At 35.7% G+C, this 288358-nt stretch overlaps 2 protein-coding genes across 7 annotated transcripts; both read right to left on the bottom strand.

Moving 5' to 3' along the window:
- Positions 1-10628: 10628 nt before the first annotated feature.
- Positions 10629-62961, bottom strand: SAMD5 (sterile alpha motif domain containing 5). The gene is made up of 2 exons (XM_019746928.2): positions 61003-62961; positions 10629-12152 (listed from the first exon to the last, which is right to left on the bottom strand). Exons 1-2 carry the CDS (start codon positions 61465-61467, stop codon positions 12090-12092), a joined length of 528 nt encoding a protein of 175 aa, XP_019602487.1. The 5' UTR covers positions 61468-62961; the 3' UTR covers positions 10629-12089.
- A 62585-nt stretch (positions 62962-125546) lies between these two features.
- STXBP5 (syntaxin binding protein 5) lies at positions 125547-284408 on the bottom strand. Of its 6 annotated transcripts, none has more exons than XM_019746931.2 (28): positions 283958-284259; positions 282599-282696; positions 255780-255861; positions 252634-252734; positions 234217-234351; positions 232634-232697; positions 227520-227603; positions 218926-219049; positions 204571-204649; positions 189713-189867; positions 188441-188513; positions 185734-185881; positions 185452-185519; positions 185162-185202; positions 184075-184295; positions 183393-183571; positions 179701-179826; positions 177453-177604; positions 171690-171755; positions 166971-167030; positions 166821-166868; positions 154062-154112; positions 148326-148565; positions 144725-145094; positions 144271-144436; positions 135514-135625; positions 127899-128119; positions 125547-126183 (listed from the first exon to the last, which is right to left on the bottom strand). In XM_019746931.2, exons 1-28 carry the CDS (start codon positions 284108-284110, stop codon positions 126142-126144), a joined length of 3459 nt encoding a protein of 1152 aa, XP_019602490.2. In that variant the 5' UTR covers positions 284111-284259; the 3' UTR covers positions 125547-126141. The 6 variants fall into 6 exon arrangements, with proteins under 6 accessions (XP_019602490.2, XP_019602494.2, XP_074189790.1 ...); XM_019746932.2 differs by having other exon boundaries at positions 126028-126183; positions 171690-171752; XM_019746933.2 differs by lacking the exons at positions 166821-166868; positions 166971-167030 and having other exon boundaries at positions 126028-126183.
- Between the last annotated feature and the right edge of the window lie 3950 nt (positions 284409-288358).

The raw sequence follows: 288358 nt of genomic DNA, 5'->3' as shown, positions 1-288358 counted from the left end.
GCTTTTATAAAAACCTCATTCCTTAAAATCACATATAATCTGGCTATTTTCTTACTGAAAATGGCTACTATGGTTTACATTACTCCTGTCTCTGCGGATTTTAAATGTAAGTATAGACTTAATTTTTCATTCAAAAATCACTTTTTTGCCTACCCTTTCCTCACACCTCCAAAATCCAGGAAATGTGCCAAAATTTTCAGAAAACATATTTACTTATTCTTCAAATATACATGGGAGATTAAAGTATAGGAAAATAAAAGCAGATGAATAGGACTTGTGGGCTAAAGAGATATATTCGATTGATTTTGTTGTCAGTTCCAAGAAAGAGAGAGAGGAAAAGGAAGGCAGGAAGGCAGGAAGGAAGGAAGGAAGGAAGGAAGGAAGGAAGGAAGAAGGAAAGAAGAAGGAAAGAAGGAAGGCTCAATAATTTCAGGCAACAATTTTAATGTTTCTCAAAACAATGCCTCAATCAATTATATCTATCAAATTACTGAATGAACTCCTTTGTCTTAACATGTGTATAAACATTACCATGTTTTGTATTCGGTAGGGGCAATGAAATAATGTTCTGAAGGGAATATTTCTAATGCAGATGTTGGAATTTTATCAAGATGAGAACTACTGAAAATTATAGTTTGTTATGTATCCAACGTTGGTTATTGACACATTGAAAATATAGAAGATATTAGGTTGTCTCCCCGAAAGCTCCACTATAAACAATATTTGGTCCCTAAATTCCTTCAATTGAGGTGTCATGGAGGATATTCATGATCAGTAGGAAGTCCTGCACATTAGTATGAAGCTGCATACTGGTTGTTCTAATTTATAAAATAAATAAAGATTATCAATTACTTAAGACAAAATAGAGAAAATCAATTTGTGTAATAGAAAATGATGTTTATGCAGGTTAAAAAATTCCAAAATGTTTATTTTTCTCTCAGTATCTATTAGGCAATTTCAAATGGCAGTTTAATATTCCTGTGGGAATGGAGGATGGAAAAAGCAATTAAAAACCAGTGTAATAAAATTAGTTTTCCTTACAAGCACCTAATATGTACAGTCATACATGGTATCACTAATACTCACAGCAAGTCAACCTTTTACAAATCTAAGGGCACCCAGGATTACAGAGGTGAAGTGAATTTCCTGAAGTACTCACACTCTGGGCCTTGGTTTCCTCACCTGTAAAATGGAGTAGTAACAGCAATTCCTTTATTGGGTTATTATAAGGACTAAATGGAATTTGCATATAACATGCTCCAACCACTTGGTATTTTGTTACCAAGGCCACCTAGTAGTGAAGAGTTTGGGGTTTCTCTCTCTCTGGTCCCAAGGCTCACCCTCTTTCTGCTGAACCACACATACTCTGAGCACAAGGAATGAGAGCCTAAAAGCTCCCAGAGATATTTAGAAACTTCATATACTGCAACAGGGTTCTAATAATTAAGGGCCAAACAGTAAATTTTGAGCCGCCACTTGGAATTCTAATTACAATATGTAGTATTTCTTACTCTGAAGCATTAGTGAGAACAAACTCCTGCTTTCAACAGTAGGCAGGTGTATTGGTACTTTATAAACGGGCACCATTATTAAAAAGTCAAATACCCGAATAAATTCTTATCATTCCATGAGGGAAAGTGCTAAATTCTATAAACTAGTATTTAAATCACTTAAATATTATTTTACAGAATTAAATCAATCTCCATGAGCCAGAGATCTCCCTGAAACACAAAAAAGCAGTATGTGAAACATAAGTAATTTGTATTATGTGTCTAATGGGAAAATCATGTCAGACACCATAATGTTATCACAGACCCAACCACAAAAAGAATCAAAAGAAACTCTCACTCCGAGTTCAGGGTAGTTACAGGTAAAATTACTAATTATCAACAAAGTAGAAGACAGATGGTCAATAAGTCCTTATAACTGGACAGGCAAGCGTATTTCATGTATTTGAGCGCACACGTCTTCACATTTAAACATGTATGAAATCAGGGCGGACACAGCAAGTGGAGAACTATAGTCAATTTTGACTGGCAGCTAGTAGTGCCATTGCCACCAAGTGCATATGCCCTCATGTGGCTGTCATTCCTGGTGGCACAACTGCAGAGGTGCAAGCCCACAGCATTTCGGCTAACAAAGCACTGAATGACTGTCTGAAGAAAGAACGAGTCTGAAAACCTTCTCCAGACAACTTCAGGTAAGATCCAGAAAATACCAGCATCTGAACTTGTAGAACAATTTGGATGAAATTCAGAGATGGTCAGGGTGCTCTCAGATGTGCTACATTAGCGATGTGCCTCCTCGTCAGATGACTCTGTGAGATGACAGGGGCACTCAGGGACCTGAGTTGGAGAGATTCAGAAAAATCTGCCTCAAAAAAGTTGTAGGATTGCCTCATGTCTATTTTTGTATGTTTCAGTGACACATCATAAACATTTCTGTATAAATAAGTCGAAGATAGCTTTATCAATAAATGGAAAACAAAAACCTTAATTGAAAAGCAGTATCGTGCAATCGTTGAATTGGCAACACTCTTCTTTTTCAGTGCCACGTAGCAGTGGTGTTGCCCTCTACGGCATCTTTGACTTGAGGAAGTGCAATCTATTTGATACCTTCTTCTCCTGGCTCCTCAAGCACTCCCTCTTTTATGATAAACCCCACTGTCGTGAATCTCTTCCATTTCTTAATTTATGGTCCTTTTATTTGGTCTTGTATTAAATCTGGCCCCATAAAATACAAAGGTTAGGAGGACACACTTAAAGTCATCTATTGAGATTCAGATTCCAGTTTTCCTGGTTACTGGCTGTGTGGCCTTGGGTAAATTACCAAAAATATGTATTTTTCCTCAGTTCCTCATCTATAGCATAGGAATAACGATCATACCTACCTCACAAGACTGTTGTGAAGATTAAATAAGAAAATACATGTAAAGTACTTTGAAATGTCCTGGGCACATATTAAATGTCTTTTTAAGTGGTGGCAGCTCTACTTCTTAATGTTGCTCTATAATCAGTTCAAGTAAGTAAGCTTTTTTCCTAACATATCTTGAAATCAATTTTAGTCCATGTTCACAAACCTCTCCTTATATTCTACCTGTCAGTACTACCGAGCTAGAGTAAGGATTCATGTTCCCCCAACACAAGACCCTCTGTGGTTGTCTTTCATGTTATTTTGTTCAACGTGCACGAGACTTCTCGTGAGGCAGTGTTAGTAACCTCACTTTTCAGATAGGAAAATAGACTGGAAGGACTAAGTCACCTGCCGAAGGACTTAGCCAGGTGTGGGGAGTTCGCATGTGCATCCAGGTTTCTGTTACTCCAAATCTTAAATGTTCTTACCTCCCTTCCACATTATTCACACATATCAGGTAATAAAAGAAAGACGAGGCATGTAATTACTGGATACTTGCAAGTTTCCTCTTTGGTCCAGCCTCCATAATTCTCAGCAGCTCTGCAGGATTCAAACCTAGGTTTGAACAACCCTGAAGTGACTCTTTTAACTACTCAACTCTTTTTTTAACCTTCCTATTGGTAGAAGGTAAAAGTAACTTTTAGGGAAGAAATAATTATTTCCAGGGACAAAACCACGGGTCATGTATTTACATTAAATATATGTAAAAGGAAGTGTGTCCAAAATGCAATTTGAGAGGGAAATTAATATTTGTATAGGGCAAGTTATCAAAATATCTTTGCTTTTTGTCTAGCAGCACACCATACGCTAGCATGTATGTGATAAGGACATTAATCACAAGTTTGATTAGTTTTAATTGCAGGAATAGATGATATTCCATTCTACAATTCAGATTAGGAAAAAATAGCCAAAAGAAAATCATAATTCAAATAGTGTCACTTGAGTACTTTCATATGCCTTCACAAATTATAATGCTTAATACATTTCTGCAAATGAAAACCTAAATGAGCATGCAAAATTTTCTTTTATAAATTACTTGCATTTATAGTCTTATCTACAAGAAAACAGAAAAGTCAGAGGACCGGAATAACAAGAAAACCACACCCCAAGGTGAACTTCTGATAAAGAAAAACTTTGGGTGAAAGGTATTCTCTCCGCCAGACTCAAAACTTCCTGGAAGTTCCCCGAAACCAGGAAATGCCCTAGTAGAACCGACTTACAGAATTTTAAAATCAGTTTCCTTAGGTGAGTGAGAAAGTCCATTTAGTCGTTCATTCATTCAGAAATACTATTGAGCACCTACAACGTGCCAGAAAACACACCAGGAACTATGGAAGTACAAAAGGGAGACCAACAGTAGTGGGGGCAAACCGGGTGGGTTCATAGCCTCCTGCAGGTCACAGTAAAAAAATATCAGAACCATGTTACTCTGTGACTTTCTTCTAAACATGAGTCTATTCAGATACTGTTTCCCAGACCTTTCACAGGGTGTGTTTAGGTAACACTGCTCACTGGAGATTTTATAGTTGAGAGAGTAGAGGTGCAAAAGGAAGTGACTTAGCTACTAATCAGGAAAACCAAGACCTCTGATTCACGACCTCTGATTTAGTGGTCAGGATTTAGAAAAAAAATCGAATGCATATCCTTCTCTCAAAATGGCTATTTTTGCAAATGCTGTTATGTAGATTAATTTCCAAAATGAAGTCAAAGTTAAATAGATTGAGCACAACGGATGTCAAAGAATGCACACTGAATATATACAATTCACAATTGGTGCTCATTATTCAACCAAGAAACAGATGAGATTCCACAGACATCCTGTTAAAGGTACATGGATGTATTTTAAAGTAGAGGAGGTTGGCCAAAAAAGTGTCCATAATTACATGAATGCACTTTCTCCTCAGGGTAACTCTAGGAGGGGGAAGAAAAGTAATTTTTTCATTTAAAATTGTTCAAGCTCCGTCTTTTAAATTAAAAAATCCTCAGTGGAGCGGCATATGGCCTGCAATAAGACTAGAAGGTATTCATTTTCCAGGTTCAGATGAAAGACTTTTAAAGCTGCCTTATGTGAAGTGATTTTATTAATGATATAAACCATCCTATTCTTTATCAAACACTCTTATTACCGTGTTTCCCCGAAAATAAGACCCAGCCGAACAATCAGCTCTAATGCGTCTTTTGGAGCAAAAAGTAATATAATTTTTATTTTACTATAAGACCCGGTCTTATATAAAACCAGGCCTTATATTAATTTTTGCTCCAAAAGACGCATTACAGCCGATTGTCCGGCTGGGTCTTATTTTTGGGGAAACACGGTAGTTGGAGTCTCTACGGCATCCATGCATTTCACCATTTTTAAAAATACATTTTAGTGCTGCCCACCAACATCACTGACTTTTCTAAATGTGCCTGACAGATCAAGGAAGACTTTTTAAAAATATAGTTGGTATGCAATATTATACTAGTTTCAGGTGTACAATATAATGATTCAACATTTATATGCCTTACAATGAGACCACCACACTTAAGTCTCATAATCACCTGTCACTATGCGTGCAAACTTATCACAATATTATTGACTATATTCCCCTTCAACTTTTTCACCCATCCTTCCAGCCTCCTCCCCTCTGGCAGCCATCAATTTGATCTCTGTTTCTATGAGTTGGTGTTTGTTTTGTTTTGTTGGTTCATTTGTTTTGCTTCATTTTTTTAAATTCCACATATAAGTGAAACCATATGGTACTTGTCTTCCTCTGTCTTATTTCACTAGCGCAATACCCTCTAGATCCAGTCATGTTGTTGCAAATGGAAAGATTTCATTCTTTTTATTGCTGAGCAATATTCCACATCTTCTTTAGTTGTCTATTGATGGCAAACTATGTTGCTTCATATTGTGGCGATTGTAAATAATGTGCAATGAACATAGGAGGTGCATATATCTTTTTGAATTAGTGTGTTCATATTCTTCAGATAAATACACAGAAATGGAATGGCTGGGTCATATGGTAGACCTATTTTTAGTTTTTTGAGTAATCTCCATACTGCTTTCCATAGTGGCTGTACCAATACGCAGTCCCACCAGCAGTACACAAGGGTTCCCTGTCCTCCATATCCTGGCTAACACTTGTTATTTGTTGACTTTTTGAATAATAGGCAGCCTGTCAGGTGTGAGGTGATATCTCATTGTGGTTTGGATTTGCATTTTCCTGATGATTAGTGACATTGAGCATCTTTTCATATGTCTGATGGCTATCTTTATGACTTCTTTGGAGAATGTCTCTTCACGTCCTCTGCCCACTGTTTTGTAGATCAAGGAAGACTTGAAACCTAAGATTTTAGAGTTGAAAAATTATGTTTTAAGCTCCCGCAGAGCCCTGGGGATGCTTAGAGCTTTAGTTTATGAACAAAAATGTTCTCACATTACATCTTGAAAACTATGGATCTAAGTCAAAACAAAAGCCAGTCTAGAAAAATATCTTTTTTAAACTGCCACAGATCCCTTTAGGTATACTTTCTAGGATCTGACAGAAGATAAAAAAGTCAGAGAATCTGGGAAAATTTCAACTAACTGCTCTGATCCCAGTGCCATCATGGGCAGGTCACTAGCTCTTGGCTCCTCGGTGTCTTATCTACATAATTTATCAATCAGATTAGGGTATCCTAAAGTCTCTTTTCATTTCTAAAATGCAAATGTTTACATACTTCTTCCTATTTACTCTATATCTTCATTGCTTTAAATTTACTTTCCTCTGATCTTGTAATAAAAACAGTCATAATCATCAAAACATATCATGATGACATTTGTACATAATCCAAAACATGACTATAAAACTTGTTTAAATGAATGTTTTTGGGCTGTTTATCCTGTGCTAATTATTTTGGTAAGCATTCACAATAATCCACTTGCTCATGGTCCTAAAGGAAGAAGGTTGTAAGGGTGGGATTGAATCCAGCGGGTTCCAGATGTAATGATCCCTGAGATGCTGCTTATCTGTAGTTGAACCATAACAATCTTTGGGTGATGGAGATTTGGGGGCTTTGGAGGCCACAGCAGGATCACAGGTGGGGAAACTCCATACCCTGCCACTGTCACCCCACCTCCAACTGTGATAGGCCACGATTACTGGCACAGCATCACGTGCCATCATTCTCAGGATAACACTTTTAGTCAGAAGTGGAGTGAGGGGGAAGGGGAGAAAGCCACACTATAAACATATATAACAATCACACAAAAGCCTCTAAGTACACGTCATAATGATTCATTTGAATTCTGCGCGCAGTGTGGGAAGCCTGGCTTTCTCCTTTTTTTCCGAGTAGAACTCTGATTTCCCATGCTAACCGTAATGCTACAGTACCATAAACATTTACATATTGTCATTTTAAACAATGCACATACTCTACTCCGTTCACTGAAAAGTAAACAATTACAAAAGAGGCCAAGGCAGGACCACTGTGAAAGCCATAACATTTATTGAAGAATGGACATATGTTTGCAAATCACCGCGCTGCTAGGGCATACATTCCATGGTTCATAATGCTGTTCCAATTAGACTTTTCAGAGTGCCTTCCCATACAGTCCCTTTTTAAAACAATAACTAAAAGGAAAGAAAAGGTGTCAATTGCAATTACATTTACAAAACCAAACAGCAGCTTTTACTTAGAATGACTCTGTGCTTGGCTACTTAGAAGTACACGTGCTGGTTTTTCAGGCCCAAGCTCATGTTTCTGTATGGGCGGAACTTTTCAATGAATAATGGCATTTCTAATCCAAATAGTATCTCAGAATATTGTCAAGCTTGGGGAACAGGGTGACAACTGCAATGAACAACAGGATTTCTAACATTTGCCCCAATCACTATACCACCTTGCCCTTAAAGACATGCAATACAGCATTTCATTTTTGGAATCATAAGGGAAAATTCGTCTGACAAAGAGCATGATACAGGATACATCTAGATAACATGTTTATCATATTTAATGTTTAAAAGTTGACTTCTTTTGTTCCAGTGGAAGAAATTTTGGCCAAATATTTAAAAAGACATACCACCAGCTCTTAACCTCCCATTTTCCATAAAAGGTATCTCTTAACAACAATAAAAAAATAAAACTTCATTTCCAGGAATTTAAACAATTTGAAAGAAAATATCTATTTTGATAAGTAAAAAAGAAAGTTATGTTGTTCACTTTTCTGAACTACCATTCTTTTTTATCTTTTGCTTTTTATGAAAATATTTGAAGTAGTGATCATCGAATAGAAAGTTATTTGATCTTATCTCCTTAGAGGTTAATAATAGAAAGCCAAACCGGATTTTCTATTCAAAGAATTAGTGTAAAACATCTGACGTAGGGAGATCTAACTGATGACCGTTGAGGCTGCTATAAGAGTAAAATTAGAAAATTCTAAGAGAAAGAAAGCTTAGCTGATTTGTTTTGCTCAGCACAACTTATTTTGTTTAATTTAATACAGCACCTATTATGGCTTTATTCTAAGCACATTTGTCAGCTGGTCTCTTCTAAGGATTCCTTATTACTTACTTAGTCCTTGGTCTGAATGGAGAACTATCAACATAAGGTCAGGCTCTCGCTCATTTCTTCTGTATGTGTTGCATATTATATTCTACTCTTTATTCTTTATTTACTTGGAGATTCAGAACTCTTCCACCTGCCTGAACGTGATATTTTGACACCTAATATTACATTTAAAAGTTATATAAACTAAATATTTTGTCCAAGAATTTCATTTTCTTTGACCTCTCTGTTGCTCCTCAAGGGATAGGCAAGGGACATGTTTGAAGTACTCAGACCCTTCACAGAGAACAATCTCAGTTTCCTAGTAGTTGGTTCCCAGTCACTGGCACCTCTGACTTATCTTCACATACAAGACATTGCTGATTGACCATCACCAGCTTTGTATCTTGCCTGTATCTTGCCACCCCAGAAGCAGCTATGGTGGATTGCCCGGTTGCACTCTTAATTTGTAAACCAAGTCATAAAATCAGAGGAAAACACCCATACGCCACTCACTAATTTGCACACCAAATTTATAAAACTAAAGCTGTTATAAAAAGAGGAAAGTTACAGAAACACTTTCATATGTCTCTGTGTGACCACTTGAAAAGTGTTGGCCTTACTGATTTGCTCATTGTTTTTAACAATCGCATTCTTTTTCATTCAATCGATAAACATTTACTGAACTCCTAATATGAGTGGCCACTGCAACTTTTAAAAATATTTCCTAAAAGAAAGCAAAGGGGGCCTTATTCATTGGGTTTCAGGCAGCAATAAGAACACATCAATTTATGCTTGAGTTTTTCTAGTCCATTTTAAGGTAATCTCTTTCATATTAGAGGAAATAAAGAAGGTAACTGAGAGTAAAGAGGGGTAGGGAGAGAGGCATTTATCACCTACTATGTGCCAAGTTCTGGGCCATAAACTGTGTGGGTGTTGGTTGCAGAACTCTTAAGCCTCTTAAGAACTATAGGAGGTATTTATTTTTCCTATCTGATGGACAAAGATAAAAGCTTTTATGAATTTAATAATTGTTAAAGATCATTCCCTTGCTACACTTCAGCTTATGTTCTTAACAGATTCGCCACAGGAAAAGGCTATCAACATGACTCTAGTATTTGAACTAAGATCTGAGGACCTCCAAAGTAAAAACTCAATGCTTATTGCGTTTGTTGTTGATTTCACAACACTAAGACACGTGCTCTATGTTGCTATAAAGTCCTTTGGTGATTGTGTATGCCCTATGCCAAGAAATACTTTCTGGGAATAACATCGTTCTTTTCTCACCCCTCAAAATTTTGTTTTAAAATGAACTGAACAAAATTTTGCTACAGTCCTCCAAATTCCTCAATATTATGAAATAAAAGTCTGTAATTAATCTCTCTTGATGTTTTAGAAAATATAAATCAAGATAACCCTCTAGTTTTGATATGGTATTTGTCCCTTAGCTACTTCCTTTATTTTAAAAAAATTAAGGGTAGCATGAATGTTAGATAAAACAAACAAACAAAACACTATGAACAAACTACCCTTCGTCAGAGTAATTATCTCCAGATAAAATTCATGGTAAGACTACTTCCTTTCTCTTATATTCTAACTCTTACCTTATCTTGTTTTAATGCAAAGGAATTAATGGTCTTCCTTTAATACTTCTCTGCTTATTTTAAAGTTTTCTTCGTCTAGTTTTAAGTAAGAAATCTTTAAAATCCATCAGCTATTTCACCATCCTAGATTGTGACTCTTAATTTAGGTAGAGGATTGTTAGTTTCGAATTCCAATAGCAGACACATAGAGGTGATTTAAATTTGGCAAGATAATTGAAGTTGGACATTACACAAATGGAAAATAAAACCTGAAATGACCAAAGAGCCCCCTTCTTGATTGCAGTAGATTGCATCATAATGCCCATGGTAAAAATAATAGATTTTTCAGCTATTGGGTCCTTTCTAGCAACAGTTCAACAAATGCATGTAAATGTACATCTGTGAAATAAATCTGCCACAGATGCCGCACCTGGAAATGAGGTCTCTAACAGGAAGCCATTTATTATCATAATAAATTACGTCTGTAATCCATACAGACCCTCCCCCACACACTCCTTTAAAAAAAAAAAAATCTAGCTTGAAAATTTTAAAGGCTCTAGTTCGCTTGCAAAAAAAAAAAAAAAAGAAGGGTTGATTGGAGGATTGGAGTACAATCCTTAAGAAACTACCAGCTATTATAGTTTAAAGGACAACTTGTACATGCTTTGAGAGCTTAATTTCCTTGTGTTTGTATTTAAAAGCAAGATTGATTTTTATCCAGTGTCTAAATTAATCTGTAGAAGTAGTTAAACTCTGTAAACCTTAGATTTTTAAAACAGTATTGTGATAAAATCACCCTTGGAGACCTTAACTACCTACCCAATCCTAGGGACCAGTATGCACCAGGAAGAAATGAATGTAAATGTCTTTCCTTTGGAGAGTTTCAAACGCTTGAGCACCACAAAGCTGATGTAAACTCACGTCTCTTATGTACTTCTAAGTGGGGCAGGGGAGATGCTGCAGTACAGTACTGCCCACCTCTTCTCAGGATTTGCCTGACGCAAGAGTTTGTGGCATATCTATGTCTTCTTTGATTGATCTCCTTTCAATGACATTTTTGGTCCTATCAACATGGCTGCATTTTCTAAGAAGAAAATAAAACTACCAATATCCAAAGGCAAGAACATAGGAATGAGAAACACTCCAGAGTCGTCTTAATTTCCTTCTCCCATCTCATGCTGCTCTCCTTTTTGGCTGTGGTTATACAGAGTTCTCAGTGCCCGCTGTCACAGCCCACGCCACGTCCCTGCCCCCCAGGCCCGAGGTCAGAAACCTGGGGAGTGAGGTGGGATCAGGCATTGCATTGGCCACAGCAGTGTCCAGGGAGTGAAGAAAGCGAGCCACCAAGTTACATAGCTGGCTCTTGCTCAGTGCATGTCAGAGCAAGTCCCTCTCTCTGGTCCAAATGCCAACCTTCAGCCAGATTAAATTTGAAAAGAAAAATTAGAAAAAATTATCTTCTCTTGGTTATGTTCCCTACTTTGTCAGCTTTATCATTGTACCTATATATGAAATAACTATATAAAGCACCTTAAAATAAGAATTCCCTCACAGAACTATTCTATATAGAATTATGTAAAATATGTCCACCTACGAAAACATAGTCTTATATAAAGAGGAAAAAAGGATGTTGAAATAAAAAATTGAAGCTACTATTTTCAAGTGAAAGGCTAATTTGAAAACGATGTAATCACTGCTAATGCCAGAAATCTGCTTTTGGTCTGGTATTACACTTAAAATTAGTTTTACCCAAAGGCCTTAGCCGACCTCATTTATTTTCATCAAGAACTCATAGGATGGAGGGGAGAATCCCAAAATATGCATAAAACTGTATCTCACAATGGTGTGATTTTTTAAAATGAACTCAGTACTTCTTTCTGTGTGATATTTCACTGCCTCATTTCTAGCTATAAGTTACCCAGTTTACTAAGTTGATTACTCCAGAATTTTTCCAAGCAAAAAGTTAAGCTGATGAGTATTTCCAGGGTCATCATCCATTTCCCTTTTTGAAAGAAGGTTCTAAATATGCCCTTTTCCAGTCTTCAGTCACCTCATCAGTCCTCCACGAGTTCTCAAAAATGATATCTAGCGGTTCTGTGATGACTTCGGCCAATTCATTAAGTACGCTAGGATGCCAGCCATTGGGACCTGTGGATTTGAACATATCGGGGTTATTGAAGTTCTCCTTTACCCATTCTTCCCCTAGTCCAGCATGGATTCCTGCTCCTGTTTTTAAGTCACACTTGTCCCTTTCTGGGCACCAAGTGGACTTTTGAAAAACAGCCTTAAGTGCTGCTTTTTATCTATCAATTTATCTGTGTGCAGCTATTAAATAAAAATCTATTTTTTTCTTCTCAAGGCTATTCTCATGCCTGTTCTTGTCAAGTTTTGTTTTAAAGAGGTCTCCTTCTTTGGTATGAAAGAAGTCTAATTCTTTCTTCCTTTATGTTTCGTGTAAGAAAGGAAAGTAAGACAAAATTAAATAAACATATATCTTGTAAGTCTGCCTTCCTAAGTCACATCATGCAGTACTATACTTCAGCATCCTGAGTAACAGAGTAACAGTTAACACACTGCGAGACATTCTAACGGCTGCCTGTCATGCTCAGAGGATGCATATCTATTCACCTTGTCCCTACAAGAGCTAATTCAAAGTGCACCCTTCAAAATAAAACCGATTCACAATCATTTTTCATTATCATCATTTGTATGCAGAAACAGTAACTTTTTCACACAGGCATTTTAAAAGGTTGGTTGTACAAGAGCCGGAAAGAGATTAATATGGATTTCTTACAAAGCACCAACCTAGCAGAATTTATTTGTTGTTGTGTGGTCATCTGTGCCAATGTGGATTGATATTACACTAATTATCTCCAAGCTCTGATAGGTGTTGACAGTTTTAACCCCTTCATTGTCACAACCATTCCTCCAAAATTGAAAGACGGCAACAGATTACAGTTTCCTGCCCATCTGTCATGGCAAATACCCTGTGCCCAGACTCCTTTGACAGATCTGGAATGGACAAAGGAGAGGAAGAAAGGAGAGCGTGAAGGAAGAAAGGACACTTGAGTCTTTCACATGATTTCTGATATGACAGGCAAATAGTGCTGCTAGGATTCAGCTTTTTATCTGTTAGGTTTTTGTTTTTCATTGGAAAAGGTTGAATCAATTTTGCTTTCTTTTATTTTGTTTTCCTAGTTTATCTCACTCCTACCTTACCCCTAGTTTTATGTCTTACAAAAAAAAGATATTCATATTGTAGGCATCATTAAAAAGTCTCTTTTGAAAAATAATTCTACGCATTTCTCTAGGGTAAAACAATTTGTTTTAGCACATGCCAGTTTCACCCCTGCTCCAATAGCCACCTGCTGATGGCAATATGTTAACTAATATGTCATTATTAATTAGTTTGGGTAATATCATCCGGCAGTTGCATCTACACTGAAAGAAAGTACTCCTATCCATGCTGAGAAGTATCTTTCTCCAGAGAATAAAGCTATTTTCAGGACTTTTTTTCCCTTCACACTAAGTAATAATTACCATTAATTAATATAGTCAAATAGTCACTCAAATAAACTATATCCAAGCCAATGTCTCTATTAAAATCCCTCCTGTTACAAACTGTGAAAAGTAATGTTCAATCTATCTTGGCTAAACTAAGTTTTTGGAGAGGGAGTAAGGGGAAGTTTACCTTAATATAAAGAAAGCAAAACTGTTCAGTGTTTAACACTTTAATAAGTGAATAAATGAAAAGACATTACACCAAAAACTATAGTTACTCTATAGTGCAAGATAACTCATTATTTCTATCAGAAAAACCAGAAAGAGCCTCAGGTTACAGCATGAGGGGTTACTAAAACCCAGGAAGATGATAGCTAGCGAAAAGACGGGGTCACCAAAGGAGGAGGCAGCATCTCGAGGACATTCTTAGTAAAAAAAAAAAAAAATCTAACATGTTACCATGCTAGATACAGCTCTGCCTAAGGCCTGGAAGGTGGCCTCACCTACCTCTAAAGTCATTTTATTCTAGGAACCTATAACAATAAAGACAATACCTTTGGACAGGCTGTCCTCTAGCAATGCAGACACCCTCCATCCTAAACTCATCCGGAGACGAGGACCACAGGGTCATTTACAAATCTAGCATCAAGCTCACGGCCTCCAAAACCTCTTGTGTCTTCAGTTCAACAAAAATGAATCACATTCATTAAACAAGCCCAGCCTTGAAAGTTGCTGTTTTTCATTCTTTGGGGGAGAGGGTGGGAGGCAGACAAACAGGATTTCCGCAGTTGGGTCATGGAGAGTTTCAGGATGTGAGAGCAGTTGCAGAGAACAGTAATTAGCCCAGCACATATTGCTTCATGCTCATAGGAACCACTGGTGATTTCCCCGCTACGTGCGCGCCTCCATGCTCTGGCAGCTGACATGCATTGTGACATTCCCAATCCTGCTACTCACAGACCCCACTCTTCAAGTGGAAGAGAAATGAACACATTTTTAAAATTCTGACGAGCTTTAAGAGGTAACTGCTGAAAATTAGTCTTCTGAGTAAATAGGCACGGCCAGTCCGGCCTCATTTCACACAGCCCCTCCCCTCACCACACATTACCCATATTTCATTTACCCTTAAATTATCTGGCCTACTCCTACAATGAAAAAATGCTCTTTTTTCACTCCACCAAGAAAAATAATAATCTGCTTATATGTGTTTACAGTGTTCTTTGGATATAGTACTAGGTTGGCTTACAAATCATGAAAGGAATGGGCTCAAATCTGGTCCTTTCTAAAATTTCATGAAAGCCAAGTTCTGGAACAACAAATAGCAATGTACAGTTTGGGTTCTATTAATGCTCCTGAAGTTTGCTATTTTTATACACAGAGTTTGTAAGAAATGTTTTTGTTGGTAATGAGCCAAATGATTCTCTCCCTATCGCTAGGAAAATGTTACTCAAATATCCTTGTTGGTCTAATACCCTCCTCTCCTGCCTTTGAGACCACTCTCAATAAGAGAGTTCTTACCTTAGAGCCACACACACCTAATTCTGGGGCTGAACTGTGACTTTGTTGTATTTGTTGTAGGCTATTATGGGGGGAAGCCTCTCATTTCACAAATATTTGGCAATTCTAATCTACCCTGTTTCCCTGAAAATAAGACCTATCCAAACAATCAGCTCTAATGTGTCTTTTGGAGCAAAAATTAATATAAAACCAAGTATATGTTATATTATATTATATTATATTATATTATATTATATTATATTAGACTCAGTCTTATAGTAAAATAAGACCGGGTCTTGTATTAATTTTTGCTCCAAAAGACACATTAGAGCTGATGGTCTGGCTGGGTCTTATTTTTGGGGAAACACTGTATGTTAGAGTTCCAATCTGAGAAACAGGAAAGGGCAGAAAAAAAATTACTTAATGAATAAAGAAATTATTATCCTATGGCTGAAAATTAAGATTTATGAGATTACATTTTTTTCTCTCAGTTGATTATTCTGATTTTTAACTGATTTCAAGTCTGTTACTCTTTTTTAGCTTGTGATTCCACACCGCCAGTACCCTGCATTAAAGGCTATCATTATTATATGCAGGAAAACCCATTTAGAAGTTATTTCTCTATTGTGCTATTATTCTAAGGATGTCGCTCCATTGCAGATATACAGCCAATAGACATAAATTCCCCATATTTGGTTACTGGGATAAAAAAACTAACACTGGTGACTATACATTAATAGTCCATGCAATTTCTTTACAATTGAGGGTCAACTTTCTCATAGGAAAAATTAATTAGGAATGATGTCTTCTCTCCTCCTAGATGACCAAAGGGGCACAAAGCTGAACCTTTGGGCAGTTGGTGACAGGACAGAGGATTTTTTCACCTCATGACGTTCTCAAGCTAAGTTTATCAACATTCCGCCGTTTCATACTGCCTAGCATTATGGGACCAAGGAAGGTTGGGAATTTGCTCAGACAGAGGGGACTTAAATACATTTTAACTGTAAACTTCTCCAAGGGCAGAAACCATATTTTATAGTTTTTTATGTCTCCTTCGGGAACATTATAGATAATGCCTCACATTACTACTGTTGGCTGATTGAATCGTCCACACTATAATTTTCACATATAATTTCTCAGTAAACTACGATCCTATTGTGAAATTTCAGTCGAGCAAGTCAGATAGGAGGGCACCTCCCTTTGCCCGTACAACAGAGAAAAACTTATCGATAGATGTTCACTAGACCCATATGTATCTGAATGGTCATCTTTCAGTTCCTCAAAAGGCCCCTAAGCGTCTTTCTTTCTTCCTTTTTTTTTTTTTTCTGTTTTTCACTTTAAACACAAATACCTAAATGCTATATACACTTTTGTATACAACTCTCCTCTCTTCATTCATGGTGTGTCCTCGGTTAGTACTGATTTACTACCTAGCTCCTGGAACAAACTAAGTGGGTTTTAATAAACTGTACTGGTTCTCAATACCTCCTCACCCCTCGTGGTTCAATTCTTCACTCAGGACTTACCTGCATGTTTCCAGCAAATGAAAAGTAGACTGGAGAGGCTGGAAATTTCCTACCTGCTTATTATTCAGAAAACTCTCAGAAACAAATTCAGGGGTTAAAAGATAAAAGCGCCTTTGTTTACGCTATCCTCAGGGCATTAAGAGATCTTGTAATTTTTCCAACTGAATAGCTATGTAAATCCGATTTCTTAAAAGCATTTTGTTATACTCATCACTGAATATTCTGAATATGCTAAATTCCCATAGAAGGGTTATGATCAGCAAGTGGTGGCAAGCTCCTGGAGACCTTACTTCAGAAGCCCAGGACCCCTTCACTGTCTAGTGTTACAGCCCTGTTTATCTGTACCAGGAAGAAATGATCAGGACTCAACTGTTGGGAATTCGGGATTGCTCTTTCAATAGTTTTATAATTAACAGCTTCTCACAACATAAAACTAGAGCTAAGTCACTACACTTTCAAGAAGTTTAAAGTACAGTAAAGGTGGCAAAGGGGTAGCTGGAGGAGACAGTGCCTTTAAGAACAAAGAGGGAGTTTGGGCAACTTTACAGATTGAGTGGAAGGATTCCATGGAGAGGGACTAAATGCAAGAAAACAAAGGGAAAATCATGGACCATAATTATTACTTGGGCCAAGAGTAGTTACCAGGGGAGGGATTAGTCTCAGAGGGGCGAGGGGTAATTTCCCATCAGAAATAGAGGGAAGGAAGAACAGATGGGCAAAGGTGCCCACACATTTTGAAGTGAATTAGAGTGAGGGAGGGAGCTCATGTAATGACCAAGCCAAGAGGCCCTGAAGAAGGAGGGTGTGAGAAGCACAGGTTGGGGAATACAGAGGAAGTCTGAAATAGCTACCAGGGGAACTGTGACACGAAGTCAGTTTGACAACTGCAGGAGGACAGATTCGACTGGATTGGACTGCGCAGAATTATAGATATGGACTTTAAGAGTTTCTCTCTATTATACTCTAAGGTCTCCAAAGACCACCCAACATAGTGATCAAGATATAGGCCTACAAATGCATGACACAAGTCCAGAACAGAGATAATGATAAATGCTAGAGTTTGCTGAACACCAGGAAGCTATCCTCCAGTGCAGCTCTTTAAGACGTACGTGTTTGGTGGGTCTTTTGATACAACAGTCTTGTTGAGGACTACCTTGGTCTGTTCAGGCTGCAATAACAGAATACCACACACTGGGTGGATTATAAACAACAGAAATGTATGTCTCAGACTTCCGGAGGCTGGGAAGTCTAAGATCAAGGGTTTGGTAAGGACACTTTCCCTGGTTCATAGATACCATCTTCCATTGTATTTTCACATGGAAGAGGTGCAAGAGGTGCTCTCTGAGGCCTCTTTTGTAAGGGCACTAATCCCATTCATAAGGGCTCCACCTTCATGGCATACTCACCTCCCAAAGACCCTTCCTCCAAATACCATTACACTGAGGATTAGGCTTCAACATGTGAATTTGGGGAACAAAGATTCATTCTATAGCAATGTCTATCTCTAACCAGGCTTACTGGCTGCTCACTTAAGGGTTCTCATTGTCCTCTCCCTCCCTGTCTCTCTCTCTCTCTCTCTCTCTCTCTCTCTCTCTCTCTCTCTCATCCACTTACTCATAGTAAAATCATCCATTATTATGTACAAACGGTCTCTGAAATCACCATGAACACTAACTTTTATTACAATTATCATTAATATAGTTGTCATTAACAACATATTTATAGTGCATACTATGATTATTATTACCTGCCTGCCCTGGCAACAGTAAACAACTACTAATATTTATTGAGTGACCTTCCTCTGAGCCAGGCACTGAGAACATTCTCTATTTGCACACAATCTCATTACTTCTCACCTCAAGCCAACACGATGACTATATCATGGACCCAGCTTTATAGATAAGGAATCTGAGTTTTTCCAGTCTAGATCACCTGGTAGCATCAGAGGGGTAACCAGTGACAGAATGGTCCTGTGCAACAGCACAGCCCAACCTAGTAAAAGCATGCCTGCACTCCCAATCACTTCTGAGCGGGAACCTATACTAGCTGAGTAGTATTTCCCCAAATTAACATCTACCTGGAACCTCAGAATGTGAACTTAGAAATACGGCCTTTCCAGATGGTTCAGGCTCTCCAGATAAACCAGGCGAGTCCTAAATCCAATCACTGGAGTCCTTATGAGAAGAGGGGAGGGCACAAGGAGACACTCATAGAAACACCGGTCCTGTGAACACAGAGGCAGAGAATGGAGTGATGGAGCCACAAGTCAAAGAATGCCACGAGCCACCAGAATCTGGAGTAGGCCAGGAAGAATTCTCCCCTAGACTGTGGAGGGAGTATGGCCCCGCCAAAACCTTGATTTCATACTTCTGGGCTCCTGAACTGTGAGAAAATAAACTTCTTTTGTTTTAAGCTACTCATTTCATGGTACTTTGTTACAGCAACCCTCAGAAACTAATACAGAACTCTTTCAGAGAAACAATAATTTCTCAAGTGCTCTTAGGAATATTTTAAATCACTTCATTGTTTTTCACAGCACATACACATATGATTTGAGGCAAAAGTTATTTTAGTTTTATTCAGAATAGTAAATGTTATGCATAATGTTTACTTACAGTATTATATTTAATGTCATTCATAATATGTAAGGAAAATTTTGACTACTTGCCATTAAATAAATGATGCAAACTGTTTAATTATGTAAGAAAAATATGATTTATAAAAAATACATTAAAAACTATAGACTGTTTATACACAGACCCCATGTATATTTAAATGAGGCTTGATATGTACTATTTACTACACCATCAGAAACAGAAACATCAGCATTTGAAATTATTGTTTTTCTTTTATATAATGTCCAATGGTTTATTATTTACCTAAATATTTATTATTTGTTTTAAATTGCAAGACAAGAGATAAAGTTTCAGTGGCTATTTGCAAGTAATCTCTATAAATAACCCACTATGTATGTGGATATTTCTATTTCCAAAAAATTAGAATTCAATATAATTGCGACTATTTTCCTGATTTGATATCAGTTATTGAAGAATGAGAGTTTAATGTGCAATGTAAGCATATTTGAGCTCTATGAGGGTTTCATTTTAAAGAGGAAAACATTTAAATATTTTTTATTGAATTATTGAAAGATATACTGGGGGTGCCAAAAATATGTATACAAGTGGACACTTTGGTCAACATTGTTCGCCATAATCGGAAGTGTCTGGATGCTGATGGTAACCACTCTGAACATCTCTTGTAATTGCAGAAGTGAAATGTGACTTGTATTCATCTTTTGTTATCAGTATATATTGATTACTACAATTTTAATAGTCTTTTCCTTTCTTAAAATGTGTATACATTTTTTTGGCATGCTCTGTATAATTAAACAGTCCCTATTGCCAACCTGGACAACTTTTTTGCCTCTTCTGATAGCTCCAGATGGAAAATACTGCACTGTTCTATATTGGCAGTTCAAAACATTTAGTTCTAGGAGCCATTTGAATTTTTTTAAAACATTGAGGATTCCAAAGAGCTTTTGTTTATATGGGTTATAACTATTGATATTTACCATAGTTGAAATGACAACTGAGAAATATTTAAAATATTTAATTCATTTAAAAATAAAAATAATAAATATATCACGTTAACATAAATAACATATTTTTAAGAAAAATAAACTTATCCCCCCAGTAATAATGAGAAGCATGGTAGGATGGTATTGTTTTGCTTTTTTGCATATCTTTTTAATCGACAGTCTAAGAGATTCTCACATCTTCTGTGTTTGATCTGTGCCAATACTTTTTTTTTTAGTTGAAGTATATGAAGAAAATCTAGCCTCACACAGATGTGTCATTAGAAAAAGGAAGAGTATTTTAATGGCTTTTTAAGATAGATAATTGTAGATTCTTTTTGATATCATGCCAAAACTTGACAACAGATAGTTTCTCAAAGGTCAGTTGCAATGGGAAATCTGAAACCATATGCATGAACGTTTCATGCTCTACTACATTAGAGTCGTTGGTCTATCTTCTACTATTAATGACTCTCTTGCCATATGTGATTTGGTAACATCACGCATTGGTCATTTGGGAAATACTGGGTCCCTGAGTCATGCAGATCTTCCAAATGTTAATGTTAACATATATCATTATTCCATATTGGAAAAGTAGCATTTGTTAATATCACCCATCTCAGCAAAAAAGCTTTCAGGTATTGATAAAACTGTCAGGCTCAATGTGTCAGATACAAGTTTTCCAAAAATGTAATTATTACTTGAATATTCAAATTTTATCATTAACAACAAACACCGTAAATTGTTTTTTCTTGAAATATTAGGTCCACTTAATTCATCTTTGAGAAATTATCTGTGAAATACCAAGACTACATAACCATGGCGCATTCTTCAGTTGTTCTTACAAGAAAATAAGTTCCATGAATAAAGCTGCTAGTTCAGCTAGCAACGCAAACAATATCATAACTGGTTTGCAAGGAGACAAGGCTTACACACACTTCCATTTGCAACACAAGTCTTTTATGAGTAGCTCCATTTTATCACACACATTAAAAAAAATGTACTCAAAAGTTGGACTTCAATAAACTTATTAACCAACTACTGCTTCATCAAGGATATTTTAAGGAAAATAGCTTTTTTTTGGCATGTGTGCAGATGAAGAATACAATAGGCACTACAATGGTTTGGTGCCACTGCCTTGATCGGCACTAATGTATGAGCCTTTCACCCAGTTGCTTTTATTTTCCCAGTGCAAATGTCCACACAGTGAAAAGGGCAAATAATGTCATAGCATTGCTATGAAATAACTATTACCTCACAGACTCCCTAAAAGGATTTCAGGAACCTGCCAATGATCTGTAGACCACACTTTGAGAACCACTGCTGTATACCACTTCTAGATTGAGAGTCAAGGCAGATATCACAAAATCAGCACCAGCAGCCTCACATCAACTCATTATTCTGGAATATAAGTTTGCCCTTTGAAATTCTAGCTCCTCCCTAACAATCACTCTGTATTTACCCCCTGACTCCTTTCTGGCTTGGCTCCTTGAAACTAGAAAGTCTGGAGGCTTCTTGCCATGAAGGTGAGTTGACTTTCCTCTCCTGTCTGGTGAAAGAGTTTACAAAAGACAGCTGGGCTGATCAGGAAAAACACTTCTCTAAGGGACTCTACTTGTCAGCCTTGACAATAACAATAGCTTCTGAAATGACTTGGACAATTCTGAGTACAGCCAGCCTGCCCCATCAAAATAATCCTTGGTCCCCTGGTGTCTAGTGCCAGCTTCTCGAACTGAAGCGTGGCCTCCACGGGCCCTTGGCCTCACCTGCCAAATTGAAAGGGGCAGGGAACCAAGACAACTGCCATAATCCTCTTCAGCAATTCCCTAGAAAACATATTTGCATGTTTATTGGCAGCCAGATTGAAAGAAGACCCATGGTATCTTGCACTGGTTTCTATTATTCTACCGTTCTTCTGGTTTTGGCAAGGGAAGGAGGGACACTTTCAAATGTCTTACAAAAGCAACATGGTCTGATGCTATCAATCTGGGTCTCAAGAACCATCAACTAATTGCTTTAAAGGCACAGTACTTATAAAGTCATCTGCATAATCTTCAAGATGCTGGCCTTGTCCAAATGAACTCTGGGGACGTGCAAACGGATTACCCAAAGCCGTAATGTGTGTAAACAGGACTGAGTTCCATCAAACACTGGAGGTCTTTACCGCACATCCTTGCTATTATGAAGTGACAGTTCTAAAAGGTTTGAGAGCAAAGCCCAGATCAAAGGGCATCACAGTTATAGTCCAAGGTAACCCAATGTTGTTGTGTCCAGAGTAAGCCCAGGGTGTGTGTGTGTGTGTGTGTGTGTGCGCGCGCGTGTGTAATGTATTAAGGGCTAGGGTGGGGAGTGGAGGACACATGGATATATATTACCTCAATGCAAACCAGCCTATCATCCAGGAATTCCTCAGCAGTCATCAGATCCCTTCCTGCCAGGACAGAAGGAAAATCCCCTGGGGCAGCAGGTGCAGGGCTAGAGACCCCTGCTAAGACTCTGGAATGAAACCCAGGTTTACTACTTCCTGGATGGGTGGCACTGGGTACATTACTTAACCCAACCACTCTGTGTTTCAGTTTCCCATCCATAAAATGGGAATAACAGTAGTACCTACGTCTCAAAGGGCTGTCAGGATTATATGAGCCAATATTTGCAAGACTGTTTAGAACAGTATCTGGCACAGGGTAAGCCTATCAAAGTGTTTGGATGTTTTATCTAATACCTACCCCATAAAAGGCCTGGAATTCTATTCCTTGCTTCAATCACTGAGCGATATCATAAACCCACCTCTAAGGAGGCATAGATACTTAGTCACATCTTCAGAACAAAACATAACAGATGTGCAGAAGCATTATTAAGTTAGTCATCCACAAACGTTATTAGAATAAATCATGAATAATGTGTGTGCTTTAAATACTATCTAGCCATTGACTTTTAAAAATTTCACTTAGCTTCGTAAAACATGCCCTGTAGAACATAGCTATCAAGATTAGTAGTTCTCAGTTTGTTCAAGCAAAAAGACCTCTTTAATTGTTTTAAAAACATAGACCTTCCCCCACACACAGGGCACGAAAAAAATTATTGTTTTAAAAGTGACAGAGAATTTAAGAACACCTTCACATAAATTTATACAATACATATTGTCTACGTAGAGATCCACTGACAATGGTTGGTACCCAAATAGGTTCCAGGACTCTTGTATTAATTTCTCAAGAGTTTGTGTTCCTCGGATTAGGAGCCACTTTCCCAGAGGAAGAGAATCATCAGAAGCTAAAATAGCTTCTTCAAGAAATTCAAATACATTAAAATAAAGATCGATTCACCAAGTGAAAGTCAGACCCCAGAATCCCAACTTCAATAAAACACTGAGTGGTCATCGCTACATTCTTGCACTGGTTAGCGAACCCCAGGCAAGAAGACTTTAGAGCAGAATTTCAAGAAGCTAAAGACCAACATTTTTTCTGTCTTAAATCAGAATAGCTTGCTTTCCTCTCCACACAATCTTCCATGGTCGGTCCTTAACAATTTTATTGTTTACTGCTTCAGGAGTTCAACCCACTGCAGCAAAGACGCCAAACAGGGAAACAGATAATCCCACGCAGTTTCTGCAGGAACGATGCCTGGACCCAGAGATAATAAGAAGGACCCAAATTCCCAGAAACGAAACCAGATCATGGAAACATCTCCAAGCAAAAACACTGAAGCTCAACGGATTGGATATTTTTCAGAAAACTAAAAACCAGAATAACAAGAGATTTTAGAACCCCCCCTCCCCACCTTTTGTTGATTGGCGTGTCCCCTGCATGACATGGAATGCAATCCTAAGACCTGACTTTTGTCCCTCAGATAAAATAGAATAAAAATACATACATACATACATACACATACATTTTATATATATATATATATATATATGCGTGTGTATATATATATATATATGCGTGTGTATGTATATATATATATATATATATATATATATATGCTCAAATCACATTTAGAAACAAGTTCTTTAATTATTTTCTTCTGTGCTTCTTTCTCATTCCCTCTGAGACCAAATGTAAAATAACCTTTCACATGATTGCATTTTACCATCACTTTAAAGGAGAAGTTGTTTTTACTTTAGGATCTAATGTGCAAAATCATGCTACTTAACACTACATTATATTCACAGATCATGCAAGTTAAATAAAGACACCTTGCTGATTTCTTAACACAGGTTCAGCTAAGATTAGTTATGCATCTGGCACCTTAACATTCAGATGGAGAGGGAGCCTTAGTTAAAAATCACACTTTGCATTGTAAGTGCTTAGAATTTCATAGTTCATTTAAGAGCATCACAATCAAGAATTTAATTATGTCAAAATAGAATGGTATCTTCTTAACAGCCAAGATTACATCCCCCTCAATTTTTCTCCCTACTCCCCCCAAAGTGGATCTTTTTCCTTAACCTTTTATGGACTTGTTTTCTGACCTATGAAATAAGGAATTTGGTTAGATGATTTCAAGATAGCCGGTTCTATCCTGCTGTGATTTAAAAAAAAAGATTTCTAGTGAATAAACTGACAAGGAGGCAGAGTGGACACAGTCAAAATGCTGTGGGAAAGTCGCCAACTCAATTCCTAAACAAGGTGGCATTTCCCATGATGCCAGATAAATGTCCCACAGGGCACTGTCAGCGGACTGGTAAAATCAGAGTTGAAGGGTAACACGGTACCATTAGCAACACTTCCACCACAATCTCAACTCTGCTTTAACATTTCAATGTTTGCCTAACAATGTGCTATTCAACATATCACTAAATTTCAAAATAAAACAAAAAAACATGGATTCCTCCCTGTAACAAAGAACTGTGTGTTATAGCATCAGGATAGGCTGAGAGCTAATGACGGGAAATTAATCTGTGTGCGTGGGAAGGGGAAGGTCTTATTTTTGGATCAGCACATCTAACAATAACTTTCAGGCTGAGTAGCAAAGTGTCTATGCTTTGCAAGTTTCTATAAACACACAGTATAATTCTTTACGATGCTGAATTACTTAAATAATTCATGCCAGTGGTGGAAAGTGTTCTGATCGGTTCAATTAAATGGGGGTCTAACTGGGGACTAGTCATGTTCCCCGACCAAACACAGCCTGAGACAAAGGCTTGTGTGCAGGCAGTTTATTTGGGAATGTGATCCCAGAGAGTAGAAGTAAGGGCCAGGGAGAGTAAAACAAAGGATGAGGGCCAACATAGGGCTGTATTATGAAGTTGGCCACTTGGTGATGTGTTCAATTCTGAAAGACTTTCTAAGGAGCCTTAAGAAATGCATCTCAGAATTGTACTTGTAAGAGAAGGAAGAAGGAAACATTTGTCCCTCAGCGTCTATTACCGATTTGTCAAGGTTTGCCTCGTGGGTGTTAATTTACCTGCATTTTCTCTTTATACATGTGTGAGTGCCTACTCAGCTCTCATAGGGTGCATGACAAAATCAGAGGAGCACATGGGCATAAAGCAAGAAGCACGGGCTTAAGCCAATGAGCTGTCAGGCTGTATGTAGCGGTGCTGGTTGAAACCTGTGCAGAATTGCTGCTTAGCAGTGGCTGGAATATGAATTAAGGCCAAGATGATTTGAACCGGGGCACACAAGTATCAGGCATGTGTATCAGTCAGGATGGGCCAGTTATACTGCAGTAACAAATGACCCCACAATTTCAATGGCTTACAATAACAGAGGTTTATTTTTCACTTGTGCTACAAATCCAATATGGGTCTGCTCTGGTTCTGTGCCATTTTCTTCACTCCAGGACCAAAGCTGAAAAACAGTCTCTGCCAGGAACGTTGTCCGTCATTGTGACTTGAGAGGAAAAATGAAATTTGTGAGCCTTGTACAGTTTTGTAAAGTTACTGGCTGCAAAAGGACCATATCATTGTATTCACCTTTCATTGACCAAATCATTGTCATATGCCTATTCTTAGTTCAAAGGGCTGGGACATAGAATACACCTCCAGGGAGGACGTATGCAGGAAGAGTGATTTAGAGTACAGTAAGACCATCTATCACAACATGCCTTCATTTTCACGGCAGAAAAGCCATGGATAAGAGAAACAATTTGCTTTAGGAAACCCTGTACAAATTCTTTCATAGCACCATCCTTTCTCTTTGAGCACATGACCATCCAATATTTAGAAATATTAAGTCCCAATCAAAGAAGGGAGGTTTTTAACAATGTGGAAAAAAACAAAAGTGTGCAGGGGTAACTCAGGGAGAAGCATTAGAAATCAGCTACTTCTTATGTTATGAGTTTCATCATTTTAGGGATGTTGATGAAACCACAAATGAAGTAACTTCTAAGCAAATCAATGACAGAGCTGGAACTAGGCTTCATTTCCAAGGAAGCGTTTTGGTCATAATTTTAAATTCAAGTTACCTGAAAAGTATATATATTTCCCAGAAAATATCTGTTTTTGTAGAGTAACAACCTAACATAACAATGAAACATTTTTAAAAAGCTAGGTTAGCACTACACTGTCTAGACACATCCAATTAATTTATTAATGCAACTAAGCATGCTACAGTTAGAGCATTTGCTTTACCAGCCTGCTAATCACAGATACCAAGTTCTTCATATAACTTTGTATAAAAGCATCAGAATTTTGTCAGATGAAACAACCAAGACAGAAGAGGTTAGACGAGCCTCATTTAAATAAAGGAAGTCTGTATTTGGGAAAGGAAAATATACTCTAGGCCTTTAGTTAATTTGATCTGCCTCATGGGCCAATGATGAAAGGTGGCAAACCATTTCATTCATTTATTCATTTAATCAATATGTACTGAGCACCCATGACGTACACAGCACAGTTCTGAGCACTGCACTTACAGTGAAGAGCAAGGCAGCTAACATTCCTACCCTCATGGGCGTACCCTCTAGGAAGGGATGGGGGGGTGCAGAGAATAAGCAACTAGACATGTAAATAACCAAGATAATTTCAAATCGGGGCATTTTCTATAAAGACAATAAACACAAATATGACAGTGAGAGCTGGGTGCCAATCTGTGAATGATAGTCTCTTGGAGCGGGCAACATGTAAGAAAATTATGAAACCATTTATGTAAAATCACAACATGGTTTTATTAATACTTAGCAACTTTATCCTAGAAAGGCTATTGTTACTCTATGAAGATCTTTGAATGAATTTTACTCTGTGTTTTCTCTCCACTCCCTATTCCCCAATAAATCTCTCTTTTAATTGGCCATTACCATAGTTTTCTCATATTTATTAAATGCAATTTTATGATTACAGTTCTTAATTTAAAAATCAAGCAAGCTGTTTTATATGCCCATTTCCTAAATTAAGTTGCTTTTTAAGTATTTTCTGTATATCATGAAGCCTTTGAAAGAAAATGCATCTTCTCTCCCTATGAACCCCAGCCACACTTTCTTCCACTACCCACATTTAATTCTTATTGTGCAAAGAAATATTTCCTTTCAAATATGTTATTTGGGCAAAAATACAGGTGCCACCAAACAAAAACTCCCTTTCTAACCTACTCTGGGCAGAAATACATACAGGAGGCAGAATTCCACAAATGACCCCAATGGCCTGCCTTTGTCCAATCCCTTCCCTTTTGAGTATGGGGGGGAACCTGTTAATATACGATGATTAAGTTACATTATATGAAAAAAGGTTGGGAAGGTTGATTCTTTGAGTTGGCTAATCTAACTCTAGTCCTTTAAAAGCATAGTGTTTCTCTGACTAGAAGACAGGAAGTCAGAGGGATTGGAAGCATGAGAAGTACTTGACCCACCACTGCTGGTTTGAAGATAGAGGGGTTTCATGAGAAGGAATTCAGTCAGCCTCTAGATGCAGGCAGGGGCCCCTGACTAAGAGCCAGCAAAGGAATGGGAACCTTGCATGTACGGCTCTAAAGAACTGGATCCTCCTAACAACCTAAATAAGCTTAGAAGCAGGTTTGCCCCACATCCTCCAGATAAGAGCCTAGACTGGCTGATACCTTGACTTTGGCCTTATAAGACCGTGAGCAGGGAACCCAGTCCAGCTTGCCAGGAATATTGACCTACTGAACCAACAAATAATAAAAGGGTATTATTTTTTGCCATTATATTTGTTGTAATTTGTCATGCAGCAATAATATACTAATATGACATGTAACCAGATTTATCAGCTGAAGTGGTCACTGTTAAACAGCTAAATGATTCTTTCCCCTCTTCAGAATGTGTGATATTAATCTAACAAAAGGAAGGGAATTCCTTGGGAGAGAGCTGAGGAGGGTCAGTGATGGAAAAGCAGGACCCATTTGTAGGGGAGACTGATGACTGTAGACTTTCATTGTGTTGAGGAAAAGGAAATAAAGGGGTATTTCCCCTGCTATGGTATGGAGAAATGCTTCTGAACTCTGCATGTAATCATGTGAATTTTAATTGGAAAAACGCCATAGAGGCATGACATCTTTTAAATAATTTCAATATTGTTGCTCTGTCCCCCAGCAGGATGGAAAAGCAGGTAGGAGAGACTGACAGGAAACGTACTCTAGCATTTATAACCCTGCCCAGTGGCAGTGGAACGCTTGTACTGGGCTACCAACCGCTCTAAGGGAAGGAAAGAGGCAGAGTGAGTAGGATAAGCTAAAAGGCACCAAGCCACAAGTGCAAGGAATTTGGGTAAAAACAACTGATTTTCTTTCTAGTTCTTAGTATGTGGGGTGGGGGACAGAGCAACAATATTGAAATTGTTTAAAAGATGTCATGCCTCTATGGCGTTTTTCCAATTAAAATTCACATGATTACATGCAGAGTTCAGAAGCATTTCTCCATACCATAGCAGGGGAAATACCCCTTTATTTCCTTTTCCTCAACACAGTGAAAGTCTACAGTCATCAGTCTCCCCTACAAATAGGTTAGGAACATCTGATGGACTTCTGGCCAACAGGATGTAAGTAGAAATAATCAAAGTCATTTCCAGGCCACACTCTTAAAAAGTAACCTGAACCAATATTCAGTTCTCTTGTCTCTGATGAGGGCATGTGTTCAGGTGATCGGCCACTAAATGGAGGGAACCTGGATCTCTGAGTCACTGAATGGAAGAAAGCCTCCACCCGACATACACTAGACTTTGCAGGAGCCAGACATAAGTATTTGTTATATTGAGGTTTTGAGATTTGGGGGGTGGGGGGTGGTATTTTCTTATTGTAGCATAGCTTAATACTAACTTACTCTGACTAATATATGTACATTTTTTTCATTTGATTTAACAGGTTGAAGCAGAATTTCTTTATTTTTGACTTTTTTCTTGATTTAGTACAATACCCAAGCATTACATAAGAACATTAACACAGGAGTTTGAATATCAAATTTAATTACTGATACAGGAATTCACATTCTGACACATCTGATACTTGCACTAGATTTCTGTCTTATATAAAACTACAGTGAGGAGTACATAAATCCTGAATCTATCGATTTGTCTGTTTATCTATCTATCTATCTATCTATCTATCTATCTATCTATCTATCTATGAATTTACACACACATAATTATTAATAATAGGAATAATGACAAACTCCTTCCTGCAAAGCTAGTTTAAAGTGCACTTATCATTAACTAGATCTCCATCCCCCCTTACCTTCACCTCCAAATCAGAAGGGCCTACCTCCCTATCTTTTCAGCCTAATTTAAGCAGTGTCAACCTGGGACAAGGACACATTTACAATGAAAACTAGCATTTGTTTAGCATGGAGAAGGGCTCACATTCAGAAGTAAAAATTGTTTTCCTGGATATTCAGAAAAGATGTTAACTATTTATAAACCAGAAGGCAGAAGTGAATGTATCAGGCTGTCTAACCCAATCACTCCTTTTCCCATTTATCTAAAATGAATTTCAAAAGACCTAAGAAGAGACAAAGGCTAATACATATCCTTTAATGTACAAGATTATAATTAACCTAATGTCTGTTTCAAATTTACTATTATCTATTAAAAAATAAATAATTTTACAGCCCTCTAATGTAGCTCTTAAACTTTAAATCACTGACCGTAACTAATAAGCAGCTTAATAGCAAGAATACCCAAAATAGAGCCACAGACAACAATTTCACTAAGAGTAAATCATCATTTTTAATGCAAAGGCAAAAGCAAATCTCCATAATTACTGGGTGCATTTTGAATCACTTTTATTATTACTGCACTGGCCCCATTAAAAATCCAACACACTGAACTGCATGGAATATAAAACTGGAATTATGATACCCCACAAACTCTAATTGAAATCCATAAATTTTTCTACCCACATTCAGAATTATTTTGTTGCCAAAGACTTTCGGCTATTCAGAATCACCTTTGAAAGCATTTGCTTTGTCTATAGCGATCAGAGCATTTTCCACTGCCAACTTCAGGGAGTGGATTCTCAAGCAAAATTATATGGATGGTTTCTTACTCCTTTAGTATGTTACCTTTCTAAAGTACACTATAATATGTAAAAAAAAAAAAAAAAAAAGAATGGAAAAATCAAATAGAATAGACCACCCACAAAAGGATATTAAACAGTGCATCACTTCCGGAATCATGGGAATCACTGCCACACCCGCCCTCACTCAGGGATGTAATGTAGGCTACAACAGACCTACAACATCCTTAGTAAACATGACAAAAGTATGTCACTAAATTTCCAAAAGGGTAACAATGTCAACATTCTTACTTGCTTGCATATGGGAAATGAACACAGGAGGAGCCACCAAGCCAGTCTGAGGGATGGCGATACTATGAACATAACTTTCTGTACGTTTAATAGAAAATGATTTAATAACTGCCTCTGAAAAATATTCCCTCAATACTGGAGGTCACAATAATGTATGTATGTAGATAAAGTATTTACTGTTTACATCACATGGCTGAGTATGCAGTGCAATCATCCTATTAAAATCAAATTTTGTATATATTGACTCTTACTAATTTGCCTGATGTCCACAATAGAGGTGACAGCCCTGCAAAACCAACAATTTTCTTATCATAAGGTTGGGTCTAAATGATATGCATGATAATTTTCTATTCACAGTATACTGGCATCCAAAGGGCCTTGATCTTTGAGTATCGTAGTTTTAAATGCACCTTTTCTATTACGTACCTTTAAAAAGAGAAGGTCTTGCTCTCCCTTGAACACTCCTTCCACACTCTACACGTTAGCTTATTATTTTATATTTTCATGGAATGCCTCCACTCCTCCTCCCAACTCCTATCTAGACCTAACTCAAATGCCATTCTTTACGTTATAAATTCCCAGATCATCCCATCCTGAAGAATTCATTCTCCTTATTCTAAACTCTTAGATCAACTAAATCTGCCAATTTTCCATCTTTGCTGCTTTAAGCTATCACTTAACTTATGCATTTAATCTTTCACATATTTCTGTCTTATCAATTACTCAAGTTCATCAACAGAGACCATATCTTAGTGTTGAAGTATTAAAGAAAACTGTCCATAATTCTAAATACTTAATACTTGCTTAAGTCTAGAACTAGGTGTCCATTCTCAAGACACCTAAATACTGTGTATTCTGTTCATTATATCCAATGTGGCTCCAAGCAAATCAAATACACAAACACCAATACAAAGACTGATAATTTTTTTAAACACTAAAATTTTCTCACTCCTATATAATTCTGACCTTGTTCTCACTAGAACTTTCTCCAGCAGTGAAGTTTTGTCTGCCATGATGCTCTCATGTGGAATTTAAAAAATTTTTCTAGATGTCAAAATGCATGCATGTGTTTAAGCAAATACACGTTACCAAGGGTTAAATGACACATCTATCAACAGAGAAAGAATTTTGCAGCTAGAAGGAATGTAACTTCAACTCTTGATTTTGTCATTCTATGATCCTGGGACATTGATTCACTGGTTTAAAAAACCAGGATGGGGGAGTAGGGTTAGAATGATCCAGATCAGTTGATTTTCAAACCAGATCCTCAGCGTGACCCAGCCTGCTGGTAGGGGTGTGGGAGCTTGTTCCTGTTCCTTGCTCCAACCACTCATTCAGACAGGCTACTTTTAACTCTGCTTTAGGGTTTGGGATTCCTCATGAGATTTTGCCTCAAGAAGGGTTCTACAAGAGGAGAAGAAAAGAAATTCCCAGTTCTTTCACCTCTGACATGGGATAGCTCTATAAATACTCTCATTTTATACAGCAGAAAACTCAGGTTGGGAAGGTCTAGGACTCACCTCCCTCAGGGCTCAAACGAAAGCAGACAATGGCAGAGCAGGGATCTGACCACCATATTCTGCCTGTCGTCCTTCTTCTCAATTCTAGGTGCAGCAGGTGTGTCCACACTGTGGCAGGAGGTGACCTGCCCTCCCAGCCCCTTGTCATGGTCCAGACCAAGAACTTGGTCTGGGGACTGTGATGGTTAACTTTGGATGTCAACTTGGCTTGGCTACGGTGCCCAGACTTTTTGTCAAACACAGTCTAGATGTTGTTGTAAGGCATCTTTTAGATGTGATTAACATTTAAATCAGTACACTTTGAGTAAAGTAGACTACCCTGCATAATGTGGGAGAGCCTCATCCAACTTGTTGAAGGCCTTAAAAGAAAAGACTAAAGACCACCCACCTCTGCCCTCCCCACCCCTAAGAGAAACCAGGAAGGAATTCTGCCTCCAGACTGCCTCTGGCCTCAAGATTGCAACATCAACTCTTCCCTGGGTCTCCAGCTTGCCAGCCTGCCCTTGTAGATCTCAGACTTGCCAGCCCTCACAATTGCATGTGCCAGTTTCTTAAAATCTTTCTCTCTCTCTGTCTCTCTCTCCTTGTCTCCCTCCCACCCCCTCTACACACACACACACACACACACACACACACACACACACACACACACACAACCTTTGGTTCTGTTTCTCTAATACAGGGCTCTTCATCCTGGTGGACTTGCAATGACTCTGTCTTCTGCCACCCCTGACGTCCTTGCCAATCCTGTTGCCAGCTTCCCAATCTCAACCTGAAAGGTTGCTTGATCTCTTAAATGCTCCTTCTGCTTGACCAAAGGAAGGTCTACCACGAGGTTGAAGCCTCAGAGCTTCTTACCTGGGTTTTCTCAGGCCTTTTAACTCTTTTACCTAATCATGTATTCCATTCCTTTAAAAGGGTCCCCTCAATTGTAAAATCTTCAGGCCTCAGAAGACCCGGCTCTATCCCTGGGCTCAGTAGGTTAGTCTGTGACCCTCCTCTGGAGTCTGAATTCTCTATGTGCTGACGTTGTCTATGGCAGCTCCACCAGATGACTTCCCTGCCCAACCCTGACCAGTCCTGGACCCAGGCTGCATTGGACGTACATACAGCGCAGGGAGTAAAACACAACCCTTCCTTTAAATCTCAGCCCAGAAGAGCTTCAGTTAACCTTTACTACCGAAAAATCACAAAAGTTACTATAATCATAAGGCCTCAGTGTTTAACAACTGGTTTTCCAGGAGGAAAAAAATGTATGCACACACACACATTCATAAATGTATTATACATTTTACTGCTATAAAGGATGTGTAGCACACCATTTACAAAAGGATAATAAACTCTATAATATCCCTTCTTGTAAATTCCACTTACCTAATTGATGCTCACAGAATGCTTTTGTTGATATGGGCTAACTTCTGGTGTTGGAAGCCAACCTATATTATAATAACGAGTGTAGTTCTGACATGAATATTGGTTGATATAATGAATAAGATGCAGATGGAGGCAAGTGTCTTTTTAGGGAGCCCTCCATTCAGGGTAACATTTGATGGGTGCTGGGCCTTGAGGCTAAAGAGCTGAATAAGACATGGGCCTGCCTTCATATATTATAGAACTAAGAAGACCTAAAACAGCAATTATCCTGCTAATAATCTAATATTATAATTAAATACTGCAATTTCAGGCAGGATATTTTCAATGCTTAGCCAAATTACTTCTAAAATTTACATAATCATAACTGACTATTATGACCTTAGCGTTGATTTCCTTTGTGGACTGGACTTTATTCACATAAACAAGATTAAAGTGTTTTTCTAAAACATTACAACAAAAATTGAGTGTTTTATAACATACAGAACCTCTTTCATCTCTAAAACTTTTTTAAAAAGTTAAAACTATTATTTTTAAACCCTTGAAAGTTTAAATGTCCTGGGATAATTGAAATATATACTGTGGTTTTGCTATATAGATTTCTCAAGCCACGAAGGGATCTACAGTAGGGGGGGAAAAGGCCTATGTGTTAGGAATGTCACACTATTTAATATGCTATAGCCAAGTCAGTTGTTCACAATTTTAAATAAGACTAACTCTAAATGAAAGTTGGTCAAGTTAGGACAGAGGTTAACTAGGATTAACCTGGATACATGTACCACGATGTTTTATTTATCAGAATAACAGATTGAGACACCAAATAGCAGACACTTCAAAGAAGGCTGATTATGCAAAACGCCCAGGGCTCAGAACCCAGAATATGACTCTTCTCTCAGGGTTTGGGAACCACTGGCACGGCCCCACATCTCACTAATTCCTCATCTCCAGCCCAAGCCACTTTACACTCCTACTCTCTTCCTTTCAGTTAGTGATTTCTTAGCATTTACAACGAACCCTTTGTCTGCAAGGTTTGCATCTCACTGGTTGTTCTGCTTATTAAATTAATGACACAATCCTTAGCAATAACCACAACGATTTGAAAAACAAAACGAAACAAAAACAAAACCACAAACCAGTTGTGGCGGAGGAGGCAGGGGTTGGCGCTGGATGGCATGTCTCCAAGACGCCAGCTAAAGGAAGGAGTTGGATGGCTCCAGAGGGCACTGCAGGCTGCTTCATTCCGTGCTCCTTTGCAGAAAGGAAATGAGAACTGACATGCCTATCACTTAGGAGAAGCTGTCTGCACCTGCCTCCTGCACCCTGCAGAACGGCCTGGCTCTGAGGTAAATGCCAACAAGTACAGAGTGGCTGTGCCTGCGTGTGCTCGTATTACTGTGATTCCTGCCCGTGTCACCTCTACTTGTAGTTAAAAATCTAAGGTTAATTACTACCAAAGAGAAATCTCAAACACATACAACTATCTCCCTTCCTACCACAAAACCTCGTAATATCTTCGATGGTTCTGTTTGTAGTTTTTTAAAGCAGAACCTAAATGTCAGAAAAATATCTTTCTATATATGGTAAAGATTAATCCACTTTAAAGAAAAAAGGAAGACCATAAGAAAAAATGCTGAAGAATCCCAACTGTATATATTTTTAAATGTCTTCGCAACCCATCGTTAAAACTAACAAACCTTTTTCACTAACTTTATTCTTTTAAACAAGCAATACAAGCTGTATCTCAGTCACCATTTGCATTGGATAAACTGGGCATAGCCTGAAAGAATTATTTTATGATACTATTCAAAACAGCCTTATATTACAAAGTATTTGTAAGTACCCAACTCATTTTTGTTGGATAGTTCCAAATGTTCTAAGATGAGTATACTACTAGGAAAATAAGTGATAGGAAAAGTAATGATACACTGACTGCTTTACTCTGGCGTAGAGATGTAGGCAGACATAAAAGGTCCAAGAAAATCATCACTGATGAGTGTATTCAGCATTTTCTGAGCCCTATCTTTCCTTTATGCAAAACTCTTGGTAGGCTTCCTGTGACGTTATCTACAATGAAGCAATAATGGCATCCAATGTTTCTGTACATCTTAACAACACAAAGAAATAACTTATTTGTGTGTTAACCTCATACGTAAGGCACTTAAAGTTTATACTATTGACAGAATCAAGTGTTCAATTCTAGAAGATAAATCCACTTATGTTACATTTAAACTGATTTCGTCAAATTGTTGGCATAAGGCCAAAGTAAGTTACTCTTCAAAATACTACTGCGTACCCAGGAACAAAAGGTTCACTTTATTTGATAAGGTTATACAAAGACTATTTATGATATTTTTCAACCATTTGCAACGTATGATTGTCAAATTAAGAAAAAATTATTTCTTCGATTTATGTACATATGACCACAAAAACTAATATTTTGCCAACAGTTCTATTGCTAACATGCCTATGAATACCATTTTCATCTTTAATAATAGCTAACACTGAATACGTGTTAGATTAGTGAGCTTACTGAGTGCTTACTATGTATCAAGGATTGTGCTAAGTGCTTGACATACATTTTCTCATTTAATCCTCAGAACAATCCTATGAGGTAGGGAACATTAGTATCTTCCATTTATAGATAAGAGTGGCAAAGAAAGGTCAAACTGTCTGTCCGAGGTCATACAGATCAAAAGAGATGAAGCCCAGTGCATCTGACCTGAAAGACTGGGATCCCATTAACTGTACTGCTCGGTACTTGTTTAGTTGGCTATTGTCTCGTAAATGTCATAGAACTATGCTATGGATTTACGGCCATTGTTTCCAAACTTACTGAAAACTATTGTAATATGGATGATGTCTAGATGAATAGAGACTGAGCTCTTCAGAAGGGATCATTTTCACTAAGCAACAATCTAGTTTCATCAGCTTCTGAGCAATTAGCCACCTTAAGTCTTAGATTCAAGCTCAGCTTCCAACCAGATATGACCTGGATTGATTTAAACCCCAATACCAGAACTTTCTGTCAGGTGGTGCAGCATGGACTTAATTCCTAAGGTCAGTGTTATGGTGTCTCCTCTAAAAATAACATGTTGAAATCCAAACCCACAGTGCCTCAGAGAGTGGCAATACTGGAAACAGGGTCTTTAAAGAGGTAATTACAGTAAAATGACATCATACGACAGGGCCCCAATACAATTTGACTGATGTCTTTATAAAAAGAGGAAGTTAGGAGATTAGCACGTTGCGTACGAATCACGAGAATCTTCACGAGGGATTTAAACCCCGCCGTACGCAACGTGTTAGGACGCAGACAACACACGAACTGAAGGGTAAATAGTTGAGGACACAGCGATAAGATGGTCATCTACCAGCTACGGAGAGAGACCTCAGAAAAAACAAAATCTGCTGACACCTTGATCTTGGACTTCTAGCCTCCAGAACTGTGAGAAAATAAATTTCTGCTGCTTAAGCCACCCAGTCTGTGGTATTTTGTTATGGCAGCCCTAGCATACTAAAATAGTCAGCAATTAAATCCATGTTCAACCCCTGCAGTAATACCCTGTTCCTGGGTTATATGCTTCTGACCAATATAATAGGAAAATTCATTGATTACCACTGGAGCAATGTAGCAAAGGTTTTTAAACCAAAGCTCAGAAGATGGGGGATACAATAAATGGGGTGCATGTGGATAAACAGATTAAGAATTCCTAAGGATAGAATGCAAAAGAAATCAAAGAATGGGAAAAGTATGAGGGAACTTTGTAAAATAAATAGGTTTTTAGGTAACTCTCCAGGTCAAATATATACTTGACATGCCCAAATTGGTGGAATGAATTCCAAACTCCTTAACACTACAGGAAAGTGTCTTAACAACCCATCTCATTCCTAGGCTGCACCCTACACCATATAACCACTATCTCCATCCTACACCACCCACTGTGGACCACTCACTTAACCATATCTTGCACTTTCTTTACTCTTGAGATTTTGCTTACTCTGTTTCATGCATTCATTCATTCAAATATTTGTGGCAATGTGCTGAATATACAAGTTTATAAAATGGACAAGATCTTTGTACAACTCACAGTACAGTCCTCAGCTTCCATTTCCTACTCTACACTATGGCTCTGCCTAGTGAAATCCTGTCTATCCTTCACGGCCAGTTACTCTCCAAAGATCCTCCAAATGCCCAATCAAAATGAACAGCTCTCGGGTAGGCCCGGGTGGCTCAGGCAGTTGAGCTCCATGCTCCTAACTCCGAGGGCTGTTGGTTTGATTCCCACATGGGCCAGTGGGCTCTCAACCACAAGATTGCCGGTTCAACTCAAGTCCCGCAAGGGATGGTGGGCAGCGCCCCCTGCAACTAAGATTGAACACGGCACCCTGAGCTGAGCTGCCGCTGAGCTCCAGAGAATGGCTCAGTCGGTTGGAGTGCGTGGAGTGCGTCCTCTCAACCACAAGGTTGCCAGTTGGACTCTGCGCCCCCTGCAACTAGCAACGGCAACTGAACCTGGAGCTGAGCTGCGCCCTCCACAACTAAGATTGAAACGGACAACAACTTGACTTGGAAAAAAATCCTGGAAGTACACACTGTTCCCCAATAAAGTCCTGTTCCCTTCCCCAGTAAAATCTTTCAAAAAAAGAAAAAAAGCATTTATACACACAATAGGTATACAATACATACTTACTCATGAATTAGTTATGGAACCAAGGGGATTGAATAAAATATACTTCTGTATTTAGAAAAAAAATGAACAGTTCTCTCTTTGGTGCTCCTGTAGAACTCAGTTTATACTTCATTTTGGCATTCAGATCATTCAGAAGGTTATGTACACACACACACACAATGTATGAATTTGTGTGTGTGTTTGTGAGTGTGTTTGTGTACACATGTTAGGATGTACTTAGATACAGACATAGAAATAGAGAGTTAGAAATAAAGATCTTCCTTCAGGTTATAAATTCCATTAGGGCACAAGTTATACTTCAGTTAACTTTGAATTTCCCCATGTAACACCTAACAGTGCTTTTTACATTCTTGGTGTTTGATAAATATTTGCTGAATGTAATTAATAATTTTAATAAATAATAATCAGTAATATGTTAAGACACAGAACAAAACCAATATGTAAAACTCACCAAATCTGAGCCTAAAGTTTTCTAGGTTTACAATGTTTTCTCTGCAGTACACTGTTCCCCATGTCCTGTGCAAATGTTTGTACTTTTTAGCTGAATTGCAATAACCCCAATTTATCATTACTGAACTCTGCCTCAGGAATTCATTTCTAGCAGGACATCTGAAGACTGCGACATTAACAAAACATCAAAAGGCAGCCAGGTGTGGTCTCTGTGGTACACCCGAGGATAATGGCAGAAGCTTGAGCCTGTATCTGCCCATTGGAACTTAAGATTGATACAGAGATTGATGTCTTATCACTATCACAAAACCAGTTAGCTTTCCAGAAGGTATGCTGACTTTCTCGGTGTGTTTTTCTACATGTAGGTAAGCATATCAACAGAACGATCCTGCGAAAGAAGCAGAATTTGTCAAGCACATCAAGGAACATTGACAGTAACTGGTGCTTCTCTCATACAGGCTGGCAGATGTTTCTCTCTTCATCAGATTTCGGGACACTGGGGTTAACTGATTTTGCCCAGGTAGGAACTAACCACGGTTCACACCTCAATTACAATCTGAACTGCTCGCTTCAGGAGGTTGATGGCGGTGGGTTAAGTCTCACCATTCCACTGAGACTAACAACAGTATCAAGTCACAAATGGGAAAAAGAATCATCCCTTGTAACCCCTAACAAGCTATACTTTGGATAGCGATTGAGTTTACTAAAAGTTCAAATATTATTCACACAGATTTAGTTCTTTTTGTGAGGTGTTTTTTTCCCCCTTTGTATTAGGCTGGTGCAAAAGTAATTGCGATTTAAAAGGTTGAAAAGAATGGCAAAAACCGCAATTACTTTTGCACCATAGTGCATTCCATGGACTTCTAAAAATGCATTCCCGCTCTCAAAAAGGCCAAAATGCTGACCAGTTTGCCTCCAACACACACTCCTTCAAGGGTCAAGCACATCATCACCTTCTTTATAACATCTTCCTGCTTTCCAGATTAGATACCTATTCCATAGACTCTGTAATAGGCTCTCATGCCTTGGGTTTCTGGGCGGGAATTCCTGCCCGTTCTCAGGAATATTTTTTGCTTTCCCATTCCTGAATCCCGAGATATCAACAGTTTTCTGTTCTCCACGATGAATCATTTCCACAAAGTGATGGCCGATACTACCAACCACCTGTGTTCAAGGAGCCGATTTTCCCGATTTCCCGACCAACTTTTCTCGGGATTCAGGAACGAAAAGCAGAAAAAAAATTCAGGAGAACAGGCGGGAATTCCTGCCCGGAAACCCTACCCATGCCTTCTCAAGTACTTATCACAATCAATGCATTGGAATCCCCCATTGACTGGTTTGTTTTCACAATAAGTTCTTGAGGGCACAGACTGAGCCTTATTCTTCAAGGTAATTCCACCACTTAACACAAGGTTTGACATACAGTGTGCTCAGTATAATAGATTTTGAATAAATGCAGAAATGAGTCTATGCAATAAGACAATCATCAATTTTGAAGTACATTAGTAACATTTACCTATTCAGGTCATCAACAATACATGAAGATTCAACTCTATTACATGTAGAAGCTAAAGCAACATCATCACTAATAGCAGTATTGACTTACTGTGTTCTGGGGACTTTTCTAAGCCCTTTATGTGTGCCATTTAATTAAATGCTCACAAAAAACCAATTTTATACATAAGGAAACTAAGGCCGCAAGAAGTGAAGTAACTTGTTCAAGGTCCCTCAGATAGCATGGCATTACCATGGAGACTGCTAAAAGTTTTGTTTTTTGTTTTTTATAATTGCATTTTAAATAATATTCTGAGAAGCTACTATATGTTCTTCTAGAATTTAATAGCATTTTTAGACAGGTGTGTTAAGATAATTTGCATGCAATTATTTACCCTTTTAATCTATACAGCCCAATGAGTTTTGACAGGTGCACAAGTATATAGTCATGTAACCACAACCACAATCAAGACATAAAACATTTTCATCATCTCGAAACCTTTTCACATGCCCTTTTGCAGCCATTCCCATCCCTCCAGCCCAGCCCATGGCAATCACTGATCTTGTTTATGTCATTATAGTTCTGTCTGTTCCAATTTTGTAATATCAATGGAATTATACACTATGTAGTCTTTTGTGTCTGACTTTTTCATTTTGCATAATGCTTCTGAGGTTTACCCATGTTATTGGAAGTGTCAGTAATTGGTTCCTTTTTCTTGCTCAGTAGTATTTCATAGTATGGATATATGACAACCTATTTATCCATTCACAAGTAGATGAAGATTTGGGGCTATTTCCAGTTTGGAAATATGTGTATTTTATGTATATGTATATTCTATAGAATATGTATATTCTATTCTATGTATATTTGTGTAGAGGTCATTGTATGTACATATGTTTAATGTCTCTTGGGTATAGAGGTATGAGTGGGGCTGCTTGGTTGTATGGTAAGCTTCTATTCACCTTTATAAGAAACTGCCAAAAGTGGTTGGACCATCCTGCTTCCCTACCAGAAATGCATCAGAGTTCCATTTGCTTTATATTCTTAATAGTACTTGGTTTTCACAGGCTTTTTCCAAAGTTGTTGGACCATCCTGCTTCCCTAACAGAAATGCGTAAGAGTTCCATTTGCTTTACATTCTTAACAGTACTTGATTTTCACAGGCTTTTTCATTCTAGCCATACTAATGGTGCCTCATTGTGATTTTAACTTGCATTTCTCAAATGTTTAATGATGTTGAACATCTTTGCATGTGCATAATTGCAATCCATATATCTTCTTTAGTGAAGATCTATATGTTTGTCCATTTTCCTGTTGAAATGGTTTTCTTCTTATTAGTGAATTGTAAGAGTTCTTTATATATTCTAGTTATCAGTCCTTTATCGCATAGGCACTTTACGAATTCTTTCTCCCACTCTCTGGCTTGACCATATTGTTAACAATATGTTATAAATGTATTCCTTAACAATGCAACTTTTTTAATAAGCTCTAATTTTTAGAACAGTTTTATATTTACAGAAAAATTCATATACACCTATACCCAGTTTCCCCTATTTTTAATGTCTTACATTAGGATGGTATATATTTTTTAATAATTAATAGCCATTGTTAAAGTTTCTATCTGACAGTTGTATTCCTGGCCATTCTTGGGTTTAAGTTCTACTGACTATTTTTTCTCTTGATAGGGCTTTTTTTTTTTTCCTTTTCCTTTTGTACATCTTGCAATTTTTGATTAAATGCAAAATAACTGTATGTGAAAAAAACAGGTGAGACTGAGGTAAACTGAATTTACTTCTGGAATGGGCATATCTCTTCTGTTTTCAGGCTATTATTGTGAGCAGTGGAGTCAATCTAAAAGTTGTTGAACTGGGTTTGTGTTTTGTTGTTGCTGTAGTAACTTTCAGAGCAGCAAAAACTATGAATTCCTCCAGTAGTGGATTTCACCCACTTTGTGTTTAGTGTGAGGTCTTGGTAACAAAAGAGTTTCTTTCCTTTTCTTTTTTGGAACGTGAAATTATTATATATATTTTTTTCTATTATAGTTGACATACAGTATTATATTAGTTTCTGGTGTATAACATAGTGATTCGTACGAAGTGATCACTACAATAAGTCTAGTAATCATCTGTCACCATAGGAAGTTATTACGATAGTAATGGCTATATTCCCTATGCTGTAAATTATATCCCTGTAACTTGTTTTATAACTATAAATTTGTACCTCTTAATCACAAAGGGTTTTTTTTAGTGTTCCTGTTCCACGTGTATACAACACAGGGTGCCTCTCTGTGCCCATGCTCTTCCCCTAGACTTAGGCTTGTTACTCCATGCAGGTCTCATTATGGGGTCAAAGGGTTTTTATTTATTCTCCTGCTGCAGTCTCTGTCATTGACCTTGTGCACCTGAGCTTCAGAGGGAAGACTTTCTCAGCATTCCTACCGTGTCTCCCCCAAAATAAGATGTAGCTGGACCATCAGCTCTAATGTATCTCTTGGAGCAAAAATTAATATTAATATCATATCATATCACATCATATCATCATATCATATCATTATATAATATCAGACCGGGTCTTATATTAATTTCTGCTCCAAAAGATGCATTAGAGCTGATGGTCCAGCTATGTCTTATTTTGGGGAGACACGGTACCACTTCCACCCTGAATAACAGCCAATCTCTACCTTGTACTGTTGGTGGGTCTTGGGTCCAAGCTGCTCCTCCTCAAATATGGCAGACCAATATTTAATATCAGTTCAGATCCCGGGCACAAGTGGATTTCCTACCCCTCCCTTGGTGCAAATAGGATTTATCTAGCTTCAGTCAGTGCTGAAAGACTGCATTTTCTATTCTTATCCCAACTGCCAATCTTTGCCTGGATCCAAGTGTTTGGTCATGTTTCTTGCCCATCCCCTGCCTATGAGAGTTTTATGTCCTACGACAGAAGTTCTAGGTCACTGGTGGATTTTGTATCTATCTCCTCAGAGTAATTGATCATTACCTGCATGCCTACACTACTGAGAGACTCTCTGGTTTTCTGCCCCATTCCTATATTTCCCATGAATATCTAGCGTAGGCCTGTGGCAAAACGTAGCAAGGAGATATCCATCCTCTTTATGTCTGGGGTTCTTGAGAATTTGAAATTCTCATGCTGGCCCCTACGAGCCTATAAAGAATCACAAAAATTTTACTTGTTTTCTTCATATCTGCTTTGATGGCTGCTAACCATCCCTCTTGGGCCCTACCAAAGACAAAACAACAATGCGTCCCTTCTCTCCTTGGAAATTAGACCACCTGACCTCCTTTAGACCTCAAGTCTCTGATGGGATGAAAAAAGTTATCATATTGTGGGTTATCCATCTTTTTTTTTCTTGTAGTTAAACTGTGAGTAATATTTTCTTGTGGCTTTCCACATCCTAAGCAAAATCAAAATTCTAGAGTTTAATATTATTTAAAACAAGTCATTCATCCTGTAGGACAGGACTTATAGTATAAATAAACGCTTTCACATTATTTTGATACTTCCCTCCCCTTCCAACAAAATTAAGCCTCATATTCAGTATGTGAGTCTATTTTCACACTCAAATGATCTGAAGGTATTCTTCCCAAACCCACATGATATTCTGAGATGTAACATGGGCTCAGTCTTATTAAAATTGTACAATATCTCAACTAATTCTTCAGAACAGGCTAATTCCCACTTTTACAAATAAGGCCAGAAGACAGACTGTTTCTCTAAGTTTACCATTGCTACTCACTGAATTTCAAATATTTATTCCTAATTTTAATAGCAAAATAAGACCATTCAAATATATGAATCTAAGCGAGGAGAAAATGGTTATGTAGTTTTTTTACCAAACAAATAAAGATTTATATATGTCCCCCCAACAAGTATCTTAAAAAGTAATTTTTGTTGGGAGACTATTCTAATTACAACAGTAGAGCGACATATGTGACCAAGATATTAATGAGTCTTTCTCCCTGGATATGCACATTTCTAAGAAAACAAGTCTTATCACTTGGTAATCACGTTTTTGTTTTGATTTTCATTTGATTGTTTGGGATTTAGTACTAAAAATAGGACTACCCACTAGCTAACTTGTCTACCACAATAATTTTCAACTATTTCCACATCCTACCTTAAACACCATTTGCCATTGTAGATATTCAACAACTATGCTGGAGGCTACGAAAGCAACTCAAATTAACTTCAAAAACTATTCCAGGTAACAAAAGAATCATTTGATTAAATGTCTGGCCTTGCCTAAAAGTAGGAAAGCCTTGGATCGAAAGAACTTTCCATAAACTAATACAGCAAGGTATGGATGTAGCAAAAACTCCTGAGATGTTAAACCAAGGAGAGCCAATATTTTCTTGCACAGTATGTAACACAGTAGCAATCACACATAATTAAGGATTGCTAATCCCTTCATTGGTGGACGCTCAAGATTAACAGGACCTTTGTCACCAAATTGGTGATTCAACTTCTATCACTTTCTAGTCTCCTTCTGTCGATCAGTATTTGTAATGAATACATATCAAAAGAATGAAGGAATTATTTTTGTCTTAAACCAAATATAAAATATGGATTCATTCTACCATAACATCTTTAAAATGTACAGTAATTAGTATGTTATTGATTTTTTTAAAAAGTGATGAAAATCTGTGGGATGTATCCACTCCCTACCCCACACTTATTTTTCACCGACTGACAGACAGCTGCAAAACTGCATAAAGCAATGTTTTCAGGCAGAACTGCACAGTGACAAGTACCACGGGCTCTGGGATGAGAACACCTAGTATCCAGATGAGATCTGCTGTGTGACTTTGGACAAGTTATGTAAGCTCTTTAAGCCTCATTTTCCTCATCTATTAAACAGGGATGGCAAAAATAATATTTCCTTTAGAGGACTACTAGGAGGATTGAATGAAATAATGTGGTAAAGCACTATGAACAAACAATATAAATTTATCACTATTGTTATTCTGCATATTTCAAAGCTGTGTTCTTATGTTATATCTGAAGGGGCCACCAACAGCAGGAAGCTCATCCTCACTTGTGCACGTCTGACTGAAACAGTACATCTAGGTGGGAATGGAAAATAATATTTTAGCTTTCAAAACTCTGCAGGGAGAGTGAGGGAGGTGGTTCAAGCAAGAGAAGTCCCCTCTAGCTGTGAAGATGAAAATCAAACAAATCCATAAATAATTAGTACACGGTTCAATTAAGAATGAGTCTCATTTTCACAATTAATGAATCAAAGGATAATAAAAGGTTTTCAGAAGACAGGTTGAGGAGCCATTGCCTTTTCAATCTGCCATTGCCTTTCAATTGCACACACCCTCTTTCCCCACACATCACCTTTAATATAATTTAGCATGCAAATCCCAAAACAGCAATATTGGGGGTGATAAAAAAATATATCATACTTCTTGCCAGGGAGCAGGACTAATATGGTTCAGCAGTTCAAGTACGTCACAGCATTCTAATAAATGATCACGAGAAGATCAGAGATTCAATCCACCACCACCACATTCAAGGTAAGTGTAAGGGATCACATTAACAGAGATAAACACACTGGCCCAAACTGCTATACCAAGAAGTGGCAGTAAAAACTCTGACCTAACATGACACAGCGATAAAAGTCAAAGTTAATATCACTGACCTAACTCCAACTCTCCACCACCTTTCTGTAATGAAGTAGATCTCAAAAGAGTAATTACTTTGCATACCCTCTGGCTCAACTCTAATCTGTAATGCATGGAATATGTGTAACCTGAATCTTTTGCCCACTGTACAAGCCTAAGCAAGCCAGAGACAGAGCTGGTTTGTGTGATTCCCAAAGAGCAACTAATCCAATTCTTCCTTTAGATGCCTTCTCAATGACAGTGACTAGATCAGAGACTGTGAATACAATTCACAAGTTATCAAATTATTGGTTTTTTTCTTTTAGATTTACATGAAGTTACTTTTCACCTTAACTGGATCTGTAGAAAGCAAGTCCCAAGAATTGCTGTTTTTTAACATAAAATATTTTCTTTTCGTAAAGATCAAGCATAGCTTTAATACTTCCTGGCCATGAAAATATTGCTGGTACTTAATGCAGCCCAACTTTTGTCAATCAAGAGGAATGCTTCATAATGCAGCAGTGTTCCATTCTTGTTGACACACGGTGACTTTAAAGTGGCTATATCTTTACTGCATGACTGATGGCCAGCTGGGGGAGCTTTGGGTGCCTCCGTTTCTGCACACTCAGCGGAGTTCAGCACCTGATGTGAGTATTTTCTCCAGAAACACATCGGTCCTGTACCCCATCTTTAATCCTTGTTTCAATGACCTTTAAAAAATAAATCATTCTATTTGACCTGTCAACAAATTTTAAATGTAAATCAAGGATTTGTTGTAATTATATTTCAATAGTTTTTCAGTTTTATCTTTGTCACACATTGGGCTGTTGTTTCTATGCAAAGCCAAACATTCAAATTAAAATGAATGACACTTCAATTTCTTTTATAAGGGTTTTCAATTTAACATGGCATCTGGCAAGCAACCCTCATCTGTATTTTCTGCTCAAAGGCCTGAGATGCGGTGGGGGCAGGAAGGAAGCAGAGGAGTTGATTCTGGAGTGGGAGGTGGGGACAAGGGACAGTGCGTGGAAGAGTGGGAAGATGCTGTGAAAACAGTATAATCAATAGGGATTCAAGTTAACCCCTCCTGCCCTTCAGAGTCTCTGCCCTCTGGTTCAGAAACAAAATGTCTCCACAAACCAGAAAACTAAACCATTATCCACAACTACCTGGCAATTGTCTTTTGAGCAACGAGAGTGCAGTGCTAGTCCTTCCATCTCACTGCTGTCACTGCCTCTTGTGCCTGTGTAGACAGAGACTGCAACTTCTAAAAAGCTAATGGCAGGAAGTCAACTGTAACAATAGCAGGATAATAACTGAAGTTGTACCAAACTGAAGGAAAATGCCAAGCATTATTAATGAAAGAAACAATATGTAATGTAATAGAATGTCCATGATGATCTGGGAGTGAGATTATAAAATTCCTCCTCTCACTTCAAAAGACATCATTTGATTATTTACTTCACCTCAGCTATTTAAGGATAGTTTAATATTAGGAAATGTCTTCATGTAACATGTAACACCAACATTAGGCCCAGTAAGACAAAGACTCTCAATTATTTTTAAGTTGCTAAAAAGATATTTAGTAGCATCAAATATCCATCCCCAATAAAAATGCCTACAAAATTAGGAAAACAATGATGATTTTTTAACATCATGAAGAATAATAACAAATTACTTGTAGTAGTTTCATTAACATTTGGGAAAAGACAAGAACACGCAATTATCATTATTATTTAACATTGCTATATAAATTCTAGCCAATGGAATAAGGCCAGAACACAGAAATAAAAGCTGTAATTCCTGTAAAATCGGTGAGAGAATTATGCTGTGTGTATGATTATGTTTATTATTAGAACTTTCCATCGTGTGCCAAATAAATTTCAAATGGATTAGAGTGCTAAATGTAGAAATAGAACAAAAAAATTAATAGGAGATAAAGGTATATGTTAACTGATCTTGGACTAGAGAAAGTGACTACTATGTGTCAGATATTCAACGTGGCCCTTTTCATATATTGGCTCACTGATCCCTCACAATATTAAGAAGCAGGTAATAGTATACACATTTTATAGATCAGGCAACTCCGATTTAGAAAGATTAAATAACTTGCCCAAGTATATGGTAAAAATATTTCAAACTCAGTTCTAGCTGAGACTATATCCTCCATATTCCTTCAGTTTGGAAGAAATAACTAAAATTATTGATAAGGTGGAATACATACGAGTTTTTTTTTTTTTTCCTTAAATTTAGGACAGCCCAAAAAAACACAAAACAAAAAAAGGTCCCATTCAATTCTAAGGTAAATCACATTCGGAGGGAAAAATCTACACAATAATGATTATTTTCCTTAACACATAGTGTTCTTGCTAAGCAGCTAGTAGAAGTCTGAGGCCAATAGGAAAAAATAGGCAAGCTCCATGAACAGGCGTACATCATTATAAATGTGAAAAGCCACAGATACGAAATTATATAAACTGGTAATCCAAGAAAACTAATTCAAATAATGATGAAATACCATTTCTCAAACACGACGTTTTCAAATAATGAAGTATAGCAATCAATAACACAGGTAAGCTTTCAACCCAATAAGAAGATAATTAAATTAATTATGCTGCTAAATGAAGAATATGTCTTAGTATTAAAATTAATTTTTAAATGTGATCTGCTGGCATAGGCATAGCCTCCCCTCATCCGTACATAGTACCATACCAGACTAGTGCATATACACAAGACACACATTCTTATACATAAATGATTTTAAAGAAATATAGTGTAGTGTTAGAAATTGTAACACGGATTTTGAAATTTCTTCTTGATCTGATTCAGTGCCCTCCAAATTTTCTCAGTTCAGTGTGTTTATTTTCAATCACAAATAAACACAATTTTATTATTTATTATTTTCAAAATTTTATTATAAACATAATGATTTATTCAGTACCGATAAGAACACCTTAAATCGATCAAGTCGATTTAGAAATCGATCAAGTTGTAGAATTTACAAAGCAACTTCATAAACCTGATCCCATTTAATTCATACTGGAACACTGTGAGACAGATACGGGCATCATCTTACAGAAGAAATAACTTCTCTTAAACTAATATGACTATATTTATTTATGCCTTCTGAGAACAGGACAAAGGGAAAGGTTCACCCCACTTGCAGGTAACAAAGGAGTCCTTTAAAACAAGATAAAACTTTAAATTATGAGCATGCCCTTCAGACAACTCTAAATAATGTCAGTAAGAAAATACTCTTCCCTGAAAAAAACTCTCTTGTTGACCTAAATTCTAGTTGCCACAATTATGATGAGTTTTGATGGTAGGTATATTCGCTTCAGATTAGTATCTTTTCATCATCTGTCCTTGAATAAGCATCGTGGTCAACATGGGAGTTAACTCAGACAACTCCTCATTATATAGTTGGCACCAACCCACAGACTAGGTTACAGCTGTCCTTTTCTAGAATAAGCGTGTAAAAGGCATCATGTCTCTCCCATGGTACTTCATATTCCTAAGTTAAACAATAGATTTGAAATAAACAATAATAGCATCATGATTTGACAAAACAAAGAAATAAAACTTGAGTTATGTCCATGCTATTATCCTTATGAGATTACTTGGAGTTTTTATTTGTGTTGAAAAATCAAAACAGTGAAATAGTACAAAATGAAAGATGCAATAGTGTAGTTTATCAAGAAAATAATTACTGTGTATTATTCCATGACTATTACTTAAAGTAATTTTGTCAAATAGAGGTGGGGTGTTAAAAAATGATACACTCTGAGTGTCAAAAACCTCTAGTCTTACTATAAAGTTACGGTATTTTCTAGGAAAAACATCTTAAAATTTGGAAAATCTGTTCATTATGATTTTGATAAACACAAGAATACGTACCAATTATTTTCCTTATCTTTCTGACATGTTCCAAATCAAGTAGGCTTTATTTTGTTTATATGTATAACTTTATGGAAACATAACAGCAAGGTTTTTAAGAGCTCATTAGACTATTTATTTCAACTAAAAGCAGTAATGAAATCTCTTCAAACTATTAGGTGTCACTTAGTCTCTATGTAAGATAGAGTGTATGCTTAATGCCTTTTGGCATGATCCACAGTTACTTGCCTTAATTGTTTTTAGATTGACTGAAAACAAGGATTCCCTTCCTAGTCCTCCCAGGCCTCCCCAAGCTCAAACCAGTAGTTGATCTGAAATAGCGTTTTTTGATACAATTTAGAAAATAACTGTTAAAGCCTTTCAACTCAAGAGCTAGCAGTAGTAATCATAAGCCTTAGCTATAGCCAAGGACGTGACACTGTTTCTAGTTCTTACACAGGCCGTAACATTGAGAAGCTGTGTTTATCATGGTTCCTGGTATTCTTTCCCTCACCACGGGCAACGTTGTTCCAAATACCTTAGGATAGCTCTTATTTATTTTAAGGACCAGCCCAGGTCAAGTCCATGTCATCTGACCCAATTTACTTCAAGAAAATTTATTTAGGAATATATTTCTGGTAGACCAGAATCTGGCCTCTTTTGTATCTGAAAAAAAAAAAAATGCACTTTTCTCAAAACTTATTACTTATTTTGCATGGTATACCTTAGAAAACTACCTAAGAGCAGAGAAGGTTCATGAGGGCATCCTTAATACTGCTACCCTTCCTTCACATCTTTTTTTTTTTTTTTCACTCAAGAGTAAGGAAGGCAGAATAAGTACAATCATGACTTCTTTAATACCTAAGGTGGCAGTGTAAAGAATAAAGCTTTCTAAGAACAGGACAAGCAAATGACAAGCCATAATAACACCCTGGGACTCCCCAAAATCCAGATTATCCCATTGAGTGCTACAGTTTACTAAAATCTGTGCACAGTTTACCTAATTCCTCCCTTTTATAGCTACAGGCACCTTTAATTATCCATTTGGAGAGTCCACGACGAGCGTAGTCCACTACCAGCGTCTCACTCTTTGTAAACACATAGGGAATTGACTTTTGTGTTTTGAAAAGCCTTGTTGAGGATTTTCCATATTTACAATATGGATACATACCAAAAAACTCATTTTGTTGTTATATTCTGTTTTCCATTTTTCACATTTTATTGAACGCCATTACTCTTAATTGCCTGATTTGATCCCAAATTACTTTAAGTATTTACCCCAAACAAGATCCACCTTAGAAGAATGAAGGTTTGCCACCACAGAAGATACTCTAAAGAGTGTTTTGCAGGTGTTAGAGTTTCAGAAATGTTTTGAGTGATAACAACACTCTCTTCTACCCAGTGACCATTTTGAAGATTACAACCTAACTTTGAATATCCAAATTCTGAAATGTTTATATTTTAAAAAATCACTTTCATTATTGTATCCTCAGATACATAGAAATAACTTAGCATCGTTTGTACTAAAAAAATAAATAAATAAATAAATAATCTACCAATGATTAATTACCAAACAAATATCCCTATTATCAGGAATCAGACCTGGGACAATGGGCTCTTCTGTACACAGAGGACATATGACCAGAGGTTGAATTGTCAAAAACAAAGCTAGGTACGGGGTAATAGGAGCCAGCACAGGGGAGCACTTACCAGGAGCCAGGCTATTCATCTGGCCAATGCTTTTGTCTTGTTAATATCCAACAGAAGCAATTTGCTTTTAGTTGGCAAGGCCACCTTCACTGTCCTACTGCATGGGTATATCAACTCTCCAGCCCAAAGTCATAACTTAGTTCACAGGGATCTTGATTGCATTTCCCTTCCACAAGATTTCACACTGGTCCTTTACATTGATGACATTGTGTTGCTTGAACCTAGTGAGCAAGAAGTAGCAACTACTCTAAACTTATTAGTAAGACATTTGCATGTAGGAAGGTGGGAAATCTGACAAAAATTCCAGGGCCTTCTACTTCAGTGAAATTTTCAGGGGCACTGTGGTGTGGTACATACTGAGATATCCTTCCTAAAGTGAGGATAAGTTGTGGCATCTGGCCCTTCCTACAACCAAAAAAAGTGGCACAATGCCTGATGGGCTGCTTTGGATTTTGGTAGTAACATATTCCTCATTTGGATGTGTTACTCCAACCCATTTACCGAGAGACTCACAACGCTGCTAGTTTTCTTTATCCAATCATCAATACTACTCAGCCACAAGGCAAGATGAAATACTGCCATTTGCAACAACATGGATGTATCTTGAGAATATCATGCTAAGTGAAATAAGCCAGATGGAAAAAAATTAAGAACCATATGATTTCACTAATATGTGGGATATAAAATAGAAAGCAACAAATGAACGAACAAACAAGGTAAACAAACAAAAACTCATAGACACAGACAACAGTACGGTGGTTACCAGAGAGAAAGGCGGGATGGTGGAGGCAGAAGAGGGTAAAGGGGGTCAAATATATGGTGACAGAAGGAGATTTCACTTTGGGTAGTAAACACACAATGCAATATATAGATGATGTTTTATTAAACTTATATAATCTTTATAACCAATGTCTCCCCAAGCAATTTAATAAAACTTAAAAAAAAAAAAAAAAAAAAGAAGAAAAGGGGCCGGCCCGGTGGCTCAGGTGGTTGGAGCGCTGCACCCCTAACTCAGAAGGCCACCAGTTCGATTCCTACATTGGCCTGTGAGCTGCGCCCTCTACAGCTAAGATTGTGAACAACAGCTCTCCCTGGAGCTGGGCTGCCATGAGCAGCCTGAGGTCAGTGTGAGCTGCCACGGGCTGCTGTGTGCTGCCATGGGCTACCTTGTGCTGCCATGAGTGGCCAGTGGCCAGTGTGAGTGGCTGGCAGCCATTGTGAGCAGCTGGCAGCCAGCGACAGCTGCCGTGAGCTATTGTGAGCGGCCGACTGACGACCAACGACCAACTGCCTAGCCAGGTGGAGCACAAGGCTCATAATACCAGCATGGGCCAGGGAGCTGTGTCCTACACAACTACACTGAGAAACAATGGCTTGAACCAGAGTGTGGAGGAGGGGAGGTGGAAGAAAAAAAAATAAAAAGCTGCTAGTTTTGAGTTTGGCCCAGAACAAGGGAAAGCTCGGCAACCGGTCCAGTCTGCCACGCACACTGCTGTCCTACTGGGTCACATGGTCCAGCAGATCCAATGGTGTCTGAAGTGGCAGTGACAGAGAGAGAGATGCTGTTTGGAGCCTTTGGTGGCCCCTACAGGTAAATCACAGCGCAGACCCTTAGGATTTTGGAGCAGGGCCCTACGCACACCTTAATTTTGGACTTCTGGCCTCCAGAACTGTGAGAGAATAGAATTCTACCGCTTTGTATACCCAGTTGTTATGGCAACCCTAGGAAACTGATACAAATTTTGGCCTAGTAAGTTCCTGAGAACTAGCTCATCCAATTGTCATGAGAACCTCATGAAGCTGTCACGAGTATTGTCTGCTTCTTACAGAGGAGTCACAAGTGACGTAGCATGGAGCAGAGCTGGGACGTGAACTCTGCAGTCTGGTTCTGAGTCTGCGCTCTTAACCACTACAGCACAGTGTTGACACAGACGTGTCCTATCAGTGCACAGTTCTCCCCTACCTGGAGGAACGCCATGGCTGCCGCAACTCATGGAACCCACATCGCCTTAGTTTGGGAGCTCGGCACCATCTTGGCTCTCAGCACACTGCTACTCACAGCAGGTATGATGCGTGGGAATAGGTGATTGCATAGGGTATGATCTGAAGGCCGCCTCCAATGCCCGCGAATACCTGATATTTCATGAAAAGTGATTTGTTTTGTTAATGGCGGCCAGCCTACTAGCTGGGCCTAGATTTGCACAACCCTGAGAAGATTGCCTCCTTGAATGTTGTGCCCTAGTGCCTCACTTGCCTCATCCTAATTCTTGGCCCTGCTGCAGAGGTCTTCTTTATAAATGACCTGCAGGAGTAGCATTGAATTCCCCGTTCTCCTTTGATGATGCTTCATGAATAAACATACTTTGACTTTAAATTTCACCACTGATAATCTTTACTCAAGTTTTGATGAACATTGATCTTTTGTTAACATTTGAAATCAACATTAAGAGCAAAACTCGCCACCCCCTTGACCTTTGTAGAAATAACATTAAACTCGTATACGGTACAACTACGACGATGCTGGGTTAGGCAGGCCCTCCACGTACACAATACTGAACCTGTAAGCGGAGACCATGTCCGTGGGGTTCACTCCTATAATCTTAGGGCCTGGCTGTTGGAGGAAGTCATCAAGAGGATGTGACTGCCAGCTGACCCCAGGGTTTGGAGAGTCAGACCCAGGAAAAGGCTCCTTTCTCCTGACCCTGTCATTGAAATGTATGTTCCATTCACTGTTTCCAAGCTGGGAGCCACTTCAAAATAGCCTTGAGAGAGTGATGTGTTCCTGAGACCATCTGTACTGTATGTGTGAGTGAACCCCATGAAGGCTTCTTTATATAAACTTTAAGATCCTGGTGAGCAGGTGCGGAGATCTGCTTATCTTATGGCAGACAAGCCTTGTACGTAAGTTTCATGCTTATTAAAACTGCCACCTACCAATCTGGAGTGGTCTGCCTGTTTCTTCCATCTCTCCTTGCCCTGTGTGTAAAATGGTCAGTTTCAAATTTCACCAGAACTCCCAAGGATATGAACCAACACTGGCACATGGCAGAATCTCAGTATTTGTTGGATGGATGGATGGATGGATGGATGGATGGATGGATGGATGGATGGGCGGACGGACGGATGAGGGTCTACGTATATGGAAACTCCGTGGACTACAAGAAGCATGAGGAAGGGGTGGCCCCAGACCACTCAAGCTCTTATCTCCCTCCTCCCTGCCCTTTTTTCTACAGTGTTCCAACCAGGGACTGAAAACAGAAAAGCCTGGAAGGACCTTTACTTGCCCAGGCTAAGGATATGTGAGGATAGGATGTGAGGTGGGGAAACTGAACTTTGCCAGCTTCCAGCCTATCCCTGATAACTCTGTGAAGGCAGAGGAATTCTTGGGATGGAGGAATATTTATTGCCATTTCATCCTCTGCCAAGTCTCAAGGCAAAACTCCAAAGGATACAGCATATCTTTGCCAACCTCTCTCTTTCCTTCCTAAACACTTCTATATCCTGCACCCTGGCCCCAGGAACAGAAGCCCTCATGCCACCTGTCTCTCCAAATGCCTTCATCCTAAGCCATCCTCCCAAACATCCATTAACAGCCCGGTTGCCATGAGAATCTTGTTACTTAATTAAATTCACACTGAGGTGTGAATGAAGCTTAACACTCCTACAGCATCATTAAATGAGGTTATACTAACTCAAACATTTTTAATTGGTAGTGTGTGGCAAAGAGATATTTTTCAGGTAAAGAAGCCTACCCGCCACCCATTATCCACCCTAGGGCCTGCCTTGCGATTTTCCAAGTCTGCTAGAAAACAGAATGCCTTTACAGCACCCACACCTACACACCCCCACCTACACAACCCCCATTCGGAAGCACTGCCAAACTTCAAGGGACTTGAGAAAACATCATGCACAGCCTGTAACCTGCAGCATAAACATATGAATGGGGATGGCACCTTCATGTATGTGTCGTCAGGCATTTCCCATAAACACTATTGTGTCATGTTTATATTTAGGCATAGTTATAAACGCCAGCTCATAATACTAATATTCATATATTAACACAACCTTCTCCATCAACCTCTAATCCTTCCATCTCCTCCCTCACTGGTGTCAAATGATCAAAGAAATGAGAGCTCTTTGGCGTCATCCCCACAAAGTTCCTAGTCTCCTTACCCATCCTTCCTCTCCTCCCCTCCATGGAGAAGGCACTCCTCTCCCACTGGAAGTGAATCCACCTTTCCCTTCCAGTGCTCTGGGCACAATTTCCTCCCACCTCCTCCAGGATCCTGACCTCTTGGGTTGTCTCATTTCACCCATATCTTCCTCATCTCCCCTTCTCTGGCTGCCTACCATCAACATTTACACATGCTCCAGTTTCTCTCATCCTTAAAAAAAAAAAAAGAACCACAAATCCACAAAACTCTTCCCTTGACCTAAAGTCTCCCTTTTTCCTCTAGCTATAGCCTCAGTTCTAGCTTCTCAGACCGACTTTGTTAAAAAGTTGTGTGATGCATCGAGGAAATGGAGTATTGTTCAGTTCTATAAAGAAATGAGCTATCAAACCAATGAAAGGCATGAAGGAATCTTAAATGCATATTACTAAGTAAAAGAAGCCAATCTGAAAAGGTTACATACTGTATGATTCCAACTATATTTCATTCTGGAAAAGTTAAACTAGGGAGACAGTAAAAAAAATCACTGGTTGTCAGGAGGTGGGGGATGGAGGAGAGGGCCAGAGTAAAGAGGATTTTTAGTCCAGTGAAAAGACATTATGTGTGATGTCATAATGGTAGATGCATTTCATTACAATATTTTTCCAAATCCATAGAATGCACGACACCAAGAATAACCCCCAGTGTAAGCTACAGGCGTTAGGTGATTATAATGTTTCAACATAGGTTGATCAATTGTAACAAATGCGCCACTCTGGTAAGGGATGCTGATCATGGGGACGACTATGCATGTGTGGGGTCAGGGGTACACGGGAACTCTTTGTACCTTCCTCTCAACTTGCTGTGAACCTAAACCTGCTCTCAAAAAAAAAAAAAAAAAAGAAAGAAAGAAAAATAAAAAAGTCTTATCAAAAAAAAAAAAAGGCTTTCTGTGTTCCCTGTTCTACTTCTTCTCATCGGTCCCATCACCTTAAATTGCTATTTCCGAGGTCCTCAAGTGGCATGGTTGCTACTTCCAATGGCTATGTTCTAATTCTTGTCCTACTTGACCACTCTCTGATCTCCTGACCAGCCCCTTCTTCTTGCAGCCTCACTGCTTCCACTACCTTCCAGAACACTCCTTCCTGCTGCTTTCCCCCTAACTCTCTGCTCAACCGTTTCAGCCTCCTTTAGAGGTTCTTCTTTTGCTCATCACCCAAATCCTGGTGTTCCCATGGTCCTTTCTCTCTTCTCCCTCAACAGCTCATTTATATTCATGGTGTCAATGTGCTGATGACGACCAAATCTCATTATTTGGCCCAGAATCTCTCCTCTGTCTCACTGCCAAATTTCCAACTGCCAACTAAACAGCTATGTTCATATATTCCAGAGGCATCGACCAGTCAGTAAGTTTAAACATGAAGGTAACATCTTTCTCCCCAAACTTGCCCTTCTCCTGGGTCCCCTACCTCAGAGAATGGCATCACAATCCTAAATCAGAAATGTGCATGTCATCCCCACCCCTCCCCTCTCCCACCTCTGTCACCCAATCACCATGTACTGTCAATTCTGCCTCTCAATTACCTCCGTCGCTTCTCTTCCACTATCACTACACAGTCCAGGCCACAAGTAAATGTCTCCTGACACTGCAACAACCTCCTAACTGTTACCCTGACTCTGGTCAGGATCCATCAATAGCTTGCCCTCTTGAGATAAACTCCAAACTCCTAAATGTGACGTCAAGGCCATTCAGGACCGCCACTGTCTGTCGGTCCATCTCTTGCCACTTCCTCTTAGCATTCTGAGCATTCTGTGCTCCAGCCACATTGATTCCTTTAAATTCCCGTTTCCCTGACGCATTCCTCCCATTCTGGCCTTTGCACACATTGCTCTCTGCCTAGGAGACCCTTCCCCTAGGAGCTTCCTCCCACTGAGGCTAAACCCTCCCACCATCAGTTATCAGATCAAATGCCAGTTCTGGAAAGGCTGCCTTGATCCCATGTCCCTGCAAACTAGGTTGGATGCACTTGTCATGGCAGCATATGTTCCTCATCAAAGCAACTGACACCCTTCATCATTATTGTTCATTCCATTTTCCCGCTAGACCCCAAGTTCCCTGAGGGCACAGCTTCTGCCAACACAGTAACCTGGGGCCTAGCAGAAAGCTTTGGCAGAGAGAAGCTTGGTAAAGTAAATGCAATAATGTATGGAAAGCTTTACCTGATCCCTACCCTGTGAAAACACTTTATTCCCATTTCACGAAGGCAGACATCACAGCAGTCAGAGAAGCTAAAGAAAGGCAGGAGAGGGACTTGAGTACAGGTGCTCTTTCCAAGGTCCTGGTTTTCCAAAGCTACAGACTTCCTTTGTAAAACAAAGAGAACCTTACTTTTACCTCACGTTTTAACTCACCTATGAGGGCAAGTGGCAATTGTTGGTAACATTTAATGAGCACAGCAATGCAGCAGAGCACTTGCAACGTTACCTGTTACTGTAGCAAACCCTACCTCCTACAGGGCTCTCAGGTGGGAAGCTTCCTCTACTTAGTACTTTCCCCTGCAAATGATTCACTATTCCTGCCTTCATCACCCTTCGTATAATCCAGTCAAGCCATCTAATATTCTCACCAAGTACAAAAACATCTCACAGGAACCAACGATGCAAATGACTATAAAGGAAAGGTGAGGCCCGCTCTCACACGCAGAATTCTAAATGCACATAATGAACACTATACATTCTGATCATGACAGAGCCAAGGAATCTGGAGAAATTATAACATGATCACATTTGAAAGAAAAAGTCCTAGCACTGCTTGCAAAGAAATAAACTGCATCAGAACACAAATTCTTAAATTATTTAAAACTCAAAACTGAAGAGGCAACTCACACATAAGCAACAAATTTAGAATGACCCACATGAGCTGGCTCTACAAACCGGTATGTTCAGCTTGGGGTACATTAATTATATTTCAGTTCCTATTTTAGTGTTTTCCTTGTAACAAACATATAAACACACAGTAACAGAATTTTTGTTTTTCACAATTAAATTTGTCAGCTCTATTTTTTTCATCCTCGGAGTATCAATGAAGGAGGTACAACAACACGTCTACCCCCATTTTATCCTTTCATGAGTTCAAGAAGAATTAAATATGTATAGAAAGCAAATGGGGGTATAACTTTATTATCAAACATTATTGTTATGGGATTTATATAGAAGTTGCTGAAATAAGTATTCACATGGAAAGGCAATGGTATTACCATGCGAGATAAAATTTTCTTCCATAAATTGCACTGACTCAAATGCACCACCATATCACGCATTTATCTAGGCAGCAGTCCACGTCCAAAGCCTATGCCAAGAAATTTCATGTCCTTAGAATCAATCTTCTTCCACTAAGGAATCTTCTTAAGCTTCTAAATTTGATATCTAGGCTTGTCTTTTAAAGTATCAGAACTGAAATGTGTTACTTCTGGCGCACCACTCTCACCTCCGGCCCCCTGCTCTCCTCTGCTCTCTCTCAGCCAGCCCCATTGCACAGCTCTTTTCTTGAAGAATATGCAAGCCCTAGTGACAACCCTTGTTCTCGGCCCCCCTTTCTGGCCAGGTCTTGACCTTACCATGTATTCAGGTACTCACATTCTCTCCACCTAAGCCCACCTCACCTCTTGGGATGTAAATCACAAAAGTCTCACCTTGAACTCCTTCGACCTGCTGACTCCAGAAAAGAGCTGCTAACACTGGTGCTCAAGTCCATCTATCCACTCTTAGACTTAACTCTAACTCTACCTGCCGGGGAAAACTGTGCTCTCCTCTCCATCCCCTGCTTTGGGCCATACATCAATAATACAGTCAGAGCGGGTTAAGTGGAACATGTGTTTAATTTGAGGCAAACTGTCCTCCAGACCTGCCCTCTTTATATGGTTTTTGTAAAACAAATTTATATGCTCAAGCAGGTTATGTGAATTGCCTATCTGTCTTGCAAGGTAACATATGGGTAATATTAAACCCTTTATTTCCGTCCACCCTAGATACTGTTACCTACTTTATACAGAGTTTTCACTTGAACGTCCTTAAATCCAGACATTATGACCTTTACATCAGACAGTAGAACAGTGCAAATACCCAAGACCAGAGCATACAGCATTTGGAGTATCTACATTTCCCTCATAGAGGGCTGTGTCTGACCCCCTCCAGCTGCTGCCTCTTTGCCATCATTTCCCTCTGGCTTGATCTTCTAGCTGAGGTGCTCCTTTTCCTGGGTAACCTCAGGCATGCTGGAGAATCACCTGTGCTGTCTCCTGCTCCCTTTCGAGTCAGGACCCTCTCCCTAGACAGCTGTAGAAACAAACTAACCAGACTCAGCTGGAGACAGAACTCTTGTGTGACATAACCCTGTTCCTTAATTATTCAACGCCCAAATCCACATTTCAGCCTTCCTCATGGAGCAGCTGCCATAACTTCTGGCTCCTTCCCAGAGCCTCCCTCCCCGGGGACTTACTCACTGGTTACTGACAATCTCACTTCTTTGTGCTGTGCCCTCATCTTGGACATGCAAGGCCACTCGGTCTTTGTAAAAGTCACAGTTGTACCCACTTCATCTCTTCAGGATTAATACTAAACCGAACTGGTGACTCAGCACAGACTTTGGCGGCACACAGGTAGTGGCCCCATTATATCCAGAGTCTTCAGCACCTATTACCTCCCTACATTGAAGCTGAAGAAACTTAATCCAAGTTGACTGACAGGTTTTGCTAACTTTTCCCCTTAAAATGTTCATATCACCGGTTCACTTTTCAAATGTGAATCAGTGCTGGGATTTAACTTTATGGAATTGAGAATAACCGGGTGTGATGCCCCACTCTGTAAAGAGGTCGCCAATTTGCCTTACGAGTTTCTCAAAACAGGAAAAGAACGAGAAACTGGAAGGTCGGAAGTAATATAGACATGAATGAACCATTTTGCTGGTGATCCTCAGACCCCAACGCTATCACGGAGGACATCAGAACTGGCCCTTTCCTTCCAGAGGAGCACCATGAGTCCAGTTCCTGACAGGTGAGCACCGGAAGTTACACAGAGACTTGGTCCTACTTTAGAATTAACATCTGGGGCCGAGATCTTGTCTTACCAACCTCTGGTGACACCAGGAAGAAAGGAACGAGGAGCGAATACAGAAAGAACATAGGAGAGAATCCCAAATACCCAAAGCATCCTTGCCTCCCCGTCGCCACCTGGAATGGGTTGCGGAGCCTGGGCTGAAGCGTCTGGGCCGCGTCCCCTACCGCTGCGCGCCCCGCACCACCCGGGCGGCGCCTCCTTACCTTGCAGGAGTACGGGGGCTTGCTCAGGTGGATGCCGTCGCGAACGAGCTTATCCCTAATCATGATCTTCAGTTTCAGCTTGGGGTAGCTCACCAGCTCCCTGCTGCGGGGGGCGGTCATCTGGCTGCGGGGGTCCCCGCGGGTGCCCTGGGCCCGACCGCCGCACGGCTCCCCCCGGCGGCCGGTGGAGAGGGCGACCGCGGGCGGCCCGAGAGGAGCGGTTGGCGGCTGTGGCTCCAGCGTGAAGTAGAGGCCGGCGGCAGCGGCGTCCTGCTCCCGCAGCCGGCGGACGGCCTCCAGGATGCGGCGGCGGTGCGCGGGCGCCAGCACCCCGATGGCGTCCAGGTCCGGGTCCCCGATCTGCTTGCACACCTCCAGGTCGTCGTAGCCGTTATCCACGAAGGACTCCGCGTACTGCGGGAGCTGCAGCGCTTTCAGCCACTCGTAAACTATGTTGGTACACATGGTGGGACAGGAACCCCGCGGACAAACACCCGCGCCCGAGCGACACCAGTTCTTGGAACTTTTAATCCTCTCCTCCAAGGGGAAAGAGAAATGGCAGTAAAGTTTTCCTTTTAAAAGAAAGGCTAGGGCCGGAGACAGAACGCCATCAGAAGAAGCCTGAGGAGGGATGAAGCGTAAAAGCAGCAAAGTGAATTCCCCAAGCAGCCTGGAGCTCGCAGGCACTGGAGGCTGGGCGAGCCGCTCCGCGCCGCCCCTGGAAGCGCCGCTGCCGCCGCGGGGAGGGGCGCGCGGCGGACGCGGGAGGGGGCGGAGGCGGGCGGGGCCGGGGCACACCCGTCAGACCCGCGCGGGGTCAGCGGCGCGCGGTACCGCCCCGGAGTTTCCCCAGCCCGGGCCGTCCAGGGGCTGCGCGCTGCATCTCGGTTTCTGGCCGCCCCCGTTGGCGTTGGAACGCATGCCCCACGCTGGGAAGGCGGCTCCTCCGCGCAGACCCGCGGCCGCCCAGGAGCGCCTTGTCTTCTTTGCGAGTGCGTGTCACTGTCGTCCTCCTAGTGGGGGTGTCTTCTAAACTGCCGGGCTCCAGCGGCTGCTTGGATTGCTTCTCATATTTCTTTTTAATCCGATTTCGGTAGCCGGTGAAAATCTCTGCGCTCACTTCCCGAGCCTCCCTGACTCCAACCTGAGCGCCGTGGGCTGCCCAGGCGCACGTCCCGCCCGCCCGCCCTGGCTGGGCGAGACTGTGAGGTCAAGTTTCCCTTCTCCTTTCCCAGTCTGGCTGTTTCCGTGGAGAGCCGCTCAGTGCCCGGAGCAGTGGCGCTTTGGCCTCGCGGGTGGGCGCGATGCGGGGACTGCCGGCGCCCAACCCGCGCGGCGTGCACCCCCGCCCTCCTTCGCTGCAGCTGGGCGCGCTGGGCGGCGGGAGTGGCTGGTGCTTCTGCCTGGCTCGCCCTTCCTATGCTCCCGGGTCTGCGAAAGTTTGGGATGGGTTGTACTATCCCCTGGTTGGCATTCCGCCCGGTCTCCCACCCTACTTTCTGCGGGGTCCTCTCACCCTCGGCTCTGCCCGCAGGGACACTTCAAGGCGTTCAGTCCTGGAGCGCAGGGAGCAGATTTCTCTCCTCCCGCCCCGGAATCGGTGGATATGGATACCTTACCACCCAGCTGGCGTTAGAGGGGACGCTCCGACATTTCAGCCCTCGGTACTTTCTAGGGAATAACAAAATCAACCGAATTTTCCCAGTGTCCAATGCCTGAGCAAGCGCCTGAGGGTGGGGACTCGGGCAACAGATGGAACAGACCCAGTACCTCCGCTCAATTTCCTTCAGTATCTGACCTCTTCTTGGGGCTAAGAGAATTTTGGTCAGACACTGGGTGAGGCAGGTTCACTGTCTCCTTTCTTTTCGCAGAAGGGTCGTTCAACTTCTCACCTGAGCTATTTCAAGACCTGAACTGGACTTTTTCCTGCAGGAGTACCGGTGGGGTGTGCCAGCCGTTAGCCCTGACCTTCAGGTGGACAAATGATGATTTCAGAGTCTTTTCCAGACCTGCGCCTTAGGCGGAGATGTCCACCTTTCCCTGAATTAGAAGAGCTCAACGTCTTTTGGGGACACAGACCTCATAAAGAATCAGTTGACAGCTTTGGTCCTTTTGCCCAGAAAGACACCCGATGTAGGTGCACTCAAAATATCCCCTACAGTTCCGGTGTGTGTGTGTGTGTGTGTGTGTGTGTGTGTGTGGCGGGGAGGACTACTTGGGTTCCCAAACCCCGGGATTCGCGGATCCCAAATTAAGAACAGCTGCCAGGAAGGACTTGCCAGAAGGAACCCAGTGAGTGTGTGTGTGTTTGGGGGTGGGTGGGGGTGGAAAGAGCTGTGGGGCCACGTGTAACCTGCACTTTCCCCCTCCCCCAGTGACCCAGGCCACCCCTTCCGGAACTAGAGCTAGGGTCGCCGGCCTTGGTAGGTTGTTTCTCCAGAGCGCTCGGACCCTGGAAGCACCCAGCCTCTCCTCCCCAGGCTGTTAGCCGCGTCTCTCTCGCGAAAGCAGACTCACAGTGCCCCCTCGCGCTCGTGCGCGCGAATGTTAAGGCGTTATCCAAGACCTCCCAAACTGTTTTCATTCAGCCCAAGGAAATGAGCTTCAAGGCTTTACATTAATCAGTTTTCCACCTCCCTTTTAAAATACGAATGTGTACATCACTTTACCTTTGTACCTCAAAGTTCTTTCTTAAGGACCTTTGATTTTTTACAAGGAAAATATTCCAGCAGCTCGAATTATGATGGTAAAAACAGAAGTTATAGCGTGTATTTATTTGGAACTTAAATGCCAGGCGTCTGTGTCTCTTTCCATATAGGATGTAGTATGATTACCCGGTATATTACAGAAGAAGAAACTGAGGCACCAAAACAGTAATTTAGCCCCCAAGATGTCACTGTTCACGGTGGAGTACGGGTTAGAACGCTGGAGAAAACAAATTTAGTGCCTGCCTTGCAAACTACTAACCTTCCCATCTTCCAGTGTGTGCTGTGTAACGTGCAAGACAAATTGGGCTGGTTATAAGAGGGAACTCTTTTATTTTTTAGACTGTGGAACTTTGAAGCTCCAGGTTTTATTATTGTATTGTTCTCTTTCCCAAGTTGTGTGCAAAATCCAACAGTAGTACTTAGTAGTTCTTAGTTTGCTTATATACAGTCTTTTCCCCTCTGGGAGCTGAGACATTTAGTACCTTGTCTCATTAATCCTCAGCGAAGGCAGCAAGTATTTTTATTTCCATTTTATAATTAGGGGGACTGGTTTGGGGGAAGATGAATGACCTGCCCAAGGTCATATAGTAAATCAGAACAGACTAGAACAAATCCAGCGTATCTCACCAACAGGCGGCAGTGATTCTCCTTTATTTATGTGCGGTGTCACTATCCAATTAGGAAATAAAGCATCCTGACGCTCTCTTTGGAAGGGAACCCTTTTATAAATTCATCAGTTGTTAATCAGTCATAAATAAAACTTACTGCAACATCGAGAGAAAACCTGCTTTGGGAGACATCACCAGTCTGAACTACAGAGACACTTTTTTCCAGACGTCCCTTCTACTTCTCTGTCTCCTACACTTGTTCAAACCCTCAGGCTCCTGTCTTTCTACTGCTTGCCTTTGAATAGATATAGTTCTAGAAGTAATCACAAATGCACAAGTTTTATAGCCTAAATGGGTCTCTATCCATGATGAAAGTTCAAAGTAAAACTGGCAAGAACAATTGGCTAATTTTAAGATTTAGAACTAGTGTTTTAGAGCTAGAAGGCCGTTCAGGCTCATCTCAAGCATTCTCATTATATGGAGGAAGTAGAGGCTCAGGAAGGTCAAGTTATTTACCTTAGGTCACATAGCTAGTTCATGACAGAACTGGGTCAAGAACCCAGATCTGTTTCCTTATATGTTTTTCACACTGCACTGCATTACCTCATTTTTGCTGTAAGTGCCTGGCTACTGTCAAAATCATTCATTTACACATCAAATGTTTATTAAGTAGGCACTTCAGTTCCAGGCACTGAAGCAAAAAAAGAATTTTTCTTCATTAATTTGAACTGGAGAAATTTCAGCATTCTAAATATGTAGAGAATAAGTTGATAAGTTTGTTTTATATGTTAGTGCATGAATTAGGAAGATTAAAAAGGTGGTATTTTCTTCTATCTTTAATTAATTATCCAAATTCAGTGAACCATAACATTCGCCTAAATTTGTAATTAGATTATATTTTATATCCAAAGTGTACTTTAAAAAACCAAGTTGCTCTTATGCTCCTAGGCATAGCCTTAGAACAGAAATTAATTTACTCAACATACATTGTCTAGTATCTATAATACTAAAGTATTTTTGAGTCGTATCGCTTTAGTAGAGTTTTCGCTTCATAAAAATTTTCAAAACATTTATCCTGCTGATTATTGTTTAATATGTTTGGGACCAATTTTTGTTTTTCCAAAGAGGACTTTTTGCCTAATGAAAATCAGTGGGAAAATACTTGTGGAGAAAGTTTCTTTTTTACGCACCATTTTAGAACTATTTTGCAATGGTAAATAACTCTGACAAAACGCCTGTTGATACTCTCAGTGTAATAAGTTAATAATAATTATATTCAGATTTTAAATCCTAAATATCAAAAAATAAACATGCTTTTTCACTTTGTTCAAACTCTGCAACTTGATTTAAGGGTACAGAGTGAAAAATAATTTGTTTTGAAATTTTCTTGGTACCATCTAAGGGTTCACACCATTATATTTCAAAGATAAATGTTTGCACATGGGGTGTATACAAATTAAATTTCATTAACCATTATTACACATCAGTTTCCAGAGTGTCTAGCCTTGTAAAAGTCAAAGATATATAAAAATCAACCTTAAAATGCAGAATTTGTGTTGCTTCTGTTTAAACTATGAGCTAAAAAGCATCTAGAAGGCACTTGAGCCATAGGGAGACGTGAGAATAATGGAGTTAAGTGATGTAACAGGCAATCCGTTCCACAGTGACTGGGAGAGAGGTATTAGGTTGGCAACTTAATTAGGGGCAGGCTGCATGGGGCATCTGTTAATATGTCTGAGCTGTATACATTATACTTGTGTGTGACAACATGTATATGAAAGAAGGAAAGAAAAGGAACAGTAGGGGATAGCAGCAGGGTGCCAACAGATAATTCACTGCTGTTATAGCAGGCCGTTCCTTCTTTAAGAAAGGAAGGAAAGAAGGGTGGAAAAAAAAGTGTTCAAAAATCAGAGACCTGGAGGTCACGAACAGAAAGAGAGCCAAGCAAGAGACTAACTGTGATAGAAAATAAAATGAAATCCATTTAAACAAAGAATTCTTATCCTCTTGTCTCTGGTAACTCCCAAACATTCTGTATTTTAAAATGCAATCACAAAGAGGAGGTAAGGATTAGTGTGGTGTTTCCTAAGGTAAAAATAATACGTGGAGTATTTTGTTAAATAGTAATAAGCAGTTCTTAGGAATATCTTTAAAAAAAAAAAAATCTAAATCAACAAAGTTAACTTAGCATCTAAAAGTTAGGTTATATAACTTTATACAAGTGAAATGATATTGATAAAAGCTATTTCAGACAAGTGTAACTTATTTACATAATCATAACCATGAAATCACTCAATTTATAACCAAGTATCCAAATTGAATAAATACTACTTGTTCCCATCTAACAGTTTGTTTCCATTGAGGTGTTAGGGCGAATGATTCGATGGAGGCTACTTCCGGAGATCTATTTGGCTCCCGACGACTGAAAGGTTGAAGGTTTTTTTATTTTGAGGCAAAGTAATTTTATGTGTTTAATTTAAATTTGCTATTGAAATATTTACTCTATAATTCTTGAAATCTTAACTGATTAAAAACCTGCATGTAATTAGAGCTCCTATGGAAACCTAAGGTCTTTGTCCCTTTTCCAGCTTTAGAGAGAGGCAGATGGAGTGCATCACAGTTTCAAAACTATCTCTGACCTTTGAGGTTACTTTTGATATATGTATGAAATCTCAGACCTTCTTTATGGATGTCAGCACAGACCTGAGTGGAGCATCAGATCCTTAGACCAACAAAACCCCATTACTAGTAGAAGCCTGGTTGATACACCCGGGAAGAGTAATGTTTTGAATCCATCTTTAAAACTTGTCAATATATCAGCTTCGCCAAAGGCAAATTTCAGACTTTTTCTTGGGGCTGTTCAGCAGTCATAGTTGAGTGAGCCCAGACCCCACAGCTTGGACCATGGCCACGGGCTCAGCACATGCTCTCAGCCAGCACGTGCTGACCTCAGAGGACTTGCTGGTCATGGAACAGGAGAGGAGATCTTCAGGGCCCTGCCCAGAAAAAATATAAACAATACATTTTTTTATAGTGTACAACAGGATAAATGCCAAAATGGATCAGAAATTTAAAGATAAAGATGAAACAATATACTTATTAAAAGAAAACATAAGTATATCCCTCTATAATCTGGGAGTGAGGAAGAATTTCCTAATTTTGATTCAATTTCCAGAAGCAATGGGAAAAAAGATTGATGCCTTTCATTAAAGAAATACAAAAAACAACTTTACATGGCAAATAAGTAAAATAAACATTTTTAAATAAACTGCCATTAGCAAAGAAAAAAGACAAATGACACCCTGTGGGAACATTTTTAGAACTTATATGACAATCAAGGATTGGTATAGCTGTGAGGTTGGTGCAAAAGTAATTGCAGTTTGTCCAATTATTTTTAACCTTTCAAACTGCAATAACTTTTGCACCAACCTAATAATACCAAAAAGAAAGCATCTAAAATAGAGAAGGAAATAGGCCACAATCCTATGGGACAATGGGCCAAAGAGTTCCCAGTAAAAATACAAATGGATGTTAATTTAAAACCATTCTCTCCCCTCCTCAAACTAAGGGAAATACACATTTTAAACTATACTGAGAGACCATTTCTTACTTATTAGATTAGCAAAACATCCAAAAACTAAGCAGCAAACTTTGTTGACAAGGCTGTTGAGAAACATTCTCATAGATTAAGAATAAAAATACAAAATGGCACAAACTCAGTATTATCACACTCAGTCAGAAAGGTAAAGTTCACAATATTTAATTGAAAGAGAATTGTTAACCAGGTATTACAGAATCTCTAAAAGATGAAAAGTAAACCACACAGTACTCCAGATGTAGTAACATCAGCAAGTAGCTGTTATCCTTAAAAAAAGGAATCAAAGGGAGGGACCAAAAAACAAAAAAGAGGTTGGGATTATTAGAATATAGAAACGTGGAGGAGGAGCCCTGCTGAGCAGGACCCAGAATTCAGAGCAAAGGAAGCTGCCTGGTTGGTTGGGAGAAAGAACCAAGGAGCTGGGATCAGATCGCTGAGGAAAGGGCACCATGTGACTGGTACAGGTACCTCAGGAGTTCCCAGGAGGCCATGCAGAGCAGAAGTTTCTAAGGAGCTTTGCTCACTATCTGGGTCTGATACCTCAGAGAGGGTTCTAGGAGAGCAGGAAATTGGAAACTGTAACCTACCCTTACTGCATGACACTTTTGTTGGGGTGACCCTGATAGGAAGAGGGAACAAAGCAGAAAGCAGCAACCTCTTCTTTTCCTGCCTTGCAGTCAACCTCTACTACACTTTTGCCAAAATTTAACCAGGAGCCACCTGGTAAAGCAGAAATGTGATGTGCTGAGTCCTCGTGCCAGCATCGCAAAGTGGAGGAGAAAATGATGGGTCTGGAGAGATAAGAAAAAATAACTGAATAACCCAACCCCTGTGGAGGTTCATTTCCCTTTGATTTAGCAATCCCACTTCTAGTAATGTAAATCCCAAAGATATACTAACAAATTTTTTGTTTTAATTTTTAAGTATGCAGACTATTCCTCATAACATTCTTTCTAATAGCTAAATATTGAAACCAGCCTAAATATCTATCAATCAGGGACTGATAGATTAAGCTATGATTAATCACCACAATGAAATACTCAACAACTGTTAAAAGGAATGAAGACTATCTCTACATACTAGCATGGAATGATCTCCAGGATATATCACTACTTGAAAAACAAAAAAAAAGGAGGAAGAAGAGGTTTTAATAGATGTATACTACCACAGCAACAAATAGTAAACTGTTTTCAGAAATGAGACTGTTGTTGGTTGTATTGAATTATTACGCAGACATTGTAATGTGTATAATGTGGTATAAATCAAATGAATAATTGTTGCTGTTATTGAGATCTAAAATTTTTGGCAAAATTGCAAGGAGATAAAATTGTGAAATCAATGAGTTTTAAAAAGAAAACTGTAGTCCCAAGTTTTAATTTGAAATGTCAATATGAATTTATTATTATTTTATCTTTAAAAAAAAAGAAAACATTTTCTTAGCTTTGTCTACAAAAAGATTTAGAAAAAAAAATGATTGACCCAAAGTAATAAGACCTCTAGCACCCAAATTGTGTTCTCTAATATTATTTCTCACTAAATAGATCCTTAAGAAATGTCTGATTCTAGAAATGAAGGAAATCAATAAGATTAATCAGGAAACTTTTGTCATACCAGAAGGCAAGGTATCTATCTAAGACGATAGATATGCCAAAAGGACTCAGGAGCCAACTTGAACTAGTTCCAACCAGGCAAAGATGGAATAACTTGAGCATTATTAATAAGGAGTATAACTGTAATTAACTGAACTGATCAACAGTGTTTATACCCATAAATTCCTATGATATTTTAACAAAACGCTAATTGGTAACCTTTAGAGAATGTGAGAGAACCACTTCATTATTTTAAAAACTGGTACATTAAGGGAATGAATCAAGGTCTTTTCCTAATTTTCTTATATGATCTGAACCTCAGGAAAGAAAATCAATGATGAGGAAATGAAAATTTCCTAATAGAAGCATCCCAGCTAAAAAAATATGAATGCAACTCCTAATAGAGTGATGGATCGATTTATCAGTAAATCTCAAAGTAAGATTTCATAAGACTCTTTTAGGGGTACCACAAGTTCAACATTATTTTCATGGCAATTCTAATATTTTATTGACCTTTTCCACTGTGTTAACATTCACACTGATGGTACAAAAGTGGGCAAAGCTGCTGATGCTTCAACACCAATCAAGATGATGGCGTCAATTGTATTGCTCAATACATTCTCTACCACTACATATTGTAAGAAAAAAATAAGCCAGTTTTACCTCAGAATTTCCTAATAAAGCAGTAAAAATTATAAGTTATATTAAATGTTGACTTTTGAGTATTTAAAAAATATTCTATGTAACACAATAGCACTTATGCTTAATACTAGCTTCTGTGGTCATCTCCTTGAAAACCATTCATCTGATTGAGTTGCCAGCTAAACTAGCTACTTTTTTTGGAGCACAATTTTCACTTCAAGTAATGGCTGACAGAAAAATTTCGGTTATTCAGATTTGGGTATTTGGCAGCTATTTTCTTGAAAGTGAATGAAGTGAACTTGACACTTCAAATAAACAAATGATAGTACTTGTTGCCAATGGTAAGATTCAAGTTTTCAAATAAAAATTTGATTTTTGAAAATTTGAACTTGCCACCATGAGCTTGACAACTTCCTAGTATTAATAGGCTTTTAAAAAATAAGATCGGGCAGCTGGTTAGCTCAGTTGGTTAAAGCGTGGTGCTCCTAACAACAAGGTTGCCAGTTTGATCCCTGCATAGGCCATTGTGAGCTGCAACCTCCACAACTAGATTGAAACAACTACTTGACTTGGAGTTGATGGATCTTGGAAAACCACACTTAAAAATTCAAATAGATTTACATATACTCCTGGATTTCATCAGAACTAAAAATATGCTTAAAGATGTATAGGAAATAAATATTTAAAAAAATAAGATCAATGGTTATTAATGAATGTTAGTAACATTTGATATTGATATTAATAATGAAATGTGTCCACATTTGAAAGATCTACATATACCAGTGACTCAATTTTGCAAACAATATCACAAGATCATGCATAGGTAGGAGATCTCATTAAAAGAGCAAGATAAGCCAATGGATTTTAATGTAACAATAAGAAAATTTTTGTTGGTGTGGTTTCAGATTTCACACTGCAACTAACCTTTAAGAAAATAACATGTCAAGTTTTGATATAGTATCAAAGAAGTTTATCTACAATTATTTAAAAAGGGTACTAAAATAATTCTTCCACCTCCAACTACATATCTTTGTGATATTGGATTTCTTGATGTACTGCAACTAAAGCAACTCATTGATTATAGAAGCAGACAGAAAATCTAGATGTCTTATATTCTATCAAACCAGACATTAAAGAGATTTGTAAAAATGTAAAACAATGCTCTTCTTATGAATTATGTATTTTGAAAACTATAGTTATTTTCCAAGAAATATGTTATTTATGTCAACATCTAAGAGTTTGTTGTTATTTTAAACAAATAAATATTTTAAAGTTTTCTCAGTTTTAATATCTAATATAATAAATATCAATAAATAAAATCCACAAAAACAAAAGCTCTGCAGGATCCTTCTGGAACCTGATTCTTGGAGACATTAAAATCTATTTTAAACAAATGAGAAAAATATGAATAAAGACTAGAAATTTGTTGATATTACAAAATTATCAATAATTTTTAGGTTTGATATGGTATTGTAGTTATAAGTGTTCTCCTTTTTTAAAATATTGATATTCTATACTTCAGAGATAAAATTTTTACAGATGAAATAATATAATGCCTGGAATTTGCTTCCAAATAATCTGTGAAGAGGTGGCAATACATAAAACAAGACTATCCATCAGTTAATTGTTGAGGCTGAGAGATATTAAATTGTGTTTATTATACTATTCTTACTAGTTAGTATGTTTTCAAGTTTCCATAATAATAAGTTAAACAATTACATAGGTCATGCAAACACCACATTTTTTTCTATGGGAGGACTTGCAACCCCTTAAATGGGTACAAGATGGTCTGTTGTAATTAAAACAGAACACTTACCATGTCTCAGGGAATACAATGGGCAATGACAAAGATCAGAGGTATTATGTAGAGGTCACAGAGGGCTTCAGCTAGAACCGTGAAAGGAGCTCTAGATCAAAGAACATGATCAGTGTCCCGTGCATGGTAGGGTGGAACTGGAATTGAGACATTGGGAAATACCTTATGTCATTGACTATTACTTTTTTTTGGTTGAGTACCTGTCATGTTTCAGGCCCTGTTCAAAGCACTGAGTGCCCCAGGGAGACAAAGTTTCTGTCCCCATGGAACTTAAATAAATAATTATATCATTTCAGGGGAAGATAAGAAATAAGAAGAAAAAGAAAATGTAGAAAGTAATTTTTAAAATGTCATGAAATACATGGGAGAAGGAGAGTTTTGTGAAGAGGGAACAGCATATACAAATTACACCAAGTGCACTGTGTTTGGGAGAAGCACGAAGGCCTGTGTGTTGGTGCAAAGTCAGCATGGGGGAGAGTGGTGGTAATTGGAGTTAGTGAGAGAAGCAGAGCCAAATGGCCATAAGGACATTGGAGCTTTTCCAAATGTGACCGAAAGCCACTGGAGGGGTCTGAATAGGGAACGTGAGCCAATTCTTAATTTCACAGGACTATGCTGGCTGCTCCAGGGAGCAGAGATCACAGGGACCAAGAGCCAAAGCAATGAGACGACTTAGGAAGCTACTTCAGCCAGACCTTGGACTTGGGCACTGTTTTGGCAAAAGTGGTGAGAAGCGTTCAGAAATTATGATACACGGGTAACTCTTGCAGGACGTGGACTGAGAAGAGAGGAACCAAGGTTGACTCCTAATTTTTTCAGCATGAGCAACCGAGTGAATGAGTTGCCACATTCCAAACTGGAAAAGACAGAAGAGGAGTGAGGATAGGGAGGAAGCACGAGCCTTCATTTGGACGTGTCATGTTCCAGGTGCCCAACAGATATCAGAGGATTGTCGAGACGAGTCTGTTGCTAGGGGAGACGAGTAGGTCAGAAATGTAAATTAGGGCCATTTCTGCACATAGTTGGTGTCAAAAGTCATACGATGAAATGAGACTAGATGAAAGGACAAGGAGGAAACCTTAGGGCACCCCAACTTGGAGAACCTGAAAGCAACTCTGAGGAGCCATAGGAGAAAAGGAGAAAGAGCAGCCAGTGAGGAGCAATCCGGAAAGTGAGGCTACATCTGTTTCAGGAAGGGAATAAGCATCTGTCCATCACTGCTGAGGAGTCCAGAGAGATGAGGACAGAAACTAACTTTGGACTGGTAACAGGGAAGTCAGTTTCTGGCCTTGCCAGAAAAAGTAGCAGCAGAGGTGGGCTCAGGAGAGAATGAGGGGGGAAAACAAAGGTGACAATATAAGAAATTGCTTTAAAAAGTGTAACAATAAGGAATCAGAAAAAAGGGGCAAAGGCTAGAGAAGGAAAAGTGGTAAAGGAAGGGTCTTTTTTAGTGATGGCAGAAATTACTGCACGTGGGGCTATAGGAGGGAATGATCCAGGAGGAGCCGGAAACAGGTAATGCGGGAATAGAGCCCTTGGGGCACTAGAAGGGGATGGAATCCAGGCATGAGTGGAGGGTCTGGCCTTGCGGAGAAGCCCAGCTGGTACATTTCATTTGTGACAAGTGGGAAAATCGAGTCGGTAGGGACAGATGCAGGTAGATAGATTGGTAGATTTGGTGATGGAAGGATGTGGACGTTCCCTCTGATTGATAGCCAAAAGCAAGGTCATCTGCTGAGAAAAGAGGAGGAGGGCCAGGGTGATGTTAGATGGTGTAGAAACAATCATCCTGGAGTGTGAGAGAGTGACTTGACTAGAGAAATAGATCAGGGACACCAGGAATCACGTTTGAGGCTTATGGTCATAAATTTAATAAGACCAGTCAGCAGGACTGTGTTCTCCTTCAGTCACATTCAGATGCTCAGGTGCAGCGGTAGAGCTGGCTGAGGGTTTACTTTAACTGAAACTTGACTTAGAAAACAAGCCCGAATAAAATGCAGGAGAAGATTGACACATATGAAATGAAAAACTGAAACAATCAGACAAACTTAGAAGTTTAACAGTCTTTATGTTAGCCAGCATTTACCAAAGAAACAATTGATATAGTTAATCAAATAATCTCACTAATAATAACTGTTATATAGGATTATAATTTTTTTAAAGGATTAGTATAAACAAAACACCTATTAAAACGATGCGGGCGACTTTCTTGATTCAGAAGACAACACGGTACCTTGGGCTTGTAATTATGATCGTCAATCTCTATACTAGTGAAAGAAGTACTAGTCTTGATATTAGACAGACAAGGAAAGGATGACTATAATTGATATAATTCCAGATAATCCAATTTATATTCTAGTTGAAATCACCTAATATAACCTACTACCCTGAAAATGCTGCCGGAAGGAAATCACGGGACTCAAAAGTCTTTTTCAGGGCCTGAGATCAGTGGTATAGATGGTAAAAGATGATTTACAAGTTACTGTGAGGACAGAGAGGCATAAATTTCAGGTACAAAGAAAAGAAATGGACACAAGAGCGACATGAAAGGAAGAGTTTCTTCTTTAGATTTTATTCCATTAATTCCATACCTAGAAATAATGGAAAATGACTTCTGGCAGTTTTTTTTTCTCTCCAGAAAATTCTGAAATATGTTTTGGATCAGTCGAAGGAAGCTGGATATAACTTAGAAGAATCACCATGAAATATTTATGAAATATAAAAGCTGTAGACTTTTTCTGAAAAGGTCTAAATTTAAAATCTTTGAAAAACCTATGTTTTCCACAATGTTCTATGAGATTAATGGAGAAAGTGCTTAAATTTTATTTACAAAAATGGTAAGGTGTCCATTAAAATGGAAATTCTATGAGGAACGTACTAGATAATGAACAAGACTACAATGATAAATTATGTAGCCTTACCGGAACATATATCCATGTATCTTTTAGTTTCTTACGGAATTTCTAGATAAGGGTGGATTTCTTTGACATAAATTGTGTCAGTGTTAGTGTATGGTGGAAAGATACAGGGTTGTACCTTTCTTTAAAATACACAGAGCTCCTATACATTCAAAGGAACTTCTATGTGATATTATGGGGCAAGGGAATTAACTAATAGTTAAAAAACAAAGTGCCTTATACAGTCCAGTATAATCTATAAGCAAAATATTGAACATGACTTCTTTTAGTAAAATTCCGTTTTCCCCATAAATAGTATCGCATTCTGAATTTCCCCATCAGATAGATATTTCAAATGTCCTACAGTCAAGTTCAGACATAATGGAAGTTCAAAATATTCACTGTAGATAAGTAGAAAAAAAGTCATTCATTTCTTAATATTAGTCAAATTAATGGGCTCTATCAAAGACACCACTGAAATATAAATGTTCAGGTGCAGCAGCCCCGGCTTAGTCTCCTGACCCTACGGCCCCTTGCAGTATGGGACACCGGTCCCTCCTGTGACCTACACCATCACTGGGTAACACCTCACTGATTTCCTTCCTCTGCTGGACCTTTTTCATTGTGCCTCCTCCACTGGCCCCAATCTGACAGATGACCACTGTCCTCTGATTGCTTGATCAGCCTGTTTGCACAGTCCTTTCCTTGCACATACTTCTTCCCCCTACAAGTCACTGATTTACTTGTTATGACCCAAAAGCTACAGCTGCAGCTCGGTCTCTAAACTCTGTCTTTTGCTTTAAACCCCAAGTTCTTGATTTCCTGAAGGACACATGTACCTGAATGTCTCACCACCAATTAAATTGATCGTTGCTGTCTGTCTGCCCCAAATAGAGTCCTCTTTCTTCCCAAACAGGTTCTTTGTCCTCTGTTTTCTGTTTATTTGAGTCAACAACCTTGTCCGTAGTGCCCCTCTGCCAGGCATTGTGAAAGGGCCTGGATGTAACGGACACTCACTCCTTGTCCCGGATGCCCGTCTGCACAACAGGAAGCACAGAGCCCCAAACACTGTGAAACCCCATAAATAAGAGCTCGACTGGTTATAAGACGAAGATTAGTGGGCGCCTGGTCATTTTCATGCTGAGCAGCTGGGCCTGCAGCATATAGGTAGTGATGAGATACCTGACTTGTGGTTTTAAACCTTCCCAAGTGTGTTAAAATGCCAAGTATAATAGCTATACCATATACTGGTTATATATATATATATATATATATATATATATGACTTCATGCATTACAGGCAGGCAGGATAAAGACTGGTTCAAAACTTCAGTAATTCCACTCCAGTGTACTTATCCTAAAAACTTCTCACAAAGGTCTATAAGGATATTCATTGCAATGTTATTTGTGGTCATAGGCCCTTGGAGGCAACCTGCTTGTCATCACTGGGAGGGAGGATAGGTAAAAATATGGCAGGTACACAGCACGGAGTAGCATCCAGCAGTTGGAATGTATGATGGAGAGAACACAGAGCAAGGAATAGGGGTGCAGCCCTTCTATTCTGAATGGAGAGCACCCATAAGAATCAGGGAGGCAGGAGGCAGGAGGCAGAGGAAACTTGGCATCTCTAGCATGGGCTTAGGACAGAAGGGGTGAAGAGATGAAAGCTGCTACACTCCTGATTTATCATCCAACTTGAACAGAATTTCTTCAGGGACTAGGTAGAGATAAGCCTGAGGGCCCCAGATCGTTAGTCTGCAGCTGAGAATTACTTGGGACGGTTGAAATATATTCTCCCACTACCACCACCAAATCTTTTCATTTCAGACTCAGCTCTCTGGGGAGCTCCCTCCAGTAACCCTCCCTTCCCACAGCATTTTACTGTGGACCCTTCATCAGACCACCTATCACAGACGACTGGAATCTTTGGGGAGATGGTGTACCACATGGTTAAGTGCCTGACCTTTTAGTTACACTGCTTAGTTTACTGTCCGACTCTGAATCCCTACAGTTGCATGGCCTTGGCCAAGTTATTGAACCTCTCAGAGCCATGGGATTTCCTCTTTAAAATGACATGATGCTTGCAGTACCTATTTCCTAAGGCTACTGGGAGAATTCAATTAGATAAATGTCAAATGCTTAGAATAGCATTTGGAACAGAGTAAGAGCTCCATACATCTTGATGAATATTATTATTATTGTTTTGTTGTTAAGCTTCTTGAGAGACAAACTAGACTTTTATAGCTTTTCATACATAACACTAAACCAAATTCACTTAATATCAGTTGCTAACGTTGAAACTGATTTGTGTATTATCTCAGTGGCATATAGGTTTTATGCTTATTTTTCTCACAATATAGTTTAAATGTAGGAAGTTCATGAGGCCTTAGGTATAAGTTCAACAGCAGGACACATGCTTTCTTCCAACCACTTGCTTTATTCTTTTAAAACACTATGTGATTCCAGTGTCCTGTTCTGGCATGATATTCCTATTCCTAGGCATTTTTAGAATGGACATAACCTCATTATTTTATGAGTTAGTAACTATCTATAATTTACTTTTAAATTAATCCATGTTACTTATAATGCCATATTAACTACCAATTTTTAACAGATTTTGGCATAAATAAACAGTTCTCTCTGTATGAACATGGACAACTGAGGCAGGGATTTCCAAATAATGATTTAAGCTTTGTGTTCTGCATAAATATCTGAAAATACTCTGTTCAGTCGTTCCAAATTGAGTCCAAAATTGATTTCTCCTTTAAAAAAACACACAAAAAGACTGTCAATCTGTATACACTTGTATTACATACTTCAGACAAATGTCTGCTGTAAATGAAGTGGAAATGAGGCAGAACAGGTAGCCTAGGAAATTTGGAAAGGTAAGAGTTACAGGGATAAAGAAAACCCACTTTATCAGTCTTTAGAAGCATCACCACCAACTCTCCTTGATATTTTTTAAACGTGAAGGTTGTGCTTGTCCCTTTGAATTTGACAAGTTCTTTAAACACCTGAATGATGAAGTGGTAAAAGAATGTGGATTTCCAAACGTCGTTGTATTATTTGTGGAGCGGAGTAGAACTGTTTGGTCCTTTAGCAATTCTTGGCTCTGCTAGAGGCATTGAAAGGAAAAGGTCAAGTTTGAATTCTAGCAATTTCGTGACAGCAAAATAAAAATAGGCATGGCAAAAATAACACTTCCCTAACAAAGAAATATAGATTTGCAAGCTTTTAAAAAGTATAGTAGTTTTGGTTCTACCATTTTGGGAAAAAAACAAAACAAAACACACAACAGAATATGCTGAAACATCACCAGAGACAATAAGCAAAACTGCATAGAAATGTTAACTTTCCTATATAAAAAGTTTGCAGGTAACAATTATACCAAAATTTCATGGAGAAATAAAATAAACTGAAAAATACAGCAGAAAAAAATGTTATGTTATTGTTTTGATAATTTTTTTTTTCTAATTATCAAACAGATCTAGAAGAAAGGAACTACACAAAAAATTCACCATGATTATTTTAGGATGGTGACATTATACGTGAATTTAAATTTCTGTTTTATACTTTTCCGTATTTTTCAATTTTTGACAATTATATTTATAAGCAACACAGACAATAAATAACAAAATAATAAGTAAATATTCCCTTCTTAATAATCACATTATCTCTGGCATTATTACCTTCTCTAGGAAAACTTCCTCACCTTTAAAGGACTCTATGCCTCTAACACTGGATTACAGACTATAAAATAAAGAGTCGGACTCCATTTTTGATGTTGCATTGCTGACAGCTTTTAAGCCTCACCCCTCCTCTCCTTGTGTGCCACATCTGAGCAAGCTGATAAGCAACAACAACAACAACAAAACACGTGCTCCCTTCTTGGGATCCAGACGGAGATTCAAACTATACCAGCCCCTGCCCTCCTCCAGAAATTCCCGCCTCGGCCCCACCCCTCAATCCACTAAAAACCCAGGGCCTGTCTCCTGTCCTTGTTCTCTGAAGTCATTTCCGGATCTGCTGGGAGAGCCTGCCCTACTCTTCCAGAGACATAAATTATGTAAGTAAGAAACTTTTCCAAACCCTCTTGGGGGTGGGAAATAGCATGATCAGTCTTGACATCTGAGCCAAAATTAGGGTGGGGGGTATCCCTCTGGCTTTTTCAGAGTAGCCACAAGAGGGAGCCCCTCTTAATCTGTAGTTCCGTAATACCTTACCTTTTCGTTTTCTTCACATTAGTTTTAGAAGGACAGATTCTTAAATTTTGTCCCGTTTATCAATTTATTCTTTTAGGGTTCATATCTTTTTGTGTCTTACTTAAGAAACTTTTGCAAACTTCAGGGTCACTAAAGTTTTCTCCTCTGTTTTCTTCTAGAGGTTTTGTAGTTTCCTTTTTTTTTTTTTTTTTTACATTTAGATCTATGATCCATTTCAAATTAATTTTTGTATATGGTATGAAGTAAAAGTCAATGTTCATTTTCTTACACAGCGATGTCCAATTTTTCCAATACAGTTTATTAAAAAGATTGTCCTTTCCCCATTGAATTGTCAAAACATGTTTGTTGAAAATCAATCAGCCATGTATATATGGTTCTAGTTCTGAATCATCTATTCCATTCCTTTGATTTATATGTCTATATCTGGGCCAGTTCCAAACTGTCTTGATTACTATTGCTTTATGGCAAGTCTTGAAATCAGATAGTGTAAATCTCCCAATTTTGTTAGTTTTCAAAGTTGATAGGACTATTCTAGATCCTTTGCAATTCCATTTAAATGTTAGAATAAGCTTGTTAATTTCTAAATAATAATAATAATAATAATAATAATAATAATAATAATAATAAAGTCTGCTGGATTGCAATGATTCTATAGATTAAATAAGGGGAAAGTTGACATTTTAACAATTTTGAATTTTTCAATCCATGAGCAGGGTGTTTAGATTTAAAAAAAAACAAAAACTTCATTATCAATGTCTTTGTGGTTTTCAATGTACAAAAATTTACAATTTTTTATAAAAATTTGTTCCTAAGTATTCCACATTTATGTTGCTATTGTAAATGTTATTTTTAAAATTCTAATTTCAAATCATTCATTAATATTATAAAGAAATATAATTGATTGATTTTTACATTGACTTTGTATCCTATAACCTTGCTAAACTCACTTAGTTCTAGTAGGCTTTTTTGTAAGTTCTCAAGGATTTTTACACATATGATCATGTTATTTGAGAACAAAGCTTTACTCTTTCTTTTCCAAATCATATGTATTTTGTTTCTTTTTCCAGTGTTATTCTCTGGGTAGGGCATCCAGTACAATGTTGAACATTTGTGATGAGATCAAATATCCTTGCCTTGCTGCCTCATGAGGATATGACAACGTTTTGGTCCTTTTTCTTGCTTTGGAAATCTACCAGAGATCTAGACCTTCTAGAAATCTGAAATTATGTTTTGTTTTGTTTTGTTTACAGATTTCTCTTCCTCTTCTTACCTTATACATATAGGCATTTCGGAGTTGCATGTTTACCGACCTCTCTGTCCATCATTTCAGATGATTGTGGTGATCATACCTTAAGTACCGTTTTCAACTGACCTCAGAACTGTCTTTCAATCATATCTTACCAGGATGACTGCAGTAGCATTGTAACTGGTCTCCTTGCTTCTGTCCTTGTTCCTTTAGCATCTATTGCCATACAGCAGCCAGAGGGATCCTGAAAGATGGAAGTCACGCCACGTCACTCCTTTGCTCAGTGCCTTCCATTTTCGCTCCTCCTTTCTCTCGGAGGAGAGCTAATAGCCTTACAATGTTCTATAAGCCCTACAGAATACCACCATATCTACAGCTCCAACAACCTTCCCACTTCCTTATTCCACTCCAGGGACACTGGTCTCCTTGCTTATATTTAGATATTTAATATAGGTACAATGACAGCAGAGATTTGCGGGGAGAGGTAGTGGCTGTTTTGTGTACTACTCATTCTCATTGACTAGAATGCTACTTAGCATATGGTAGGTGTTTGGTGAATATTTTTGGAATGAGTGACAGTGGTAAATGTTCTTAAAAAGATCAGTAAAGACATGCTTGGTGGAAAACTCCACAAGGCACTTCTAGACCTAGCAAGCTTGTGTTAAAGAGTTTGCATAATTTCTGCAAATTATTGGTAAAGAAAATACTTTCATTATATGCATTAATTGGAATAACGTATATTATTAGAGTAATGTACGTTGCTCCAATTATGTTATTTTGAAACACACGCATAGTAGGATTCAAAGACACTTATTAGGATTTTTAAAGGCCTTAAGTTACTTGGCTCTCTTGGCCTATTCCTCTGTCTTACTTTGTAACACTCAGTGTCTATTGTGTTTATAGATTGATAGCAGAAGGACTATGCAGCCTCAGAGAATTTGGGAATAAAATGAAAATCGCTCTCATTCGTACCAGCTCTTCCTAACACTTTTCTAAGTTATCTCTGTCATTTAATTGTTTAAAATTTAGTGTGCTACATTGCACGCTCCTCTGCCTCGCAAAGTGCCTGTACCCTATAGATAACCTGGGAAAGAATAAGGCACTAATGTGTGGGCTGCCGAGCATGGTGGCATTTGGGTTTTAGCATAAACTTAGAGTATTAACAAAGAGAAAATAGCAGATTTAATTATAGATGTGGAAAACCTCAGAGACACTAGAAGGAAGGGAAGACAAAGTCAGAAATGTTACCATCTTAAAATAATATTAGTGTTAATATTTCACTGTACAAAGCACTTTTGAGAAATTTATCTTTTGTGCACCTCATTCACTATAAGTTTGAAATAAGCATTTTTATCGCTTTAAAGATGTGGAAGCCAGGCTCAGAGAGGCTGTGGGTCATTTATAGTCACATAACTATTAAGTGAATGACAAAAGGATTATCAGTCCCATGTCTCACGGTTCTAAATTATATGTTCTTTTTACTGTGGTAGGTTAACATACTAATTGATCCTTGATCAAAAATGACCAAAGCACCTGAAATAAGCTGATTTTTTAAAGAAACATTCCAAAGGCATCTGTGAAAAACCATTTCAATTTTTCAGATTCAACATTTTAAGGCAAGTTTATTTCAAAACCTAGTATATAATTTTAAAGGTTGAAAAATAAAATTTGCAGGCCATATTTATTTTTAAAAAATGAAAAAGGAATTGATTACCTTATTTTTAGACCTATAAACAGTACATATGAATACACAATTCAATCAAATAGATTTATGTACCTTTACAAAAATTGCATTGGATGAATGAATTATGATCCGATAAAATGCCTTGTGCTAAGTTAAGTGTGTAAACCAAATGTTTAAGAAATACTTCCTTATCTAAAAATCAAAACCAAAACCAAAAAAAAAAAAAAATGCTGATTTCATATTTCACAGAAACAGAGAGTAAAATAGTGGTTACCAGCGGCTGGAGGGAGAGAAGAGAAATGGGATATGAAGGTCAAAGGGTACAAACTAATGTGCAGCATAGTGACTATCGTTAATTATATGGTCGGGATGGCCTAGGTGAGAGTTGCTGAGAGTAGATCTTAAGTAGCATTCATACAATTAAAAAAAAAAAAAGGTTAATTATGTGAAATAATGGATACGTTTGTTAATTATCTTGATTTTGGGCATCATTCCACAATATCAAATCATCGTGTTGTACACTTTAAATATATACAGTTATATCTGTCCATTATTCCTCAATAAAGTTGGGAGGGGAATAAAGAAAAAAAAATACTTTCTTTAGTATCTTAAGTGTAACAGTTCTACCATATGCAGTTTGTCCAGCTTAAAACTCATAATTACAATCTAGTCAAATGGATAACAAAATAGAGGCCTAGAATATAAATATGTAAATTATCCTTGTATTAATTAATTTATGATATACTTTGCTTTGAAAATTTTGAAATAAGCCCAGTAGTTCTCAAAAATGTATTTCTATTATAAGTGATTTCACAAACAACACAATGATTTTATAATTTAATTTTCATTATCTTCTAGAACTACTATTTTTTCTCCTGAAATATTAGATAAGAAAGATGTCATATTAAGTGTATAACTTATTACAACAGCAGGATCTGCTACTTTATTTTTTATAAAATATTCATTCTCTTGTACTTTCAAAAATTCACAAGACATTCAATTCATTAATGGAATATTTTTCATATCTTCAAAGCAGAGGCTTCATTTTTTAAAACTTCTGGTTATGACCAAATTTATAACGTGTCTATTATTTTTCTGAGCATTGATTCTGAGTTATGGTAGTCAAAAAACAAGCAAATATCTTTATAATGTAAAAAAAAAAGAGAAATACTTTATGAGACTGCTATAAAGAAATTACACACTAGCTTGTGACATTGCTAACAAAGCTTAACAACCAACCACACAGAGGGTCTCATTGAACTTTAAGCTCCTTCTTATGCCTTTCATAATAATCGCCATCACTTTCTGAGTGTTCAGGCGGTTCTTTGCCCAACAGAACTCCCTGTTCATGGAGGCTCCACAGAAATGCAGACAGTTACACAAAGAGGCCATTTATCTCCACTCTTACCATCTTCATGTCTCTCTGTGAGGTCTCCAGTTTTTACTTTATTTTCACATTTACTTTGACATTGACCATTAGTTTACTTTCTGCATCTCAAACTTTTTTTTAACTAAAGTAATTATGGAAGACCTACTCTTTGCAAGGTTTCATGCTATTTCTTTCTTTAATGTATCTTATGATTTTTATCTCAAATTCACTCATGTCTTTGTTTCCCCCAATCATTTGCATATAAAAAAGGAGTTCTTTTCAATTATAGTAACCATATTACTTAATATTTTTAATTCTTCCAATTTGTACTGTCTCACTGCACACTTCTTAAGTAGAAGCTTCTTTCCCTGAAGTACTAAAGCTTAGAAAGAGAGTAGGTGTCCTTCTTGCTCTCCTTAAGTCCTTGCGAAAATATAAACTCCACCCACCTCTCCACCAGCTCAATAGAGTCTCTCCCCTCCACTTTCTCCATGATTTTGCTCCTGCAATTTCCCCTTCTCCCTCCTGTATCAGTTTCTCCATCTCCACTGTATTATTACCTGTGCATAAACTTCTTTGATAGTTCCCTTCTTAAGGACACTTCCTGGACCCCCATGACTCTTTCTAGGTGCATCACTAATTCCTGTTATTCTTTATAGCAAAATTATTGGTTATCCTTACCCACAGTCTCCTCTTCCTCCCCTCTCCTTAGCTTCTCCCAGTCAAACCTCTTTCCTCCCTACTTTCTTGAAATGTCACAATGACTTTCGTGTTTCAAATCTAAAAGCTCTTGTCTGTTCTCTCAGCAGCATTCAATGCAGTTAACCACTCTCTTCTCTGGAAATGCTTTGTTTTCTTGGTTTCTTATCACTGAACCATCCTGGGAAAGACACAGCAGGACTATATCCTGCTTTCTAAATCAGTGCAAAGAGGGATAGAATTTAAATGCCCATAGCTGCCCCACAAGGGATCACGTGGTGTAGGAACTTGCACATCAACAAGACGAAAGGCGGCAGCCTCCCATTCTCATTCTCACATTCTGAAGGTTGTGCCATCTCCTGAGTAGCTCAGTGAACCAGAGTGTGGCCCCGTCAGAAGCAACAAGGGGCCCCAGGACCCCGCATGCTGGCTGAGGGCATGTGACAGGCAGGACATGAGACGTAGAGAAATTGCTTCCCTTCCAGAGACCCTCACATTTGTTTAGAACAAACAATCTTGGCTGAAACCACTGTAGACAAAAAAACTTTCAAACTTTCCCTTTTGTCAGGGGACCCATTACTATATCAAACATGGCAAAATGGGTCATTTAAGTCTTTAAATAGGGGTGACAATCTTATGAATGTAGGATAGAGTCACAGAAGTTGTCCAGGATGTCCTTTAGGCATTGGCCATAGTTCAGGTCCAATTTTTGTTTTCTGGTCTTAGACCATGGTGTTATACTGTTTACATTAGACACTGTTATTGCACTGATCTATCCCAAAAGCAAACTTCAAATCAAGTGCCTTTGGATTTGAGCAAAGTGAGAACAGTTAAAGAGGCTAGATTCTCATTTGCTTTTAAAGCTGATGGAGTCATAGACAGCTGGGAAACAAAGGTGGAGAAGGGGATTCATGGGGCCCGAGAGCAAAGGCTCCCATCTGCCCCCCAAATTAGGCTACTTCCTCTGTCAAAGAGGAACACTTGTTAATTATGAAATACTCATACATCTGCCTCAACTTAAGTGCCCACGAGCTGAGGATAATCAAACGAAAAGCAATTTAAATCGCATTATGTAGCAAGCAACTGAATAATGTATTTTTGTACATCTCAGTGCATTTCATTACTTCAAGGCCACAGATTTGCTCCTGCAACTTTAAACAACAGAAGGAAAATACAATTTTGGGTTATATTGTTCTTTATGATTCACGGGTTCTCAGCAGTGAACAGAGTATTTGCTTCAAGAGGATTTTTCCTTTTCAATGCCTGCTGCCGATTTATGGTTTGTTTTTTGAAGGGCTTTGAAAGTGTTGAATCTGCTAAAAATATAGTTATCTCTGAATGTCATCAGAAATTTTAGGAGAATTTCTATGACCAATAACTTAAAGAAATCCAAACCATATCTTAAAGACAATAAAAGGCATTAGTAGTAGTTGTAAAATATCTTTCAATGATATAACATTGTTATTTTATCTTTTTTGGGTGCTATTAAAATCCATGTGAAGGAAAAAAATGAACTTTTACCTTGGTATATTTTGTGTTACTCTTACAGTATTTTAAAGTGGAATTATAATAGCCATCAATCAGGTGTACAGGTCCTAGAATAAGAAGAACTGCCACTATCTGAGAGAAAAACAAATGAGCCACTCAGGTCAGAGAAAAGCTATACTGTTGAGCAGAACTATCTCATCCTTGGCAATATAAAATAACTCCCTGAATGTGATTAATAACTATCAAAGTTATTAGGAATTATTGCATCTAAGAGTCATGAGCATTTACAGCTGAAAGATAGTTTAGTCCAATCTCATTTTTTCACAGATAGAGTTACTGAGGCACAGAAAGAATCCAAGACTCACCAAAAGTCATGCTGCTAGAACCAGAATCAAATTCCATACTTTCTAAGTTCAACTGGGGTGAATTTAAAAAGACATTAATTAGGTCCCATTGCAGGCAACACTGCAGACTAAATGTTCAGAAGTAAGGAAAATTCCTGTATAATTTTGTTTTAAGTTTTTTATAATGCATGGTTGAGCTGGCAGAAAAGTACAAACAATAAGAACAGCAAAAATGATAAGAAAGTAGATTTAGAGTGGCATGTAGGTGCTGGTTGCACAACTCCCTGAATATACAAACAACAACAACAACAACAAAACCATTGAACTGGATACTTTAAGTAGGTGAATTTCATGATATGCAATTTATAGATCAATAAAGGTGTCCAAAAAAGTCAATGGATGTGGAAAGGCAGAGGATTCCGGTGCAGACAAGATGGAATAAGCACATGCCACTCTCTCCCCCTAATTAAATGCAACTAAAAAACTGGACAAATGCATAGAGAATCTATATGAGGACCCAAAGTAAATAGTACCAGGGAGATTGGAGAAGAAGACCAGAATTCAAGGTACTACCAAACTGGCAGTAAGTTTACCATTTTTCCCGTCTGGTGTCTTCCACTCTGAATGCAGTGCGGCATGAAACCCAGATTGGGAACTGAGAATCCCACAGAGAAGCTTCTGGAGAAGCCTTCTACTTCTGCCTCGAGGAGCAGAAGTGCAGCAGCACCTATTTTTCTTCAGTTAATTCAATCATGTTCATGTCCCAAACTGACGATCAGGTGGCATGCATATGAGATTGACGTGCATAAAAGTGCAAAGTCTTTAAAAATAGAACTGACACTGGAACCCATCCCACAGAGGGCAGGTTGGACCTTGTGCCCTGAACCTAACCACGTCAATTGCCTTCTAAAACAAAAATGTCAACATTCTCCATTGGATTTAAGTGAGACCAAAATTCTCATGACATAATATCAAAAATGTCCAGGATACAACCTAAAATGAAGAACCAAGACAATTTCAACTTTCACAGGAAAGGAAAATCAACACATGCCAATGCTGAAATGACACAGATGTTGGAAGGATCTGATGAAGACTTGAGCTGCTTCTATACAAATATTCCAGTTAGCAATTGTGAACATTCTGGAAACAAATGGAAAAATAGAAAGCCTCAGCAAAAAAGCAGAAGATATAAAAAAGAACCAAGCTGAAAGTTCAAACTGAAATAAATAAGATCAGGAAGAAGGCAAAGATGTCCACTCTTCTAATTCCTATTGATTATAGGATTGGAAGTCTTAGCCAGTGCAATAAAGCAAAATAGATGGATGATCGATAGATAGATAGATAGACAGATAGATAGATAGAATGGATACTTGTTGTAAAGAAATAAAATTGCCCTTATTTTCAGAAAGCATTATTGTCTACATAAAAAATATCCCAAGGAATGTACAAATACACTTGTAATATTAATATGGGAGATTAGCAAGTCACGGGATGGGATACAAGGTCAACACCCACAATTGAATCGTATTTCTATATAGTAGCAATGTACTGAAAACTTTTTGTAGAATCTGTGAGCTGAACACCACAAAGCACTGGGCAGATATGGGTAAAAAGATTTGACTTCATTGTAGAAGCAATACAAATGGCAAATAAGCACATAAAAAGATCCAGCCTCATTAGTGATTAGGGACATGTGCGTTCAAATAAAAATGAGATACCATCACACACCTGCTAGGATGGCTCTAATCAAAGGTAACTGACAATAGCAAGTGCTGACAGGGATGTGGAGCCACTGGAACTCTCCCATTGCTGAGAGTAGTGCAAAATTGTACAGCTACTTTGGAAAAGAGTTTAGTAGGTTTTTAGACAGTTAAACATACACTTATTATACAACCCAGCAATGCCAAGTGAAAGATTGGAAAGCACTGCCCTGCTGACCGAAATATGCAATCAAACAGCCAGATGTTCTCTAGTAAAGAAAAGTAATCAAAGACATGAACCTGCTTCAGTGTCAGATGTATAGGAATGACTTGGAGGCTGACTTCCCAGCTTGATTTCGTTGAGTCTTGGCCCCCCAGAGATGATTATATGCCACAGTGATGACATGAGTATTGGAAATTATTGATTATTATGCTTTTCATTGTGAATCATCCCATCATGTTCTCAGTTTACCCCTCCATCACTTGTCAGTAATGTTTGCCTGATCACTTTTGGGTGAATCGATTAAGCCTGAAACTGAAAATTTGAGAACTGGTCTGTAAGACAGCCTGATAACCATTTATATCATACTAAATCATTGTTCTGCAAGGTCACTCTGGATGTCTGGGCTCTTTAATCCATTGGACACTATAAGCATAGTGTCTGAGGCCTATGAACATTTTAGTGTATCATGAAATGTTTGTGATTTTAAAAAGAGAGATTTCATATTTTAAATGACAACTGCTGAATCAAATTAAAAAATGTTAACAAATGTTTGGCTACATATTGGTAGAACATAAAACTATGTCAACTAATCATCTGCATCTAAACTCAACACTTGTGAAGACACAAGTAATATGTAATATGAATGTGGGGCAGACCTGCTTGGAGGAGCACCTAGGGCCCACAGAGATTGAAAAACAGCAGAAACAGTTGATTTGCTGTTTTGCTTGGTAGTGTGAATAATATCAAAAAGGGCTTTTCCTTAATTACTTATGTTCCCTGGCCTGTTTCCTCAACTGCCTATTGGATTTGAACTATAATCCGCCTGAGATCCCTGTAGCTATAATGAGCTTCATGGATGGTCTAACATCTCAATCATCTTTCTCAGAAGGTCTGAATCTCAGTGACATGACTTCCAAGCTCTACAAGAACTCTGTGGTGTCTGCACAGTGTGCCCAGGTGAACTTGGCTCCTTGAAGAGCAGTTCTTAGACTTTTACCAAAGAATCAACCAGATCCATGTTTAAAATTCAGATTCCACAGCTCCTCTCCAGAGACTATTTTGATTCACTAAGTCTTGAATTGAGCCCAAGAATTGCAGTTAACCATGCCAAGTAATTCTGAGGCAGATGATCTATTTGAAATACACTAAACTATCAAGTTTAATAATACCACAAATTGACTATTAATGTGTATTACTGAAGAGCCACTGTATCACTGCACCTTGCCCTTTGTTTTGGAAACAAACAAACAAACAAACAAACAAAAAAACAAACCTTAATGCAAGAATCTTTGAGTATGTTAAATTCCTTTACAAAAGGAGTTTCAGAGAAAAGGGTTAGGTAGAGAAAAGGGTATTGTCTCGAAATAGATTTTCCTGAGCTTGTTTAACTTTCTGTGAAGTGTTCCCCAAACCAGAAAATATGCATCCCAGTGAAATTTCCTAAATTACGTCTACTACTCTACTTGATGAGATCCAGAGGCAATTCACTTTTATTGCAGTGGAGATGAGCTGAAAAGTAGGGGTACTCATGAAAATGCTGTAGAAAATGACATGATTCAAAGGAAAGATGAGACAGAAGGAATTAAGGAAAAGATGATGGGTTGTCATTTGAGCCTATTCAGAGATTAGAAAAAATTCCCATTCTGTGAGTCACAGTGGATCAGTTCATTCTGAGCTAGAGTGCTGTCGCTGATCTTAAGATGAAGTGTCACTGTGTTTCCCCGAAAATAAGACCTAGCTGGACAATCAGCTCTAATGCGTCTTTTGGAGCAAAGATTGATGTAAGACCTGGTCTTATTTTACTATAAGACCCGGTCATATTATAATATAATATAATATAATATAATATAATATAATATAATATAATATAATATAATACCAGGTCTTATATTAGCTTTTGCTCCAAAAGACACATTACAATTGATTGTCCGGCTAGGTCTTATTTTCGGGCAAAACAGGGTAGGAGGCAATGGTGATGTGAGAAGTGGAATGGATACGAAGCCATTGGGCACAAATCTAGCTCTGACATTTCCAGAATAAGTAATCTGGAGCAAGCTGCTCAAGTCTGAGTTTCATTTTTCTCAGCCCTAAAATGCCATAGTGACTCATATTATGGATTTGTTGAAAAAATTAAGCGAGATAACGTGTAAAAATTCCTTGTAAAATTTGAGCTTTATCAAAATTTGGGAATCATTACTTTTACAAAGTAATTTGCAGTTTACCCCCAGATAAAATAATTGATATTTCTGTATAAGTATGGCAAGAGGAACAAAGAAACTTGAAATTAGAAGTTCTAGAACTTACAAGGCTTTTGCTTCACAGAAACGTGAGATTTTGGGCAGCAAACATTAGAGTAGGTAAAATGAGAACTCTCAAGAAATGGATTTTTGTTGTTGTTTGGGGAAAAGAATTGAAAATTTCTCTCGGAAGTAATATGAAAGGCAGTCCAAAAAAAAAAAAAAAATCACACTTATTATACAACTAAGTGACAAGAGTTTCTGAAAAGATCAGACAAAGCCAAGCTTTCAGAGTCCAGAGTCTTTGGCTCAGGCCAAAGAGGCTTGGGTATAATTTAATGAATTTTGTAGATGGTCCAACATCCAGTCACCTTTCTCAGGAAGGTTGCATCTCAGTGCAGAGATTTCCAAGTACTTATTCTGGAGAACACAGCTTCTATTTGACCTCAGAATGTCTTAATTTTCTGAAGCTTTTTATAGCTATCATTGAATATATTGTTTGACCACCATTTTTATCATCGAGGTAAAGGATTTTGATTTAGGATTCATGGAGTAAACTCTTGACAATTCCCCATAGTATTAACTACCAAAATATATACACATTCTAGTGGTACAGAGCCCAATTTCAATATCAACATAAAAAGATGCAAAGATGTTCATATCAAGTGAAAAAAAAAAATCAAGGGAGTCATAAACAGATGTGGGTGTGTATAAGGGTGTGCTTGAAGCAGGGGGTGGTGATGGATAGGGTATTTCAAGTTACACCTGTTTCTTGGCATAATTAGTAATTGAACCCCTTTCAATCTCAGAAGCATCCTCAATATTGCAATAAATTATAGCTCACTTGAGTGATAGGTCAAATGGAAATTGTGAGTTTACTTTTCCTGGTGTGATCAATGCAAGTGCTGAATTTGTCCATTTGTGGTCCTTTCACTCCTGGTGCCTGGCCCAGTATGACTCTTTCAAGGGGGTCTCTAGCTCTTATGACACAAGCCTTCAACACTGCCCCAAAGCAACTTGATAACAGGTTAGATCTTCATAAGAACCCACACCAACTCTCAGTAGTATGCATATTCAAAGCATTCAGCAGGAAGTCAGAAGGCTGATATAGCAAAATTATCCCAGCACAGATCTCCAAACCGTGGTTAAAATAATTTGTTTATCTGGAGTAGGATGTTATGGGGTGTTTTTTTGTTTTTTGTTTTTTTTGTATAAGTAGTTTAGAACTACTTCTCCAGCCCTTGTAGGCTTATGAGGGCTTGGAAGGGTGCTACGATCTTCCACTTCTCCTTTTACCAGAGAACCTCAGTCATATTTGTTCTATGTGCTGCGTATTTTATTTAGGGTTTTATATTAGAATCAAAGTTTTCCCCTGCTTTTAAAAAATTGTCACTGCCCAAATTAAGGATGCTTCTGTTACATGGGGTGCAGACACTTGGTATCTTCCTGACAACTCCTACCCTTCTAACTACCTAGTTTGGTAGGAATTTCAACTAGACTCAATCAGAGATAGTCCCTAAGAAGTCATAACTGAATTACAACTAAGGTCATCTTTCCAGTACGTCTCTTTTTCGGAGACTGTCATAATTAGATTCCTGGTAATTGTATCATTTTTGTAATGACACTTTTAGGGCTCTTCTGATGTGATTGTCCCTTTCTAATTCATAATGACATAAAATGACTGGATGGGGAAATGAGTTTCCTTGGATTCAGGTACTTCGTCAAGAAACATGAGTTGAATAGTAACTTTAGGTGATCCCTGGATGACACAAAGTTTTCATATGTTTGTTTTTTTAATAAAACATGATTACATTTGAACTTGATATCCTAGAAACCAATTGCTTCTGATGTGCTAAGTTGTGTTCTAAGTACTTCAGGTACATTGACTAATTCAGTCCTTCAACAATCCTATGAGATAGGCTGTATTGCTTCTATGTGGGGGCTTTTTTTTTTTTTTAAATAAAAAACTGAGCTATACACAGTTTAAGTGACTTGCCAATAGTCAATAGCTAGTAAACAGAGGAGTTGAGATGTAAATCCAGCCAGTATAGCTCCAAAGGTGGGTACCTCACCCACCTCTTTGTGCTGCCTCTATGGAGAAGAGAGGTAGTGTAGTGCAAGCTATTTGCTAACCCTGTAACACTCCTTTATTTCCTTCTCCCTAACAGAGCCTCAGTTGTCTTGGATGTTTCATGATTATCTCATACAATGTTTTCTTAGGGAAGGCTGACTTCATCCACTGGGATGGACCTACTTGGTCTAAGAACAATGCATCTCCCATTAAAGTGCTGAGTTCAGGACTAGGAATGAACCAATGAGATATGAGAAGCTGTTGGCTGAGGTGAGGAGAGTTCTTCACTCTTCTGAGAAGGCCTACTGAAGGCCCTGGGTGTGCTTGTGAATAGAAATGAGCCTGGGAAATGATACAGTCATCTGGCTTCTAGCTAGATGACCAATACATGGAATTGGAGAAAGCCAAAGAAATTATGGAGATACGGAGCTGGAACCACTGGGTGAATTTGACCTCTGTAGTATACTCCAATGCTGGATGTCTAATTATGTGAATCAATTAATTTCCTTCTCCATCAAGATGGCAAGTCAACCCTGGGTCGTTTCAGAATATGACGTGTGCACAATGGGCTTCTCATTCCCTAGGTCTGTAACAGGTGCCCTTGTGCTTGTTTGTCTTTTGGTTGTGACAACATGAGTCATGGTATATATCTATGTAGGCACAGCCATCAGTACACAACACATATCAGGAGCCAACTGGTGTGGTTCCAAATCACGTTCTGTACATCAGTGCTATGCACTTCCCCCTTACGAAGATATGGTGTATCCATGGTAGACATCAACAGTTCACTGTATTCTCTACATATTTGTGGAAAACTTCCAAAATTCCAGGAGGTGGTGGAGGGCAATTAATAACTTTATAGTACAAAAGTTATATTTGTAGTCATGAAGAGCTGACAGTTCATTTCATTAGTGAATTTACATCTCAAGCACTGAAAATATAAGTGAAAGCTTTCAAATCTCCTGAAGAACTATTTGGACAACATACCACATGTAGTGAGTGGTTTCCTTCCAATGACGTAATTCACATTACAGTGTTTCACTGTAGCAAAAAGAGTTTGTTCCAAATTATTTTTTTAAGAGGAAGATATTTATGATAAGATGTATGCACTATCAGAACAACAGATGATAATTTGATGAATAAAAATTTTCAACAAGTAACATGTTCCACGTTTATTACCGTGTTTCCCCAGACATAAGACCTAACTGGAAAATAAGCCCTAGCAGATTTTTCAGGATGACATCCCCTGAACATAAGCCCTAATGTGTCTTCTGAAACACAATTTAATATAAGACCCGGTCTAATTTTCAGGGAAACATGGTAACATGTTCAATAGTCTATCTTAACTCATGTTAAATACTAATAGAGAGCAACTTTTCCCAGGCATAATTAATCTATGGATTATCGAGTTCTGATAATTCTGGAGGTTAACTCAGTAAGGAAAGAAATTAGTATTTCTAAAATTTACTTGTTTATTGATGGGTGTATTTGTTTGCTAGGGCTGCCAAAGTATCACAGACCTGCTGCCTCAAACAACAGAAATGTATTTTCCCACATTTCTAGAAGCTGGAAGTCCGAGATCAAGTTGTTGGCAGGATTGTTTCCTGCTGAGGGCCATGAAGGAAGGAACTGTGCCAGACCTCTCTCTCCGGCTTATAGATGGCCGCCTTCTCTCTGTCTTCATGAAGTCTTTTCTCTGTGCTTGTTCATATCCTAATCTCTTCTTATAAGGACACCGATCGTACTGGGTAAAGGCCCACCCAAATGACCGTATTTCACATTACCTCTTTAAAGACCCTATCTCAAGTATACTTCTGAAGTATTAGGGTTAAGATTTCAACATATGAATTTTTAGTGAACACCATTCAGCCCACACAAATTGGCAACAAAAACGTTTGAGTATGTTTTTAAAAAACCAGCACCCGGCAATCTAATTTAAACATGAGCTCAGAATGAGGTAGTTTGTCAGCCTGAGAAAGTGAGGGTTTTGAATTTTTTTTCTACTTTTTTAATGTTTGTTTTGGGTTGACAAATTCTATCAGATGGTTTGATTTTTATTAAAACCAAGTGGTAAACAGAGATCACACCAGGGGGAAATAAGCTACAGCTTTAATTAACCATTTTTATTTCCACTAATTATAGGTCTATCAGTGTCATTATAATGTAATCCAGCAATCCCTCCTCGCTAATGATTTCTTAATGATCCTGAAACCACAAGGCTGTGTCAGGGCTTTAGAGCAGCTTCTGCTCCTGGGGGCCCATCTACTGTGTACTGGATACATGGGGAGGGGGGCAGCGCTGGGGAGTCACGATGACAGCACAGACAGCCCAGGAGCCCCAAACAGCAGGAGTATGAAAATATAAGTAAGTTGAATGTGGTCAGGTTTTTGGTTTTGGTTTGTTGTATTTTGCTTTTTTGTGTTTACAAAGAACCCATTCATATCATAATTCCAGACCTCTTTCATATTGAGGAACATCTACTGTCTTTTTGCTTTATGGCAAGTTGACTGTATGTAATATTCTTGGATACCCTTTTCTTTCTCTTAGAACCATGAATTTTCTAGTGAATGTTGTGGAGAGGAGTGAGGCTCACCATTTGACACCCACCACAGTAAATAAAAAACAGATTTGGGTAAAAAGCATAAGTGGATGTTAAAAATAGGTGAAAGTTTGATGTGGAACAGAAGACGTGCATAGAGAGAAGGAAAACGTTTGAGTGTGTATTCTCTTTAAATCTCGGACCAACTCCGTCCCTTAAAATGTTAACCAGAAAGCTGTAAAGGGAAAACTCCAGGGATCTACCTACTCTTCTCCTCCAGTCTCTGGCCCTCTCTCACTCCACTACCAGGCCTGGCTCACTTTCTACAGAACAACCTTTGAAGATCCCATTTTACATATCAAAGACCTGGGCTCTATCAAGGTTACCTGAAATTATAAAGGGCAGAATAAAAGAACTAAAGTAATTAGTTGGGGAGAAAGAGAGGAACAAAAAGAAAGTCATTACACAAATACAGGCCAACTGGGGCCTTTCTGGGGCGTGGAGGAACGTTGTCAGGTCCCAGATGATTCAGATTTTTCTTTTACCTTTTGGTCTAATTAATGCAATTCTAAGTGAAAATGTCGCTTCCCTTATAATTGTTGTTAGTAAGTCTCTATAGCATCAGACCTTGCACCTTTATTTTCAGTCTGATTAAAGATTCATTTTCTAGTTCCAAAAGCAGAAGTAAGCACAGACCATTTTTTATTTAAATCATAAATAATGGGCCTTTACGGTGAGAAGGTTGACTCACAAGGCTGTCTCCCACCCTCCCTAAGTGGGGTGGGGTAGCGGGGGAGTGACAGCTGTATTTCTCACCACTCAGGCTGGCATGACACACATTGACAGTGGTGACATCGGAGCCCTTTCAGGAGCCTGTGGGGCTCAAGAAGCTGCGTTTCTCTGAGTCTGGTCTAGGAAGGCCCAGGAATCCCTCATTGGCTCCCAGTAGCAGTCTCAATGCAGACCTGTGCTCATCCTGCTCCCTCTAGCTGCCCTGGGCAGGGGGAAGGAGCGGATGGCCATAAAGCCCCCTTTTCTGAGACCAGTTAGGTGTTCTCATTGAGAGCAGCCCCACACCTGTGCTACATACAAGTACCTAGTAAACCATGCCAAAGACTTTCTCCTTGACACAACTTAAGTCAGGCTCCTCTGAGCCTTCACTGGCCCTGACCTCGGGTTCTGTCCTTGGACTCTTCTTCGTCCAGTTTCAGCAAGAATCCTGCCAGGCAAGTTTAATGAAAACCTCCCACCTTCCATGTCTTATCACCTTGGCCTGCCTTCAACCAGAATCCTACTGAGTTTGTTTAGCCAGAATCCCCCTATCATTAATGTTTCCTCTTAGTAATTTTCCATCCACTGACCCAACCCTGCTCCTTGGCTGTAAAGCCGCACTTGTCCTTATTCTGTTTGGAATTTAGCCCGGATCTTGTCCCGTCTCTCCCCTGCTGCAAAACCCCATTACAGTTGTCCCTTATTGAAGAAAGTCTTCTTTGCCATTTTTAACAATTGTCATGAATTTTCTTTTTTCAGTTTTAAGATGAAGTTTCTTTTCTTATTTATTAAACTTACTGGAGTGACACCGGTTAGTAAAATTATATAGGTTTCAAATGTACATTTCTGTAATACATCACTTGTATATTGCATTGTGCATTCACCACCCAATCAGTTCTCTTTCCGTCAGCATATATTAGACCCCCTTTCCCCTCTCCTACCACTTTTCCACCCCCTTACCCTCGGATAACCACTAAACTGTTGTCTGTAGCTATGAGTTTTTGTTTCTTTGTTTATTTTATCTTGTTCATTCGTTGCTTTCAGTTTTATGTCCCACAAATGAGTGAAGTCATATGGTTCTTCATTATCAAACTAAAGAGCTTCTGCACAGCAAAAGAAACTATCAACAAAACAAAAAGGCAACCAACCAAATGGTAGAAGATATTTGCAAACAACACCTCCCATAAGAGGCTAATATTAAAAATACATAAAGAACTTGTTCAACTCAACAACAATAAAACCAAAAAAACAATTAAAAAATGGGCAGTGGACCTGAACAGATACTTCTCCCAAGAAGACTCACAAGCAACAGATATATGAAAAGATGCTCAACTTCACTAGCTATTAGGGAAATGCAAATCAAAACCACAATGAGATACCACCTCACACCTGTTAGAATGGCTATCATCAACAAGAAAAGTAATAAGAAGTGTTGGAAAGGCTGTGCAATTTTTTCTTTAACAATCACTAGTCCTTCAAAAACATTATACTGAATACCAACCCTGCTTGCATTTCAGGTCTAAAAGAAAATTTTTCTCAAGTTCCCATCAATGCAACCTTTTTTGGTTCTGCTGACTCATTAGTGAATACTTTCAGCATGAGAGTTGTCGGGAAGAATTTATTTCCAAAACGTAGTTATGATTTTTAAGATTTTATGGAAGAAAGTCTCAATGGATAGGGTCATTTCTTGACTTAAGATGTTAAATTTGATTCTGGCAGGAGATGTGTCATTGGGTGCACTGTCCTGGGCTCCACAAACAGAGTAATGCTACAGTATATCTCTGAACTAAAGAGTCCCCAAGTTTACAGTTTTGAAATGCTGGGCACAGGTTTGGGGATGAAAGCAGAAATGCCCTTGCTATGCTTTTCTGTTTGTGAGATTGTAATCTGATAACAATGAGTGGTTGTATTGTGAAATAATTTCATTAAGTGCATTAATACTAGATGAGAATATGTAATGTTAAAAAACAAAAGTACATTTTAAAGTTCTTATTGGCTTTATCCAATGATTCACGACTTGGGCAGCATGCAACTTAGCAGAAAGAAAGGAACCGAGGAGCCATTGAAAATGAGCCTTTTATAGGCAGACGGGAGCAGGAATGAGGAAGTTATACTAGGCAAAAAATCAGCTGGTTATTGCAAGGCTACTTTCCTTCAGGATATGGCAAGGGCATTAGGCAGATGACCTCATTGGTGTTGATCAGGTGATTGCTGATTGGTTTAAGATTCCATTTCAAATTTCCAGCTATAATAATATGTACAATAATAGTCATAGGGATGTATAAAATACAGCATAGGGAATACAGTCGATAGTATTGTTATAACTAATAATGGTGTCAGATGGATACTAGACTTACCAGGGGATCACATCGTAAGGTAGATAAATGTCTAATTACTATGTTGTATACCTGAAACTAATATAATATTGTATGTCATCTGCAGTTGAAAAATAAAAATAAAAATTATAAAGGTTAAAAAAAATCAGATTCCATTTTTGAGAGAGTTGAAACCATAACTAAGGTACAGTTAACTGTAAGTCAGTCTCGATTTGGTGACATAGGGCTTAGCGTAAGAGTCACCATTTCGAACCTGTTGTCTTGTTTTCTAACAGTAGTGTGGCACGTAGCTATCAGGATCACAGCACATATCTATTTAGGGTTTTACACTTTTTGCTTCAATATAGAAAGAAAGGCTCTCAGTTTATCGATGCAAAGAATAAGGATGAGCGACATCAACTTTCAACGAGCCCCATGGCTCACAGTTTTAGGCTAAAGTTTGGATTCAATTACTCTCATTTAATTTAATAAATTAAAATGATTCTCCACTGCCTGCTGCTGACCCGCTTTCCGTTCTTTCCGAAAGCACTGGGTCCTCATTTCCAGATGCGTGTGGGTGAGCTGGGAAAAGGGGGAGTCCAAGTGTATCCCCTCAGAGTAGTTTGTGTAGCTCAGAACCAGCCAGGTCTAGCTGCCTGTACTATTCAAATGTAAATGATTCCCAGGGACACTAAATAAGAAACCAAAGGGAACAAGAAACACACCGTTTCCAGACTAAACAACCTCTCCCTGGAAAATAGCGACCCAACTTGGTATTCCTCAGAGCAGTTATCAGTAACTTTAAGCTATTTTAATCAGCTTAAGGATATGCTTGGCATCATCTCTGATATATAGACTCATGTATAAACTATTTTATTTAATGTATTTTAGTATTTGCATCTTATTTTGAAATCCTTTATTTTAATGGCACGTTGATATAAAAGGAACACTCCCCAAATAAAGTCTAATGTCCTCCTTCTAGGTTCCCCTTCCACCAACTTCCTTTCTGAATCCCAAAATAAATCTTCCAACCCCGTCCTGAATTATTCTGTTGACCTTAGAGAAGTCTCCATGGGAAAGACTCCCAGCCTCCAACCCAAGTACTGTTTCTGTGAGTCCATTCCCAGAGCAGCAAGCCCATCCCCAGAGCCTGAAATCTGGTAGAACTGTGGCTAAATCAGTCCCACAGAGAACAGGAAAGGAGGGCTGTGAGAATGGGGACCGGTCCAGGGACAGCATGAAAACTGTGCCCTGCGCTACTGACCACGGAGCCCCCTGGGGTGTTCCGTGGGACACAGTACCCTTCAGGATCGAGGCACAGAGCTGTGGGAGGGCCTGCCTTTTGCCAGGGAATTCCTAGTAAATGCTGAATGGCTAAGTACCCCTTGTTGAGGGAATGAGGCTACGGGGAAGAGTAGAGGGTAAATAATACAGGATGAAAACACAGGATCCTGTTGTTTCGAATTCTTGAGACGAGGTGGAGCTGTTCAAACCCCACATGCTCTGCGGTGGTCGGCAGGGACTTGGGACACATCTGTTGGATCAGTATCCCTGAAAATATGCTACTGTGATTAGCAAGCATACGTGATAGTCCCTTAGGAGGGTTGGGACATAAAACCTATTGTGGCTATTGGGGAGTTCATTTTTTGAGATTGTCTTAAGGAAAGACTAGCCCTGCTAGATTTGCATGGACGCTACTCGATCACTTAGGCTGTTGTCTACAGGATGGCTAGAGACAGTGAGATATTAGAAAGCTGCTGTTAGAAGCCAGGTGGGGTGTCTGAAGCAAAGCAGGCACTTTGGGAAAGGAGCTCAAGGGTGAATTCTAGGGATATTTAGGAAGTATCCGAACCCAAAGAAACACTGCAAGTGAAATTCCTATAACTCTAAGAAACTCTTTTGCCTCTAAGCTGACAGATAAGTCGAAGTTCCAGTCCTAACTGACAGTTATTAGAGAAACACAGTTTCTGCAAGATAAACCCTTGAGTTGGGCTAGAAGGACTGAAAGGCTGACTCAGTTATACTTGCCTATTTTAAGTATGCTTTATAACCCATAATTCTGTTGTATTAGAAGAGATGAAATTCCTGGTGATCTTTATGCCACTAACTCAGAGTATCCTTTTGAAGTGGCAGAAAAAAAGGCATACAAAAGGGCAGGATCAGGGGCACTCCTTCTGGAGAAAATTATAAGAACACATCTGTTGGGGGATATTTTGTTTTTTTGGGGTGACTTTTTTTCTAGCAGTGTTATCTAAGAGATGGTGAATTTGTTGAGGAGCCTTATTATGTCCTAATACCCAGTGGCACACTTACACCTCTGAATATTCTTCCTTGAAGATTTTTCTTGTGGGAGGTACAATGATTTGGGTACATTTCACATTATCCAACATTTTTGATGTCTTGAAATATATAACAGAAACGAATACAATAGAAAATACTGACTCCATCTTCCTCTTTCCATTTATTCAGAGTTTTGTTTTAAATAGAGACTGATTAGTAATTGGTTTAAGTAAAATCCCCATGTCTGTGTTCATAAAAATGTGCATGAGCATACTGGCAGCCTAAATCTTGCTGTGAACAGCATGGGTTCAAAATTTGGCCAGTCTGCAATTATTCAAACATGGTCATCTTTCATTAGTTACTGATAAATTAGGCAGGATGGCAAAAGTTTGAACTAATTTCACCGAAAGATGGATGGTAAGAGCCCATTGCCTAAGCCATCCTCCAGCCTGGCCATGCATCGGGAGACCTACTTAAAAATCAGATGCAGCCAGGAGGTTTGGGGTGGGACCCAAGTATCTGAATTTCTTAAAAGTCCAAAAGGTGATTCCGTCTGTTCCTCTTTAGGGCTTGGAAACCCCTGTAAATGAATTTGCTAATTATTCTATCTTGCTACACAGATAAGCTTGTGTTTAGTGTTCAGCATCTATCATGGATCACACATGACATTGATCATAAATCCTACATGATTTGACAAGTGTGTCAGAGACCAGAGAAAAAGCTTAAATAATTTCCCTGGGGTTATAAATATACAGACGTTAAAGCCATAGCCAGAATTCACAGTCTGTGAATTCCTCGCCTGTTTTATGAGGGAGACCTGCTGTCATCCTTCATCCCATCTCGGATACAGTCAAGTGAAATCAGAGTAGAGAAAAACAAAGAACTTCTTGGATGTGCATGTTTTAAGTCTTCTTTGGTGGTAAGTGTTAGGGTACACGTTCAGAGTCCTGAGCATTAGGGTGCTTTTTAAGTTTTGAGTCATATTGCAAATAATGGAACTGTGAATTAAAAATAATTACAAAACACGGAGGTCTAAAGTTTGAAGCGACATCCAAGCTTGATAATAAAGCAGGAAAGACAACAGAAAAATACATACTTAAATATAGTGACCAAATGCCATTACTAGCCCCCAAACAAAATGGCAATAGTATGTCGAGAAGAATGGTAAAGGAAAGAAGTTCACAAGTTAAGTGAAGCAAATCCAATTCAATTTGAAAAAAAGAATGACCATATTCTAATTCTATTTACTGCCAATATGGCTGTTGACTATACATATACATTTACATATCTATATGTGTTGTATGTATACAGACACAAAACCTGGATTGGACTGTGTTGGTAAGATTAGTGCAAAACTATTTGAATTATGAAACAAAATGGAAGTTATAGAAATGTTTTTGTAGTCAGTGGCGAGGGGCACAGAGCTGGCAGAGCAGACCTTTGGGGAATCAGGGATTCTGACCCAAGAGAAATGAAAGTCCCAGTACTCATTGGACAAAAGAAGGGTCTGAAGGGTACATAGATGGCAAAATATCTATTTGATCCAGTGTGAAGGATCTGTCTCCAGGGGCTGGCAATGTGTGGAGGGGATCTCGAGAGATTTCCTGAGGTAATGGTAAAGTGAAAGAGTGGAGAGTCTCCTCTGCTTCTGTTCAGACTGCACCCTGGAGTCTCTGTGCTTCAGGCTCAATCCCCAAGGTGTGTGTGGTGTGTGTGTGTGAGGTGGGGGTAGGAAGGTGAGGGGTGGGGGTGGAGGAGAGGCGGGGGGAAGGGCTGTCCCCCAGCCAGCTGGCAGCCCAGTGCAGCCTCAATTGGGTGCAGAGTGAGGGGCATGGGGGCAACTGCCCAGGAGAGGCCTGCTCCCAAATGGAGCTTCAGGGGTGGGGGAAATCCAAGTACTAGAAGAGGCCTCTAAACTCCCCTCTGGTGGTTCCTGATGGGAAGAAAGAGAAACTTATAACCAAGGAGCAAGGAAACCTATTGGGGCTAGGGTAAGAACGGGCAAGCTGGGTTCAAAAAAGAAAAGGCATTGGAACTGGCCTTGGAAGAGGAGGAGTGGAAAAGTGCAAAGGGTGTTGTGGGAGGGGAGGAGGGACCTGGACGGGAGGTGTTGGGGAGGTTGCTGGGGGGATAAATTGGGGATGCGTTATGAGGTGGCCACATGGATTTTGTACTATTCTAGGCATTGTGCGCTAAATATCAGTAGCGAAAAGTTTATACTATAAGGAATAATCCTTGACTGCTTTCTTTTAAAATACTCACCATTAAGTATTAAATGTGTGGTCTCATCCTCAGCTTCAGAACAGTTACTGTGCTTCTCCGAAAATAAGACCTAGCCAGACCATCAGCTCTAATGCTTTTTCTGGAACAAAAATTAATATAAGACCTGGTATTATATTATATATATTATATTATATTATATTATATTATATTATATTATATTATATTATATTATACCTGGCCTTATAGTAAAATAAGACCGAGTATTATATTATATTATATAAGACCCAGCCTTATTTTACTATTAATTTTTGCTCCAAAAGATGCATTAAAGCTGATGGTCCAGCTAGGTCTTATTTTCGGGGAAACACGGTAGGTATTTGGAAGATGAGGTGGGTATTTCTGTCAAGGATTCTATTAGCAAAAGGGACCGCAGGTGCATTGTAAGAATGAATTCATCCTGAATGATCAGTCACAGCCTAAAAACTAGGAGTCGAGGGTCAGGATACACACTTTTCTGTCCCTCAGGTGTACAGGATTCACTTCCAGGCCAGGGGCCTTGGTCAGAGTATGGGAATGACAACCAAAGGCTGTCTTAGGGAAACTTCTGCGAAATGCTGAGTACAAGGTGTGGCCAGCCGAGAGGAAGGCCTGGCACAGCCCAGTGGCCTCTGATAACTTCACACCAGCATCTTGAGCTTCCGTGGACAGCCTCACAGTGAAAGCGCATCAGTAAGCGTCATCAGGCATCAAGGGAACTGCAGCAGATGAATGGGGGGGGGCGGTAGGGGGGGGGATGGGTGTGGTCAGTGGCAGAGAGCGTGTGCACAGGTGGACACTCTAGATGAACCCTAAACGTATCTATTGGGCTTTTTTGAAAGGGAGTTTAGAAGTCCCACAATTGCAAGAAAGGACAGAAACAGACAAAGAGTGCTTTTTTCTTATCCCAGTGTTTTCCAGAGCTGCCAGGACCTGCTAAGCTTGGATGACACAGGAAACAGAAGAGGAAGGAAGTTAAGAGCTGAAGCAGGCAGGTGTTATGAAGAAGATGGCATTGAGGAATAAGTAGAAATTTCGATTAGAGGAAGGTACCAAGGAGAATATTCAAAGTAAGAAGAACAGCTTAACCCAGTGGTTTGCAAAGTGTGGTCCTGAGACTAGCAGCAGAAGCATCACCTGGGAACTTGTTCAAAATGCAGATTAAGGACCCTACCCCAAATCTACTGAATTGGAAACACTGGGGACCGGGCCCAGCAGCCCTGGCCCTAACATGCCGTCCAGGTGATTCTGACATGCACTAAAGTTTGAGAACCACTGGCACAGCCTGAGGCCCTTATTCCCAAATAGTGGTCTGTGGTTTGACCTACTAGAATCTCCTGGAAACTTTAGAAGGCAGATTCCTGAACCACACCACAGAGCATCTGTAGCTCTGAAGATTTAGGGCTGAGCAATTCAGATTTTAAAAATATTTACCAGGTGATTCTGTTATGCATCAAAGTTTAACAGTCAACATCTTTCTAAGACAATGAGGCCAAAAAGAATGGAAAAGTGTGCCAGATTATAGAAGGGCTCATTGAGCAATTTCTGGAGATAGCATAGACCCAGACTAAGAATATTTAGGAGACAGACTTGGGCTGAATTCCCAGAATTACTCTGAATCTAAGTGTCCTTATCTCTAAAATGAAAATAAAAATAGGCCTACCTTAAGGCATTGTTATAAATATTGAGATAATGTATATAAAGCTGCTAGCCCAGTGCTTGGCATACTGTAATGCTGACTGTTAGTTACTAAAGTAACATAATATTCTTTTGAAATGAGACTGGACATTAGGGTGGGGTCAAATTGAGACAGACCTTGAAAGCTAGATGGAGGTTGTTTTAGTCAGGGTTCTCTAGAACAACAGAACCAATAGGATATATTTTTATATAAATATAAATATATATAAACATATATAAAGAGGTTATATTATAAAGAATTGGCTCACATGATTGATTAGGGAGGCTGAGAAGTCCCGAGATTTGAAGTTGGCAGCTGGAGACTCAGGAGAGATGGTGATACATACAGTTTCAGTCCAAATCAGAAGACCCAAAACCCAGGACAGTTGATGGTGTAAGTTCTAGTCCAAGTCTGAAAGCCTGAGAACCAGGACAGCTGATGGTTTAAATTCTAGTCTGGGGCAGGAGAAGACTGATGTCTGGCTCACACAGCCGGGCGACTGAAGTTTCCTCTTACTCAGCCATTTTGTTTGTTCTGCTCAGGTCTTCAATTGACTAAATGAGGTCCGTCCACACTGGGGAGAGCGATCTGCTTTACTCCGCCTACCCGTCCACGTGTTAATCTCATCCAGAAACACCCTCACAGACTCACCCACAATAATGTTTGACCAAATATCTGGGTTCCCTGTGGACCATAGAAATTCTCACCTAAAATTAAGCCTCACAGAGGTATCTGACCTGAGTGAGGTGAGTGATATATAGAAACCTATGTCAAGAAAGATGTTGAGTTAGTTAAAAACGAAACAAAAAAAACCTCAAAAGCTAATTTGAATGCAAGTATATGTACATTAATTTAAAAACACTATTAATTATAAAAATCGTGCATTTCTTTGAGCAGAGGCAGAAGTGAAATATAGTATTTGACAAGAATTCTATTGGACCCTGTGCATAATAGGAGCAAAGTACAGTTTGTGCAGTTTGTTCTTTGGGCAGCTCCATTGCAAAGAGGCCCATCAATCAGCAGGAAGAAAGCAGGAAGTCAGCAGAACCGAGTGTCAACTGAGAGATTCGAGAGCTTGACAGTTTATAATAGATGTAAGAATTGTGAAGAGGCACAGTCAGACACTAAAATGCATCTAATAAAGAAAATATTTTTAAAGGAACAGATGTCACCCTGAAGACAAATGAAGATTGTGTACTTTTATGGAAAGAGGATTATAGAAACATTTGTCTTCATTTGTTATCTGGACCTTGTGAAATACTTTTCATTATCATTTAATACTAAAGAAATCATCTTGGTGCCTGAATGTGTGTGAAGTACACTGAGTTAAAATGACACTGGCTTTATGGGGATAAAGAATTTAAGAATTATTCTCTTGCCACAAAGAAATACAAATCTATAAATTTGTAAAATTTTTTTCTAAATGTAGAGATTTGAGAATTGGATGTTTTGTATAAATATTAGAAATAAAGCACTAGCACAGATCACCAGACCTTATCATCAGCTTATCTGATAGCTGAAGAAATTGAGTCCATGAGCGGTGACCTGAAATGGTCAGTCACCCAGCTAGACAGTGACTGAGAAAAAACCCTTGGTTTCTGATTCTCATTCCTTCTCTCTTTCCACTGTTTAATAGGATATTGGAATCTAGCAAGCTCTCTCACGTGGCAGACATAACCTAGATGTTTCCACACACATTATTTTCATTTAGTCTTTAAAACAATCCTTGAAATTCAGGTGTGGTTAGGATTTTCAATCTCCTTTTATAAGTGAGCAAAACTGAGAGTTAGAGAAAGAAATAATTTTTTTCACGGGTACACACAGCTAGGAAGATACTCAACTAAGATTCAGTCAATTCTCTTGACTGCAGTCCTCGTGGTCTTTTGGTGACCTGCCAAGAATGAAAGAAAAAAATTAAGTTGCACTTGGGGACAGATTTACTTTTACTTTCTCTCTTCTTAATGGTAACATGCATTAATTTTTTTTCAGTGTTAAGCTATGAATAAAGCTTTTGATTTTTTTTTGTATGCTCAATGGTAGTTTTTTTAAATATTTGAACTAAGTAATGGTGACAAAATGTTGAAAGTAGACTAAGGTTCTCAAAGCATGCGGAATGCCTGGTTAAATTTTGTAACCAATAACCGAGGACACAGCAGATCACCTGCTCATTTCTTATGACCCAGAGATGTTAATGATGGTTATTGATAAGGACGCTTGAAATATAAATGAAAGTACCAAATTTGTTTTTAGCTAATATGGCATCATGATGTACTTCCCCCCAATATCTGTCCATTTTCATTTTATTGACTATTTTAAAATCATAAAGTAATAATGCTTGTCACAAGTGGAACAATGTAAAGAATGATGACATCCAAATCCAATCTGGAGTGCCCGCAACCTCCTCTGGGCTCATAAAGATAGGAGCATATGTGGGAGCTTTGTGTGTTTGTTTGTTTTTGCCAAAACAGAAAATGTTATGTTCATCATTCTATAATTTGCTTTTTTTATTGGAAAAATTTCCATGGTCATTCCCACAAGTTAATCTTAGACATAGATCTCTTTTTCAGTCTAGTTTCTTTGTAAATACATATTTTATATAAATAGAACATTATCTTGTGTGTGTGTGTGTGTTTAAAGTGGTTTTCTTTCTTTTTTTTTTTTTTGCTTGTCTCCCTATTCCTTTCTTCCTCCTTTACTCCAAACACAAGGCCCCCAAGCTGTGTTAACCGGCGTGTCTCTTTATGCTTTTATTCAGTCCATGTACCATGTACACACACGGTATCACATCAGATGTGAGGTACATTCTTTTTCCCCCCACAATTTAACATCTCTGAAATTGTAATAAAATTGTGAAATTGTAATATGTCTTAAATTAAATCATAGATTTAATAAAATGTGACATATATATATATATATATATATATATATATATATATATATATTCAGAGATGTTATATATATATATATAAACCTTTTCCTGACTCTACTTCACAAAAAAACAAGATCATTTTTCACATACTTTTCTATATTTTTCTTTCTCTTTTACTTTGTGGAAATCCCTCTAAGAAAAGTGGCATAACCATCATCCTTTTAAAATATGTCTTATAATAGATTCAATATTCCTGTGGTGATGGGCCTCTGTCTTTTTCCTAGTATTTCTTTTTAATCCTGCAACAAAAATACTGCAATAAACATTCTTGTTCATCTCCCCTGTGTACTGGTGCTTTATTTCCCCGGGATAGATTCCAAGGAGTGGTGTTTCTAGTTTGAAGGGTGTTATATTTTTTATTTCAGTAGTGCTATCAGGTTACTTTACATAATGGTAGTAGCAGTTTACCCTGTTCTTGTTATCCGTTGCTACATAACAAACCATCCCACGTCTTAGTGGCTAAAACCAACACCGATCACGGACTTTATCCATGACTCTGAAGTGTGAGTGGGATTCGGTGGGGGGTTGATTTGGTTTTTCGCTCTCCGTGTGTCTGGGATCATAGCTGAGACGATTTCCATTTCTCAGGTCTAGACAGCTGAGGGCTAGCCAGACCTCTCTCTTTTCCCAGAGAGTCTCAGGGCGGCTCCATGTCATCTCTCAAATAGAGGTCCCTCCAACATGATTGTCTCAGGGCTCAGGTGGAAACTGCAAGGTTCTTCATAAGCTAGTGTTTGGGATCCCTTTCAATCACTTCTTCCCTGTTCTATTTGTCAAGCAATTCACTGACGTGTAGCCCAGTGAAGAGCAGGAGGAACAAACCGTCCACACGTCTCATGGCAATGAGCATAGGACTTGTCTCGGAATCTTTCTCAGCCTGGACCTTATCACTCTTGAAACGTTTTGTTAATTTGACAAGTAAACATTGGCAAGTCATTGTTGCTTTTATACGTCCGTTGAGTACAGGTCACAATGAACATCTTCTTACGTGGTGACTGGCCACCTGAAACACCTCTTCTATGAAAGTCCTGCTTCTATAGTTTACCGCTATGATCTGAATGTGCTCCCCCCAAATTCACATGTTGAAATCCTAATGCTCAATGTGACAGGATTAGGAAATGGGGCTGTAGGGCAGGAGGGTGAAGCCACTATGAATGTTTCATAAAAGGGACTCCACATTGCTCCCTACCCCCTTCCACCCTGTGAGTTCAAGGTGAGAAGGCGGTCTCCAACCTAGCCTCCAGAACGACAAGAAATAAATGTCTGCTGTTTATAAGCCGCCCTGCCTGTAATGTGTTGTCATAGCACCCCAGAGGGCTCAGATACTTACCTTCTAGTAGCAGGAGAAAGAAGTGTGAACAAGTTAACAAAAGAAGCAGAATGAACTTGGCATTTTCAAGGAAAGGAAAGAAGACCAGTGGAACTCCATCACAGTGAGTGAAGAACAAAGTGGTCAGAGCTTCCAGCAAAGAAGTAGTAGGCAGGGGTCAGACTGTGAACAGCCTTGGAAGCCTCAGTATGGAGTTTGGCTCTTATTTTAAGTATTAGAAGAATCCTTTAGATGCTTCACTCAGGGAGTAAAATAGTTTGTTTTCCTTTTATAAATATCACATAAACTGCTGTATGGAGAACAAACTGTGGAGAGGTAATAGGGAGGCAAGGAGGCCGACCATCATTGAAGGGAACGGAGGGTAGAGGCTTGGGCCAGGGTGGCCTCCGTGGAGAAGGAGAGAAGTAGACAAGGGCAGAGAAAGTGGGGAAGTAGAAGTGAGAGCGCTTGGTCATGACTTGAATGTAAGGGAAAGTGGGAAGCTGAGGAAGGTAATTGTACAATTTATTGAGACGGGGAATCCTGGGGGAAGACTAAGTGTTGGTGGAGAAGAAAATCAAAAGTTCTGGGCTTTCTAGGTTTTTAAAACAATGAGATTAAATTCACATACATAAAATTAACCATTTTCAAGTCAAAAATGTAGTGACATTTAGTACATCCACAGTGTTGTACAACTGCCTCTATCTAGTTGCAAAACATAAAAGTTCCATTCTGAACAAGTGTGATGTCAAACAGACATCTGTGACCCTGTTGTTCATGGAGAGACCTTGGCTGAAGATATAAAATTTGGAGTCATGGTATTCAGGGCCATGGGACCGAATGGGATCACTTAGGGAGTGGGTGTAAATACAGAAGGTGTCCCATGTCTGGTAGAGAAAGAACTAATGAAGGGCATGGAGGAAAAGCATCCCCTGTAGAAGGAAGAAAACCAGGAGCAAGCAGTGTTTCAGAAGAAAGTACATTGAACGCTGCTAAGAGCAGAGCAGGCCCCATGGATATGACAACATGGAAGTTACCAGTGACCTTGACAAGAGCCAGTTTAGGAAAATGAAAATGAGAGACGCTTGACTGGGGAGAGTGAAAGAGAAATGAGGTGTGGAGACTGTGAGTTTAGACCAGTTTGATCACATTGCTGTAAAATGGAGCTACAACCGGGGAGGTGTGACGTGGGGTGAAGGAGTGTTTTAAATATGGAAGATATGAGAGAATGTTTATGTGCTACTGATAATGGTCCAGAAGGGAGAGATAAATTGATGCAGGAGGGAGAGGGGAGCATTGGAGGCAAAGCACTGGGGAGGTGTAATAGAAAATCTGGCACACAAGGGGGGAGGTGGCCCAGTTAGAGCCTGAATACTCCTACCGAGATGACAGAGGGGATGGCAGGGAATATGTGTGAGATGCAGGAAGGCTGGTCAATGAGGTGGTGGGACAAGAGGGAATTCTCATCTAGTTGTTTCTTATTTTCAAGGCAGTAAGGAGAGCAAGTAGGATGCCTACTCCATCCTGGGGCCTTAGGGATTTGGAATATGAGGGAAAAAAGTAGAAGGTTATAGTGAGAAGTGTCATTAGGGTGCAGTTAGGGCAACAAAGTGAAGGGTGTGAAGAGTAGGAACGTTTGCTAGTGATTGTAAGTTTTAGGGACACAGAGGAAGAGATTGGGAGGAAGTGTGTTCAGGGGGTGGGGGATGCGTGTGGAAGGAATGAGGCAGAAGCGTGAGAGTGGAATCCTGGTGACGATGAAGCCTCAGCTCTGTCACCGTGTGGCCACAGAGGTAAAAGGACAAGGCTGACAGATTCGCCTTGAGAGTGTCTCGGGAAGAGAGACCCCCAGCTCAGCTCCACTCCATGTGTGGGGCCACTGAGCAAAATTCTCCCCCAGAGGAGCAGCCACGCTGGCACTCGCAGAGCCCAGAGTGATTGTCATTCTCAAGATGCTTGGCCTCCTGGACGTCACAGGGTAGTTTCCTGGGGTGTCTGGGTGTCTAACTATAATGAGATTGAATGCCCTCTCAGGTCCTTTCCACGTCTAGAATTCTGGATTCTAAAAATTGTTTGCTAAGGGATCACCTATGTGCAGTTTGAAACGTTGTGTGGAGCCTTTTAGGGGGCTTACCAATAGAATTTGAACATATTCATGTCTTGGGAGCCTATTACTCAAAATTCAATTTTGTTAATATAAAAGAAAATGTTATGGAGGCAGGGTTGTACAACGGAAAGACCACAGGAGTTGTAGAATCATACAGATTCTGTGTTTAAATCTAAATTCCTTCCCTTCCTAGCTATGCCATCCTGGACAAGTTACTAAATCTCTTTCCTTAAACCTCAAGCCTCCTCCCCCCTTCCATAATTTCTCTTGTGTAAAAGAGTCAAGAGTATGAAATGAGGACATTGGAAGGCTCCTGGCATATAATAAAGATGAGTTGGCTTTTCTTCTCTGTTCTGAACATGGAAGTCTCAAGAAATATTTCCTAAAAGCAGGAAAGGAATAAGGAACAGGACATGCAGCAGGAATAACTTTCTTTTTTTAATAGAAGCTGTTGGAATATTCTGAAATGTGTTTGAAAGTGGAGCACGCGGGGCCCCTGGCAGGACAGAGGCGGAAGGATGAGTAATAGGCCCAGGGAAGCATGAAGGAAGAGGCATCGGAGAGGTAATTGTGCAGAGGATGCTAAACATACACATCTATTTCAAACCAGGGCAATTCATTTGGGAGAGTGAAATGGAAGCAGGGCCCACACAAGGTATTAAGGCTGGAGTGACCCATGCGAGAAACGGAGAGCCGATCAGGACGGACACTTGAGTTCAAAGTCAGAGTGACCCCTGCAAGCAGGGAGAATTAGGAGGGAGGCTGACAGCAGAACTCCCAGACGTGTTTGAAGGTATGTGACTCCACAGTCAGATGAAAGAAAGGCAAGAGGGCTTTAAGTGGTTTCCAACGGAATTGCTATAATGAATTTACAGTGTCATCTAAACCTAATTAAATGTATTAGTAACTGATCTGAATATTAGGATTGGAGCAGTATTTCTAGTTTCTCTTTAAAGAAAAACAAAGAGAGAGAAAGCCTGATCACTATTGCTCTTGGAATTTTCCTGGTCAGGACTGTAGTTCTCAGAGTTTGGGAGCTCAAAACAGGAGAGCACACCTTGTGGAGGCTTTGCTCCCATCCCACCTTGGAAAGCATGAAGTCCAGCAGACCCACGGAGCGTCATGACCACAGACTCTGCATCCGAGAACGCACGGGGTTGTGCAGCGCAGGTGCCAGCAGATGGAAGACAGCTGTCACCAGCTATTGGGGGATAACTGCTGGAATTGGGAGCCTGAGCGATTAAGGAACCAGGACTCAAGGCCCTGGATAAGCTCAGGGGTCTCCATGGGGAACACCAGTTGGGAATTCTTAGTGAGAAGATGCATGCTGTAGTTTTGTGCTTTTAGGGAAAGGATCACTTTAAGGAAAAGATCGCTAACCTGCCCACATAACGTGTCACTTCCCTTCTCTTGCACACAGTGGGAGGCCACCAGGACACGCCCCTCCTATCCTGGGCTTCAGAACCCAAGGAAAGTATCAGAACTTTTACACGTATGTAGTGACAGCTTCAAAATAAAGCCCATGCCTCATGTCAAATGGTTGATCGTGAAACACTTGGGGAAGTGCATAACACGGGAGGAAGGAGTAAGATTTCGGTGGAAGAAAGGACATGTGTGCTGATAGAAGAAAGCAAGGGAGGCCAATGTGATATAGACATCAAAGACTGACTCATCCTGGCCCTAAGGGCTGTGCTGGAGCCCACACTTTGGGGCTGCACAAAGAAAGGAAAGGAGCCCTTGTTACCACAAATTCTGTGACTCTGGGGCACAAGCAGCATTTGGCCCCCATTTCAGCATCTAGTACCAATGGAGGCAGCAAAAGAAGGAGCCCCCACCACTGCACAGATCCAGGGTGATGCGAGCATTTGGCCAATATCAGAGATCACCACACAGCTCTAGCCTCAGCGGGAGGCCTATGGGGCAGGTTTTGGCTAGTTTCCCATGTTATCAAAGCAGGACTTCCTGAGGGAACTGATTTCCTACCTAGATTTCTTAGACTCCGAGGACTATGGAAAAGTCTTCTAGTCAGCCAGAGTTACATTATATTATGACCCCCAACCTTCTCCCCAACCCAACAAACAGCTGAGTTTAGTCATTTGGGAAGTTATGGTTCGTTAAAGACGAGATAGAGGTATCTAGGCATTTAACCCACACACGGTACCCATTTCTTCTTACTAGTTTACTCGATTGCAATTTCTACCTTTCTTTAGACTATAGTTTCAAATGAGGATTTCAAGTCTTTCCATGTGAAGCTATTTCACAGGTTAATGAGAAAAAAAAGACAATAAGAGACAGAAGATTAAAATGATTTCCTGTGGATTACAGTATTCTTTTTCATCTAAAAAGCTGAATTTCAATGTTCTTCTCTGAGTAATTAAGTAGTGATCATGAAATACAATGAGAATCTGATTGCTTACTTCAAATCATCATATAACTTGGCATGGCTTCCATTCCTGCCTCTGACTCATACATTTGACTTGTGTCTTATTTACCATACAGGCAATCTTATTTAAATTAAACAGAGTTTCAAATATAGATACACAGTACAGAATATAAAATGTTATAGAGTTAATAAGTTTTCAGAAACCAGTCGAGTTTTCAGGACTGTCAGAACTATAAAAGCCTTCAAATAAAATATTAGTCCACTTAAAATAAAGGACACTTTTATATTTTATATTTATGGAGAAATTTCAAAGAAAATAGCAGCTACTGAAAATTTGTGACAAAATATAGACCTATTAAAATTTAGACAAAATATGAAATATATTAAATATATATATATATATACATGTGGGTATATATGAAAGCTTAGGCATATGTGTAAATATGTAATGTATATATCATACTCCAAACTGGTCTCCCTTTTTCAAATTATGTTCAAAAATATGTATTACATATTTACACGTATGCATAAGCTTTCATATACATATATATATATATATATATATATATATATATATATATATACAACTCCTACTTGACAATACCTGTCAAGTAGGAGTTGTCAATACAAGTATTTGTTGCTAAATTGATGGAGTTTTATCAATTTAGCAACAAATACTTGTATTGACAACTCCTACTTGACAGGTATTGTGCCAGACACTGGAGTTACAAGGACGGCTAAGAAGTTTCTTTTCTCAGGAAGTTCATCATCTAGAGAGGAGATGCACGGATGAACAACTAGCTGGCCCACACTGTGACAAGGCCCCAAAAAGTGGTATAAGGAAATAGTTGTAGCAAAGGAGGGAGAGCAATTAATCATTCCTGGAGGCATGGAAGGCTTTCAAGAGAAAATGACACTTCAGTTTGGCCAGAAAGGTTTAGGGGGATTTTTTCAGACTGAGAAAGCAATGAAGGGTGTTCTAAACACGAACAAGAGCACAGAGAACTGACAGCATGCGTTGTTAGGGCAGCAGGGAAGTGAGGGAAGTGTGTTTGGCATGGTATATGGTGCCAGAGTAACGGAATGTAAAAGGTCGATTGTTAAAGAGCCATATTGCCAAATTAAAGCATTGAACTTCACTACAGGTTATTGGAGGAGCCTTCGAAAAGTTTAAAAAGCGAATAGCTTAATTGGAGCTGGGATAGAATATACTGGAAAAGGGGTAACTGAAAATGGGAGACAGTTAGGAGTCAAGTCAGTAATAAGATGGTGAAGCACAGGCAGTCACTGAGCAGGAAAGAAAGAAAGGATAAATGTGAGAATCATTTGTGAGGTAAAAAGGACGCATCGGTGATGGATTAAATGTGGGCATTAAGAAAGAGAGAAGAGCCGGTGCTTCACAGATGTCTGCGGTGGGAAAAGGGTGTGATGTTTTCAATGATGTATTTCCTCACCCCACATACAAAATCCCTTGCTCTCTCCTGCTCAGGTAGCAAAGGCACTTCGCTCTCCTTGTCCTCAAGTTAGTGTCACTAGTGAAGAAACAGACAGAAAGACAAATGTCACTGTCACTGGATATAAACTCCAGGGCCGTTTCTTGTCTTGTTCACTTTTCTATTTCTAATATTCAGGACAGAATCTGACACATCCTGGTGTTCAGTAAAGATCGGTTGAATAAAAAACAAGCTGACATTTGCATTTCAAAACGGAATTTGGGAGCTCATGACATAGACAATAGCTTTGAGGCAAAAAAAAAAGAAAAAGAAAAAGGGAAAAACAAAAACAAAAAAAGAAGGTTTTTGAGTAAATTGGCAGCTTAGGTTTAAACATGGAGAGCTGCTGAGTTTCTGGCCTAAACAGGAAGCAGACAAAATGATTTCTGTCCTGTGTGTCCGGACTAGATGATAATCTAACAGGCTGGGGTGGGGAAAGCTGCCAGGGCTCTGAGCTGGACACCGTTCAGGGATTAGCTCCCAGGAGGCAGAGGAATGATGGAACTCACTGAGGAGTGTGAGGGCCTAGAGTAGGGGGAGTGAGGCCTCATTTCCCTTTGCAGCCCAGGAGGGTTCCCCACACCGTGATGGCATGAGAGCAGAGATGCCCAGGTGGCATGACTGGGCAGAGGGCCTAAGAGCGCTCCCCAAGTGTCCAGCAAACCAGAGGGACACAGGACAGCATCTTACCTGAGACTCGGGACAAGGGGGGTTAGATCATTCTTCTGAACACATATCTGGGAGCCAGAGTCTGAGGAAAGAGGGAGAGAGCATATTGAAGCTTCTGGCATCTGAAAGTCTTCTGAGAGTCTGCAGCAATGAAAAATTCAAAAGCCAAGGGCTCTGAGAAGTATTTTCTCATCGTCTGAAAGAGTGAAGAAAAAATGGGATTCCTGCAAAATTGTTTTTCATCTGTTGTATGGTGCTTCCTGAAGCACCCCGTTACCTAAGATGCAGGTGTGTGAGTCACATGTTCAGTAGCTTCTCATAATAGGACCCATGCATCAGAAAATACAGAGGAAAGGAATTTTTAGAAGTTCTTTCTTGCACCCCAAGGTGGTTAATCTAGGACTATACGTGATTACCAGGAGGCAGAGGGAATCTCATTTCCAAGTTCTCCTACTAATGGCAAACATTCGAGTGCTTACTACCACATCTCATCAATTCTAGAGCCACTCTCACATAGTTTGCATGTTGAAAATCAGAATATGTCTTAAAAATACAATTATCAGCATTTTTGTTGGTAATACTGATAATAGAGCCTCCAAGTTTAAGGAAATGCTGTATGCATCAGCTATTATCCTGAGCATTTTACATGTCATTGATGTAATAATCACTACCATTTTACCAACAAGTTTAATAACCTGCTCGAGGCCACACGTATCATGGAGCACAGCTTTAAAGGAGTGTCCCCTCCGAGAGCAAGCTCGCTTGTACACTGCCATCTCTTAGGTTATAGAGTAGAGGGGGCCTTAACGGCAAGGCCCACTGTTGAGTTTCGTTACCTACGTTATTACATGGAGTCCTAAAAAAGTCGAATATAATTGGTACTGGTTTTATTCCTATTTAATATTTGAAGGATGAAGTGTTTACAAATGGTTAAGGTCACACTGATAGTAAACAGAAAAAACGGACTTGGACCCTGGCCTGATCCAGGCTCTCTTTTACTGTCTAAATAGAAAACAAAAGTTTTTGAGAGGTCGGCTGCTCCGTAAAAGAACAGGAAAGCACATCCTAAGTTCAGACGATTTCTATATTTATTTATAGAGATATTTTATAAATGATCTGTGAAAAATACGTGAACTACACTATGACTGAACACCAAAAAGTGTTTACTCTTTTCACCAGATAGAAAACATTAACAGGATTCTGGTTATTGTGTTCTAAAAGGCAACTACCTACTAATTTTAATAAGATCTTATATTTTGATGGTAGTTGGCAATAAATGCATCCGGAATTGGCTTCCTGGAGTAATACATCACAAAGATGAAATTCAGTTGAAACCAAAGGTGCTTGTTGAATTCAAACACATTTTAACTCATTGATTTCCATTAATTATTCTACTAAAGACAATGTATTGATGGCCTTTGTCCTGATACGAGCAGTCTTCCCAATACCTGATTTGCTGATCACCATACAAGACTTGCTACTTGTTCTCTATTCTATTTTTGACTCACAGAGCCTCTAAGGGACAAACATTTTTAAGATCATAAAACCTTGTATTTGTGTGCTACTTTTGTTTTCTAATGACTTTCAGAGGTTATTTTATTATATCCCCACTAACACTGTGAGGTAAGTAAGGCCAATATTTAGATCCTAGTTTTAAGCATAAGGAAAAAGGCAAATAGAGGTTGAGTGGCTTGGAAAAGGTCATGGCATAGCTCACTCTAAATTTAGGGATGGGATATTGACCTACTGATCTTCACACTCAGGCCAACGTGCTCGGCATTTGAAAGGAGATTTTATATATAGCTAAAAAATGTATACACATTTTAAGAAAGGAAAAAACTATTAAAATTACGCTGATGGTAACCACTTTGAGCACCTCTTGTAATTGCAGAAGTCAATGACTTGTATTCATCTTTTGTTGTCAGTATATATTGAGTATTATAATTTTAATACAGTTTTTTTCCTTTCTTAAAATATGTATATATTTTTTGGCACCGTGTGTGTGTGTGTGTGTGTGTGTGTGTGTATTACACACAAACACATAATGCCCACTTTTAATGAAATTAAAAATGCATGGCAAATCCACTTGCCTAACAACTAACCAGTACTCATTCATTGAGTTTTGGTTATCAGAAGGACTAAATAAAGTTTCCAGTAGACTTACCATTAGTAAGGTTATGTAATAGAATTTATAAATGGATTCATTGCTCTGTCTTATCAAGAGTATTTGTTAGGAGAACCACACCAGGTATGAAGAAGGTTCATGAGCATCAGGCAGAAGAAATATACAAAGAAGTCCTGACTATCTCATTCACCCTGACTAGTTTAAAAGCATGGCTTAAATAAACAAAGAAAACATGAACTTGTGTATAAATTAATGCAAATACACTGAAAAAACCAAACTAGCATTTGAGCAGTCTAGATTTCTTTTCCTTACTTTCTAACTTACATCATGGCATAGCATTTATGAACACATTTTTGACAGTCCTTTTGGATGTGAACAGATATGAAAAAGGATTATGTCCTATTACTGGTCTTACTGTCTGGGCCACTGGTTCCCATGGTAGAGGGTGGAGGTAAGTGCTAGAAAGGGAGGAAGGTCAGAGGGAGGGATCACTCTTGGCAGTGTTCTGGAAATTTGTGGGGATTTTCTTTGTTGTGCTTCTACTGAGTAACCTTAAGATTTACATACTGAAATCCAATTTTTAAAATTATAAATCACATTCATTTCAGAACTCTGGTGCATTAAGACATACAGTTTTAAAAATTGCATGTATGGAAAAATATATTACCTATGAAGTTCATTAGAGGATAGTAAAGAAAACATCCAAAATATGTGTGATGTAAAGGGGAAATTGGTTCTGGGGCCTTGGTCTAGATCAGGGTTCTCAAAATGTGGTTTGTGGACCACCCGGGAACTTGTTAAAAACACAGATTCTTGGGCCCCACTCCAGACTTACTGAATAAGAAACGCTGGCCCAGCAGGGTGTGTTTTAACAAGGTTCCCAGGGGATTCTGTGCTCAAGTTTGAGACCCCCTGCTTAGACTAGTGATATCTGCAGTGACCTTATTGTTAAAGGTACATGGAGTGTTACTTCTTCTGAAACGTGGTCTTCTTTTACACCCATACACTGCTAATGATTTCTCGGAATCTTGGATCTCGCAAGTGAAATCATCATCTGGTTAAACAACATAGGGTAGCGGCTAGGACTGAGCCTGAGGGCTGCCAGTAAGTACTTTCTAAAACATCAGTGCTTACACTTTAAAAATCTCTGCCTCAGCGCAGGCCCTCTGTGTGCTACACTGGTGTTGCTTTATCTGCTGAGATTTTGAGTGTAGGTTACAAGTAGGGATGGAATTATCTGACACTGTTTTTATTTATTAAATTTATAAAATTTAGAAATCCACCCAATATTTAGGGGGTACCCTGAGAAACGTTAAGAATGATAGTATTCCTCCTGCCACTAAATCTGCAAAGAAATGAGCTTGGTTAAAATAAACATTATTAAAGAGTATAGCGATTTGGGGTGAGAGACATCAGCGATAGAGACAGAACCGAAATGGGGGGAGGACAGAGGAAGTGCAAGAGACAATGTGAGGAAGTAAGATTCAGAGATAAACTCAGTCAAGGAGAGATGCACAAATGGGTCTCCTGCTTGGGAAGAGCACACACACACTTATTTTGAAATAGTAATACTATTGGTTTACCGTTCCTCAGAATATCCCTAGAGCGCCAGCACTTTAGATCTTCCACGGATGACAAATTTGCAACAAAGATGCGAATTAAGAACTTGAGTTTGATATTAAAATTAAGCCCTCAGATTTCGTTATTTTGCTAGTAACAACATATTCTGTATTATCTGACATTGTTTTTATTTATTAAATGTGTATCTTTTTTATGCTGTTTTTAAAGGGAGTTATGAAAGACAATAGGTTTTGTTTTTTAAAAACAGTGTAAAATTAGACAATATGACCAAAATGAAAGGTTAGAATCTTTCCATTGTTTTGAGTGAATAGAATATACACTACAGTATTGATGTTAAACAGACAAATAAAATTAGAAAAAAATGACTTAGAATAAGTCTGTTCTTTAAAAGATCCCACTTACAAAGTGAAAAACATGTATGACGTAGCAATCATTATACATTTTTTAGAGTAATGGAAGAAAATAATTTTTTTCCTATAAATGTGAAGTTACAATGACAAGTATATTTTTATCTGCAAAAGTGGATGGCACTGTTCCGTTTACACAGGACACACTCTAATTAAGTTTCTTTAAAAAGCCATGAACAGAGGCATGAAAGCAATCTTTTAGTTTTTAAAATTTTATCACGTTCTGCCTATATTTTCTGGAAAAATACTAAAACTTGTGGTTAATAAACCAGATGAGTGAACCAAATGATCTACATCACTTTATAACAAATAACTTAGGAAGACATTTTGTTCCATATAATAACTTTCTAGATTAAAAAGTAGCTATTATGAAAATCAACCTTTGTAAAGTCTGTGGTTTTCCCTTGTTACAGGTGCTGGAATCTCTTCTTGTTAAAGGCTGAGAGTAAGGTGAGACATGACTGCCACCGTGTGGGCAGTAATGTTATATAGATTTCAAAACCAAATAAACCTTTGTACAGAGCATGTAAAATATACTATAAACAAGGTTGTTGTTGGATTGAGCTTTGCAAAACAAGTTGTTTACTAGTAGGTGTGAGACTGATGAGACTGAAGTAAAAGTAAACATGTTTATGTGTAGCGCATATACATGAAAATAAACATGTTTATGTTTATGTGTGAAACAGCCTAACAAAATTGAGTGGCTCAGTTCACCAAAACAACTTTTGGTTATCACCTAAGAAGTAAACAACTTGTTTTGCAAACCTCAATCCAACAAGAACCTTGTTTATAGTATATTTTATATGCTTTACACAATCTTCAACCTAGTAAGATAATTACCATATTCTTCATTCTGAAATGCAATGGAAATGATGATAAATGCTGTTAGATCTGCTTTGAGTTACATTATTCTAGACCCATTAATGTGATGTTCATTTTTGGTACAAGTAGCTGGACACTGATACTAGCAGTATTAACTAGCAAAATGCCAGTTATCTACCACCTTGCTACTCAAAGTATGTTTCCCCAGACCAGCAGGATCCACGGTATTACCTGGGAGGTTGTTAGAGATGCAGAGTTAGATGCCCTGACAACCTCCAGTCAAAGATGGAGGTTGTTAGAGATGCAGAGTTAGATGCCCACCTTGGGCGCCCTGAATTCGAATCTGCATTTTAATAAGATGTCCAGGGGATACCTGTACACACCAGAGGCCGGGGAAGTGCTCTAGCAGCTAGCATCTCCATCTTTGCCTCTCATTCCCTACTGTACCCCCTGCATGCAGGTGATTTTTACCTAAAAGTCCACATAGTTAAGAAAAATGTAGCTTGCCTTACTTAAGTTACTTGATTAACTTAACCTTTCCCTTTGCAAAAGATAAAAGGAATCTATTTTATCTATTATTTGCTTAGGCTAAACGAATGGGTTAATTCCACAATTCAGAGAAAAAAAAATTACCACAAATTTTCCATAGAAAAGGGCTTGTTTAGCTTCAGGAGAGATTAGAGTATTTTATTTTGCCCAATCAGAGCCCTTCAGCATAAAGAGACATTCATATACATATATATGAACATTTTCCAGAAACATTAATTTATAATACATTTTTTTAAAATACCAACTTAACGGTATTTATTTACAAAAATATTTCATTACCTAATTTTAAACCTTTTGCTCTGATGACAGTTTGTAAAGTACAGGAATGCAAAATAACTACAAAGTTTACCACATTTTTAGTGTTTGCAATAGTGTTTGTTTGATTTGTGTTAAATGAAACAGTACACAGAGATGGGTTTTTACTGTATTTAAAATGCATATTCCAGCATTTACCTTTGAGATAGTTACTGGACAGAGCAAGATATAAAATAAACAAATTGCAGCAACTGAACACTGTCTGCATGTACAGTTTAAGGTACACGAGTTAGAGCTCTATACCAAGCATGCTTGCCCCTGAATCTTAGAAAAACTTCATCTTGCTCTTTTTAATATTGTTTTTGGTGATGCATTCACAATGAACCAACAGTATAACTAGAAAGCAAAATGTTTTTTCTGGTTCTAACTACCATGTTAAGCAGAGGTCACACCTAAAGCATCACAGTACCATTTATTTACCAAAAAACAAAAAGTAATTAAAAATTTAAAACATGATTAACCCTCTTTGCAGTGCTTCCTGTTGAGGTGAGTCTGTCATCAGCCTCCTTACATTGTCTTCAGTGGAAGCAAAGTTTATACAACATGAAATACATAGCAAAAGTATTTGAAAAAACGCAACTTCCAAATAAATAGGATTCCTTGCCATTAGCCAATATCCATTTTAAAACCCTAAGCCAAACAACCTACAATAAATGAATACTGATTTATTTACATCTCATACACTATAAAACTTTAATTTGAACTATGAGCCTCATTGTGAAACACTGGCAAAACTGACATTCATGATTTTTCTGATGTAAAGAGTGTAAGAAAAAGAGCAATTATATGTAGCCCTGGACTACTGTACTTAATTGTAAATGAATTGTGCCTAATAATGTAAGACTGTGTAGTCTTGACTGAAGAAAGCAATGTTATAACCCTGATAATTGGGAAGTTGTTAAAACCATTTAATTCAGCTGAGAAAGGTAAGCTAAAGTTTTCCCTTTAATTTTTGTTGTTGTTACAACTATTTTCTGCCCACAGAACTTTTAAAACTTCTGTGGCAGTAGTAAGATTAATATTCATTGGAAAAAATAATCCCCATAGCACTTTAGAAGAAATTGATCAGTGATGAAGAGTGTAATTAACAAAAGCTGTAAACAGTATCTTCACATTCATTTTCAAATGAAAAAAAATTATGGGCATAAATTTCAACCCAAGAGAACGAACAGCCTGAAGGGGAAAAGAAAAAAAAGGAGGACACTTAAGATAGAAGAGTGCTCTTTTTCAAACTAAATACGGATTAAAAAGTCTAGGAATATTGATCAAGTATCAAACTGATAAGGAACAAATTCTATAAACTACAAAATAAAAACCTTCATTGACAAAAATACATAAACTCTGTTTTCATTTTTGGAAATTTATTTTTAAAAAAGGTAGAAGAAAATACCTGGAAAACTATTTTAAATATATATATATATATATATTTTAAAACAATAGTGAAGGTAGGCATCCAACAGCAAGCTGCAGCTATTGAGAAAGATCTTGCAACTATCGTTGTGGGCATTGTCCCCAAAATAAAATTAATATTTGAAAATGCTCAATAGAGGGTTTTTAAAACCATAGTAATGATATCTTTCCTGTCATGTGTGAAAACTTTTGAATGATGTATGATTCTTTAAAATTAATTGTATCTCGATATGAGATATCAGTATTTCTTATTATAAGCGTAAAACATAATTTTTTGTATGGATAATATACATACTTTTTAAGTACTTTGACTTAAACTTAACAAGTTCACCATTTTTAAAATTAAAGAGTACATTTATAAAAATTCCATTTTAAAACTAAAAGTTAATTCTCTAGCAGTATGTATAAATATAACATGTTACTGTATGATCTTAAAACAAATCTGAAAGTGTTGCAATAATTTAAGACCTAGAACACTGAAACACATAGCAAATGATTTCACTGTATTTTATCCTTGAAAACTATATAAAACCCTATTAAAGGTTTTAAAATTATGATCAGTTTAATTGTTTAAGGTGTAGCTAGCAGCATATTCGTGATTTTGGTGTTTTATACATATGTACCACTTGATTTGAACTGAGAAATGTGGATTGAATGATAATAAAAAGTTTTTATTACCTAAAAAAGTGCAGAAAAATTCAAGTTTAAAGTTCAGTGCTCTTTATTTTGAAAAAAGAAAAAAAAAAAGGCCAAAATCCCAAAAGTTAAAATGTAAAGTAAATCTTTGCCACAAAAATTTTACCTTTGGATATAGCTTTTCTAATGTCACATGAGAAAATGCCTTAAGCAAAATGTATATGGAATATAGAACTCAGGGTAAAACTTTTAACTCTGCGTTGGCTTCCACATATTTTTCCTTTCCTCAGCTGTTTCCCCACCACTCCCTGTAACCTAAAAGTATGTAACACTTTCAGACTTGTTTAAAACACTCACACAGCTACATGAAATAACTTCAGAGGTACCTACAATTTAGAAGGTCTAAGCAAAAGAAATGCTTCTTTCTTTAAAGTACTGTACTTAATTAAATTGCAATATACTACACACAACACAGACAAGTAGCAGCATTTTTTTCACATCCATAAAGTCAAATTAACTTAGTAATAGCTCAGTTATATCTATAGCCATTTTTTTGAAACACTCTGTACAGTTGAAATGCAAACCAAGGGGATTAAGATGATGCAAAACTTCAAATGGAGATAATATACAGAATTTGTCAGAATATAAGATTCCAAATAACTTTCTAAGCAAATACATATGGACTTTAATCTGAAGAGAGAAACGAACTGGGTATGTGCTACACATAGGGAAGCCACTTCCGGTCGACAACTGCTAATCAATGAATACTTCAGTGATTTTATAGCCAAGGACAAATGCAATGAAGAATGTTTCAGGATATGGAGGAAGCACATGAAATCTTTCATTTTTCTAACATTTTCCATTTTGACTTTTTTTTTTTTTTTTTTTGGTTTGTTTTCCTGAAATCTTAGCTTGCTGGTGACTATTTCTGCATTTAAAAAGAAAAAAAAAATAGAGATGTTATCTCTCAAATTACAATAAATTCCCTGGGTTAGTCATTACTGCAGACTGTCTCTTATCTACAGACTGAATCAAGTAAAACTTTGAGAAGCTTAGTCCCTATTTTCAAAAATACTTCAAGCTTTCTAATCCTAAGTAAGTTTCTAGTGTGCTGTGCATAATTTGCAGATTAATTTAAAAATGAAATAAAATAACCCAAAATATTCAGATTTTTTTATAAAAGCCATCTCAGACGTATCTACTTCTCTATTTGAAAATAATTACAAGATCGGTTTATTTTATATACAACAGGAAAAATGACAGTAAAAATGAAGTTGGTAGACAATTAACAAAATAACACAGCAAATTAAACACCTGGAGCCAATATGTCCTTCCACGTGAACGGCTGATCAACCAATATATTACTTTATTTAGTGCTTCTCAACTTCCAATCCGTAACTGTTGATTTTATAGATGACATTCACAAAACTGTTCTTTTAAGAAATGGCCTAATACTTTCTGTGACATAGCATGGAACAATGGGTTTATTAGACAATATATGATACAGATTGAGCAATTTGTAAACTGCTGAATTACCATCCTACAGCTGACATTAACTAAACAGAAATATGCTATTAATAGATACTTTCTATAAATTCAAAACCTTTTGAAAGGTGCTGTATTTTTAAAATATTTCTTTTGGCTTGATCAATTATCTCTATCGCATATATTTAGTCCCTCTCTAATGACAGTCAAAGTAAGTTGTAATGTAAACCTTTGTGTCCCATAGTGCATGTTATAAAATGTAAACAAAAGGCTTTTTTAATAAAAAAGAGTAAAGAGGAAAAGATGCATAACAGACTACATGAACTTGAAGTGTTCTACATATACCTTTAATGATCATATGGAATAGAAAAGCCACCATTTTTGCTATCAATTTGTGCTCTGATTATCTCAATGCAAAAAGAAAATGGTTTTAAACAATTTTTTATAGAAGAAAATATTCAAATTTCATTACTATTAAATGTAATGCTTCTATTTTGCTCTTCCTCTGTTGCTTTAATAACAATCGATACAATCTCAGATGAGCCTGCATTACAAGCTGACTTACTTCCAAGGTCTACCAAGCCGTCTCTTTCCTGCCTGCAATGCTATTTTAGGAACCAGTCATTTATTATTGTACACTGATGGTCTCATTCGCATTATACTCCAATACAGAAATAATTTAGTTACCAAAATGCACATATTTTCCTTTCCTTTTGGCTTTTTGAAACCTTGAAAGGACATGTACAGATTTATAGTATATTTCTACAGAAAATATTTTGTAGGTTATCAGACTAGACTCTTATATAGATAATTATTGACAACAGATGCTTGTAATTTTCCATGCGACAGCATGTGCGCTAAGATTCAACTGGCTCATCACCTGAGTGTACTGGAACTGTTAGCAAATCAAGGGCATTTTAAAAAGGGAGCTGAGCACTTGACTGAAATAATGAAACAATTTTTTTTTAGCAATTTTAATTAAATAATGCAAAGGTACATTTGGTTAAACATTTTATAAAAATTCAAGCAAAATTAAAAACTTAGCCAATTTCAACATTTCTACCAATTTAACCAGTAACTATTTTGGTCAAATCCATCTTCAGCTGAATTCAATGAGAACAAGACAAGGGACACTGAAGTATTCTCCTCACCACAACGGAGGTTTTTCTCACTTTCCACACTGCATAGCCACGACATGGAAACTCCCAGAATGATGAGCAGTTCAGTCATGCTCTACACTTTTCTTTTCAATGAAAAGTGATGTATCACCTTGTTTTGCTTTTGACAAAATATGGACTAAACACAAGTATACAATAACAAGAATCCAAGAGTAGCCCATACACAAGTCAATCGTGTGTATGTTTTTATTATTGAAAGCCCACCATTCAGCTTATCTGTCTAAAGATATGGTAACAAACAGTTTGTTGCTTTTTCACTAATGATACTGATGACCACTCAGTTTAAGGGAGGGAAGGTCCAAGACAGCTCTTTATTATTCAGTCAATGAAACAAACGTTAACGATTTCAGCTTTAGAACTTCGAACTTATTGCCTCTCCCTCAGAGGTCAAACACTGATGGCAGATAACAGCACAAATCTTTTGGCATATGAAAGTTTAATGCAGGAATGAGCCAGGAATGGTCCCTGCCATGTCTCAGCATCCCCCATTGTTTCTTCATCAGTATTGTGTGACCTGCTCAGTTCCCACACTGTCAACTCCTAGCTGGCACACAGCATGTGAGCCCTTCGGAATGGGGGAACAGTCCTCGGTTAAAGCCACGTGACTGACGTAAAACAGTGCATGACTTAGGAAAGAACAGTATCCAGTGATGAACATCCCTTTAATGTTAACTTTCCTAAAGTAAAATCAATAAAGTAAAAAAGGAAAATTCATTTTCCTTTTGGCTGAAGTTGGACTTAGTTGGATTTCCGGTTGTCAGAACTGGTACCACTTCTTATCTTTGTATTTCAACATCATCTAAAGGGAGAAAACATGAAAAAGACGTTTTAAACATGCCAGAACAATACTAGTAAGTTACAACTGATTTCTCTATGTTTTCAAAGTACTGTATGATTCTAAGACATTCTATCGTATTACTATGTTTACTTCAAATCAATTCATATTGAAAGCAGTAAGAATTGTTCCATTTAGTGGGAAAAAAGACTAATGATTAAGAATTAAGATGTGTAACATAATTAAATTTGGGCGAGTGCATTCTTTGGTGACCTAAACTAATAACTTATAAATACGGTAATTTCAGTTTTCTAATTTGAAATAAAAATAATGTTTACAAAACCTGGGGTGTGAAAGGTCAGGAATATTACTACTACTGCCATCTAAAATTTGCTGAGCACTTTCTCTGAGCCAGCACTGTATGGCTCACTTTCCCTACAGGAATTCATTTGGTCTTCAAAACAACTCTATGAGTTAGCCATTATTATTCTCCTCATTTTATAAACGAGAAACTGAAGCTTATGGGGATTACCCAATGTAACAAAAGGGTGCAACTGGGATTTGAGCCCACATAGTCTGATTCAAGAAACCATGATCTTAAATATCTCAATGTATTGTCTTCCTTTGACTCACAAATATGGCTCAAGAATATCTGGTAGAAGGGAAAAGCGACCAGTTTGAGACTGAGCTCTTTGCTAAATATTTAGCGTGTGGATATACTCTGAAATTGACTGAAGTGTCATATGCCTTGGAGATGACAGTCAGGTGCAGGGTTATGCCAATAAAATTCTTGACCTAGACTGAAGGCTGCTGGCCTGATCTGAGGTGTGTTCAGCCTGGTACAAGGGCTAACAAGCGACCTTGAAATCTCTTTGAAGCCCTGGACAAATCTCTTCCAGGTCAAGTTACCTCCTTTATGCATTCTTGGTGTCAGCATTCTTAAGCCAGGAAGAGATGACTTTTGACTGAAAAATTTAAAGATCTATTGCTGGCAGATTGGGTACTCGAACATAAAATAACCTTAATATGGTATTTTTAGATGACCAATTTGAAATGTCGTCAAGGGCATGTGTAAAGCATCACTGAGTGGCAGACCTGTGTATCAAAATGAAGAACGTGCATTCTACCTACAGGCCTTTACATTCAGTGTTTCGGGCATATCCTGCTGGCCAAGAGAGCATATTTGTATGAGGGCCAGTTAGGGAGCCCGACTTTACAGAATGTTTCTAAGCTCCACCATGATTTCCTGGATCAAGATGAATTCATTGCAGAAATGCACTCTGCTACTCCTCTGTATGAAGAGGTCCTCAGACAGATCTGATATTGTTTATTTGAATAAAAGTGTTTGCCAGTGTTAGTTATTCAGATCTCCCTAAGGAGTCAAGTAAGGGAAATTATTTCCTTCCGTAGGAGAAACCAGTAATAGAATCAGAGGCATTTCGGAAAGTTAGCTTTGTTACTGCGTTCCCGAAGAAACGGCCCGCAGAGCTTTGTTTACAGAAAACCCGAAGTTGAGCAGGTTCCCTGGGATTTACAAACTTCAGGAAAAGACCAAATGTTACTGATACATGTTCCTGTAATAGTTCCCTCTGGTGGCAAGTCAGGGTCTGGCAACAGTACAGAGGATACATGAAAATTCATGAGTAGATATGCTATAGCTATAAAAATACAGTAATTTTCATACTTGTTTTACCCAAGATGTTTTGCTTTTTGTTTAAGTATTTGTTTGATAGACGTACCTCATGAGCATGTTTCGAAAACGAATCTGCACTGGACAACATGGCTGCGGTTCTTTCCTCCAGGTCTCCGAGTTTCTGGCCACGTTCGTCCAGTGCCAGCCTGGCGCGGGCTAATTCACCGACCACACCAGACGCTGCTCCTTTCACACCTTCAATGCCACCTGGACCCGGGATATGTTGTGCAAGACTTCTCGAAGCCTTTCCTGAGGCTGATTCCCCAACTGCACGAATGAGATAAACAAAAGGGTAACTTAGAAATATTTATGTTGTTCACTTACACTATGTACATTGATAAACACTGTATTCTCTCCTAGTTCATATATAGCGGGACTTGTGCAAAAAAGGCACTGGTAATTATTTGTTGAAATGAATAATGGATAAAGTGATACCAATTTATATAACAGTAAGAAGTGTGGAAATACTGAAGATACAGTAACTTAAAAATACTTAAATACAAAGATTTAAATTTAAATATACAGATTTAATTTAGTTTATTCACTCCACACTTTGTCTTACTTAAAATACTATACTCAGGCATAGAAGTAAAGAAAATTAAAGAATTTATTCAGTATTCTATTTCAGGCTCCAAAAGTTATAGATATGCTCTAGTCCCTTTTTCTCTCCATTTATGTTGTCACTTACCAAATAGATCACATTTTTTTCCTTCAAAAGATCTCAGGAATTCATTGCTTCCTTTCCCTTTGTAACCCAGACCCTGATTACCTTAACATCTAGATTCCTGTAAATGTCTTAAATCTGTTGTCATATTTCCTCATCCCTCAGCATATATTTTTCTTTAGAAATATAATTCACATGCCATAAAATTTTCCCCTCAACAATTCAGTAATTTTTAGTTTATTAAAAAGGTTGTGCAACCAGTATCACTATCTATTTCCAAGCATTTTCATCGCTACAAAAAAACAAACAAACAATTTTATTAGCAGCTGTTTTCCATTTCCCTCTCTTCTCAGCCCTTGGCAATCAATAATCCACTCAGTCTATAAATTTGCCTATTCCTAATGTTTCATTTAAATGTATTTATACAATATGTGCGTGGCCTTTTGTGTCTGGCTTCTTTCACTAAAATAATGTTGTCAAGGTTCAACCATCTATTCAGCTTTTGTAATGACTGAACAATATTCCATTGTGTTATGGAAGAGATGACATTTCCTTTATCCACTCATCAGATGATGGACATTTTGAGTTGTTTCCACTTATAAATAACGCTGCTACGAACATCTGTACAAGTTTTTGGGTGGACATGTGTTCTCAGCTCTCTTGGGTATATACCTAGCAGTGTAATTGTTGGGTCATGATAACTTTATGTTTAACTTTTTGAGGAACTGCCAGAATTTTCCAAATAGGTTACAGCATCTTACATTTCTACTGGCAATGTGTGAGGGTTTCAATTTTTTCACATTCTTGCAAACATTTGTTACTGTATGTCTTTTTGATTACAGCCATCTTAGTACGTGTACTTCACTGTGGTTTTGATTTGCATTTCCCTAATGACAAATGATGTTCAGCATCTTTTCATGTGTTTATTGGCCATCAGTATATATACATATATATATATTTTTTTGGAGAAATATCTATTCAAACCCTTTGCCCATTTATAATTTGGGCTCTGTGTCTTTTTATTATTGATTTGTATGAGTTTCTTATTCTGGATAAGAGTTCCTTATCTAGTATTCTGGATACTAGACTCTTATCAGATATATCAGATATATAATTTACAAATATCATATTCTGTGGGTTTTCTTTTCACTTTCTTGATTGTGTTCTTAGACTTTTAATTTTGAGGAGATTCAATTTACCTATTTTTTTCTTTGGTTGCTTGTGATTTTGGTGTCATATTTGAGAAATTATCGCCTAATCTAAGGCCACAAAGCTTTATACCTATGTTTTCTTCTAAGAGTTTTAGTTTCTTTCTATGGAAGTCTTTAATCCATTTTGAGTTAATTTTTCTGTATGGTGTGAGGTCGGCATCCAACTTCATTCCTGTGCATGTGGTTATCCAATAGCCCTATTGGACCATCTATTGAAAAGACCATTTTTTCACCATTGAATTTTCTTGGCAGACTTGTAGGAAATCAATTGACCATACATGTAAGAGCTTATTTCTGGACTCTTAAATCTATTTCATTAGTCTATGTATCTATCATTATGCCAGTAGCACACTATCTTGATGATTACAGATCTGTAATAACTTTGGAAATTGAAATGTGCTAGTCCTCCATTTTTTCACTTCTTTTTCAAGATTTGTGTGTGTGGTTATTTTGAATCCTTTTCATTTCCATATGAATCTTAGGAACAGCTTGTTTCTTTCTTCAAAAAACCAGCTGGGATTTTGACAGGGATTGTGTTGAACGTATAGATTAGCTTGGGGAATACTGCCATCTTAGCAATATTACATATTCCAATCCATGGGCATAGGACGTCAATTCATTTATGTTTTAATTTCTTTAAATATTTTGAAGTTTATATTATATATTTTAGACTTCTCTTGTTAAATCATTTTTAAGCATTTTATCTTTTAATGCTATTAAAAATGGAACTGTTTTCTTAATTTAATTTTCAGTTTGTTCATTACTAGTGTACATAAATGCAATTTATATTTCTATTGATATGTATCCTACAATTTTGTTTATTAACGATAATAGTGTGAGTGTGTGTGTGTGTGTATACTCCTTAAGATCTTGTATACTCAAGAATGTCATTTGCAAATGTAGTTTTACTTCTTCCATTCCAATCTTCATGCCTTTTTTTTCTTTTCTTGCCTAATTGCTCTGGTTAAAGCAATTAGATATTAAATAGAAGTGGTGAGATCTTTTGAATTTCTATATAAAGTTTAGAATAATTTATAACTTTTTTTGCGGGGGTGTGCAAATATGTGTGTATATGCATTCATCAGTTTTGGGAGAACTGATGTCTTTTATTTAATCTTTTACTGCATGATATATCTACTTATTTGGGTCTTTCACTTCTTCACAGTTTTATAATTTTCTATTTTCCCCATGGAGGTCCTGAACATCTGTTACGATTTATTAATATTTCTAGGTATTTTTTTAATACCATTGTGGTAGGCAGAATATTAGACTCCCCACCCACCCACCCACCCAAAGATGACCACTCTCTTATTCCTGGAACTTGTAAATATGTTACCGTACATAGGAAAAAGGACTTGCAGATGTGATTAAGTGAAGGACCTAGAGATAGCAAGATTATCCACCTAAACCCAATGTAATCACATGGACTTAAAAGCTTTTCCCAGAGAAAGATTTGGCTTCAGAAAAATAGTCAAGAGAGATGCAGAAAGTTGCTGGCTTTGAAGGCTGAGGAAGGGACCTCCAACTAAGGAATGTGGATTGCCTCCAGAAGCTGAAAAAAGGCAAAAAAACCCCCAAACATTCTCCCCCTTAAACCCTCCAACAAGGAACACAGCCCTACACCACCATAAAACCTGTGTTGATACTTAAGCTACAGAACTGTAAGATAATAGGTTTGTATTGTTTCCAGTCACTATGTGATAATTTGTTATAGCAGCAAGAAAAAAATTAATTCAAATAGTGATTTTAAAAATTCCATTTTTCACTGTTGTTAATATGATATGAATAAATTGAATTTTATTTTTGTATGTGGATTATTTCCAGTAAGTTTGCTAAACTCTATTATTTCTAACGGCTTAGCTATAGATTATTTTATGTTTTCTGAATATGTCATTGTATCAATCATTACAAATGATTATTTTGTTCTCCCTTTCCTATTGTTTTATTTTTCCTTCCCTTTCCATACTCTCTAGGGACTTCAATACAATGTTGAATGTATGTGGTCTAACACTAGGCATTGTGTCATTCCTTGTCTCAAAGGGAAAGTTTTTAATAACTTTTAATGTTTCTGCATTGTGATATTTACTGTAGAATTTTGCTAGTTAAACATTGTATATATAATATTTTGCAGTTATAATTTATCAACTTACCTTCTAGGAATCTTTATCAGAAATGGATATTGAATTTAACAAGTCTTTTTTGTACTTGTTGGGGTGGTCATATGATTTTTGTCCTTAACCTGTTAATGTGGTGAACTACTCATTATTTTTATTATTATTATCATTATTATTATTATTATTTTAAACAACAAACCAGCTTTGAATTCCTGGAACAACCCAAACTTGGTCATGGCAAATCATCTTTATTACATATTGCTGGGTATGCTATATTAATATTTCATTTTATATTTTGTATCTATAATCATGAGTGATAGATATATGCCTTTATTTTTCCTTTCTCATACTATGTTCATTTTTAGTATCAAGGTTGTGTTAAGTTTACAAAATGGCCTGATGAGTGTACCTTCTTTTTATTTTTTCTGAAGAATTTGTGTCAGAGTGAAATTATTTTTTTCCCTTAAATTTGGTAGCATGTTCTAGTGAAGCCCAATTTAAGCCAGAATGTACTTGTGGGAAAGTTTGAAATGATGGCTTCAATATCTAATACTTACAGGACTATTCAGATTTTACTTCTCTTTTTGTCCATTTTGATATATTGTACTTTTCTAGCATTTGTTTATTTCACTCAAAGTTTCAAAAAATTTACCAAGAAGTTATAAATTATATTCTTACCGTTTTAACTGGCAGCGGTACATTTAGTGACATCTGTTTTCATCCCTGAGTGTTTACTTGTGCCTTCTTTTCATCTTGCTCAATTCACCAGAGCTTTATTCATTTTATTAGATTTTTAAAGAATCAAATTTTGTTTTTGTTATGTATTTATTTACTATTTCATTACCATCTTATTATCTTTGGTTTATTTTGCTGTTTTGCTACCTTAAGACATTAATAATGCCTTAATGTTTACTCTTTCAGATATTAATATGGCTGTACCAGTTGATTCATTTATGTTCATGCTTTTCTATCTTATCTTAAATTTCAAGCTTTCTGTGCCCTTATGTTTTAGATGTGTCCTCTGTAAACAATGTACATTTTTAAATTCAATATGATCACGTTTGTCTTTCAATTGGAATATTCATTCTATCTACATTTGTTATTGTTATTTAAGTTACATCTACCATTATTTATGTGCTTGCTATTTTATCCCACCTGTTTTGTGCTTTCTCCCCTCCTTTCTCTCCTTTTTGGAAGGATTGTGATTATCCTGTTAAGCATATGTAAGTTATTTACTACTTTGCTAGGTTATAAAGGTCACCTTAGAAATTATAACAGTTACAAACTACAAATCATAACATATACTGAACTAATTAATGCTAATGGATAATTTTTACAAGTCTCTGAAAAAATGCAGGGATTTCAGATTATCTGAAATCCACTTACCCTTTCCAACTCCTTTGATTTTATGCAATTTTTGGGGTCATATTGTATATTTACATTCGTATGTGTATAACACAAGACTTTGCTTTAGTTTATAAAGATTATATTAATTACACTTATGTATGTATTTATTACTTATTTTCCAAAGCATTATTTCCTACATCTCTGACATTCCATCAAGGATTCTTTTTCCTCTCTCTGAAGTACATTCTTTAGAATTCCCGAGTGTGGTGGTCAGCCTTATTTTATTTATTTGTTCATTTGTATAAAAATGTCTCATTCTTGAAGGATATTTTGAGTACAGAGCCCTAGATTAAGTAACATCTTCTGTCAATGTACAGAAGATCATGCTACTATATTTGGCTGTTGAGAAGTCACTCTCTAGCTTGGTAAAAAGTATCTATTATTTCTTCCCACACACTTAAAAGGTTTTCCTTGTCTTTGATACAGTATATTTTCATAAGATACATCTAGCCTTGGATTTTTAAAAAAATATCCTTCTTGGAATTCATTAAGGTTCTTTAATGTTTGAACTGATATCTTTTATCAATTCTGAAAAGTTTCCTTCTTGAGCAGGTCGAAATGTGTTAGATCTTCTCACTGCCATTTCTATTTCTTTTACCTTCTTTGTTTTTTTATATCTTTTTGTTTTTCTGTGCTACATTCTAGATGGTTTATTTTGGCCTATCTCTAATTTATGTTGAAATTCTCTCTTCGGTTTTGTCTAATTTCTGGTTAAATTCATCCACTAAGTTTTTAATTTTAGTTTTTGAATCTTTAAGTTCTCCAATTTCATTTTAGTTTCTTACACATTTGCTGTACTGATTTTTATAGTTTTAGGTTACCCTATACAATGTCAGGCATGGTACTTACCCTCTTGAACATAATATGCATTATTGTTTTATAGTATGTGTCTGAGAATTTCAATATTTGAAGTACATGTGATTTGGCTTCTGTTTTTTTCCTGTTTTATTGATTATGGTATTGATTCCTAGGGTTCTTGGTTGTCTATGAATACATATTTGAAAAATTATATCTAGAAATAATTTGAGAATAATTTGGAATATGTCATCCTCCTTTGGAGAACATTTTCATTCGCTTTTGTCAGGTGCTGGGGACTTCAGCAGTCTGCAAAAATCTTAATTAAGGTCGACAGTTTTTTGGCCACTCAGATAATTTGAAGCTGACAAGTCTGTGTGTATGTTTCTGTGAGGTTTAACTTACTTCCAGTTCAACTTTACTCTTCAGCTGCAGGATTCTGGGCTCCTTGCAAAGGGGAGGGTTTGTTTATCAACGTCCTCCCCCTTATCAGTTCTGGAATCCCACCTTGCTAGTCCTAACAGTTTAGTGTCTCAGTCTCCACTTTAGATAATCAAAGTACTTCAGGGTGACAGTGGCCTCAGGCTGCCAGGCTCACCACGCTGGGTTCCCAGCCTTCCCCAGGATATTGTCTTTACTACACTGTTAGCCCTTTCTTGGTTCTAAGAATTAAGATAAAACATTCTTAAATTTTGTGTAATTATCCTCGGTGAGAAGGTTACTTCAAATTATCAGTCCCCCACAACTTGAAGAACAGTCTTCATTTTTCTTAAATGAATTTAAACTGACCAATCCTCATTACCCAGATGGTAATCATGTGGCTAAGTTTTTAAAATGAAATTGCACTGCACTGCTACTTACTGGTATTTAATCTTACTGATTTTCTAATTAATTAAACACAAAAGGAAAATTCTAAAATATCTTAGGAAAAAAAAGAATAAAGGAAAAAAAATCAAGGATAGATAGTAGTTCCTACTTGCCAGGTCAAACATTCATTAATACATTAGTTCACTCAAGACCAATTTCTAATTTGTTCCCATTTCTGGAAGGTAGTACATGATTCAGATTTGCGATTTTAAATAACCTAATGCAATGAGAATAGTTTTGGAGATTTTGTAAGATAAAATAAATGTTTAAGTAAAAAGGTTTTCAAGATTAAGGTCATCAATTAAAGTCAATTAGAGTATTAAAATAATAACGATCACATTTAATGAAAATGCTTTCTAAATTATTCATTTCAAGTTGTGAATACTCCGTTTTACCTACCTGAAGCTATTCTGATATTCGTTCCCTGAGTAAAACATTCCCGATTTAGAGTGACAGAAAATAATTTCATTTATTTGGTTACAACATGGGTATATTAATTGTGGTGACAAAGAAGAAAAAAGGTGAATATATATGTATGTAAGAAAAACTTATATGGCTTGAATGTTCTGTTTTATATTATCCAAATTAAATAAATCAACTTACATAGTTCTTCTCTATCAAGAGACTGTGCACCGCCTCCAAATAAGCCTTTGAAGAATCCCCTGTTTGGTGCTTCAGGTGTTTCTACAGGAGTGAAGAGTTCACCCAACATTTCCTTTAAAATCAAAACATATTGTAATTGCTAACGTTTCAGGGAAACTAAACTATAATTAGCAAAACCATCACTATAGACTCTTTAACTTAAGCTTATAATGTTATCTGTTGAGATTCACAATTCAGAGTACATTTCAAATGATCAGATCCAGGACATACTGAGTCACACAGTAAGTTGTTAAAACTAATTGGCTAAGACTAACTTGCTGCTTGTTACGGCTTGATTACTTTTCTTACATTTCAAGATAATATTCCTGCTTAAGCTGGAAGGAGATTCCAATCTTTGACAAAATTTTCACATAACTCTTATTATCAAGAATTGGTAACCGGGTTAATAATTAGGTCTTCCCACATTAGAAAGAAGAAAAGCTACTAGCAAGTTGAAAAATCTAGTATAATGATGATGAAACAGTTTTGGAATTAGCACCTTCACTGAGTCAAAACATTAGGAATTTAGAAAGACACACCAACTCATTTTTTCATAAAAATATGCTACGAAAAGAATTATGCCAACATAAACTTGGAATTTCAGAAATCTGGCAGGGAGATGGGAGGGCTTCTTCCTATATTGTCAACGAGTTTTGTGAATTACTGCCAATATTCCTCCAAGCACAGAAATGATAAAAGTAAGTCAGGAGACAAGAAAGGTTACTGACATATTAATGACTTTGTAGATAACACATAAAGAGAGGCGTTTCTATAAGGAGAATGATAGTAACAATATTATTTACAAGGCAGCTTTGGGAGCTTTAGAATGAACAAAATCATAGTGAGGCTTTCGGATTGCATTTCTGCCCAATGAATAGAAGTAGCTATTACACATAAAATAAATATACTAGTGGTATTAGTTCTGCTGTACCGTGGTATTATATTATTATAGTTGGAGCTAATGTTTGTACTATTTCTTCCTGAGCTCTGGGTTAAAAAAGTTATTAAGAATATCCGAAGATTTTACTTTTCGAGAAATCTGTATTAATTTTGTCTCTCCAACCAGATTATAAATGAGAGAAGATAATTATTAACACTATACAACATAGTTTCATTTATAATGTTGAAGTGGGATCGAAGCCTTTACATTTTAATTTTCTTTCCTCTGGATTTCTATAAAGCGGAGTAAAACTAGAATGAAAAACTTCCTGACATCAATAAATCAAACTTGTTAAAACCTACCATAGAATATACTGATACCTTTATTTCATTCAAATTAATATTAGACTTTATCAAAGGTGTTTTTAGATATATTTCCAATCTTTTTTATACTGTATTTCACTGATTCTAATTTAAACTACATCTGTTAAATTGATACAACAAAAATGGCAAACAGCTACCAGTTGAGTGTGTTTTACACTAAAACAAGAGTAGTATGACATATAAACAGTGATAGCATAAAGATAAGCATTTTAAAATTAACCTCACTTTAGAATTATGGTTTACAACTATTAATTTATTTAGTGTTTAATGGGCTTACAATTTTACAAATGTTAAGAGATATTTTAAAAAGAAAAAAACAACAACCAGATATCACAGTATCCACCAAGAGTCACTATAGTGTAATGAAGTGAGTATAAACTTGGGAACCATATGGACCTGGGTTTGTCACCTCTGCCTTTTACTTGTGGAGGAATCTTAAGCAAATCAGTCTCAGAGAACTTGTTTCCTCTACTTTGAAAAGAACAGATAATACCTATCTCTCAGGAATGTTTTCAGGGTTAAAGATAATGAAACACATAAAGCACCAAGAGTAGACACTCAATGATATATACACTAAAATAGAAAAATCTCCATTCATACAATTAGAGATAAAACAAATTAGAAAATATGCAAGTCATTTATCAATAGATTAACAATATGAACAGATATCTTTAATGGAAGTTTAAAATTTAGTGTTTCTTTAAAGAGTCTGCATTGTCCCCAGTCTGCAATGTCCCCAGTCTTAGGATTTGATATTAAAAATGTATTACAACAGTATTAAATAGTACCTATAGGTATTTTTCACATACACAGAGAGTGCCAAAAAAAATGTACACACATTTTAAGAAAGGAAAACTGTATTAAAATTGTAATACTCAATATATACCAAAAACAAAAGATGAATACAAGTCACGTTTGACTTCTGCAATTACAAGAGGTGCTCAGAGTGGTTACCATCAGTGTAATTTTAATAGTTTTTTCCCTTCATAACATGTGTATACATTTTTTTGGCACCTTCCGTATTTAAATAAGGACTTTAGCCATTATTAAATTTACTATTTAGAATGATTAATTTTAACAATTAGTAAATGTTGGTGGAATCTAAAATAGATTTGTATTTTCTGTGCTATTTCTCTACATATCAGTAACAGTCAACTACCTGTCGGAAACAATATCTGAGATTTTTAAACTACTACAAAATATAAATATACAGAAACAAATATACTTGTCTGATGTTAGACTCCTGGATCTCATTTGTCATATGTATTACCAGTGTTACGTGGTAAAATTTAGGACTAATTTCATGAATGGGTCAATGTATGTGCTTTAATTATTACTAAACTCTTTTTAATACATAAAATGATCAATTTTAATAATTTTGATTAAGAAAACCCTATAAGAATAGTCCAAATAAATATCTTTTAAGATGAGCACAGCAAAAATTACAACACTGAATGTGTAATATTTTAGAAGTTAAATAGTTCAACTGTCATCAACTTTTTACAGTGAGTACTTGGGGTTTTGTTTATAGATTACAATCTTGAGGTGGTTAGAACAGTTATTAACTTAATTGTTTAAACTAATTAATTGATATGTTCCACCTCTTTATGATTATGGCTTTAAGGTTCAAAAATAAATTAAAATAGATCATCAATTTGAAAAGATAACTTGTTAATTTTCCTTTGTTTTTACTCAAGATATGGTTAGACTAATGGTGTGGAAAGAAATTTAAGTATTTCAATCCATAGACATACACTTTTGACTAACTACCTCTCATTGATAATAAAAAGTCCATTAACTTTTTTTTATTCCCAATATTTTATTTTCCATTTTTATTGAGCTATAATTGACAAATAAAAACCTATATATTTAAGATATTCAACATGATGTTCTGATATTATGTACACATTGTGAAATGATTACCACAACCAAGCTAAAAATAGATATGCATATATATACATATACATACACATACATATACATATACATATACATACATATATACATATACATCCATCACCTCATATAGTTACTTTGTGTCTGTGGTTAAGAATACTTCAGATCTATTCAGAAATTATCAAATATACACTATTATTAACTATAGTCATCATGTTGTACATTAAGTCTCTGGAACTTATTTGTCTTAAAACTGAAAGCTCATACTGTGTGGCCAACAACTCCGCATTTCCCTCACTCATTCCCTGACCCGTGCGTGGTAACCACCCTTCTACTGTTTCTATTAGTTTAACTTTTTTAGATTTCACACATAAGTGATATCATACTGTGTTTGATTTTCTGTGTCTAGCTTATTTCCTTTAGCATAATACCCCCAGGTCAGTCATGTTTTCACAAATGTAAGGATTTCCTTCTTTATTAGGCTAATGTTCCACTTCATTTGTGTGTGTGTGTGTGTGTGTGTGTGTGTGTATTTCTTTTTAAATCATGCTCTTTTGATCACTGTAGCTTTACAATAACTCTTAAACTCAGGGAGTGTTAGTCCTTCAATTTTCTTCTTTTTCAGAGTTGTTCTACCTATTATTTTAGGGCTTATGCATTTGCAAAAGAATTTTAGAATAAACTTGTCAATTTCTATACAAAAAAATCCCACTGGGATTTCATTTGGGATTGCCTTGAATCTACAAATCAATTTTGAGAGAACACTGAGTTTTTTGACCCATGAACAAGGTACATATTTCAATTTATTCAGGTTATTAAAATTTCCTTTCAACATTTTGTGGCTTTCACTGTAAAAGTCTTTCATATTTTTGTTAGATTTATCCCAAAATATTTCTTTTTTTTTTGTTGCTATTGTAAACAGTGTTCTTTAAATCTTGATTTTCAAATGTCTACTGCTATTATAGAAATAATTTTTTCTTCTACATATCGATCTCATATCCTGCAACCTTGTCAAATTCACTTATTTCTAGTAGCTTTTGGGGTATATTTCATTGTATTTCCTATATAGATGATCATGTCGTTTGTGAATAATAACAGGTTTCTTTTTTCTTTTCTAAACAGGTTTCTTTTTTGCCTTTTCTTTATTTTTCTTCCCTGAAGGAAGTGGCTAAAACGTTAAATACAACATTGAATAGAAGAGGTGTTGAGAGTGAACATTCCTTTCTAGCTCCTGATTTTAAGGAAAAATCATTCAGTATGTCATCATTAAGTATTATGTTAGGTATAGATTTTTCTCGGATGTCCTTTGAGTTACCTTTTATCCCTTGTTTGCTGAGATATTTTCTTAAAAATTGGGAATGGGTGTTAGACTTTGTCAACTGCTTTCTATTTTTTTTTAGTTTACTAATATGTGAATTATATTGATTAACAAATGTTAAGTCAATCCTGCATTCCTGGTATAAATCCCACTTGGTCATGATAAAGTACCATGACCAGAACTATCCTTTGCTAAATTTACTAAAATTTTGATTAGAATTTTTACACCTATATTTTTGAAGCATATTGGTCTATATGTAATTTTGTTTAATGTCTTTGTCTGGTTTTGGTATCATGTTAATGGTTGTTTGATGGAGTAAGTTGGGAAGCATTTCCTGCATTAATTTTTGGAAGAGTTTTGTGTAGAACTGGTATTATTTTTTCCTGAGTGTTGATAGAATTCACCAGTGATATGGGCCTGGAGTCTTCTTTGTCCAAGGTTTCTAATCTCAATTTCAATCACTCTAATTGATATAATGCTCTTCAGGTTATCTATCTTTTCTTGAGTGAGCTTCGGTAACTTGTGTCTCAGAAGGAATTTGTCCATTTGCATTTAAGATCCAGTTTTTTAATCTTTTGGCATAAAGTTGTTTATAATATCTCCTTTTCCATTTTAACATTTGTAGAACCTATAGTAATGTCACTTCTTTCCTTCTTGATGCTGGTAATTTGTAACTTCTCTTCCTAATGAGTCTGGCTTGAGATCGATTTTATTGGTTGCAGAGATCAAGCTTTTGGTTTCAGTAATGTTTTTCTATTGTTTCCCTGTTTTAAATTTCATTGATTCCACAATATTATTTTTCTTTCTTCTGCTTCCTTTGGATTTAAGTTGCTCTTCTTTTTCAATTTCTTAAGGTGGAAGCTAAGATCAGTGATTTGATGAAAACTTCTTTTCTAACATAGGTGTTTTAGTGTTATAAACTTGCCAAGTTTAAACACCCAGTATTTTTTTTTTCCTTTTGCTATACTTTCAAGTTACATAATCTTTTCTTTTATATTGTAGTCTGTTGTTAATCCTATCCAATATATTCTTCATCTCAAACACTGTTTTTCATCTCTAGATATTCAATTTTGGCCTTTTATATCTTCCATGTCTTCACTCAACTTTTTGAACATATGGAATTCATTTGTATCTGTTTTAAATGTCCTTCTGTGCTAATTCCAATGTCTGGGTCAGTTCTGATTTGGTTTCTATTGACTGATTATTCTTCTCAGTAATGAGCACGTTTTCCTATCTTTTTGCATGCTTGCTAATCTCACTGGATGTCAGACACTGATTTTTTCCTTGTTGGGTGCTGATGTTTTTGACTTTCTCTAGGTTGTCTTTAGCTTTATTCTGGGATACTGGAAAACATTTCGATCCTTTTGGGTCTTGCTTTCATGATTTGTTAGGCAGGTATGGAGCAATGTTCAGTTTAAAGATAATTATTCCTCACTCAAGAGCCAAGACTGCTTGAGTACTTCACCCACTTCCCAACTGAAGTAGGCTGAACAATGGCCATCTAAGGATATCAGGTCCTAATCCCTGGAACCTACAAGTATTACCTTACAAGGAAAAAATGGTCTATGCAGATGTGATTAAGTATTTTGCCATGGGGAAATTATCCTGGATTATTTTGAATGGATGAGTACTAAATCCAATTACAAGTTCCCTTTTAAAAGAGAGGCAGAAAGATCTGATACATGCAGAAGAGAAGGAGGCGATGTGACCAGGGAAGCAGAGCTTGAAGTAATGCAGCCAGAAGTCAAGGAATGCCGGCAGCTACAAGATGGAAGAGGCAAGAAACAGATTCTCCTCTAGCGCCTCTGGAGGGAGCATGACCCTGCCAAAACCTTGATTTCGGCTCAGTGAAACTTATTTCACACTTCTGGCTTTCAGAAGTTTGACAGAATAAATTGATATTGTTTTGGCCACTAAGTTTATGGTTAGGTTATGGTTTAAGTTTACAGTTTAAGTTTATCTGTTACATCAGCCTCAGGAAATGGATACACTCATGAATTATAAGCATTAATATTTTTCAGTCTGGCTGTTAGGAATAGGCACTGCTTCTGGCCCTCACACCAGAGCACAATTCTCTCTACTCCTTCCAGATGCTTCTTTCCCTGGCCAGAGATTTTATGTACATGCATGTGTTGAACAGTACTATAGTGAACACTCTTAGGGGTCCCTCTGCAGATTTCCAGAGTTCTCTCTCTGTATAGCAATCTCTTCTCTGTTACTCTTTTCTAAGAATTCTCCCTTACTTGGTCTTCCCAGACTCTTGGTTCTGTCACCTCAACTTGGAAAGTAGGCAATACTTTGCCTCAGTACCTTCTTTGTGTGCCATATTCTGGAAACTCTATCAAGGCATTAAAACTGGGTACCTCCTTTGTTTCTTATCTCTCAGGGATTACTTTCCTTCATTGCCTGATGTCCAGGATCTTGAAAACCCTTGTTTCATGTTTTTGTATGTTTTGGGTTGTTTCAGGCAGGGAGGTTAATCTGGTCCCTATTATTTCATGCCGGCTGGAAACTCCGTTAATGTTCGTAGGCATCTAAGAAGATACGTACTTTTTCTTTTTGGTTAAAGTTAAATGAATATACAATGTAACAGGGAACTCTGGGAACCAAGGAACACCGTTTATAAATAAAGTTCATGGTATTTTTTATTCAACAGACTTTTAGCAAGGCATTATTTTTAGGCAACGAAAATATAGAGGTAAATAAAATGTCAATATTGTCCAAAGAAAACATTTTATCACAAACTTTTTGAACAGAATCCATTTTTCATTTATCTTCATAATATGAAGGTACATAGCAGATAGTGATTAAAATAAATTGAGTGTACTACTAAATGATCATTTCATTTAAATGTGAATTGGTAAAGTTTACTATATCTGCTTGATTTTTATTAAAGTAGTTAAGAGAAAGCACTGATCAAAGAACAGAATTAACTGATCTCAGAAAAGTGATGAAGTTTAAAATTTTGAATAGCTGAATTAAGACTACGTTTCAGATTGAAGTGAATTAAAAATAGTCAATTGTCCATTTATATTTCTTAATATAGTAACATTTTACTATTGAGGGAACACTAAAGGAAAATTTTACACACCACTAAAGGAAAATTTTACACACCCCATAATGAGCAAAGTTTTAAGTAAAAAACTTAGAAGTCTTTGAAAAACTCTTCCACCCAAATGTAAATGGGAACTTCAATCTAAAATATCACCTATGTCACTCTGTTTCACCCTCAAGGTTTATAACATCATTAGGAATACATTTCCAGTACAGTCTAGCTTACTGAAATAATACTACTAACATCTAACATGGAGCACATGCTATGCTGAGCACTTTATGTGCATTGTCTTCCCTAATCCACACCATAAACTATGACATAGATATTATTTTTTCCTAATTTTAAAGATGATAAAGCTCAGAGCCAGTAAGTAACTTGTCTAAGGGCTCATGATTCTGTAATTAGCAAGGCTGGGACTCAGATTCAGTGTTCTTGACTCTAAAGCTCATGTTCTAAAAATAAGCCACGATTCATATTTACAAACAAATGCAATAAGGCTAATTAATCTGCAAAAACTTTCATGATAAAGTTCCCTTAGATATGTTTTCTTCCAAACATCAAATATCCAATTGATATTTTAGCTCACTATTTCCAGAGCAATTTTATTTTAACTGGTGAAGCTAAAATGATCATTTCTAATATATAAGTAAGCACATAAGGCACTCAAATATTTGAAAAAGGCAGTTTTATATTTAAAGAATTTGTAGTCTCTCACAAAGAGATCAACAAAAATAGAAGAAAACTATAAAGCCTTATTTTTCCTTACATGCATATACATCCTTGTGATCACAGGGAAGGGACGACATAATTTGCCCTAAAATACATGTAAATATAATTATTTTCACATTAACATACTTCTTTAAAAAGGACATTTTGGATGTGTGTGTATAATGGATATTGATTCGATGTGGACAGTGGGTACAAAATGTATGTACCATTTCATATATCTTTGCCATCACTGGAGAGAAAAAAATATGGGTTAATGAGATGAAAAGTCCCTTTATAATAAGAGTCTGATGAAGTTACTTAAGTCTCAAAGCATGTACTCTGAAAGTCTCAATAAAGGGTTTGGATTTTCCCACGTATGCTCATTTGTACACTCCTGTGTGTAAGGGATGGACATTATCAGGGACCTTAGAGAATATTTCACCTCTGAAGAAACCATAGAAATATTTTTGTTATTTACCTGAAGATTTTCACAGGTCTCTTGACTGTAAGTGAGTCTCTGGATTTCTGTAGGTGAAACAAGATACAATGCTTGTCCATTGTTGGTGAAGCAGAATGTTCTGGCTATCCGCATATTGGTAAGGGGCAAGTAATACACATCCAATAGAGGCCTTAAACTTGGCAAACTTGAGAAAAAAATTAAAAACTTGTTAATAATAAAAAAGGTAGTTTTAGTCTTGAACAAACTATTATAGAAGGTAAAAATTACAGGGACATTATAAATCTTAGGATTTAGTACACTCGAGTGGGAGATAAAAATAATTTGTATTCCTCATATATTTGTTCATTATTAACTCAGTGAAATTAAATTCTGTTTATAAGACTGTAAACAAAAGCTTATCTTTCAAACTGAATATAATTCTGTAATATTACGTTTTGCTATATCTTTGCTTTAAAAACTATCAAATTCTTACCTAAAAGTCATAATGTGTCCGTTGGCACAGAAACAGGCAAGGCAGATACTGTTACTCAAAGCTACGATATCACCACGAAGCACAAATGAGGTCTCTGTAATGTTTTGCTTGTAAGCACAGTTCTGAGTTGGCAGTGAGATTACTTTTGCTTGCTTTTCAGAACATATCACTGCATACTGGTTTTCACTAATTTCCTGAGAAGAGGAAGGGGATACAGAGACCGGCCGTCTTTTCTTCAGTTTCTCCTTTTCATCTTTTTCTTCAGGAACATTGTGTTCTCTCCAGGATTCATATGCAGGGGGCACTAAGCAGCCTGTGGTGTCCAGGAATGCCATTCTCAGGATCGCTCCTTTCAACCTCAAGATAGTACCTAAAATATGTGAGTTCAGTAGATAACAAATATTTTAATCCACACGGTAAATATGTTTATTCCAATTCTGACACTCAAAAATGTATGAAATGCATATTAAACTGAAATGGTACCCTGGCTTACTGGCAGAATTCATACTTCAGATGATATTTGAATCTGGAAAAATGTATCAGTATTACATGCCCCAAATAGATAAGGACCACCAAACAGATAAATGCTGGCATTTCGGAATTACGTCTTCTCTCATACCTGGCAAGTGTACTACCGAGTATGAGAGCAAGTAGACGGCATCTAGGGCTGCGCTGTCCAACATGGCAGCCACTAGAAATGTATGGCTATATGGCACTTGAAATGTGGCTTATCCAAATTGTGGCATGCTACGAGAGTAAAATACATGCTGATTTGAAGACTCATTACAAAAAATATTTAAAAATAAATTATCTCAATGAAAATACTGATTATATGCTAAAATAAAAGTATTTTGTTTATACGGGGCTAAATAAAATGCTTTTAAAATTAATTTTTTTGGTTTTTAATTTTTTAATATGGCTACTAGAAAATGAAAATTCTATGTGTAGCTCACATTGCATTTTGAATGGACAGTAGTGAGCTACAGGGCTGATGAGAAAAAAATTTTCCACATATTTCTAAACATTACTTCAGAAAATCAAGATTTCCCTTTAAACGATCGTGTTTCCCTGAAAATAAGACCGAGTCTTATTTTAATTTTTGCTCCAAAAGACACATTAGGGCTTATGTTCAGGTGATGTCATCCTAAAAAATCATGCTAGGGCTTATTTTCCTGTTAGGTCTTATTTTCCGGGAAACACGGTATTTACTAGTAAATGTCAAATACATTCAAGGTATTATTTTAGTCAACTTATAGGCTTCATTTAGGGGTGATATTTCTTGACTTGCTTTGGGACTTCCTTTCCCCCACATCCTTGAAAATGTAAATATGCTTTATACTCATTTCTAAGTAAGCTAAATGACAGTATTAATATTAAGGGTTTGGAAACCAATGAAAAGGAGAGTACAGACTTGATTTAGCCTTCCAGTTCTTATTTTAAAAGACTTTTCGTATTTTATTGCTTTACACTTACATAACATTTTATAGTTTGCAAAAATTTTACCATATATGATTTTCTTTTATTTCTAAGGGGAAGAGTTCCTAATGTCTTCTCAAAATTCTTCTTAGAAGACAAAATATTGTTTCCTTTCTTCTTTGCATTTATATATTTTGTCTATAGCAGGGTTGCCAGATAAAATAAACGACGCCCAGTTAAATGTGAATTTCAGATACATAATGAATACTTTTTTTAGTATAAGTGTGTCCCAAGTACTACATTAGCTGTCTAAATACTGCACAGGACATACTTAAATCAAAAAGTATTTGCTACCTGAAATTCAAATTTAACTGAACATCCTGTATTCTACTTGGTAAATCTGGTAACCTTAGTCTATAGTACAGGTTTTGCAATAGACAATTTATTTTAAACAGTTGGCTAATTTGAGGACTACACATATCAACATACGTGAGATACAGTGGATTTTCTAAAAATGTACGAAGATAATATTTAAATATATGCCTGTCCTATAGTTACCAGGCTTTTGTATGTTTTCCAGCAGAGCACTGGTTAACTGTTGGGCTCTTCTCTTAAAGGGAAAAACAAAAAAAGTGGGGACAAAGTAGACCATTTCAGGTTCGTAAGCATAGAAACCCATCTGCTTGAAAAACAGCTTTCTCCTCCTCGTAGTTATAATACGGATAACATGATATGAATGTCACTGTGATATTTTAAAATAGGTACCTTATTTAAGAATATAAATCTCAAAGGTTCCACCACTGAGAAGGAACTCAAAAGTTTTCTTTTACATATGAAAATTATGTTTATATCAGAGTAAATTTATAGCTAATTTGATTGTACTGCAAGTTGGAAAATATCTTGAATATTTTATGTAGATAATAAATTATCTATATTTAATCATTCTCTCATTTTTATTTACTGGAAACATTTATTTTCTTATTACAAACTGACACAGGTGTGTTATAGAAAAATTTTAAACTATAAATTATTAAAAAGAAAATAAAAATTACACACAATCCCATTACTCAGTCATAATTACTACTGTGTTTCCCTGAAAATAAGACCTAGCTGGACCATCAGCTCTAATGTGTCTTTTGGAGTAAAAATTAATATAAGAGCCGGTCTTATTTTACTATAATATAAGATTGGGTCTTATATAATATAATATCAGACTGGGTCTTATATTAATTTTTGCTCCAAAAGATGCATTAGAGCTAATGGTCTGACTAGGTCTTATTTTCAGGGAAACATGGTATTAACATTTTGATTGTCATCTTTCTAGCTTGTTTTCTATACAAATATTTGCTGCTTACTAATAAGAAATGAGATTCATAAGAATATCATCATTATGTAACCTTTTCTATCAACTAGGCATACAGTATATACTCAAATATTTATTGAGCTGAATGAATAAATCAAAGTTCCTTTCATGGAAAGATGGTCCAGAAATGAACATTAATATGTAATTATATTTTAATTCTAAATTCCAAATATTGTTGAAGTCTATTATGCAAACAAGAGGTACACTAATGAGCAAAATCACATTTTTTTTCTATCTAGATCAGCATAAAATAGTAATGGAAACCAGAATTCTCAGTTGCTTCCAGACCTATCAGACTCCACATATATTTGATAAAATTCAATCTTATTTTCAATATATGAAGACCATAATTTTTTCTTCTTAAATTTGCTATTAAGCTACCTTTCCTTAATACCTCAAAGAAGAAAAATAATCTATTTTAAGACTTCACACTTACAGATTGAAAATAGCCAAGTGTATAATGTTTAAAAACATATTGTTTTTCTCTTAAATATGTACCATCTTTTGCGTATAGAACATAATATTTTGAAGTATCCTGGAATGCATTAAAATAACAGTTTTTTTCCATTTTCCTACATAACAATCATTTTAGACATGATCCTAAAGCTTTAAAAATTGTAAAACCTGAATGGCTGTATAAATAAATGATATTCTGGAATCTTATTCCATATATTCCTTTATTAAAAATATAAGACTATAACTATCCCCATTTAGATTACATTTTAGGATTCTTAGATTGATTCCAAAATGAAAAGCAAAGGCTTCTATTACATTACAGCAAATCAAAACTTCACTGTAAGTGCAGTACCAGAGCATACATACCACTTGGAGACACGATTACCGGCTGAAGAAGTCTTTGCTCTCCTCCTGGGGGAAGGTTCAGTGCAATGACAAGCACCGTTCCCAAGGTCGTGCCAACCCATAAGCACGGGGAAGGAGATGAGTCTGCCTTTCGAGTAAAAGTTTCACAGAAATGAAGAGCAGAGATTGCTTCTCGGGATTCTTTATCAATGCTGGTTACACTTGAACTCCGGGATCGGCTGAAGGAATTATCTTTTACATCTGAAATGATTTAAAATGTGAGATTGTTCAAATTATATGCTTTTTTTGTTTGGTATAAATTTGGCCAAATAGTTAACCTGCAAAAAGACAAAAATCTATACAGCACATTTAATTTCAATCTCTTAATTGAAAAGAAAAAAAATTTACTTGTATGCTAATAACTTTGCCTTTGCTTAAATATATAATACAAATGATCAAATCCATATTTGCCAGAACGAAGCTGGGTGCATCCCAGTAAATTTCTGGATGTGTGATCTTTATGGTTTGTAGTGCAGCTCTCTGTTGATATCCTGGCTGTGTTTCTAATCTTAGCCCTCACACCACCTTCTTTTCTCATGGTGCTGTTTCTTCCTTTGGTAATACAATTTTATGATACAGTAGAATTTAAAACGTGTGGGTAATTTCAATTTTCTACATTAAAAAATGCATTTAGAAGTACTGTGATTCTACCTTCAAATTTACTGTACGATGGATGTCACCCCACCCCAAATCTGTCCATATGAAAGTCTTTAATCCATAAAAATTTAGCTTTCACTTTTCTTGAATGCCATTTTAACTGTAATCCACATTCACCTAAGATATTTTTCATCACACTGTATAAATGGTATCTGGTTCACACTTGACTTGATACCAGGGATATTCCCTTTACCCAGCTCTGTCTGTAATAACACAGATACTTATAAATTATACTAAGAAACTCTCTCTTGTCTTCAGCTACCTTCTTTGTGGCCAATGTCAAGTGTGTCTCAAGCCCTGGCCTCTTATCTCTTGGAACTGCATTTCTAAATGATTATGGGAAATTTTCCTGTTATGTCTCACTAGGCAAAATCAAAACTAATTATTTCTCGAAAGCTCTAAATTCTTCTAATGATACTATTTATATTAATGACACACCTGTCCCCTAAGTGAGTCACAGTTTTGGTTCTTCCCCTTCACTTTACCTATACTTCTGATGGGGCGCAATGTCCTATGCTTATTCCAGGGTTGCTTTTTTCTTTCCATTTCCAATCAACCCCCAGCACCCTGAGTTTGCACCTCCACCACCATTCCTCTAGATGACTACATAATTCCCAAGTGATCTTCCCACCTTCAGTCTGTCACTGTTCTAACACAAGTCAATTAAATAACATAAGGTACAGTTACAATTCTATTGTTTCTATTTTAAAAATGCTCAGTGGTTCCTCTTCATTCGATCATGTCTATAATCTTAGCTAAATATTTAAGACTCTCCATAAAATAAAAATATCTCCAACCTATTCTCCTGGCCCAGTCTTCCAATGCTACCCTGTTCATCATGGGAAAAACTGAGCCATTCAATGTCTTCCAAACATTCTGTCCTTACCTACGTTTAGATTTTTGCTTGTGTTTTATTTTTGATTGGTGCCATTACCTCACCCTTATCTCTACCTATCAAGATTGTGCTTATTCTCAGCTACATCATCTTCATGAAGTTTAACCTGATTCCTAAAACCATACATAGTTTTTCTCTTTTGAATTTCAATATATTTTTCTCTCTCCCATGACAATAATAGTATACTTGTTCTGTAGTTCTCTCTGACTTTCTTAGGCCTCGCTTCAAAGTGACTGTAAGTTTCTTGAGAACAAAGGGCTGTGACGTTTTGATGCCCTGCCAAATTTAGCAGTGCCTTGCATATAAAAAAGCATGCAACAAATTCTTGCTGAAGAGCCATCTACAGTTGAAAGATTCTAAATCAACGGGTTTCTGCTGTACCACTGGGGTATATTAAAATTTCTAGTAGCTTCTACTGTTCATATCTAATAAATCATTCCTCAGATCACATGCTTTCTTTCAATGCTATCATGAAAGAAATGACTTCACAATGTGAAAAATAAAAAAACATGTTAAAGTCTTTTAAGTTGTATTTTATTAAATAAAAAAGGTATAATTGGATCCTACTCCTACCCCTCCAAAGCTTTATATAATCAAATTAAGATTTGTCGATTAAAAATTATTCCCCCAAATCATTATATACAATGTAATTTTGGTTACAGTTAGCCTCTGAAAACAATAAAGCTACTAGCTATGACAATAGCATGATGTCATCTCTGACTACAGTTTCTAAAAATTAAATATATATATATATATATATATATATATATATATATATATATATATATATACTGTGTCAGGAAGTGCAATCTCAGGCAAAAACGTAAAAAAAAAGATATATATATATATATATAATATCACAAAGAAAAACATATATATATATGTATGTTTTGCTTTTCTCTACAAAAAGCTTTTCTTTTTCTTCCTTTTTTTCCCCTGAGATTGCACTTCCTGACACAGTATAAAAGGATATGTAAATTAAACAACTTTTCATCAATAATAGCTCATTACTGGGTGAGTCTGTCACAGGATACTGAGTCAAATGTTAACTCTTTATAATTTCCAAAGTTATTTTTATAAAGTAACAGAAATTTTAAATTTATTATCCAATGATAAAAATATTTAATTTGCATTTTAATAAAACATCATATACACACAACATGAATGAACATATATCTTCAGTTGTGCCCTAGTAATAAAAATAAACTCAATGATTCAAGAAAACTTGGTAAGTTTGTATTACGAAATAAACTTCAATGTAAATTGACCTGTGTAAAAACTTGTACTGGAATCTGCTAAAATAGGTGATTCATAACAATCTATACTTGAAATGTTAATTTACAGGCCAAATAAAGTGTTTCAATTTAATGGGCTAATTTAATTATACAAAATTAATAAACTAGAATTGCATTTTCATTATATGATTTCCTTATAAAAATTAGATTACCAAAGAAACTGCTAAAGCTAATGAATATGGGAAAATGAAGTGAATCAGAACCAACTTCGAACTTTGACTTAGAATGCTTATTTTATCTGCCTACAACTGTTTGGAAACAAGTTAGAATTTCCAGCAGTTCATGAGCTACAACTTCCACTGACTGCTATTAAGTTAGATGTTGTGGGTGTCTGTGGCTTAAATTTTAGAAATTGGTCAAGTTAAACACATGGAATCGAAATTTTAATTTTAATTCTAGTACAAGAGCAGAAATGAAAATAGCTACCACTAAACAAAGCCTATCACGTGCAGCTCACTATTGTAACACTTCCCAGTATCATTCTGTGAATCCACATAACAACCCTGAAAACTATTATCATCACAATTTAACAAATAATAAAACAGAGGCTCAGACAGGTTAAATGACTTGCCCCGGATGACAAACCTGGTTAATAGAAGATTGGGATTTGTGCCCATGTCCAAGTCCAAAACTTTCTGTCACACAACTCCAGATAGACCTGGGGTTAGGCATACCACCCATATCATACAAGTGAAGGGTTTTTATTATTATTGAATATTAAAGTTCAGTCTTTAGACACACACACACACACACACACACACACACACACACACACACACAACCTTGAATATGTGGTCTTCTGGTATATCTTAAACTCAGATAAAATTTGTCATTAATACCTCCATCGATCTCTAGCTGATACAACCATGTCATAAAATCACTGCTCTCATGTTACTCTCTGGATTCCTAGAACATTGTATATAGCATTCTCTCCTTCCCACAGAGTCTAATGCACCAAAATTCTATATCCCCCCAATTAAAACTAAATGCTAAGAGGTGAATGTGGTCAGGGCAAAATAAGGACAAAAACTAACTCCCATCAAGGTATATATCAGTTAGATGTTTTGCCTCCTGTGGTTGACACTTGAAAAGTGACATCAGAAGTCTAACAATATCACCTATGGTTCCTGAGTTGTGGTCCATGGAATTTGGAATGGTGAGGCTATAGTCAAAGTGTAGTGTTGCACAATTTCTCCATAAGCAAAAGTCAATTCACTCACAGAAGCTTCCAGAGCTGCAGGGCAATCCTACAACCTCGGCTGCTTCAGCAACATCTGGCAGTTTGAGCCTATCAATATAGTTGTTTTTCCCCATTGTCGCCCCAGCCAATGTAAACAATTCCCAGCAAAGAATCTTTACCAAAAAATAGTTCAGTGTCACAATGACTTGAAGGGAAATTACTTAGGCAACATGGAGACTGTTTCAAGGCATATATCAATCAAAGTTGTAACTGCCTTAGGACACTGAAATACATGAGCACACAAGCTAAAACATAAACTAAAGATGCTCTATAAAAACATGGAATACACACTTTGATTAAATTACACAATTTATAACTATTCTTCTAAAAAATATGTGATTATGATATTTCTACAAATTTTAAAAGTACTTCTACATGTATTTTCTCAGATTTTTAAGACACTGAAAGATACAAAACTATTTTAACTAGTCATATGTAATGTTATTGAAATCATGGGCCTCTTTGAGAGTCAGATGAAAACTCTGGATCCGCTCGGAAAAAAAAAATACACTGGGGTTTAAATCATGTCTTTCATTTTTATAGTGAAAGGAACTATGCCCTTTTCAAAACATTTTATCCTATATTGTAGGATTAATTCTTATTCCCTTGATACCAGTGATACTACAGGTTTCTACTAAATTGTTTTTCCTATGTTCAGGAATGTAACCTTTTATTGATGCCAGCAGAAGCTGCCTACTTGTAATCACATGCTTTCTATCAGTACAACTGATACCAGTGTATGGTTTAGAAATGCTAAAATTAGTATGGTGAAATTAACCAATACCTAAGTTTGCAACATGTATAAAAAGATAGTCAAGGAACATAGAGAACAGTGAGAAGATGAGGTGGATGAGCAGATGCCAAGGGGAAAATGTAGCTATAGCTAAGACAAAGATGGGTAAAATAATCCTTATACAGTTATACTTATTCCATTAAAGGCAACAGAAATTTCTGGAATTAAAAAAAATGAGTTTAAAAAGAAACTATACATTACATGAAATTTTATTTTTATCTTTATTGAAATGTCATTTTCCCCTATCCTGGGATATCAGGGAGGTGTTTTTGAGATGGTTATAAAACAAAAGGAAATGTATGAATATATTCACTGTGCTTTCCTAATGGACTAGCTGCATAAAGTCCTATAGAAAAAGGAATATTTCCTAACTTATTATCAACAAAAAGTATAATGATTCTTGATATGAGAATCACTGTAATTATAGAAATCTAGTAATTTATCTTGAAAATATTAAATTCTTATAAATTTATAAACTGCAGAGTTCAAAATAAGTTTTGAGATGGTTAAATGGGATATAACAATGTTTAACAGAAATTAATCTGAAATTGCAAAAATCTTAATCTTATACTAAATTTTGTTTAGATCTAAAGTATGAGAAGGGTGAGGAAATATATTATTTTGCTTTACTTGATTTTATAATTATCTTTCATAATTTACACATGGCATTCTAAAAGCTATACTAATCCTTCAACATCTTAGTCATTTTAAACTTGATTTCCGATGAAAATCGAGTCTATGGTAATGTTAAATCTTCTGGTTTCCTTGTCTGCCCATTAAAGGGAGTTTGCTATGGATTTTTCTTTCTTTTACTTACCTATGTCAGGCTTTAGGTCAGTAGGCAAGCTTAACTTCCTTGACATCTTTGCTGAAAAATAAAATGCATTTTTAAAGTTCTGAACAATCTTTGATTCATACTTAATACCAACTGCCATTCGTAAGAAGTGAATATGTTTATTACTAAATCTAGATGCTAAGATAATTAAAATGATTAATAATATTATGGGTGGAAAGTAAATCTTATTTTCAACTTTTTAAAAAGTTTGTACTTACTTGATGTAATATCTTTCTCAGGTTGAAGCCCTTACTTCAACAAGGAAACCTTTTAAATTCTAACTTCTAATTATTTCTTAGGTTCACAGGAAAGGATTAGATTTTTCTAAGAGAAGGAAGGTCAATTCTCAGAAGGAAGATGTTTCAGATAAAGACAAAGGCATAAGACTGAGTTTGGGTAGGTGACATAATAAAATCTGTCTAGCTCTTCATCTTCATAGCTACTGAACTTATTATTTTTCAGTTAATTTCTAGAATACAGGACAAACCTACATCTACAATCAAATTATTTGATTACATTATAAAATATTTGGCTCAACCATTTCTTGATAGTGTTAACATCTCTTTTTATATTTCAGTGAAAAACAAACAAAAAAAACCAAAGCCATGCTCAAACCAAAATTACAGTATTTACAAACTATAAGCTACAGATATTTTGATGTCTACTTAGTACCGTGTTTTCCCGAAAACAAGATCTAACCAGAAAATAAACCCCAGCATGATTTTTCAGGATGACATCCCCTGAACATAAGCCATAATGCGTCTTTTGGAGCAAAACTTAATGTAAGACCTGGTCTTATTTTCAGGGAAACACGGTATTAGAATAAGAAAAAAGCCTTTATGTAAATTTACTGGAATTCACTTTCCATCCTCAAAATCAGTTATTGCTGTAATCTAGGAAATGATTTAAAGTTAGGAGTTGTTTAACTATGCTATGTTAGTGGCAGTGCATGCAAAACAGAATAGTGCTTCCTATGTGAAATTCTGAGAAAGCATTTGTTTGTTAATATATGAATGTGTATATTGGGTTAAATTTTGGACTGTTAGGAGATACTTAAAGCACAGACCCTGCTAATCCATAAGGGCGCCATGTACACAAAGAGAAATCCAGTCATAGTACATAACTTCCACATCTAAAAAAATGACAAATCCAGTGTTAGGAAAGAGGCATTAGGCAAATTGGGAAGGGATGGGGGGAAATCAAGTTTTCACTTCTAAACTTCATTAATCTAATTAGTGGGTCAATGGGTCAAATATGTGAATCAGTTTTTTTCCCATTTTCACCCAGTCTTAATCAATCTCAGTTAAAAGATAAAATGTAATACAAAACTAAAATAGCCAAATGACATCTATGGTTACTTGATCTCATAGAAATGGCTGCTATTGTATTTAATATCCTATTCCATTAAAATCAGAAGATATTATACCTCTAAAACCGTCTTCTAAAATGCAATCTTAAAACATTTTTGAAAGAATCCAGAGCTTTTCACCAAATATCATAGGTACAATGTACTTGTTAGTTAAACTAGAAAAATCAGTCTGGGAGTCTCAAGATACTTTTAGCATCTGATGATGCAGATGCCCCTCTTGACTCCACTACTATGACTTGGTCAAGTTATTCTAAGTCTTTAGGACTAGTGCTTATCAAACTGAATGGGCACATCAATTAGCTGGGGATGCTAAATCAGATTCTGTATGTACTCCTGGACGAGGGCCTGGGATTCCGCACTTCTGTAACAAGCTCCCAGAAGATGCTGATGCTGCTGGTCTATGGACCACACTTAGAGCAGCAGAGTCCCTCAACTAAAAGCACCTTCCCAACAGGAGCTAAGACTAACTCATCAAACCAGTACGTATAGACATTAAGTCCACCACAAACATTTCTTGAACAAGTTTCAATAGCTAGTGTATAAAAGGAGGAAGTGTATAGTGATTGGGACTGGATTTGGAAATCAGATCAAATCTGAGTTTGAATCCACTTCTACCAACTACTAGGTGTGTGTGACCTTAGGCCAATCACTTTGCCTTTCTAAACCTTAATTCCTCATCTGTAAAATCAGGATAGTAATAAGGTCAATTTCACAGTTGTGAGGATTATGTAAGATGATGCAAGCAAAGCACTGAGCATACTACCTGATACAAAGTATGGACTTGATAAATGTTAGTGATTATTTTTTAATAATAAGCAAATAAAATGTTTTTTTTATAAACTTTAAAATGCTATACAGATGAGCAATTCATATAAACAACCCAATGTCACTTTAATTCTATGGTAAAATTCCAAGTAGCTAAGTGTATGCTTTTAATCTTCCTTAGGGGTTCTACTAGAAAAACTTTCATATTAACTTTTCAAAGATTTAAGTTAATCCTTCCCATAAAATATTTATTTATTTATTTTTGGTCTAGCACTAACTGAATTTCTTGAACATGTGAAAAAAAAGGAATATAACTAATCAGCTTTCAAATAATTCTTCAGTTGGTCTAATTTTGACATTTTATTCAGAGGTTAAAACCACACACACAAATGACTAGGTAGATTTCCTGAATATAGTAACTTTACAATAAATGTCACAAAATGAATTAATTACGGAGTCTATTATTTCCTCCTGAAACACTACAATTGGAGACTTACAACATGACCAACTCAATCATAGTGTTTAATCAAAAGACAGTCATATTTAAACCACACTGCTGTTATATTTGGTTATAAATTTAAGCAATCTCCTTGAATACAGAATTTGAAACGACAAATGTTAAAAGATTACCCTTTGTTATTTCGTGTGTATTCTAGCTATCAATATTATTTAAAAAAAGATAGAGAAGAATTTTGATGAGCTGAGAAACATTTATAGGTGGGGACAGGGGTAGAGGGAAACTTATTAATCTATTAAATATTTATTGAGCACATGACAGCAATTTGCCAGGCAGCAGGCATTTCCTGCCCTCCGGGAGTTCACAGTCCATTGGTGGAAGCAAACAACTCCAATGCAACCTAGCAAGTACTACCAACAGAGGTGAGCCCAATGTACTTATTAGAGTACACTAGACTTATACCCATCTAAGACTATGGGGTATGAAGACAAAGCCAGCAAGGAATAGTTTCGACTTTCTACATCTTCACAAAACAGTATGTTCCCCAAACATTTTTTTGTTGACAGTATTTTTCTTTTGACCTAAAATTTGCATACAAATGCACAAATCTTAAATTATATTCACTGAGTTTTGATGACATATACACCCATGTAACTTAAACCCTTTACAAGATATAGAACTTTATTATCACTCCACAAATGTCACATATATTCCTTCCTAATCAATTCCTGCCCTCATCCACAGAAAAAAACACTGTTCCAATGCTTTTCCATCATTGATTAGTTCGTCTATTCTAGAACTTCATATACATGAAATCATAGCATAAACTCTTGTGTAAGGCATCTTTCATTTAGGATGTTTTAATTTTCTTTCCAAAATATTTTAAAGCTTATTTTTCAATGCACAGAATGAGAATTTTTAGATGAAAAAACAGTCTCAATTAACAGATTCACAGGCAGGATCAGATTAACATTTTCTTACTGTTATCCCATACTCATGCATTTTATCTTTAAGCTTTTTGAATTATGTGTTTTCTATAGAAAATTTGGAAAAATATAGAAAAACAGAAAACAAAATCCTCATGAATGCCGATAATCAAGAGGGAACATTTTTTGTATCTCCTACTCGCTGCTTTTTAAAACCCATTTTTATTTATACAGTTGAGATGAAATATACAAATCTGTATCCTGCTCTTTTTTCACTATTAAAACAAGCATTTTTCTTATACCAACTATTAGTATATTTTAATGACTACATATTTATTTATATGAACACTTATTGAGCAGTAAGGTATTTTCTAACATATATGTTAATAAAAATGTACATAAATATTTCCATATATTTTGGATTACTTTCTTAGGAGAGAGTTTCATAGGGGACAATCATTGCCAGTACAACTCCCCCAACCACCAATGTCTTCTAAAGTAAGTCTTCAAGAAGTATTTTCACTTCTTTTTAAGTTTTAAAGAAAGGTATATAAGCATAATATTTCACAAACTCCTGTTCAGCTAAATACAAAGAAAACCATGCATCAGAGAAAATCTGGCAATATGTGCAAGTCCCAGCTCACAATTACATCCCCCCAAAACTCAAGTTGTTCCATGTTTTTATCATATTAAGTGTAGCTGAGAAATCTGAAGCCATGTAATCACCAACTTTTGAAAACAACATCTATTTTTTATGAATGCTTCTGGAGAGATGGAAATGAAAGGACTGAAGGAGGGGGAGGGGTTTAAATCCTTGTCATTCCACCTTATATAATTTGTATATATCGGTCTTCCAGTTCCATAACCCTTTCTTCTGTAGTTTCAATCCAGGGATACTAAACCCATTTCAGATATTGAACTTGTCAGTACTAAAATTTTCATTTTATTCATTATAAAGTTTCTATTTGCAGTGATATTTTCCGTTTGTTCATTATGACTTTTTTTCCTTTCAGTACTTGAACATATAGTAGCTATGTTTATTAAAAAAATCCTTGACTGCTAATTTCAACTTTTAGGTCATCTTGAGGTCTGTTTCTACTGATTCATTTTTAAATTCTTACATTATGGGTCGTATCTCCCTACATTAGATTGTAAATCTTGATTTTATATGCCTAGGAACTTCTGATTAAATGCTGGTCATAGTGGATAATACGTTGAAGGGAATCTGGATTACACTGTCAACCAATAGATGTTGAGTTTTATTCTGCCATACAGTCAAATTACCAGCAGATTCTTTTGGTTTTACGAGGCTCAGATTTAGTCTTTGTTAGGGTGAGTCTATTTCAGTTTAAATTTAGTTCTAGATTATGGCTTTAATGCTCAGAGTGGCCTTTTTGGGACATCAACAGAAGGACTGAGGTTTCAGCAAGGTCTAACTGTAACAACTCCTAGCACTTGTGAATGACAGCTGGTATCACTGGTCAGTTTGCAGGCTCACAGCAGGTGGGTGCTGCTAGGTTTTGTGGTCTTGCTCGGCTCATGTGCAGCCCAGCTCTGAGGCAAGGACCTTCATTGAATCCCCAAAGACATCTAGGAATTTCCCTCAGAGCAGTTCCTTTCTCTCTAGTACTCTGCCTCACAAATTCCAGTCCATTTAGCGGCCTAGAAGTCCACTCTCTGTCTCCTTGGCGTAAGAGACTGCAACTCCACTTGGATTCTCCCCACCCTGAACTGCAACAGGAAAGTGTTCTGTGGCAGAAAGCTGGGGAGGCTGTTGGGTTCACCTCATGTTTCTCCTGTCTCTCAAGGATGATAGTCACGGACTGCCTATTGTTCAGTGCCTGGAAAGAAGAGCCTTATATATTCTATTTTTAAAGTGGGAGGCTAAGTCACAAACCAAAGGTCAAAAGCTGAAATTCGGGCTACATGTTTGTATTTTTCAATTTTTTTGTGACTACTTCTGGGGAATGTACTTGTTTTCAAGTCTGTTTAGTCAACTTCCTTGAGGGCAGGTCCACCCCTGGGGAAGCTCCCGTCAGTCCTGGCTTATACTCTGTACTTTGGTATAATTTTATGATGAAGTGGTTGTAGACTTTATCCAGCAATTTTCTGATGCTCATATATTTACTTCTCAGGAGTATCACAAGCACTTGCCAACTCAGTGATCTTGTCAGCTGATTTCATTGTACTTGTAAAACTTCTGCTCATACTTTGAAGTTATTCAACTTGCATTGAGGCTTTCACACTGAAAACACGTGCTTTGAATGAGTTCTCGGAAGACAACTCTTTAACTGTATTCTTTAACTGTATTTTCCTCTTTGAGTGTATTCTTCAACTCTTGTCCCTTACATTCAGTATCTTCCTTGCTTTAAAATCCGTTGTCACTAGAGAAAATAAACTGCTCTCTTTTTCTATGCCTTTATCCACAGGAGAAACAATGGGAATGACAGTAAAGAAGTTTTTCCAATCTGAGGAAAACTGTTACCACAGATACGTCTCAGCAGGCTGTTAACTTGAGTCTTTGTTCTCTCTTCTTATGAACCTGAATGAGGATATCAAGCAGGCTGGCTGAGTCAGCAGTAAAGAGCTGCATTTGCCTGGCAGGAATAATAAACTTATACCTGATCACAACAATCATGTTTGCAATGGTAGTTTCAATACCAAGGAAAGATGCATGATGTTCAAGAGAAGCAAATCTCAAGGAAAGAGGCCTGCTTGGACCATTATACCAGAGATGACAGTTTCATCATTATTGGTACTTTTTAGTTCTTTGCAACTGTAGAAATCTTTGTAAAGTTTCTCAATTATGGAGATTCGTATTGCTTCTTTGAAATTAAACAGATGCTTTGTAATTTCCTTTTAATTTTTCTACCCACTATGTTCCACATCTTATTTTTGTAAGGAAGGTTTCTTAAAAGAAAGGAACAAAGAACTATAACCTCAGCTTTTTAGAATATGACTTTCATAGTAAACGGCATATCAACAATAAAAGGTAAGGGACTTATTATGACAGTATGAAGAAGATGCAAAAAAAATAAATATCTTTGTTTATACTGAGAAATGTTCAATAATTAGAATAAAGTGACAATCACTTTATCACTTCTTTCACCTCCTGCAGAGATCCAATGCCACTCTTTACAGGGGTAATGTTGAAATGTATGATATTAAATAAAACAATCAGAATAGTAGAAGACTAAAAATCAGCTTGTAGGATATGGTAAAAATCCAAGAGGGAAAGTGGGACCAAGAAATATAAATTTTCCTATCATTTATCACACATTTCAATAGTCATTCAAATTATTGAATTTAATATCTAAATTTCACGAGTTTGGGAATAGAAGTTATGTTGCAAAATATGGTATTTATGTATGTGTCTAGCATTTAATATGTGCTCAATAAACATGATGATGAATGAATAAATAAACAAAAACTGTCACTGGAACTTCTATAGAAAAAAACTAAATTTCTTCATAAGTGAAATAAAGAGAAAAAGGGGGCAAATTAAATACAGACCTATTAATCAAAAGATGAGTTTAGAAATACAGAAAACAGATCTACTACCTGAAATGAAGGAAAACCTATAAAGAGATACTAATACCTGCCTGGTAAAGATTTGACAGTAACAAGTTCTTTTCATTCTTGAATTTCTAGAGCTTTTGTCTTCAATATTTTGCCTGTCTCTATTTGCTTTCCATAAATTCATAAAATGTAATGTCTAGGATATCACCATAATTAAACTCTGCAACACCTCAAAGTCCATTTTCTGCAGAATAAAAGGTATTACATAAACCTAACATAGTGTTATGGGCTCAGTTGTTCCCTGAAAATTCTTATGTTGAAGCCCTAATTGCCAGGACCTCAGAATGTAGCCTTATTTGGAGATGGGGCCTTTAAAAAGGTGATTGATTACATTGAAATAAGGCAATTAGGGGTGGGCCCTAATCCAATCTGCCTGGTACTTATAAGAGGAAATTTGGACACACACAAACACCAGAGGTACATGTACACAGAAGAAAGACTATGTGAAGACACAGTGAGAAGGCAGCCATCGTCAAGCCAAGGAGAGAGGTCTCAGAAGAAACCAAATCTGTTGGTTTCTTGGACTTCTAGCCTCTAGAACTGTTCTAAAGAAAATAAATTTCTGTTTTTTAAGCCATCGCGTATGTGGTATGGCAGTCCTAGTAGTTAATTAATACCATCAGTAATGGCAGAACGTAAATTGCCACATTAATAGTTCTGCTCAAACAATAGTTGACAAAGAGATTATTTCAGTCATATAACTTTAATCTGGATGAATTTTATGTTAGAGAACAAACAGCACGTTATATTTAGAAAGATCATTGTACATTCTTCTAATGTAAGAAAAGGATGATTCTACAGAGAGATAAATGCATATAAAATTAAGTACTGGGATACAAAACACAGAGACTTTACTGAGATTTTATTATGAAACTCAATAGAAAATACATCAGAAATATAATTAAAATTTGAATACAAAATATGCCATACTCTTCAGATTTTAGTCATCCTGAAAAAGAAGAAGAATTCATTAGAGGAACTCAGGTTTGTGTAATGGTTTTAAAGTATCTGCCTGTGAAATTTAATTTTTGACAAATGAAAGGTAAGTAATAATCTTTCAAAGTAGAAAATACTAGTTACCTGTAAAAATGACATTACTGCACACTTGACTCATCTTCTCTTTCAAGATGAGCTCCTATTTTTAATGCCATATTGTGAATTAAATACAAAGATGAACTTCTATAGATGTAAGAGCCATATTTTGCATTGAATATTGGGAGAATATAAAGTAAAAATATCAATACTAATTTGAGTTTTATAATGAATTGAAATAATTTTATAACTTAAAATTTTACTTCATTTGATACATACCTTTCATTCATATAGCAAACTTGAAATGGGCTTCTAAGAATTTATTTTTCAACTTGTAAACATAAAAGAAATGGGAAGACAGCACAAAAAAAAGAGACCACATAACACGAAAACGGGGACATGGTATAATAAAACAAGTGTCAAGAGACCTGGATTCTGGTGCTAAGTGATTACCATGGGACATTGCTCTGGATATGTCACTTAACTTCTTTGACATTCAATTTCTTCCCTTGAAAAATAAAGGGGCTTGCACTGCTTTAAAACTGTAGTATTAATGAAATAGTGACTGAGACTACAATGACTAAGAACAGATTTAAGTTGCGTCAGAACATTTTAATTTTAAAAAGAAATTTGGACTCAATAAAAACAGCACTTGGAATAATGAGCATTATCTATAAACTGATTTTAAAAATTACTTCAATTTTTGCTAAGAAAGGTAATTAATCATTACCCAAGTAACTGCAAACTCGGACTTGGAAAGATAAAGAGGGCCTTGGAGGTATAACACTGCCTATATGAACAACTACCATGCAAAATATCTAGTATGGTGTCTAGAACTTAGGAGGCATTCATCCAATGGAGCTATTATTTCTGTTTTATCACAACACTCACTGTCACTGTACTTTTGAATCTTTATTCTTTAATCTCTATTATTATTTCTCTCTCACAGTGTCATGTAATCAATTTCGTAATCATTCCTTCTACATGAAAATTAGTAATAAAATTGGACATGAGCAGTGTTGTGGACTATAGAATCCAGCTAGAAATCTACTTTCAGAAGGAAACAGAATCACAATGAAATAGAATACATTTTAGAAAAGGGTAATCATGTAGTGACAAAAATCTACCAAACAATCCTAGAATCTGGACCATATTTTATTCATAAGGATATCATAAAAAATTAGATTAAGTTTCATAAAGACATATATTTTAGGACTATTTTTACATAAATTTAAACAATAAAAAGTTTTACAGAATTTTATACTTCCAAAGTTTTATAAAATATAAATAATGAGCAGAAAAAAAATTGATAACCAATCTTATTTTCTAAATGATTTACAGAAATTGCTAACACTACAAGAAATTAATTGATTTTGGAAATATCGGTCATTAAAATTTTATAAACAAAAATTAATCATAAGGTATGAATAAGCAAAACAAATCATTATATATGCATTATGTGCATGTACCTTTCTTTAGGGATGCTGCAATTGCATTATATTCTGCTATATTTTTGCTGTTAAACTCCCAAAAGTTATGTCTTTTTAGGCTGCTGTTCTTATGTACAAACAAGATAGTCATTGTCAGTATCCTTTACCTGAGTTAGATACCAGTCAGGAAACAATGAAGGCAGGCTGTGGGTAGGGTTAGGGGACTCTACTGTTTGCTCTAGTTACTTTACCTTGAGTCTGGTCTTTTGAGCAAGGTAGACTTCTAGGCACTCTATATTATGTTTGGGTGAGAGGTACCAAAATGGCATCCATGATCTGGTGTTAGGACAGAACTTAATTACGAGCCATCTTTTTCCAGGACACCATGCAGATAAGATAGGGTCATAACCAGATTATCTAGTTACAAATCACACAATGGATTTGTTTTTGAGACATTACAGCCTTCAGTAAATTGTCGTAAGAGGTAATATTGTACAGTGTTAAAGAGGACAAAGAGTGGAGTCAGGCTACCTGGGTAAATGCTGGCTCTGTCATTTGCTAGCTTGGTAACCAATAGATACATTACTTTACACTCTAACCCTCAAGTTTCTGTAATACAGGGAAATAACAGTAAGTAGATCATTGAGGTTACTGAGTGGATTAAGAAAAATTATTTATAAAGTGCTGGTAAACTGCCAGGAAAATTATAATTATTAAATATCATTATATATTTTAAAAAATATTGTTATCATTTCAGCTACCTCAACTGTATTGTTGGTTTTCTATGCATGGGTTAGGCTGTTAAAGTAAGAACAGCATCCTGCAACCCACACCTCCTCCTCTCCCCGCCCTCTCCAATATGATACCAACTGCAGTTACTTTCAGAGTAGGTGAAACTAAGGGACAAAGGAGCCCAGACATTCTGTCAGCCTTTCACACACGGTGGTACTTTTACCAGAGCCAAGGCTTAATTCTTATGCCTTCCCTTATTAGGCCACTGCATAATTGCCTAAGGCTGAAGTTATAGATGTTTGCAGACTGAGGAAGATAGAGGTAATAATTTTATGAGGTTCAGGATACTTCAGAGCAAGTATGGGATTGGATGAGAGGAAACAGTGAGTTCAGAATACTCAAGGATTCCTATGAGCTTCATATGGAAGCTTTTGACACTATAAGCTTCATATAGAAAATACGTCTCAACAGAGAGCTCTTCAGGAAATCCTATGATTTTCCCCCCTCAATATTGCATTGTCATTTTATGTTTTTCAATGGCATATTTTATGCTAAGTCTTATTACAAAACTAGACATTAATGCATGGAGATAAACTGTGTCATTTTTTTTAACTGCAAAATCTATACAGTCTAAAATGCAGCAGTCTCCATTTAAATGAAGAAAAAATTTAGAAGTGAACTTTCCTTCTATACATCTTGGGACATATCTTGGGACTAAAACACACTGAGAGATTCCAAACAAAAACAAACAAAATTATATGTAAAATAGAAGATAGAACAGTGGTTTCTGAAGATGAAAAATAATTGTGTACAACTGTGTAACTAACAAAGTTTCAAAAGCTGAACAAAGTTATTATATTTCCCAATAAATGTAACTATAAAAACTGGCATGACAAAAAGAAAAACTTGCCAATAACATAAAAAGCAAGAACGTTGTCAAAGAACTATTCTCCCAATAAAGTTCTCAGTCCTAAGAAATTTGTTAATTGACGTCTTTCAAATATTCAAGCTCAGATATTCCATGCTATGTATTATATTGAAAACACAGAAAAAAATGGGAAACTATTCAATACATTTAACAAAGGAACTATAACCCCAGGATCAAAAATCAGACATAAATTCAAAAAATTTAATTATGTATACAGTCCCTTTCAAGGTAAAATTCCTAGGTAACTAAATTCTAGAAGTTCTTCAGTAAACCATACGTAGGAAAGTCCCTTCTAATTTTTTTTATATTACATAACAGTAAAATAACCTCTAAAGTACTATTAAGATAGAATGTACTATTAGGTTAGAATATACTACAAAGAAAATTTGTTGGAAAAGTATTATGCTGTAGTGCTAGTACATAATTAAAGTGACTTCAGTTCTACCAACTGATTAACTAAAACCCCACAAACACAGAGGTAAATAATTGATTCTCCATTAATGAAGAGCCCTTTTTGCCCAACAATAAACCACCTCATTTAAAAAATGACAAGAAGTGTTAACAGTCAGCCAAAGTTAATACGACTAAACAGGGTTCAATTTACAACATGCAGACAGTATGAATACTATTTTTAAGAATTTTTGAAATTTAATTTTACTGTATGTTAAAAATTATCAATTGAAATAAAGTAAATCTATTCTACCTGCCTAGATATTCATCTAATACAATTCAAGAAATATGTGGTGGGAGTTTTGGGGGAAATAATAACAATATATTAAAAATTTTGGATTTAAATCAAAGATTAAATTTATTCTTTTTATAAAATGGTGTTTGTCCAGTGTTTAAAAATCTCTAGAGAACATTCAAATTTTTATGACCAAAAAATCCTAGTTTCATTATGTCCACAAGTTTGGTTATATAGTTTACACAACATTTTAAAACTTTGAAAACCTTAGATTAAGCAATTCATTTCCAAGTATATTCATAAAAACAATCAAAGGAATAATATATTCTCCGTCACTCATTTTTACTTGGTGGGTGGGTAGTAAAAAACTCCCATTTCACCCAAGGATAGTGCAGATTACAGATTAAAAGAGGCAATCTTTTAGAGAAACATTTTCATGAAATTTGTGGTCTTGAAAATGTGAAGAGGATGGAATAAAGGTAGAAAAACATACAAATAAAACTCTAAAGGAAAGAAAAATTTAAAAACTTGGGAGTATAAAATCATACTATTTATGGCATAAATTGAACCCTGCTTTATTTTAAAGCAACAATAAAAATTAATAGAACAATTCACACCGTAAAGTCAGAGAAAGAACTGCAACCCCAATTTAACTGATTTTTTAATAATTATTGCCCCAATGAGTTTAGAAGAAACACACCCCAAGAGATTGTTTAGCATAGAAGTATAGAAATAAATTAATATATTCAAAATGCAATACATTAGATCATTTTTTGGTGTTGAGTTAGCATTGCATATAGCAAGGATTAGAAACAAAATAGAAATTTCTATTTCCTACCTATATCACTGGCTACCATCTTGGAAAACTTTCTGCTTTTGGTCTTCACTGAAAATAATATTTTGATATAAAATGTCAAAATCTATTCAAATAAAACTAAATAAATTAAACAATATTAAAATAAAATACTTTAAAATAAAGATACTATACCCTTTTCTATAAAATTATTCATTTTTTGTTCATCATCTGAATTGTGAGGTGATGAAGAACCTACACAAATGAAGACAATGGAAGGAACAGGCACAAGGTCAGTCACAAACACTGAGAAGTCACAGGGAAAAGTACAAACAAAATAATCCGGTAACCTCTACAAGTTGCCACACTACTGGCCACAAGGAAATGTCATGGGTATAGTTACTAACATTCTTGTAATATTACAGTAAGAACAGCGGTCAGTAGTGCATTATCCTTTCCGGTAGACCAATCCCTTAGAATAAATATGAACTCTAATATATAATAATTTTTCTATTAAGGTACAACCATGTGGCCAAAGCTTGGTATAAATTATATCCTGGAGAACAGATAAAGAAAAATATGAGTAGAGGTTAATTAACTGCTTCTGAAAGAAAATATAAAAATTCTTGAAATTAGTTAAGTGAATAAGGTTTATCTAGTAGAACTAAGAATCCTGTACAAGTACTATACTGGCAAAATTTATTTCAGAGTTAGTTTTCTAGATACAAACTTCAAAATAGTATGTAAATTCTACTATTACTACAGAGACTTTTAAAGTATTGAGGATAATATTTATAATTATAGATATGTTCAAATATTTATTTAAATATTTAATTTTATCTCAGCTATGACTTCCAGTAAGTTTATCTAATACTTTTATACGATTTTGCCATTTTCCTTTAAAAAGGTGTTTCTAATTTTTCACAGTATTTAATTTCTAACATATATCCTTTAAATAAATGCAATCCTAAGTAGCATTCTAGTTGAATTTTATTCTAGTTAAACTATTTATTCTTTATAATAGTTAAAATACCTCATCCATTAAATTTTTAAATCACCTCAACTGTAAATAAATCACTCCCTGTCCCTTGAATTCCCTAACACTTTATCTGTATATTTATCTTATGATGTTAATCACTTAATACCCTATATTTTAAGTTTCCACACATCTGACCTTTCCCACTAGACTGAACTTCTGAAAAGCTGGGCCCCCATTTGATTGCATTCCCTTTGCACTCAGTGCAGTACTTTACCTGTAGAAATCTCTAAGTAAACATTTGCCAAATGTATAAAACTTTTCTGCTAAAGCAAATACCTAGGACATTACTGGCAGCAAATAAAAAGATTTCTCCGTGTTCTTTCTTTTTCTTATCCCAGTGAAAGTATTGAACCTTAATAAGTAAGGTCAAATTTGACCTCCCCTTCTGCAACTAAATCGTACTTTCTTTGACCAGGTGGAAAATGTCCTTGAGGTCTCTTCAGACCAAGTAAAACCTGCCAACATCGGCAGAATCCAATTACTTTTATAATAGTCTTAAAAGATTACTCTTTAAAAACCAAGTTTTGATAAACAACATTTATAGATCCTCATAAATCCTATTAAAAAAATCATATAAGTAACATTGACCTCAGTAACATTTTCAGGAATGGAAACAGCTATACTTATTTTTCATGTAAATATAATTCAGATTTAAAGAAGGTAATGGCTATGGTAAGATGCTGTATATATATTTTAAAACATCATTGTCATCTGATACTAACTTAGCTACATGAAAGTACAACATTTATTAATATTTGCTTTATTTGATATATTTGATATTAGAGCAATAGCAAGATAACATAGCTAAACATAAATATAAAATTATAAAAATGTTTAGTATTTCTAACTTAAAAATAGGCAACATAATCTGTAAATGAAAATACAAGCAGATTCATAGATTTATTTTCCCTAAGTGAATATGCTCACCACTAAGTTGTCATACTACTGTGATAGCTCATGAAAAAGTTCCAGAAATATTTCCAGCATATCCTACTTGAATATATTTGCCAAATTACTATGATTAAATAAACAGAAAATATCTACAGCTTTTTGCTTTTCTAGGGTACATGTCAACTCCTGAAGGTACCATGTCATGGTCTGTGTGGCTCTGGGTTTTCTTCAATTTGAAATAACCTAATAAATGTTTTTATCATTTCAACACACACACACACACACACACACACACACACACACATTTTGGATGCAGTAGTAAAAAATTCCAACTCTACTAAAGTGCTCAGTGAAGCTATCTTAGTTCTTCAAAATAAAGATCAAACAGAGATGGCAGAAATAATTTTCTATGTTAATTCAGGATGGCAGAATTACTTTTCTATTTTTATGTTGGTTTATTTAAAAATAAGTGGGAAAGGCAAACTATTTTTTAATAGAGCTTTGATACTGACTCAACTGTTGAGATCACAAATCTTGATTGTGAGATTTAAAAGCTTTCCAAAAAAGTCTGTTCATTTGTATGTATTATTTTGAGTAAACACATTGATTTTGATAAAGGGCACCTGGCTTCTTTTCATTATAATAGTGGTCCTCTTAGGATTTATAAAGAACTCCAACTTCCAACCCAGTTATCCATTTCCTCTTTCTCATTAATACAGTTTTCTATGAAATATATTGGTTTTAAAATCTATATTGTATCATTTAACTATTTACTTGTCATATGTCTTTGTCTTATTTATTTCCCATGGCACTGCAGAAAGTATTTGAGGCTAGTAATGTAATTACTACTTTCCATGGTTTTAATAACATGTTACCCCTGTTCAGATTCACCTCCAACTCACCCCATCCATTTTTCTCTTTTTGACCATCCTAAATTAGAAGAATTTGCGTGTGTTGGTGAGAAGAATAACAAGTCGTTCCTTTATTTCCTTATTAGAATGCTAACAGGAATGAAGGCAAAAAGGTTACAAATGTGTAAAGAGAAAGACAACTGGCCCATGATAGGTAGCAAAAATTACTATGAACTATTTAAAAATAGATAAGTAGTGAGACACAAGCTGTAACAATATAGTGTCAAAGGGATAGCTTTCCAGAATTTTATTCTATTTTTATTGTACTTCCTAGTACTTATGTGTGACTGACATCTATCTCCTACTATATGAAACGTTTCAGGCACAACTACTGTCTACTGAAGTTTGATTTGTTTTTGTAAAAGTAGTCTTTCCTGATGCACAGGAACAGATATAATTCTCCAGAGAACGCTTATATCTTTCAGAGCATAATCAAAGACTAAACTAAATAAACTAAGTTTTATATCTAAAAATAAGAATTTGACACTTAACAATGATTTTTGAAGTCACAATTTTTACTTTTAAGGTGTTTCAGTTTCTCTGGTACAAAGAAGAGAGAATTTAAAAGGTTTTTACCTTTATGTACTTTTTATATTTATATACTTAGATTTAAATATACACAATTACCTCTTATTGGGTTATTCCAAATTGCTAGATGTACACACCTATTCAAAGTTTGGCTTAGGATAAAAAGGAGTATTAATTTATTTGGCTTGAATCTTGTTAAAATACCTTTCATGGTCATTTAACATATTAAAAGATAATAAGTTGCATGTTATTCAATTTGGCTTATAGCCGTAACATATTGACAAACACATTCACATAGCCTTTTGGGAAGGTGAGACCATCAGAAGTGTATGTAATCACAGGAAGAACAGCAATAATTAAAAGATACTATAATTCTAAATTCCAAAATCAGAAATAACTCTAGTCCTATGAGATGGGAAATACAGCTACTTGCTCCATATTATTCATTCAAACTTTATTCTACCAATGTTCAAACTTAACATTAGGTGCTAATTCAGTGAGTGATTCTTACGGCTCGATATGTTTTATTAGTTTAATGAGTAAATTTAAATATGAAATTTAAAGACTAAGAAAACCAGAAGGTGGATGTATTTTAAGAAATTATTAACTTGTACAATATCAAAAAATACAATTAAAAAAAAAATCACAAAAGCTTTTACAGTCCTAAATCTAAGAAAATGCTAAACTGAAATATCAGGGAGTAAAATAAAATGCACTTCTCAATATTTCCCACTCTTAAAATTCTTTCTGATGTAGTATATCCAGCTATGGAAGAATCAGAGTCTGTCTAAGAACAATGTTACTTAATGATAAGAAAAATCTTTCCAATAGAAAGTTGATGAAAATTCCCCGCCAGAATGATTTGATAAATATGGTAGTTAAAATTCTGAAGTCAACCTTATTAAAAATTAGCAAAGTTTCCATCCACTAAAAATATAATAAATTCAGGGTCTTCTTAATCTTAAGGAGATTCAAAAGATACTAAAAATAATGTTCCTCTCTCTAAAATATTAACATATAAATAGGTTATATAAAGATCTACATATAAATAAGAAAGGACAACTTCTTTAATATAGCTACAAAATTATAAAGCTATTACTTTGATCAAAAACAAGAATATAACTAGTCTACAATTATACTGTCTACAGTCACCACTGGAGTGTATTGAAATTTTTTCATATTTAAATGGACATTATTCAAGGATTAGAGTACACTCTACCAGATGATGATAGGCATGCCTAGAGCAAAGACAAGATTGAAGATAATCAAACCACTTGGTAAAAAGTAAAATACATTTTCCCTAAGAAAGTATACATATTAGAAAGCTAAGTAAACAGTTATATGACTCCTAACAGATACAGATGTGGATTTTTATCTAGAGCATTTCTTTTCACGTAGAAAAACAGTTATGATTTTAAGAATGAATATGTGATTCTAAAGGTCCTTGTAGGTGTATTTTAAATGCTTTTCTATAACAAGGAATATTGATATGTTATAGTGGTTTCTGTAGAATTATAATTATTAATGAAATAAAAACCAAATTACCTGAAGTCGGAGATTTGCAGCGATCCTCTGGGATGACAGTCCCTTCACTAATATCACACAGGCCTGCTAAAAAACAAAACCAAAAACTAAATGACACCACAAATTTATGTAAGTGCAGTTTTATCTCCTATTTAGAGTACACATTTAATGACTATCCATATAAAAATACCAAGAACATTAACAGACTGCTGGCATTAACACTACGCTCATTAGTTGTGAGACAGGAACATAGGAAAGTTTTGATATTAAAATACCTCAAATTAATACAGTGGTTATCAGTTAAACATAAAAAACTAAATTTTTAAGAGATAATTTACTATTCAAGGACATTAGACATAATGCAGGACTACGTTTAAAATTAGTGATTTGAAGGACACATGATATAATTATTATTGGATTTCTTTTTTTTTTAAATAAATTTTAATTGGAGATATTGGGGAACAGTATGTTTCTCCAGGGCCCATCAGCTCCAAGTCATTGTCCTTCAATCTAGTTGTGGAGGGCGCAGCTCAGCTCCACGTCCAGTTGCCGTTTTCAATCTTAGTTGCAGGGGGCACAGCCCACCATCCCAGGCAGGAATTGAACTGGCAACCATGTTGTTGAGAGCTCGCGCTTTAACCAATTGAGCCATCTGGCCGTCCCTATTGGTGACTACAGTTAATAATACTGTATTGAATATCTGAAAGTTGCTAAGAGAGATCTTAAAAGTTCTCATCACAAGAAAAGAAAAAAACAATTTTTTGTAACTATGTAACGTGAACTACACTTACTGTGATCATTTTATTTATATACAAATCTCCAATCATTATGTTGTATACCTGAAACTCATATAATATGTCCATTATACCTCAATAAAAAAATAAATAGCAGTGATAATACACTCCAGTATTACAATGAGCCTAGTAATGAATAAAAATAATCAATTTTGAAAATTTAAGCCTTTGGTATTTTGCCAACTGCTATTAAAGACTATAAAATGTTCTAAGTGATATAATTCTCATTCTTAAAATAGCCTACAAAGAACCATTTAGGAAGCTAAATTAAATAATGGGATATAGACTCTTTAATTTAGGTATTAAATTACTGGGTAAACTAAATCCCCCCTCAATACCTTCCCTCTGATTCAGGGTAAGAGTCAGAGTCCCACTGGCCATTACGGGTTGATGTATATGACCCCATGGTATGACTGTGGCATATACTGTGTGATTATAGTACATCCCATTACCTCTCTGGCTATATTTGCTCTCTTTCCACCTGCTTCCCCAACTCCCTCACTGTTCCGACTCCAGCCACAATTACTCCTCATTGTACCTTGAACTTGCCAGGTATATTCCTTCAGAGCCACTGTACTTGCTCTTCTCTGCTGAAAATGTTCTTTCCACAGATATCCTCATGAATAACAGTTCTCTCACTTCCTTTAAATCTTTACCTGAATATTGTATTTAAAATTTAACACCCCTGTCACAGATATTTCACATCCCCCCTCATTTATTTTTCCCCTTTAGCACTATTATGCAACTTATTACATATCACTTATTTTTTAACTGTATTTTCCAGTAGAATGTGACTTCTACAAGGACAGAGATTTTTATCTGTTTTAATACCCATAATAGTGCATAGCACCTGGTAGGTGCTCCATAAATATGTGTTGAATAACTGAATGAATATATGCAAAAGAATTTCATAGTATCTCATCTAATCTATCTCCTATGTTACTGCCAGATTTTCTGCATACATTCCTAGCAATACAATTACCTCAGCTTTGCCCAAATGAATCCCAATCCAATTAGCTAGCTGGTGATCACCAACATACACTAAGTGCTTCTTATGTGTCAGATACTGTTCAAGTGACTCATTTAACTCTCACCGCAGTCAATGAGGTAGACATTATTATACTCATTTTGCAGGAGAAACTAAGGCACTAAGTGTTTTAAGTATCTTATTCAGTGATAAAACCAAATTACTTCTAGAGACAGTCAACTTCATTGTCATTGTCAGAGATATATAATTTCTCTTTCAAATGTGTAATTAGGAGGCTTAATTTACTACTAAAAATGTTCCAAAACCCACAATCATATGTTATTCAACATAATACATTCACTAACTGAGGCACACTACATCCAAGTTAGCATCAGGCCACGAGTTGACCCACTAGGTCCTATGACTTAATCCAAGGATTGGCAAACACTTTCTGTGAAGGTCCAGGCTGCTTTTTGGAGCCAATCTGTAGCAACTACTCATCTTTAATAAAAGCAGCCATAGATAAAACATAAGCAAATAAGCATGGTGCTGTTCTAATAAAACTTATTTGCAAAAATAGGGAACGAGCCAGATTTGGCCCAAGGAAAGTAGTTTGCTAACTCCTGCTTTAATCAATCTTGACTTCATCAAACTGAGCTAAGTATTCAGGTCACTTCCACCTGTTTGGGTCATAAAGGTATCACGGATTTCTTTATCAAATACTGATTAACTTAAGGAAACATATGTCAACAGGCTGCCACGAGCCATCAAGGTAGTTACCAGATTAAAAAAGTAATGTCAATTTTGGTACAACTTACTTTTAGTAAATGCCTGTTGACTGCTATTGATACCTATTTTCAATATGCACACAAGGATCAGCTACTTAGCAAATCATCCTAGAATTTTGACTGATTTGTACATCAAGTTCACTGATTTATAAAATATTTGACCTTCATCAAATTGGGGTGCCACTTACAAATTCTTTTCACAAATTCCCTTGATATCTTTTTATCACTGCTTGGTCTGCCTAACTTACATAATGTAGCTTAGTCTTTAATTTCTCTACTATACTTCATATTTTCCAGAAAGAAAACTCATTCTTGTTAATGGAGAATTGAGAAACAAAAGTTATTTTTAGTTCTACATTCTGTTTTTTAACTATCATTTCAAATCATCCCCGAAGTGAGGTTCTAATGTTTTCTTAACTATATTTTTATGGTAAACAAACATTTTGCTATACATATTTCACATTTTTTTGGAAATCAGCCTTATTTCAAAAGAGTACTTATTGAACTATGCAACATTTTTATTCATCCTTGATTGTACTGCTTATTTCTACATAGTACCTTTTTTTCCTGTAACACACACACACACACACACACACACACACACACACACACACATACACACTTCAACTAGTACTACTGAACTCCGTAGCTATTTCTTTTCTTCTATCTTACTGAAAATACTGAAGACTTGAAAGTATTAGCAATTGTATAGTCAAAAACTTCATTTTTAGAGCTTCCTCTGCATAACTTCTGAAAATATCTTTCTTAAAGTCTAGATACAGCTTTGTGCCTCAATTACCTTCTTTATAAGTATCAACTTTCAAGACTAAGTACTTTTTCATGTGTTTATCACTTTCACATTACTAATTAGATCTTATTTGGGTTTAGAATTATACTCAGAATAGACATTTTCCTTTTATATCCTTCATTGAGTGAAAAAATGGCCAGCAAAACAAGACAAATATGTTTTACTTTTAGTAGAATTAAGACTTTTAACAGATATATAAGTTAATGAACTACTTCATCACTACTTGTCCCTATGACAGATTCATAATTTTTGCTATGAAAACATTGTACATATTTTACTCAATATTTCAACTGTATTTTAATAAGCTATAAAACATTTAAACTTAAATAAGTAGTAATGTTTATTTTATAAAATAATTTAATAAGTGACATCTTATTCTTTATGAAAATATATTAGCATCTATAGATAGGAAAAAATTCTCCACTCAAACTGATTAAAAAAGACAAAAGAATAATTTGACGGTATTTGAGCTATATGTCAAGAATATATTATAAAATATACACTTTAGCAAGAATATCATTTTTACAGCAATGTGATTAAAGAATTTTAGTGCCAATTATTCTACATTGAATTTTACTTGAAATACAAATAATTATGTTTTAGAATTAAGGCAAAAATATCAAGATGATAAGGTATATTTTCAAATAACTTCTTAAAAATTTCAATTTAAAATATAATTCTAAGCATTATTAAAGTGAGCATAATAACAATAAGTAAATATATTAAACTGATAAAGGAAATGTTTAGGCACAGGACAATTAACTGCTCAATAAAAAAAGGAACAAGTAATAATTGAATAATATAAGGTTTATTACAAAATAAAGTAGGATGCAGTGAAATTTAAGAAAAACTATTTTAAAAATTACATTGTAAAATTGGTCTTTATCCTTGGATAAATTTAGGTATTTAATTTCTAGAAATTTTATGTAAATTATGATGGGGTATCAAGGATCAAAGAAATTAACTAATTTTAGGAGTAATAAAATTTTTACTACAGGTTTGTAGTAAAATTGTTAAAAGTGTATGTCTCCCCCCAAAACTTTCTTCTCTATCATGATAATGTTCTAACCTTCTAACACTAAATACTAGTTTCTTTGCTTTATAAAGAAACTGGATAGGGACACAAACATTTCAATAGCTGTTTTCATATACATATTATAAGATTACATAATGAGTATATTATTTTAGACATAGTGTTTTAATAAGTTCTTTTAAAAATAAATGAAAAAAACCCCAATGATTTTACAGACAAAAACAAACATGTCATGACTTTATCAACATGGAATAAATAACTTACTTAAAAAGAATATAAGCTAGAAAGGCCGCACATGTAAGAAGTCACAATCAGCATACATTAGCGAAGCAATGAAAAGCAGAAGAAAAAAGAAAAGGAGACAAAGATACTAGAATGGTATGGCTGGGAAAATTTCTGCTGAAGACAACACATGACAAACGATCACACACAAACAAAAAGTAAGCATTAAGCATAAGTGATAATAAGGTCTATCTCATCACCGTGTTTTTTTTTGTGTGTTTTTTTTCTTCTTTCGTGAATTGTAACACAGGTAGTATTAGGCAATAATGTCATGAGAGCAACTGAGAAATGAACCTCAGAGAGAATTTAAATTCTGAGGCATTGAGTTAGGAAGTATAGACCAGATCTGCCCAGTGTTCCACTGCACAACGGCATTCTGCAAATGTGGTAAATCTGCCCAAGACAGGGTTCCCTTAATCCCAGGTCCAGCAAGGCAGGTGCTGTGGAAACGGAAGCCTGCAGGCAGTAACTGCTGGAGGCCTCATTGATATACCCCTATGTGCCAGAGATCCAATGCCATTTTCTGTGTGTGCCGTGAGGTTTAAAAAAAAAAGCGAGGTGTACTGGTAAAGACAGTTAGCTATACATGTGTTCTATGAAGTATTAGTATTAAAACATTTAAAAATATAAAGAGAATTCTTAATGGATCTGGATTTGCACTGAATCAAGGTTATTTGAGAACAATATTATTTTCATACAACCGAAATTCACTTTTGCATCAACTTTTTCACATGGGAAATGATTCCTTTGAATTAAATAGCTGAAACAATGAATTGTTGGTCTCACGATACCAAATAATAAAAGGGGCAAAACTTTAAAATTAACTTTTGTCTGTGATAATAAGACACATTTTCCTGTCATTATAATTTAGCTAAAGAAGTATGACACTGTGGTTCTTTCTCAATGTTAAATAAAATCCTAAAATATTAAGAACAAAAGCCAAATCTAATAATAATACAAAACAAATAGAGGGTTAAACCTTTCACTAGTTTGGCAGTTTATATATACAGACTAAATCAGGCAAGCTATTTATTTAACTGAAGTACTTATATTCACAGAAGTAACTCAGCATTTAAAGAAATCCTAAAGCTCAGGATTTTGTCCTTTTTTACCTCCTGAAGGTTGTCGAGATTTACGAGGAGACCGGGGTTCTCTCCGATAGGGATCATTGGAGCCATATAATTCAATAGTGCCCAGGTTAAGAAGTACTGCTTTCTGGAGATAATCAACCATCGCAATGCCATTACAATTGCCAAAAACTACCCTGGGAATAGGCAAAGAGCAAACATTTTAGCACAAATAAGTAATTGCAAGAAAATGTAGTCTATAAGACCAAAAAAGAAGCATGATGGGTCTTAAAGAAAATTCTTCTTTGAAACAAGACTATCATAGACACAAAAATACAGGTTACATATGTCTTCTCATGAAACTGTGTAGATCTTCTGAAGACATTAATGTTTACAAATTACAAATCAATACCATTAAAAAAAATTTAACACAGGAGTTGCAACTTGATTAAAGACATAAATCCCCATGCTAGGTAATGTGCGTCTATCTTTTAGACTCAGAGGAATTTTGACCCCTCGAGGGAAGACATTCCTTTCCCCTAGGGAAGCAGGAGACTATAGTTTGGTAAGTTTGGTAATCAACTACGAATAAAGTAATTTTATTCCTTTAAGATCGTTTAGGCCAACAGTTGAAAATTAAATGTATAGAGGGGCTATATACTGTATTTTGCCATGTATAATGCTCACCCACATTTTTGGCCCAATCCTTCAGGGAAAAAAATGTTTTGTTTTAATTTTTTAATTCAAATTTTTATTTGTTTACGTTTAGGTGCTACATAGCTTTTTGTAATTACAAAGGAGTTTTAGCATTTATTTTTCAACATACGATGGTACAAGAAATTTTATGTAATAAATAATTACAAAACACAAGAACAGATACAAGGTACACAAATTTATGATATTTACACATCATAGAAGACCAAGAACTCTTGATGGTTGCAAGTTTGTCGTAAGTTCAACAAAACCAATTATTGTATTCCAGCGTATTATTTTGCAAACAGATATCATTACTGATTCCTAGAGTTACACTTTTATCTCATAAGCATAAATCAAAGAATTAAAACCTTTTACATAGATATGGAATTAATACTATCCATGTATAATGCGCATTCTTATTTTTCCCTCATAAATTTGGGCAAAAAAGTGCTCATTATATATGGTGAAATACAGTAAGAAAGTAAAAGAGGCAGATAGGATGGTGGAGAATTGGATCATGTATGACTCATCTAAAGAGGAAAAACTTCAACTGGGTTCTTGTTGAGTATTGCCAAGCAGGAATGGAGAGATGGTCTAGATAATCAGGTTATTTAGTTGAAACTCTAAATATGGATTTCCACAGTAAATAATCTTGGCAACTAATTCAAATTTTAAAAATACTCAATATACTTTTGGCTAAACAAAATACAACTGTGAGCCAAATGAGGCTGTGATCTTAATTCCATCTGTTTCCTTTATGGTCGTGGACAGTAAAATATTAAAAAAGAGGTCTGTGTTCTTACATCACAGGGCAGCAAATAAAAGACATCAAAGAAGACTATCTCAGACTATAGCCAGTCTTAGCTGGGTGCACAACTGCAAGAGATAGAGTACATGGTAGTAGCTACAAGGAGGAAGAAGAAAGATAAATGAGTCCCTAGGCTAGCATCAAGGAAAGAAACAGTGACCTATGCATGATAAATAGCCCTGGAACTGAACAGTTAGTATGTGGTTTCTCTTATTCCACAATGCTGATTTTCAAACAAACAAACATGTACTTTGTAAGTCTATCATATTATAATAAAAAGTATGTATAATTAACACTATATTCTTGAAGGCATGAATTAATAAATGCAGCTGTAGTACAGATGAATGCTTTATTAAACTATTACCATGCCCTTACAATTTATGTAAGTTAACTTTGGGAGTAGAAAGAACAAACTATATAGCGATGGTGAACCACTTACAGAATCAGCTTAGAACATAATCTTCTGGGTTAATGTTGTTAGACCTCCATTATACAAATTATTCCTGAGAATATATCCAGGGGAGGATAGTAATGACTTTAAACCTTTATCTCAAATAATTAACTGGTCCATGAGTCATTTAACTTTATATCAGGAAACAGTATAAGCATATGCAGAGTAAATTATTCAGAACAGAATTATGTCCCAAATAAACACTGGATTTGGTCTGAAATTAAAGTTATACAACAACTTTTTAAGTGATACTATAATAAAGACAATCCTTTCCATTTTTTAAAATAAAAACATATATGGAATACTGTGACGAGAATGAGAAACACAGGTATACTTACAATCCATAGGAAGAATTGACTGCGAGGCTGGTTATTTGTTGTGGTGGTTCTCCACCCACCCATACCAACTGAATAACTAGTTCTGTCTGATAACCTGGGGACTGTTTAAGTGGTGAATTTTTCACTCTGTAACAAAGGAAAATATGTTACTGTTTAACATATCTTCAGTATCTCATTAGCTTATGTAATTATAGTCATGCATAAATACATATACAAAAAATAACTTTATATATGAAATTGTACTAGATATTTAAAAATACAAAAATCAGAATCCTGTCCTCTAGGAGCACTTAATCTAGTTGGAGATCAAACATGTACATAGTTTTTAAAAAAAAGTCATTTGTAAGTTTCACATATAAAATAGGGCGAGGGAATAGGGGGGAGGAAGAAGTGGGTAAGAAGGGGAGGGAGGGATGAAAGAAGGGCAGGGAGGGTTGGGGAGAACAATGAGGAGAAGAAGCAGCCCAGGAATTAAGAAGAAGATAAAAAAGGTGTGTTAGAAAAGTAGACTTAAAATGTAAAAATATGGTTTAACTAAATGAAAACTGGCCAAAAACATAACGAGTTAAAGAATGAAGTAAAAAAATTTGAGCCATTTATTTTTGTGTGTGACTACTTTTACTATTAATATAAAAAAAAATCTACTTTGACTTTAAGGTGAGAACATTTTTGATTGCAGACTTTCTCCAGTAACTGCTCTTGTAAAACATGAAAGCTTGGTTACCTCAACAATTCTTGAAGATTCTACTTTGGAGTGATAGTGTGTAAAAGGATAGCAGGGAGACTACTCAGTATTAAATCTCCTAACATCAAACTCAAAGGTAAGAACCTTTCTGAATCATCATTTAGTTGGTCCTTGTGGTGAAGAGGACTGCGACAGCTGACCTTTTGCTGCGATAATTGGTAGACTCACCCTAGGTAATAAAAGGGTCAGTATGTTGTTCAAATTTCAGGTAAATGTGAACACTGAGGGTACCCCTAATATGAACAAGGTTACAGGCACTTCTGCCTGTGCAGTCTGCAAAGCAATACACTCAGAACTGTACACATGCTGAGGCAGAAGTTCTGATTTTTCTCAGGGAAATACCCACTATTCAGCTGCAGCTGTCAATCTAAACAGCTAGAAACAAAGACTGAATAGCACTTCATCTCCACCAGAGACAGTCTCTGTGGACATAAGCATAAGCCGAAGAGTCTGTGTCATTTGCTCCTTGTAGGAATTAGGTGAAGTTCAAGGAAGTATCCACCTTCCCTCTGGCATATTTAAGGTGCACATTATAATTGGTTCTCAAGAGAAGGAATAGCCATTTAGGGGTAATTTCAGAAGTGCATATATGGGCACATTTAAGTACTTAAGTGACGAAGACACAGAACTCCTGGAATTCTTACCTTATCCAGCATGAAGAAAAGAAAAAAGCTCTTAAACAAAAAATAAGCCAGCTAAAAGTGCAGTGCAATCCCCAATTGTTAAAAAACTAGAAACCAGATCAATAAATGACCGAATATGTTAAGATTTAAAAAATATAAAATGCAGAGTGGGTGGGTGTCATGTTTTATGTCTACAATGGTTACAAAAAAGTTACCATTTTAACTTTTATGTTTTTTATATGTAAATCAAATTGTTTACTTTTTAAAGACTAGGGGTTGAACCTTTATAGAAATGTGTACAAATGTATTTTTAAATGTCAAAATAATGTTTGCAGTTTCAAAAGGATTCTCCATTTAGACATACCCTGCAAAAGCACTATTAAAATATTTAAATAAAAACAAAATTTTATTGGTGAAAAAAGTAAACCAAATAGTTGCTTTTAAAATGTTTTTTTTTTTTTTTTTCAAAAAAACAATTATGGACCAAGGCTTTTTGTATAAAAAACAAAAGAATTTCAGTATTATTTATTTTTAAAATTTATTCAGTCATATTTCCTACTTTAAAAAAATTGGCTTTTGAGACTGTGGAGTAAAATAATGTGAAGTTAGTAAACAACTGTCTTTACCTGAAGATTAAAAGGTAAAAAGTAAGGTATAACTCAAATTACCCGTGATTAATAAAAGTCACTAGTGAATATAAGTATGTGCATTCTAGACCAAAATCTCAAAAACTTGTTAATAAAAATGTTACTAAAATATACTTCAAAGACACAATGTACTTCATATGCTTATAAAAATTAAACAAAAAGCTGGAGAAATACACATTAACATCAGAAGAAAGGGCATTCATGGAAATTTTACAAATTTAAGTTTAAAGTATAGTAGTACTGAATAAGTAACAAAAGAGAAGAATGTAGAATTCTGTCTTTATAAGTCTCATTCTAGCTAAACATGTGCCAGAACTAGAGAAAAAAGGAGGTGTGTATGTATAAGAGAGAAAAAGAGAGAGAGGAGAGAGAAGGAGGAGGGAAATCTGAGATCTTTCTGAGAAACACAGATGCTTGTATTTTTTAGATCTGATCAGTCTCTCATCCTTGGCACCCCTGTCATTGTGAACTGGGTCATTATTTGTTGTGGGGCATTGCCCTGTGCACTGTAGGATGTTTAGCCTCACCCCCAGCCTCTAATGCACTAGATGCCAGGAGTACCCCACATTTTCCCCGGTGTGATAACTAACAGTATCCCCACACACTGCCAAATGCATCCTGAGGAGCAAAATCATCCCCAATGGACAACCACTGGCATAGAATACACCATCTCAAATTTATGTGAACATATACAGAAGATTTTTTAAAATTTACACATTTTAAATAATTTTGATGTAATAAAATCTGCCTTATCTTTGGGATAAATGTATTTTTGATTACATGGACAGTCTCCACCGCAATTGCTGAACTATTCACCAACAGAAGAGATTCTACTAGCAGATCTAAAGCAAAGCGGTACAAAGCCTGCAAATGCACTGTCTCTCCTACCACCCTTCCTACCTTGAATCTACTACAGTCTGGCTTTTGGCCCCCACTCTTGTACTGAATCGTTGTGACATTTTCCACAACCACTTTTCAATCATTAACCTAATTGGCTTCTCTGTAAATGTAACATTTTAACCACAGTCTTTATAAAATTCTTCAACGATTTTTAACTCTTTCCTCGTTGTTTTATTTTTCTGCCTTATTTAAGACTCACACGCTTTGAAAAATTAAACCACACAATACAATTGGACAGAAAAAAGGAAAACAGAACTTGATCCAATTTATTTCCATATAAAAACAAAATGTATTCAGATGCGGAATACAACAGCAAAGGCATTTAAATAATAATGCTGTGGTGCTAGAGGAGATTCAGAGAAAGACAAGAAAATGATTACAAAAAAGTAAATCTCTAAAGACTGAAAAAATAGAATTTTCAGAATGGTAGAAAGCAGTCTAAATATACATTTCATCCATATATAAATTCAGACTGAAAAACGTCAATGGCTCTAGAGGACTCAGCTATACATACAGAGGAAGATTCATGCTGGTCCAAGTAGTACGTTTAAAGACCAAATCTTAGTACTTTAAGAATAAAGTCATGCAATGCAATCATATTCCTCTTGACATCACAGAAAAATAAGTGGAATCAATCACAGTGAAACACAGAAAGAGATGCTCTTATGCCATTTTACTCTATCACAGAAAAATGTTACGGTAGCTTTACTAGTGCTTACAATTTACCTAAATTAAAAGGTAATTTTCAAAACATCTGTAGTTTTTTTCATAACTTACTTTAAACAAGGGACATTATCACGAAGCCCGTCGGAAGAACTGCTACTGGTGGAAGGATGAGACTGAGGAGGAATGGGTTGAGGATTGGCACCCCCCACTGGTGTTGGCAGAGGGGGTGCCTGTTCACCCTCTGGGGATTCCACGTCATTTATCTCATATAGCAATCGAACTTCAAGCATCTGTCGTAAAAGTAAGACAGCTTACCTACTCCCAATAATGACTGGACATTTTATTACAGTTTATACACATACACGTGCACTTCAGTGGCAAGAACATTTTTAAAGGCGAAAATTCAGCAAGATTTCTAAAGTAAGGATATAGCAAAGTAAAGAATGTTGTTTCTGACTCAGCTTTTTAAAAAATGATAATGCGTATGTGTGCCAGTCACACACACAGGCATTATGATTTTAAATTTATGGCACCCCTGTTAACATCAAATGAGGGTATGCTCATACTCAAATTAGCTTTCTTCAAATGAAAAAAACGATGTATTTAAGGACTTTATGTTCAGTAAGAAGATATGCATAAAAATACGCTGTTTTTCACAAAAGATAGATGGTAATACAAATACTGAAGTGTCTTCAAAAATTCTGGACACAACTGACTGCAAATAATCTTCTAATGAGTCAAAAACTTTAAAACATCAAACATCTGACATTGAAAATAACTAAGAGACTGTTACCGGAATGACTTCTGTAACCACTTCTTGCTTGCTAAATCTATAAATAATGACGTGAGCTGAAACTCCGGCTATGCACAGCATTCTACTTTCTGGACACCAGGAGATGATCTGAATGGCATAGGGATCTTCATCGACAATGTCTGTGTTTGGCCTGTCCTCTTTATTTCTTGACTTTTCAAACACTTTAGCTGTCTTTAGTTTATATAATACTTGTAGAGTTACTAGAAAAAAAATAATATATGTTAGATAATTTAATACAAAAAGAACAAATACAAGGTAATATTTAATCAGTCACATTATGTAAAGAAATAACCTAGACTTATTTGAAGCATATTTTATTCCTAGGTCTACATTTCTCTACTATACTTTTAGATAATGTACTCAGTGTACTCACTGACGAAAAAAAGTGCACTCATTGTACTCATTAAAAACAATTCACCATTATGATGAATTTGGATAACCTAAAACAAATGAGTAACAAAAGGACTTTGTGAAAAAAAATGTATAAAATAAAACTAATAAATAATATATTTTGCTTTCTAAAATTATTTTCTAATATTTTATCTACAAAGGAACCAATATTATCTAATACTTCTACAGGATGAAACATAATTTATCCTGAGTTAACTGGATTCTATGGGCTTGCTATGTATGTTTTGCAAACATTAGCCGTTCAAAGCATTTTTTCCTTTTTTGCTATTATATAACCGCATATATTTCAAAAAGACAACACAAATTTTGTGACATAAGTTTAGAATCACACATTAAAATTATTCTACAAATTTATGTTGATTTGAAATACATTCCCACTTTTCCTACCTCTGACTTAGGAAGAAGAGAAGGTTTGAAGAAATTTTGAAGAAAGGATTTGAAGACTTCTGTTGAGAACTACTCTTCATTTACTAATTAATATCCTGAAAATATCTTTAATCTATTAAAAATCCTAAACTCCTATACATGATTAATAGGTATTAAGTTTATAGCCTCCAAATTTCAAACTAAATGTTGGTTATGCAATTATTACAATAAAGGTTGTATAAAAGCAATGACTGTATAACATATAACAAATAATATTCAATATACTTACTTGCAGAAGCATCCCAGAACTTAACTGACCCATCAGCATGCCTATCAAAAGCAAATGAGTTAAGAATGTGATGAAAAAAAAAGTTTTTCATTCTTTGAATTATATTGTTATTTAAAAAGACAGTCACCAAAATGAGGAAAAGATAAAATTCAGGGTAAATTCGCAGCTTCTAGGCAGTAACTTATTTCTTATTATGTTATAGCATAGAGGAAAACACTATTTGCCCAATTCATGTATTAATTATATTTAGCTACTATTCATTTATTTGGTGAAAACAGACTTTTACTTACCCTGTAATAATTATTTCTGGGTAACTCTGAGCACCCAAGCCCCAATTACCTCCATTGATGGGCCATTCCTATAAGAAAAGATTATTACATAAAGCAACTTCCAGGCATTCCACACATCTTCATACATATGACAACAGTAAACAATATATTTTGCTTCCAAAAAGAATTTTCTCTATATTTTCTGTAGAAAAGGTATGCAATGTTATGAAACACTCCAAGGTGATGAATATAAAATACTAATGTATTAATGTAAAATTAAATACTAAAACTCATGTTCAATACCTTTTTGCTGTAACCTTGACGTTTCTGTCTAGCTCCAACTGAATAAAGTGCAGGAATAAGATCCACAGGACAATCAGCAAAATATTCGCAACATGTAACAGGAGATTCATGTATACTCAAAGGGTAGGGATTTTCAAATATAGGATATCTTTAACAACAGGAATAGAAAAATATTTATTAAATTAACAAATTATTACGTATGCTAATACAACAATGAAAACTTCTTAGAATATTTATAGTTCTGGAATGGAAAAATAATTTAAAGCTTGATTAATTTAAAGTTAACATCCTTTGAAGGTCCACATAACATATTAACATACTACCTGAATTTACATTTTAAAACTTTTAGGATAGTATGTTCTGCTCTATGAAATTTTAGAAATTACAAACATTCCACCCCAGAGATTTAATAGGTTTAATTTATGCAAATATGTAAAACATGACATCTTATATAATGACTGCTGTTCAATTAGAAGAGTAAATAGAAAAACTGCAATTGGAACTACATACCATGTGCCACACACCGGACTAAGTGCTTTATATACATATATCTTACTTACTTCATGCACCAAACTTATGATACATGCATTTTACTGAAGAACAAAAGCTCAGAGAGAGTAACATTCCAAAGGCATGCCAGCTAGCAAGGAGAAGCAGAAATTAAACTGTGCTCTTAATCATTAAGCTAAAAGTTTCTCAAAAAACAGATACCTCATTCTTGTATCAGTAGAGTGAATACAGATTTTTAATTCTCCTTTTTTTCCCATTAGTGCAATTCCTAGTGCAATATTTAACCTAGAAATGCTATCTTGTTTTAGTGATAATTTAAATAAAATTCTATCTTAAATGGTTTTTAGATATGAAATTATGTTAAATAAAGCAAAAAAATGCTTTCAAAAATCATAAAATTAATTAAAATCCTAACCAAAAATACAATGATATTTCTTTTCTGGTTTTAAAGTCCTTGGAATTGAGAATGGTTACTGAAAAATATGTGTAAAACCAGAAACCGGCTTAAAAAGTCTAAAAAGTTCAGAGTGGCTAATCTGCAAAAATTAGATGTATATTGATCAGCCTACTAGTGACAATAATTTAAAAGTTATTAGAGAAAATTTCAGAAAAGTCCTTTCTAGACTTCAAAATGAACCCAACTGCCATCACTCCCTCCTCAACAATACATAAGAAAACAGAAGTCAAACTTAAAACAAAAACATGCATTAAAAAAATGGCAGGCAACTTTTTCTCTTTATAAACACACTTTATAATCCTTAGCTCAATTATTCTACTACTACTACACATTTAACTGATACCTTTGCTAAATAAAATGCTTAGTCACAAGTTATTTGCACAGTATTTTCTTTAATTTAAATATATCTCAGTACAGACTGCATATGAAAAGTCTCACTATTTGAAAATTTACCTAAGTAAAAATATATATAATCATATTAAGAATATGTTATTCTAGGGCTGTCATTTAGAAATAATGTTTTATATTCCTTTGTTCCACAATGGTATTGTTATTTAAAAAAAAACACGATTATTACAGGTAGTGTGTACTAAGTTGATTTGAATTTAAGAATGCCTTAAAATGGGGAAATAATACTGTTCACTTATACCTCAGGGTTTTCCAATCTGAGTACTATTCACATCTTGGGTCAGATAACTATTGTGGGGGGACCGTCCAGGGATGTTTAGCAGCATCCCTGTTCTTCACCACTAGATGGCAGTAGCACATCCTCCTCGCAATAAAAGTGTTTACACAGACAATGCCAAATATCTCCTGGGGGTCAAAATTGCCCCCAGTTGAGAAATACTGAAATATTGAATGGATAAACTCAATTAAAACCCTATTTAATGACTAGCTCTCAGGAGATACAAATAGATAGTACAATGTTCTTCCATTCAAAGAATTTATAAGTAAACACAGCATCATCTATGTTAGAAAAAGCAAAATATGGCAAATACCAAAAAAAGTTGTAAAGGAGTGATGGTGGGAATTTGCAATGAGAAAATGGTTAAGAAAAAAATAGGAAAAACTTAAAGAGGAGAAGGCAGCTGACTTTGAAAGATGGACTTCTGATGGCAGTGAAACAACTGGAGTGTTTGAGCTGATGGAAACTATGTAAGAAAGGATATGGAAGTGTGATGTTTGTTTAACACCCAGTTCAGTTTTTCTAGGGAATAAGGCACCTGCAGGAAGGCAGTGATAAAACAGGTACCCTGAATCCCTACTGTGAACAGTAGCAGGCTGAGAAGGTGTTTTTAAATAAAAAAACCACAGAGAACCACAGTGGTTCAAGGAGAATAGCAAGATTGTTGCTGCACGTGAAATTAACCTAATAGTTTTCATGACACACTGCAGGAGAGTGAATACAGCTGCAAGAGCTTATTCTGGAGGCAAACTGTGATGGGATCAACTTTGGACATGCTGATGCCGTGTCCTCTGTGTACCCAAGTATTAGGCTGAATCATAAAATTTCAGAAATTTAACAAATTTTGACTTAAAGAATGGAAATTCTATTTCATCAACATAATAAGAGGAATTTTGCAGGTAATTAGAAATGTGCATCTGGATCTCTAAACAGAGATCAAGGTTATGAATATAAATGTAGTGTTTTCAAAGAAATGAAACAGCCCAGCCTATGCTAAAAAGAAGATTTTTTTTTTCAACATACTAAAATAATCGCTCACCAAATTATTTTCTTACCCATTTTGTGCTAGGTCTATAAGTACTAAATCCTTTTCTAGAAGAACAACCACAGCATACGGTTCCTGAAAATCTGGAATAGGAAAACAATGCATGAACAATAGTTTTAAACATGCAAGAGGACAGCAAATTATATAATAAACAGTTTCTGCTTGGTTTGCATTTTATTTTGCCCCATTCTTTCAAGTATGTAACATTCTCATCTTGTACTGCATATAATTTAAAGATAGTATGTTTCAAATGAGATAAGTCTATATAATAGCCTGTACACAATTATTTCAGTTTTGTAAAGATGAGTAAGACAAGAAGCTCACAGTAACGTCTATGGTATTGCAAATTACAAGGCAGACCATGTACAACAAACACAAAATTTAAATCTGAATACCCATAAGAACAACTCTTATTATTGGATCTGACAGGAACTCAACGGAGTACTATTATTATATTATAATCTCTTTCTTGGATATTTTTATATGTGCCAGCTACCTATAAAATGCATTGCATCTTTACATCTCAATTAGCTTCAAATGAAGAAAGATCCAGATTTAAATTCCTCTTGAAACGCTCGTTGTGATGGTTAATTTTATGTCAACTTGGTTAGAGCATGGTGCCTGGGTGTTTGGTCAAACACTAGTCTAAATGCTTTAGATGCGATTAACATTTAAATCAGTAGACTGAGTAAAGTAGATTATCCTAGATAATGTGGATGGGGCTCATCCTATCAACCCATCATTGCCTGAAGAGCAAAAACTGAAGTTTTCGGAAAATGAAGCACTTCTGCCTCAAGGTGGCAACATAGAAACCTGCCCGAGTTTCCATCCTTCAGAACTGGGACCCAAAAATGCAACATCTACTCTTTCCTACATTTTCTGCCTACAGGCTTGTTCTATAAATCTTATACGTATCAGCTTCCACAACTGCATGAACCAGTTCCTTAAATTCTCTCCATCTCTATCTCTATCTCTATCTCTATCTCTATCTCTATCTCTTAATGGTTGTGTTTTTCTGGAGAACTTTGACTAATACACTAGTATATAACAGAATTTTAAAACGTTTCTTAATGTGGATTGTTTCGTTTATCCTTTAAAGGCACTTACTGCTAATATGTAATATTAAACAAAATTAACTTCTGAAATAAAATTTGCAAAGTTATGAAGGCAGCATCTCTTCCCAGAAGAATGAGCACAATAAGGAAACTACTTAGATAATATATAGGTCTTTGCGTTGAGTAACATATTTATGGAGAGTGAGTTTTAAAGATGCAAAGCTTACCATTGGGGTACGGTGTTTCACATAGCGTTAGAAAATCAACAATTGAATAGTCCATTTCTAGCACAGCAGTACTTTTCCCATGCATAACTGTTAAACAAGGTCTTCTTCCTACAGTATCATATGACAAACCTCCTGATAAAATAATAAAAGGTTCCCTGGAAATAAAATGCATAGTTAGGATTATAAATAGCATGGTGGAGATTAAATTTTTTCTTGCTATATCATAAAGTTTTTTATTTAGTGAAATATTCAAATCTTAAATTCTAACATTTTAATGCATTATTTAATTGAATATTTGCATGTGGATTTTTAAACTGTGTTAGGTAAGACCCAGGTGAATTCCTGAAAATTAACCTATAATAAGAATGGACACTGACCACATTTGAATCTCACACCTCCTGCTGCTCCCTAATTTTTTTCCCTTTATCTTCTTTATACAGTTGTCAAAAAATTATCTCTGGGTTTCTGCTGAGAAGTCTCTTGAATGGACTGCCTTTATTTCCAACCCTAAAAACCAGGCTTTCTCAAGAGAAGTTCCAAGAGAAAATGCTAATGGCTTAAAGCATTCATTGTACCTAACGAATTAACTTCTCACTGATGCATCAAAAATGTACTAGCTACAAATCACCCCTGACAAAAGTGAGAAAATAGTCACTCAAATCATTTTCTGTAGTGCTTCATTCTCTCCTGGAACCTTGGCTGGTATGCTCTCACACCACAGCTACCATGCACATTTATCAGTTGCCAGCCTGCCACTTCTAATTAGTCCTACAACTCTGTCTCTCTATCAGTCATTATCAAATTGAATGATTTATCTAGACTCACTTTTAAAAACTGCATACTAAATAAGCAAAAGAGGAAAAAAAAAACAAGTATCTTTTCATGTTTTGGTCTGTGTGTATTTCTTTATCATTAACTTGCTTATTCAATGTTTTTGCCATGTTTTTATTAGATTAGTTATCCTTTTCTAATTGGTTTGTAAGAGTTCTTTGCATTGTAAGGAAATTAAGTCTTGATCTGCCGTATGTATCTTCTCATTTGTTGGTGGGGAAGTTATTTATGGTACATTATACGGATGATTTAAAATGTTCTATATATGGTTTTCTTAAATCTCGTCATTTATGATTTTTTGGTAGTTTTTAATGTTTACTCTATGGCCGGTATATCTATCTTCCCCCCTTCACATTTAGTACAAACAGTATGCAACAAGGAACTACACTGCCTGCATTTTTAATGTCAGTTCTGGTTTTACTTTCTGTGTGATCTTGGACAAGGTACGTAACCTCTTTGTGCGTAGCTTCTGCATTTATAAAATGGAGATCGAGTGACAAGTACCTACCCTCAGACAATTATTGAATTAATATATGCAAAGCACAAATTATGCAAAGCACAGTACAGCCTTAGTAAGAATGACCTATTATTATTATTAAAAAAATCACTATTACCCCTTGTAAAAGGTTCCTTTCTTGTGACTTGTGGGGGAAAAAATGAAAACTTCTAAATTATATTTATTCTTATCTAAAACAATAAACTCAACTAAAATTTACTTAGAGTAGTAGTAGTACTGGAATGTAATTTATACGTAATATATCAATATGAGGTCAAATAACAACTGCTTTTTATAAACATTTTACTCATTTAAAATACATAAAATAACATATGTATATATGTGTGTTTGTGTGTATAGTATTTTCTTATTTAAAACTACACCCTCATTTATCCCAGTTTTCCCTCTTTGCGTTATTATTTTTTCATGCATTTATTACTATAATTAATGTAATTATTTTGCTTAGTGTTTTTCTCATGAAAATGTAAGCTCCACAAGGGCAAGAGGTTTTGTCCATTTTGTTCATTTCTGCATCCAAAGCAGCATGAAGTAGGTAAATGGATGAATTAATAGTAATGTATATTACCCTAATCATTGTCTAGCTTACTATCATTTAGATTTTTCACCACCAAACTAGTTCAGCTAAGTGACAGTAACCAGAGCTTAAAATTTTGTCCTGAATAGAACTACAACCATATATTTCTTATTTCAATCTCTTAACATACTGTGATTATTATGACTGTGTCAGGAAAGAAAATTTAATTTTATTCCACTTTTTGTCACATATAATGAATAAATAGACTATATCTCCTCTCTTCTGTATTTTGAAACAACAGCACACAGCTAAATATAACAGACTAGGAAGAAGCGTGAAGAGTCCTAACTTAAACTTTTACAGAGTGGGAAGCCTGGGCCCGGTATTTTATATATAATATTTCAAGAACAGTCTGATAAGTATGTTTTTACATATATTCAACTTAAAAAAAAAGTATTATTAATATAAGGACCATGAACAGGAAGATGCTGAGCTAAACATTACAAAATAGTATTTCCATGGAGATACTGGGAAAGGATTGCCAGGTAGATGACCAGTTATTAGATAACCTGTTAACATGGTATTAAATAACACCATGGCAATTAGGTAGATTTATTTTCAAAAGGCAACTAAGTGTTCCGTGTTTTTGTAACTTAGGAGAAAAAAAATATACAATTAAAAATATGGGTAAGAAATCGTTTGAAAGGAAAACCAAGGAAACATTATTTTTCATAAAAATAAGTTTCCCAAATCCAGCAATAAATGCATGCACATATTTTTTTTTTTTAACTTTTCTTATTTTATGTACTGTTTTTTAAAAAATCATCTATGTTTGCCAGGCAGGAAATCACCTGACCTATGAACCCCGGCAGGTTTTATTTTTTTCATTCTAATGCCCCAAACTTGATGAATAAATATTAATCAAATGAGTATCTTACAAGAAGAAATTAGTCATAAATAAAAGAAAATAAAGTTAAATATTTTAACACTAGACGGTGAAATTATAAAATTCAAAGTCTTTGTTGGCATTTGGAATTACATTAAAAGTTCTAGGGATCTAGACTATTTCTAGATAACGTGAATTATACAGGTAGATAATCTATTTTTTTTAAATAAAAGGTTAGCCTTTTTTTAAGTTCTAAAAAGATCTAGAAGTAAAATACTTTTTATTCCATTACTTTAAGCAAAATACCTTTTAATGATGTTGGATGTTCCCCAAGACCCTCATTTTTAAGACAGCCAGGTTCGGAAGGTATTAATTTGGACATTTTATAATTTTGATTGGACTTTTTAAGAGGCTAGACATGTCAGGGAAGTATATATGCTTCTTGCTTCTGATTAACCTCCCTAGCTTGACCTTGACAGTAGCTTTGGCTAAAGTTGTGTTTCTATAAGAAGCACTCTTTACTTCTACCCAAAACGCCATTTGTATAACCAATTTGTTCAACTCAGTTCCATACACTACCCATTCCTTCTCTCAAATATTTTTTGAGCACCTATAACCCTGAGAGTAAAACAGTATTCTCATGTTTAGTCTAGACAAACAGTAAACACATTATGATAGTGTTATGAAGAAAATAAAATGAGATAGCGCGATGGGCTGACTGTGAGGGCAGGACTTGAGGGATAACTAGAAGACAGAGTGGTCAGAAAGGCCCCTGGAGTAATGACAGATGAGCTGGGATCAGAATGAAGAGGGACCAGCCATTCAAAGATACTGGAGTAGGAGAAGGATGTACCTTCTAGGCAGCAGGAATAACCCCTGCCAAGGCCTCAAGTTAGGAGTGAGTCTGGTGTATCTGAGGACCTCAAAAGGCCAGTGTGGATATAACAAAATGAATAAAGTAATACATAGTAATATATGACACAACCCCAGATCTTGCAGACACCTCCTGTTTGCTCTAAGAACCTGTCTCCTCCATTTTATCTCCACGATGATTTCAGTGCTGGCTTTAATAACCTGCAGCTTTTATTAGTACAATAGCATCTGTATAGTTCACTGCCTGAGATATACTCTCCCTCATTTTGTTTGGGTAATTGCTATTTCTCCTATAAAACGCAGTCCAATCATTATCTCCTCAGAAAATCCTTTTCTGACCCATCCACCACGAATGAGTGGCTGCCCTTCCTATGTTCCTAAGCACCCTTAGTGTGCCTCTTTTCAACATTTACCACACTGAGTTGTCATTGTTTAGATTCCCTTTGTATTGTGAGCTTCTTCATGACACAGAATGTGTATTTTACCTCCGTACTCCCCTGCTTTAGCTAGGTATCCCAAAAAGTGTTGGTCAAATATACATTTTAAATACCACAAACCTACTGCTCAGTGTTTAAGATAAAGTGAGTTAGGTAGATCTATCCTAATGATAAAAATTCCACAAAAATTATGCTTTTGGATTTCGATGTATTATAGTGTTAATATGCAGGTTGTTTAGTATGCATGAGATTTATAAGGACACAACAGTAATTCATATTAGTCCATTACTTTGGGTTCTCTCTAGCATCTATACAAATAAGAGAATTTATGTAACAATTAGACATTTTTTCAAAAAGAAATCTAAAATACTTAATGTACTCTTTGTCGTGTGCAATTAATTTTTGATTAAATGGACTGCATACAAGTATGATTTCAAAGTTTACCTATGAGAGAACGTTGCATAGTTTTCAAACTATTTACTGAAGACAAGGCCTTGCAGGATATTTGGTCCTCTCTAAAACATCCATGGAGACATTTGGTCCATACCCAAACCAAAAGATCATTGAACTTTAGTCCTGTTAAAAATATCCATGGAGACATCTGGTACATGCCAAAAGGTCACTGAAATTTTGGTCCTATCGAAATATGCATGAGCATATGTGGTCCATGCCAAATGGTCCTTGATATCTGGTCCTGTCAAAAATGTCCACACTTAAAAAATGTCCTTGTGTTCAAACAGCCCATAATGTTTATTCATACTTTTGGCTTATAGGATTAACACATAAAAAATACTACCATGTTCTATCGGTCCATCAATTGTGTTGTGGCTGTCCTGCCAATAATAACTTTTCTTAACGAATCATGGACCAAATATCTCAATGCATGTTTTAGACAGGACGAAATATGACTGACCTTTTGGGGTGGACCAAATGTCTCTGTGGATGTTTTGGACAAGAGCAAATGTCTACTAATCCAGGGACTTGATCACTATCCTCTAGAAAGACATAATTTAAATCATACAAGCTGGTATCTATATATGTTATAAGCAGCCAAGGTACTAGAACAATATGTGAACCACAACAAAGATATTCAATTTATGTACAGATCTTACATGAAAGCATCTTTAGGAATGGGGAAAAATGTAAAGCAGGATGAATAATGATGAGAAATCTATCCTTAAATTAGCTTGAGCACTCCATAAAGCTTTAAGGATGCACCAGAGAACCAATTTAGATGCCGAATAAGGCATGGCTCTAAAAGTAGAAATTGTAAGAAAGCTCAGAATGAACTTCAGTAGTAGGAAAATAGCAAGAACAACCTAGAGGCAGAATCAGAAGAGCATGCCTGAATAGCCTTAACAAACAAGTAACAATTCTGAAAACAATTAGATTTGAAATGAAACTGTGCCCTTTTACAAATAATACAAATTAAAAAAACTACAAGGTTTTTAATTCTGTTTTAGGATTTAAAAAGGGAAGAATTGTTACCAAGTAAGTATCAACCACTAACATATTAATCTTGTTAAATTCATAAGTTAGTTTCTAGATAGAGGGGCACAGACAAGCTTACGAGTAATTTCTGGTCCCTCCAAAACATCAATGCTTAGCTGGATGACTGTGTGCAAAAAATTAAATTGGAAAGTTTCTATGAGTCACTGCTGCTTTGCATGCAGATACAAACAAATTTAACTTCAACCCCTTATTATCACAGCAGGTTGCCTTTCCAGTAACAGCAGTCATTTATAGGAGTTCACAATGTGGTTACAGAATTTAAGATAATTTTACAGAAAAAATGCTGATTGTTTAAGGTTAGTGAATTAATAAAACAAAAATAATACCCCATTCATAAGACAAGTGAAATTGTTATATTTTATATTTTAAGTATACACAGATATTTTCAAAAAGTAATGTGCCAATTTGTCAAGATTCATAAAAATCTTTCATCTTCAAAATTTCACAACTTGAAATTGTAAAGAAACAATTCAACAGACTTTACTATTGTACTATGTATAAGAAAGGATATGCTTTGTTTACGGTGGCCAAGACATGGAAACAACCAAAATGTCCTTCGATAGATGAATGGATAAAGAAGTTGTGGTATATATACACAATGGAATACTATTCGGCGGTAAGAAAAGATGATATAGGACAACATGGATGGATCTTGAGAGTGTAATCAGACAGAAAAAGCAGAGAACCATGTGATTTCACTGATATGTGGTATATAAACCAAAAGCAACAAAAGAACAAGACAAACAAATGAGAAACAGAAACTCATAGACACAGACAATAGTTTAGTGGTTACCAGAGGGTAAGGGGGTGGGGGGTGGGGGGTGGGAGATGAGGGTAAGGGGGATCGAATATATGGTGATGGAAGGAGAACTGACTCTGGGTGATGAACACACAATGGGATTTATAGATGATGTAATACAGAATTGTACACCTGAAATCTATGTAATTTTACTAACAATTGTCACCCCAATAAATTTAATAAAATTAAATTAAAAAAAAAAAAGAAAGGATATGTGCACTCCTACATTATCAGTAATATTTAAAATCTGATTATTTATATCAAAAAAGCTAAATGTTCAACAAAAGGGAAGAATGTATGAATAAACTACACAGTCCTTAAGACTATTTAAAAAACTGATAAAACCTAGTAACACTTTAAACATGTTAAAAAAAAATACCAAACTGAATACGCTCCAAGAATCAAGTGAAAATGGATATATATCTGAAAAGAGACCTAGGGAAAATGAACAAATAAAACAAATTGTTTGAGAATGGTGGAATTACAGGTAATACACTTCTCTTGTGAGGATTTTATTAAATGTTATAACTTAAAAAACAAAAAATCTAGGTACTTTTTAAAAACACTTCAGAGAATAAGATATTCACAATGGTTAAAATGAGATTAATATAATTGTGGACTAATTAAATATACATCTTTAAAAGAATTTTTCCTTTGAAGTACCATGAAAACAATTTGCCAATCTGATGTTACCATATTTGTCACTACACTCTGTATTCAAGTACTGCTAAAATGTACTTTATGCTGAAGAATTTTCTGCTTCCCAGGCTATGCAAAAATAACTATACAAATTAAGTCAGGATATTCTTATGATTCATCCACTCAACAAGCATTTATTAAGTGCTTAATGTGTGCTGCTCATTGCAGCAGGGGCCAAGAAGTCTCCTTTTCCATCATTTAATTCTCCCGCGCACTCCATCCTTTAGCCAGCATATATTCCCTTGTACTGCACTTTTTATTCTTGTCATCTACTTCACCTAGTTCAATGTTCCATTTCAGGACGCAAAACTTATCTTAATCCTAAGACTTTTGGTTCTGTGGCCAAAAATCATTTCTAAAAGAATGCATCTGGATCATATAATCACATAATAATGCCGTTAGTATTTAAAAAAGAAAGTTATCTTCTCTATCTATACTTTGTACTATCTATACTTTGTAAGAAATTTGCTCGAAAACTTTCTTCCAAAATTATTCTCTTTTCATGTCCAGTGTCCCCAATGCCAACAGCTCACTCTTTTCTGCCATTAATCATACAAGGTCTTCGTTTGTTTAAAGTAAAAACAAAAAACTCTGTCTTAGTCTTCCTGTGACACATAATTGCTACTTATATCTACTGCTGAATTCACTGAACACATGTTGTACACCAGTATTTTCTATTGTGAATCCACCATTTCTTTTCTTCTTTTAATGTCCCTACATTGGCTCATGTTTGAAATGATGCTAATAAAGTACTCTTACAAATTAATCCTTCCTACAATATAAATCTCCTAATCTTTCTTGGTATTCTAATCAATCTTTCTCGAGCAGCAAGCAAAACTTAACATACTCTCTCCTTATAAACACTTCAAGGACATGATATCCTGTGTTCCTATTTTTTCCCTTTTTAGAAAAGAATCTACTGTTTAGAATTGACTAGTCCTGCTTTTTATTTCTTCATTTTTGGTCTCTTTCAGGATAAAATACCAGTGCTGGGAGTCTTGGCTCTAAAGCATTCTGCATTATCAGGGAACCATTCTGTTTGTGCTCTTTTTTCTTAGATTCAAGCTACATCACCTCCATTTTAGCAACTGCCATTGGTTGAATGTAGTTCAAGAGCTCAATACATGTTCACTTTCAAAGTTAACAAGTAAAACTGGCAAATGATATCAAAACGGATTTTTGCATCAGTAGACTTAAAAATGTGATATTAGTTTTAATTTAGCAATAATAAATTAAAAACGAATATAGGTAAAAGCTTAAAAATAGAGGAATCTTAGCACTTTACATTGATAGAAACCATGGACAAAACTCAATATATAGCACATACTCATATAGCTACTAATGAGGTATTCTAATGTCAGAAGACAGAGCTCTCAATCTAGTAGTCTTAGTTTTCTAGATAGATGGGATTATACCATAAAAGCGTTATGGCATGTTAAGTCAAATGTTACCTTAAAATTAAGAAAGTGAATGAGAACTTATCCTCATTAAGTAAAAGGGAGAAAATGTTCTAGTTTTGAGAGAATGAAGATAATAAAGATAAATCTGAGGTAAGTGTTAAAAAAGACTCCCTCTGAAGACAGTCATAAAATGAGAATTAGCCAATTTAAGACTGAAACTTTCTGATCCGACATAATAAAAAATAACACGAAACCAGGGAAGGTTATGTGATGAAGAATTTGAAATTTTACGAGTCCATGGACTCAGAGGTCTGCACCCATTAGGGGAAATAAAACATAAATCTGCCCGTGGATTTTTCCTAAACAGGTGTAAGACCCAGTGCTATGACCAAACTGGGATACCATACAATCTAACCTGGACTTAACGAATTCAGAATTGAATTTGTAGCCTGGAAGTGATCTGTGAAGCTCTCTGGTTGTCTGAGTAGCTGGGGTGCCTTGTGTGGACACCCTGTTAGAGGCACAGACAGATCGCAGTTCACATTAGTGAGTAACTCGCATTGAGTGTGATTTAATGTTAAATTTAAGGTGATCTGATAAGTAGGAAACTTAAAAGTGAGTTGACTTCTTGGCATACTGAGTGACTTGTAAATCATTAGGACGATTCTATCCTAGCCCACGCTGTGACAATGTTCCGTGTACTGATTAAAAGCTCCAGCTCCAGAGTCAACCTGGGCTCCAATTCCAATTCTGTGACTTATTGGGACAAGTTAATTTAAGCTTTCTATGACTGTATATCCCAAAACGGAGTCGATAAAAGTCCCCATTCCACAGTGCTGTTATGAGAATTATGAAAGTCAACACCTTCAAATTGCATAGGAGAATATATGGCCTATGGTAAGCGAATAACGGATGTTCACTTAATCTACTAATATTTTTCTTCTTGGTGCTTGGAAGCCAAGCTATTGAGGTGAGGGTTTTGAGGTAAAGATGTAAGATACTATTTTTGTCTCAAGTAAGGATATGACAACTGCTAAGACAATACGAAAGGAAACTGCTTTTGTCTCTGAAAGCAGGCATGCTGTCCAAATGAGTTTCTCCTCTTGTTGCTATGGCTTAGCAAGAGTTGGGATGGAAGACGGAATGAATATGAAACATTTTCTGACTCTAATTCGTTGGTGGTAAGAGAATGATGAGAGCAGAGGCTCCGTGTATGATAAAAGGAAGGCAATACAAACATATTCACTAATGTAAAGACTATTACTAAACCTGTGAATCCAAAACATCATTGTCAACGATCAACATATCTGTGAATGAGCTGAAGAAGTTTCTTCCTCTGCAGTTTTGTAGCAGATAATCGAGCAGAGCAATTGTTGCTGAGGGATCTGTGGGTATGAGTATGATCTTGGGGACTGGTGCTTAATGTGAACAGAGAGTGGGTTTCATTAAAAAGGGAAGTGCAGTGTAGTTAAGAGTACAGACTTAATTAAATCTGGGCTCTGCCACTTATGAGCTGTATGACCTAAGACAAGTTACTCAAGCTTTCTGCTTTAGTTTCCTCACCTGTAAGACAGAGATAACAATAACATCTGCCTCATAGGGTTGTTGCTAAGGTAACATAAATATGTGTACAGCACTTAGAACAGTGTCTGTAAGCACAACATGAGTGTTAACAGATGTGGTTATTAAAGAACAATCTACAGTGAAGGAGAAACAAATATGAGAGTGAGCCCGTGTTCTGGGGAAACAAGCTTTGTGCAGAAGGGTGTTTGCTTTGGGGCTTCGGAGAGTTAGGATTCTTTCATTGGAAACAAGGCCCTGGGAACAATAGAGAAAACTTGGTGGCAGCAAGTCTGCAGGGGAATGACTGAAATAGACGTTTAGATATTTTCAGAACTAGAGTATCACACATGTGCCCTGAGTTTTTGCTATAGTCTGTTTTCATATTCTTATATAGGTAATCCACCTACAGCTTTTAGTCCACATATAAAATTAAAATTTAAGAAATCACCTTTCCTTCTAAAATACATTCTAGCATCAGAGGAGGTGGGGAAGATAAATAAACCTAAAAACCCCAAAACTGTTCCTTAAAGATAAACTTAAATATATCATGTTTGTAGTGTGTGAATATCAAGGTTCGGCAGACTATGGCATACTGCCCGTTTCTGTATGGCCTGCAAACTAAGAATAATTTTTACATTTTTAAATAGTTGAAAAAATACACAATAGTATTTAATGACACATGAAAATTACAAATTTCAGTGTTTATAAATAAAGTTTTATTGGAACTCAGCTGCATTCATTCACTTATGAATTGTCTATGGTAACTATTGGGCTACAGTGGCAGAGTTGAATAGTTACAACTTGTTGAATAGTTACTACGCCGAAAATATCTACTCTCTGGCTCCAAACAGAAAAGATTTGCCACAGCGTATGTTATAATGAAAGGGGGTAAATTAATCTCTCCAAATGTGACTAAATTGCCAAATTGAATTGTGATAATACTCACTTTTAGGTTCCCTAACAGAGATGCTTCCCCCCAAACTGGTGATTCTTCGAATGGTGATCCATTTCTTAAGAGAAACTAACTCTTCTAATACTCTGTAGTGCAGAACTCTAAGGAGTTCAATGGAATGAAGACCTGTTTGAAAACTTGAACCCACTCAGAGTTGTTTCTTGTTGAAAAACTGACCCTGCCTACAACTTCTTATGTAGTCCACTAGTGAAAAAAAAGTATATAAGTACAGAAAAGGAACTAGAATTTAATCAAACACTTATCGTGTGCCATACACATTATTTCTTCCAGTTATTCACAATAATTTTATGAAGTTGGAATTACTATCCCTATTTCATTGAGGTAAGGAGAGAGGGCCAGTGAGGTTAAACAACTTGTTGAAGATAATGCAGTTAAGTGGCAGAACAGGGAATTGAACCCAAGTCTGGCAATCAAAAGCCTCAGTTATTTAAAGTTACTAAATCAGAAACTTTCAATATTGTGATTATGACTTATTGTCAGAAGTGCATTTAACTTCATGAAACAATATAAAAGTATGTAAATACATACACTTGAACAAAAGTTTCATGAACCAATACTTACCCTTAAAATGTGCAGTGCATTCTGCTATTTCCTACTCTAGTCTGTAAGTTAAAACATCAATGGTCGCAACCAAACAAATTGCTTTCCCAACCCACTAATAGATCACCATTACCTGATGTCTTAAATAAAAGAAATTAACTGCCTTAAATCATGGTGTTTCTCAATCTAGGGAATAATTTTAATGAGATTCTTTAATCATTATAAAGTCTGGTCAAACTTGCCACTTGTCCCCTGCTTTGTGAAGGCAAAATCATAGAATAACTACATTTTAGATGTTTTGTTAGAGATTACCAAATACTGCTTGGGGACAACTGATACGAGAGACAGGTTTAAAGAGTATGCTCCAAGTGCTTTACATATATCTGTTCAATTCTGAGGTAGATAGTAATATCCTCATCTGACAGAAGAAACAGGCACAGGAAGCTGAGTTGATTTGCCCAGGCTGCACAATGAGTGAACAGCTGAGGCAGGATGCAGACCGGGGTCTGGCTCCAGAGGTCAGTCTTAATCACTTCATTCCAGCATCATTTGCTGCAGGACTTCACACCTGGGTCACATTTGGTTTTCAAAGAGACAACTTCAACAGAATTGACTTAACTTTTAACTTGATTTAAAAAAACACACAAAACCAACAACTGGCTATGTAAAGAATAGTGCTATATCTTTAATAAAAGTGCTGTTAAAATGCCATATTAATTATACTGTCACTGTTCCCTATGTCTGATCTTTATATGCTTTATTTTATTAGAAAATAAAAGTTACACAACATCTTGATTCCATTTTCTTTTTTTTTTTTTTGTCAGAGTTTACCTGTGTCTCAGTTAAACTATGCTTTTATCATTAACAGAGAACAGCTAACTCATTATGGCTATGCTTTTCTATACACCAGCCTATCATTTTCTTCCTCACATCAGCAACACTAGGCTAGGAGCAGGACAATTAGAAGTGAAACAGTTATGTCCCAGCTTTCTTTCATTGAGCTCAATTTTTAATGGGGCAGATGTGCATTAAACAAATAATTTCATTATTAATGACAAGTATACGCTCTACAAAGGAAAAACACAGTGCGCTTTGGGAGTATACTATTGGGGGAGACCCAATCTAGTCAGTGTGGCCAAAACATCCTTGAAGTGTGACATTTATGATGAGCTATAAAGGACAAGAGGGACTCCTGCCTAGACTGATTTCTAGGTAGAGAAGAAAATGTAGAAGATACTGAAGTGGGAAGGACGGCTCCTCTAATAAACTTTGGCAATTTGTCAGCAGGAACTGGTAGAACACCTTCTGGTGGCATCTGTCCAAGATACTTGCCAGGAACAGGAAAAAGGTGCGAGTTCCAGCTTACTTAACTGAGGGTGATTCTGCTCTAGGTGGGAGGGGTAGTTCAGTAGTTCTCACCTTGGCTACACATTGGAATTCTGGGGAGCTATCTCAAGGAAAGAGGCCATGGAGTGAGAAAAAAGAACCCGTTTAATTTACTGAATGCCCTATCCAAAGTAAAAAAAAAGAAATTGGAAAGTTAGAAAAGACTGTTACAAGAAGGTGATCCCATTGATCTATTTTATAGTATCTACAAATGCATATAAAAGAGCCAGACTTTTTTTTTTCTTATTTCTAATTCTACCAAAGGAAAAGTATTGCTGCCATCCTGGAAAAAACCAGAAACTCATAAATATTACTTTTATACAGGAGTGAAAATGAGAACAGGTAGAGCAAAGAGAGGGAAACAATCCTTCCTGGGCTTTTGCCTTTGTTGACCATCAATATTTGTTAAAATGAATAGATAATTCAGAAGTATTGTTAGTTTAAATGTTTACACAATTTATTTTCTGTTGTATTATAAATACAGGGTTTTTTGGTTTTGTCCCATCCTGCATTTTTTTCTTTTTGTTTCTGCCATGCTTTTATTACATTTGTTTGCCATAGGACAAATAAAGCAAATTGAAAACAAACAAACAAACAAACAACAAAAAACAATTGGTGGTAGGAGGTTTTTTTAATAAAAACATGGGTAACCATTTATAGAAAGTTTATTATGTACCAGGCACTCTGTGAAATGTTTTGAATACATAATCATCTCAATTCATCACAACCTTTTGACCTATTATCACATTTGTGTCATTAATGAGGAAATTGAAACACAAACAAGTCAAATAACTCTGTGCCAAAGGTCACCTAATGAGGGATGCCATAGTCCACTAAATCGATGCTATTCCTCTTGGAATTCATTCAACCTATTGTCTGAGCACAGTCTATCTGGTGGATCCCAAAGGAAGGTTAAACAGGATCAGGAGAAAAAAAACAGCAATCTTATGATTGTTCAGCCTACTGTCTTTTCCTAAATGTGAATAGGATTGAGTTTAATGAGATTCATTCAAAGAAATACACCAGCTGTTCTAAACTTTAGTGTGCATCCGAATGTCTTGTTGAGTCTAGCTAAAACACAGACTGCTGGGCTCCATCCACAGACTTTCTGATTCAGTATGTCTGGGGTGGAGTCTGAGAATTTGCATCTCTAACAAGCTCTCAGCTAATGCTGCTGGGTCCAGGAACCACAATTTGAGAACCATTGGTCTATATACATATACTACAGAAATTTACTCTTATATAGCTCTAGTAAATAAAACCACACAGTGTGGGATTAGAATATAAATAAAAGGGCTACTTTAGAGTTTAAAGAGATGGGGAATGTTCAAAGAAAAATTAAAATTTTTTTCCCTAAATTACATGTGTAATATAACATTTGATGCATATGAGAAATATAAGCAAAATTGTAAAAAAAAACATAATTCTCATACCTAATTCATACATAGTGGCAATCAATGTCTTCAAATACAACTAACTTCCTTTAATATTAAACTCTATTTATTTTTATAATTGCCAAATATTCCTATGAGATTTAATTTTTGAAGAATACATATAAACTTTTACAATTAACATATATAGTATAAATAGGTTAAATTTTAAACCTTTTCTTCTTCATTGCTATTCCACAGTTGTCGCTAGTGAATAAACACTATGTTAACTGAAGACTAATCTAACAGAATGTATAAAGTTTGATGAGAAAAGCAATTCAAACTTTCCAAGATATATAGTAAAGCTGCTAGACAGGGACAATACAAAGAATGATTTTATTGTAAATTTTGCAATTTTAGTTAATTTGTAAAGAAAACATAATTTAAGACTAGGCTAGACCATTCTAAAGTAAGCCTTCAAAAATAATGACAGACTACCCTTCAGTGCTATTTGAGCAATTATATACAGTGAATATTGGCAATGAAGTAAAGTCTTACCCAGATCTAGTCGTTTTGAATTCCACCTTGAGGATAGGTTTGCATGGTTCTGGCTTCTTTCCATCCTTTAACTGTTTTCCTAAAATATATTTTCCTGAATTAAATTCTAAAATTCTAAGTTACCCTAATTTCTCACATTGATAGTTTATAAAATGAAAGTGAAATATAATGAAATCCACCATGAAACATTTTTAAATGATTTTGAAAGAAATACTGAATACAAAATAAGACATTTTAAATGACTAGGTTTGAAATTCAGTGCTGAAAAGTAAATAAAATGAATAACTTAGTAACAACTTTTATGTGATACACTAGTAATTCTAGTGAGAGAAACTGATAGTCTTCCCAATGTTCTTAATTATAAATAAGCAAAATAGAATTTCAATTTGCTAAACGAATTCAAGTTTTAAAACATCTAGATTTAGGAAAAATAAATCTAAATCAGATTTCCACCCAAGTGTGACAGGCTACAAAATTAAACCCTATGCTAATAAATTCATTTATATTTATTTTCCTAAAGTAAAATCCATCCATTATAATGTCTAGAAGACTGCTAAAATACACCAACCTCTATATGTCAGGGACTCATATTGTCAAATAATTTTGATTATTTTGAAAACTGTTGATTTGTTATCTACTTCTACACGTTCATTATAGAAACAACTCAGAAAAATATAAAGTAAATAAGACATCTATTCCCATTTCTTGGAGATTAATCATTCTAAACAGTATTATTCTTAGAGATCCCAAACACACACCCCTACCCCAACACTTATCTTCCTTCCCAGCTTCCCCACCCCATAGTACCTGGCTCATTCTAACACACTTTATGTTTTGTTTGTTTGTTGTTTGCCTCATCAACAAGAATGTAGTTTGCATAAAAGCAAAATGTTTACGTGTGTGTGTGTTTTCTGTTGATGTATACACCTGCTGAAAACATTGTTTGGCATACAGTACAGTGGGTACTCAATAACTATTTAATGAGTGAATAAATTAATCATTTTTCCTTAAGATTAATTCCTACAAAAGGGATATCTGGGTAGAACTATATTCCAGAAAGATTTTACCAATTTATATATCCATCAGCTGTGTAAATGAGTATTACAACACACTTTACCCAAACAATGCTATTTTATTTTCTGATTTGATAAGTGGATATTCATTTTAATTTGTATTGTTTTAATTCTTAACTAAATATTCTTAGGCTTACTGGTCATCTATATTTCTTCTTTTAAAAATAGCTTATATCCTTTACCCACACTTGCATGTAATCTCTATATTTGAAAATAAATCTAATATTGAAAGGTCATTAACACTGTACCTATCTCATGCATTACAAATATTTTCCCTAGTGTCAGTTGTGATTGAATTCTTAGAAATGTTTTTAAAATGCACAGAAGTATACATTTAAATAATCAATTCTATCAGTCTTACTATGTTTCCAGTTAAGAAAACTTAAAATCCCAAAATGTCAATTCTTCCACAATTAATTTACAAATTTTAGGTAATCCAACAGCTTTTCTTGGATTGGGACAAAATGACCTTAAAAGTTCACACTGGACTCGATGCCTATGAATAGCTAAGGAAACTATGAAAGGAGATTAACTTCCAAAATGACAGAATAAGAACATCAGTGAACTGGCTTTCCCACAAAAATTGAAATACTAGCCAAACAACTAAATTTAAAAACTTCAAAACTACGGAAATTAACCAAAGCCACAAAACAAGGAGAACACTGTCTACCCAATAGGAACAACTGCACTGCAATAAGACAAGGTGGACTGCGACATTTTGATGGAGGGTTAATTCCCATAGCCCTTGCTCCCCAGCTCACTGGCGAGGTAGAGACAAGAAAACATAGTACTATCAGCCAATACAGAAGATTGAAAGTTCTATTAAAAGCAGCTTCCCTAGAGCACAATCAATATTTTGTCCCAACTTGTAGTTCCCTGGAAAACTATATTCCCAAGGTATTGTAGCAATTCAGTGGACACAGACGTCACCTCGGGGAGACAAAAGTCCCTATCCTCTAGGACATCATAGAAATAACAGCAATCTGCTAGCAGTATCTAGCTGCTGCCTAAGGCTATGGTTTCAGCTGAGACAAGAGCCTGACCAGGAATTTAAAAGAAAATCCCGAAGAACTAGACATATTCCTGGGGACCTAAAATGCTGCACACATATGTAAGGCTGTGTGCATGCCCAGGAAAGACCTAGAAAAGATGAAAGTCAAGGTCCTATTCACTCATTCTGGCTGACTTTGAGACCTTGAGCAAACAGGGGGAAAAAAAATTAAATGGCAGAAAATAAAATGAGCTATAAAACCTTCCGCTGGCAGGAACACTGGGAAAGAGGTCACACGTGGTTGGTAGAAATGTGAAGGAGGCGGTCTTCTTGGAAAGCAATTTGAGAACATTTATTAAAAACAGAAGTACAAAAGAACCAATTCCAATGTAGTATGTGCAGTATGGTAATGGCAGCATAATTTGTAGTGATGAAGAAATGAAAACAAAGGAAATGCTCATTAATTTGGGATGGCTGAATAAACTGTAAAAATTGTGAGACAAACAATCGGCTATTACACAGCCATTCAAATGAAGGACTTAGAGCTATGCCAGATGACATGGGGGATTTTCCTAAAGTAGAGTGGATTGAGAAAAGCAAGATGCAAAAAAGGCTAATATAATTCTATTTTATGTAAAACAATAACCAAAACAAAACCTCATGTGTTTATATATGTGTGTGTTAACATATATGATTATAGAAATATATATATTTTAGAAGAACATCTGTAAGATTTTTGACATAACTTAGCTGGTGGAACAGGAAAAGGGATTGGGCTGCTAATGTCGGTGGAAGGTTGAGGGAGAAGGGACTTGTATGATATGATCCCATTTGTGTATAATGATGGTGTGTGTGTGTGTGTGTGTGTGTGTGTGTAAAAACTATTAATCTTTTTTTGTCTTTCCTCTTTCTGGTTTCATGCTTAGGAAGTTCTTCTCTACACAAAAATCGTAAATTTTTTCCCCCCATTTCTGGTGATTGCTTTATAGTTTCATTTATTATATTTACTTATTTTCTGAAGTACATTTTGGTATAGGGAAGGTATTTTTTTCTCTAATGAGTAAATTATCAGTTATTTCAGTGCAACTTTTATAGTGCTTTTGAGCTGTACCTGCCAGAGAATAAAGTGCACATATTTAAAGTGTACAATTTGACAAGATGTGATGTAGGTATGTACCTGTCAGCACTCTTTATTGAACCATCATAGCTTTTCCCACTAATAAGAAATGCCACCTTTATTATATTAATTTTTTATGAATACACACATATCAGCTGGTATTAGAACATCAAACCCTGCCTTAACCTAAGATCCTAGGGGATCACGTCTTCACCTCTTCATACAGAAATGATGGTGTAGTACAAACTTGAACCTCTGCCATCCCAATACACAGAGGGTGTCAAAAAATGTATACAGATTTTAAGAAAGGTAAAAACTATTAAAATTGTAATATTCAATATGTACCAATAACAAAAGATGAATACAAGTCACGTGTGACTTCTGCAATTACAAAAGCTGCTCAAAGTGGTTACCATCAGCGTCCAGACACTTCTGATTACAACGAACTACTGCTTGAACAACGTTGACTAAAGTGTCCACTTGTATACACTTTTTTTGACACCCCGGGTATAACAAAAGAAGTGATTAGTTATAGAGGTAACAGAATAAGGGATTGGAAAGGACTGCCGGGGGAGAAGACTAGATTGTTGAGGTGGGAGAAAGAATTAAGGGAAGAAAAAAAAAAAAAGGCATGGAAAAGAAGGTTTAAATCTGAAAAGTAGTCCCTCGTGCAGTACAAGAAACAAAGTTCAGAATTTCAACATCTATTTTAATCTATTCAGAGACATACGACCTTTCAGTAAAGAATCAAATGTTGGCTCTGAAGAAAGCCAACCTCAAGTCTTTATCTTCTACTACCCAAAGCTCTAATGGAAGTGTCCAACTGATAGAATTTAGAATTATAGATCCGAATTTTACATTTATTTTCAAAAATTATTGTATTACACACTTTTTGATGAAGTAAAACAATGATTCACATACAACTCAATTTAACCTATTTCAATATTCACCAGCAATCCTTCAGTGGCTGAAACAATTTTTAAAGAAGGGCATTGGGTGTTATAGCTGCTGAACCTTTTCCATAAAACCTGGCTAGGTACAAAGATCTTAACTTTTTGTCTTGCTCAATAGTCTTTTAAAATTGCTCTATGTGTCTAGCATTTATAGTTATAATAAAATTTAAAGCAGTCTAATTTTTATTTACTTATACGTACACTTTTTCCACCTCTGCAAGGATGCTAACAGTGTAGTTTCATTATCTGTGTAAATCAAAAATGTTGCAGTTTGTATAGTGATCTTTCTTCATTAATCTTGCTTGAAAATTAGTCCTTTTCATCTGCATATTCTGATTTTTTCAACTCAGGTTTTTAAAATTATACCACGGATTATTGCTTACATTCCAGAAAGGTTAATTTATTCATCTGTAATCCAAGACTAAGCATTTTCTAAATTAAATCAAGTAATAAGGCACTAGCTAAGATTTTCTAAAGCCATATAAATGAAAGGATGTTTAGAGAATCACCAGATTTCACCACTAGGTATCATTTTACTTCTTACTTGCTATGCCACTAGAGCAGCAAAAATCTGTGCTTTTTGTTTCAACTATCTGTGAACTACCTTGGTAAGTTGTTGAAAAGATCCGGTTAATCATAAAACCTCACTTGATTAATCACATAAACCTCCACATCATATCTGATTTCTTCTTCTCTCTTATATGCCTGCTTCCCATTCCCATAAAACAACTGGCTGCAATGAATTAATTGGTCCAAGTCCAGAATTTAATTAATGTATATCCATTTCTTCCTGTTTCCTGTCACAATTGAAATCTTCATGATTTATTGTTTAACAATGCAATGGCTCCCTAATTGGCCTCCCTCTTCTACACCCAGCTCACCTGATCCACTACCATCAAAGCAATATTTCCAAAATATAAATGTCATGTTTTTCACGGTAAAATAATTTACCAGGTCTCCATCACGAAGTCCAAACTCTTTAGTGTACTATGATGTACACTCACGTCTCTATATGCTTTTCTGTCTTTGTTTACTGTACTTGCCCATAGGAATTCTAAACTCTGGTCACATTAAACTATTCACAGTTTTACAAGAACACTGTGCTTTTGATTATGTACCTTCTCATTAAAATGACCTTTTATGCATTTTTGTTATCTCATAACACGCCACTCACCATTTATGATCAAGCGCATATAACTTGAATTTGTGAAATCTTCCTACGCCCTTTATCTAAAACATACTAGTTCTGTTTCCACATCATACTATGCATGCTTTTATCAGCACTTATCATAATGTATTATAGTTGTCAGTTTATAGATCATTTCCATTCATTGGACTATGAATTCGTCAATGACAATATATTTCCAGTACTTAATTTCTGGTATATAGGAGGTGATCGATAAATGCCTGTTGAGTAAATGAATGAAGAGGCATTAAAAGTGAGTGAAGATTCATAGAAATAAAAAGGACACAAAATAGACAAATCAATTCAAAGAAGAACAAGGCTGAAGTTATCACACTCTGACTTCAATTTTATACCACAAAGTGACAGTAATCAAAACAGCACGGTATTAGAAGAAAAACAGGTAGACCAATGGAATAGAATTGAGAATCCAGGGGAAAAAAACCCACATATATATGGGCAGATAATTTTCAACAACGATGCCAAAAACAATGGAGAAAATAAGGCCTCTTCAATAACTAGTCCTGGGAAAAATGGAAAACCACATGCAAAAGGATGAAACTAGATTGCAATCTATCCCACATACCAAAAATCAACTCAAAATGAATCAAAGACCTAAACATAGACCTGAAATAATAAATTGCATACAAGAAAGCATAGGTACTAAACTCATGGATCTTGGATTCAGAGAGGATTTTATGAACTTGACCTCGAAGGCAATGGAAGTAAAAGCAAAAAATAAAAGAATGGGACTATATCAAACTAAAAAGCTTCTGCCCAGCAAAAGAAACCATCAACAAAACAGAGGCAACCAACTGAATGGGAGAAGATAGTTGTAAACAACACCTCTGATAAGGGGCTATTATCCAAAATATATAAGGAACTCACACAACTCAACAATAAAAAACAATCTAATTAAAAAATGAGCAGAGGGCCTGAAGACACATCTCAGAAGAAGACAAACGACCAACAGATATATGAAAAAATACTGAACTTCACTAGCTATTAGGAAAATGCAAACCAAAACCACAATGAGATCCCATCTCACACCTGTTGCAATGGCTATCATCAACAAGACAAGTAATAACAGTGTTAAAAAGCTTGTAGAGAAAAAGGAACCTTTATACACTGCTGGCGGGAATGTAAATTGGTACAACTACTATGGAAAACAGTACAAAGGGTCTTCAAAAAAAATAAGAACAGAATTACCATACGAGTCACCAATCCTTCTTCTGGGTATCTATCTCAAAAAAATCTGAAAACATGTATCCGTAAAGATATAGCTACATACCCCCATGTTGACTGCAGCATTATTCACAATGGCCAACACATGGAAACAACCAAAGTGTCCTTCAATAGATGCCAAAAAAAGAACATGCACCATATATTGCCGTGTATAATGCTCTCCAGTGTATAATGCACACCCACGTTTTTGGCCTAAACTTTCAGGAAAAAGTCTTTTGCTTTGATTTTTTTAATTCAAAATTTTTGTTTGTTTACATTTAACTGGTTGTTTTTTCTATTATAAAGGAATTTTAGCATTTATTTTTTAACATATTATGGTACAAGAAATTTTATGTAACAAATAATTACAAAACACAAGGATGGATAAAAGGTACAAGAAATTTTATGTGTTGGTAACAAATTTACGATATTTACCCATTATAGAAGGCCAAGAACTCTTCATGTTGAAAGTTCATCGTTAAGTTCAACAAAACTGATTATTGTATTCCAGGGTATTATTTTGTATACGGATATCGTTATTGATTTCTAGAGTTACACTTTTAACTTATAAGTATAAATAAAATAATTAAAAACATTTATATGTATGGAATTAGCACTACCCATGTATAACACGCATTCGTATTTTTCTCTCACAAATTTGGGCAAAAAAGTGCACATTATACACAGCAAAATACGGTAGTACATATATATAATGGACTATTACTGGGCCATTAGAAAAGATGAAATACTGCCATTTACGACAACATGGATGGATCCTGAGGTTATCATGCCAAGTGAAATAAGTCAGACAGAAAATGTCAAAAACCATATGACTTCACTCACATATGGGATATAAAATTGAAAGCAACAAACAAGACAAACAAACAAACAAATCATAGACACAGATAACAGATTAGTGGTTACCAGAGGGTAAAGGGGAAGGAGGGTGGTAAAAGAGGGAAAAGGGGGTCAAATATGTGGTAATGGAAGGAGAACTGACTCTGGGTAGTGAACTCACAATGCAATACATAGATGATGTATTATAGAATTGTACACTTGAAACCTATATAATTTTACTAACCAATGTCACCCCAATAAATGTAATAAAAATTTTTTAAATTAAAAAATAAATGTTAACTGTAAAAAATGAGTAAAAATAATGGACAAAAACAAGTGCTTTCTAAATTTTTAATTTTGCATTTAGAATCCAGAACACATTTTCTAACTGAGAACAACTGTCACACAGCATGTATACAGCATTAATTATGAACACAAAATGGACTCAGTAATTTTGATAGCTATGTCAGTCACAAAGTGACAGTCATGCCAGAGCATCACATGAAAGGCGTACCCAGTGAATGCCCTAACCAGGTAACTCCAGACACAGGGTGGAGTGTGACCACCTAGATGGCTTTATCAGACTGCAGATAGGTGCACTGCACCCAGTCTTAAGCATAAAATCAAAGCCCTCTGATGGCTCATCCAGCACTCAGGCCTCACCTCATGAGCTGACAGCCGCACCTGCACTTGGCCCAGACGGAGCGCTTGAAGCCTTGCCTCCTAACAGTCTCACCAGCCCGGCCTGAGGCAACGACCAAAGGGACTGTTGCTGAACACTGGACTCTCTCATCCTTCTTTCATAAGACTCTGTTCGCCTTACAAACCCTATTGCTTGCAAACCTGTGTTACCTTCTTGTGTGAAACCTCTCTACCTTGACTATTGGAGGCTATTCTCTGACTGGAGCCTGGTTAATACTGGTGGTAAACTGAGTCAGTAGGACTATATCCATGGCTTTATTCTAATGAAGTCTGACACTGTGGAAAGACACAAATGTGTGTGAAACTGTTCCTTTGATAGCTGTGTCCCACTCATGACAACAACAGTTATATTATCAAGCTAGAGCTGGCTATCCAGTATGTTAGCCACCACTCACATGTGACTATTGAGCATTTCAAATGCAGCTAGTCCAAGTTAAGGTGTGTTTTAAGTATAAAATACACACTAGATTTCAAAGAGTTAAAAAGAAATTTTGAAATATCTCAATTTTGTATGTTGATTACATTATTGAAATGACAATATTTTGTATATTCTGGGTTAAATAAAATTTATTATTAAAGTTAATTTTACCAGTTTCTTTTTACTATTATTAGCATGGTTATTGCCATGTTTCCCGGAAAATAAGACCTAGCCAATCAGCTTTAATGGGTCTTTTGGAGCAAATATTAATATAAGACCCGGTATTATATTATATTATCATATAATATTATATTATACCTGGTCTTATAGTAAAATAAGACCGGGTCTCATTAATTTTTGCTCCAAAAGATGCATTAGAGCTGATTGTCTGGCTAGGTCTTATTTTCGGGGGAAACATGATAGTAAATTTAAAAATTACACATATAATTTAAAAATTGTATTTCTAGTGATGTTCTAGAAAATAGAATGATTCAAACTGGAGAATTACATTGTTAACAATACTAGTCCGAAATGGGGAGGGTATTCTTTCCTTAATGAGAGTACAGATAGAATTAACTTATAGCTGGAGTGGGATGGAGACAACTAAATACTTAGTTTTTGACTCTTAGCTAAAAGCAGTGGGATTTATAATGTGCTTATTCAAGGTCCAAAACTCCCCAAACTCCCCTGGTGACCCCAGTGTTGTAGTTCACTGAAGGTTGGCAATTTGCCTAAGTGGTTTGGCGAGAGTAACTTTATCATTTACAGGGCCTTCTCAGGTTTCTTTTCGCATTCCTAGAAGTCAGATCTCAGTGGCTGGAGTGAGGAAACTCGGCACAATCCTATGTAGATACGTGCCCATGGACGCCTGCACATGGGGCGTCCCTCAGCATGCCTGTCTGCGCTCTTTCTCCTCCTGCACCACCGCCTTTGCTTTTAAAAGAAAGCCTTATTTGAATATGCTCTGTGGAGTTTGTAAGGCCTTTCAAATATATAAACAGGTAAACTCTGCAATGACTATTAAAGAACTGAGGTATGGTTTTATTATTTATTGAATTTTTATGCTTTAGGTGAATATTAAAAGTAGATTAATAAAATTATTTGTATGTCACATGCATGAAATATTAAAATGACTTTTATTTATGCAAACTTTGATTTTATTTTTTCTTCAGTGATCCTTAATACAATAGACTAAACCTATCTTGGTTTATTCCTTGATAAGTGGATTGATTGCACTTATGAATAAACTCCAGAAACTAAATTTAAAAACGACATTATCTATAGTGGACACCTATCAATTTTGACCATCCTGCATCTTCATTTCTGATTCTGGTAAAGATAACAATCACAGAAAATCTCACTCTGCGCGCACATTACTGGAGAGATCCCATGGGGTCCTTGGCCAGCAAATCACTTAGCCATGATGACTACTTCAGGGTATGTATGTGAGCCATTCTAGGGCTATCAAATTTCTTCCCTACTGAATAATGAAAGCCCATCTGTCATAGGAGAGAGAGAGGCCAAAAGAGAGAGTGACAGATTTAGAGCCGACCAAGATGACTTTGCAGAGTCAATAGATGGAACCAAATCTGGCATAATTTCCACATATGCACAAAATTTCACACATCATTTAATCCTGCTGTTTTATATATGATGAAACTAAGTCCCAGAAAACAGTAATTATCTCCACAAGGTATTTCATATAAAACAAAGCTAGAATTACATTCCAGGTTGTCTGATTGCCAGGGAAATGTTCTTTGATAGTCATACAAACTAGATTAAATGGAACTATCACTCTGTTTTAGTCAAAAATCATACGTTGAATAATGTCACACACACAAATAAAAACTTCCTGGAAAAACTATTACTATCAACCATCTTGATAGACATAGTAAAATTATTCTTTATTATATCAGAAAATTCTTAAATGAAATTAAATTATTCTCCTTCACTGGCCATTTTATCCTCACTATCTAGACAACTGCTATGTCCCTCAGAATAAGAGTCCACTATCAAACAACTTTAGCAACGAAAGATGCCCTCTGAGGTTAACGACTGAACATAACCAGCAAATCTGGAGAACTGTCTTATTATTCAATTATAGTTCCAGCACTAGGCCATCATTTCTCAAAGTGTACTTCATGGAACATGAGAACCACAAGATGTTCTGTGAATAAAAGATGCTAAAATCAAGTAAGTTTGGGAAAAGCCACATAAAATAAATGAATATATAAACCAACATAAACAATAAATAAATGTATACACAGAGGGTCCAAAAAATATATACACATTTTAAGAAATGAAAAAAACTGTATTAAAATTGTAATACTCGATATATACCAATAACAAAAGATGAATACAAGTAATGTGTATACATTTTTTTGGAACCCAGGTACTTTGGGGATAACTAATCTAACATTCTTTTGGTTCTATCCTACCAAGTAAATAACATATCCAGATTTATATTTACTATAATTACCTATGTATAGCATATCACAATGTCCAGGTACTTTCACTTTACTTATTATCTCTACGTAGAGATGAGAATGCAGAGGTTCAGAAATGTTAACTGACTTCCTAAAGTCACAGAGCCAGAAACTATGGAACCAAGGCTTGATCACAGATCTAAGGGCTTCAAAACCCCGTGTTAGGCTGATGTAATATTATGTCTTTTGAAAAGATTCTTCAGGACATCTGAAGCTATTCTTAACAGTAAGTATCACAGTAAAGTACTGGTAAGAGTCTTAAAGTACAATCAGTTCCTGGCTATCAAGATAATGCTTATGAATGTTTTTCTTTAAGAATAAGATACTTAATCATTAAATGGATTTAAACATGAAAAAACCCAAATGGAACAAAATTTTAAAAGTCTACTATATTTAAAGCAATTTACCATAACTGTTTGCTAGAAAGTAAGAGCAAGAGAACAAACAGACAAAAGTAATAAGGAAAAAAAACCTAAATTTCAATCCATCAAAGCAGACATTTAGTGTACTGAAAATTATATACGACAAATATGGTATATGTAAAATATATACTAGCTTGTTATGGTATGAAAAACGTGTTTTTGTATTTTAATGTATAAAAATGTACTTTGTTTTGCCACTGAATTCAGCTATCAACATAAGTTTAACTTTGGTATGCTACCTACTACTAGCAGTAAGCAGCAAATTCTACTACTAAAATAATTCATATTTTATAAATAAAAAATACTTCTGATCATCTACGTTTCAGACTGCTATACTATGTAACACCTGCCACAGAAAAATTTTACTTTACTTACATTTTGTTTAGATTCTAATTTTGAAAAAAAAAGAACAAAAAACATTCAAGCAAATGTTCTGTCTTGTTTAAAAATAATTTTAGCTAGTGACCCTCTTTTGCTAAGATACTACAAACTGCAGAAACTTACTTATGCCACTTCTAAAAGTCTGCTTTCAAGGACATATGTTTTTCGTAGAAAAATAGGATCAAGATTAAACAGAAAATCACCACTTGGCAAACATAGTAACAACTTAGCCAAGGAACATCAGATGCTAAAATCAGAGGGTAAAATTTGATGAGGAACAGTATGTTTACAGTCTCAAAGTGTTCCTTCAAATCAATATATTTATGATTACAAATACAAATCAAAAGTGCTTATTAATTTCAATGGGATAAAGAATAATTTTGTAATGGAGAGATCTAGCAGACAGAAGCTTAATCAAGGGATCACACCAATATGGGACAAGTCAAACACAAGTTCCACTTGAGAGGACGCAAAAAAGGACACATCAGTCCTTCTGGGATATTCCTACTGAAAATGTGCAACCTGAATCTAATCACGAAGAAAAACATCAGACAAAACCAAATTGAGGTACATTCTACAAAATAGCTGACCTATAATACTCAAAATTTGTCAGTTATGAAAGTAAAGGCTCAAAAACTGTTCCAGATTGAAAAAAACTGAAGAAACATGACAACTACATCGAATTTACATATAGATTCTTCTGATAAAAGGCAAACCTTGGTTATATAAGAGGACATCCTTGTTTGTAAGAAATAGATACTAGAATATTTGGGGGTGATTGGGCAGTATTTTGACAAGTTACTCTCAAATGATTCAAAACAAAAAAATATTTTTATACTATTTTTACCGAAAATTAAATAAACTTAAAAGTGAAAAACTAATATTTATTTTTACCATCTTCAATATTAGTTTCATTTTTTTCTGGATTTGACAAGTTCTTAAACTAATCATCTACTTTTTTTTTTTTTCTGGATTCCTAGGTTCCAATGGGGTTGGGAAAGCCTAAGATTTATGGGAATTCTCCGGAGTAGTACCAAGATTAGAGAACAAGGCACTAACAGAAGGAAGAAAGAAAAATGTAGTAAGAAAAACTGGAACCTACTGTCATAGGGCTATCCTCTGGATACATGCACACATAGATCTGTAGCAAATTTAAAGTAATTGATTTTCCAGAAAATTGCCTGCTACCACACAGCAGTGGTAAAGTATACCAAAATGTGTGATTTTAAGAATTGTTATTTTTACCAGAAAACAGACAAGTCTAAAAGCCCATTCTGCCATAGATAAAATGTCTTAAGTTTTACTGTTTCTTTCATTTTCTCATTGCAATATTTCAGAATGTATCATTTTTTTAAAGTAGGCATTCATATTTTAAAGCAAGCAATGAAATATTAGTAATAGCTACAAGGACATTTTTTCAATATACTACCATATTAAAGAACAGATTCTTTAATATGAGTTCCCTAAATTTGCTGGGTAAGAATTTCTAAGGGTGGGGGTGGAGACTGCAGATTAATAAAGACATACAAATTTCTTGGGTTCCATCCAAAACTCAAAGAAGGTCTTCATAATCTGTTTTTAATAAATCCCTTAATAAAATATTCTTTTACATTTTGTAAATATTATACTAGTTGTGCAGAAAGGAGCTAACATAGCAGGCTTGAGAGTGCTATCTCTAGAAATGTCAGCTTCCAATAAGCTTAGCTATAGGTTTGCATCTGGTAACTTGGCTTTTGAGATGGTTCCCACTATTCCCACACTCATAAGGGTGGTACACTGTACCTCAGCTGTCTGTACAAACACTGTGGTTTATGATGAACCCCTGCTTTCCCTCTGGGAGTCTGAAATTTTGTAAGTGCTAAAGCAGAAGGTGCCTACAAAATGACTACAATAAAAACTCTGCCAACTGGGCTCAGGTGAGCATCTCTGATAGAAAACATTTCACACATGTGGTAATAACTCACGGCTAGGGGAACTAAGCATGTCCTGTGTGATCCTACTGGGAGCGGACTCTTGAAAGCTTGAGCCTGGTTCCCTCAGACTTCACCCCATGTTCCTTTTCCATTTACTGATTTTGCTTTGCGTCTTTTTGCTGAGTCCTGTTCCTGGTGAATCATCAAACTAGGGGTGATCTTGGGATTCCTCAACACAACACTTTAATGTATAAAATTACCTTCTATAAAGCTCCGAGTGTTTCAATAAAATTTATATGTACATTAGCAACTTGCAATTGATACCTTTAAAATAACAAAAGCTTAAAGTAAGTCCTATATCACTCGAGAAATTATTTAGTTTTTGGACTACTAGTGAAACAATATTCAGAAATTAACATTTTCTCAAAGTTCAAATTGGCTATTTCAACTGTAAATATAGTTAATTTGAGATTGTATTACATGGTTACATATTTATTACATATTATGTCTGTATGTGTAATTATTTTTAATGCCCTCAAAATGAAAGACCCATCCTTATCCTCAAAACAAACAGAGAAACAAATCCAAAAGCAAACTCAAAACAGTTTATTATCCATCACAATTTAGGTAATGTTTAAAAGTGATCCAGTCTTACCATGTGGGGTGATTGTCTGTACAGGTTTAGCAGGGGATCTCACATTCCATATGGTCAAGGTACCATCTGAATGACTGCAAATAAATTGTTTTCCTTCATGATGCCAAGCCACAGAGTGGATAGCCTATAGAAGAGGGGTAAAGAATTCCATCCTTTAAAACAAAAATTTATTTAAACACCAAGCTATTTATAATTGGTATTGTAATTCATTTTTATTTAAAATTTTTTTCTATTTCCCAAGACAATATGTTATCTACATTCTCATAATTTAGCCCCCTTGCAATACAAATGAGATTTAATTTAATACTGACACTATTTTAATTATTTTTACTTTATTTACTCCCTAAGCCAGCATAAGATATAATAGTTCCAAGTATGTACAAAGTCAACAATTACTAGTATTTCATTCAATGTCCATTTATACGAGTTCCTCATAGGCTTATAAATTTAAGTTAAATGAAACAATTTAGTATTATGAATCAGATTTTAAAATTTAAGTGATGATGGATAGAGACAATAAGAATTTTTCTAAATGCCAATATTTAACATAATGGTTTAGGTTCAAAGTATCTCTAACAAAATTCTAAATAAAATCTTAAAACAGTAATAAACTTATTCCAAAATACATATGACATTCCACAAACTCCATCTTAAAATAAGCAATCCCTTAGGAGCCTTAACAGATGGATTATTTCTGCAAATATGAATAGTGATAAGAAGCTATTCACAAAGCTATTTAAATATATTTTTTAAGAGATAAGGGTTATACAAGAATGGTCTACAGTGTTATCTGAAACCTATAAATAAAAAGTCTAATCTTATATATATAAATTTATTATCACACGCATGTATATTATATATAAACGGAAAACAAATATTAATATTGTGCTAAAGAAAACAATATAGATCTTTATTTCAAGATGCATACACCTTTTATTTATTATATTAATTAAACATTCAAAAATAAATACTAATTGTAGGGACCAGTGATTCACAATTGTTCTGGATAACAGTGAGAAAAATATTACAGAAAACACCCAACTAAAGAAATAACTGAAATGAACTTTTACATGTAATAAAGATCAACAAATTTTTGCTATTTCTTCAATTTTTGAAATACAATCCAACTTGATACAAGTTCTCATTTTTTTCTAGAAGTCCTTCTCTAATACTATTACATGTAATACTACATGTTACATAAATATGAGTGTACATACAGCCTATGTAAGTATACTATATGTGCAAGAATTTATTATATATGCTTATGTAGCACATATAGAGTATTATATATATATACACAAAGTGTATGTGTATAATATATGCCACATATAAATTATATATGCATAAAACATACAATTATACTTTCTTTTTAGTCTTCTCAGGAAAATTAAGTAGAATTTATGTAAACAAAGTGGAAACAGCAAATCTCAGTAACCAAATCTGTCAAATGCTCAAAATCAAAAGGTGGGTTAGGAGCAAACCTGAATAATTCATGGGAGAAGACATGAAATACAAAGTAGAAAGCATAAATCAGGGTTGAGGAATTTTGTGTGTAAATTGTCTTGTTTTTACCTGAGTAAAAAAAAAAAAAAAAGGAAAACTATAGAGATGAATAAGAGAAATAGGTAAGGAGAGAGCTCGACAGTAGAAGAAATGGAAAGCAGAAGAACATCATAAATAAGTGGTTTACAAAAGTGGTGGAGGAAGATGAATTCTGGGCAGAGGAAAAAAGTGTAGAGAGAAGTGGGGAAATGGTATAGTTACTGGCATAAGCCACAAAGGAGCAGTATGTACAATTCTAGAAGTTCTTTTAAAAGATGCAGTGTCTGACAAAAAATCTTAACTATAAAAAAGCTCATCAGGCAGTTAATGGATTAAGAGTCTAACAGTATTTTTATCCTTGATAAAATTAAAACAAGCAAAGCACTGTCTACTCTGATACATTTTTTAAAAAGAGTATTATCTAATTAATAGTCTTTGACAAAAGTAGTACATGTGATGCTGTCTGCTATTCTTATCAAATAAGAGGGCATCTTGAGGAATAATTTTTTTGGAAAGAGAACACGCTAGCTATTTATCAAATTTTACATTCACTAACTCAAACTAATGGCAAAATTAGTTTCCCATTTGCTGGTTTAGCAAATTAATCAATATTATTAGAATCACTTAACACTAAAAGTTGTATATACCATATTTTGCCATGTATAATGTGCTCCCATGTATAATGCACACCCATGTATTTGGCCGAAACTTTCAGGAAAAAAAATCTTTCGTTTTAACTTTTTAATTCAGATTTTTTTATTTGTTTACATTTAGGTACTTGTTTTTTTGTATTATAAAGGAATTTTAGCATTTATTTTTTAACATATTACGATACAATAAATGTTATGTAACAAATAATTACAAAACACCAGAACAGATACTAGGTACAAGAAATTTTATGTACCGGTAACAAATTTACGGTATTTATACATCTTAGAAGGCCAAGAATGCTTCATTGTTGCAAGTTCGTCGCAAGTACAACAAAACCGGTTAATGTATTCCCGGGTATTATTTTGCATATGGGTATCGTCATTGATTTCTAGAGTTACACTTTTAATTCATAAGCATAAATGAAAGAATTAAAAACATTTATATAGATATGGATTTAGTACTACCCACGTATAATGCGCACCTTTATTTTTCCCTCATGAATTTGGGCAAAGCAGTGTGCATTATACATGGCAAAATACGGTATACATACATACATCTATACATACATACATACACACATACATACACATATCTTAGTCAAGTGCTCTTGCATTATACATATACTGATTAATATTTTTAAGAAAACTTACACCAAAAATTTCTGTTCTCCCAGAAAATAAGAGTTATCTTAATATTCTATTCAAAAGAAACGCTGATTCTTAGTGTAATTATATACTGTTGCTAAAACACTTAAAAAATGTGAACAAAATGATAAAAGAAAAAAAATAATTTTATAATGTAGGCTTTGATTTTAAACAATAATCTTGCAAATACATGGAAAATAAATATTGAAAATACTATGTTTTATTATTAACATGTAATCAAACAATAAGGTATTGAATGCTCAGCACACTGAATGAATTATTTCTTGTACATATGAATCCATTAAATTGTGTAGCTTTGGCCCTAGTATCTTCACTTATGAACATTTCAATGTTAGTTCCACCAGACAAGGGAGACCAGAGTAATACTGTAGAATTAAACAATTATTGCAAAATACAGTTTGTAAGACAGTTGATAAAATTATTACAGATTGGACATTAAATGATTTACAGTTAATTTCTATAAAAGATTTAAACAGGCACAAATTGAAAACACCATCATTTCCATTAAAAATGAAACCCAAGTAGAACTTTCTTAGATATGTTTAAAAATGTGACTAAATCATTTACTCTTTTACACAGTATTTAATCTTTGTGTGTGTTTATCTTGAGTTTGTGTGTGTGTGTGTGTGTGTGTGAGAGAGAGAGAGAGAGAGAGAGAGAGAGAGAGAGAGAAGCAGAAAATAAGCTATCTTAAAAGCACCTGTCTAAACACTGAAGAAAAAGACCTAAAAGGAATGTTTCAATTAATATCTGTAAAAAAATATAATTTCTTTCAAGTTATTACTGATTTGAATGTTGAGTTACAAACATTTGAATAGTTTTTAAAGAGACTTTTGAGAGTCTTGAGATACAAATGTTCTCACTGAGCTAGCAATACACAAATATTATTTCTTTGTATTTTACTATCTATATTTCTATCAGTTACTTCTCAGTCTACTAGGAAAAACCAACACGCTACCAAAATACAAAAGTCACAGATAATAAGTCCAGACATATGACAAAGAGTAACCATTAAAATAAAGAGGTTCATAAGTATTAAATTTTTGTCTTAAAACATCAATAATGCTGTATTTCATTTCTGCCAACACTTTGGTTACTATTAAAAGAATACTGATGTTTTAATACTGATTATAGCCTAAATGAAATTTTGTCCATTGAAAAAACATAATTTTTGTGGACTGAAATAGCATATGCAGAAAATATCTGTAGAAAATTAGGAATACTACCCAAGTACACTCAAAAGCTATCATTTAGACATAACAAGGTGAGAAAAAAAGTTTTTCAAAAAGAGAAGTACTAACTGGTTACAAAGCAACAAAAGCTTAAGGGTAAAGATGAACTTTTGTTCCCATTACTCCCATCCATCCAAATCACCCTCTAAAGACCAAGTGAACAATTAAAGTTGTACCAAGCAGAACTTTTACTATATTAGAAATTTTCTGAATTGATATTATAATGTCACTTAATATGTTTGTGTAAGTGTAATAAAACTGAATTTGACTGGAGTAATATACCACTGATCTGAATGTAAATATTGAAGGAGTAGTCTTTTATAAAGGCCTTCAATTTTTTAACTCTTACTATTGAGTGAGAATTATTCCTATAATTTCTTGAATGTCTAAAACTGTACACTTGGTAAAATCTGCATTAAGATTCAAATATAAAACATTTATATATGAACCAAGAGCATGATATTATAAAACAGTATGAACTCATTGAAATAGAGCCAGAAACTTTTACTCAGTTTACAGGTCAATTTAGAAGTTAGATCTTACATTTACAGCATCATTAAACATAATATCTAGTCATTATGCATATTAATATTTATTAAGAATATATTTTATGACTTTGCATCTCTGATGCATCTTTATTCATTAGTCTGTAGTTATCCTATAATTTCTTTGTCTGGTTTTGGTATCAAGATAAGGCTGGCCTCATAGGATGAGTTGAGAAGTATGCCCTCCTCTTCTATTTTTGGGAAGAGTTTGGGTACATGGGTTTTATTTGGTAAAATTCACCAGTGAGCTCTCTGCGCCTGGAATTTTCTTTGTGGGAAATTTTTTCATTAAAAATTCAATTACTTTAGTAAATATACAGCTACTCAGGTTAACTATTTCTTCTAGAGTGAGCTTTGGTACTATCAAGGAATTCAAAAGAATTTTCCATTTCATCGAAGTTGTTGAATTTACCGGCATTAAGTAGTACATATTTCCTTATCAGTCCCTTTGTATTTCTGCAGAAATTGAAGTGATGTCTCATTTCCCATGCCTGATATGAGTAATTTATATCTTTCTTTCTTTTGCATCACTCTGGTTATGTGATTATCAATTTCATTAAACATCACAAAGTTAAGCTTTTAATTTTGCCAACTTTTGCAAATGCTTTTCTGTTATTTGTTTCATTGATTTCTGTTATTGTTTCAATTCTTCAGCTTACTCTGCACTTAATTTGCTCTTCTTGTTTCTCACGCTGGAAGTTGAGCCCATTGATTTGAGACATCTCTTGTTTTCTAATATAAGCATTAAATGCTATCATGGATGCTTCAACAGCATTCCATACACTTCAATATGTCATATTTTAATATTATTTTTCCATTCAAAATACTTCCTCTTTCTTATATTTCTTCTTCGACCCATGGGTCATTTAAAAGTATGTTGTTTTACTTTCAAATATTCATAGACTTTTCAGCTATCATTTTATTGATTTCTAATTTAATTCTATTAGAATATTTTTTTTATGATTTCAATTTCTTAAAACTTATTGAGATTGATTTTATGGCACATTATATGGTTTGTCTTGGTGCATGTTCCATGGGTACTTGAAAAGGATGTGTATTCTGTTGTTAAGTGGAGTGCTCTGATATTTACTTTGCTGATATTAATAAAGCCATTTCAGCTATTTTTTTGATTAGTGCTAACATTACTTTTTCTTTTCTCACCTGTTTTTTTCTAACATAACTGTCTTTTATTTAAAGTGCATTTCTTAGACAGCATACTCGTATAGTTGGACCTTGCTTTTTAATCCATTTTTACAATCTTTGCCTTTTAATTGCGGTGTTTAAACCATTTACGTTTAATATGATTATTGACATAGTAGGGTTTAAATTACAATCTTGATTTTTTTCCCCCCTATTTTTCCCATCTATTCTTTGTTCCTTTTTTCCTCTTCTGCCTCCTTTTGGATTGAATATTGTTTAAATTTCATTTTATTTCCATATTGTCTCAACTATTTGGGATAGTATTGTTGTTTTGGTGTCTCCTTTAGGATTTACAATATACATCATTATCTTATTATACTCCACCTTCAAGTAATAGTATGCCACTTCAGGGACAATATAATAACCTTACAACGACATCTCTCTCCTGACCATTGTGCTACTATTGTATACATTTTAATTCTACATGCCATAAATCCTACAATGCATTTTATTATGTTTGGTTTGAACAACTGAATTATCACTTAAAGAGAATTTAAAAATGTAAAAACAAAACAAAAACTTTTATATGTATCTACTTATCTACCATTTTTGGCATTCTTCATTCCATTGAGTAAATTCAAATTTCCATCTCATATCATTTGCCTTCTGTATAAAGGACTTCTTTTAACATGTCTTGTAGTGAAGGTCTGCAAGTGATGAGTTTTTTGAGTTTCCTATGTGTGTAAAAGTATTTTGCCTTTGTTTTTGAAGAAAATATTTTGCTAGATATAAATTTCTAGGTTGACAATTTTTTATTTCAGTACTGTAAAGGTGTTGTTCTACCGTGTCCTTATACAAATCTACATGGCACAACCTACTGCTTACCTAGGCTATATGGTATATGGCAATTGCATAGGCCGTCGTTCATTGACCAAAACATCATTATGTGACACATGACTGTACTTGTTTCAATATCCTTGTTTACTAATTCTATCATGTGTGTCATTTCCGAGTCTGTTTCTATTGAGTACATTTCCTCCTCATTTTGAATATTTTCTGGCTTCTGTGCATGCCTCATAAATTTTTATTTGGATGCCAGCCATTGTGAAATTTATGGTAGATTACTACATTCTTTTAAATATTTTTGAACCTTTTATCTGGAATGTAGTTATATTAATTGGAAATAATTTGCACTTTTCAAGGCCTGTTTTTTAGCTTTGTTAGGCTTGATAGGACAGTCTTTACTGTAGGGCTAGTTTGGGCCCACTACAGAGGCAATACTTTTGTGAATGCTTTTCCTGATACACTGTGCATTACAAGTTTTCTCCACTGTGTTGGGAATGTGAACTATTCTTAGCCCTGTATGTACTATGGGAATTGTTTCACCTACCTACTCCTTTTCAGAAGATTTTTTCTAAGCCTCACATCCATGCACTAATTGGTATTCAACTGAAGAAAGGGGTGGGGAGCTCCCTATAGACTATGAAAACTCTTTCTCTAGGCAGTCCTCTACTGTCTGGTACCTTGCTTTATAAGCTGCAAGATGTCTTGGCTGTTTTCATTGAACTGGAAATCATGAATACTCCTTGTATCCAAAGTATGTTACCATATACCATTATACACTGAGAGAAGCCACAGTTTCATAGGAAAAGATCTTAGTCTAAGTTTGGGACAGAAATATACAAGATTAATAGGTATACTTTGTTATAACAGGTAGTAAGGAAGCTATCCAAAACTATTATCACCAAAGGACTCAGGAACCAACTAAAGGAGGTTCACTGACCAAAGATGAAACAACTTGAAAATCAATAAAGATAATTTCAATGTATTGAAGCACATCAAATAGGTTTAAATTTTTGAGTACACAGTAAAACTCAAAACAAGAACAGATTGGTCTCCTTTGAGATTACTACAAAACCACCTCTTTAAATACTAAAATAAAAGGAAAGAATAAAGCATTTATCCTACCTTTCCTATACGAACTGTACTACTGTTAATCAAATAGTAGATACTTGGGAATCTTTCTTTTTACTAAAGTGTCTTAGCTAATAAAAATAGAGAAGAAATTAATAGAATTAGAACATCCCCATTTTACAACCACTCTGCACTAACTGATCTAGGCCATGAAATGACTGCTAATATCACAGACACTAACATCCACCTGATAAAAGAGCATCAGCATCACCTATGAAGTAATCTTGCTGAACATGAAAAATGAACCTGAATTTGATCAAGCTTCAGTAAACTACACAAATTATACGAAATATAAGGGCAAAAAAAGATGTTAAACCCAACAGGGATGCAGCCAGAAAAGTCGATTCTTTGAGAGACTCTATCTTTAACAAATAAATGGCAAAAAATAAGGTAAGGTAGGAAAGCACAAAGAGTGAAAGGAGAGGCCTTCATATTAAAAGAGACTTAAAAGACTTACCAATCAATCACAATTAATGTATTTTTGGATTTTAAAGCAAGCAAACTATACAAGTCTACAGTATACTAAAAACATTTGTATAAAAGATAGAATACATTTATTCATTTGCTTATAAAACTACAGAATATTTCTGGACAAATACATGAAAAACTGCTAACACTGGTATGATACCTGGAGTAAGGGAACTGGATGGCCAAATGCCTGGGTGGGAAAAAGATTTTTTGTATCTTTTGAGGTATTATATATTATCTATTATAGGAAAAAAAAAATTGTGTTTTATTGCAGTTACAAAGGTTGCCTAAACTAAAACCAATTAAATTCTTAGAGAAGCTGCTCTGAACTAGAGAAATGATAACATCTTTTGATTAGCAAAACTAAATGTTATTACCTCATCATATGTGTATCGGTAGTCGGCTTTCTTTGATTTGAGGTCCCATAACACTACTGTTCCAGATTCATAGCCAACCAAAAGCTGTAATTTAAAAAAAAGAAAAAGGCTTCATTACCTAGGAATAATATTAATCATATGAAACATTTATTTGCTAAAAATAAAGATAACTATTATCAGTAATATGGTTCAAGTACAAAATTATAATACAATTAAATATTTGTGTTGCTAATTACTAATCACATGGATGACAAATGAAAATACTGCATTACATATTTATATGCCTTTGATGATTGGGACTCAACATCTAACTGTTTTTTGAAAAAGGAAACAGTACCATTTTGAAGTCCTGAGTACATTTTTATTAATACAACATAATAAATTACCAATACAAATTCACATTTGTATGTGCTTTAAAGTTTACAAACTTGCCTAATTCAACACATTACCAGGTAATCTCATTTATTCATCTACATATTGATTAGTTCCAAATTACATTCAGCCTAGATCCCTCTCATTAGATTGAGGCTCATAATTCCAGTGGCCACATCTCCAATTACGTCTTCCACAAGGACCTCAAAGTAAATGCGTATAAAAGTGAATTCATTATTTTCTTCCCTACCCTCCTTCTCTGGGATTCTCTATTGCAATGTCTCTCTCTCGCCATTCCTTATCTCAACATTCATTGAGTTGCTCAGGCAAAAACATGGGGTCATCTTAACTCTCGTTTCTCCCCCATCAGGTAAAATCATCAAATAATTATGAAATTACATTCTATTATCTCTCTAATTTACTTTCCTCCACCACCAATACCTTGCTCTTGATTCAAGACAAAAAGCTCTCTTGAGTGAACCCTTTATAAGGTATATACACATCTAATCACTATGTTATACACCTGAAACTAAACTAATGTAATATTATGTCAATTATAATTGAAAAAAAAAAAAGATCTCTTTTCTAGTCTGCTAGTCTCCGTGATTCCAAGCCTTGCTCCTTTAACACATTCCTCCATATTGTAGCTAGAGTAACAGCTCTGTAATGCAAACCTCATCATGTAATGTATGCTTTTATTTAAAATTTTTTGATACCTTACCATTATTTATATGATAAAGTCCAAACTCAGTAATACGACTTACGAGATTCATCATTGTCTGACTTCTGCTTCCCTCTCCAGCTTCATCCCTTACCACACACTGTGTATCCAATACAGTCCAGTATATATTTCAGTTCATGCTCTCTCTTACCTTTGAGCCTTTGCACATGCTGTCTTCCTACCTGGGTCACTCATTTGAATGTCAATAATCATTCATATAATATGTGATATGACCAAAGTTTGGGGCAGACCCAGTAATTCCAATGCAATAGCAATTTAATGGATTTCAGAGTATTGTGCATTTGGAGGGCCAGTCACTGAAGCTAACAAATAGGTTTTCCCACCTAGGCATGGTGTATAGTTAATTTCCCTAACCCAAACTCTTCTTTCCAAGGCACTCTTACATAAACTATAATCCTGGGAAAAATTGGTATTTGTTTCCTTCACCTTTACCTAGTCCTTCCAAATATCTTAGATATGTTATTTTCTGATGGGGAAAGTAAGAGAAGAACTCTAGGAATACAAAAAGAGATGAAAAAGGATAAGATTTAAGAACTGATGTACAGTACAAACAGCACTAGATTGCTCAGGACACAGGTAACCTAAGCTCTGGTCTTAGATCTGCCACTTAGCTATGTAATTTTAAGGAAATAATTTTACCCATCCAGATCTTAATAACATAAAAGGGTTATAGCAAACTTCAGGCCAGCTCTAACATCCTAAGAATGTTAGAAATCTGTGCCAACAGGTTAGACTTTAACCCCCATAATCTCCTAAATATTAAAAAATGGAAGTTATAATAACTTGAAGATATAGTACTTAAATTTCGAAGATTCTTTCAATGTTTATTCTTACTACAATCTTTTATAACTCTAGTTATTTATGTAGTGTTGATGAGTTTCCTTTTAATTTTCTGTCATAAAAAGCATCAGTGAGTACACTGAATATGAATACAGCTCTCTAAAACATCAACAACTGATCTACGAGGTGTGATAAAAAAATATGGTGAAGCTGCTGGCACATACCATGGATCTGAAAGGCAGGGATCTTCAGTACGGGAAGAAGCACATCGAACCTTAGTAACAGTGTGAACAGTGTGTGACAAGTTTCAACTTGTTCGGTGCAGTAAGTTGGGTGTGAGCTATAGATGAGAGAGGGTGTGTTTTTAAGTGCGCTGTAAATCATCCTCCATGATGACAATGCTCCCTGTCACACATCGCTTCTGGTATAGCAAGTTCTGTCAAATAAAAACATTACGGTATGTCCTCATCCACCTTATGCACTGGATCTGGCACCATGCGACTTCTGGCTCTTCCCCAAAGTCAAAATGATCGGGAAAAGTAAACGTTTTGAATCAATTTAGGACATCGAGGCAGCCATGACAGCGCAACTAAAGACACTCACGAAAGAGGACTTCCACAAGTGCTTCAGAAAGTGGAAAGAACGATGGGATAAGTGTGTTTGAAGCAAGGGTGAGTATTGTGAGGGGGATTAATGGTGATGTGTCTTTTACTGTAATAAATTTTTTTAAGCATTCACCATATTTTTTTTAATCACACCTCGTATACCTTACAGAGGAAATGCACCATAATGAAGAGTACTCTGGGGTTCAAATCAGAGAAATCAGTGTTCAAAATCCCAGCTCCACCAATATCTAGCTTTGTACCTCTGGACCACATAATACCACCAAGTCTCTGCCTCATCATCTGTAAAATAGGGAAAATATCTAATTTAAATTTGTTGGGAGGATCAAATGAAATAGTAAAGTGGTCAGCACAATACCTGACAAAGTAAAATTCAATAAATGGTTGCTAGTACTATTGCTATCATAAGTAATTTTACAGTAATGCCTAACCACCCTTAGCTAATACTTTTGCTTAATTTGGTGGCATCACCCGTGAGGTGAGCTTTGGAGGAATTTGTCCTAGCACCTTACATCTTTCTTGTCACACAACTCTTTGGTAATAGGAATCACTGATGTAGTTAAAGTGGACTTTTCTATTAGAAATTAAAGGTTAGACAACATAATCTATTCTAGCATCCTATTTCAAAAATGTTTGCCTGAGATTAACTCTGGGAACTAAGAAGAGTAATATAATGCCAGGTTTCAAAAAATGAGGATGGTATAAAAATAAACAGTTATATATGATGTATTTATTCAATAAATTAAGTATATATTGAGCAGTTACTATCTACTTTGAATGTCAGGTGTTAAGGGAAATGTAAACCTGCATAAATATTATCTGTGTTCAAGGAGTTTTTCAAGTTCAAGGGAGTTGACATATGCACACATTTCTAATACAATGCAATGTGGTAAATACCATAAACTTACACAAATAAGATGTTAATGAATTTGGAAGTGGGAGAAAGCATTTTCTATCTGAATTATCAGGAAAGATATTATGAATATACATATACACACATGCACATGCATACACACACATACGTATATATATTTAATCTTAAAATGTGGGCAGGAATTCATTGGAGGGAGAGAAAATGTTGGAAAAGAGGAACTCACATAAACAAGGCATGGAGGCAGCAAAGAGCAGCTCACATTTGGGAAACAACAACTGTTTGCTTCAGCATAACATTCAGGTAAAGACGCTTTGTTTTAAAAGATAATGAAACCTAGGGCTACCTTTAAGGAAACATTATTTGTTAGATACGCCAGAATCACTGAAAGCTTTTGAACAGGAGAGCAGTAAGATTAAAATGGCACTCTAGGAAGATCGATCTGGAAATGATGAAAGAATGGATTGCAATGCCTTAAACTACAGTGGTCGTAATAAGATTGAACAGAAAAGAGACATTGCAAAGGAAGGACTGAAATGCCTTAGTGACTGATTCAAGGTAGAAGGAAGAAGAATTTTCAATTCTCCCACCATCCTTCCCACCCAAAGGCTTAACTTTTATTATTATTATTACTACTACTACTATTATTATTATCATATTATTTTTAGTTTCAGATGTACAAAGCAATGTAATAGTTAGACATTTACACCCCTCAGAAAGGGATAACGCCCATCCCAATCTACTATCCCTCTGACATCGTATACAGCTATTACCATACCAAAGACATAACATTTACACAAATATTTGTACCAAAGAAAATAAAATGAAGATATAGGTGACTGTAACTTGCTTCATGTAAAATTTCTCTCAAAACACACAACTGTGTAATTATAAGCTAACTCCAAACAGTACAGCGGTCCTTTTGTTTTCCCAGTGGCAAATAAGAAAACAGTTAAACAACACAAATGCTTGACCACTCCCACTAAGTGAGGACAGGAAAACCCTGGGTAAACTTGTTCACAATATTCACAAGTTTCCTTTCACTGATTTCTGATAGTGATAAACTTCCTGGTATTTACATACGCTAACATCATAAAATTACATATGTAGAAAAATACCGTTAAATAGAACTACCTGACAGATTAGTCTGGATTAGGAAATAGAAATTCAGGGAAAAGGAAATTTTATTATTTTTAAATGCATTTAAGAAAACTAAATTAACAATAGCTAGAACTGTATAAAACTGGTTTCAGAGTATAAAAAATTAAGTAACATTTAAAAAAATCTCTGCATTATTCATCTGAGCTATTTACAAAGAAAAAATTTAGGGGAGATGAGATACAGAGAAAAAAACTAACAGATGGCATTTTAAAATAACTGCTACAAAAATCATATAACTAAAGTGCTAAAAAGAATTCAAAACAAAAAGAAAAGCTTTTGTTAGGATTATCAGAAAATCCAGGAAAATGTTATGAATAAGCCAACAACAAATTAATAACCTTTAATTGTTTCTATTAAACTTTACCTGTTTTAGGGTCTTTTGTTCTTTAAAATTGCAATTGACTCTAATTCTTTCATTTGTTTTTCATAATAAATAAACAAGTCATAAAACCTTGTTAGTAATCTCAATTTTTCAAGTGTGGTTCTGGAATAGTTTGCATATTTAAAAAAAATATCAAAATTCCCACATTCAGGTAAAAAATACATTTTTTAGAAAGAATTCTACCTTTCCTTCATCCATTGGATTATCACTTATATGGACAATAGGTCCTGGATGAGATTTAGATGACCTAGAAAAGAAAAAGTTAGTAAGATTTTTTTCTCAGGTAAAATTTTCAATACTACTGCATATTCATTACAGTAAGAATAATGAATGGGAAATAAAGATTTATGCAAACATTTCAGTAAGTAATCAATAACAAATGTATAGTTCTTAATATGGATCCAAATAGGAATCAGAGGAAAAATAGTGATTCTTGCACTGACACAAGTCAGCAAAATGTACAATGAAGTACACTTTCTGATAGGAATCTTCAATTCACTACTTTAGCACAGAAAATTTATTCCCACAGTAGAATTCTCAGAGTTAATATTTTTAAATAAAGCAGCATCTAAAATATTCCTATCTCATTTTACTAATTCTGACCTCTAATTGGGGCATCTCCTCCAGTTCCACAGTTCACACCAAAAATAGGAAAACTCCATTGCTTTTTTTAAAAAAACAACAAAAGTAATGCCACCTACACCTGCTCAGAGAAAAAGAAGTCATGCAGATAAGATGTAGCTGAACTGATGCCATACAGTACAAATAAGCACTTCCCTATTCATAAACTCCAAGGTTTGAGAGATCAGCCCACTTCATGAGAGCCATTTGTGAAACCACACACACACCTACAGCAGACCTACCTACCCACTAGATACTGTGATCAACTCAACAACAGACCACGAAAACCCAGACTTTGTACCAAGGGACTAAGATATAATAATAACATCCTTGCCACAGGAAGGAAAAAAAGGCTTAATACACGATTATAGCTGCACCGACACATTACTTAAGAAATATGCCACAAATTTATCATTACATCAAAATGATGTAAAATCTGTGGAATGCAACAAGACAGAACTATTTGTTTAAAAACAAAAGGAAACGATGAAAATAAATCTTGCCAATATCCTTAAATTTTTACTTTTATGTCTATTTAAGAAAAAAGTTAAGAGAAAGAGGTAAGATACAAAGATTAGACAGAGTGAAAAGTTAGTGCTAAAGATACTTAGGGCCCTATAGCCCGACCCAGTTTTTGTTGTTATTGTAAAATGAAAACTTGATCAAAATTAAGGAAAAGTAATTGTGAAATTAATTTTGTGATGTTACACTGCAAACATTTACATTATATTTGTTAATTATTAAAACGTATCAAGTAGTGGTGTAGATCCACATTTTCCAAACACTGGATCATGAAATTTAGTGAGGTATGACAAGCATTTGAAAGAAAAATAATTAGAACATAAAGAGAAGGGTGTTCTTCACCTAATAAGAGCAATTGTTTCATTAAAGTTGTACCACAGTTTATACATATGTGAACATATGCATACCTGTGTATCTATCGATATACATATATGAAGCACTTAAATTCATGAACTGCCAATAGGATAATACTTACAAAAGATTAATAAATCTATATTTAATATCAAGAATGTCTGACACATGTAATTCAATATGTATTTAATGATTAGTTATTATACTCGTATAATGATATTGTCATATATGATAACGATACTTGCAGATATGGAATATTTGCTTAAACTCACAGTTCAATGGCTTTATTCCACATAATGACGTAGCCTGAGAGTGAGAAGGACTCCACATTGACAATATGTATATTACCTCGTTCAGTGCCCACATAGAGCCACTTACTCTGGAAAGGCAGATGGCAAAATGTAACCCTGCAAGAGAAAATATATTAAAAAAATTAGAAAAAAATGCCTGGTAAATTTTATTGTTTTAGAGGGTTAATCATGATATACGTAATTTAGGAAATGGAAAAATGATACATAACCATCACATTTACCTACTTATTGGGATTAATATTTAATTCTGCTAATTATGATATGCAACCACCAGATTTATCTACTTATTGTGATTAATATTTAATTACGCTAATTCAACTTATGCTTATTCAAACATAAGGATGTATAGTAAATAACATGGCATGATAGAAAGAAGATGAGTTTTGAAGTTAGTGCAGTCGTCTCTCAGTATCCTTGGGGGATTCCGGAACTAATCCCCCAAGGATACCAAAATCCATGGATGTTCATCAAGTCCCTTATACAATATGGCATGTGGTATTTGCACATAACCTATGCACATCTGCTCGCATATTTTAAATTATATCTAGATTACTTATGATACCTAATGCAATATAAATGCTATCTAAATACCGTACTTTGCCATGTATAATGCACACTTTTTTGCCCAAATTTGTGAGGGAAAAATAAGGATGCACATTATACACAGGTATTACCAATTCCATATCAAAATAAACGTTTTTAATTCTTTTATTTATGCTTATGAGTTACAAGTGTAACTGTAGAAACCAATAACAATATCCATATGCAAAATGATACCCTGGAATACAATAATAGGTTTTGTTGAACTTATGACAAACTTGCAACCACGAAGAGTTCTTGGCCTTCTTCTATGATGCATAAATATCGTAAATTTATTACCGATACATAAAATTTCTTATACCTTGTGTCTATTCTTGTGTTTTGTAATTGTTTGTTACATAAAATTTCTTGTACCATAATATTTTAAATAAAATAAACGCTAAAATTTATAATATAAAAAACAAGTACCTAAATGCAAACAAATAAAAATTTGAATTAAAAAGTTAAAACGAAAGGTATTTCCCTGAAAGTTTGAAAACGTAGGTGCGCATTACACATGGAGGCACATTATACCTGGCAAAATACCATAGTTGTTACATTGTATTGTTTAGGGAATAATAACAAGAAAAAAAAAATACTGACACAACCATTGTAGGTCTTTTATTCCCCCCCACCCCCCCCCGAGTATGTTTGATCTGCTATTGTGAATCCGCAGATGTGAAACTCACAGACACAGAACCTATGGATACAGAGGGCCAACTAATATTTCAAATTTGACCATGTCATCCCCTAACTGTGTTACTTTGGGCACATCACAAATCTAACCTTTCAGCCACAAACTAGGAATCCAATACCCACATCACCCCCACATACTAATGTATTTCTCAGGAGTTATTAAACACTAATACCTCTCAGTACCTGTCCATACTATTTCTTCCAGACAAAATGCTCTTCCGACTCATATTCTGTTCAAGATTCAGTTCAAATACCGCCTTCATTCAAATTGATATCCCAATATTTCTGTATCTCTATCAGGCTTGGCCTTTAAAGGGATTAGGATCTACCCTTCTTACTAACTTGTAAGCCTCCGGAAGGGTAGAGACCCACTGCTTTCAGGCCTACTGAAATATAACTGAACTATTTCCTCCTATGTCCTGATGATACGAGAGGCCTTCACTGAAAAATTATAATTTACATGCGTGCATTAAATTTTATCATTCCAACAATTTCAAACATTTTCTATATCAGCTCATTTGATTTTGAGATAAAAAATGGAAACTATCTTGTCTTTTTAGTAGCAGTGACTTTTAGGGGAAAAAAACTATAGTATGTTATGAAACCAAATAATGTTTATTTTTTCACAGACTCCAATTGTGTTTCTCAAAATAGACTATTTAAATTTCAATGGAATACCACTTCAAATAATATACTGATAATAATCACTGCTAAACTGTCAGTACTGACACTGGGTATTAGGCAAGATATAGCATACAGAACATTTGCTATTCCCATCAACACACAATTTCATTACAGAGAATTTTCAAGATGAAAACATTTATTAAATAAATGTGCATGCAACTCATAGTCTCATTATTTCCTAGAGGTCATGTTCATTTAAACAATTACTTAAGATTCACTGTCTGTATTTTCTGTTGAATGTTTTATAAGATAACATGTCATCTTTCAAAAGGATTTATGTAAATTTAACAAAGCACAGAAATGTCTACTGAATAAAAAAAATTTTTATAGTACCTTATTGTTTCATAAGGCAGTAAGTTTACAGTACTTTTCTGAAAAACTTCAGGGCCATAGAGGTTTCAGAATTCAGAATTCAGAATTTTCTAGATTTTAGAAAGGTATGTAATTCATGTTTTATATATTACTTAATATGGGGGTAGCATCTCATAAACAGTATTTTTGAGGTATAAATTTTGGCAGTTTATTTTTTAAATTCAGATATAATTGCTATATAACACTGTATTAGTTTTAAGTGAACATAATGATCCCATATATGTATATATGGTGAAATGATCACCACAATAAGTCTAGTTAACATCCATCAGCACACGTAGTTAGAAATTTTTTTCTTGGGATGAGAACTTTGAAGATTTACTCTCTTAGCAACTTTCAAATATACAACACAGTATTATTAACTACAGTCACTAATAATTTCTTAAAAAGTTAAACATACACCCACCGTATGATCAACCCACTCCATTGCTTTGTATTTACCCAAAGAAAGAAAAGCATATGCCTATAAAAAGACTTGTACACAAATGTCGATAGCAGCTTTGTAATAGCCAAAAACCAGAAACAATCCAAATGACCATGTCCATCAACAAGTAAATGGATGAACAAATTGTTACACACTTCGAATACTATTCAGAAGTAAAAACAAACCAAACAAAAAAAAACAGACTACTGAAACATGCAACAACACTGATGAATCTCAAAATCCTTACAAGAGAAAGAAACCAGAAAAAAGGACACTGTGTGTGTGTGTGTGTGTGTGTGTGTGTGTGTGTGCCGTCCTCTTAGAGATCCATAATATATACCAAAAGTTAAAATAAAGGTTAAGAAGTCTTGCACTGAAGAAAATGTTCAACTTTAATTCAGCATTTCTAAAACTTCTTTGACTATAACATACTTTTTAACCAAACAACTCATTAAAAAATTAGTATTTGTGGAATATATGTTGGGGAATACTACTCTAATCTAAAATTCTTTCTGTTCTACCCTACCAATTAAATAACATTTCCAGATTTATATTTACTATAATCACATATGTGTATACAGCACATCACAATGTTCAGGTACTTTAGTTATTATCTCTATGTAGAGATGAATATGCTGAAGTTCAGAAATGTTAACAGACTTCCCAGAGGTCACAGAGCCAGAGCCAGAAACTACGGTACTAGGATTCCATTTATAAACAATTTATATACAATAGAAAGGGCAAACTAATCTACTATAGCAGAAAGCAGATCAATGGTTGCCTGGAAATTATGGGTGCAGAAGCTAGTAACAGAGACAGAAGGGATTACAAGGAAACATTTTGAGGTGACGGGTGGGTTTCTTATCTTGATTATGGTGACAGTTTCACAGGTGTATGTACATGTGTTAAAACTTACCAAATTGTACATTTAAATTTATGCAGTTTATTATTTGTCAATTATACCTCAATAAAACTGTTTCACATTTTTTTGTCTTCAGAGAATTGTGGATTTAGGAATTATGAAAACAGATTAATCTAACAAACTCTGGAGTTAGACTGCCTGGATTTAATTTCCAGCTCTGTCACTCACTAGCATATGACTTTACTTAAATCACTCAATCTTTCAGAGGCTCAGTTTCTAAGAAGTAAAGCACACCTACCTCACAGTGTTTACCTAAGGATCAAATAAGACAAAGCCCGGTAGATGCTTAAAAATGGGGCCAGCATAGGTAAGTGTTCAATAAATGTTAGCTAATTATTATTATTAAAACTAAGTGACAGTCTACTAATTACAAGTTATAAGCAAATTTAAACTACATGAAGTAAATAAAAGTAGTAGAGAAAAGGGAACAATTGTGCCCTATTGGTGGGAATATATTAGGTTGGTGCAAAAGTAATTGCAGTTTAAAAGGTTAAAATTGCAAAAACTGCAATTACTATTGCACCAACCTAATAAATTGGTGCAGCCACAATGGAAAACACTATGGAGGTTCCTCAAAAAATTAAAAAGATCTACTATATGGTCTAGCAATTCCACTTCTGGGTAATTATCCAAAGGAAATGAAAACACTGACTCAAAAAGATATATGCACCCCCATGTTCATTGCAGCATTACTTACAATAGCCAAGACGTGGATACAACCTAACTGTCCATAGATGGACAAATAAAGAAGATATGGTATGTGTATTACTGAGCCATAAAAAAGAATGAAATCTTACTTGCAACAACATGGCTATATCTAGAGGGAATTATGCTAATATAAATAAGTCAGGCAGAGAAAAACAATTATTGTATGATCTCTTGCTTATATGTGGAACCTAAAATACAAAAATAAAGAAATAGCATACCAAATATATAATAAACAATGCAATAAACATAATAAAAGCAAGTATTTCATTTCAAATGTGCCTTAAACTAAAACCTGAATATTGTTAAAAGTTTTGAAAATTCAAAAATTTTTCTAAATAAGCCCAAAAAACCCCCAAAACCCAAAAATATCCAACTTCCTACTCTGTTCTGCTATTTTGCAGTTCTCCATTATCCTTCACTCTATAAAAACAGGAGCTACTGACATGCTTAATATAATTGCAGGACCCCTCTTGGATGTCAATAGTAACAAAATTATTTTAATGATATGCTTAAAAATTTTTTAATTAACTCCTTAAAGGCAGAAATTTTAGATATATACCATACATTTTCTGTTCCAGCACAGCAACAGCATACAGCAACTATTTCTCAAATATTTAAAGAAACAGAGCAAGAATAAAATTTTCACTGTTCAGAAAAACTTCTAAAATTTTTCCCTAGCCCCATTTTCTCAACATTAGCCTCCATTCTATGATTATTTTTTCTCAGTCAACTAACTATAAAACCAACTAGCATGCTCTTAAATTTTAAGCATCTTTATGTTTTTCATAAGTGAGAACAATATTTTAAGAACTTAAAATATTAACTTAATTATTTTGATACCATAACTTTAATATTATCCCTAGAATAGTCTTAAACACTTCTTTAAAAAGTACAAATCATAGGACTGTATTGATGCAATGTACCACCAAGTTTAAAAATCCCTAACACATCATTATGTAGCACAATTAACTTGATAATTTCTTAACTAGCAAATTTTAATGGCTCTGAACATATGGGAATAGGAATAGTGATGAAACAAATTCCATGTCGCAACCAAATAAAATAACATCATACCAGTGATTTAGGAAAAGACAAGAAATTGTAGTTCCCCAAAACATACTACTAGGAAACTAACTAAAGCGAGTGTAAAACTGATAATTGAGACAAACAGGACTTACTACACGAGATCTGACATTTAAGTTCACGAATTCATCCTAGAAAAATTACTACATACCTTATTGCTGAATATCACTATGGTCACCTTCGAAGTACTCCCCTTAGGAAGCTATGCACCGCCGCCAGCGCCCAGTCCACCCTTCAAAGCAATTTTGGAACTCTTTTTCTGGAATGGCCATCAGAGCTGTCATTGTATTACCCTTGATGTCCTGAATGTCATCAAAATGTCTTCCTTTCAATATTTCCTTTATCTTCGGGTAAAGAAAGAAGTCATTGGGGGCCAGATCAGTGAGTAGGGAGGATGTTCCAATACAGTTATTTGTTTACTGGCTAAAAACTCCCTTATAGACAGTGCCGGGTGAGCTAGTGCATTGTTGTGATGCAAAAGCCATGAATTTTTGGCAAAAAGTTCAGGACATTTTTGTCTAACTATGCAGCCTTTTCAGCACTTCCAAATAGTAAACTTGGTTAACTGTTTGTCCAGTTGGTACAAGTTCGTAATGAATAATCCCTCTGATATCAAAAAAGGTTAGCAACATCGATTTAACTCGATTTGGACTGACAGAACTGTTTTGGTCATGGAGAAGTGGCTGACTTCTATTGTCCACTTTGACACTTTGTTTCAGGGTTGTATTTGTACACAAATGTTTTGTATAGCACAGCCCAAACCATCACCAGTGATAACAAGGCTCAAAACATTGTCTTGCCTTTCCAAACGGTCTTGGCAAACTTTGACTCTCCTTGCCTTTGTTCATTGTTGAACTCCTTTGGGAACATTTTGGCACACACCTTTCTCACGCCAAGATTCTCAGTTTTAAGATTTTCCTGTTTTTCTATTGATGTTTACTTGGTCTGCTACGCTTCTCACAGTCAGTCGATGATTTTGATGCTCAATTTGACAAATTTTTGCAATGTTTTCATTAGTTCTGCTTGTTACTGGCTGCCCTGACCTCTCTTCATCAGTAACGTGTTTTCTCCCCTCAGAGTGTTTAATCCATTTATACACCGCCCTTTTCTTTATGGCATTATCCCCATAAATTTGGACTAACAGGTCCGTGATTTCCCTTCCACTCTTGCCAAGTTTAATAAGAAATTTAATGTTTGTTCGTTGCTCTAATTCAAGCTCAGACATTCTCGCAACGGCACACAAAAACACCCAACAACAATAATGAACGGCAGTCAGCAGGACACGACCACACGTTGACACAAACGCAGCTGTGAGACACTGATATACCAAGGTTATGAAACCTTACCGAGCTGGTTGTACAGTGCTGCCAATGTAAGCACACGGTGGCAAGTTTGCGAACTTAATTGTCAGACCTCGTATTTAGCAGTGTTCTTTCAATTTGTTATGTAAACATGAGCTTATTTCCTCATTTACAAAACAAGAATCTTAGCCTTTTTTGCTGAAAGTTTAAAGAATAAAATAACTAAAGAATAACTATGATACCTTTTTATATAAATGATGAAAAAGTAATATTAATTACTTAAAAGAAGTAATGCAATCAGAGCACTTAAAACTATACATACATATTATGTGTGTACATACTGTGTTTCCCCAAAAATAACACCAAGCCAGACAGTCAGCTTTAATGAGTCTTTTGGAGCAAAAATTAATATAAGACCCAGTTTTATTTCATTATAATATAATATAATGTAATATATATAATATAACATAAATATAATACTGGGTCTTATATTAATTTTTGCTCCAAAAGACGCATTAGAGCTGATTATCTGGCTAACTCTTATTTTTGGGGAAACACGGTATATATATGTGTGCATGTGTGTATGTACATATTTATGTGTGTATGTAAACATGTGTGTATATATATGTAGAGAGAGAGAAGAGAAATTTATTTAATGACTCTAAGAAAGCGATCCATGACAGGACCCTAATACTTTGCAGTAAAAGGAGTCATGAAACAAACGACACTGAAGAGCTTTGCAGCAACGATATTTCAAAATTAAGAGTTCAATCAACAGATGTGAAAATACATTGAAAATAAGTAGAAAGCTTCAACTATGAACTAAATATCACATGTGGAAAATTACTACAGTCATGACCCCCAATAGTTCTCCCCTCTTCCCTGCAGCCACCCTTGTATAGTTCCCCCACACTGACTCTAGGATTGATCATGTGATTTGCATTGACCAATGAAACATTAGCATTGTGCCACAAGCATAGATTTGAAAAGCACTTGCACACTTGGGGCTTACCCTCTATTTTTATGCTTTAGAACCCTGATGCCATTTCATTTCCCTTAGACCATTATAATTTCCATGTCTCTCCAGAATTTATCATAGTATTTGCATGGACCAGAAGCTCAATCAATATTTATCTAACAAATTAATGCACAAGAAAATGAAAATGAAGCAGATATTATTTGGTACTAACAGGCAGTCAGATGAAAGCAATTTATAAATCTGTTCAAAGGATTTCCTGTTTGTAGTCCCACATCTCTTTCTAATAAACTGTCATAGCTACTTTAGAAAAATCTTCATCATATCTATTAATATAACCCAGCAGTAAAATGTAATAAATGTTTCAAAAAATAAGCTTCACAGATCTTTGAAGGTCATTTTAGATTTGTATTGATTAACTATATTTTTATTAATTACAACTCACTTAATAAAAACATTTAAAAACACTTGGAAATGTGGCCAAATAAATCATGTTCACCTTTCTTGTGAAATGAGACCTTAATATTACATCAATGACTATCAAAAAAACTAAATACCAACTGCGTATCAATAAGTGAAATAGTGAACATCAAATAGGAATATCAACTACAGAAATAATAACATCTGAAAAAACTGTTCCCTGTTGTATGGGAGATTTCTTCAAGTTCTGTTTTTAATGATCTTATTTTGAGTAGTGAAGATGCCAGAGTTTTTTCTATAGCAAATATTATGGGGAAAAAAAAGTAACCTGATACTTATTAGCAACTATTAACTACATTTTTCCATTTTTATAGTAGATTGTCATTTATTGTACTTTATTGAATAGGTGTACTCCGAATAGCTTCCAGTCTATGGCTTATGTCTCTTTTATTATTTAAGAACTTTTAATCTCTCTCCCCATATAAGTGTAGGTGTGTGTGTGTGTTGTGTGTGTGGGGGTGTGTGTATACATACACACACCCACATACACAGATACATATATACATACACAAATGACATAATTTATACATTTATGCACATTTGTTATCTCAAATGTTTTTATTAGTTTTTTATTATGTTTGTCTTTCCTCAAAAATTTACTCTTTTCATAAGTCATACAAAAAGCCTGGAACAACATATTTTTCCATATTTTTTCTTTATGTTCATAAAATACACCTATAAGACATAAGGAATTTGGGGTGGGAAGGGAATCACTGTTTTTAAAAAGAAAGATATTGTAAAAATTATTCTGAATCTTGTATTATTACCCATCAGTACCTGGTGGATGGGGTTTGTCTTTTACCTCTTTGGTAAGTGTGTTGTACAAAACTTTTACTCCTTTCCTATGTAGCTTGGGCTTTTGTGTGTATGCTATTTAAGCACTCATTACCCAGGTCTTACAGATGCTACCTATATCACTTTTCTCTAAGTTTTAATTTTTCCATGGCTTTTCACATTTAAATCTTTAACTGGTTTGCAATTTATTTTAGTTATGAGGTAGGGACCACTTTTCCCCGTTTTTACAAGAGTTGTCACAGCATCTTTTACTTGCTGCGTTACCTTGTTTGTTTGTAATGTCACCTTTGTCACATTAAATGTCTTTCTCTTCATATTTATGTTTCTGGAGTCCAATTATTGTTTTTTTATCCATTTGTCATCACCTTGTAATTACCACACCATTCTAATTTCCAGAGCTTTGTAAATAAATTTCATACCAAATAAAATATGTCCCACCATTTCATATTTCTTTTTTTAAAACTGTCTTGGCCTTTCTTTTTTCCATATAAATTTTAGGTTCAGCTTATTCAGTTCCATGAACAATCCTGTTAAAATTTTGATTGGAATAGTACTGAATTTATAGATTATTTTAGGGAAATTTTAGGGAGACAGATTATTCTACAACTAGAGTATTCCTTCCAATGAACTTCTCCATTTGTTTAAGTCTTCTTTTATTCCTTCAATAAAGTGTTAATATTTTCTCCATACAGAGCTTAAATATTTTGTTAGTGTTATTTCCAGGAACATTATAACTTATATTGCATGTTTTGTTCCACTTTTTCCTTTCATTTACTTTCAAACTCTGTGTATTTATGCTTTAGTGTACCTTTTATAAACAGTTCAATGGTTGTATTTTGTTTTTAATTCAAATTGAAAAATGTCAGAATTTTAGTAAATTTAGTATATTTATAATACTTTTGACTACTGATATAGATAAACTTGGTTTTTCCATCTTATTTAGGCACTCTTTTTCTATCATTTTACCTCTTTTCCTGACTTCTATTTATTTTCTTAATTTCTTCTTTTCCTCCTCTAAAGGTTTTAATAGTACATATTTTCCTATTGTTTTAATAGTTAGCTTTACACTTCTAAAACATATATTTAACAATAGCTTTCTGAAAATGTCTGAAAGAAAGTATTTGAGGTACAAGCAAATGTCAGATAAGTGGTATATTTTCTGAGTCCTTTCACAACTGATAATGTCAGAATATAACCTACATTTAATTGTATTAATTATATCAGAAGTTCTTTGAGTATTAGTTAGCCCTTTCAGTCTAAGATATTTTAGCTCCACAAAATTTTCTTCAGTTATGCCTTTGATCATTACTTCTCTCTCTTTTGCTTTATTTTCTCCTGTCTGCTCCATCAAAAAAATTTCTATAATTAGTAAGCTGAGATCTCCACCCTTTGACTTTACCTTATCACTGTCTCTCTTATCATATTCATCCTATTGCCCTAAAGTGTTTTTATTTTTAAGCAAATTAAATTAAATGAAATTTAACTTTAATAAGTCAAAAAGTTAAAACAAAAATAGCTGAGAAAAGTATAGAGATAAACATCAATATTAATAAATTACATAACAATAATAAATAAGAGTAAAAGCCACAAACTACTTCATTTAAAATACAATTCTATAGACCAACTTCTAACAAATCATAATATGGTAAGAAGTCTACCATTAATATGGTAAGAAATATGGTAAATAAAACAAAGTGAAAAAGGAAATTTGGATAGTATAAAAATATAAGCATACAAGAATACAGAGGGATACAAGCTTGTAATCTAATGAAATTGATGATATTCTGAATCATAAAATTTACTCAAGAGGAAATCCTAAAAGATCAATAAACATGAATAAAATTGAATATATTTAAGAATTATGTACAAAAAAATTTCTAGTCTTAAAAAGTTTAAGTATACTCTGAAAACATTCAGAAAAAAAGGTAATTCCTTTACTAATTTCTCTATTTGTCCTAGAACAGGAAAGAAGGAAAGGGAAGGAGGGAGAGAAGGAAGGCAGGGAGACAGAGAAAGAAAGACAGAAAGGTTACTCAATTCATTACAAGAAAGCATGCCTTGTTTCCAAAATTAACAGTAACAGAATAAAAGAGTTATCGTCTAATCTCACTTATGAACACAGTCAAGAGCCTCAATATATTAACATTTACATTTAACAATAAAATTGTCAACTTTATTCAAAAAATTTCACAGACAAATAAAAATGCTTAAAATTAGGAAAACTATCGTGTCATATATTAAATAGGAAAAAGGTGGAAAAAAAATCACATAATCTAAATAGATGTTAAAAAGGCATTCAATTTAAATTAACTTCCATAATTAACAACCAACTCTCACAGGAAAAAAATTCTATCTTAAACCAATATCCCACATTATGCTTAACAGTTAAACCCTAGAAGCAATATTAAAATCAGAACTAAGGGAAAGATACTTGCCATCAACAGTATCATTCAACACTGTCCTGGAAATTTTTGCTAATACAGTAAGACAAGAAGAAAAATAAAACCTTAATGTTCATCTTAAAAATCAAATTACTACAGACGGAAGTCAGCCATACCTCCCAGGCATGTTAGTTAAAAAATTAATTAAATTTATTTTAAAAAATTAATTAAAAATTAATTAAATTAATTTTTAAAAATCCACCACTCAAAGCTCTTTACTCCTATCTCACTCTTTTTAGAAAAAAAAAATTAAAAGCTTTGCTATGGACCAAAGACCAAATAGCACTCCAAGGATAATCAGACAACTAAGCTAGTTTTGGCTATATTATTGGGAGGAATAAAGATTATATATAAAATCAGCCTGGAGCAAATACTCTCATGCTTTTCTGTTTGAAGATTCTCCTTCTTAGAACAGATCTCCCAGGTAATCAACATAGTCCATAGAGGGATTCTTCTAGAGAAGACAGATTCCCTTGTTTCTGCAAAGACAGTTATGTACCAATCTAGCAAACATTTTTTTACTAGATGTCAGACACTAAGACTGCTGCTGAGAATAAAATAATAAAGAAAATACATACAGTTTACATTCTAATTAAGAACACAATCAAAGTAACAAAGGCAATTACAGTAAGCAGAGTGTGTAGTATTTTAGGAAAAGACCATCGTACTCTGGGATAATACAAAATAGGAACTAAACACAGACTTGGGAATTCATAGAAAAACCTGTGAAAGAATGACAAGGAGACTTTAAAGATGAACAGAAGTTAGCCACGGCAAGTGAATCATAAGTGTTTCTGAGCAGGGAGATCAGCTAATACAAACAGGTAGCAGAGAGGATAGTTCATTCAAAAACTGAAAAGACAGGTGGCTGGATCATAATGCACAAAGAGAGGGAGAAATATAGTGAAATGATATTATGGTGATAAGAAATTGAGTCACAGATCTTGCAAGACCTTTTAGGGAATGCTAAATATTGAAGCGTTTCTCCTTCATTTTGAAGGCACTGAAAAGTGTAGTGGACACTGGTTGTTTATCACATCATCCATTCCTAAGTCCCCTCATTCCAAACATTACTCAGATGTTCATTAGAGTGCCCATATCTTCTTCAAGTTACCCATATACTTTGGGAGAAGCTTAAACCAAATTGAATCCCAGAGATTGAGCCAAACCAACCATGAATATTTCACTCACTTGTTGCCATTTTGAGTCAGTTAATCCAAGCATAAAACCAATCAGAAAAACTCCCTAAATGAAGGTCAAATGATTTGGGATCTCAATTACATCTGCAAAACCCCTTCACAGTAGTACCTTGATTAGAATTGATTGAATAATTAGGAGGTGTGCGTATAGGGGGGGCAGAAATCTTGAGGACCATTCTTACAATTTTGCCTCTAATGTTTAGCCCTATAGCCTCTAAAGATTCACATTCCTCCTACATGCGAAACACATCTACCCATCCCAACATCCCCAAAGACTCAACCAATTAAGTCAACTCAAGTCCAAAATCTCATCAAAATGTCATCAACTCAAAACGCCAGATCTCATCATCCAAATTTGTTGCAAATGAGGGTCCTGAGTGTAACCCATAAGTATAGCTCTTGGGCACAATTCAACTCCATCTATAAAACTAGAGACAAATTATCTGTCCCCAGCACTCCCAGCATTCAGTGGTGGGCTAGGCATAGGGTAACAGTCATAGAAATTCCTGTAAAATGGGAAAAAGTGAAAGGTAAAAAGGAGTCACTGGTCCATAACAGTTTTGAAATCAAGTTGGGCAAATGTGCCTTTATCTTAATCAGGTTTCAAGACTTAGGAATCCTCTGTGGCTCTCAGCTCCACCCTTTCATTGACCCTTCCTTTTTCATGAAAGGCAGCACATGTTTGCAGGTGAGAACTTTTATCAGCCTCCTTGTGGCAGCAGCCTCCTTTCATTTTGAACTCTGTCTGGCTCTTTCATCCCAGTTAGCAACGTTCCTGCTATACACTTTTCTGAAGAAACTTGTGGGTCTTAAATAAATTTCATTGGGTTTTACTCTATTAGACAAAAGCTACACCCACAAATCTTTTGGGGTAATCCTTTCTCATCTTGACTCCTACTGAGAGGCCTGAGAGCTGCCACTCTTCAGCTTCATAGAGCTCTCTGGTTTGGCTGAGACTATCTGTGGGGCACACCCATGACCTTTTAATAGAGCTCTTTGTACCACTTAAATACTCTTTTGGTCTTTGGGTTTTTAGTAAAACACTCACTATACAGCCACACTCTCGTGTTTTTCTCTGTCACATTTTCAGAAGCAATCTCCTTTTTGCCAGCTGGATCAAGGTGAGAATTTCCCAAAGCATCAAGTCCTGGCTCCTTTAATAATTCTTCCCCCAATTTTTCTTCTTGCATTTTACTATGAAGCCACAAGAAGTCAGGTTGCACCTTCAACAATTTCCTTGGAAATCTCCGCAGCTTTTCAAGTGATCCAAGTTAATTACTTATATATGGTGTAGGCGACATTCCTGGTAAGCTTTCTGCCACTACATAACGAGGAACCATTTCCTCCAGTTTCCAAAAGCATGTTCGTCTCTCCTGCTAAGCTCTCACTGGCAGCAATCTCTAAGTCAAGTGTCGGATAGAGGATATGTGGCCTAGGGAAATTGACAACTCCCTCCAAGGTACAAGGTGAGATGCTTCACTGTTACACCAGTGACAGAGTGAATGTATCCAGTACCTGCAGCTGAAGAAAGACAAGAACCAGTTTCTTGCAGCTACGCTGATCCCTATGACCTGGACCTGACCTTTAGCTGATTATAATGTCATTATATTATCATTTGCATTGCAGTTACTATGACTTACATCATGCATCTGACACCATGACAGCTCTGAAGGAACCAAATAAGGAAGAAAAAGCAGGAAAGGGAGGTTCCCATCCAGGAGAGAAGAACCATGTCAATAGGACATTACCAATTCCTGCCCTTGGGGGGATAAATACTCCCAATTGTGACTTCCTTGGGGCAACTCTTCGAGTTCGCCCACACTTTTCTCTCAAGTGTATGCTTTCATTTTCAATAAATAACTTTCTCTTTCCTCCATCTGTCTCGTCTCGGGGTCTTGAATTCTTTCTTGCGTGAAGACAAGAACCTAGTCACCACTGCTCCGAGTTGAGTCCTCTCTTAGACGTCCCTATGAGCCTCTGGCGACAGTCTGTTCAAGTTCTAGGCAATTCAGGCTTTTCTATCATGTTCCTCAAAATTCTTCCAACCTCTACCCACAGCCTGGTTGCACAGAGATTTCCACATTTTTAGGTATTTATTACAGCAGCATCCCACTTGTAGGTACAAAAATCTGTATTGGTTTTTTATTCCTGTGTAACAAATTACTACAAATGTCATGGCTTAAGACAATATCCCTTATTGTCTCTGTTTCTGCAGGTCAGAAGTCCAGGCACTGCATGACTGGGTTCTCTACCCACAGTCTCACAAGGCTGAAATCCAGGAATCAGCAAGGCTGCATTGCTGCATTCCTTTTAGGAGGCTCTGGGGGAAGAATCAGCTCTCAAACTCATCCAGGCTTCTCATTATTGTAGGACTGAATCTCCCTTTGCTGAATCCCTCTCATGCTCCGAACCTTTTGTCAGGAAGGGCCCAGTCCCTTTTAAAGGCCCATTTAATTAAGTCAGGCCCACTGAATATAACCTAATCTTAAAGTCTACTAATCTGATCTCAATTACATCTACAAAATGTCTTCACCTAGATGAGTGTTTGTTTGAATAACTAGGAGTAGACGTGTGTACACCAGGGAGAAATTTTGGGGCCCATCTTAGAATTCTGCCTACCACAGGTATATGGGTAGGAGTGGAAGAAGTTTTGAGTCATGATGGATGTGGTTACTACCAAAAATTTTTCCTAAGTGATTAAATATTTAAATCTCCCACCAGTAAATTATAAGAAGTTACAACTGTGTTACATTCAAGCCAATATTTTAGCCATGCTGATGGATGTAAAATGGTATCTGGTTGTGGGTTTAGTTTGCATTTTCCTGATTACTAGTTTTTGTCTTCTTTTAAAGGAAGTCAGAATATTAAAAACAAAAGAAACAAAAAAAGTTTTAAAAGATTGTGTTAATTATTCTGTCATGTGTTTTTAACATAAACTTCTAAAATGTCATTCATCCATACTGTATTATGGTTATACGTCTGGATCTCTGTTTTAACATAAGCTATTCAAGCAATTTATTCATCTTTGTTATCTCAACATTTCACATAATTCCTGACACATAGAAGGCACCCAATGTTTGGTGAACTAAACTTAATTTACATTCTAAAATGTATTTTTTTCATTTCCAAATTTGAAGCACTACTCTCACTCCTAGGCCAACCAATAATGGTACAGTACTTTCAGCAGTCTAAGACATAATTTGTCTGAAACAGTATTGCATTAATACAGTTAGAGGAATAAGATATGCCCTAACTCTACCTACCATAAATCTACTTAACTTTCTGGCCCTAAGCATGAAAAATAAAGTGTTTTCATTATTTTTTCTTTATTATTTTTCACAAGTCTTAGCTCATGTTGCTCATTGGTACAGCTAAATTGCTCTTACAGTTACCTTTGTTTATGTAATCCCTTCTTCCACATAACTTTTATACCTGAGTACTTTTTAAGGTCTTTGTGCAACCAGACCACTTTTTTTGAATGTCTCTCCCAATTTCCCTGCCAGAATTTCTCAGTCATTATGGATCATTTTATTCGAGAAAGTTATCCAACATTTCTTGACCATCTTTCCTTTTACAGTCTGAAGGTCAACAAATTGCAACAGTCTTTCCTCAAATAAGGAATCTTTTTTTTTCCTTTTTCTTTTTAAATTTTGTCTCAGCACATGGTTCTCTATACTTAGAATTTCCAAGGTGACTCATCATTTCCATATCACCAACCAGTTCTCTTTGTAATTTAGAATTAAGTGCAGAGTAGTAGATCCCTTTGTCTGTCTTCATAATAGGCCTGGATATCGTTCCATTTCTGTGTTCTAGTCCTGAAATTCATCCCACCAAATTGCTCTCATGTCTCATGCTTATACACTTTTCATTAAGCTGCTTTCAAGGAAAAATGTTTTGCTGATATGATGCAATTACTACCACCCTGTAATCCTAGGTCTGAGTTATTTCAATATTATGATTAATTTTTTTCTTGTTAAATATGTACAATGAATTAATTCAAAAGAGGACCTGTATAGATTTTTTGAGTGCTGGCATCTAGCCAAATACTCTCACAGCTATGCCCTATTCACGTGCATACTGAGCAAATTATAAGCAAAGCATACTATTAATGTAATATTATAATAAGAATATAATGGAATACATTTATTTCTACATTAATTTATATATGCTACTGAAAAAATATGAGGCCAGGAAAGCAGTTAGTTCCTGAAGCACCTTATAGGCAACAAATACCACTGCTGTGCTGGTATCTGAATGAATTACTTCATTTGTCAAACAGTTTTCTTCTTAAGAGGATTTTGGACATTAATGCTTCATTGATAACTGTTAGTATGAAATTTTGATTATTAATGTATCCCATGAGATAATTGTATTTTCTTAATCATTAGTATAGGATCCATGCATGCTTATTTTATTCTCTAAACCTAGATGTATCTATCATCAAATGAAAGAACTGTGAATCACAGAAATGAACTGTTTTTCTTTATTCTAACACTCTGATTTACAGTTTTACCAGGATTTCTTGGAGACCATCTTCAGAGATAGCATAGATGTGACTTCTTCTGTACCTGACCACCATCAGCTCCTGACTCTGGAACCCCTTGAGGTTGAATCCTCTCTGTGTGAAGATTTGCCATAACTTGCAGTGTATGTTTGTGCACTTGGACTACATACTGCCACATTCCTGTGTCCCAGTGAGGAATATGGACATGCCACAGGCCAACAAAGTACCAGAGGTATTCTTCTGCCGGAATTTTACCTCCTGACAGAATCCCTGTAGTGGGTGGTGGTTTTAGGAGAACTTCTATACCACTACACTGACCAAATGACATCGTTTTGATGCGCTAGAGCCCAGGGTTCCATAACTTGGACACTTGATATTTCAGACCAAGTAATTCTTTGTTATGGGCGCTGTCTTTTGCATTGTAACGTGTTTACAGAATCCCTGGCCTTTATCCACTAGATGCCAGGAGCACTGCTTACCCCTCACCCCCAACTGTGACAACAAAAACTGCTTCCAGACATTGTCAAACGCCCCCTGGAGTGGAGCACGCAAAATCAAGCCAAATTGAAAACTACTCTGGCGACACCTACACTTACATTTCCAGCAGGTGGTGTGAGACTGACAAGAAGAAGATGTGTCCTGGTCCTCAGATGCCCGTTACCATCTCCACCTGCTCTACTTGCATCTGAGGCTGATGCAGGCCTCCCCCTGAGATCCTACAGGCAAGTACACTGAGGAACTCTCCCAGCAAGTTGAGAGGCTGGCCCTATTCCCAGCAGGTAGAAAATAACTGAACCTTGACCTTGGGCTTCCTATTCCTCCCCTTTTTCACCTCTCCCTCCTTCCATTAACTCCTCTTCACCTTTGCCCCTCTCCTAGAATTGTACTTTAACTAAAGCCTTTTAAACAACTCAAAGAATATACAATGCCTTCCCTTTAATACAAAAAAGGAACTATACAGAGATTTTTCCTTGTATACACAGACTGCAAGGATTACTCAAAGGACACAAAATAAATTTATGTGGTTGCCTATGGAATGGAAGATGTCTGGAAAGGAAGGAAATTTGTTTTTCACTGGATATCCTTTAACATTTTAATTATTTTTTAGATTGTGCATAAAGTCCATTACAAAAAAAAAATAATAAAATTAAAAGAAAATGTTTCAAAACAGAATAGCAAATATCATATATATAGGATAAATAAGAGATTCTTACCTTTCTCTGCAAAATTTAAGTGAATGTAGTATGGCAGGTCTCTTCTGACGTAAATTCCATAAATGTAAGGTGTCATCAGCCAAGGCACTCACAAGAGCTCCCTTAAAAATAAAGTGTCATATATTTTATACAGAACATAGTTTACAAACATTAAAGCTGGTAAGGACCTGCCAAAAAATGTCCTTCCTAAATTTTGAAACTTTATGCCAATAGATTTAGTTTTGAGAAACATTTACCAAACCCAAATTCTAAACAGTAGATATAAAAGTGTATTGTGTGCATATGCATGTATAAAAAGTGTTTTCAATTCTTCAGTAATTTAAAGTATAACTTAATATCTTATAAACTAAAAGTTTACTAGGGTCAGTTGGATATTATGGTTGATTACTAGGAATGCAAAATTAGAGGTCAGACTATAAGTTACTTGGTCACTACTGTACATACTTCCTTCACTTTCACTAAAAGAGCAAAATATGATATGAAGTAACCTTACCATTTTATTTGGCTTAAGACAAATCCTTATGAGTGTACTATTCCTAGATCAAAATTCTACTACTAGAATATATGGAAAATAAAGACAGCATTCAGCACACTATAACTTCAACGTCCAAAGGGTTGATTAATATGATTAATTTAGAAAGTTAAAACATCTGATATTATTAAATACGATTAAGTATGGAGCAGATAATCTCTAGAAGTATGTGAGAATCATTCAGGGGGCTCAGCTACATCCCTAACCTGACAAATCAGAATTTTCAGAGCGAGAACCTATGCAGGTGTATTTTTTTCAATTTCCAGAAGCAATTCTGTTTTGCGAACAGAATTAAAAATCTGTAGACTAAGGTTAATTTATTAAGACACATGAATGTTTTTCCTCAAAAGAGTAAGATATTCTTCTACACTGAGAGAACAAGACAAAAGATGCAATATGAGAATTTATATTAATTTCAGTTTAGGTTATTATAAGAAATCTTGAAATCTCCCTCTTAAAATAAGAGAGCTTCTCATTTATCCAAGAACATTAAAACCATTCTGAAGGCAACATTTACATTAAACGATCTCTCCAAGTCCTTTCTACCTTCAAAATTCTGATGGCTACTCTGCTGTATAACTCTTATTCCTACGAAATGACTAATGGAAGCAGAAATACATGAAGCCCACATATCCTCCCGTTCACTAGAAAGCATACTCTTATCTATAGCACTTTGAAGCAGAGAAATTCAAAGGATTTAGATTATCAAAGATTTGTACTCTTCATTCTTATTTCCACTGTAGTTTCAAATCACATCATCTTCTTTCTGAATATGTTTGCCCCATCTTAAAATCTCAAGGAAGAAGAGAAGATGGAGAGCCAAAATGGCAGTAACTGCTGACCTCCTCCTCTGGTGGTGCCTTCAGCTGTATATACATAGATTTCCCAAACTGCACACAAACAGCTACCTCCAACTGTCACATTTCCATAGCTGTCCCATTTAATATTCATATTTTACTAAGAATTTTTTCAAACAATAATGTTATTTTTAAGTACTTAAATGTAAGACTCAAGCATGTAAAATAGTCATTTCAAAGAACTCTGTGATGAATCCTATTGATGAGAAAAGAGTCCCATAATATGAATAACGGAGCATAAACTACAAGATTTCTAAATTTAGGTATATCGGGAATCAATTTGCAATATTATTTACCTTGGCTCATGTACTCCTTTAAAAAATAATCTTAACACAAGAATAAAGATGGAGACTAGATGAGTGGTTGCCAGGGATTAGGGACTGAGAGCAGGGAGTGTAATTATAGAGGGGTAGCCTGAGGACATTCATTTCCAGTGGTGCAACTGAGCTGTATCTTGCTAGTGGTGGTCATTACATGAATCTATATATGTGATAAAATTGCAGGAAACCATACACACACACACACACACACACACACACACACACACAATAAATGAATGTAGAAACAGGTGGTGAAATCTAAATAAGGTCTGCAGTCTAGTTAATAGTACTGTACTTATGTCATTCTCCTGGTATGACACTGTACTATTGTTACATAAAATGTTGCTATGGGGGAAGAGGAGGGAAGGGTACACAGGACTTCTTTATTTTGAACCTAACTGCCAGTCTAATTATTTCATAATTTAAAAAAAATTAAAACAGTAAAAATAATCTTGAGTCCTCATATATGGGTTCAACAACTTTCTATATTTTGATTTTGTAAACATGTCTATTAAACAGTTCTACAGAGAACACCGAAGTTTTTTTTTCTTTTAAATGCTCCCTTTAACCCTGAAAAACCTACACAATTATGTATTATTGGGATTATACTTTTGCTGAATTTTTTCTATTATCATCTTTAGCTCTTTACACCCATGATGCCTCTCTTAAATCTGACATGAACAAAACATTTATCAAAAGCCAGAGGTATCGAGTCATTTTTTTCTCTCACACACATTTAAGAATCTACTCCATGGAACCCAAGGGCTTAAGGGCAAAATGAATGTCCACAAACTAGCCTAACATCTAAGGACAGCAGAGCCTTTTCTGGAGTGATTTCTTTTCTCCTTCTATGGCCAGTTTTTCCTGCCTGTCACTACTTGCAGTAAACACCTATTCTCAGAGCTCCTTGTACATTTTAAAAACCTGCAAACACACAGTGTATTTTGCTGATAAAATGGGGCTTCTCGAGCTCTTTCCAAAAAGAAGGGCATCATCAATTACTTCAACAAATAAGTGATACAACAAGAACTTTAGACAATAACCTGTTTCTAATGGATTTGTTTCCTGGTTGTATTTCAAAACTCATCAGAGAAATACATTTTATAATTTATAAGCTTCCTCTTTAAAAAATATCTTAATATAGATGTTTATATGTTAATAACTTTGAAGATCCCTGAAATAAAATTTAAATAGAGCACCCTGTACCAAAAATATTTACTTTACACCCCTGTATTTGCAACACTGTTCTGAGAAACATCTCACATTATTTACGCAGCTGTCCATGATGCTGCCTTAAAGTGAATTACTATAATCGCTGATCTGTAAGAAACTCGTTTTTGTTCAAACATTTAAATGTCAATGCATGAAAGAAATCTGAAAGACAAGATTTGGTCCTATTTCGTACATAAGTATGAAAGATTAAAGCAATTCACTAACCTCGTTAATCAGGAACTGGAGCTGGATTACCGCAGCTCCACTGTCGTGCTGGCAATAACATTCTACTCCTGGACGACCAAAGCTGTCATTAATTTCATTAAGGAGTTTACGGTATATGTAGGCTATTGACAGGAATTGGTAAATCATATAATAGACTAATAAATATTCCAATGACCTGATACTCAGTACAAACTATTTGAGGTCGAGATTTCGGTAGGTTTATTAGACATCAAGCTAATCAGCTGGTTTCTTTTGAAAACTGGAACACTGAATGATTAGAGATCTAAAAGAAATAAGAAAACTGCTCCTTTTAGGGGGAAAAAAAGTAATAAAAACAATCAAGATAATATATATTTAATGTACTTTACTCTGGCCAAGTTTTTTTTTTCTTTCACTTAAAATAAAAAACGGAAAAAAGGCAGAGCATCCAATTTTGCCCAAGTCGGCAAACAAATGTGAAAACTAGAAAAATGCCATTTTTGAATACTGCTTTTAGAAAGAATAATCTTTTTACTGGCATTTTTCATTCCAGTAGTCTCATTTTTAAATTAGCTTAGGCTAAAAATATATGATGAAGAAGAACTGCTAAGTCGTATGGTACAACCATTTTCAGTTTTTTGAGGAACCTCCATATTATTTTCCACAGGAGCTGCACCAATTTCCAATTCCACCAACAGTGCATAGGGGTTCCCTTTTTTCCATATCCCTGTCAACATGTTGTTGACTTTTTGGTAACAGCCATTCTGACAGGTTTCGTGAAGTGGTATCTCACTGTGGTTTTGATTTGCATTTCCCTGATTGTTAGTGATGGTGAGCCCCTTTCCATATATCTGGTATGTGTTCTTTGGAGAAATGTCTTTTCATGTCCTCTGACTATTTTTCAATCAGATTGTTTATTTATTTTTTTTGTTATCGAGTTGCATGTGTTTCTTATATATTTTGGATATGAACCCCTTATCGGATGCATCATTTACAAATATATTCTTCCATTCAGTGGGTTGCCTTTTTGTTGTTAATGGTTTCCATTGTGGCACAGAAGCTTTTTAGTTTGATGTAGTTCCATGTGTTCATCTTTGCTTTTGTTTCTCTTGCTTAAGGGAGTATGTCCATAAAGGTATGTCAGATAGTTTACTTCCTATGGTTCCTTCTAGGAGTTTTACAGTTCCAGGCCTTACATTTATTCCATTTTGAGTTTACTTTGGAATATGGTATAACACAGTTTTTCAGTTTTACTTTTTTTGCATGTATCTATGCAGTTTTCCTAGCACCACTTGAAGATACTGTCATTATTCCATTATTATTTATCCAAAGAAAACAAAAACACTAATTTGAAAAGATATATGCATCCCTATGTTCACTGCAGTATTAAAATAGCCAAGATATGGAAGCAACCTGTGTATCCACTGACAGATGAATGAATAAAGATGATATATATTCGTGTGTGTGTATATTCATGTGTGTATATATATGTCAGATATATATATATACACACACATAGATACACATACACAATGGAATATTATGCAGCAATAAAAAAGAATAAAAGCTTGCCATTTGTGACAACATGGATGAATTTAGACAGTATTATGCATGCTAAGTGAAATAAATCAGGCAAAGGAAGACAGATACCATATAGTTTCACTTATATATGGAATCTAAAGACAAAACAAAACAAAAACAGACTCATAGACACAGATCAAAGGGTAGGGGGTAGGGGGATGGGTGAAAAGGAGAAGGGCAATATAGTCAACAATATTGTGATAAGTTTGCATGGTGACAGGTAATTACTACAACTAGTGAGGTGACCGACCACATTGTAAGGTATAAAAATGCTGAATCGCTAGATTGTACACCTTAAACTAATATAACCAGTATAAGGCTGTATACCAACTATACATACATACTGAAATAAAAAATATATATATTGAAGAGCCACATAACTATGGTTCTAATTGTGGAATGATGTTATGTCACTAATGAATGTATCCCTCTTTTGCAATAGGCTTAAATACAGATTAGAATGCAAATTTCTATGATTTTGCATATAATTACACAGCAAATACATGGCGTTTTTCTGTGCTGGGCATTGAACATGTTTTATATATTACTCATTTAATCTTCATAACCTATGAAGAATAAGGAAACTGTAGCATAGATAAATTAAGTAACTTGCCCCAAGTCACACAATTAGAAAGTAACAGGAATGAAATCTAAATAAATATTTTGGCTCCAGAGTTTACTCTTAATTAATAAAGTATACTGAGTAAAGAACAAACAAAACAAAATGAAAAAAACCAAATACTTACAGAACTTACTGTCAGGCACTGTTATATGCCTTTTACCTTCATAAACTTGAAATGAGAAGTTAGCCATTTTAACACGCTGCTATACTAAGCTACATGCTTCACTACTTAATAAATAGTAATAGAAAATACAAAGCAAAATCTAAAAGTAAAATTTCATAGGATTTAATAAAACTATAGCACTTTGGATACAAATTCACATTCAGGTATGAAAACTATTTCTACATTCTATTAACACGTGCTAGGGTTCTTCTTAATTAAAAATAATTGCACCAAAGGTTAAATTTCTATTTTCTATCCACTTTTCCCTTTTGATTTGTAGAAATATTTCTAGGTGATATTTATATTCAAGATATTTTTTCATTTTATTACTAACAATTAACTCTTCTATTATTTTATAAAGTAAGACTAACTGAGCATGTTTAGCCGATAGTACCCTCCTCTTCAAACACCTTGAATTTATTATTATTATTATTATTATTGTCATCATTATTATCAGCAGTAGTATTTTTGCTACACCAATTGCCCAAATGCAACTTTAGGACACTAGATATCAAACTGGTACTACTGGCACTTGGTTGTGCCAACTCACAGAGGGTTGGCCAAGGAAAGAAATGTGTACATCTCTGTTCATCCATTTCTTTTCTCAGATGACAGCAAATACCTTGCCCTGTTAACTGGAAAAGTAAGTCTAATTCAAATTTTCCCAGATAAATTATTCTTTCTGATACCAATTAGCATATTCTATAGTTCCCATTTTATATGAACGGAGTAAAACTTCTCTTATATGACCAGATCAGGATTGATAACTAAGTTAATAAAAAATGTGATCCATTGTGAAGAATCATAAAAATTCTATCTATCTTACATATTATTTTTACATAAAACATAATTTTGCTAATCCTGTGATATTAGCCAAAGACATTTTCTTTAAATGTGCCTCTATTAACTAGAGTTCAGGATAGTTTCTCTTGAATAAAACATAACCATAACTATCCAGGTACAAGATTTTAATTTAATTTTTTAAATGGAACTTCAAAGGTACTGGCAAGAAATCTAAGTGCAGCATCCATGAAGTCTTATTATTTTTTTTCCCAATTGTCTACTCTTATCCACTTAGCATCAGATAGGAAATTTTAGGTGATGGACCTTCATGAAGTTTTTCCAAAGTATTCATCATAGATTTTTAGATATTAAAAAACCTTTCTTCACGCATTTATATTTCATCAGTTGATATAATATTAAAGTGAATTCCTTGATTATAATATCAAATATAACAGACACAAACAGATTTGGGAATACACAAAACTGATTCTTGCTAAAAAAAGAATCAGCAAACAGGTCTTCTAATTTGGGCCTCTTGGGAAATAGCCTGCTGGTCTTGAAACTTCAATACGCTGTGGACATCAATCAATATTTTATTCACAGAAAATGAAAAGTGTCTGTAAATCCAGGAAATCAGTTACATGGAGGTCAAGAAAGGTTTTATTCTTACTCTATGTACGGCATTATTCCAGACCAATCTGTACTTTTTTATGACACTAATATTAATACAGTTTATTTCCAGCTAAGATGATGTTTTCTTAATAAAATAATAAAAACTACTTACGAGTATCTACTAAGTTTCATTCACTGTGTCTTAAATACATAATTGTACTTAATCCTCAGAGTAATTCTGAAAAGTAGTCATCACCATATTTTACAGGTAATAATTCTATGCTCAAAGAAGTGATTATTTTCAAGGTTACTACTGACTTGTTTCCCTTTTCCTTTGAACAGGGTAGTACATGCTAGAACCAGCCCTGAAGGGTCTTAATACTAAAGAAGCTCTACGGATTGGGAAAAAATTTATTTCATAAGAAATCATTACTTCATAATAAAAAAAGTTTAAAATTAAATTTTAAAGAACGAATATTGTTTACATATAATCAAGAGATATTAGTGTGGAAAGAACACTAACTGCAGAGCAAGTAGTTCTCAATCCTGGCAGTATATGAGAATTCCAGTTCTACTGCAAATTTACTAAGCCCAAATTACCTGAGAAGAAGCCTGGGTAGGTATCTTTTGTTTTGCTATTGTTGTTTAAGTGCCACAGGAACATCTGAGGCGCAGTGAGAATTAAGACCTCTACTTTCCAGTCAGTTCATATGTCAGCTCCACCATTATTTGCTGTAACCTGGGGAGAATTATTACACCTCTCAACTTTTTTCTTTATAAAATGCAGACACCTATCTAGTTTAGCTTGCAGAACTGTGGTGAGAATTAAAATCACATAGTGTACTCACGAAAGGATTTATCATTAAATAACGATGAATATTATCGTTATTTAACACAATGTATTCATTACTTTAACAAAAACTAAAATTACCTTACAATGGATATATCATAATGTAAGAAAAATCAATTTTGAATATATTAGTTCACAAAACAGATTGTCACAGATGCAAATATTAATATATTTTCATGCCTATAATGATTATTGCTTCTTGCAGACATGGTTCTTCCTAATATTGTCATTACTAAGTCAACAGTTTTATTAGACAATAAATAAACACTATAACAAAGATCTTCTTTGTAAGTTATTCCCATTTATTGTGGCTATTTCACAAATTAAATGAGAAAACCAAACATCTGAAAATAAAATGAAGAAAAACCAAAAGAAAAGATTACATATTGAACAATTCTGCCAAGATTTTGTTAAATGCAAAAATATTCATTTATTATTCTGGTGTCTGCTCTTTTAAATATGCATTAATCAATTACAAGGCAAAGCTAAAAATGTAAGGGTACATTTCTTGATGTCCGTATATCTTATCTTCCAATTCTGAACTCCAGTACATTTTTTCAAAAATGGTGCGATCTTCCTATTGTAGATACCTTGACTCTGAATTCTTCTACTGCTTACCTATCAAAAGCTATGATGTCTACTTAATCCTACTAGTCATCTTTGTCTCTGGAGTAAACTAATTAATTTATCTGACCCATGGCACCTACCAGGTACTTCCTGCACAGCTACACTTATGGTTATCTATTTTTTTGGGGGGGAAGGAGGGCTAGAAAGCGAGGGAGAAAGAAGGAATTAGGTGGCCTTTAAGTGTATCATCATAGCAGTTAAAATTTATTGAACACATAATATGTGTCAAGCACTATATATGTATTACCTCACAAGAGTACCTCTATTATAAACTCTGTTTTTACAAATGAGGAAACTCAGGTACAATGAGGTTAAATAACTTGCCCACGGTTGTACAGCTAATTAGAAAGGAAGATGAGGTTTGAACCCAGGCAGCCTAACTCCAAAACATGTATCACTAGGCCTTACTGCACACACAAAATGAGAAAAAGCCTATTTTCACATGTAAATGTTACTTCCTAACTTATTTTAAGTCATTTTAAAACTGGAGAATAAACATAGAGGAAATATTTATAATGAATATTTTGCACCTGAGTACATAATAAAGTCAGACTAGTCCAACATTATAAAACTAGACAAATGTAACCTTTAGTAGCAAGTAAACACCATAAAACCAATTAGGCATAAACAATATGCCAAGGAAAAAATTTTCTTCCACACTCATTTTTCATGTTAGTTCATGATAATACATACCTATTAATTTTAATAATGAAGCACCTTGGCCTAGCAGTATAAGCATTCTAATTCTAGTTGAAATTTTGAGATGGCATCCTTACAAATGTCTCCATATGTAAAATGATCAGCCAATAAACATTTTAGAGACTCCAACTATGTGAGAACAGTTCTTTATAAGGTTAAATAATACATTAAAATGAGTAAATAACCCTATCCTCTAAAAGCTCACAGAATCAAATACTATATTATTAGAATAAAGGATAAAAACCATATGATCATCTCAATGGACATAGAAAAAGTCTTTGACAAAAATCTAACACCTTTTCACGATACTCAACAAGAAAGGAACTTCTTCAACCTTACAAAGGGCATCTATGAAAAACCCACAGCTAACATCATACCGTGTTTCCCTGAAAATAAGACCGGGTCTTATATTAACTTTTGCTCCAAAAGACGCATTAGGGCTCATGTTCAGGGGATGTCATCCTGAAAAATCATGCTAGGGCTTATTTTCCGGTTAGGTCTTTTTTCGGGGAAACACAGTACTTAATGCTGAAAGACTGAATGCTTTCCTGCCAAGCTCAGGAAAAACAAAGGATACACACTATCTCCATTTCTATTCAACATTATACAGGATGTTCTAGCCAGGGAAACAAGGCAAGAAAAGGAAATATAAAGAGTCCAGATTGAGAAGGAAGAAGCAAAACTATGTCTATGCATAGATGACATGATCTTATATATGGAAAATTCTAAGGAATCCACTTAAAAACTATTAGAATGAGTAAATGAATTTAGCAAGGTTTGTACAACACAAGATCAATACATAAAAATCTATTGTACTTCTTTACATTGGCAATAAACAATCTGAAAAGTGAAATTAAGAAAACAACTGAATTTACAATAACATCACAAAAAATAAAATACTTAGGGATAAATGTATCCAAAGAAATGCAAGACTTGTACACTGAAAACTACAAAACACTGTTGAAAGAAGACCTAAGTAAATGGAAAGACATCCCATGTTCATGAAACATAAGACTTAATATTGTGAAGATTGGCAATATTCACCAAACTGAGCTATAAAATTAATGTAATCTCTATCAGAATCCCAGCTGTTTGTAGAAACTGACAAGATGATCCTGAAATTCATATGGAAATGCAAGTGACCCAAAATAACTAAAATAAATGTTGACAAACAAGAACAAAATTGGAGGACTCAAACTTCCTCAATTTTAAAATTTAATCAAGACAGTGTGATATTAGCATTAGGCTAGATATATATAGATCAATGGAATGAACTGAGAGGCCAGAAGTAAACATTTAAGATCAGTTGACTTTGACAATGCTACCAAGACCATTCAATGAAGAAAGAATAGTTTTTTCAGCAAATGGTCCTGGGACAACTGGATATCCACATGAAAAAGAATAAGTGTGGACCCCTTTCTCACATTCTATACAAATATTAGCTCAAAATGTAACAGAGACCTAAGAGCTAAAACTATAAAACTCTTAGAAGTAAACATAAGAGTAAGTCTTCGTGACCTCAGATAAGGCCATGGTTTCTTAGATAAAATACCACAAGCATAAGCAACAAAAGAAAAAATAGATAAATTAGACTTCATCAAAATTAAAAACATTTGCGCTTCAAAGGATACCATCATCAAGGAAGTGAAGATAATCCATGGAATGGGAGAAAATACTTGTGAATCATATACCTGATGTGAATTTGATATTTAGTATATGTAAAGGGCTTTTACAACAAAAAGACAACCCACTTTTAAAATGGGGAAAGTATATATGAATAGACATTTCTCAAAAGAAGATATGCAAATAGCAAAAAAAAAAAATCAATGAAAAGATGCTCAACATCATTAGTCATCAGAGAAATGCAAATCAAAACCACAATGAAATACCACTTCACACCCTCTGACTATAACAAAAAAGACAGACAATAACAACAGTTGGTGACAATGTAGAGAAATTAGAACCCTCAATTCTTGTTGGTAGAACTGTAAAATGGTGCCACCACTTTGGAAAATAAATTGGCAATTTCTCTTTAGTAACGAGAGTTACCATATGACATAGCAATTCCACTCCTAGGAATTAAGGAGAGGAATGATAACATACACACACAAAACAGCAAATGTTCACAGCAGCATTATGCATAATATCCAAAAAAGAAGAAAGTCCAAATCAATCAAGTGATGACTGAATAAATAATATGCAGTGTATTTATACAGTGGAGTATTCGGCCATAAAAATAAACTACTAATACATGCTAAGATATGGATGAACCTTCAAAACATCATGCTAAGTAAAAACCGTCATAAAAAACCATATATTACATGACTACATTTGTATGAAATTTCCAGAATAGACAAATTCATAGAAATAGAAAATAGTTAAGTGGTTGTGATGGGTAGAGAGGGTACTGGTAGGGGGTATAGGATTTCTTACTGAGATAATGAAAAAGTTCTGAAATTAAAAAGTGGCAATGATTGCATAACTCTGAACTTAATGAAAAGCACCTAATTGTATACTTTCAAAGAGTGAATTTAATGGTATGTAAACATCTCAGTAAAGCTGTCATGTAAAAAACAAAGAATCAGATTGTATGAATGATAAATAATAACATATAAATAGGCAAAAATAAAAAGATGGAATTTAAGGCAAAAAATGATTGCAATTATTAATGACATAAGTTAAACATACTATATTCTTAAGTGTACTCCCTTTTATCTGGGATTTTAAAATATTTTTCATAAGCAATGAATGAATTTAATTAGCATCCTAAATGAAACGCAGCTAGTAAAAGAATAAGACTACAGTAGACCAGTTTCACAATTACGCTCCTTATTTCCTTCTGCCCTGCATTCAATTTTTAGAGATTTTCACTTTATTCAAGATTTAAGCACAGAAGTATTCAACAGATTAAAAACAACAAAGAAAATGCAGTACTCTCTTAAACAAATAAGACCTTCAATAATATAAAAAGCATTGTTTTAGAAATACATAAAAATCTCAAGAAAAATATAGCTTTTTTAGAAATTTGTATTTCCATCTAATAATTTAAAATACACATTAATCCTTAAAGTATACTGATGAAAATTCAAGAAATTCCCATTTTAAATTATAACAATTGAAAAGTTGGGAAAAGAGGTTTTGATTCCAGACAGTAAGCTGAACAAGTATATTGGCTGTCACTCTGTCCCAAGGACCTATTTTTAAAAGTACAGCCGAAATATTAAAAAAAAAAGAAGAAAAAAAAAACAGAAAAAAAACAACACCATATGAAGGATTGTTTTAGAGGCTGACATTTAACAAGAGAAAAAATAAGAAAAGTTATCAAAGAAATAAGAGAACATATATTTTACTTAGTTTCTGAAGACTCAGAGTCTTCAGATGAAGTACCCAGAATGAGAAAATGAAGTAAGACCCACACTTAAATATACCACTCTAAAATCTCACCACATGAACACTTCAAAAGAAGACGCTATAAACTATCAGGAAAAAGAAACAAAAAACAAGAAGTCACTTGCAAAGTAAAGACTATCAAACTGACAAACTTGTAACACCAGTTGCTAGAAGACAATGAAGCAACCAAGGCCCTCAGAGCTGGAGCACAGCAGTTTTCAGCTTAGAACTCTACATTCAATGAAACCACTAACAGAGTTTAGTAAAAGAAAGACCTTTAGATTTGCAAGGCCTCAGACATCTTATCACTTCCTTAGGAGGCCATTTAAGACTGTGCTCCAATAAATGAAAGGAGGAAGCAAACAAAAAACAGCAACGACATGGGATCTAGGAAATAATTAATTCAACCCAGAAGGAGATGAAGGAAAAAGTCCAGAATAGGGATGTGGTTGATGTAAGGAGCTACACAGCACTGGTCCAGAATGGAAAAGCACAGCGGGGGATGTAAGGAAGGACAGGTACAGGAGAGCAAGAGGGCTCCAGAGATGTGCGTCTCTCCTAGAGAAGCCTGAGGAATTTCAGCCGGGGATGAAAGCAGCCAATGTGTCCGGGTGGGGAGAGGTGGACAGAGGAAGCCAGATGTACAAGACAGGAAATGTACTCATATAGGATACTCCTTGGCTATGGAATGAAAGAGTCATAATAGAAAAAAAGAAGTACGTCCTAATACATTTTCAAATTTTAGAATCAAACAAAAAGTTTCTATTAATGGAGATGACAGCTTGTGGGAAAGGAAAGGAGGAAAGAAGAGTGATGGGTTAATATTTTTATTTTACAAAGTGGAGAGCCAAGAGCTAGTATGTATAGTTAATTTATGGAGCAAGAAATAAAGAATTAACTGTACTAATTAGTGAAAGTAAAAAAGGCAACCAAGAGAGAAAGTCACAATAGTGACATGACTATATTGGGAGGAGAGATACGAATCAAATACTCATTTATCAAGACAGGAAATCAACAGATAATTTCTAAAGTTGATAAATTAAGAAACATTTTATTTATAGAGTCAGCAACATGACCAGAAAAAGTTAAATGGTTCCCGCTGGGGAGCAGGGTAGGCAAGAAGGACACAGCAGGGCACATACTGTTACTTTCATCATAACCCTCTCTGGGCTATTTAACCTTTAAACCACGGAAGTATCTTTACCAATTTAGTTTCTTTTAATGAATTTTTAAAGCAGAGAAAAGTATCAGCACAGAATTAGACAGACCATTAGAAAACTCATCAGGTTTACTTCTTTATGTTACTATATTCATCTAACTAACTTACGCCTCAGTACTACTAGAAACACTGAATCAAGAGCCTCTTGCTAGATCCACACCATAGGTAGGTGAACCCTGTTTTCAGATTAGGCAAGTGGTTTATTGTCCCAGAATATATCTCCCTTTTCCATAAACCAGGTTTCTTTCCAACTATACCTTCGTTCATTCACTATTTTACAGATTTGGGTGGCAATAATAATGGGCAATTAAGGGGGAAAAAAGCAGAGCTTCTTGTACTAAAGATCCTACTTTATCTCCGTGTTTTCCCACCATGTAGCTCCTAAAAGGTAAAAATAGCAAGCAAAAGAATATTTCTCAACCATGTTTGCTTAACCCATTCATTTAATTGTTGAGAACTTTAATGGACATTAGGGGTATAAAATCAGTCTGAATCCTCAAAAGCCTTGTCTAAAAATAGAAATATAAAAGCAATATAGCAGGTAGGTACACAGATACCCCCAAACAGTGCTCATTTTGTAGGTAAGAACTTAGCTTGAAAAGAAAAAAACTTTCCGATTATTTTCACAGTCAGTTTATTTGGACTTTGGCCTATTTTACCCTATTCTATGTCATGCTGTTCTTTTGTATTCCTTATTATATGGTCATACTGCATTTTGTAGATACTTGTTTCCTTCAGGGATCATGTGCTACTGAATTACGTGATACCTTTTGAAAGCTTTCCATACAGGCTACCTAGACTTTTAAGGGTCTCAGGTAATAGGATGAAGAGGATCTTCTCTCTTCACCGTCAGAGCTTGGCACATTGTTTGGCACACAGTAGGCACTCGATAAATACTCATGAATGAGAAACAATGAACGAATGAACTTTAAAATCTAAGAAACATGTTTATGTCCAGTCATATCTTCTTAGGTAAAACTAGTGTGATTTTCAGAAAGCCAATAAAAAGTATCTGGTAGTAGAAAGATGCCTTAGTTCTGTCTTGATCAGGGGACAGGTCTAGAGTGTCTCTAGTATCCATTACATCTCTTAAAATTCCATGAATCTACATTTCCAGCCTGTTCCTTCTATCTTCCAATCATTTGTTAGGTCGGTATTACAATCATAGCAATAACTCCTCTTATTGCTTATTTTCCTTCTGGGATTTCTACTGTATCGTCAGCAAAGTAGAATTTTAAAAAAATAGTAAAAGAAGCAGGCAATGGGACCCTAGCCAGGAATAAGTTCTGAAAGTATAGCTCCCAGGCAAGTTTTCACTGCTGTCACTACCACTGTATATTACACACATATTTTGACAATCTCACTTTCATGAAGAATGTGATAATATCAAGACTGGTAGATACTTAGTAATTAAGATTTTTAAAGATTCTGTATCTTCTCAGAGAAACTGTTCAACAATTTCTGTCAATGAGGAAAAAGGCAAAATACTGACACCATTCCAATCTCTACAGAAGTTATATATTCAATTTCCCAACCTAGGAATGGAAAAATAGAGTAAATACATAATGGAAAACAACTAGAGAACTTTGTTGATATCCTGTGCAGTTTCTGAAAATAGTTTTATAGCCTTCAAAGTTTAAAGACGGGAATAGGGCTAAGTGACTAATAAAGTACCTGACAGTATTATACACTTAATTGTATAACATTCTATGAACATAACTTTCTTTGAACAGATACTCTGATGACAAACCAAGAAAAAACTTTTAAGAGTAAAGTGTTCCTTCCTGCTGCATTAAAAAAAAAAAAAAAAAAAAGCAAACCCAAGAGAGCATAATTTTAATCCATCAGAAACTCTGAGACTCTTGTCACCATTTCTTTTAGTACAGTCTTATACTTTCAGCAAACAGGGTAATTCACATCTCTTTAAGTATTCGAATTAGCTTTCAAGGTGTTGCAATGCTGAACTGACTTACGGCCTTGTGAATAAAAGGTCACTGGATGATTTTTATTTTTAATGACGTAAGTCTTGAAGAGATTTAACCATAAGATGATTTTTTTTTTGCAATAACAAGGTTAAAATCTAAATGGTATCATAATGTGGTCAAAGAATACTGATGTGTCACCATGCAAACTTACCCGTTCATCTATCAGTGGACATCTACATTGCTTCCACATCTTGGCTATTGCAAATAATGCTGTAATAAACATAGGGGTGCATATGTCTTTTCAAATTAGTAGGGTGATGGCATGTAAGGAATAAAAATACCAAATCACTATACTGTACACCTGAAACTAATATAATTAATACTGTATACAAACTACACTTAAATTTTTAAAAAAAGGTAATGGGAAAATAATACTGTTGAAAGCATTCTTAAACTGAATAGAGGATAAGATTTAGCATCAGACTAATTCATTTATCTCACTCAAGATAACATAACCTGTTAAAAAAAATTGTAAAGTAGCAGATTACCAGGAAAAAATGGAAATATGTCAAATATCTGTCATAACGAAGATAACGAGGTGTGCTATAGTTTTATCACCTGTGAAACGCTTCACCTGCCTCCTTCAGCTAGCTGATCGTTGTGAAGATTACCTGCAAGTTTTAGACTAAACTTTTCAGCCTCATAAATTAGACTAACTACAACATGGGCATTTTCTACTGCTGGTTCTCGTGTCCAGTGGTACACACACTGCCAGGAAGGGGAAACACCGTAACTCAAACCTGAACTCCAGTTCCTTTCCATCTTCATGTACATTGCGTACATCACAGTTTCACAGCCCTGTCTCCAAATGTAATGGTAGAGCCAAGTGTCAGCTTATTTCCTCATGCTTATACCACAAATCTCAAGATGCTATGATTACCTTAGAATAGTAGCCTGTCTATAGACGCTGTATTGAACATGTTTATTATCTACCATCTGCCACACTAAGAACACTGCTACCCTGCCTGTCAAACATTTAACCAGTATTTCTCAATTCTGGTTTTACATTATTAAGTATCCATGGAGATTTAAGATAAAAAAACAAAAACCTACAGATGTCAAGCCCCATTCCAGACTCACTGAATCAGAATATCTAGAGAAGAAATCCAAGCATATGTTTGGGCACTATTTGTTTGTTTGGTTGTTTTTTTTTCCAGCTCCATGAATTATTCTAACATATAGCCATAGTTGTTAAAAACAGGAAAACCTTGTGGTATAAGAATAATTAAGCATTATCTTCCATAAAATTTATATATATATGAATGATTCATTAAATAATTTCTCAGACTTCCTTTCTTCAAATGGAATCATTAATCTCCTTAATATCTCATCATATCTTATTTTTCAAACTTCTAATAATCTGCTACTTCTATCTGAACTAGTTTCTAATCAACTTGAGAGAAATATGCTAAAAACAAGAACTTAATAAATCTTTACCAAAGTTTAATATAGGGAAGAACATTTCATTTTTATTTTATGACCTATGAATGTATTTGCAATGCAAAGTCTCTGTAAAATAACAATTATTTACACTGAGTACCCCTGTTCTATCATTTCACCTATTTGACAATCATCAATTTTAAAATCTCTTTTTCTTTCCAGAGGACTGGTCATTATATTTTATTTTTTTTAATTTGAAATTCTGTTTTCAAAGATCTTTCTGAAGATTTTTTTTCACCTATAAAAATATAGACTTCAATTTTCTGGACCAGCACATAAGAAATTTGGAAGTTGTCATTCCGTTCTAACAATAAGTAAAAAGCTGAATACACTAAAAACCAACAACTCATCTTAGATCCATAAGACAAGTGAGGTCACAGGACAAATCGTTGCCCACCAAAACTGCAGAGGCAGGCCAATACAGAGAATCACAATTTACCAAAACAAACCAACCAGCAGACACCTCCACAGGAATCAGTGCCAGGGTAGGAAAATCTAAACTGTAAATTGATGAGCCCCTAGAGGCTTAAAATAGACAAGTCTCAGAGTTAGAAACTCCAGACGGACCCAGTAATGGGGGAAGAGGTCCCCCACACTTCAGTGAGTTTTATCTCCAGGTTCTCAGTGAATATCTGAGAAAAATTCCTTCCTGCTTCCAACAGGGGAAGGAGAAAAGGAACCATTTTTAAATACACTGGAGTAATCCCTGCTTAACACGGTCTGCCCTCTAGAGAGACTAACCAAAGCCTAAACTGCTGGTGGTTTATCAGAGCCTAACTGACCTGGGGGAAAGGAAATACTCACTTCCAACCCACTCTAGCACAGGCTCATGAAAAGAATAAGACCTAGTCACAAAACTTCAGAATGCTTCCCCTCCCCCCACACCTTACCACCAAAAATGAATCTGGACACAGACCTTACACCCTGGAAAAAATTCAATCAAAATTGGTTCATAGAACTAAATGTAAAACACAAATCTACAGAACTACTAGAAGATAGCAGAAGATCTAGATGACCTTGTGTATGACAATGACTTTTAAAACACCAAAGGCACTCCATCCATGAAAGAAATAATTTATAAGCTGGACTTCATTCAAGTTAAAAACTTCTGCTCTGCAAAACACAATGTCAAGAGAACAACACAAGCCACAGACTTTGAGAAAATATTTGCAAAAGACACACCTGATAAACAACTGCTATCCAAAATATACTCATATAAAGAACTCTTAATATTGAACAAGAAAACGAGCAACCCAGTTAAAGAAATGGGTCACAGACTTTAACAGACACCTCACCAGAGAAGCTGTACAGATGTCAAATACGCATATGAAGACATGCTCTACATCATATGGCACTGGGAAAACGTAAATTAAAACAAGGAGATACCGGTACAAACCTATTAGAACAGCCAAAATCCAGAACACTGGCAACACCAAATGCTCATGAATCTGTGGGGCAACAGAAAATCCTATTCATTGCTGGTGGGAATGCAAAATGATATGGCTAGTCTGGCAGACAGTTTAGCAGTTTCTTACAAAACTAAACATACTCTCACCAAATGAGCTAGTAATCACACTCCTTGTATTTACCCAAAGGAGATGAAAACTCGTATCCACACAGGAACATACGTGTGGATGTTTATAGCCGCATGTTTCATAATTGTCAAAACTTGGAAGCAACTCAGATGTCCTTCAGCAGGTGAGTGGATAAAAAACTGTACGTAGTACATCCAAACAATGTAATATTATTTAGCACTAAAAAGAAATGTACTATCAGCTATGAAAGAACAGAGGAAACTTAAATACATGAAGTGAAAGAAACCAATCTGGAAAGGCTATATCCTATTATCATTCCAACTATATTACACTGTAGAAAAGACAAAATTATAGAGACAGTAAAAAGATCACTGGTTACTACCAGTTAGGGAGGAGAAAGAGATAAACAGGTGGAACACAGAGGTTTTTTTTATAGCAGTGCAAGTATTCTGTATGATACTACAATAGTGGATACACGTCATTATACATTTGTCAAAACCGACAGAACGTACACCAATAGTGAGCCCTAACGTAAACTACGGGATTTGAATGCTTATGATGGGCACTGTAGGTTCATCAATTATAACAAATGTACCGTTCTGGTGGGGATGGTGATGATGGGGCATGCTGTGCCAAGTGGGGACAGAGGTACAAAGGAAATTTCTGTAGCTTCTGCTCAATTTTCCTATGAACCCAAAACTGCTCTAAAAAATAAAGTCCATTAAAAATTAATATACTAAGAAATAAAGCTAGCCACATCCTCATGATTATAAGGGTGGACATATTTGATTTTTACTGCTGACTCACAATTCTAACATTCTGCTAGTCTGCTATTTAAGAAAACTACAACTTGCACTTTTTCTGCAATAAAAATTTAACAAAATGTTAAAATTAACTGAAGAATGCATAGGTCAACATTTAATACTTTCTCAACACAACTGTAACATTTTACAATAAATGTTCAATGGTATTTGAAAAATTATGACAGTCAACTGCTTTCTTTTCATATAAATAAAATGAACATCAAAACAAAAAAACCGCAGCATTTAGACTAATAGATAGTATTAACTAGGTTGAAATAAGCTTGTAGTTACTTCTTCCATTATTATTTTGAATAATAATTTTTTATTATTTATAAACAAATTAGAGTGATTGAAAAATATCCATTCTTATTACTTACTATTTTGGAGTTAGGGCTGTATCTAAAGGGATTAAAATGAATTATATTTATTATCACAGGCATTTCTTTAGATTGGCTTTTGATATATAAATATACTTTCAAATGAACCAGTTGCTCAGCTACTATGAAATATAGTCATAAATAACAGTGGTCTGGGTTAAAGATACAAGAAGGAACATACATTCTCACATGTCACGAAAAAATAATCTTTCATCCTAGCATCCCTACTCAGATGCTTAATGGCTAAGCTCTTCGCTCAAGTATGAAAAAGTGAATTTTAAAAGAAAAATACAACACTTCATGCAAAATACAGTACAAAGATAGAATATTTGGAAAAATCAATGTTTCAACACTTTTTCTCCATTTCAAAAAAACAAAAAGGAAAAGTACACAAAAGGAAAGCAATTTAGCAGGAAGTACTGCAATAGCTGATGCCACCAGATTTATAGTCACGTTTCACAGAGTACTGCTGTGAAAAATCAGAGGTACTGCTATTACAAGAAAAGATTATGTGCTTTCAAGAAAGGGTAGGATTAATCACTCTTCAACAGGCAACTTCACCAGGAAAAGCATCAAAGTTCTAGACAGCACTTACTGAAAGGAAAACACGAGCAAAAACTATTATAAAAATATCTCAAATTTAAAAAAAAAACACCTTATTTAGCAATAACTACAATATAATTTGAGACTATATATTTTGCAAATAACGTGTTAAGCAAACCTTAATTTTCAAGATGATTACGAAAACAAAATATCAGCTACTTTTAGTTAAAAACCTTTACATTACTTTCCATTGAAAGGGAATCTAAGTTATTGGTAAATCAATGCTTAGTTTTAAATCATAACAATAAACATAAAGAGATATGCTCAGCGTGTCATCTTTCATTTATTTGTCTTATATAACAACTTCCAAAAGGATTAACACCAGTTGGAGAAATGGAATCAAGCAGAAATTAGCCTTATTTACTGAATAAAATTATATCCATATTTACTGCTACTGGAAAATGATGCAATGAGCAACTATAAATTTTTTTCAAATAGTGGATGTAATTTCACTTTGCATTTAAACTACCATGTGCATTCTTTCCAAAAGGTGGCATGTAATATATCTGACCCTAAAGAAGGTAACCATGCACCCGAATTTGCTTGTAGGAGCTTTATGAATGGATTATTTATTATTATTATTATATTATTTTTATTTCAGGTTGTTTTATTCCACAAATAAAAATGATTTTTATCAACATTTGCAGAGATCTAAGAAATCGTAACATTTTTAGTAAAATGCTTACTTTTAAAAAGGGAATGCTTCTAACTGTATCAACATATTTCTATGTAATAGTAATAAAATATTGGGGGAAGCTACAAATGTAAATATATTTTTAATTAAAATTAGGATGTAAAGGTCTCAAACAAGCTGAATATTTCAATAGAATTGATAACTGAACTGTCCCCAAAGAATACTTAGTTAAGCAACTTTATTATCTTTACAATTCACTAGAAAAATTCCTCTTTCACAGGATCAAAAAATTCCTATGAAAATAACTTAACTTAGTATACAGTGGTACTGTGTATCATTAAGAATTACTGATTCTTTCTTAAAATATTCTATTTATCACTAAATGTTAAATTTAAACTGTTATATAAGTGTAATTTATGAAATAACTATAAAAATATCAGTAGTAATTACTTTCTGAGCATTCCTTCCCACACACAATTGAGAAACTAGGCAGCCTGAGAAACTACAGCAGGGATTGGCAAACTTCTGTTTGTGGACCAAATCCAGCCCACTGCCTGATTTTATAAAAAAAGTTTTGTTGAAACATCTACATGTCTTTTTTCACAAAAGCAGTCAATGGCTGCCTTTGTGGTACACTGGCATAGTTGTGTCAGAATATAAAGCCAAAATGTTTACTATCTGGCCCTTTACAAAAAAAGTTGCTGACTACTAAAGATTTAGTTCATTACTTTAAATGTACGCTAACACCAACTCTTCTTCTATATGATCTTTAGTAGAGAACATACTGAGTTGATCATTTAAGAATCTATATGTTCCTTCTGTTTTTATATTCTAATTGTATACTGACTATAGTCCAATTTATGGCTCTTGGTAAGGTAGAGGGTACTGGTTGATTCTGATTTGCATTGCTATGGACCCCACTGCATCTTCTCATATGCTGTAATGTTTGTTGTATACTGATAGTTTATCTTAAAATACCAATCAATATTATAGCTACAATTTCTAAAATGTTTAATTTTCCACATTTAATGTCTACATGATATTACTTATAAAGAATGGTAATGTAGAAATGTAGATTTTTAAATGCTGAACTAGGAAAAGATGGCTACATGGGTAGAAGTGGAGATGGAATTAAAATAAAAATGCATCAAAGACAAAGGCACTGGGCTTTAAAGATAAGAATTATTTTAACAGGGAAAAAAGTATTCTAGACGTAAGGAATTGCTAAATACATGGCCGGTTGTGGAACACCAAGTAGTGAGGAGTAAACTGTATCAACAAGTCTTAGCCCTACCTCCTCCCTCAGTCTACCTCCCATCCACAGACCCAAAACAAAAAGAAATTTAAAAAAAGTTACAAAGTGAAGAGCTAGTGTCCAAAATTTCTTTAAAATGAAACACAAGAAAATGAGAGGTTAAAGCAATTGCGATTGCTAATCTGAAAATAGATGACTGCTAGGTATTAAAATTCTGCAAAAATGTTAAAATAATATTGATACATGGAAAGTCACTAACTTTCTTCTTTATTGCTGCAAATAAAAATTAAAAATGGGGTCAAATTAACATACAAGTAATTATATAGAGGCCTGAACATCTTTATAGAAAGAAGTCTGAGTAAATAAATTGGAAGGTACGATTTCTTCTCCTTAGAATGATTTATTTCATCTGTGATTAAGGGAAGAGAGATGTATCAAGTACCTTTTAATAAAGAGTCTTTATGATTATAGTTTTATAAACTCTTTATTTCATAAAATCAAGTCAACAGTCACTTTGTTTTGCTTCCCAAGAAGTTTTATAGTATTAGATTATGTTTAAAACCTATTTTAATAAAAGATAGAACATAGAAAATGCTCTTTTCTCTTTATCATTGTGTTATATTCTTAAACAGATGTACATCTGTGTAGGTCAAACCAAAAACATTTCATTAATCTCCATCCCTAAAAATACTGAGTATACCTTCTCATGATACGCCAAGTCAGGACAGGAAATTCTCATGTAAACATTACAAAACAAATCAATACTGACACTCTGATTACTAATTCTCTTCTTGTAAATAACGTGTCACTTCCAAATCTTGAAGTTAAGCTTTGGTTGTCTTTATCTTTTATTTTGAGATTACTCTTATAGTTCAATTATTTACATGTACATTGCCAGTTATTACTATTCCAAGGTACTATACAATTACCAAATTTAGCAATCCAATTACATACCAGCAATTCAAGGAAGACAGTCTCTATACTAAATTTCTTGCATAAAAATTAGTAAAATTATGTGATTAGGAACCCCATATTGTTTTTAAGTAATTTTATTTTAATTTGACGTCCTGACCATTAATCCCCAAGAAAGGAAAGTAAAATTCATAGTATTTTAAAATGTCCCAAGTTTCCTGTCATAATGAGACCTCACCTATTATATAGTAGTACCCCCTTATCCATGGCTTCACTTTCCGCAGTTTCAATTACCCATGGTGAATTGTGGTCTGAAAATATTAAATGGAAAATTCTAGAAATAACTCATAAATTTTAAATAGTGCACCATTCTGAGGTGCATGATAAAATCTGGCACCTAATGCTAGGTCACAATGTCTACATCACTCACCTCACTTCATCCCATCATGTAGGCACTGTAGCATCACACATCATCACAAGAAGGGTGAGTACAGTACAATCAGATATTTTGAGAGAGACCACATTCACATATCTTACATTAAAGCATATTTTTATAATTATTCTATTTTGTTATTAGTTATTAGTGTTAATCTCTTACTGCACCTAATTTATAAACTAAACGTTATCAAAAGTATGTATGGATAGGAAAAAACATAGTATATACAGGGTCTGTGGTTTCAGGCATCTACTGGGAGTCTTGGAACGTATTCCCCATAGATAAGGGTGGACTACTGTACTAAGAAAATACAACAACCCATCACCTTAGTACTCAATATGAGCTGTTTCAATAACGGAAAAGGTGTTTTCCACATGCTTTCTCCTGTTCCCTTTTGTAAACACAGGTTTACATTTGTGCATCTACTGATTTGGATTATGAATGCAGTCAAGGAATACAAAGTAAAGGAACCCACAGTGGGAAGGAGACCAATACCTGTTTCATCGAAAATAAGACCTAGCCAGACTCATCAGCTCTAATGAGTCTTTTGGAGCAAAAATTACTATAAGACCCAGCCTATATCATATCATATCATATCATATCATATCATATCATATCATATCATATCATATTATAAAGACTTAGTCTTATGACCGGGTCTTATAGTAAAATAAGACTGGGTCTTATATTAAGTTTTGCTCCAAAAGACGCATTAGAACTGATTGTCCAGCCAGGTCTTATTTTCGGGGAAACACGGTACTTCATCCTCTTTAATAAGTACTCAGAACAACCAATCAGAAGACCACTGTAGACAGAGATGGTCGAAGTATTCCCAAGTCCTTCACAAAGAAAGAAATCCTAAGATCGTAGAGCTGGAAGAACTCTTGGAAATCACTCATCCCAATTTCCTCGTTTTACAACTAATGCCCAGAGATTTTAGTTGGCTTATCCAAAATTAGTCTAAATACTAATTATTTGCTGAAACAAATGAATGAAAGACCTAAAAATTAAAACCACAGAAAATTCATATTAGTAATAATACTATATATTGAATATTCACCAAAACAGCCCCTACATGGTCTTAAAAGCTACACATACACATTATTGCATTTAATTCTGACGCTAACTTCATGAGCTAGGTAGGCTTATTATTCCTTCTTAAGGAATAATGATGAAGAACTTGGGCTAAGTGCAGTGGTTGTCAACCAGGAGCTCCTGGAAGGCTGTGGGGGAGCTGGGGTCACCACACTGACAGCAGAGGCAACCATGGCATTTAGTAGGTGGGAGCCAGCGACATTAAATAGCCTGCAACGTGATAGACAAACCCACAGAATTATCCAGCCCAAAATGCTATCATTATTGAGAGATTCTGACTGAGGATAAATGGACACAGCCAAGCAGCTAACAGTGACTTTAAAGTAGTTCAATTCAGTAACAAAATCCAAGAAATAACCAATGACCACTCAAAAGGAAATCAAGTGTAAAAGCGGATCCAACTCTTCTGCTAGTCTAAGTATTCTAGACTACCTTCTCAAATGGCAATACGACAAAAGTAAAAGATGACATAATTCCAAACACAAAATTGCCCTGCCACTTTTTTACCAAGTTTTCCATTCCTGTCTTGTAATTGCCTCAGTGCAATATTTGAAAAACTATCATCTTTAGTTACTCCCTTTAGGATGTTATACAAGAGTCATCAAGTTCTTCTCCTATTCCCATTCTACTTCTACACCCCTCCATTCTTCTCCTATAGCCATTTTAGATACACTTTACTACCTACATGGATTAATACTTAGATTTGAAGTTTCACTTGGTCTGTTCTTTTCATCCATGATACCAATGCCCCATCAATCATCCTAAAATCACACTCTCTTCCTGTCAGCATCTCCTTATATAACTACAATGATTCCTCCCTGAACAATACCCAAATAATGCAGACTAACATTCATGGTTCTCTATCAACGGGGTCCTTATTTCTCCACCCAACTCTATTAGAATCACTATTCCTAGGAGTCTCTTTAGTATTACTCTGAATTACCATGATGATTCCCTTTTCTCTACTTTTGCCCACATTGTTGGCCTAGAATAATTTTCCCACCTCTTCTCTGCCGTTCAGAATCCTTACCTACTAATGTGTAGAAATGTCATCAAATGCAATGAATTTATCTGTAATCTGACATTGTGCAATGTCAGTAGACCCCTAAATACTTCTTTAATTTCAATTATGTTTATCTAGTTCTAGTTCTTTAGGTAGGACTGGAAATTTTTTGAAGGTAAAAATCATATTTTCATTTCTTTTGAATACTCACGTAGAACAATATTGTATAGCTACTCGGAATCACAGAATTGCTTCTTGAGAGAAATCATCTAATACAGCACTTTCATTTAAAAGTAAGAAAAAAACTAACTCGAGGACACATAATTCTTTAGTGGCAAGACAAGAACCAGAATTCAGGCCACAATTTATAATCTAATATTAACACTTACTAAATGCTTGTTAAATGAACTCCAAGGTACAAAATTGCTTTGTAAGCTTGCATTCAGCAACATTACACCGCACTTTAAAAGACAGACCGTGCCTTATCAAAATAGAGATTGACTATTACAATGTATTTTCTACAGGTCAAGAAGACAATAAATCAGGTTCTTTGATAATAATTTTGATAATTATAATAAAAATTAATAATTTTTTACAGAAATTCAGTAAATTTGAAATTCTATTTTTCTGCTTAGTCCTTGAAATATTCACACATAAAATGACCTCATTGTGTTTAGACATAAATACCTTAATAAGCCCCTGGTTACAAGAGTATGAAGCAATTCGAATTATACTAGTGAACCAGGAATCTAGATAAGGACAACAGCAGCATTACTAGAAATGCCTTCATTCTTCAGGTAAAACTCTCCCCCCCTTACTTATCCATATGGGAATAACTAGAATATTTATCCCAATAGTTTTCTTAAATTAAAAACAAAAGATTTAAATTATAGTTGACATATAATATTATATTAATTTGAGGTGTACAGCATAGTGATTAGACATTTACATTACTTACAAAGTGATCACCGGATAAATCTAGTACCCACCTGACCCCATACATAGTTATTACAATATTATTGACAATATTACCTATTACCCCAATAGTTTTGATCCCTAGATTAGTCATGAGAATCAAACTGAACCTACTTCTACATGGCAAAAAGAGAATAATTAAATCACATCACTACTATATGACTGTTACATAAAATATGCTTTCCTACTTATCAATAAGTACATTCCAACCTCATATTCTCTCCAGAAGCCAAGAAGGTTGAACATAAAGCATGTTTATAATGATATCATCAGTCATATGCTATATATAATATTAATGCAGCAAATGCACTAAATTTATCTTGTCTCATTATTAGATATTACTTAAGGATTCAGATTTTCACCAATTCGTATCTACAAATAAGAGCTATCAGATGTAACTCTTCATCTAGTTTTCTTTTTTTTTAACCTCAGAGTAGATTAATATAATTTAATCTGCCAACATTTAGGAAGATCTTCTATTATTCAAGTCAGATATGCATTTCAAATTTCAATAGCCCAATTCTACTTCTGAATACATCTCCTACTTTCTGCTCCACAATTAAAGGAAAGAAAAGACTTTATCTAGAAGTATATTTCTGCTTTAAAGGCACCTTTTAAGACAAATGTATTATAGGCTACCAGAGTCTAACATGAGAAGAAAATTTTAGAAAAGGACAAACAAAACAACTGCAATAATGAAACATCTAAAACAGCAAGGGCGGCAGAACTGACTTGGAATACAGTCTGCATGTTATATCAATATGGAACTGTAAAATTAGAAACTGTAATTTTAGTTGACTAGCTTTGAAAATAAAGAACAGAAAAACATTCATCTTACATCCCATATGTGGAAATTAGATAAAAATAAAAAGGTCTTAGGCACTTTCTATAAATCAAAGCCATAATAATGAAAGCTCATAAGCTGATCTGCTCCTTAAAACTAACGGTAGGAATGACTAAGTGGTATTACTGGTAGGTAAACCAATTCATCACTCTGGAATGCTCATATAAATCTCAAAAAAAGGAAAAGTAGAAATATATTTGGTAAATAGTTTTCCTGACTTCATTCTAAACATAGTAATACAGGTCCTAAAGAACAAAACAAAAGTTACAGTATAATTATAAACTATAGTTACAGATTTACTTACATTCATATAGTATTTCACTATTAAATATGTATAAGCAAAAATCATATACATGTGATAATTTTGGACACTTGATCCTTGCTTTTATTTGGCAAGTAGTATCAGGCTTAACATTTTTACTCCTCTCTTGATGTCAAGTTGCTAATTGCTCAAATACATTAAGGGCAAAAGTCTTGTCTAAGAAAAATGTTTGTTTTCTTTATAAAGTGAGGCTTGCTAGTGGTACTTACTTATAATTACATTAAATTATAAAAGAGGCAGATTGACTGTTAAAATAAAAATCAAAGTTACCATAAGAAAATTGAGACTATATTGGAAAAATAGTAAAAATTCAACCTATTTATAAAAAAAATCAAAATAAGCTAAAAATAACTGATTGATTAAATTCTTTTTTTCTTTTAGTCTAGTGATGAATTCTTTTGTTGGGAACGACAACAAATCTGCTTTCAGTTCCAAACAGTCCATCATCTAGACCTAACAATACATACTACTCGTCAGTCACTACAGAGTTTTACTGAACACTTAAGTACCCACACTGACAGAAATTAACTTTATTCCTATCTTCACAAGAGTGAAATAGGAACCCTAAACTAGAAGGTATTGATCATTAGGTTTAGGAATAAAAATATCTAAACAATTGCAGCCAAAAATATTCTATTCTCAACTATCCAGATATTTGGGCAAGAGCTGTTTAGACAAACAATTTAGAAATTCAGACTCAGATCTAGGCTGGTCAGTTTTTACCATTTTAACAGGTATGAGTGCACTACTGTTATTTACTATTGAATGATAGACTTCACTTAGTAACATAGTTCAATGGCCCATCTGAAAAAACTTTTATGATCATTTTGAAGCTTGCACACTAATATCAACTGAAATGAGGCATATCTTGATACTATATATAGTCCTTCTTTGAATGAAGATTTTTAAAAAGTATAAGAAAAAATTTTGGAAGGCACATGTTTAACTCAAATGTAGGCTCCCCTCTCCCTTATCAGAAGCCAGATAAATATAAAACGTGAGGGTTAAAATTCCCACCTTCTCCGTTTTTTATTTATTTATTATTTACAATAGGTATGTCTATTGTGATCATCTAGTCATTTTTTTCTATTTATTATTAACACATTACTTCAATAATACAGGAAGCAGATCTCCTACAGATAACTGAACAAAGCATTTGCTTTTAAAAACCTTACGTTTAAGTTTAAAATTAAGGGTTTAGGTTAAGATGATTAAATGTCACAGTAAAAGCAAACATAATTTTAAGTTAAATAGTTTAAAAGACTCAATGAGAAGTATTCTGCATTGTTCACACTAAAAAAAATTATCTTGAAGACTGAGTAGGTGTTTGAAAAATATGCTATAACAAAACTTCTATAATTCATGCATAACCAGGAATAATTCTCTACTAATATTTCGGAGTACAGCTAACCTAACCGTTTTTAAATGTCCATAACAAACGCAGACTACAAAAGCGTAAATATCAAGAAGAGTACACTTATCCATTTACATTATGCTAAGAAAATGCTCTAAAACTTCTACAAATAGCAACCTTTCATAACTACTTATATAAAATTAAGACACTTGTCTTCTAATGATTTTTCTAGCCAGACAAGTCAGAGACAGCCAAATTCAAATCAAACCTCTAATTCATTAGAATAATAAACAGGTCATAAGTTCAACATTAATCATGCACAATATTTTTAAAAAGCAACTAAAACGTGCTCTGTGCAACTGTCTTTAAACCTCATCCTTGACATATTCCACACGCAATAGACTACTAGTATAAGCAGATATATTTCCCTTAGAAACTTCTAGCTCCTTGCAAACATTAGTTATTACATACAGCAAAACTTTAGAACTCTATGTGGATACATGTTTAGCTACTATAAACTGAGATCTGAGAAACATCACAGCCATATATAACATGACCATATGTATAATCAAGACAAAAGCCAACACCACATGATTTCACATATCTATCCAATCATACATTTTTTTGGAATTAAACAAGAAGAGCAACTAATCAGCAACACAGGACTAAGGAAATACAGTCAAAGGTTAAAAAAATAATAATTAATTAAATAAAAGGATACAGCCTTAAAGCACCAGTCTGAGTTCCCACTGCCAGGATCTTCTGCACAGGATCAAAGGCCAGGGCTGAGGGTTGGTAAGGAAATCCATGGCGAACAGTCTAGGGATGGGCAAGTGACATCACACCAACCAAGGCAGCAAGCGAAATTTAAAAACAGAAAAGTCAATAAAGGCATTAGAATCTGGAACCAATTATAACCGATGCAAAACACATATACATGTACTTACTGCTTAAAAACAAACAACAAAACTATGAAAGCTACATTAACAGAACTTAGTCACATAGAACCTAAAACAAAACAAAACAAAATCTATCCTGGTGTTACACTTTAATTTCAGCTTTTCCATAATACTGGTATTCTATAAAACAAAATTTATTATCAATATTGTAGCCAGACCATCACGTCTAAGAATAAATTACTATGTTCACAGTGGTAAAAAATTCTGTGAATTCACTTAAAAATGCAATTCATGCTTTATTTCAAGTGTGATAACTTCCATTACTTTATTTGGATGCTAATGCAAGTACTTCTAAGGAAATGCTGTCATATAAACTAGTCAAGGATTCGGTAAAGCAATTCTCAAACATCTATGGCAACATTTTGCAATTTAACAGAATGAGGACAGCATATATTTTTGCATTTTGCTTTTAAATCCTTAATGATGTTAGGGCATTAGGACAATAAAGTGTATACGTACACACTTTTAAGTAACTCTAACATGTGAACGCATGGTATTTATGAGCAGGGAGTTTTTAATACCAAGACAAGTTTGTATTTCTCATTGAGCAGCTGGTGAATTAATTCGCTGCATCATTCTTTCCGAATTACAGACCGCTATGGCAATTGTCACGCCATTAACAGGCAAAAATCAGAGGACTAACTTTTTAACCAAACATAATAAGAGGACCCTGTGATTTCATATTTCAAGCCTCCTACCACATCCTAAGGAAAAGGTGATGAGCCAAGATCTAGTTGAACAGGTTTGGCTTTTTGATAAACAATATTCATTAGACACTTTCCAAGGGAAACTTCGAAGTTGGTGCATTACATTAAAACGCTTTAATATAAAAGCTGTAAGATTATTAAGAATACGAATTAAAGAGCAGTATAATACGTTGGAAGCAACCGTGAAGGATAGCTGCATGTGAAGGGGAGGGAAAAAAAAAAAAATCAACGAAAAGGAGTAAGATGATGTCAATCTCCAAAATAACCCACCAAGCAAATGTTTGCTAGAGGAGGAGCGAGCCCTTTATTCACGGGATGCTTATTATTGGCGCTCTCGTCCCTCGTACTCCCCCGTAAAGCCCGAGCTACCCCCTGAAATGACCCCCGTTTCCGCGGGCTGCGCGCTCCGCTCACCTTGCAGAGCTGAAAGTGCTCGGACTGGAGCGTTTCCTGGATCTCCGGCTCCCGGTTCCCAGACGGGTGCTGCTGCGGCTGCTGCTGCTGCGAGGCCGAGGACGAGCCCGCGGTCAGGCCGTCCAGCACCTTCCTGATGTTGAATTTCCTCATGGTCTCGGCGGGGCTCCCCCGCAGCCCGGGAGAGGCGGCAAGCGGCGTCCCCGGGCGGGGGGAACGAGCCCGGGCCGAGGGCAGCTTCCACCGAGCAGTGGGAGAGAGTAGGAGTATGAGGGGAAGGAGGCAGCCGGGGAGAAGCAAAAGATAATCCAAACAGGAAATACTGCGACGACAAGAGAGCGGCGGCCACCAGAACCTCGGGCGGGGACCCCTCTTCCTCCGAGGCCGCCGCTGCTCGCCGCGGCTGCTGTGGCGCTGCTTCAGCCGCCGCCGCCGCCGCCTCGCTCCGCGGCCCGGCGGCACAGCAGTGGCGGCGGCGCTCCGAGCCCGCTCTGCCCAGCCTCACCTGGCCGCGGGCTGACTCTGCGCCGCGCCGCCGCCCCGGCTCGCCCCCGCTGCCGCCGCCGCCGCCGCGTACATGGCCCGCGGCCCCGCCGCTCCTCGCCCGCCCCGGCCCCGCAGTCCCTCGGCGCTTCCTCCCGCTCCCGCTCCTGCTCCTCTTTTCGGGGGTCGCGGGCTCTCCGTCTGCGGCCGCCGCTCGGCTTCTCCGCCGCTCAGCGCCGCTGCCCGGCCGGCATCGCACGCAGGGCGCCCGGGGTGGGTCCCCGCGCTCTCCGCCTCGCTCGTCAGCCGGTGGATCGGCCCGCCCTCGCTTCTTCAGGGGCCCCGCTGCCTTCCTTAGGCGCCGGCGCCGCCCGCGGTCCCGCCCGGCCGCTCCCTCTCTCCTGTCAGGGCGCCTCGGCACACGGCACCAACGCCCGCCCGGAGCAGCAGCGGCAGCCGCGGTTACAGCGCCGGCCGCGGCGGTGGCGGCATCTGGGCCTCCGCGGAGCGGGGCTGCTGAGCATGCGCACGCGCACCGCAACCCCCTCCTTCGCCGAAGTGGAGCTGGGTTTTAAATTATCTCCTGCGAAAATCCCAGACCATGGCTAAATCTCTCCCACCCCAATCACCCTACTAGAGCGTGCAGCTGCTTCTCTTGCAGCTGGGATAGTAAAAAATGTTGACGACTGACAAGCAGCAGGAAACCTTTCAAATTCGGTCTTTATAGCGGGGGGTTATTTCCTACCCTTCAATGAGGAACACATTCCCGCCTGCTGGCTGCGATATTATTGTTGTTGCTTTATTGATGTGCTTTGTTTTTGATAGATTTGGATTTGGATTTTTGAAAAAAGCGTCTAGACGACGACTATGCCTGTGGCAAGAGGATAGCAGACCTAGAAAGGTACTGGGTAAGGAGATGAACTTAGAGGGGGAAAAATGAATTCATGCCTGAAACTGTTGGTACGTAGGACTAAAGCGTGGCCATGGCAGTTTAGGTGCTAGAATTGAATAGGCAGCTAAAGGGGAACCGCTTCAGGGCTGGGTGTCTGCTCTGACTAGTGACACGCCGCTCCTGGATTCAGTCTGCACGCTAGGGTAGGTGGGGACGAGGCCGGGACGCGAGTGGAAGTAAACACATCGCTTGTCACTCATTTCAGAACCTTCAATCTGCCTTTAGTGCTGATTATCCATTAAGTAATCCCCCAGTAGCTTCTCCACTCTTGCAAGGGGAAAGGAGGGAAGGATGAAGATTTTACTCAGACATTTCCGCTACTTCCTTGACACAACCTTGTTTGGATGCTTAGAGATATAAACGTCTGGTTCAAGTTTGAAAAGGCGGAGATTCATGCTGTAGGTACCTGCCTGAGAGTGCGTTCTACACGGAAAGGTGGGTTAGAAACAGAGGTATTAAATTTGGAAGAATGTGGGAAAATGTGGGAACTAGAAAAACGAAAGGGATGATGGAAGCGCACAAAGACTAATTCGAATTGGTAGGGTGGGGTCCGGTGCGGTGGAGAGGAAAGACGCTCTCACAGGTTAATGACTCCCCGCCCCTGATGGTCCGGCGAGGAGCCACTGAAGAGCTGTAAAGCGTTTTCAGAACCGAAATCAGAAGTGCCCGCCCTCTTCTTTGTGATTGGTCGCTTTCTGCCCCATTCAAGGAAATTCTCGTCACATTATTGGTTGATGTGACAGGCCTTCAAGAACAGTCAGCAAACCAACTACGATTGGGGTTCAGGGATTTCGGGAAATGTAGTTTTCTGTGGAGCTTCCGCATCGAAGGACGATGCATCACATTTTGAACCTATAAAACTGTGTTGTGGTTTAATATTTATTGAATTGCTCAGTTAATTAAGTAGGTGCAACAAATAAAACAAATTTGAAGATTTTCTTAAGCTATTTCCAAGTGCTTCTGAATTTTTTGTTTACTAATTTAGTTCTCTGAAACATTTTATTGAGTATAAGACATTGTGCTAGGTATTGAAGATGCAAAAATGCAAAGCTTGCTTTCAACAAGCTCACCACAGGGGGAGAACCTCACATAAATAAGTAATTATAAAACAATGTGATGAGTTCATTGATGGAATCATGCACAAGTTGGACAGGAGAGAGAAATTTAACCGGCCAGAGAAGGCCTGGAAATGGTGATATTCACCATAGTTGAGTCCAGATGAGTAGAAGTTGACCAAGTGAAGAGGAGGGAGAAGAGCATTGGAAGGCAGGCGGGAGGTAATCAGAAGTACCTGAGAGGTTTTTGTTTGTTTGTTTGTTTGTTTGTTAATACTAATGCCCTCATATGGGGGGATTGCAAAACAGAGAGATCATTTCCTCAAGGAATTTTATGATCCACTTTTTCATCTAGGTTGAAAATAAATTTGTTGGATAATTTGTCGTCATTGGATTATAAAACTCTTTGGAGATGGGACAACTTCTTGCTGAGAGGCCTTGTGGTGTAGTGGAAAAATCCTGGACTCTGTTGTCTGCCAGACATGAATTTCAATCCAGGCTTTGGTTATATGTGCAACCTTGGGCAAATTCTTTATTTTTCCTAAGGGCCAGGTTCCTCATGTGTAAAATGAGATTAATACTACCTTCTTCCTAGGATTTTGTGAGGATAAACTGGAAAAGACAATGTAAAATTGGTTAGCACTGATTACTACATTGGTTAGCATGCAGTAGATACTCAAAAATGTCAGTTTTTCCATTCTACTATCAGTATCTTTTAGTTGAAAGGGACCTCAAGAGGTCTCTAATTTAAGCCAGTTTTTTTTTTTTTAATTTATTTTTTACTTTAGAATGTTTGTTTGGATTTCCATATTTCATCTCTTTCATCAGATTATGAACTCATCCTAGCATTCCCAAAACTTTGGTTCATAGAGGACATATGTAATTTAAGATAAATTTGGAGCATATCTGCTCATGTAAATTAGCTTTGTGAATTTGCAATCCATCCTTTCCAAGCTCAGGGAGACCAGGACATATCCAGAATTCTATTAGGTAAAAAAAAAACAAAAAAAAAACACACACAACAATGCCCCAAAATATCTGCCTTCATGATAGCAAAGATAAAGTAATGGATCTTCAAATTCATATCTCTTCTAAGTCAGTTTCAATTGATTTTTAAATTAAGATTCAAAATTTAAGAATTTAAATTAATTTTAAGTTGAGAATAAAATTAAAATTTAATAATTCATATTATTCATTTTACAATTTAGCACATAGCAGAGAGTTTTACCATAATAATCTCTCAACAGAGTTTTATTTTTTTGTGCTTGTTCTTTTTAATGAATGAATCACTCTGTTGATTCCAAGCAATTCAATAGCTTTCTGCCTTTGGGTAGGTGATAATCTCCCAGATGGAATTCTTTCTTACCTGCTTATTGAAGAATGGACCAAGAGATGATGTTGTAAAATATATACCACTGACAAATTATATAGCTATATTACATTTAGCTGAGTCAGGACAGCTCTAAGCAATACTCAGTTAATACACTGAAAATTAAAAGGGGGAAAAAAAAGAATCAACATACAAAAAGAAAGACAGCTCATTAAATTATTCAGCATGGAAGGCCAAAGACCAAAGTCAGAGAATTCATAATGTTCCAGAATCTGCCAATCCTCATCATCTTGTTTAAAGGCTACCAGGCTAACTAAGGCTCTGTTATTGGTCTCATAGGGACAGCTAGATGCTGATTGAGGGGAATAAAGTAGAAACTGAAAATAAATATTTTAGTGAGAAATTATGTTATTGGCAAACACTTTCTGGAAAGTAGACCATATCTATCTCACTTGCTAACATTCATTTATATAGAATTAATTGCTGTTTATTGAGTCCCAAAGGATATGTGCATGACAATAATTGATACACTACACCATTTAACAGACTATGAAATTTAAATTATTCATAAATTGCAGGAG

This window comes from Rhinolophus sinicus, linkage group LG05 (genome assembly GCF_036562045.2).
Source record: "Rhinolophus sinicus isolate RSC01 linkage group LG05, ASM3656204v1, whole genome shotgun sequence".
Taxonomy (NCBI): Eukaryota; Metazoa; Chordata; class Mammalia; order Chiroptera; family Rhinolophidae; genus Rhinolophus; species Rhinolophus sinicus.
The sequence above is the reverse complement of the archived record's forward strand: the minus strand, read 5'-3'. Positions and strand labels throughout refer to the sequence as shown.

Coding starts and splice junctions, on each gene's coding strand:
- SAMD5 (XM_019746928.2), bottom strand. CDS start 61,467: ATGTGTACCAACATAGTTTACGAGTGGCTGAAAGCGCTGCAGCTCCCG. Junction 12,153..61,002: donor AGCCCCCGTACTCCTGCAAG/GTAAGGAGGCGC, acceptor TCAAATCCACAG/GTCCCAATGGCTGGCATCCT.
- STXBP5 (XM_019746931.2), bottom strand. CDS start 284,110: ATGAGGAAATTCAACATCAGGAAGGTGCTGGACGGCCTGACCGCGGGC. Junction 177,605..179,700: donor GTCAATTCTTCCTATGGATT/GTAAGTATACCT, acceptor GCCTATTCCCAG/GGTAGTTTTTGGCAATTGTA. Junction 171,756..177,452: donor ATCTCGACAACCTTCAGGAG/GTAAAAAAGGAC, acceptor TTTGTTTTTTAG/CAGGCCTGTGTGATATTAGT.